Raw genomic sequence first — 288,358 nt, 5'->3', positions numbered from 1 at the left:
AGAGAGCGGGTGGGGGGCTGCGGGCCCCGCTCTGTGGACCGGCTCCTAATCCTCTTGTTTTCGGTACAGTCAGCAGATGTGGCTTCTTTTAGCTGAATAATCCGTTAAAGGAATAATAATTTTTAAAAAGGAGATCGACCTCACCCAAAGAGGATGGCGAACGAGATTAGGGCTTGGTAAGGATAAATTAAAAGGCTCCAAATTCTGTCTGCCCCTCTCTGCCTCCCTCTCTACCCGCCTCCCCCTCCCTTCACCTCCTTCCCCTCCCCCCCCTTCCTCCTCATCCCCTGCAATCCGCACTCGACGCGAGTTCACGCGGAGGGCTGGATTTTCAGGCTGAACCGCAACTTGCGCTGCGCGTTATTATTATTCATCTGAGGGTGCTGCCGCCACAACCTTTGCCTCCTGCGCTCCTCTCCTTCCCCCCGGCCGCTGCAGCCAGCAGTGCAGTACCTCCTGCACGCATGCTCTGGTTCACCAAAGGGAGATTCTGAATTTTTTATCATGCTTATGATCATCACCATGATGCTCCTTATCATGGTTATCATTTCCTCCTGCCAGGTGGAGCGACCACCAGCGCCTTCTCGCCACCCGCCCCTTCCCCAGCGAAGGAAGCAATTGGGGCCGGGCCGGGGCGGCCGCTCCCTAGATGTGGGCTTCCTTTTGCCTGTCCGCATCCCTCCCTCATTCATCTGCATGTATATATCTTGATCCCTTTATTCCAGTAGATCTACTGCCTTTCGATGGGTTGGCTGAAACACTTCGGACTGCGACCAGTCTCTTAAAAAGAACAAAAAGAGGAAGACCTTGAGTGGACCCCAGGACAAAGCACTTTGGGCTCGGCAAGAAGGGACGCGCGGGAGCGCTGGCTGGGAACTGGAGTGATCTCCCGTGCCAAAGAGCGCCCATGAAGCGTGCGGACCTCTGAGGGTATTCGGATTGAATTTTATTTATCCTTTTGGCATGCTTGAACGATGACATTGTTGGAAAGGGGTAAGGTTTTGTCTTGTTTCGTTTTTTTTCTGGGAAAGAGAACTGAATGTTGGGAGGTCAGGTAGACTTTAAGTTGGCTTTCCTGCTCCCCTGCCTCCCCTCCTCGAGATCCAGGTGTTGGAGAAGAGACTAGGAAGTAGAAGGCTTAGAAAAAAAGTAGACACCGGAGATGTTGTCCGGGGGCTAACGGGAGAGTGGAGTGAGGTGTAGGTGAGTGGGGACTGGCCAGCTGGAGGAGGGTTTGGGGGAAAAAAAGAGGTTTTTTAAAACCCCCTTCAGCTTCACAAGATGAGTTTTGCTGGGGAGGAGAATATGGGTGTCTGCCGATAGAAGCTCTGAGAAATTGATGAAAAATTAATATGTCCATGTACACACTTAAGGAGGCGTCTGGATTTGTGTGTAAACAGAGTGGAGAGGTGAAGGAGCGCATGGAGGGAGGGGGCTTAAAATAATGTCTTATTATCCCTTTGGCTTTGGGGACTCTCATCCTCTGTTCCTCCCCCCTTTTTTGACCTAGGGATCCAGCTGCATTAGACACGAGTGACCTTTTAAATCTACGCCCACCCTTTACCTGGTAAAGCCCGTTGACAGTTTGGGGTGGGGTGGGGTGGGGTGAGGAGAGTGGTAGGGGTGTTTCGAAGACATATATATTCTCTCTCTCTCTCCCTCTCTCTGCCCCCCTCTCCCTTTCCCTCTCCCCCTCTCTCCTCCCTCCTCCCTCCTCTCCTCTCCTCCCCTCCCCTCCGTCTCCTCCTCCCTCGCTCTCCCCCCATCACTCTTTCTCTTCCTCCCTCCCACCTCCCTCACTCCCTCCCTCCCTGCTGCATTTTGCATGAGCTATCTAGGTCATTAGCATTTTAGCGTATGCAAGACTTGACAAAGCTGATGAGGGGCCAGATGGGCCTCGCTCTTATGGTTTTTTTTTTTTTTCCCTTTTTTTCCCCCTCTTTTCCTTTTTCCCCTCCACCACTTGGGACCTGAGCAAGAGGACTGCAGCAGGCGAGTTTCGGAAGGCTGATCCCGGCCCGGAGCGCGGCAGTTCGCCCCTGCGGCACGCCCGGCCAGGCTGCGCCCGCTCTCAGCCAGCGAGGTAAAGGCGGCGGCGGCGCGCCCTGCTCTGGCAGCCGCTGCCAAGCCCCCGCTGCCCTCCGCTTTCTGTGCCCTCGATTTCCTCCTCCTGGCCCCCTCAGTTTACTGGGCTAAACTGAGAGTGAGAGATGGGTGGGTAGGGTTTGCTGTGCTGGGGCGAGGTGGGGTTGGTGTTGTGTTTTGTTTTTTTTGTTTTTGTTTTTGTTTTTGTTTTTTCATTGTCTGGAGCTGCAGGGGAGGCGAGGCGTGAGGAAGGGGGTAAGGGAGTCAGGGTAATTAACACGGGGGAGGCACCCCTCCGTCTCCCACTTCCACCCACACCCCCAACCCTCCACCCCCTCCGCTTTGCAGGAAAAAGCCTGGATCCGAAAGGATGGGGGAGAACAAAGAGCCTTTGGAAGACGTCGCTGTTATCTCATTGTCTGTGTGATTGGGGGAGCTGCGGTAGGGAGGATGCTGTGGTCCTGTTCTCCCTGCCTCCCCACCCCCAACCCTCTCCCCGCTGTCAGTGCGCACGCACGCGCCCTTCTTTTTACTTATTTTTCCTTGTTTTTTTTCATCCCATCTTCTCCCCACCCCCCTTCCTTTCTTCCACCTGTCCTTCCTTCCTCCTTTACTTCCTCAGGAGAAAGGCCTCTCTCTCCGTGTTCACAGCGGACCTTGATTTAAATGTCCATACAATTAAGGCACGCGGTGAATGCCAAGAATGGGGCTGGCTGAGCACCGTCGGTCCGCGAGGGCCCGCCGGGAAGGAGCCACAGAGCCGAGGCGCCCTCCGCAGAGCTCAGCGCCGCGGCTTCGGGCGGGAGGGGTCTCGGGCTCCCGCTGGCTGGGCTAACCCTGAACCGGAGCCCCTGGGGCGGGGAGGTGTGCAGCTTGTGACAGACATGGGCTTAGAGAGGCAGACAGACTCAGGGAGAGAAGCTGATTCTGTGACAGAAACAGATCTGTGCAAGCACAGATGCGATGGGGGCGGAGGCGGGGGGTGCCTGTGAGCGCATTACGGAGTGCTTCTGTGTGCATATTTTTCTCTGGGCTCGGGGCGCATTGTATGTGGGTCGACACCTTCCGTGGCTGTGTTTTTGTTCTGGGCTTAGCTTTTGGTTCGCCCTTTAAAAAAAATAATCTGGCATCCAGAAGACTGGCAGTCTGTGCCAGGGCTTGGACCACAGATATATTGTGTTCTCCTTGAGGCTGGGGGTGTGTGTGTGGGGGGGCGGAGTGGGTAGCCAGTTGGAAGGGAGGAGGGAGGTGTTTGTCATTCTTTGCTGTGGAGCTGTGGGCACCTGACAAGCTTAAGGAAGTCATTGGGATATAGAAGGAAGAAGGAACAAACTCCTGGAGGGTTCATAAGCTCAATCAGGGCTGAAAGCGTGGCCAGGGCTCTTAGGAGCATCTCACTTCCTCCTTGCGGCTGTAATTGTAGTTTCAGGCAGAGATCCAGGAGATGCAGAGGAAGGGAGAGGCGCAGTAACCTACATGTACCAAAGGGGGGAGGGGATGAATTCCTTCTTAAATCTGAACTGAAGGAAAAACAGAATGTGCACAAGTGTTGATTCTGAGGAAAGCCTCTTTTGAAAGGGGCTGTCAGGGAATGGAAAGGGCTAACCCTCCCTCATTCTGAAGAACCTGCTTCCCAAATCAGGCCTTCCTCCCCAGCACTCGATACAGACCAGCAGCTGATCCTAGAGAGCCCCTGTAGCTGCAGTGGATGGTGGCAAGACCTAAACTCATAAATTTCCAGGTGGAGGAAATGGGAGAGGGACAGGTCCCTGCAGAGAAAGGAGGCCAAGAGCTGGATCATCCTACCAGGAAGCCGGCTGCATCCCTTTTCCCACCCTTGGCAGAGGCCTGTCTTTGCAAGACCAAGGCCATAAGGGATGCACAGGATTTTAGTCTTGATTCTTCACGCGTTAACCAAGGCCTAAAGGAGTTTCGGGGTGAAGCTTACTGAGGCATTCTTTCCTCTGCAAAGCCTCAGTCTAGCCCACTTAGCAAATTAGCATTTAAAGATACCATGGATCCCAAGCCTCATTTCCTCCCAGATATTTATTAAGTACCTATTATGTGCCAATCACCGTGTAATGATTATATCTTAGGTTCTTCCTCTGCCCTCCTAAAGGAGTATCTGGAGTCAGGAGAGGTTAAACGTGCTGTACCCCATCTAGATACTCCCAGAACCTTCTCTGCCACCACCTGCTTACCCCTTCTCTCTAGAAGGCTGCAGTTTCCATCATGCAAACTGCAGGCATGGTGCTATCCCTCAACTCCCAGAAGGCAAGTTTGGCTAAAGGACAGAAGAGAGGCAGTTTCTCTGCCCCCTGAACCTTAGCCAGGGTTGTCCTAAGAGGCACAGGCAGCCACTGCCTTCAAAACAGATCATCCTCCAAATGGTGCCTCCTTGGGGTATAAATCCCCTTGCCTCTCCCCACCCTCCTCCCTAAGAAGGCTGCTCTTGTGGTTTTGGGGGGCACAATTTAAGCCTCCGATGACCAACCCTTTGCCCTACGGTTGCCCACGATAGTGATTCATCTCTGATTATTTTCCCATAACTCCATCAGACAGGGCTGTACCCTTCACTGATGTGCCTGCCCGTCAGCACAATCTCCAGATGCCTCCCCCAAGTAATGGCCCTTTTAGGTGGAAACCTAACACGCTTCTCTCTGAGAGCTTCAACCACAGGCACCATGGACAAGGCCTGCCAGGTTCCTGCTGCTGATAAACTATGGAAGGGAGGGGCATATTTTTTATTACTTATGTAAACTCTTGTTCCAGAAAGCTTTAATGGGTGTGGGAGTGTTCTAGGTTTGCCGGGTCTGTGTGCATGGGTGTGGGGTTTTCCTGTGTTCACCAGCTCTCATTATGAAATGTATTTTTATGTGGGGCTTTAATGGCTGCAAATGGCAGAGATGAATGTACACTCTGCTCCTGGTGTAATTTCAAGGCCCCCTTTGTGTTCGCCAAACAGAGGTATCTGAGTGAAGGTCAGTCCTAGCTTCTTCCCTTCTGCTATATTCTGGGCCTATTTATGCCTAGTGATATTTATGTAAGAAAACTGAAGACTGATGCTCTTCCAAGGCATTTCTCAGATCCCCTCCCTGTCCATTTGAGCCCCTCTAATTACACCCTGTGACTTAAACGAAGGGAAAAATGCATGATTTTTAAAACACAGGACACGTTGAGGCAGTGTGCTGACTGAATATGCTAAGAAGGCCCCCATGAGTCCACACACATCACCATCATTATGGTCCTCGTGACCATGGGAGCTCATATGTTGCCCAAGGTGACTGTATGAGATACATTAAGATGGATTTAGAAATGTATCAAAGGAAAAATTGGTAATATTCTTGTCTCCCCTGCCAGCGATGGCCCAGGTCAAGATCTCTGTTTAAGCAGAAAAGAAACTGATCTTTTAACAAAAGCTAAGGTAAACTCCTCTGTCATTTCTATCACCAAAGGGGTGGGGAGCAGGAACAATTTTTGTGGCTGCATGAGGAGCCTTAGCCAGAGAAATAAATAATTGGGCGGAAGCATGCTCTCTGAGCAGGCATATGCCCGTGTATGTACATATATACATACATTTTCTCTCCTAACCACATCCATCGCTAACATTTATAGGAAAGCATTTAAACACACGCACACACAGAAATCTATACTGTCTCCACAGGGAAATAATTTTCTCTTTGCCTCTACTGAACTTACATAATACCCCCACCCCCTTGTTCCAACCTTAGAATGGAGTCCTCTGGGGGCAGCTGCAAAGCACTCTCCCTAGGACAGATGGAGCCTCCCTCATCTACTCTGTGGGTGGTTTTAGAGCCCCATGAGTCAACCGGGACTGAGGGCTGTGCTGGTAGTACGTGTTTGAGGCTCGCCTGGCTGATTCACAGTGATGAGTATGTCAATAATAACAATTATGAGAATTATGATGCCTAATAAAGATTTTTTTCTTCCAAGTCCCATCTACACTTCTTTCATTGGGGTGTTTTTGCCAAGTCTTACTCAATTTGACTCCAGTTTAAAAGAAAAAAAAAACTAAAATATTTAATAGTTCATTGCATCTCCAATGTAGACCTAAAACAAGAGAAAGGACTTCAAAGGGGCTGAAGTCCAGTCAATGTGTTCTGCTCTGTGCCACCTTATCCTGGATGGCCGGGGCCTGGAGAGATCTGCACCAAATTTAGATGGCCTGGAAAAAATGCAGGCCTTATTGAGAGCAAAAAATGTTCCAGGTCAAAAATGAAGTGTCAGCAGCTCTCAATAGGGCTCACCTCATTTCTTACCCTTCTCCCTTTGTCCTAAGAAGTGTTTCCCCAGAAATGAGGACCTGGGTCATTGCTGCATAAGCCCCCCAAAATAAACCTCGAGGATCACTAGGGGCTTTCTCAGAATTAAAGTGGGGGCAGGTTTATTTTAAATTAAAATCCAGTCTATTTCTTAAACATGTCCAAATATTGAGACTTAGAACCTAGGAGGCAGTACTATCGGGGGAAGTTCAACTTGCTACTTCGCCCAGCCCGTTTAAAGCCGGTCTTTGCGGAAAGCACGAGTGTGCAGTCCAGCCTCGGTAGCGGGGGATACCCGGCTAGGCCTCGCCACCCACCCGGCCTGCGGCCCCACCCCCAGGGCTTCCCAGTGACCTGCTTTCCAGCGTGCAGGAGGCTTTCACTTTTCTCTTTCTCCAATGCCCCTGAGACCTCTACATTGAGCAAGGCGAAGAGGAGCAGTAGCTGGGCCCCAAGGCCCTGGGTGGTCCTGTATTTCCCAAAGCTTCGGACTGATCCGAGGTTCGGGGGTAGCCTCGGAAACCCCCACGGTGAAGACAGCCCTGGAGGGCCCACCTCTTTCCCCCTGCCGCTCACCTCCGTTTCCCAATTTGGCTCAAGCGCCAGATGGACACGCGACAGTCAACGTTAGAGACGATTACGGAGTCGGGGTGGGAATAGGGGGAGGGCCAAGGCGGGGGTACATCTTTAGCTTTGAAAAATGGACGTGGCAAACCTAAGGCCTTGGCAGAATGGAATGTCCTCCCTTCTCGGCACCCCAGCGCTTGCCCAGCCGCAGGCTGCGGCCTAGACCCTGCGCCTTTCCGCCGTGGCCCCCGGCCTGGCCTGCGCGCGCGCGGGGAGGGCCAGAGGCTGTTCTTCTCCCCTTATCCTCCTCCAGGCCGCCTTCCTGTCCACTCTAGAAGCTGCAATCTCCACAACCTCATCCCGCACCCCGGAAAGCCTCAGAATGTGCGAGAAAGAGGGGCGGGCACAGCCCAGGGAGGAGGTTGAGACTGGGGCTCTACCGAAAGGTCACTGTTCAGCCACTCCCCTGACTCCCCACCAACCCGGCAGCAGGGTGAAAGCACTTTAAGGGTGGATTTTTGGAAGGGGAGGGATTTCCGTCCCAGTGCATCCTACGTGACTCCCCTTTACGGCGCCCAGCCTCCCCTATCCCCATACCCACAGTGACCTGGCCACGGGGCGGGGGCAGCGGGCACCTTCCTCCAGGACCTAGCAACACGTCCTCATCATCCCCAACACCCTCCTTCCGCACCCTCACAGCACTCTCTAGAGAAGCCAAAACAGCAACACAAAACCCTCAACCCAGAAGGAAAATACACATTTCTCCTTTAGCCTTGATGCTAGTCTTACGCCACAGGAGAGGGAGCCGAGAAATTGGTCTGAAAGAGAGAAGCAGACATGCTCTTTCTTCGTGAACCTCCGAACCCTTGCCGCTCTCCCAGGAGTCCTTCCTGTCCCCTGGGCGCGGTCTCTCTTCTAAAAAGAACTTAATTCCCTCCTTTTCCTCACCTACTAGGCCCACCAGGGTGCAAAGTCCATGATGTGAGGCTCCTTCGGATTAACAGACCAGTGCCCTGAGATAACCTTTAGAGCCCTGGTCTCAAGGTCATGTGCCCCAGGAAAAGGAGGCCCACTGGCCTCAAGAGACCACAGGTCCGGACCAGAACGTGCCTGGCAAAGGTCATGCCACGGAAAGCTTCTGACATACAGGAAAGTGCACCTGGACTTCACAGGGGGCCTCCCTTCAGCCCCCTCTCACACTTACACAGATTGATGTGGCAATATTTATTCCCATTTAATTGAGACACTGGTTTAATTTCAGATTGCCTCGGTTTAAGGCCCAATGGGGTTTTCTGCAGCTCTTTTCCCTAGTGCCTCTACAGAAACTAATTGCTGTTAATATCCAATTTTGGCTTTATTATTCGTTAGCCAATTATGTATCCCATAGCCCAGGCCCCTTGCTGCTTACTGCCTCTGCTGGAATCAGCTAACACTATGCCTGGCTTCTGCTTTTTTTCCCTTTGCCTGATTCAGACCCCTCCCCCACCCCTAGATGATTTACAGGGCACATCAGTCATTTTGTTTGTTCCAGCACTTAGCGCAGTTGGGTGGGGGGTTACTTTGAGACTTTTTTTCTCCTTTTGAGAGAAATTTCTTCTTCGCAGGTGAAGTATACAATCGGCACTTTTTAGAAAAGAAAATTTAAGTTTTTCAACTCTCTCTTCACCACCTCTGGGCTTCCTTGTTCTGGAGCGGTTTTTGGGGTAGCCTGTTTCAGCCAGAAGCAAGGGTGCCTCATCCTTAGAGTTTCCCCTGCAGCCTGGCTCTCCTGTCACCTCCCCCAGGGGCTGCCTGCGAGCTACCTACTGCATGTATATGACACCTTGGACTCTAACAGTGCCCAGACCATGTCATTTCATATTTCAAGGAGGAAAACTTGAAAATGCGAGTTGGAAAAGGAACCATTTTCAGAGATGAGGAGGCAGCTTTTGTCTCTACCACAGATACCCTGGAAACCGCTCCTGCTTTCCCTCCTTAGCATGTGGAGCTGATGCAACTGGGGACAAGAGCCTTAAAAAAAAAAGTAGTTTTTTGCCTCCTTTTATTTGTGTGCCCCGAGTTCACTGATACACAGAAGCAAGCGCTTCCCGTTACTGGTGCTCTGGAAACAGGAAAATAAAAGTAAAAATCATAACGACAGCAGGAAGATCCTTCTTTGTTTTCCCTTCTTCCAGCTCCCCTTTGAATTAATGCTATAAATGCTCTGTTGTGCTCTTACATTTATCTCTGGCAGTTCTATAGCAACCTGCATAGTGTCAGCATCGGAATCGAATGGAGAGAAAACAAAATGTCAGAGAAACTGGTTTTAGCTGAGGCCTCCCTGAGCCACCTGGAGGCTCCCTCCCCTTCTGATAAAGCCAGAGGAGGCTGAAGGCTTTCACCATGGCCTGGGAATCCCATGGTCAGGTTTTTCAGAGGAAGGAAGTGAGGGTGCATGTAGGTCTGGAACACTGTTAAGAAGGTGCCTTACACATAAGGCTCAGTAAATACCACCAAATTGGATGTAATTAAATTAGCAGCAGCTGTCCTGCTTTTCTTGCAGAAAAGCTCCAATTGTGCATTCAGGCCTTTGGGGCAGAGAATAGAGTGACCTCACAGAATGAAGGGGTCTAAAGATGTTTCTGGTTCGTCCCCTAGCCTCAGCCTTGCTTAACTCATCCAGGTGTCTGGAGTTTGATTTCCAAGTGGTCCATGCGTTGTAGAGACTGTGTACATGCCCAGTCCCAGACACAAATTCAGAATAAAAACAAACAAACAAACAAACAAATCCTTCTATCTTCCTTGCAGAGCACTTCTTTCACTTTCTAATTACCCTTCTATGCAAACCCTTTCATCACCCCCAATCACCCCCAATCATCCAAGGTCTGCCCCATGGGGGTGTGCTGTAAGTAAACACAAAAATACCAATTCTATTCCCTTCTACTGTCCTCCTCCCAGCCCGATGAAAACATCTATATTCTCAACGGTCAACAGGTGTTAGGAGAAAATCAGTGATGCCAAGCCATCTCATACCAATATGTGAATGGCTCAGTCTCTGAACTGTCCCAGAGATATTTCCACTTTAGAAGAGATGCTTAATGTAACAAGTGGGATTCAGTTGTTGGAGTTTCTTGTAAAGGCATTTAAAAGTGGGAAAGCAGAGAAACATCAACTTGGGAAAGTTGGGAAATACCAGCTTTCCCACTTTTTGTGTGAGGAAAGCATCGTTGCCAGACAGACCAATGCTCCAAACACATAGATATGACATAGTTCATTAAGAAACACATTCCAAGGGAGTGTCTGGTGGCTCAGTTGGTTGAGCGTGCCCAGCTTCAGCTCAGGTCATGATCTCATGGTTCGTGAGTTCGAGCCCTGCTTTGGGCTCTGTGCTGACAGCTCAGAACCTGGTGTCTGCTTCGGATTCTGTGTCTCCCTCTCTCTCTGCCCCTCCCTGCTCATGCTCTCTCTTTCTCTCTCTCTCAAAAATAAATAACATTTAAAAAATTTTTTTAAAAATCCCACATTCCAAGAACCCCAAATGAATCCTTGTTGGTTCCCACCTTAAGCTCTGACATTATACTAGTCAGTATAGAAGGCAGGGAGGAGCACCTAGAGCCTTTAAGAAAAACACCTGTGATTTTTGCATAATAAATACCTACTGGCCCAGGCTATGGCCACCACATTTAAAACCAGCCCTTTCATGTCACTTTGCATAATTGTGAATTCTGATTTTGCTGTTCCATGAATGACAATTAATTATTCACTTAAATGCTGGCCTATATGGCATGGTAATCCACTTCACTCCAGAATCCAAAGCAGACTCAAAGGAGTTCCAGGCACAATTGGAATTGGGTAGAGCTTGACTTTGCCACAGTCCAGCATTGGTTTTGTTCACTTTCCTCTCTCTAATTGACCCTTCCCTTGTCTAGTGGAGCTCCCTCTTCCCCTTGACACCCTGACTGTGTCCTGTCCCCACAGCGCACCTATGTTTCAGACAATGGCAAAGCCAGGACCCGGAGCATGTTCTTGTAGGGCAAGAAGCAGAAAAGGTTGTGACTTTTTTCCAGCACATACAGTAACTGCCTTCTCAGCTTTCTGCCAACCTCTTAGAAAACTTGGATTTGGAAAATGTCAAATGTCTCTCATCTTTCCACTCTTCCTCTTCTACCTCAGCATCTCGCCACCTTCTTGTGGACAATTAATCAATAGCAACAAGGTAGCATGAGAAGTTAGGAGCACAATCTTGCTGCCAGGCCATACTGCATCCCTGTTGTGTTAAACCTGTCTTACTCAATTCCTGAATCACTCATCATTCTATTGACTAAAACCTATCCAAGACAGCATTTGGGGCATCTAGGAACATTATTTAATGCAATACCAGAGCCTCCCAGAAGTCTAGAGGGATTTGGTTTTCTTCCATTTTTTGAAGCCTCCAGGATATTATAAAATTAAGACGTGCCAAAAGCAGGGTTACCAAACTTGTGATGTACTTTATGTGCTTATAGTTAAGAATTTGATGGGTATTGAGGAGGGCACCTGTTGGGATGAGCACTGGGTGTTGTATGGAAACCAATCTGACAATACATTTCATATTAAAAAAATAATACATGAAATAAAAAGAGGAACTATCGATCTTTAAAAGAAAGAAGAATTTGAAATTACATGATTAATGTCTGCTTTCAATTCTGCTACTCAACCTGGGTGGTATGTATAACATCTTCCAAAAATGTTACCAAAAAGTCTGCATATGAGACCCTTTGTGACTCTGGCACCCGAGCAGAAAATCCTGTATGCTCAGGCATAGCCCTTGGCCCCCAGAGAGAGCATAGCATAGGGTATATGATTGCAAGCTCTAGCATCAGACCACCTCTGTTTGATTCTTGGCTCCATCCCTGGGCTATGTGACATAAGGTACGTTGCTAAACCTCTCTGAGCATATTCTGTAAGACAGTGATGATAATTATGCTACCTACTTTATAGAGTTGTTGTTAGGATTAAGTTAGACAACGCGTGTTAAAATGTTTAGCGTAGCACGGAGCAGTATTCAACAGAATTATATGCAAGCATATATGGAATTTTAAGCTCTCTGGTAGCCACATTTTAAGTAGAAAGAAACACATGACATGAATTTTAATCATGTTTTATTTAACCCAATATATGTAACCCAAAACATTATAATTTCAACATGTAATCAATATAAAAATTGTTACTAAGACATTTAACATTCTTTTATTCATCGTTAGTCTTCAAACTTTGATGTGTATGTTATACTTACCATTTTAGTCAATAGAATGACTCAATTCATATGCTAAATTTTCATCAGAAATACTTGTTTCATATTCCAATTTCATACAGTGTATAGTTAAAGAGGTAAATTCACATGCCCAAGTTAGTTCTAACCATTTTTAACATTTTCTAATAACCAAACAGAGCATGTGTTTTTAAGCTTAAATTAAAGATTCCATTCTTCAGTTGTAGTAGTCATATTTCAAATGCTCACTAACAACATGTAGCCAGTGGCTCCCGTGCCAGACAATGCAGGTTTCAGCATAATACTTGGCACACAGTAAGTGCTCAATAAATGGTTACTGGCCATTACTCTCAGGGTCCATCCCTCCCCAGACACAGGGAATGACTCCTTCTCTTCCCTCAGATTCTAGATTGGACCAGGCTTGTCCTTTGCTCTACCCAGGGCCTGTGAGACAAGCCCTTCCTGACCTTCCCCTCTGTGATTTCATGAAGCCTTCTGCAATTGCTAGGATTATTTTGCTATGTGCATGTGTAAGGAGCAGGGAGAGCAAGGCTTTTGTGGAGGGTTATTCTTGGCAACAATAACTTGGTACATCTGTGCAACAGAAATGACAGGACTAACGTGGTCACACTAGTGACTGACATTTGTTCCTATTCACAGACCAAATTGTATGTGAGAGAAAATAGACACGAGTATGGGACATGCTCCTAAATTTAATTCTGTGCTAATTTCTCATACTGTTAATTACGGACCTTTTCTAGCTTTCTCCATATTCATTTTTCAAGCAATTTTTATTAAAATCTTGCTGTGTGTCAAACATTGGTGTCAGCTAGGAGGAACTTGTAGATACATAGGATTCACTCCCTCTCTGCCCTCAGTAATCTTACAGACCAGTAGAAAAACTAAAATAAGTGTGATTGGTGTCATATGAGAGAGACAGTCAAAATGCTAGGAGAGTTCAAACGAAAGAAATGCCTTTTCCAATGAGAGAGTTAGGGAAACTTCAAGAGGCAGGTGGGATATTGAGGGGAGGGGAGCATCCTAAATGGAAAGATTAGCTTGAGGACCATCCCAGGTATGTGAAGACTCTGCAAGACTAAGCCTAGGTATAATGACAACATACCAGAAAGAAAGTGTGGGACCAGATTGCATGTGGGAATTGCTGGATCATATAATGTCTTAGTCAGCTCAGGCTGCCATAACAAAATACCACAGACTGGCTGGCTTAAACAACAGAAATTTATTTTCTCACAAGTCTGGAGGCTGGAAGTTCAAGATCAGAGTGCCAGCATGGTCGAGTTCTGGTGAGAGCTCTCTTCCCGGCTTGCAGATGGCTGTCTTCTTGCAGTGTCTTCATGTGACAAAGAGGGAGAAAGAGAGAACTCTCGTCTTTTTATAAGGGCAATCATGATAGTCCCACCCTCACCCAAGCCTAATCACCTCCCAAATACCATTTGCCAAATACTATTTGCCATCTCCAAATGCCATCACATGGGGAGTTAGGGCTTCAACATATGAAGTTGGGGTGGGAGGGACACAATTCAGTTCATAGCACATAGTAATCCTATTTTTTAATTTTTTGAGGGACCACCATACTGTTGTCTATTGTGGCTGCACCATTTTACATTCCCACCAACAGTGCACAAGGATTCCAATTTCACCACAACATTGCCAACCCTTGTTATTATTCTGTTGTTGTTTTTTTCTTAATAGCAATCACCCGAGTGGATGTGAGGTGGTATCTCGTTGTGGTTTTGGTTTGCATTTTTCTCAAGACTAGTGGTGTTGGAGCATCTTTCATGTGCTTATTGGCCATTTATAGATCTTCTTTGGATAAATGTCTGTTCAAGTCCTTTGCCCATTTTTCAATTGGGTTTTGTTGCTGCTGTGACAATCATTACTCTGAGGCAGTTCTGACAAATGGAGTGGAGTCAGGAGTCCTAACCCACTGAATAAAATTTTACTGCCCTAAGTCTATTATCAGGTAGTCGCCCTGGTCACCTGCATACCCTCTGATCATCACATGTCTCCTGGCACTTTGTGCTTAAATCCTCAAATGTTCCTCCTTGGTTGGATCTCTGAAACCCTTCTTGCCTGACTCCAATTCCTCAGGGCAAGGCTTGACCACTGGAGGATTCCTATTCCAAATCTGATGAAGGACTTCAAACAGTAGTATGTTTACATCCATGACCCTGACCTCTGGCATATTATTCAGAACTCTGATCATTTCAAGTGACAGACACCCAATGTGAACCAGTTTAAGCATGAAGGGGAATTTAGTGACTCATGAAACCCTGTACAAGAATCTGTTTGTAACTAAAGGACGGCTGGAAACATGCACTCTTTTAGTCTTCTGTCTCTATGCCTTTCTGCTTGTATTTAATTCTTCTCTTTCTGCAAACTGGCCTCTGCTTCCCAGGTCTTCACAGCAAGACATGTGGCCATTGGGATTTTCCTGGGTTTTACATTTTATAGCCTGCTTAGGTCAGATGCCCACCCTGGGCCAATCAACTTGACCAAAGAGGTGGAAAGCCCCAACTGGTTAAGTGTGAGTTAGGTGTAGGCATGGAGCTCCCATGTTAACTGTGGATGTAAGGGAGGGGTGTCCACCTAGAAAAAGGTACTGGCTAGTTAATACCACAATGTCCTGTGACCACCCATGTCCTGTGAATGGTGCCCTTGGACTTGTGATGGAGGTCCTGGTAGAAATCTTATTTCTGGACTCAAAGCCACCAGGCTGGTATCTCTCTCCTATATCCTCCCTCTTCAGAAGGCCTCAGCACCAGAGCCCATTACATCCTCTGGAGTCCTGTAGTTTAAAATGTTAATCACTTCTGACCCTGGTGCCAAGCTCCCAGCAAGCTTCAGGGTCAAGTTTAGTTTATGAGAGAAGCTGGTTGTGAAGACCACAAATCGTTACTTTTTTTTTTTTAACCAACTGTATAACATTTGGTGCTTTTCACAACACCACCCTGCTTCTCTATCTTACTGTGCTCTCTCCCTCACAAGCCACTAATACTTATCTCCTCCCTAAGAAAGGAAAAGGTGGGGGGAGCACCAGAAATGCCTATGGCCTCATCTCCCAGGGGTTCCTGGACAGAGAGTAATTTGGGACCTGAAGGAAATCCCCACAGAAAGGCCTTGCCTCCAGGCCTCACTAATTCTGGATTTAATTCTCTCCTGTGAGCCAGGCATTGAATTACTGTCCCCCAACCCCCATACCTCCTGTTTTCCATTGTCTCATCTAATAAAAGTTCCAGATCTGAAAGTATCTGAGACCCTAACCCTAATCCAATTAAACCTGCAAAAGCAACTAGACTTGGGAAAGACAAAGAGGTGAAGAGGTTAATAGCAGACAGAACCTCCACTGAAGAGCTAAATTAGCCTTGCCCACCTCAGGAGAAATGTTAAAAGCAGATTACTAAGACTGCTGTTGGTGATTAACATTTGCTCAAAATTCTAAGTAGCTGATTTTTTCCCCCAAGTTAAATGTTAACCTGAGGAAAGAAGGACAGGAGCTATGGGAGAAGAATGTAAAAGAGAAAACAGAAAGAAAGGCCTGCTGTGTGGATGTCTTCCTCCCAAAGTAGTGGGGATTGAGAATGCTTAGGAACCGCTTCCCATTCCCCTTCGTTTCCTTCTCAGGTAGGAAAGATGGAGATTTTCACCATCTTCATTTATCAGAGAAGCTGTGCTCCAGGATGGGAATGGAAGCAGGGTACCAAGCCTGACCTTGACAGGGAGGTTGGGAGCTACCTGGAAGCCTTCCAGTTTTGTATCCTATCTTGGTCAGTTAGGGCTGCTATAACAAATACCATAGGGCACCTGGGTGGCTCAGTAGGCAAGTGTCCAACTTCCGTTCAGGTCCCCGCATGGAGCTCTCTGCTGTCAGTGTGGAGCCTGCTTCAGATCCTCTGTCTCCCTCTCTCTGCTCCTCCCGCATTTGTGCTCTTTCTCTCTCTCTCTGTCTGTCTCAAATAAATATAAATAAATAAATAACATTTAAAAAAAAAACAAGTACATAGCCTGGGTAGCATAAACAACAGACTCTTACTTCTTACTGTTATGGAGGCTGGGAAGCCACCTCAATTGCTGGTGAAGACTCTCTTCGTGGTTTGCAGACATCTGCCTTCTCCCTGTGTCTTTAAGGTTTATTTATTTATTTATTTATTTTTATTTTTTGAGAGAGAGAGAGACAGAGCATGAGTGGACGAGGGGCAGAGAGTAAAGGAGACACAGAATCTGAAGCAGGCTCCAGGCTCTGAGCTGTCAGCACAGAGCCTGACATGGGCTCAAACTCACAAACTGCAAGATAATGACCTGAGCTGAAATTGGACACTCAACCGACTGAGCCACCCAGGTGCCCCTATTCCTATGTCCTTACGTGGCAGAGAGAGAGCTCTGGTCTCTCTATCCCCTTATAAGGGCACCAATCATCATGGGGTCTCCATCCCCATGACCTCATTCAAACAGTTACCTCCCAAAAGGTCCACCTCCAAATATCATCACACTGGGGATTAGAGTTTCAACATATAGATTTGGGGGTAGGGGAGGATGGAAACATCCAGCCCAAAGCAATACTTGTGAATCTGTGAGGTGGGTTTGTTCTGATGCAACAAATAACTAACACTGAAAAAGCCCCATCTCTACTCAGTGTTCTGGGGCACTTTGGTGCATCAGGACCATATTTTTGGTGCAAATAAATATATTGATTTTCCTTGATATCCTGTGATAGAGGTTTCATTTGCCATGATGAAGAGTAGAAAGATTATGATGTGAGTGTGTACGTGTGACTCTTTGTGAATACCATTAGTAGGATGTCAGTGTAGATAGAAATTCAGTCCAGCAAGCAGGAGTAATGGGCATAACAGCACTACATTAAGGCACTAATCCAGATGTATGGGAAGAAACAAAGAAAAATTGGGTATGGATCTTAACTTTTAGAAACTTACAATACAGGGAAGAGAAGACTTGTATAAAGGGCTAAAAACATAACAGAAAGTGATAATTAACATAGACTGCTGTTAAAAAAGTCATGTAGTTTCAAGAATGTAAAACGGTGCGGCCACCATGGGAAACAGTACCAATTTCCTCCAAAAATTACAAATTGAAGGACCACATAGTCCAGCAACCCCACTTCCAGGTACAAATCCAAAAGAATTGAAAGCAAAGGCTCAAACATATATTTGCACATCCATGTTCATAGCAGCATTATTTGCAATGGCCAAAAAGGTGAAAGCAGCCCATGAGCCCATCAATAGATGAATGGATAAACAAAATGTCATCTATCCATACAATGGAATATTACTTAGTCTTAAACAAGAGTAAAATTCTGACACACATGACAACATGGATGAACCTTGAAGACATTAGGCTAAGTGAAATAAGCCAGTCACAAAAGGACAAATCCTGGATGATTCTACATACGTGAGGTACCTAGAATGGTTAAATTCATAGAGAAAGACAGAACGGTGGTGCCAGGGCCTGGGGAGAGGGAAGGTTGGGGAATTGTTTAATGGGCACAGAGTTTCAGTTTTGCAAGATGCAGAGTTCCATGGACAGATGGTGGTGATGACTGCACAAAAATATGAATGTATTTTTCATTAGCACTGAATGGTGCACTTTAAAATGGCCAGGGTGATAAGTTTTATAAATGTGTATTTTGCCACAATTTTTAAAAATATCATGTTATTTCAGACAAGACTTCCTGGAAGAGGTAGCACGGACCTGTGCCTGAAAGGGCAGGTAAATTTCAACATGTAAAGAGGAAAAAGGACAATAGAAACAGAAGGAAGAATGCAAAATATCCAAAGGCAGACATATTCATAAGAAGACACAGTGAGTGGTTTGTTTCCTGGAACAACCGTTTAGGAAGGAAAATAGGCTTCAACAGCCTAGACGACAGGGCCTTGAAATCCAGGATTTTATTCTCTATGCCAGCATATCCAGCATTTCCATGGTGTGGTCCACAGAACACTAGTTCCATGAGATGCTGTGGGTAGAGGGGAGGAGTACTCCCTGTTCCACTGCAACAGTAATGGAGTAATAATAAGTAATAAGTAATCCCAATAGGGATTAATGGGTTTAGCTCTGCGACCACTTCTTCTACCCATCTTGGCCTGCAGAGGGAAGACACTACGGAACTTTCTCATTCATTCCTGATGCCCTTGGTAAAATGATGTATCCTCTGGGCCTTCCCATGGAACATAATCCTCTGGTGGATCTTCTTCTGGCCTCCTGTTATAAGTCCATTCTAGTATACCCACTTCCTCTTTCTGCCTTCTACTACCATCTTCCAGAGTAACTCAGGCATTTTCCACTTTGCTTAGTGTTGGCCATTGTCTTTTTCCAGGCTTCTAAGAGCAACCCCAGCAAGCAGCTGAGTTTTTTCCATCCTCTGGGGTCTTCAATAGAGTGTTAAATCTCATGAGGGGCCTCCAAGTCAATACATTTTTTTTTTAATCTTTATTTTTGAGAGACAGAGAGAGACAGAGTATGAGTGGGGGAGGGGCAGAAAGAGAGGGAGACACAGAATCTGAAGCAGGCTCCAGGCTCTGAGCTGTCAGCACAGAGCCCGATGTGGGGCTGGAACCCACGAACTGCGAGATCATGACCTGAGCTGAAGTCAGACGCTCAACCGACTGAGCCACCCAGGTGCCCCATCAAGTCAATACATTCTTGCCTGTCCAGCATCACATCCCATGTACTTGGTCAAGTACCCCTAAAATTCAATCCCAGACATGCCCCCCAGCTCCTGCCAGTATATGTCATCTAGTTTTTATAATTCTTTAGGTATAAAGTCTCTTTTCTCCTTCCTCTTGCTGAGCACATCTCCAGTCAGATTTAAATCTATGCTGAAATTTAACTAGTTATCAGCCTGGCAGCCAGGAGGGGAGATGAGGCCAACTCCTTAGGGGAAGCACCCGATTGTAGGGGAATGATTTCTGCAGTATCTTCCAGCACAACAAAAGTTCTGGGCCTTACTAGGGAAGGATGAGCTACCTCTGCAAGCCCAGAAGGTCCTATGGTGGTTGTAGAGTTAATATCTTCAACATCCATCCAAATGTCCAGTCTCATGTTTTAGGGTCCCAGGCTGCCACAACATAATACCACAGACTGCACAGTTTAAACGACAGAGAGTTATTTTCTCACAGTTCTGGAAGCTTGGAAATCTAAGATCAAGGTGCTGACCGATTTGGTTTTTGGTGAGAGCTCTCTTCCTGGCTTACAGATTGGCTGCCTTCTTTCTGTGTCCTCACATGGCAGGAAGAGAGATCTCTGTTTCTCTTCTTGGAAGGCCACAGTCCTGTCAGATTAGAGTCTCACTCTTATTATCTAATTTAACTTAATTACCTTCTAAAAGTCCTGTCTCCAAATACAATCATGCTGGTGATTAAAGCTTCAACATATGAATTTGAGGGGAACACAATTCAGTTCATAGCACAGATTTTCACAGTGCCCTGTCCTTTGCATAATGCACCTGCCTTAGCTGAGCATTCAAACATATTTGGGGCTTTGTGACTCACAATGAGGTCTTCAGCCTGCTGCTCAAGTGTGTCTGCCTTTTTACTCTGGGTGGAAAAAGCCTCTTTGTGAACTACCACCAAGGCATTCTGGATCTTGCATTTAGCCATTATCTGCTTTTTAATAGCCTTCAGTCTCTCATTATCCTTTTGCAGGATACCAGTACAACTTTGCAGTAATCAGTCAGCTCCATTGTCTCTGTAGGCACTGTTTTCCCCGTTTTCTCCCCAAATTCCTGTATCATCACACCTGCCACAGAATTACCCTCCACCATGACATTTTCTCAAGTCACCACCAGTGATAGTTTTAGCAATTGAGCCACCACATTGTGGTGACTATTCGTGACCAACCTACTAATCAAAACGGCTTCCTTTTTCTATATTGGATGAGTGATGGGCATACCCATCTTGCCCCTTATTTTCTCACACCACTCTCACACCACTTCACTTGTGTTAGTCCAAGACCCCTGAGAATCAAACCCATTGAAGGAATAAGCATGCAAGGGGAAATGCCTATGGGAGAGCAAATGGGAAGAAAGCCCCAAAGGCTAGAGAGCCATGTCAGATCACTTCTCCCAGGTGAAGGAGAGAGGGGGGAAAGAAGGTTAGATGGAAACATCCTGGACTGCCATGAAGTCTAAGAAAGTTTCAGCAAGGCCACTAAGAAGTATTGGAGTCAACATCAACTATTAGTATCCTTGCACATTTAGTCACTGACGGGGAGTACCCAATGGGAAGTCCTGACTCAGCACAAATACTGCTGCGGATTTCAGAAAAAAGAGCCAGGGAAATTGGTCCCTTATGATCCCTGTAGCTAGAAGTCAGCCAAGCTCAGTCACTACTCCACAGTGCTCCAGGCCTTCTCTGACTCCAACCGGGAAGAAAGAGAAAAAAAAATGTTACATTCAACAAAAGAATAAACACATCATGTTTTTAAATCCTTGAATGTTGATCTCAATATCCACTTCTTCCAATTAATTGCAGAGGTAAACTTCTTATCACCGCATAATCTCCACCATATTGGTAGGTATTTGTTATTTTCTCCTACAGGTCAAAAACAACACTGATGGCAGTCCGTGAAGGCAAGGGTGCTAAAGGCCATCTTCACATTTTGCCCCCCATAATTTTTTTGATAATTGCCTTCTGAGAAGCTCACCACTGAGAAGTGTTCACAATGATTTGCCACTGCCATGGCATCATTTTATAATGTTCACAATGTGAGGCTAATCTCTGTGCATGAAAGTTTAATGGTCAATCAAAGCATATCCCCATGCTACCTCTGAAAGGAAAGGAGTGGGCAGGTGGGATCCTGTCCCTTTACCCAGAAAGGAGAAACTCAAGTCCATGGGAGCAGAGTGGCCACTGTGCAGAGTTGATCTGGTGCAAGCCTGAGTCCCTCTGGTTGACAAAGGCATTCCCCGGGTGCAATTACATGTCAGTCCTTTGTCAATGGTTTTTTATATCTCTACTCAGCTTTTTTCTTTTATTTTATATCCCATTCCAGATCCTTCTGACACTAGTCAAAATCAATTCACAGTCATGAAAGGCAAGTTCATAAGCTCCTCCTAGCCTAACTCATATAAAATTAGAGAAAAAGATCCTCTAGGTTGTCAGTTCAGCATTTATCGAGCTCCTGCTGCATACCAAGCACACACTGTTAAGTCCTGAAATACAGAAATAAGATGCCGGCCCTACTTTCTGAAAGCTCCCAATCAACTCTTCCACAGTCCTCATGCTCTTCACTGCATTTGGAGTGCCAGGGTCTAAATTATTCACAGAGGATAAAATGGTCTATTTTGGGGTAACTCCTATCACACTTCGTGGTGGCTGCTTCCATTTTTAAAATAGCCTCAAGTGTGACTATTAATCAGGATATCATTAAAAATAATATCTGTCAGGATGACATTCATTTCTGTTCCATAAATAATGTCACCAGCATTGAATTCCTGAACAGTGGAACATTTACAGAGTTACAGAAGAACTCTAGGTAATGAGCTTCTGGAGGACAGGGCTGTGTCATTTGCCTTTCTGACACAGAGCACCTAGGACAGTGCCTGCCACAAAATGGGAGCTCAGCAAAGGTGTTCTGAATAAATTTAAAAATTCCTACATCTCACATTATGACTGTGTTGTAAAAGTATGTAGCTCTTCTTTGTGACATCGAGCTCCAAGATTCAAAAAGTTTCCAAAACATCTTAATGTGTCTTAGAGACCATTATTGCTTTTTAAAAGTATATTTAAATCTTTAAAAGTGTGCTTATCTCACATCTCTTAGGTGAATACATTTTGTAAGTTCATTACTCAGTGTGTGAAAGGATACATAGTCCCATTGGTTTTAAATCTACTTCTATTAAAGGTCAAGAGCTGCCCATTTTTGAATGGGATAAAAATCAATGTCAGTGTTGCTTTGTCCACTTCTAATTTTCTCTAATGCTAATATTGTAGGCTTATTTAATTTTTTAAATTAAATTTTAGATAATTGTAGATTCACATGCAGGGGTAAGAAATAATACAAAGTGATCACATGCACCCTTCACCCAGTCTCCTACTAATGGAAGCATTTTACATAACTACAGTATAATATCACACCTGGGAAATTGGCATTGCTACAATCCACTGACCTTATTTAGACACTAGTTTTACATACGTGTGTGTGTGTGTGTGTGTGTGTGTGTGTGTGTGTGTTCAGTTCTATGTAATCTTATCACAGGTGTAGATCTGTGTACTCACCACCCAATCACGCTTTAGTACAGTTCTCTTGCCACAAAGATCTGGCATGCTACCATTCCAAAGCCACCTCCTTTCCTCCCTTCCTTCCCTAACCCCTGGCAACCACTACTTTGTTCTCTAGCTCTATAATTTTGTTAATAGAATGTTACATAAATGCAACCATATAGTAGGTAACCTTTCAAGATTTGAGATCCTCCCAAGTAGCTGCAGGTGTCAATAGTCTATTTCTTTTTCTGGCAGAATAGTATTCCATAGTATATATGGAATAGTATTCCATAGTATGTAGCACAGTTGAATAATTCACCTGCTAAAGGACACTTGGGTTGTTTCCAGTTTCAAAATCTATTTGATTTTATAAATTTTTTTTCAAAAAATTAGGTCTTTGGGGGCACCTGGTTGGCTCAGTCAGTTGAACATATGACTTTGGCTCAGTTCATGATCTCACTGCTCATGAGTTTGAGCCCCACGTCAGGCTTTGTGCTAACAGCTCAGAGCCTGGAGCCTGCTTCAGATTCTGTCTCTGCTTCTCTGTCCCTCTCCCGCTCAGGCTCTCTCTCTCTCTCTCTCTCTCTCTCAAATATAAATAGAAACATTGAAAAATAAAATTAATTAATTAAATAAATAATTTTAAATTAGGTCTTTAGCCATCAGTTTTATCATATTCAAAAGCCCAAATACTTTGTTTCCTCTCTTATCCTTACTGTTGTTTGTTCCTTTAACTTTTTAAAATCCTAGCATATTTTTCAGAGTCCTAGCATATTTTTCTGAGGTTTATTGACTAAAATTCCACATAGAAATCAGAATCAAGAATGCAATACTTTTAAATGATAGTACAATGATAATATTTTCTCTTATGTTTTTAATACCTTTCTTGGTTGGGCCCACACTTAGTTAACTTTTTTTGGCTACATGAAGCTGATAAACTCAGAGAACAGTCTAATATTTTCCACAGACAATTAGCCCAAAAAGCTGTAAGTATTGTTTGGATTATTATTTTTCTCAATACTCCCTCTTTTATTTAGCCATGCTGAAACTCATTTGATACTTTTCTGCAGCTCAAAGAGTATGGCAAGAGGTTCTTCCATCCTATGACCCTCAGTTTGTGTTTTCACTACCTGGTAAGTTCTGTGCAGTCTGCATACTTGGAGACTGCACCTTGCAATCCCCTACCCTCCTTTTGTGTGCAGGTCCAGGGCTTCAAGCCAGATTTTCTCAATTTCCTGTGACTGTGTCTCTCGCTAAGGAGTATCTTATTTATGACTGCTTTCTGTTCATCAGAAGCAAGGGATTCACTTGACTTTCCAGAGCCCTGAACCAGATTTCTGAGCTCTAGTAAACCAGCCTCATTCCTGTCATAGACTGAAGAAGAAAGATACCAATAAACTACCCCAGTGGTTCTCACATCTGTCTGCACATCATGTCCAGATATTAAATCTGGGGCAAACCCAGAGCATGAGAATTTTTTAAAAGTCCTCAAGAGTCACATAAATTATAGGGGCTCCTGGGTGTCTCAGTCAATTGAACATCTTACTCTTGATTTGGGCTCAGGTCATGACCTCACGGTTCATGGGTTTGAGCCCAGCAGCAGGCTTTGCCCTGACAGTGCGGAGCCTGTTTGAATTTCTCTCTCTCCCTCCCTCTCTCTCTCTCTCTCTCTCTCAAAATAAACAAATAAACCTCTAAAAAATTTAAAGATTCACATAAATTATAGTAAATCCATATATTTTGAATACTATGCAACCATAAAAAAGAGATCCTAAGGGGGACTCTGTGAGTGAAATGTTACAAGGACCACAAAGTACCAGAGACATCACTACAAGCATGAAACCTACAGACATCACAATGACTCTCAACCCATATCTTTCTATAATAACACTGAATGTAAATGGACTAAATGCTCCAACCAAAAGACATAGGGTATCAGAATGGATAAAAAACAAACTCATCTATTTGTTGTCTACAAGAGACCCATTATAGACCTGAGGACACCTTCAGATTGAAAGTGAGGGGATAGAGAACTATCTATCATGCTACTGGAAGTCAAAAAAGCTGGAGTAGCCATACTTATATCAGACAAACTAGACTTTAAATTAAAGGCTGTAACAAGAGATGAAGAAGGGCATTATATAATAATTACAGGGTCTATCCATCAAGAAGAGCTAACAATTATAAATGTCTATGCGCCAAATACGGGAGCCCTCAAATATATAAAACAATTAATCACAAACATAAGCAACCTTATTGATAAGAATGTGGTAATTGCAGGAGACTTTAATACTCCGCTTACAGCAGTGGATAGAACATCTAGACAGAGAATAAAGAAAGAAACAAGGGCCCTGAATGATATATTGTATGAGATGGACTTCACAGATATATTTAGAACTCTGCATCCCAAAGCAACAAAACATACTTTCTTCTTGAGTGCACATGGAACATTCTCCAAGATAGGTCACATAGTGGGTCACAAAACAGCCCTTAATAAGTAAAAACCTTAAAAAAATTTTAAAGATTCACATAAATTATAATAAATTCATATATTTGGAATACTATGTAAGCATAAAAAAGATGGAGGAAATCATTCTGTGCACTGGAACATCCTTTGAATAAGAAGGCAAATTCCCTCTTGCCCATCACCTTTCCAGTTTTCTATCCTGAAATAAGAACTTGATGTCAGGAGATATGGCAACCATCTGATAATGACAACAAAAGTAAAAGAAAGATCAGGCAGGCAGCTACAAGGTATCTAGGTCTTTGATGATCTAGAACCATGGCACCAACCCTGGACTGCCTACCTTCAGACCAGTCTGCATGAAGAGAAACAAGAAAATAGAAAAAAAGATGCATGGAGTAAAGCAGGGATGAGGAACAGGGAAGGTCTGATGGGCTTGAGTGTCAAGTCCCAGTTCATTGCTAAACCTGGTTGCATGCTGCTCTCACACCTTGCAATGCACCTGATCTTCTCATAAATCCTTCTTCCTTTGCTTATGTGAGCATCGCTGGATTTCTGTTACTTCAACCAAGGGTCTCACCAAAAGCAGTACTTCAGCACTGTGCTATCACTAATGTTTATAATTTTGTCTCTAATTCATCAAGAAAAGGTTAAAATATACTTGATAATCTGGGAATGCAAGCTGGTGCAGCCACTCTGGAAAACAGTATGGAGGTTCCTGAAAAAACTAAAAATAGAACTACCCTACGACCCAGCAATTGCACTACCAGGCATTTATCCACAGGATACAGGTGTGCTGTTTTGAAGGGACACATGCACCCCCAGGTTTATAGCAGCACTATCAACAATATCCAAAGTATGGAAAGAGCCCAAATGTCCATCGATGGATGAATGGATAAAGAAAATGTGATATATATATATATATATATATATACACACACCCACAATGAAGTATTACTCAGCAATCAAAAAGAATGAAATCTTGCCATTTGCAACTACATGGATGGAACTGGGGAGTATTATGCTAAGTGAAATCAGTCAGTCAGAGAAAGGCAAAAATCATATGACTTCACTCATATGAGGACTTTAAGAGACAAAACAGATGAACATAAGGGAAGGGAGACAAAAATAATGTAAAACAGGCAGGGGGACAAAACAGAAGAGACTCATAAATATGGAGAACAAACTAAGGGTTACTGGAGGGGTGGGGGGTGGGCTAAATGGGTAAGGGGCACTAAGGAATCTACTCCTGAGATCATTGTTTCACTATATGCTAATTTGGATGTAAATTTTTAAAAATAAAAAATAAAATTAAAAAATAAATATATACTTGATAATCTCTAATTTGTAAAAAGTAGGAGAGTTATCACAGTGTGGTAGCAATAACATTGGCTTTGGAGTTGGACAAAATTGGATTCAAATCCCCATTCTGGCCTTCACCCAACATGTGATTTTAGCCAAGTGACATAAGTTCTCTGAGTCTCTATTTTCCTTACTGCATAGAGGGTGATAATAATACCCATCTACAGGGTTGTTAAGGGCTGAATACAATAATGTATGTACATGGCTATTATTATTATTATTCAATAATAATAGGAATTTTTGAAAAAAGATGAAGTATGTATTATATCTTAGAAATGTTTACCTTGAAAGTGACTTTCCTATGTAGTAGGATTATCATTTTTTTAGAGAGAGGATTACCCTATTTTCCTAATGATCCAGATGGTAGACCATCAGTGCATACTGGTCCAAACTTGGAATGTTGCAAATATTATTTTTGAGTGTCAATAAACCATCAGAAAAATTATATGCTAGCTAAACAATATCCTTAAAGTAAGGTTTCTAAAATTTATAGGCACTGTGTAAAGAGATTGGCAGCCAAAGCCTGCTCTGAACATTACTTGCCAGAGCTCAGGGACAAATCGGGTGTCTCAGAACACCAGATGACTTTACAGACCACACGCCTCCCATATTCATCTAAGCCCCAGAGACTTTGTGCAATCTCTGCACTAGAAAACCACATCCACGGGTCTGCTCTTCATCATGAACAACCATAGCTTTAAATACAAGACAGAACTTTACAATCAAACAAATCCAGATGGACAGTTCTCTCAAAGCCAAATCTATACCCAGGACACAGATTTCTAGAATAAAATGCAGCCAAGACTGATACCAAAACAACCCAGGGAACAAAAAGTCCCAGTCACTATAAAGTCATCGATCACTCTGCTACTCAGAATTGAGCACCACGTGCACATAGGGTGGGGGAGTAGGGGAGGACCACAAAGTAGACACCAAAGCCCTGGAAATGTGCAGGGTGAGTGGAGGTCAGTAGAACACAGTCGTAACAGAGGGAGGGCATATGTTCCTCTAACAACACAGTCCACTTGATCTCCATTCCTTGTTAAAGAATTAGGGCTTGCCTTCACGCATACCCATGGCCCTGCTAAGGGCCCTTACGCTACCCATGTAAGCCACCATGGTCATGTATGATGCATCAAGAAGGTGAACTGTTTAGAATACTTCCGTCTTCCAGAAGACACAGAGGTTATAGCTCCTTCTCTCAGCCTTGCAGGCTAGGACAACTTGATCAGTTTGCTCCAAAGTGGCCAGGCCCTGCAGGACTGCCTTGTGCTGACCAATCTTGTAAGAGACTCACTGGTAAACCAGATGTCTGTTGACTGACTCTTTTATTAGGAGAATGCATATCCTGTAGCCTGTCCTCATTTGGTAATAACCTTTGCTCCCAACCTTCTTCTTTCCACCAACATATCTTTACCCTATATCCATGTCTTCAAAACCCTTCTCTTTGAGACAAACTCTTGATAAACTGTTAATGATGGTGGTGGGTGGTCAAGGATAGGCTATTTCTTTTGTAACTACAATAATAATGGTTACCATCTATTGAATAATTGTTATATGCCAGGCATTTGGTAAGCATTTTACATACATAATCTCATGTAATTCTCAACCATATGTAATGGGCCTATTATTATTATGGTTTTTATAGATGAAGATGATTTTTATAGATGAAGAAGTGGAGGCTCCGAGTGGTCAAGTAACTGAATTGTCCCAGATTGGGCTGCCCAGGAAGCAGACCCTGGAGTTATTGTGCTGGATGTTTGTTAGGGAATGCCCTTGAGATTAGGACCTGTGGAGCAGAGGGGATGGTAATGGGAGTGGGTAGAAGGAGAAGTTGAGCTATGATGCCCATTGACAGCCTCAGCCAACCCATGGGTAGCTCTGGAGCCAGAATGGTGCTTCAGAATTGCCTCAAATTGGGCTGAGATGGCCAGGTCTTTATATTCCCTCTCAATCAGTCATTGAACATGGATCCTTCAGAAGGGTGGACTTTAGGTAAGGTGGCTCTGCAGCTGAAGTAAATCCCAAAGAGGCCGACAACTGGAAAAAGTCTGCTCATCACACTTCCGGCAGCTGGGGCAAAGAGTCCTTCATTGACACAGGAAATGGGTGGCACATCACCCATTTGATGAGTCTGGAATGTTAAGAAGGTCCAAACCCAGTGAGTGGTAGAAGCAGACTTGGAACAGAAGCCTCTCTGACTCCATACCTTTCCAATGAACCAGCTTTCTAGAGCACCTCCCACAACTCTTTAAATTGACTGTTTAAGTTTCAGCTCTCAAAAGATGGTTTTCTTCTTTTATGCGCTTTGCCTGCAAATTGGTATCCTCCTCCAAGATAGTAGGGCCCTTGGGCACATTTATGACTCTTGCCTAGAGGAGAATGACTCTCCTCCCCTCTATGGAAGAAGAGTGGCCTCAGCAGTGTTGACATCTTGAGCCTTTAGCCTGCAGAAAATCAACAAATACTCATGTCCTTCTCATAACACACTCAGTGGTTATTTTAGCCTCAAGACCAGACATGCATGCTCACAGGATGAAACCAAACATTTCAGCAGCTCTACTTCATCCTACTGCTCTAGAACAATTTCCATCCATTTCTCTCTTTAAAAATTTACTTTTGAGACCTTATTTAATTTGCTTTTCTCCATCAGAGCTATTAAAGTAAACAGCAGTGCGTCAAACAATGTAAGAGTCACAGATCAATTTTGTAAAAGTGACCTTTTTTCTCTGTAAGAACTTCAAACCATATATTAAGTTCCTCAAAATGACATTACCCAAGGTTAACCACCGTTAACATTTTTTAGTATATACTTCCAGTATATCCTGTGCATATATTCAAATTAAAATATAGGTATTCACTTTTACATAAATGGGGATAAGCCATAAATATGATTCGGTAATCTGCCCTTTCCCTCACCAGTGGGATAGGGGCATCTTTTCATGACTACAGATTCTCACACTGGAGCATACGAGTAGCTGACAATGACCCTAGAGATACAGAGAGAGTTGCAGAGAAGGGGGTAAATTGTGATAAAGCTTTAGGATTTTATCCTAAGAATAAGGAGAAGACATTAAAGGACTACAAAATTTAATTTATTTTTTTTTAATTTTTTATTACATTTAGTTATTTTTGAGAGATAGAGAAAGGCAGAGCACAAGTGGGGAGGGACAGAGAGAGAGGGAGACACAGAATCCAAAGCAGGCTCCAGGCTCTGAGCTGTAAGCACAGAGCTCAACGTGGGGCTCGAACTCACCGTCGCGAGATCATGACCTGAGCCAGAGTCGGATGCTTAACTGACTGAGCCACCCAGGCGCCCCTAATTTATTTTTTAAGTGGCTTATTCTGACCACTGGTTGCATCAAAACAAGTCACTATTTGTTTGTTTATTGCCATTATTCAGTAAAAAAAAAAATCTACATTGAAATGATGTTCCCATGGTGTTCAACCTTAGACATGAGAAAGGCAAATGTGAGCAACCTCTACTCAATCCACACATAAGCTTTTGGGATTAGAATTTATTAATTATCAGAGAAAGAACCATCAAATCAAAAGGGTTTCCTCTCTCTATAAACCTTATCTGTCTGCTTTCCAGAAATGATAAATGTTCGTGGTAGAAAATACAGAGAATTGAAAGAAAAAGAAAAGTTAACTGATTTATAATTCTTTTTTTTTTTTAATTTTTTTTTCAACGTTTTTTATTTATTTTTGGACAGAGAGAGACAGAGCATGAACGGGGGAGGGGCAGAGAGAGAGGGAGACACAGAATCAGAAACAGGCTCCAGGCTCCGAGCCATCAGCCCAGAGCCTGACGCGGGGCTCGAACTCACGGACCGCGAGATCGTGACCTGGCTGAAGTCGGACGCTTAACCGACTGCGCCACCCAGGCGCCCCTGATTTATAATTCTACCATCCAGAGGTAACCACTAATCATTACCATGTTGGTATATGTTCTCCCAGTCTTTTATCTAAGAATATTTTTTTCTTTTACAAACAAGAACAATAATTTCACAAACTTTTTATATTTTAATGTATTGTGAACATCCTTCTTGATCATTAAATATTTTCCCACGACTTCATTTTCAATGGTCATCTAGTATCCATTATGTGGTACCATCATTTGTTAAAATGGTCTCCAGTTGTTGGCAATTGGGTTGTTTCAAATCACTGTGATGAACAACCTTGTAAGTAAATCACACTGTGATGAACATCCTTGTAGAAAGGTATTTGCATGTATTGCCATTTTAAGATTACACCCTGTTCTTACAGCTCCATCCCACATCATACCAAACATTATAAAATACACCTCCAGCTCACATCAAACATCACTGTTTTTGCAGTAAAAATGTAAAGGATTTTTATAAGTTGCTTTTGAAATAATTTAGCTGTAAGGAGCACATTTAATTTGGCTATGACTTTTCGGCAATCATTTACCATATAGCAGAATTCTTGTAAACTGAGAAAAATCAAACCTACAGATAGCTTTTAAATATAACGAATTTTAGGGGCACCTGGGTGGATCAGTCAGCTGAGTGTCTGACTTCATTTTGGCTCAGGTCATGATCCCAGAGTTATAGGATGGAGTTATAGAGTTATAGGATGGAGTTCAATGTCATGCTGGACATTGAACCCGCTTGAGATTCTCTCTCTCCCCTCTGCCCTTCTCCCCCGCTCATGCTCTCTCTCCCTCTCTCTCTAAAAAAATATATGTATATATAATATGTATAATAAATATAATGAATTTTATGAACAATAACTTTAATAATTTATTAAATTGATATAAAATTATCTTTTGTGGATATTTAGTTCAACATCTGTTAATTTCTTTTTTATTTTATTTTTTTAATTTTGGAGCCATGCATTTTTTTTCTATGTCTCATTCCATCTATTTTGTAGGCTCTTTAAAAGCTTACAAGCTTCAGTCATATGACTGTAGATCCTAATATAAAAAGTGACATTGCAAATTGCTAAAAGGGGCCAATAATATAGAAAGGTTTTTTTTTTAAGTTTATTTATTTTTGAAAGAGAGAGTGTGCACAGGGGAGAGGCAGGGAGAGAAGGAGAGAGAGAGAGAATCCCAACCAGGTTCTGTGCTGTCAGCGTAGAGCCTGACAGGGAGCTGATCCCACGACCGTGAGATCATGACCTGAGCAGAAATCAAGAGTCAGACGCCCAACTGACCAAACCATCCAGGTGCTCTAGAAAGATACTTTTAATAAAGCATGGCCACTATCACTCTCGATAAATTGTGAACTATGTCTGTGTTCCCCTCCTCTTCTTCTTCCACCCCTCTGCACATGAATTTAACATTGACCACCTGTAGGTCAATGGGTGTCCCTGGGAGAAATAAGAGAAAGAAAAGCATATGGCTTCTTAGGAGTTGGTGGCCTCCTTTCCACTTTTTGGTAGAAGGATCATATGGGTCAGCCCACACATTAGCACTTGAACTTGCTGTTGCTGAATAGACATCTGCTGAGATGGACATGCTTATGTATTTGCATGGATACATGTCAGCAGGGCTTGAAGACGTGGCATAGTGATGGAGGCACAGGGCACCAGTAAACAACAGGTCCCCATATTCTCCACTCTACCCAGCATTGACTTTCTACACCCAAGGAAGCCTACTTCCCCTTTTGTGTTTTCATAAGGCCAAGGGGTCCTCATTCGAAAGGCATCTTTGGCACAGAACACAAGAGGAAAGAAACCCACCCCCATCCAGCCATCTGGCATTAGACAGGATTTAACATGCAACCCCCAGTATATTGAGGCAGGATTTCTCAAAACTACCTCCAAATGTCAAGTGGAGGAATGTATTACAGCTCATCAGTAGATGCTTTTCTCCTTGAAAGAGACATTTTAGGCAGCAGAAAAAGTCACTGCCTGTCCCTACCCTTCCCTTCTCACTCATTTTTTTAGTGCCTTTATTTTTTAGAGCAGTTTTAGGTTCATGAAAAATTGAGGAGAAGGTATAGACATTTCCCACAGACCCCTTGCCCCACACATGCATGGTGCCTCAGGACTCTTCCCTCTTCCAGAAATGCCTCTCCTTTCATTTCACATTTTGTTCTTTGCGCTTTATCCCCTTATCACTGGCATGGAATCTCTGAGGTTTCTTCCTTACGTCTTTACCCTAGCTAAGTTTTCTCTACCAAAAATTTCTCTCATTATTTTCTGAGTTTATTAGCCATGCATTTTCTTCTTATTGCATTTTATTTATTTTTAATTATAAGAGTAATAATATGAACCGAGCATATCTTGGTATTTTGCTATGATCAAGCCACCCACTCAACCCACCTCCACTAATTACTACCACCAATCATATATTCAACAAACATTTACCAGATTCCTGTTGGTACTAGGGACCACACTAGGAATTGCATAAGACAAGAAGCAATGGATTTAAGTTGGAGCAGATATGGTTTTTATGAAATAGAATTGATGTAATAACTCTTTACGGCTTAGCCAACATTTTCACCAGAATCACCCCCATTTACTTCTTATGACAACTCTAAGGTTGCCTCGAACCACAGAGCCAATATCTACATGTGCCAAACATCTGTTGTTGGCCCCTCCACATCCACTCTTCCCACCCTATCAGTGTCACAGAAAGTTGACTTTCATGTGACCAGCAGGGTCCTGTGCCATGTGACTTTGGTTGAGTCTGGCCAGTGAGGAGCTTGGCAAGGGATCAGAAGAAGGGAAGGAGGGGACAGAGGTCAGGATATTTATTCCCCTGGTTTCTCTCCTTAAGTTTCCTCAAAGGGGGACGCCGGGGTGGCTCAGTCAGTTCATGACCCCAGCTCAGGTCATGACTTCTCAGTTCGTGATTTCAAGCCCCACGTTGGGCTCTATGCTGACAGCTCAAAACCTGGAGCCTGCTTTGGATTCTGTGTCTCCGCCTCTCTTTCCCCCTTCTCCACTAGTGCTCTGTCCCTCAAAAATAAATAAACATTAAAAAAAAAAAGTAAAGTTTTCTCAAAGCACCATGAACCTGGACCAAAGGTCATTGCTCTGGACCAAAGGTCAAGGCAACCTGTTCTACATAACGTTCCCTCCCAGTTCTGGAAACTTCTTCCCCTCAACCTTAAGAGTGGTAACACCTTCAGTGCTGCTAGCCCCATGTTCCTACAACATTCTTGTAGTTCCTCTTCACCTAAAAACACTTTTGAAATGAGTTACTCTGTAAACAAAACCCTCTCAAATTGTTTTAATTTGAAAGAGAGAGTGGAAGCATATCCAAATGTGGTATATGTTAATAGGTGACGTGTTTATGAGTGTTTCTTGTACTATTCTTCTACTTTTCTGAATTATCTTAATTTGCATGGTATAATTTATTTATGTTGATCCCTAACTGATACAATAGCCAAACCAGAGTCCAAACCAAGGCTTTGTAAGCAGACATAGAGTGACCAACCGTCTTGGTTTGCTGGGACTGTCCCAGTGTTATCCCTGAAAGCCCTGCATTCCTGAGGGGAAACCCCTCAGCTGCAAGCACACTTTTCTACAACCCCAAGCATTTATCCAAGAAAGAACCAAACTGGTTGTGGTACAGGAAAAGCCCAGGCAAAAAAAACCCTATCTTTTTGGTTAAATAGTGAGCCTTCAGCCTAACTTCCCAGCCTGGAAATGAATATGGAGAGAATCATTATTTCTAAAATACTTAGGTTGTTTTGATTGCATATTAATGATAAAACTAACTCAACCCTGAAAAAAAATGTGTTGAACTGTAGAGCCTTATGATTTCAAATTTAACGTTTCACTTTATATACATATTTTATAGTAGCAAAGTACGATAAGACGATCAATGAAGAATCTGCCAACACACGAAAAAAAGTCACATTAGGATAAAATTCTGTGCAGGAAGTATAGTAAAATTATAAGTTCCAAGGAGAAATGGAATTATGTAAAATTTCTAACTATTAAAGAAATGTTTAGTTTAGTTTTTTAAGTGGGTAATTCTGGGCATCAAATCACCATAACATTTATGTTCCAAAGGATATACTAAGAGTTATATAATAGTTTGTTTAAAATTTTCAGTGTTTGCAGTATATCGGATTTCATGGCTCTTGCAAATATTTAAACTTATAATGAAACATTTTTAGTGTCAACTTTAAAATGTGTCAGAGAGAACATAGTTGTTTTTAATTGTTTAAGTTTTTTAATGTTTATTTATTTTTGAGAAAGAAAAGGAGCAGGGAAGGGGCAGAGACAGAGGAGGACAGAGGATCCAAAGCAAGCTCTGTGCTGATAGCAGACAGCCCAATGTGGGGCTCGAACTCATAACCCATGAGATCATAACCTGAGCCAAAGTCTGCCGCTTAACCAACTGAGCCACCCAGACGCCCTGAGAACATAGTTTTAAAAAAACCAAAAAACAAAAAAAACAAAACAACAAAACAAAACAAAAAATCCTTAAGGGCTACATAAGCACGTACATTAGCATGAATGAACATATGATCATCATAATAGTGACTTTTTGATCACCTGCTGCATTATCAGGCACATAACATTTCATTTCTCTCCCAACTTATTTGTTCAAAAAAGTGGTAGACTAGCATAAGAAGCTCCACAAACCCTTTGCTAGTTAATATTTGCCATTTTGCCCATTCTCTTTTCATATAGTGATATTTCTTCCCTAAATATTTCCATAATGCATTGTTTAAGAAAAGAACACCTCCTGTAGAACCACAACAGCATTATCACACTTAAAAACTTCACCATAATTTTACATTATCCAATATACAGTTAGTATTCAAATTTCTCTAGTCATCTAAGAATATTTCTGCTGGTTAGGGTATTGTTTTATTTTGATCCAAGATCTAATCAAATGTCATGCATTTGGTATAATGACTTTCTACTCTATTTTAAGTTAAAATGGTCTCATTGCCTTTTTAATATATTGTCTTATATTGCTTATATTATTATATTATATATTATATTATATTATATTATATTATATTATATTACATTATATTTATTATAGTTTTTGACAAGTCTGGGTCACTTGTCCGATTGTCTTATAGAAAGCCTCATGTTTTGGATTTGTCTTATTGCTTCCTCATAGCTTAGTTTCAAGTTAGACATTTTTGGCAAGAGTACATCCTAGGTGATGTTGCACCTCTTGTCCATCACTCTACTTCAGGAGGCACAGAATGTTAGGATGTCCCATGACTAGTGATGCTAAATTTAATCTCTGAGCTCAGGTAATGGCCCACTCTAAAAGTCCATGTTGTCCTTGGTAATTAGTAAGATTCTGAGGGGGGAAACTTTGAGACCATGGGAATAAGTTATTCTTCAACAATTGTATTCATCCACTCATAATCCATACCTGAATCAACTATTACATTAGAGGTTTTAAAAAATGGCTTTTGGGGCACCTGGGTGGCTCAGTCAGTTAAGCACCCAACTCTTCTTGATTTCGGCTCAGGTCATGATCTCATGGTTTGTGGGTTCGAGGCCCACGTGGGTCTCTGTGCTGACAGTGTGGAGCCTGCTTGGGATTCTCTCTCCTCTCTCCCTCTGCCCCTCCTTGATTATTGTACATACTTGTTCTCTCTCTCTTTCTCTCAACGTAAATAAATGAACTTAAAAAAATGGCTTTCTATCATTTCTTCTATCATTAATTTTATTTTTATCTTTATTCTAGCTATTAGTATGGACTCATGGAAATTTTAAAAATCAATGTGTTACCTAAACATAAGACTCCAAACTATAAAACTTCCAGAAGAAACAGGGAGAAATACTTGTGATCATAGATTTGGTAATAATTTCTTAGATATGGCAAGGACAAGCAACAAAAGCAAAGTAGACATACAGGACTATATCAAGCCTCACAGCTTTTGCGCATTAAAGGACACAGTCAACAGAGTGAAAAGGCAATCTACAGAATGGGAGAAAATATTTGCAAATCATATATCTGATAAGGGGTTAATGTCCAGAATATACAAAAAATTCCTACAACTAACAACAAAAAATTCAAATAACCAGTTAAAAATAAGAAGACTTAAAATTTTTTTATGTTTTATTTATCTTGTGAGAGCGAGAGACAGAATGTGAGTGGGGGAGAGGCAGAGAGAGAGGGGGAGATGCAGAATTCAAAGCAGGCTCCAGGCTCTGAGCTGTCAGCACAGAGCCCAACATGGGGCTCGAACCCACGAACTGTGAGATCATGACCTGAGCCAAAGTCTGACGCTTAACCAACGAGCCACTCAGACAGAAGACTTTAAATAGACATTTCTCCACAGATAATTATACAAATGGCCAAAATGAAATGATGCTCAGTGTCACTAATCATCATAGAAATGTAAATCAAACTACGATGAGATATCAGCTTACACACATCGGGATAACTACTATTTAAAAAAAAGAAATAGTGAGTGTTGGTAAGGATTTGGAGAAATTGGAACGCTTGTTCTCTGTTAGTAGGATTACAGAATAGTGCAACCACTATAGAAAATAGTATGGTAGTTCCTGAAAATTTAAAAATAGAATTACCATAGGATCTAACAATTCCACTTCTGGTTATATATCCAAAAGAATTGAAGGCAAGATCTAAAGGATATTTGCACACCATGTTAAGAACAGCACTGTCCACAATAGCCAAGAGGTGGAAGCAACAAAAATGTCTATTGACCGGTGCATGGATGAATACAATGTAGTATACATGCATAATGGAATATTATTTAACTATAAAAGGAAACACTAATTATTTTTATTTATATGAATGGCTTGCTGTATATATCTAATTACCATGTAGCACAACTACAAACATACACTTCCCTCAGATGGTTGGACCACCTTTATTGTGGATTTTATTCTCAAAGCCTGCATATATGTATTTAACCTTCATAGCTCAAGTAGCATTACTGCCTATTCACAATTTAAAATATCCAGGAGGAGTTCTGCTGATGAGGATCTAAGTTCCTACCTCCACAATTTTTATAACACAAATAACATAAGAATAATATATAAATATATATAAATACAACATAGTAGCAATAAGGGATAACATGTATTGAGCATAAATATGTGTCACGCATTGTGCTAAGCTCTCTATACATCTTTGATCATTTACTTGTCATAAAAAGTCTGATTCGTGGGTGTTATTACCATGCCCATTTCACAGATAAGGAAAGTAAGGTGTAGAGCAGCTGGGTCACTTGCTCAAGATCATACAGCCATTAAGTGACGAAGTCAGACAGGGTGGTTCCACACAACAATGCTGCACAATGACAGTGTTTGATGGTGCTTGTTAACAAATGTTGCACAGAGACAATGAGTGGTTGTCAGTAAAAGGGCAGGTTTCAGTGAACGGAAGGATCAGTGAAACCAACAGTCAGTAGAAGCCAATGTTATTTTTCTTATCAACAAGACTGTAACCCTCTTTGGGGATAAGGACCCTACTGTATATTTCTTGCTTGCCAACACTTAGCATAGTCCGTATGCATAAAAGCTTCTGCTGCTCTGAGAATAATGCCAAATTCAGTTGATGTCTCTAACCCAATCACATGGAAATAACCCTCCCTCACCCCCTAGCCCCACCCACATCCCATGAGTCACCTAAATTGGATCAATTCCACTACTGAAACAGTTTTCCAATCCCTCATCTCTTCTCCATCCTCACTGCTACTGCTCCAGACTGGATCCTGATCATCACTTGCCTGGCTTGGGACAACATTCTCTTCGTTGCCTGAGACACCCTCACAGATTCTGCAATATCCAGGTCTCCCTTGACTCTCTAGATAGTGTCAGTTACTCTTTCCCAGCAGGGCTTATTCCGTTATATGACAATTCCCTATAAACACTTTTGTGGTTTCCAGTTAGACTGAGTTCCTCCAGCAAAGGTGCTGTGTCTTTTCACATCTCATCTCTTCTGCCGAGGACAGAGTGTAGAACACAACAAACGTCAGGAAGTGTTTGCCGAATTAATGATGTCCCAAAGAACTTTACTAAAATATTTTAAATTAAAAATCATACTTAAAAAAGCAAAATGTAAAGTGTTCAAGCAATACAAAATTTACAAAATAAAGATAAATCTCCCTCTCCAACACCAGTTCTCCCCAAAGATTACACACACACACACACGCACACACACACACGTACATATATTTATAAAAAAAATGGAATTACCCTGCATATATGTATATATACAGCTTGCTTTTGTTGTATGCATCTGGGAGATTTTCTATAGAATTTGTCTCACTATTTTATTTTTTTTAATATTCTTTTAATGTTTATTTATTTTTGAGAGAGAGAGACAGAGACAGAAGGTGAATGGGGAAGGGCAGAGAGAGAGGAAGACACAGAGTCTAAAGCAGGCTCCAGGCTCTGAGCTGTCAGCATAGAGCCCCATGCGTGGCTCGAACCCAAGGACTGCTAGATCATGACCTGAGCCAAAGTCAGACACCCAACTGACTGAGCCACCCAGGCGCCCCGTCTCACTATTTTAAGCTACTGCATAGTATTCTACCACATGCATATTTACTTAACCAGCTCCCTACTGGTGGATATTGGGTAATTTTCAGTTCTTTGTTGTAATAATGTTCCAATGAAGTTGGCTTGAGGTCCCCTTTTTAAGTCTATTTTTTAAAAAAGAGTAACACGTCACATGGTTCAAAATCCAAATGTACAAGAGGGTATAGAGTAAAAAGTCTCCTCTTCTTTCCTGTAATCCCCATTCCACCAACCCCCAGCCACCCAGTTGCCCCATCCATAGAGGCAATTAATGTCACTATTTTCTTACCTATGTCTACATTGCCATACAATGAAGAGAACATCCAAGAGCTATATTCCAAGTATAGCTATATTCCAAGTATATTCCAAGAGTAGTGGGGTCTTTGTTGGGTCAAAGAATAGTGGTTTTGTAGGGTTGTTAGGTGATACTGCAACTTGTCCTTCAAGAAGTTTGTACTCAGTCATACAGAGAAAGACAGATACCATATGTTTTCACTCTTATGTGGATCCTGAGAAACTTAACAGAAGACCATGGGGGAGGGGAAGGGGAAAAAAAGGTTAGAGAGGGAGGGAGGCAAACCATAAGGGACTCTTAAAAACTGAGAATAAACTGAGGGTTGATGGGGGGTGGGAGGGAAGGGAAGTGGGTGATGGGCATTGAGGAGGGTACCTGTTGGGATGAGCAATGCATGTTGTATGGAAACCAATTTGACAATAAATTTCATATAAAACTTATGATATAAATTTACTCACATAATTTGACAATAAATTTCATATAAGGTTTATGATATAAAATTACTCACATAATTTGTAAATATTGAGTTATTAATAAACATCAATTCAATAATTAGTAATACTAATTAGGACTTAGTAAATACCAATTTGCACTTCTACCAGCCACAAACAATGTTTATTTCCCTACACCCTCACCAACCCCAGCTATTTTCAAACCAGTAAATATTGGCCAATCTGACAGGTGATAAGAAATAGCTCTGATATACAGTTCTTTAATTATGAGGGAAAATGAGCAGATTTTCATATGCTTATTATTCATGTGTTTGAATTTCTTTTTCTATGAACTGCCTACTCAGATCCTTTGCACATTTTTCTATTGGATTGTTCTATCTTATTGCTTTGTAAATTTTTTTGGCACTCTATCTGCAAATATTTTCCCTCTTAATACATTGGTGATTAAAACCCCATAATTCAAAATTCAAAGTTTCCATTCAGGTGTCAGTTTTGTCTCCCCAGTCAGATTGAAAATTCTTTGAAACCAGGGACCAAGAATCTCATCTAGTCCAAGATTATATGGCAAATTCTAGTTGATCAGCTGCAACCTTCATTCTGGGCACCTGACATGGGCTGAGATCCTCTGGGGAAGAATTGTATCTTCTGTAGTTACAGAAGAAGATGAGATTTGCCTTCCTGGGTCAGCCCCTCCATCGATCCAGTCTAGCTTTCTATCTGACAGCAGCAACAAGAAACATGTTGAAGGGAATCCAATTACCCTCTTTGACATCCACTTCAAAAGGTTAGGAATTTATCTTATGTATCACCACTTGAGATCTCTCTTCCATCAATTCATCTAAACCTCTCCTGAACCTCAGCGTATGGTCCCACTCCAGGCACTACCGACAATGAGTTCTTTTGTTTATAATGCAGTATATCAACTTCTGGGTCAGGAGGGCAGTATTATATGTAAGCACATATAATTCTCCCACTTCACTCCAAATACCTATAAATAATAAATAAAAGTGGGTTTAAAATATTAACACAATGCTCCTTGTATTGGTTCCAAAAGTTTCTTCAAACTTTTCTTTGACCCTTTTTTATTGTGCATTATTTCATGCAGAAAAAAACCAAAAATGTATAAATATACAGCTTAATGAACCATGCTAAAGGGACAGCTATGTACTCATACCACGTCAAGAAAGAACATGGCCAGGGTCTCCAACCCCCCTGTGTGTCCCTCTCCCACAAAGGGAAGGTAAACACCATCCTGACTTCTGAGATAATCATTTTCTCGCATTTCTTTTTGTTCTACCGTCTACGGATATACTCCTAAATGCTAAACTTTAGTTTGGGCTGGTTTGGGCTTTATGTAAATGGACTGTGTGTTTTTGTATTTTGATTCTTTCCCTCAACATTGGGTTTTTTAGGATTTATTCATGTTTGCTAAGAATAGGAGTTTTTAAATTTTAAATTTTTATTTTTTTTATTTTATTTATTTGTTTTGAGAGAGAGCGCACATGCACACATGTGTCTATGTGCTTGAGCAGAGGAGGGGCAGAAAGAAAGAATCCCAAGCAGGCTATATTCTCAGTGCAGAGCCTGATGCAGGGCTCGATCTCGTGACCTTGAAAGCATGACCTGAGCTGAAATCAGGAGTCTGACGCTCTACTGACTGAGCCACCCAGGCGCCCCAAACAGTTTTATTTTTTTAATTTTTGTTAATTTATATTTTCTGCTGAAAACAGTTTTAGATCATTTCTTTTCTTTCTTGATAGTCTTCCATTATATGGCTATACCTTAATGACACATTCTACTGATGATGCACATTTGGGTTGTGTATTACAAGTAATGCTGGTATTCTTGTAAATGCGTCCTGGTACGTGTGTGTACAAGTTTCCCTAGGGGTACACTCAGGAGTAAAATTGCTGAATCAAGGGTATGCATATCTTCAACTACTAGATATTCCCAGACATCTCTCCAGAGAGGTATACTAGTTTACACCCCCAGCAACAGTGCCTAAGATTTCCCATTGCTCTATATAACCCTTAATACGTGGTATTGTCAGAGAGTTTTTTAAAACAACTTTGTTGAGATATAATTCACACACCATACAATTCACCCTTTCAAAGTGTACAATTTGATGGGTTTTAATACAGTCACAAAGTTGTGCTTCTGTCATCACAATAAATTTTGGGGACTATATATATATATATATATATATATATATCAAAGCATCAAAATGTGTACTTCAAATATCTCACAATTTTATTTGTCAATTATACCTCAATAAAGCTGAAAAAATAAGAACTAATATCTTTAAATTCTTAGGACATTTTAATTACCACCCAAATAAAAACCCCACACTCCTTAGACTTCATTGCTCAATTTTCCAATCCCAGCCCTAGGCAACCATTAATCTACTTCTGTCTCTACACATTTCCTGTTCTGATCATTTCATATAAGTGGAATCATACAATATGTGGAACTTAATGATGGCATCTTTGACTTAGCATAATTTCTCAAGGGTCATCCATGTTGTAGCACGTATTAGTGTCTCTTTTCCAAATAATATCCCACTGTATGTGTATACCATATATTATTTATCCATTAATCAGTTGATGGACATTAGGGTTCTTTCTCTATGGGGCTATTGTGAACATATGCTATGAAACATTCACATACAAGATTTTGTATGGACACGTGTTTTCTTTTCCCTTGATTATATACCTAGGAGTGGAGATCCTGATCACATGGAGTCTATGTTTAACCGTTTGAGGAACTGTCAAACTGTTTTCCAAAGCAGCTGTGCCATTTTACATTCCCACCAACAATGCATGATGGTTCCAGTTTCTCCACATCCTCTCCAACACTTGTTATTATCTCTGGTTTTTTATAATAACCATTCTAGTGGATGTAATTTGGTATCTCTTTCTAGTTTTGATTTGCATTTCCCTAATGGCTTCTGATGTTGAGCATCTTTTCATGTGCATATTGGTCATTTGTATATCTCCTTTAGAGAAGTGATTTTTTTTCTGTATCCATTGACCACTTTTTAATTGGGCTATTTGTCTTTTTATTACTAAGTTGTAAGATAGATATATCTTCCTTACTGGATACATGATTTGCAAAATTTTTCTCCCATCCTGTGGCTGTCTTTTCGCTTTCTTGTTAGTGTCCTTTGAAGCACAAGCGTTTTATTTTATTTTATTTTTTTTAATATATGAAATTTACTGTCAAATTGGTTTCCATACAACACCCAGTGCTCATCCCAAAAGGTGCCCTCCTCAATACCCATCACCCACCCTACCCTCCCTCCCACCCCCCATCAACCCTCAGTTTGTTCTCAGTTTTTAACAGTCTCTTATGCTTTGGCTCTCTCCCACTCTAACCTCTTTTTTTTTTTTTCCCTCCCCTCCCCCATGGGTTTCTGTTAAGTTTCTCAGGATCCACATAAGAGTGAAACCATATGGTATCTGTCTTTCTCTGTATGACTTATTTCACTTAGCATCACACTCTCCAGTTCCATCCATGTTGCTACAAAAGGCCATATTTCATTCTTTCTCATTGCCACATAGTATTCCATTGTGTATATAAACCACAATTTCTTTATCCATTCATCAGTTGATGGACATTTAGGCTCTTTCCATAATTTGGCTATTGTTGAGAGTGCTGCTATAAACATTGGGGTACAAGTGTCCCTATGCATCAGTACTCCTGTATCCCTTGGGTAAATTCTTAGCAGGAAGCACAAGTGTTTTAAATTTAACTTTCAGTTTACCTATATTTTATTTTATTGCTTATGTTTTTGTGTTGTATTTAAGAAACTATTGTGCCTAATTCAAGACCATGCAGATTTACATCTACATTTTCTTCTAATACTTTTATAGTTTCAGCTCTTACACTTAGATTTTTAACCTATTTTGAATCAATTTTTATATATACTGTGAGATAGGAGTCCAATTTTATTCCATGAGGATATCTATTTGCATATAGATATTCAGTTTTCCTAATATTACTGGTTGAAATGACAATTCTTTTCTCATTAAATTGTCTTGACGCTTTTGTTAAAAATCAACTAACTGAAAATGTGAGGGCTTATTTGTAGACTACTCTCAATCTATGCCATTAATGTATGTGTCTATCCTTATACCAATATCACACTGTCTTAATTACCACAGCTTTGTGGTAAATTTTGAACTGGGAAGTATGAATCCTCCAACTTTGTCCTTTTTCAGAATTGTTTTTGGATCCCTTGAATTTTCATGTGAATTTTAGGATCAGCATGGCAATCTCTGCAAAGTCAACTAGGAGTTTGATCGTGACTGTATTGAATATGTATATCAATTTGGGGAGTATTGCCATCTTAACAATATCAATTATGATAACAAAATCAATCATGAACATAGGATATCTTCTCATCATTAAAGGCCCAAAGAATGAGCCTTTAATTCCTGTCAACCATGCTCTGTAATTTTTAGTTTCCTTGCCTAATCCTCCTGGCTAGCACCTCCCATACAATGTTGAATGGAAGTGGTGAGGGCAGACATCCTTGTTTTATTCCTGATCTTAGGGGAAAAGCTTTCACATTAAGTAAGATGTTAGCTGTGGGCTTTTTATAGATGGCCTTTATCATATGAAGGAAGTTCCCTTCTGTTCCTGGTTTGTTGAGTGCTTTCATCATGATGGAATGTGCTGGATTTTGTCAAATGCTTTTTTCCACATGTTTTCAGATGGTCATGTTCTTTATTCTATCGATGCTGTGCATCACACATTTTTTTTTAAATGTTGCACTGATTTTTGAATGTTAAGCCAAACTTGCATTCCTGGGATAAATCCCACTTGGTCACAATGTAAAATCTTTGCATATATTGCTGTATTCAATTTCCTAATTTTTGTTGAGGATTTTTGTGTCTACAGTTGATTCTCGAATAACGTGGGGACCCTGACCTCACACACAGTCAATGTAAGCCTTACCAATAACAGGAACAGTCCATTAACATGTATTTTGTATATGTATTATATACTGTAGTCTTACAATAAAGTAAACCAATAAGACATTATTAAGAAAATCATGAAAAAGAGAAAATACATTTATAGGACTGTACTATAAAAAATCTACATGTAAATGGCCCTTGTAGTTCAAATCCATTTTATTCAAACCCATATCAACTACATATTCATAAGAGATATTGGTCTGTGGTTTCCTTTTCTTCTGATGTCTTTGCCTGGTGTTGATATGAGGATAATACCAGCCTCATAAAATAAAGTGTTCCTTTCTCTACTGTTTTTTGAAAAAGTTTGTGAACAATTGGTATTAAATTTTCCTGACATGTTGAATAGTTGGCAGATTTTTTTATTTCTACCAGCTGATGAATGCATATTGGTGTCTCACAGTCGTTTAAATTTGCATTTCTCTGGTTACCAAAAGTTGAATAATTTTTTATATTTTCATTGGACTTTTGAATTTTCTCCTATTCAAGTGTTCTGCTCATTTGGGGAAGGCTGTTTATCATTTTATTATTGATTTACAGAGATTCTTTTTATGTTCTAGATCTATCTTTTGTAAATTATATGTGCTGAAACAAATATCTTCTTTTCTGTGTCTTTTTAAAAAGGCTTTTCATAGCCTTGATAAATATAAATTCTTATTTTTCTTTTTTTCTTTGACTATATTCTTTTTTAAATTTTATTTATTTTTTTTTAATTTACATTCAAGTTAGGTACCATATGGTGTGATAAATAGAAATTCTTAATGCTTATGTAGTCAAATATATAGTCTTTTCTTCATCATAAGATTAGGAAATTTTGTATGTCCTACATAAAAAAAATCCTTCTCTTCTTCAAGATTATTAAAATATTCTCTTATTGTATCTCCTAATTTTTCTTCTTCTCATTTTAAAAACTTTTTTCCACCTGGGATGCTTTATTGCAAATGATGATGTTACATAGAAATCCACCTTCATTTTTTCCCCCAAATGGGTATCCACTCATCCTAACACTGTTTACTGAAAATACCATTCCTTCTGCACTACTCTGCAGAGCCAACTCTAGAATACATGTAGTATCCTTAAATGTTTCTGGATATCTCTGCAGTTCCAATGATCTATCTGCTTATTTTTATCCCAATACTACCCTTTTTAATTACTATAGCTTTAGGGGAGCTTGGGTGGCTCAGTTGGTTAAGCGTCAGACTTCAGTTCAGGTCATAATCTCACAGTTCTCAGGTTCAAATCCTGCCTTGGGCTCTGTGCTGACAGCTCAGACCCTGGAGCCTATTTCAGATTCTGTGTCTCTCTCTCTCTCTCTGTCCCTCCCCCACTCATGCTCTCTCTCTCTCTCCCTCTAAAATAAATAAACATTAAAAAAATTAATTATTACAATTTTACAATTATTTTCAATAACTTGTAAAATAACTGCTTCAACCATGTTTCTTTTCATGAGTGCCTTGACTCTTCTTGGCCCCTTGTACTTCTATATGTGTTGTGGAATTGGCTTCATCAAGTTCCCCCCAAAATTTGTTTGGATTGCACTGAATCTACTGATAAACTTGAGTAGAAATAACATTTTATTTTATTTTATTTTAATTTTACTTACAATTTTTTTTAACATTTATTTTCAAGAGACAGAGTGCAAGTGGGGGAGGGGCAGAGAAAAAGAGAGACACAGAATCCAAAGCAGGCTCCAGGCTCTGAGCTGTCAGCGCAGAGCCCGATGCGGGGCTGGAACCCACCAACCGTGAGATCATGACCTGAGCTGAAGTCGGACACTTAACCAACTGAGCCACCCAGGCACCCCAAGATAACATTTTATAATATTGAGTCTTCCAAACTACAAGCATGGTATATTTCTCCATTTATTTAGGTATGCTTTAATGTCTCATGCTAAAGATTTTTACTTATTTTGGTAAAAGTATTATACAGACATTTTTATGTACTTCATGTTTTTTATGTTATAAAATTATATTCACATTAAATATTTTTCATTTTCTGTTTGTGACTAGTAGAATAGAAACATAACTGGTTTTTGTATCTAGTCAATTGGCTAAACATTCATTGATGTTAACCTTTGAACCATAAATTCTTGGGGAATTTTTATGCATACAACCAGATTACATAAAACGATGACACTTTTGTTCCTCCTTATTAATTTTGGTTTTCTTGCATTACCGTGCTAATGAGGACTTCTATTTACTGAATACAGCAGTGATAGTGGATCCTTATTTGGTTCTCCATCTCAAACAGAAAGTGAAGTTTCGTTGTGTGTGGCTTGTTGAGGATTTAAAAAAAATTTTTTTTAATGTTTATTTATTTTTGAGAAAGAGAGAGAGACAGAGCGTGAACAGGGGAGGGACAGAGAGAGAGGGAGACACAGAATGTAAAGCAGGCTCCAGGCTCCAAGCTGTCAGCACAGAGCCTGACATGGGGCTCTAACCCACGAACCGTGAGATCATGACCTGAGCTGAAGTTGGATGCTCAACTGACTGGGCCATCCAGGGGCCCTGAGGATTTGTTTTTTATTTGTTTGTTTTACTCTACTCTGTTTTGTTTTGAAGACAGTTTTCATAAAGTTAAAAAAAAAATCTATTCCCATTTGGCTATGAATTTTACCATGAATGGACACTAAATTTAATAAAATGCCTTTTCTCTATCTTTTAAAATGATCACAAGTGTTTTTTCTTTAATCTGTTACTGTGCTGATTTACATTAATTTTTTCTCTAATTAAACCAACCCTAGTTTCCTAGAATAAACCAACTTGGTGCTAATATATTATCTTTTTTACATTGCTAGATTCTATTTGTTATTATATTGTTTAGAGTTTTTGTATCTGTGTGCGATTGGCCTAGAAGTTTCTTTTCACATACTATCTTTATCAGATTTTTTTTTGCAAGTGGTCCTTAAGCCCAGTGCAGAGCCTAACTGGGGACTTGAATTTATGACCCTGAGACCAAGACCCGAGCTGAGACCAAGAGTCAGATGTTTAACCGACTGAGTCACCCAGGTGCCCCATACCCTTATCAGATTTTGATAGCAAAATTATGACAGCTTCAGAAACAAATTAGAAGTAAACTCTTTTCCTGTTTTCTGAAAATTTGTTTAAGACTGCCATCACTTGTTCCTTGAATATTGGGTTGAACTTTCCAGTGAAGCCATGTGGGCCTGGGATTTTGCTTGTAGGAAGATTTTTAATTACTAATTAAATTTTTCCAATCACTTCTACAAATTTTCAGGGTTTTTTTTCTCTTCCAGAGTCAGTTTTCATCTTAAACATTATTGAGGGATAACTTATATAGCATCAAATCAAGCATCTTTTTTTTTTTAAGTTTACTTATTTTGAGAGAGAGAGAAAGAGAGAGAGTGAACAGGGAAGAGGCAGAGAGAGGGAGAGGGAGAGAGAGAGAGAGAGAGAGAGAGAGAGAGAGAGAATCCCAAGCAGGCTCCACGCTGTCAGCACAGAGCCCAACGTCGAGCTCAAACCCACGAACCATGAGATATGACTTGAGCCAAAACCAAGAGTCAGTAGCTTAACCAACTAAACCACCCAAGCACCCATCAAATTCAAGCATCTTAAGTGTATAATTGAATAATTTTTAGTACATTTGCAGAGTTGTGCACCTACAATCCTATTTTAGAACTCAGACTCAGTTTGGGCAAGTGTTTTTTTTTTCCTAAGAATTCATCCATGTCACCCAAGTGTTTTGGCATAAAGTTGTTTATAATACCTTATTATTATATTGTTAATTTTTCTAGTATCTAAGTTATCTCTCCTTTCCATTCCTGTATTTTTGTACTATTTTTCTTTATTCCTTGATCAGTCTCACCAAAGGTTTGTCAAATTTATTAATCTTTTTGGAGGAACAATTTCTGGTTATATCAAACCTCTCTGCTGTAGATTCGTTTTTCATTCCACTAATCTCTGCTTTCATTATAACTAATCTTTCTTTTTACTTTCTGAAGTTTATTATTCTTTCCTAGTAGTGAAAATGGATGTTGAACTCATTTATTTTCAGTCTTTTTTTTTCTTTTAGAGTAGAATTATTCAGAGTTGTAAATGCCCCATTAAGTATTATTTTAGCTGTAACAATGAGTTTTGAAATGTAATATTTTTATTATTGCTCAACTCAAAATATTTCAAAATTTCTGTTATTATTTCTTTTTGGATTCATGGTTATTTACTGGTACATTTCTTAATTTCCAAATTTATGGAGATTATTTTGTTATATTTTCATTATTGATTTCTAGCCTAATCATATTTTGTTCAAAAAATAAGCAGTGCGTAATTTAATACATCAAGATTTTTTTCACTTGTGGCCCAGAAGTGGCCACTCAAAAAAGTGTATAACATGTGCACTCAAAAGAAATGTTTTTATTCTGAAGTTATTGGAAGCAGTGTTCTAAATATTTACATTAGTTCCCTTTTGTTAATCATGATGTTCTAATCTTCATTGTTAGTAATTCTTTTGCAGCTTCTTCTATAAATTAATGAGAGATCCCTGAATTATTAAATTTATATCCCTAAATTATAAATTATTGAGAGTTTTTTTAATCTTCTAGGATAATTGTAGATTGGTTCTTTCTCCTATGATTCTGTCAAGTTCTCTTTTATTAAGTTTTGTGAATGGTTATTAGGTAAATACAAATTTAGAAATTAATCAATATTTCTGATCATTTTCATGTGACCTTCTTTATGTCTAGAATTGCTTTTTGCCTTAAAGTCCTTTTATAGTGTCTTTTTATTTTACAAATACTGAAATTCATTCTTTTTGGTACAGTTCTATGAGTTTTAACAAGTGTATGGACTTGTGTAACCACCACCACAATCAAGATATGGAACAATTCCTTCAGCCTCCAAAACAATTTTATGCTTCTCCATTGTACACACTCCTACAACTGATCCCTGGCGATCTGATTTGTTTTCTATCACTATAGTTTTGCCTTTGCCAAAATATCACACACAGAGAACTGTGAAGTATACAGCCTTTTGAGTCTGGCTTCTTTCAAATAGCATAATGCATTCAGGATTTATCCATATTATTGTGTACACCAATAATTTGTTCTTTTTGTCGCTAAGTGGTATTCTATATTATGATTGTACTGAAATTTACTTATCCATTCTCCAGCTGAGAAACACCTGGGTTCATTACAGGGTTTTTTTGGTGGTTAGAAATAAAGCTGCTATCAACATTCACATACAGGTTTTCATGAAAACAAACCTTTTCTTCCTCTAAGGGGTGGTATTGCTAGGTGATATGGTACATCAACATTGAACTTCGTAAGAAACTGTCAAACTATTTTCCAAAGTAGCTGTACCATTTTGCATTCCCACCAGTGATGGGTGTGAGTTTGATTGCTCTGTATTGCTGTCACCTCTTGGTATTATCAGGCTTTTGTTTGTTTTATTTTAGCCATTTTGTTAAGTATGTAGTAGTATCTCATTGGGCTTTTAATCTGCATTTCTCTAATGATTAATGATACTGAACAATTTTACACAGGTATCCATTATATCTTTGGTGAGTGTCTGTTCAAACCTTGGCTCATTTTAAAAATTTTAGTTGGTTTTTGTTGTCAAGTTTTGAGAGTTCTGTGCACAAGTCCTTTGCCATATAAGGTTATTTGCAAATAACCTTCTTCCAGTTTGTGGCTTGTCTTTTCAGTCCTTTAACAATGTCTTTCAAAGATAAATAATTTTTTTAATGTTTACTTATTTATTTTGAGTGAGAGAGAGAGAGAGAGCAGGGAAAGGGCAGAGAGAGAGAGGGAGAGACAGAATCCCAAGCAGGCTCTGAACTGTTAATGTAGAGCTTGATGCAGGGCTCAATCTCACCAACCACCAGATCATGACTTGGGCCGAAGTCAAGAGTCAGATGTTTAACCGACTGAATCACCCAGATGCACCACTAAATAATTTTTAATTTTATTGAACTCCCTTTTTTTTTCTTGTATGGATCATGCTATTGGCGCCATGTCCAAAAACTTTCTCAAACTCAAGGTCAAAAGTTTTTTTTACATGCTTTCTTTGAGAAGTTTTATAGTTTGACATCTTACACTTAAGTCTATGATATATTTTGAGTTAGTTTTTATATAGTATCTAAGGTATGGGTCAAGGGTTTTGAGGGGCTTGTTTGGGGGCAAGGGTTGCAATTGTCCAATTGTTCTGGTATTTTTTGTTGAAAAGATTCTTTCCTCCTTGAGTTAGGTAATGGAAATTCTCCAACTTTTCTTCCTTTTCAAAATTGTTTTGACTATTCTATTTCCTGTGCTCTTTTAAAAAAATGTTTATTTTATTTATTTTGAGAGAGAGAGAGAAAGCACAAGCAGGGGAGGGGCAGAGAGAGGACAGAGAGAATCCCAAGCAGGTTCCTCCCTGTCAGCACAGAGCCCATCACAGGGCTCAATCTCACCACCGTGAGATCATGACATGAGCAGAAATCAACAGCCCAAAGCCTAACCAGCTGAGCCACCCAGGTGCCCCTCCTGTGCTTTTCTATGTAAATTTTAGATTTAATTCATCTATCTATAAAACCTCCAGCTAGGATTTTAATTGGAATTGCATTGAAGATACAAATCAAACTAGGCGAAATTCACATCTTAATGAAATTAAGTCCTCCAACTGATGAACAGAGCATATATCTCCATTTATTTAGACTCTCTTTGATAACTTTCTTAAAGTGTATTTTGCCTGATAGAAATATAGGCACACCAGCTTTCCTTTAGGTCAATATTTGCATGGTGTATCTTTTCCTACCTGTGCCCCTTCAGAAATGTCCACATCCTAATCCCTAGAACCTGTGCATAATGATAGGTTACATGGCAAAGGGGAATTAAGGTTGCTGATGGAATTAAGACTGATCAGGCTAATCAACTGACCTTAAAATAGAAAAATTACCCTGGATTATCCAGATGAGTCTGATGTAATCAAAAAGTTGTTAAGAATATCAGAGAGAGGCAGAGGAGAAAAGTAGGTAAGATTGGTACAATGTAAGAAGGACTCAGCTTAATATTGCTCACTTTGACGATAGAGAAAGGGGGCCATGCACCAAGGAATGTAGGCGGCCTTTAGAAACTGGAAAAGTCAAACAAATGGATTCTCACCTACAGCCACCAGAAGGAACACAGCTCCAACAACACCTTGATTTTAGCACAGTGAGACCTCATTTGTATTAAGCCACCAAGATCATGGTTCATGTAACTTGGTTACAGCAGAAATAGAAAAGTAATACACTATCCCTTTACTCATACTTCTTAAGTGTTATGCTTAAAAAGTCTCTTGTAGACAGCATATGATTTAATTTTGCTTTTATTTTTCCTTACAGTCTGATAATGTTTGTTTTGTAACTGGAGCATAGGATCCACTTACACTTAATGCAATTGCTTATATATATTTGGGTTTAAGTCTAATACCTTATGTGATACTTTCTAATTATCCTATCTATTCTGTCTCTCTCTTTTTTTTTTTTTTGCTTATATATTTTCTTTTCTCTTTCCTTGCATCTTTTCACTTGATTATGTTTTATGATTCTGTTTTCCTCCCTACTGATTTATATATTATAATATTGTAATTCTATTATTTTAATGGATAACTAAAAATTAAAACATACGTAATTAACTTACCAAAATCTAAAATTAGTCAGTTGGTATTCTTTCCTTAGACAATTAAAAATCTTTAGAATGCTTTAACTCCATTTATCTCTGTCCAACATATTTCCTATTATTGTTATGTAGTTTAATTTTATTTTAAACCTTACAAGACATTATTATTGTTTTATCTAGTTTATGTTAATTTAGACTTTATCTGGATATTTGCCACTTTGTCTTTATTATTTATTAATTTGGTATCATATGATTTCTGTTAGAAATGTATCATTTTGGGGTTTTTTGTTTTTTTTTTAATTTTTTTAATTTTTTTTTTTTTTATTTATTTTTGACTGAGAGAGAGAGACAGCATGAGCGGGGGAGGGGCAGAGAGAGAGGGAGACACAGAATCCGAAGCAGGCTCCAGGCTTTGAGCTCACAGCACAGAGCCTGATGCGGGGCTCGAACTCACAGACTGCAAGATCACGACCTGAGCCGAAGTCGGACACTCAACCGACTGAGCCACCCAGGCGCCCCAGAAATGTATCCTTTTGGGGTGCCTGGGTGGCTCAGTCAGTTGAGCCTCCGACTTCAGCTCAGGTCATGATCTCACGGCTTGTGAGTTTGAGCCCTGCGTCGGGCTCTGTGCTGACAGCTCAGAGCCTGGAGCCTGCTTCAGATTCTGTGTCTCCCTCTGTCTCTGACCCTCCCCCATTCATGCTCTGTCTGAATCTGTCTCAAAAATAAATAAACATTAAAAAAAATTTTTTTTTAAGTATCCTTTGGAATTTGCTTTATTGAGCTTCTGATATTATCAAACTCTCTCTCTTCATGTTTCTCTGTATGAAAAAATCTCTATGTCACCCTTATTCTTGGAATCTATCTTCACTGTATAGAAAGTGACAGTTATTTTCTTTTAATGAATTGACAAATTTCATTCCATTGTCTTCTGGCTTCCATTGTTGCTATTGAGAAGTCAGCTATTAGTCTTGCTGTTGATCCTTTGAAGATCTTTTTTCTCTGGATACTTTTCAGATCAGGTCTTAGTTTTTGGTCTTCTAATCTCAATATGGACTTAAAAAGAAATTGAAACACCTTGTGATTCTTAAGTTTTTACATCTCTGGGTTGGTGTCTCTTATTGTTTCTAGAAAGTTCTAGAAAATTCCTAGCCTTTCTCTCATCAAGTATTGCTGTTGCCCTTTTTCTTCTCTCCTTATAGAAATTTGATTAAATATACGTTAGACCTTTTCATTCTTTTAACCTTTTCCTGTGTGTGTGTGTATTTATCTTTTTGCTTCTTTGTGCTACCTGCTGGAAAAATTTTCAGACCTTTCTTCAAAATGATTTATTCTCTCATCAGCTATGTCTAATCTAGTGGTGAACTCATCCACTGAGGTTTTAATTTCAGTTATTGAAGTTTTGCCTCTAGATATTCTATTTTGTCCTTTTTCTATTAAAATAACGTTGTTCTTGCCACTTATTCCCATTTCCCTATAAATATATTCAAGCTTATCTTTTATCTATTTAAATATAGTAAGCACAGTTGATTAATTATGCTTGAAAATTCCAATAACTTGTGTCTCTGTGAGTCTTGTCTTATTGTTTCTTCTGGTTCTCAGTCATAGTTTTGTTCTCCTTTTGCATTTATCATCTATGTGTCCTGCTAATGTACTAGAGAGAATTACTTACAAGAAGTATTTGAGGCCTCAGATGAAGTTTTTTTGCCCAGAGAGGATTTGCATTTGCTTCTCCCTGGTGTGGAGATGCTACAGGTCCCAACACTGCCCAAAGTTTCCTGAACCACTCAGATGGTATAAACCTGACAGACAAATCCCTCTGAGGGCCAGGTCATCACTACTCTAAAGATATGGCTCTCTGAGTTTCATATTATGATCTTCATTCAAAATATCCTTCACTGGGAACTTTTCTCTTAAAGTACCAGAAATTTCAGTGTTCCATGTGGAGAAATATCTAGCTTTAAACAAGGAGAAGACAATAATGTCTGGGTTCTTTCTTTTTAATAACATTCTCTATGAATTAAGAATATATTAAGAAGCTTGTCCCTTAAAGTTAAAGCAACATGTTATGTTAGTTTCCTTGGGAAATAGTTCATAAAACAAAAGAGCATATAATTCAGGAGATATTTATTAAGTGTCTGCCATGAATCAGATGCAGTGGTGCTAAGAATACAACTCTGAGAAATACAGAAACCAGCCTTCTAATGATTACTTAATTTCTTTCCTGGATATAATTGGCAGCTTAAAGATTATTTTATTATTTTGATTGATAACTTTAGGGTAAAATAAATCATTGTGTTTCCATTATTTTACATTTGTTACTGTTCCTCAGAGAGCTCAAAGCCTATTTGGGGAGAAAACATGAAACAGCCTGGGTAATTCAATCTACAGTTATTTATATGAGAGGTCTTCTACCAGGAATACATAGGAACTAATGGTCATTGAGTTCTTAATTACAAGGTGCCCAGTACTCTACATCTATTTCTTACCTATGAGATAAGCATTATTATCCCCATTTTACAAGTGAAGAAACTGAGGTAGGAAGACATTCACTTTCCTGAAGTCACACTGCACGACACACAACTTCCACAATGGTTCCCAAAGATCCCTGCCTCCTGGTATCCCCACCACACTGTGTATTATCCCTCCTCCTTGAAAGTGGGCTAAAAGTAGGGGCACCTGGGTGACTCAGTCAGTTAAGTGTCTGACTTTGGCTCAGGTCATGACCTTGCGATTCGTGGGTTCAAGCCCCACGGGTTCTGTGCTGACAGCTCAGAGCCTGGAGCCTGTTTCAGATTCTGTATCTCCTCTCTCTGCCCCTCCCCAGCTCGTGCTCTGTCTCTCTCTGTCTCAAAAATAAATAAACATTTAAAAAAAAATTTTTTTAAAGTGAGCTAAAAGTAGTGACTCACTTTAATCAACAGCATAAAGAAAAGTGGTTGGATGTCCCTTTTGAGAGTAGGTTATAAAAGACTAACTTTAATCTCACTGTCTGTATTTCCTTCTGGCTCTTTTCATTCCAATGAAGCAAGCGCCTATGTCATGAGCTGTCCTATGGAGAGGCCCATGTAAACAAACAGAGGCCCTCAGTGCAACAGCCCAAGAAGAACTGAGGTCTGCCAACAACCACGTACATGAACATGAGAGCAGATCCTCCCCCCAGCCATGCCATCAGATGAGGCTGCAGCCTCGGCTATCTTCATGATTGCAGCATTTTGAGAGACCCTGAGCCAGAAAGCCCAGCTAAGTGATGGCCACATTCCTGACCCATGGGAACTGTAAGATAGTAAGTGTTGTTTGGAGCCACTAAGCTTTGGAGTCATGTGTACACAGTAGAGAACAAATACATACTGCTAAGATGAGGTAGTCTGATATTGGACAGGTCTAACTGAGACCACACTGTCTTCCTGAGCATGTTTATACACTAACACATAATTAAAATCATCAGAGAAAGTACCTCTGAAGAGAAATCCGGACAAAAATACAAGTAAAACTACAAAAGTGGAACTGAACTCATTCTTAAAGCTCACTGAATCCAATGCTTTTCATTTTACAGTTGAGGAAACTGAGGGACTGGGACTTTCCCAGTGCCCCATGGCCATTTGGGTAGGGCTAGGGCTAGAACCTAGTTCATTTCCCCAGCCAAAAGACTTTACACTGCTTCATCCTTGTTTGCCTTGCTATTTAAGGAAGGGGAAAATGCCTTTTGGGTTTTGTTCACTAATATGTTTTATATAAATGGCCTGTATATGCTATGAAGTAATGGATACTTGTTGCAAGAGTAGAAGACCACCGGCAACTGGCCCTTCATGGTCACAATGAAGAGAAATTGCTCAATATCTCCTTATTCTCTTTTCTCTACCTTTTGCCCCAGCAGCAAGAAATGGACACTGAACAGAACTAGGAGAAGCCCTGGTTAATGGGTTATCTGGATGCTTTATGAATAAGAAATTGTAATCAGGCCACACGCAGGCAAGAGGAAAGGTACTAGTTATGAGAAGTAGATGATTAGGTAGCTTATTAGTCAGGGAATTATAGATATTTTGTGGCTGCTAGGACGTGGAAGATGGTTAAGAAGATAAAGAAGAATTTTTCAGGGTCCCAAGGAATCCTCTTTTTTTTTTTTTTTCTGAGAGAGTGAGAGAGTACACACACACACACACACACACACACACAGACACATGAGCTGGGGAGAGGCGAAGGAGAGGGAGAATCTTAAGCAGCTTCCACAACCTGCAACGGAGCCCAATATAGGGCTTGATCTCATGACCCTGGGATCATGACCTGAGGCCAAAATCAAGAGTTGGATGCTAACCTTACTTTTTAAAAATTTTTTAATCATTTAAAAAATTTTTTGTTTTAATATTTACTTATTTTTGAGATACAGACAGAGTTCCAGCAGGAGAGGTGCAGAGAGAGAGAGAGAGACGGAGACACAGAATCCAAAGCAGGCTCCAGGCTCTGAGCTGTCAGCACAGAGCCCGACATGGAGCTCCAACTCATGAGCAGTGAGATCATGACCTGCATGAGCAGGGTTGAGAAGAGACAGAGAGAGAGAGAGAGAGAGAGAGAGAGAGAGAGAGAGAGAATCTCAAGTAGGCTCCACACTCAGCATGGAGCCTGATGAGGGGCTCCATCCTATGATGCTGGGATCATGACTTGAGCCAAAATCAAGTTGGACGCTAAACCAACTGAGCCACCCAGGCGTTCCCCAAAGAATCCTCAAAGAAGAAAACAGCACTCTACGGAACGCATTCTATAGCCACTTGTCCAGCAGTATCTTTCCCCACACCCCCAGCCTCATTCATAGGTTGTAATGTTATGTAGTTCCACTAGAGGTCAGCACTTCTCCCTTTCTAAAGCAGAATTGCTACCTTTTTCATTTAAAGCCTAACCGCCTTGAAATATTTTGTCTGCCAAACAGAGTTTATAAAGAAATAATCAACTTGGGTTTCAAAATTTTATTTATCAAAGATGCAAATAATAGCCTCCATACATTTCAGATCATCACTCTGAGATAACCAGTATTACAAAATTCTACCACCCCCCCCCCAATAGTTTTTAGTTAGCTTTCCCATTGGGAAATGTAAAACATCCAGTGGAGCTTTGAAATGCTTAAAATTAAAAAGAAAGAAAGAAGGAGAGGGAGGGGAAAGAAGAGAGGGTTGGAGAGAGGGAGAGAGGGAATCTGAGATGTATAGGGCTTCCCAATTCCCTTGGGATGCAGAGGCCCGGATGTTAGGAAACACCAGTTTTAGCTAGAGAAGTCCAACTATCTACTCAGGGTAAGATAATTATATTTCCCTTTTCAATATAGGAAGACATATGTCCTTGGATAGAGCTTCCTTGGGTTAGGGAAGAACTAAATATGTATTGAGGAAATCTTCTAGATCAAGCAAGCTCCTAATTACGTTTTTGGCTAATGACAAATGTGTTGGAATTAAGTGGTGGTATTTGGCATCAGCTGAATGTCGGTGTTTGCTCACATTTTGGTGTCATAAGCTTGCAGGAAGGAGACATCAGGCCAGTTTGAGGCAAGATGAATTTAATCACCTTGACCAGGTTGTAATCTGCTTGAAGTCAGAGATTCTATACCATATGTCATGTCTTCTCCAGTGTCACTACAGAGCTTGGCGATGGGTTGACGATAATGTAGTAAAAACCAAGAGTTGTTGGGGCGCCTGGGTGGCTCAGTCGGTTAAGCGGCCGACTTCGGCTCAGGTCATGATCTCGCGGTCCGTGAGTTCAAGCCCTGCGTCGGGCTCTGTGCTGACAGCTCAGAGCCTAGAGCCTGTTTCAGATTCTGTGTCTCCCTCTCTCTGACCTTCCCCCGTTCATGCTCTGTCTCTCTCTGTCTCAAAAATAAATAAAAGTTAAAAAAAATTTTTTTTAAACCAAGACTTGCTAGCAAGCTTCTAATGAATAAAGTGCATCAATTCTCCAGAATCTACGATTCTCAAGATACATGTGGAAATGGGTAACATACTATATACATCTATGGTTTAGATATATAATCCATGTTCGATGCTCAAGTTAAGACTTCAACAGTTGACAAAACTCAAAGGATTTGAAAAGGAATATTGTGTATATTCTTTACATGCTTTTGAAGCCTACTGCTGGGACACGTTGACTGCAGGAAAAATATTGGTCACAAGGTGGCGCTGTTGCCTTAGCGTCAACCTTTCCTCTGCCTCTCCTTTCAGCGGGGATGCCGGGTCTCCACCCATCAGACTAAATGATCCCCACGTTAGTTTGAATTACTAAATCTGGAAAGTGAGGAAAAATGATGGGCACAATGATGAAATCACAGTCAGTCTCTACCTTTGGGTCCATCTGAGACTCAACTTGATTTCATCAGAGCAAGAAAAGAGAGAGACAAAATTTAGAGCTCATTTCCTATTTCTGATAGGGTTACTCAGCTAAGAGGTTGAGTATACTTTGCTTGGGCTCGATTTTCTCTGTCTATTCCATGCGGTCATTCAGTAAGACATGGCCAAGGTCTTATTCTTTGTGGAAGAAAGAAATGAGGGTTGAATGTGTATACACGGGGGGGGGGGGGGGGAGGGAGGTTTCCAGAGGTGAGTTCAAAGGTCTGTGTTTCACCAGACCCTGACCCTGTTTTCAACAACACAAAGGAGGGAAGGTTATCAAACACTTTTGATCATGATTCAGAACGACCTAAATTGGCAGTAACAGTTAGCTAGACCCAATTAGGTGAAGTTGAGTCTGCAATAAATGTAAAGTCTCAAACCTGGAAGCAAATAAATGAATGACCCCAATTCAGCAGAATGCACCCACTCACCTCCTGTCCTCCAAACAATTCATTTGTATCTACTCTGGACCATTCTTTATTTAATCCTCACAACAGTCCCAAGAAGAATCTATGATTAGCCCCATTTTTTAAAGTTTATTTATTTATTTTGAGACAGAGAGTGAGGGGGAAGGGGCAGAGAGAGAGAAAAAGAGAGAGAATCCCAAGCAGGCTTCATGCTATCGGCACAGGGCCCAACGCAGGGCTCAAACCCATGAACTATGAGACCATGACCTGAGACAAAACCAAGAGCTGGCCACTTAACTGACTGAGCCACCCACATGCCCCGATTAGCCCCATTTTTATGGAGGCAAAACTGAGGCTAATGATCTTGGCTGGAGGCACACAGCTGACGGTGGCTCTGAGATGTGAATACATCTTCCTCTCAGAGAATCCTCTTTCTGCTTTGCCTGTGCAGCCTCTCCCACAAATTTTAGCAAAGGAGGTGGGGCCGGGGGCCCTGTACTGGAAGTGGGGTTCTTTGTGAGGATCAGTGTAGGGGCTCCACAGTAATATGCTCATGGTTGGTTTTTTATTATTATTATTATTATAAGTGGTTTTAGGGTCAGCTTTGTCACTAAAGCCATCTAAACTGGAGCAAGTGACTTAACCTCTCTGTGCCTCAGTTTCCTCATCTGTACATGAGGGAGAATAAGAATACCCATCATCCAGTTGCTGTGAGAATTTAGGGAATTAAATACAGGTAAAGCACCTTACGCTCCACTCTGCACATTATGAAAACTTTTTGTTCCTGTAGCCAAACCAGTGGGACTAGGCTCTGATACAGCTTTAATGAAGATTGTTCAATTCCATCAATGAGACAGTGCATACCTCGAGTGCCTACTGTGTGCTAAGCTCTCGTTAGCCATAGGGGGTTGACAGAGGAAGCCACTGGCTGCTGCCATGCAGGATCTCTCAGCCCTGCAGGAGAGATAGTTACAAACAAGGAGAACAATGTGTTGCTGTTCAAGGGTGAAGGAAGGAGAAAGCATTTAAATCTGCCCAAAGCTGTCAGGGAAGGCTTTCCAGAGGAGGGGACACTTAGCTGAGTTCCCAAGTAAACAGGAAAGGAAAGAAAATTTATTTTTTTAATGTTTATTTGTTTTTGAGAGAGAGAGAGAGAGTGCGAGTGGGGGAGGGACAGAGAGGGAGGGGGAACAGAGGATCCGAGGCAGGCTTTGTGCTGACAGCAGTGAGCTTGACGCGGGGCTCTAACTCACGAACCCAACCTGTGATCATGACCTGATCCAAAGCCAGATGCTCAAGCAACCAAGCCACCCAGGGGCCCCAGGAAAGAAAATTTAAGCCAGAGGTAACCTAAAAGCAGGTGGGCCTGCTGAACAGGGTGGGTAAGTGTGAGGAAATGGCAGACCAGATGCTGGAAGCAAGCAAACGTCCTTAGAGGGACTTCATACCCAAGATCTTGTGCAAGAAGAGCATCCTGGAAGAATGGAGCTCCTCAAACGTTAATTTGCAAACAAATCACCCGGGGATGGTGTTAAAATGCAGGGCTGAGGAGGGCCCAGCTTTTAGCATTTCAAGCTTCCCAGGCTGCTGGTCTTGAACTACAGTGTCCAAGGGTTCTGAGCTCAGACCGCATGCTGTAGTCACCAGAGGGATTTCAAAATTCCCTTACTGCCCAGAGCACACCTCGAGCCAATTAAATCTGAATCTCCGGGATGAGACTCAGACATCAGTGGCTTTTACAGTTCCCCAGTGATTCCAGCATGCAGCTGACAGTCTACACAAGAGGTGGTAGGAATGTGGGAAGGATGTACATACAAGGAACTTTAAGCGGCTCATAGCCCCGCAACACTGAATGGAGGAGAAGACAGACCGAGGAAAGAATTCACCACATCATGAATTAACCCTCTTTGGAGAAGCCTTCCCTGGCAGCCGTGGGCAGAGTTAAGTGCTTTCTCACCCCCCTCCCTCAAAGGGCCTTGATCACCTGCCTGTTCCACACTAACACGCTGATCTCATTTGTAACTTGCCTCTCTCTCTCTTGTTTTTTTAAAAACTGGGGTAAGATATAATAACACAAAATTTACTCTTAACCATTTCCAAGTGTACACTTCAGTGGCATTAAGTACATTCACATGGTTGTGCAGCCATCACCAACATCCATCCACGGAAAGTGTCACCTCCCCAAAATGAAACTCTGTACTCACTAAACAACAATTCCCCATTCCCCGCTTCCCCCACCCCGGGTCTCTGGCAACCACCATTCTACTTTCTGCCTCTCTGACTCTGACTACTGTAAGTGGAATCATTCAGTGTTTGTCCTTTGGAGACTGGCTTATTCCACTGAGCTTGATGGCGCTCAAGGTTCATCCATGTGAATGAATTTCATCCTGTGTCCGAATTTCCTTCCTTTCCAAGGCTGAATAATATTCCATCCAACGTGTATAGCATTTTGTGTATCCATTTATCTATCCACAGACACAGGTTGTTTCCTCCTTTTGGCTGTTGTGAATAATGCACAGCTATGTACAGCTTTCTGTTCCAGACCCTGCTTTCACTTCCTTTGGGTATATGTCCAGAAGTGGGATTGCTGGATCGTGTGGTCTTTCTGTTTCATTTTATGAGAAACCTTGCCCATCGTTCTCAAAAGACTGGGAGAGTCTGCAAGGCAGGGGCTGGCGGCTTCATCCGAGAACGCCTCTACGCTAGTCATTATCAGGACTCTTTCTGGCCTGTTTGGGGTGTGCTGAGAATATGTAAAAAATTGAATCACCGAAAGCAGACAATTTATGGAGTCATTTCTAGCAATTTTCACTTAGTGCCACACCTGGTAGGGACAACAACAACAACAACAAACTGTAGCCAATGCAGCCAAAGGGTGGGGGGCGCCGGGGTGGCTCAGTCGGTTAAGCGTGGGACTCTTGATCTCGGCTCAGGTCATGATCTCTCGGTTCATGGATTCAAGCCCCGCATTGGGCTCCTGGCCGAACATGGAAACTGCTTGGAATTCTGTCTCTCCCTCTCTCTCTCTCTCTCTGCCCCTCCCCCGCTGTGCTCCCTCTTCTCTGTCAAAATAAATAAACTAACTTTAAAAAAAAAAAAAAAAAAAAAAACAGGGGCGCCTGGGTGGCTCAGTCGGTTAAGCGTCTGACTTCAGCTCAGGTCACGATCTCGCGGTCCGTGAGTTCGAGCCCCGCGTCGGGCTCTGTGCTGACAGCTCAGGGCCTGGAGCCTGTTTCGGATTCTGTGTCTCCCTCTCTCTGACCTTCCCCCGTTCATGCTCTGTCTCTCTCTGTCTCAAAAATAAATAAACATTAAAAAAAAAAAAAAAACAGCCAAAGAGATCAGCAGGTCAAAGTGAGAGGTCAACAGAGAAATACCTCTCTGCTCTGGAGGCCGCTGGTAGGACAGCAACATGTGTCAGAGAAGCCCCTGTGTGGCTTATACGAGGAGGAGATAATATGTATATGTGTATGGGTGTATCTCTATATATCATGTGCCCATTAGCAGACCTTCCCTAAAAAACAAAAAACAAAAAACCCCAAAAACATCAGAGTATTTTATGGCATCAATTTCTGAGCTCTAGAACGAAGGGAAAAAATTAAGAGTGCTCTTCCCATCAGTAGGGAACCATCAGTAGCTTCCCATCAGTAGCCACCACTGACATGGCTATAGAGGTGTAAGTAGAATCTGTGATGAAAAATGAGGGGTGACAAATGAAACACCTGCTTGAGTGGTCATTGCAGTGAAAGAAACATAGTCCCAGAGTGTGCACCCTGGGCACCTCCGGGCCCGATGTGTGTAGAGTCAAAGACTTTAGTGACAACTTCTGGCAAGAGGAGGAACAAATGAGAAAGAAGCAAAGGAGAGAGACCACAGAGAAGCAGTGAGCCTGCCCCAACACATGTGGTGGGGGTGAGGGGGGTGGTGTAAACTAACTTTTGAATATAGAAAAACTTTTTTTTTTAAGTTTATTTATTTATTTTGAGACAGGAGAGAGAGAGAGAGAGAGAGCGAGAGGAGGGAGACCATGCTAGAGCAGGGGAGGGGCAGGGAGAGAGGAAGAGAGAGAATCCCAAGTAGGTTCCATGCTGTCAGCTCAGAGCCCCATGCAGGGCTGGAACTCACAAGCTGTGAGATCATGACCTGAGTCAAAATCAAGAGTCAGATGTTTAACTGATTGAGCCACCCAGGTGCCCCAGAAAAGCATTCTAGAAGACTCACAATCCCATCACTGAAAAATATTGACCAAAAATAAAATAAAATAAAATATATACATGTAGTTAAACAATTTTTTTAACTTACAAAAAATGCATGAAATAAAAGCAAAAGTCTTTTTTTCTCTGCCAAGCTCCTGCTGGCATACCTTTCTAGAAAACAGCATTTATGCATGCCAGTTTATTTACTTGTATTATTTTTTATATTTGCAAAGAAATATTATTATATACATTATTCTATACCATCTTAGAGTGTTTTTTTTTTTTAACCCAAAAGAGGAAAAAAAATACCCAGCAAAGACCATAAAAAATTAAAGGCAGGAAAGGGCAGAGAGGTCCATTCATACCAATGCTATTCATATGAATCCACTAAAATTTTTTTTTAATTATGTTTATTTTTGAGAGACAGAGAGAGAGAGACAGAGCATGAACTGGCAAGGGGCAGAGAGATTCAGGGAGACCCAGAATCCGGAGCAGGCTCCAGGCTCTGAGCTGTCAGCACAGAGCCTGACACAGGGCTCAAACTTACAGACTGTGCGATAATGACCGGAGACAAAGTCGGCCACCTAACCGACTGAGTCACCCAGGCATCCCCCACTAAACATTTTTTAGCCCAATTTTCCCCAAACATCCTTTGAGCAATTAAAAATGTCAGCACCTGGGGCGCCTGGGTGGCTTAGTCGGTTAAGCGTCCGACTTCAGCTCAGGTCACAATCTCACAGTCCGTGAGTTCGAGCCCCGCGTCGGACTCTGGGCTGATGGCCCAGAGCCTGGAGCCTGCTTCCGATTCTGTGTCTCCCTCTCTCTCTGCCCCTCCCCCGTTCATGCTCTGTCTCTCTCTGTCTCAAAAATAAATAAATGTTAAAAAAATAAAATAAAATAAAAATGTCAGCACCTGGAGTTGGAGCTGAAGATGGCAAAGATTAAGGTTGCCAGTGGCTAGGGGCGCCTAGGTGGCTCAGTTGGTTAAGCATTCGACTTCACCTCAGGTCATGAACTCACAGTCCATGAGTTCGAGCCCCATGTCAGGCTCTGTGCTGATAGCTCAGAGCCTGGAGCCTGCTTCGGATTCTGTGTCTCCCTCTCTCTGACCTTCCCCCGTTCATGCTCTGTCTCTCTCTGTCTCAAAAATAAATAAACATTTAAAAAAAATTTTTTTTAAAAAGATTGCCAGTGGCTTCAACTTTCTCAATACATTTGACTTCATAGCAGTATCAGAAATATCACATTTCTCATTAATTACACAGGATGAGAAAAGAGAAATTACTTGTTTCATGTGCTTAAGTGGGCCACTTGCCCTGGTTCCCACTCTCTCCTGATTATGAACGAAGGAAGAAAATATTTTGGACCATTTTAATCAAATCTGGATTGGCAATGTTTTCAGAAGAAAACCGTCAGGCATGCTTTCACTCTTTTTTCCTTTGAAGCTCCCTGCAAGAAGTAGAAAATATTTCAATAAGGCCTTACATTGCCAAGCCAGATTGAGAGTAAGAGCCAGAGTTTTCCCATACACTCTCTGCCCCCACACCGGCACAGCCTCCTCTATTATCAACATCCCTCACCAGAATGGCACACGATGAATCATGGCAGCACATTTTTTTTCACAGAGTAACTTTGCTGACATGCATGTTCTCTTGCAGTGGGAATTGAAACACTTCTAAAAGAAAATTCTACAGAAAATTCACAGTTCAAGTTTCCAGGCATTTGTTTGAAGTGCTTCGCTGAGTCTGTATTTTGAAATGCCCACTGCAGGTGAATGTATGAAATATACTGTACTTGTTCTTCATGATTCTCCTAACTTTGAATTTCAAAAGAAATTCTTCTTCTCTATTCTTGCCGAAAGTTCATAATTCTATTTTTATTCCTAGTTTTTAGAGCCACACATTCAGGATCATCTTTGTCTACTTAATTTTTTTAACATTTATTTATTATTGAGAGACAGAGAGAGACAGAGCATGAGTATGGGAGGGACAGGGGAGGGGGAGACACAGAATCTGAAGCAGGCTCCAGGCTCCAAGCTGTCAGCACAGAGCCTGACGCCGGGCTCAAACCCACAAACCGCAAGATCATGACCTGAGCCAAAGTCGAACACTTAACCAACCGAGCCACCCAGGCGCCCCTGTCTACTTAATTATAAAAGCTTAAAACATAGCGGATGACTGCATTTCACTCAATCATTTTATGGAGCACCTATCATGTACCTGTCCTTCAGACATATAGGGATGAGATATCAGTCTCTGCCCTCGAGGGGGCGCTCACAACCAACTGAGTAGAAAGGTTAGTCCCCATCTCAGCAAATGGTATCTCCAAGTTGCCAAGCCAGAAACCCAGGAGAGCAACAACATGGATAAACCATAAAGACATTATGCTAAGTGAAACAAGTCAGTCCCAGAAGGACCAATCCTATATGATTCCACTTACATGAAGTATCTAGAGTAGTCAGATCATAGAGACAGAACATAGGATAAAAAATGGTTGGCAGGGATGGTGTGGGGGGTGCAGGGGGAATTGGGGAGTTGTTGCTCTTTAAAGGACACAGAGTTTCAGTTCGGGAAGATGGCAAGAGTTCTGGAGATGGGTGGTGATGATGGTTGCCCAACAATGTAAATGTTCTTAATGCCACTGAACTGTGTATTAAAAATGGTCAAGAAGGTAAATTTGTGACATTTACTTTACCACAATAAAATTCTAAACAAAAACAAGAGTCACTTTTGAGGTCTGTTTCTCTTTTATCTCCATCTAATTCATCATCAAGTCACATTAGCTCTACTTTCAAAATAGATCCAGAAGGTGACTGCCTCTCACCTTGGCCCCCATCACCCTCTAAGGCCAGGCCATGCCATCTCTCACCTGGACTCCTAAACGGGCTCCCTGCTTCCTCCTGTGGCCTGTGCTGCCTCTCTTCCACATAGCAGTAATAGACACTCTTGGTTTCTGCTTTTTTTAATCAAAATCTAAGCATTGGCCAAATTCCATTCTGAATGATTTTCTTTTTTATTATTATTATTATTTTTAAATGTTTATTTATTTATTTTGAGAGAGAAAGAGTGTGGGTGCACAAGAGGGGGAGGGGCAGAGGGAGAGGAAGGGAGAGAATCGCAAGCAGGCTGCACACAGGCTTTGTCAGCACAAAGCCTGATGCGGGGCTTGATCCCAAGAACCGTGACATCATGACCTGAGCCAAAAATCAAGAGTCGGACACTTAACTGACTGAGCCACCGAGGTGCCCAGGGAATGGGATATTTTAAAAATTGAAATACTCTGCATCATGTCAGTAGGGAAATGTAAATTAAAACTTTAATGAGATGCTACCACACACCTATTAGAATGGCCCAAAGGCAAACACCGACAATAACAAATGTTGAGGAAGATGTGGAACAACAGAAACTCTCATTCATCGCTGGTGGGAATGCAAAATGGTCATGTCAGTTTGGAAGACAGTCTGGCAGTTTCTTATAAAACTAAACATACCCTAAGATCCAGCAATCATATTCCTTGGTATTTATCCTAAGAAGTTAAAAACTTATGTCCATTCAGGGCACCTGGGTGGCTCAGTTGGTTAAGCATCTGACTTCAGCTTGGGTCATGATCTCACAGCTCATGAGTTCAAGCCCCGCATTGGGCTCTGTAGTGACAGCTCAGAGCCTGGAGCCTGCTTCAGATTCTGGGTCTCCCTCTCTCTCTGTCTCTCCCCAGCTCGTGCTCTGTTTCTGTCTCTCAAAAATAAATAAATGTTAAAAAATAAATGAATAAAAAGCCTTATGTCCATTCAAAAACCTGCACACAGATGTTTATAGCAGCTTTGTTCATAATTGCCCAAACTTAGAAGCTACCAAGATGTCCTTCAGAGATGAATAGATAAATAAACTGAAATGCATTGGAATATTATTCTGCCGTAAAAAGGAATGAGCTGTCAAGGACAAAAAGACATGGAGAAAACTTGAATGCATATTACTAAGTGCAAGAAGCTAACACAAAAGACTACGTACCGTATGATTCCAACTACATCACATTCTGGAAAAGGCAAACTATGGAGACAGTCAAGAGATCAGTGGTCACCAAGGGTTAGGGAGAGGGAAAAGTGAATCTGCAGAGTCCAGAGGATTTTGAGGGTAGTGAAAACACTCTATAATATTATAGTGATGGGTACATGTCATTCTACTGTTTGTCCAAACCCATAAAATGTCCAACACCAAGAGTGAGCCCTAAGGTAAATCATGGACTTTGGGTGATGACAATGTGTTAATGTAGGTTCATCATTAGAAGAAAATGTGCCATTCTGGTGAGGGATGTTGATAATGGAGGAGCTGTGCATATGTGGGGATAGAGAGTATATGGGAAATCTCTGGCCCTTACTCTCAATTTTGTGGCAAACCTAAGACTACCAAAAAAAAAAAAAAATGAAGTCTTTAAAAAACAAGCAAAATGAATAAAAAATAAAATAAAAAATTACTCCATGAAAAATGTAGAAATCATCACTAGAAAAAAACAGTAAAACTGATGGTTGTTTCCGGTAGTTGCTTTCTGTTAGGTTACATATAGTTTCAAGTGATAATAATGTACGTGTTCCTGAAAGTAAAAAGACACAACTTTATTTAAAGTCCATTTGGAGGGGCACCTGGGTGGCTCAGTTGGTTAAGCGTCCAACTCTTGATTTCGGCTTGGGTCATGATCTCATGGTTCTTGGGATCAAGCCCCACATCAGGCTTTGTGCTAACAACATGAAGCCTGCTTGGGATTCCCTCTCTCTCCCTCTCTCTCTCTGCCCCTCCCCCCTCATTCTCTCTCTCTCTCTCTCTCTCTCTCTCTCTCTCTCAGTAAATAAACATTTTTTAAATGATAATAAAAATAAAGTCCATTTGGAATAACAGCACTAACGAGTCATTCTGAGTGGTGTCTTCATGCTTTCAAAGTGCTTTCATGTATACCACCCCACTGGATTTTAACAACAGCCACTAGGCTGGCATAGCCTAAAACAGCTGCAAAATTGCCACAGAAAGTGGATAGAAATGATGAAAGAGGAACTATTTTATAACTCAGAATTCTATTTTAGTCACAATAAGACAAAAGAGAACAGACATAGGGCATTCTTCTAAAATTCCTGCCTAGGTAAATAAAATTTTCAGAAATAAGGAGGAGACAACTTTCCAAAAGGGCATCTTGAAGAATGATTGGAAAATATCAGAATGGCTAATTTCATTAGAGGAAGGGAAATAAATGATAGGTGTGTTATAGTCCTTAAAAATCACAAGAAATAGGGGCACCTGGGTGGCTCAGGCAGTTGAGCATCTGACTTCGGCTCAGGTCATGATTTCATGGTTCATGAGTTAGAGCCTCGCATTGGGCTCACTGCTGTCAGCACAGAACCTGCTTCAGATCCTCTGTGCCCCTATCTCTCTGCCCCTCCCCTGTTGTGCTCTCTCTCTCAAAAATAAATAAATAAACCTTTCACAAGAAATATAATCATTGACTAGTAATTAGGGACCAGATGAGAACTGCATAATTTAAGTGATTGCATACTTTGTGTGAGAATGGAGGCAAACCCACCAATGAATACCATAGATACAGGGGCATGATACAGACCTGACTATTGGTCCAAGTCCTGGGTTAAGTCCTCTTCTGCACTGGCCCAAGGAGGGGCTGGCTCACAGACACAGAAGCTATGATGGTGAGCTGGGGTCTTCTCACCCCCCATCTAGTCCATCAGTGTCATGGATTGACCTTCTTCCAAATATACTTGGAGAGTGGTCGCTCTCCCCTCAGCCAAATACAGAAAAGATTTAGAGAATGAAGGTCAGGTTTACCCTGGATTTCCTCATTCTTTAGGACCTAGGTCATGAGGGTGGAACCCTTGTAAATGGGATTAGGACCCTTAGAGAGAGATCCCAGAGAGATCCCTCACCCCTTCTACCATATGAGGACACATCAAGAAGATGGCCAGCTGTGAACCAGGAAGCAGTCTCTCACCAGACACCGAATCTACCAGCACCTTGATCTTGGACTTCCAGCCTCCAGAACTGTGAGAAACACATTTTTGTTGTTTATAAATCACCCAGTCTGTGCTATTTTTATTTTAACAGCCTGAAAGGACTAGGACACTCACCTTAGTCCCACCCTGCTGACCCTTGCGTTCCAATCCCAAAGCCACAGTCCCAGCTCCTGACCTGATTATTTCCTACTAATAATTTTCTAACTAGGCCCCTGTTTCCATTCTTTCTCCTCTTTAAGATCAAAGACATGCCCACTGTTGCTTTCTTCCAGCATCATTCCCCTAGGCAGAATTAACTGTGCCTCATTTGTGTCCTCAGAACACTATTAAGGCACTTATCCCCCAGCATTGTGGTTATTTCTTGACTTGTCTGTGATCTCTGTGTTCTCGAAGAATTCATGGGCACAGTCATTCATTGAACAAGAAGCTGTGCAGCTAAGTGGTTATGAAGGGGGTTTCGGAGTCCCACTGCCTGAATTCAAATCCTGACTCTCTGCTCTTTACTCATCTGTGACTTTGGGCAAGTCACCTCACCTTTCTAATCCTTAGATTCTCCATCTACAAAACAAGGTAACCAAAGTACCCACTGCACTGGACTGTTGACAGGATTGAGTAAGACTGTCACAGGGTTTGCTTCAATAAATTCTAGCCACCAGAATGCAAACTGGTGCACCCACTCTGGAAAGCAGTATGGAGGTTCCTCAAAAAATTAAAAATAGAACTACCTTACGACCCAGCAATTGCACTGCTAGGTATTTATCCAGTGGATACAAAAAAGCTGATTCCAGTGCTAGCGACAATAGCCCAAGTATGGAAAAAGCCCAAATGTCCATCGACTGACAAATGGATAGAGACAATGTGACGATGTGGTGTGAGTACACACACACACACACACACACACACACACATATATATATATATATATATATTCAATGGACTGATGGTTGCTGGAAAATGTTGGGTGGGTGATGGACCAAATAGGTGATGGGCATCAAGGAGGGCACTTGTTGGGATGAGCACTGGGTGTTACATGTAAGTGATGAATCACTGGGTTCTACTCCTGAAACCATTATTACACCACTCCTGAAACATTATTACATTATTTTTTAAATAAAATTAAAAAAAAAATTAAATGCTAGCCACCATTATTAATAAATGCTTGCTGAATTGAATTTCCTCTACCCTGTACATCAATGTTCAGTTACTCTTTCTACAATGTCACTTTTGTCATATCATCCCCCTGATCAAAATCCTCCAGGGGCCTGCTCAATTTGGATGAAGCCCCAACTCCTTAACTTCAGTAGGTATTGATTTATGGTTTAGATGTGTTTAAATAAACATGTTTATTATTGTTTAAATGTTTTTTTAAGCACCATTTTTGTAAAGCTTCTTTTGTAATTAGGAGTTGATCACAAGAAAATGAATCTGTCAGGATTAACCTTTCAGGGAAGCATTCTGAGAACCTACCTGAAACTCAGTGGTTCCCACCCCTAGGTGCATATTAAAATCACCTGGGGAGCTTTTTAAAGCATACCAAAGAGTAGGCCCAACACCCAGAAATTCCAATCTAATTGGTCTGGGGGTGTGGCTGCACGGTGGGATTTTTTTTTTTTTTTTAAGCTCCCCGATGAGTCTAATATGCAGCCAGGATCGAGTGGCATTCTGATCACCTCTGCTTTGTCATACCTGGTAGGAATTTCATGCCAACTTACCTGCAACCACACAGTTCTGAGGTTCTTGCTTTTTAGCTGGCTGTTCCTGTTCCCAGTTTGCCTGGTATAGGCCCCAGACACACATCCTACCCTGAAGGATTCATAAAGAAGTACCTTCGGAGGAAAACAAGCCTTGTCTTCAATCAGGCCACAAACACATCTTGACTCACCCTCATAACTTCCTGGACTCTTGATCCAGTTTACACTTTACTGATAACATCCTAGCTGGAGAACCTGTTTCTGACCTGAAGTGATCCCTTCACCCCTTGGCTGGGTCTGGAATTTCACGTTCTCTGGGCTCCTCCCTGGTCTTAGACTGGCAGGAGTTGATTATTTCTTTGACTCTTAGGACTTAGCCTCCTGACTTTCATCTGGATAGCCCCTAGCCTTCTGAGCGTTTACAATCTTTACCTTCCATCTTGTGGTTCTAACCCCATGCCAGGTCCCCGCCCCCCCCCCCCCGGCCCCCATCCCAGCCATCCGTACACTTGGGGTGACCAGATTCTACTTACTTTTCTGATAGAGAACTGGGTGACGAGCTGAGCTTTGAACAACAAGGAAGCAAGAGGTCTGGAATAAATTAATCCAGAGAAAAAGGGAGGGGGCAGTTTTACATTTGCGTGTGTATGTTAGGAACCTAAAGTAACGCATAGGGTATTCCAGTAGACTGCAAAAATCACAGTCCTTTCCATCTAAATAGCATGTTTTCCGCTCCTTATTTCTTCCTTCCTCCAGCTTTGCTTTCCTCCCTTTTAGCACACAAAACACATGGAGCCCAAACAGGAAATCTGAATTTCTATTACAGTGAGGGCAAAATGAGATTTCAGAATCAAATTGAACCACTGCAGAATGGCAAAGAAAGTGACAGGTACCAGGATGCAGTATTTGTATAGGTCCCTCACGTAATGTCTGTATCATTAATCTGGAAGGGCCCTGCTCTTTAATTAAGGCCCCTGTGGTAGACTTGAGATGGTCATCTTCTCCCTCCTTGCCTTGGGTCATGCAGGTCTAAGCTAGTCTCAATTTAGGAGAAGGGGTGCTGCTTCTCACATCAGCTCACTTCCAGCACCTACATCCCTTCCGCAGTTGTCAGCTGAGGGCAACCTAGCTCACAAATCCAGCTGGGATGACACCTCAAGCGGTTCTTTCACTTAAGACTTGACAGGCAACTAAAAGATTTCCTAAGAATATGGGAATCCACACTATGGAAATGACAACTGGGTACAATTTACTCTATAGTTAGCTTAAATATAATCACTTAAATTATAACTATAAATAATATGGAGTAGCAGTTTGATATTAATTCCTTTTCTACATCTTGGTGAAAACTTGGACAAATTTCTTCACAGAGTCTCCTATTTTCTTGTGATTTACTTCATCAGTAGCATCCCATATTAGCCTACAATGAAAAAAGTAATTTCCTTCCATTATGACCCTTATGACTAATTCCAGAAAACTCACATTCATGGTTGGCAATTGCTCCTTCCTCAGACAGTATTAAAACATTTGATCTAATTATGTTTTTAAGCCATCAGGCAAATCTACAAGAGAAGGTCTGAAGGATAATTACATCAATTGTCTATGAAAGAAACAATGGCTCCAAGTCTGAGAAGAGCCTGTGAATGAAGACCAGCTTGAATTTTATGCAAAATGTAGCTGAATGAAGTGACCCTAAGGGTAGGGTCCCTTGGTGTCACTCGCTTGGACCTTGGATGATATCTATCAAAATTGTTTTAACCTTCTCATCTTGACAGTGGCTAATCAAGAAATCTGGCCATACCTTAAAACTGCTCTGATTTCATTATAGTACAGAGAAGTTTACTGTCTTATTTTTATAGCACTTTTTTTGTCATTGAAATATGTAATTCAAAAATATGAAATGGTTAAATGTCACAAAAGCAAAAAAGTCAGAAAAAATTTATTGACTATAGAAAATTAGGAAAATATGGAAAGTATAATAAATCATTAAAATTAGCCATAGTCCTCCCAGCTAAAATCTAACATTCTGGGGTATTTCTAGTTGTTCTTTTTCTTTTAGTGTACAGGTTTATATATGGGTATAAATGCATATCTTAGGTAAAAATGGAATCATACTGAAAACTGTTTTTAAAAATTATTGTTAGGAGGCACCTGGGTGGCTCAGTCGGTTAGGCGTCTGACTTCGGCTCAGGTCATGATCTTGCGATTTGTGAGTTTAAGCCCCACGTCGGGGGCTGTGCTGACAGCTCAGAGCCTGGGGCCTGCTTCAGATTCTGTGTCTCCCTCTCTCTCTGCCCCCCCCCCCCCACTCACACTCTGTCTCTCTCTCTCTCTCTCTCTCTCTCTCTCTCTGTCAAAAATAAATAAACATTAAAAAATTTTTTTAATTATTGTTAGAATGTATTTTTCCATGCCCTTAAATATTTTCCAAAAACATGAATTTTAATGATTGTGTGTAATGACTGCATCCCCTTATAAAAAGTACATATAACAGTTTATCTATGTCCCTATTGTTGGAAATTTAAACTATTTTCAGTTTTTGAATACTATAAATAAAACCCAACTGATTATCCATAATTGTAAATGTTTATTTATGACCTCCTCTAATTACTTCTTTAGGATAAACTTCCTAGAAGTGGAATGACCAGAGGGTTCACAGGTATAAACATGTTTAAGACTCTTTAATGTCTAAGTTGCTCTCTAGAAAAGTTGCACCAATATATACTTCCTACCAGAAATATCTGAAAGCGCTGTTGTCATAGGGACAGTCCCCCTGTGGCTTTAGCACTGAAAGTTCCACATTCCAGGAAACCCCTCTAGATCTCCAAGTTTTCATTCAGTGTGGGTGTGGAGGCTTGGGGGAAAAGTATAAGATGCACGTGGTTGCTAAAACATGTGGCTGAAAACAACATTGCTTTTAGCGTCAAATGGATATGGCATAGATTATCCACCCTCCGTGGTCACCAACTACCCATGCTGGCTGCCATGACTTTCAGTTCCTTGTGATCATCAGCATGATTTGACTTAAGAGTGTAACTCAAAATGCCTTGTAACTGTGAGGCTTAACTGTCTTTGTCTCTGTCTATGGATTAACTGTTGTGCTTTGTTTGTACTGAGAATTTGTATTGAGTGTGAGTTTAATATTTAACATCGTGAATACTGTGATCATGTTTTCTAAGAATTCAGATTATAATACCAACTCCAGCATGACCCAGAAGTCGCTGAAAACGAAGGCTAAACTGTGTCATTTTACTGGCAGATGAAAAGACACAGGGACGGGGGTGGGGAGGTAAATAACCAAAACAGGGCACACTATGCAGGTGCAGAAAAAAAAATTGGAGTCAGGTATGGTGGAGAAGATATAAAATCACAGATGAAGAATGAATCTCAGAAGTCTGGGATGAGACAATCAAAAGTTTGTTTGTTTCTCCAAAGGGCACCAATGCTTTGTGGAAAAGAGTGGCCATTGAATTAGTGTGAACATACCACACTAAGGAACACACGGTTTCACATTTCTCCTTTTGATTGCTCTGTGACTGAGTGAAGTCACATTTCCTGATTCAGAGGTTAAAACTGAAGTGTCCCGTGGGAGAACGGGAGAACGAAAAGAGGAAATTCTGATAACGAATGTATTGGCCTCCTGCAATGGAGAGCGACTCTGGCAGAGCTCACCAACATTACACTTTCTACAGTGTATCAAGTGATAAGTTAAATCACAGCAACAGTGGTGATACTAAAGGGGATCAGGATATGCCACCCCCAAATATGCCAGCTTGGCATATTCTTTTGAGCGGAAGTCACTAGAGAAACAGCGGATACAAAACATGCTCTCTGCCCTCTTCCATCTGCCTCAAAGCACTATATAAATTTTCCCTGGGGGCACCTGGGTGGCTCAGTGGGTTGAGCATCTGACTTCAGCTCAGGTCATGATCTTGCGGTTTCTGAGTTGGAGCCCTGCCTCAGGCTCACTGCTGTCAGCACAGAGCCTGCTTCGGATCCTCTGTCCCCCCAACCCCCTCTCTGCCCCTACACTCCTCACATGCGATCTCCCTCAAAAATAAATAAAAAAACATTAAATTTTCCCTGGAGAAATGTGCCTCCCCACCCCTCCCCCCAGCCCTGCCCCTTGCACCAGGAAGAAGAGCACTTTCATCATCAGAAATAGGGAGTCGAAACTGAGATGGGTTTGCATAAACAGACCTTACTAAAATATCCATTATTTTCCATTAGTTCCCCCATATATTCCCCAATCTCTTCCCTGTGATTTATCATCTCTTGGAACCCAAACCTCCTTTCCTTTGTTCAAATGGTATATACACCCCCAAGTCTAGCTGCTTCTTTGAGTTTCACTTCTTTTCTGTGAACTCCTGGGCACACAAATATTAAATAAAAATTATACCTTTTCTCCTGTTAATTGGTCTTTGTCAGTTTAATTCACAGGCTCCAGCTACTGAACTAAGAGGGCATAGGAAAACTTCCTCCCTGACAGCAAAAAAAGTTCTATTTCTTGGGTACTTTGATAGGAAAAACGGAATTCCAAATCATCTTCTTGATTTCTATGAAGACTTTAGTGCAACTATAGAAAACATAAAACAAAAGGTTGTTGATATATTATCCAACTACAAGCTGGATCATGCTTATCTGCATATTTGGCAGACAGTTCAAAATGTAAATTTGGGCAAATTACATTCAGTCTATACTTTTTTCACCAAAGACTATGAAAAAAGATCTTTTCTGCTACATATTTTGCATACCTTGTACACCACCACCACATTGCTAAAAGAGGAATGTGATTTGCTCACCTATGAAATTGAAATTTTCATTACAAAAGATTTGGTCCTTTTTCAGGCTCTTGAAAACTGCAGAATAACTTAATGAGATATTTGGCTATAAAAATGGAAGGAGATAGCCTTCTGAGACATGGGCCTGGAGAATGGCTTGCTTTGGAGTGCTCACGAATGATGAGCATTTTAGATATGAATAGTTGATAAGATGGATGTAGAGACGCAAAGACGTTATTGATAAAGATATTGATAAGCTGTTATTTCTGCCAAAACAAGCTTGTAGTTGCAAAGTGGATGAACATTTTTGGAGACTTGGATACAAATTCTTACATGTCTAAAACCGTGCTATTACTAGTAGGTAAAATCCTAAGTATTCCATGCTGAAATGCTTTGTTGAGAGGATATTAGCTTGTTTCCATCACATTGGAATTAGTGTAATGTGGGCTTGATAGGAGCATCTCTGTAAATCAAACTGACTTTTACATTTGAGTATATTCATTCTATCACTATATAAAACAAAAGGAGGCTCTAAGTTATTATAAAAGGAAACAGAAAGGGTAAAAATATCCTATAGTATTATGGGAGAGAAAGAAACATCTTTTGTTGTTGTTTTTTTTTTTTATTAAACATAGGTTAAGGTTTGTTTAATTAGTCCTATTGTATTTACACTCCCCTTTTGAAAAGTATTACATTTGTGTATCTGAAGCATACACAATAATAATACAGCCTACAAAATGTAAATATCCAAAAAAGAGTTCTAAAAAGTTAAAAGTAAGTTGCTGTATCAGAGAATCGAAAGAAACATGACAAAAATATCATTTTTCAAGGCACCTATCTGGCTCAGTTGGTGGAGTGTGCGACTCTTGATCTTGAGGTTGTGGGTTTGAGCCCCACATTGGATGTAGAGGTTACTTAAAAATTAAAAACATTAAAAAAAATCATATTTTTCCTGCACATCATTTTCTAATTTGTCTTGTTACCAAATATATGTTGCCCTTGTTAACTAGTCTTATTGTGGTTTTGTTTAAACAGCATTTATGGGAGTGCCTGAGTTGCTCAGTTGGTTAAATGTCTGGCTTTGCCTCAGGCCATGATCTCACAGTTCGTGAATTTGAGCCCTGCATTGGGTTCTCTGCTGTAAGTGCAGAGCCAGCTTTGGATCCTCTGTCTCCCTCTCTCTTTGCCTCTCCCCCTGCTCATGCAAAAGTGTGTGTGTGCATGTACTCACTCTCTCAAAAATAAACATTTAATAAATAAATAAATAGCATTTATGTAATGGATAAGTAAACAATACTAAATAACATATAGTTTTAGATTAATATCTTGTTTTCATATTTTTATGTTAAAATAATAACACATATATCTAGTTATTTATTATATATTCTATTGTTATTAATTATTTTCTGGAATGATTGTGTCCTGGGTTGGCTCTCTAAAAAAACAGTCCCTTTACCAACTTTATGTCACCAGGCATTAATTTTTTGTTAGAAGTTTGTCAATTTGTTAGAAGGAAAATTGCCATGTCTTTGTCAAATGTGCATTTCTTTTTAAAATATTTTTTATTGTTTATTTTTAAGAGAGAGACAGTGACAGAGACAGAGACAGAGTGCAAGTGGGGGAGAGGCAGAGAGAGAAGGAGACACAGTATCTGAAGCAGGCTCCAGGCTCTGAGCTGTCAGCACAGAGCCCGACATGGGGCTCAAACTCACAAACTTCGAGATCATGACTTGAGCCAAACCCAGGCACACCATCAAACGTGCATTTCTTTACTATGAAGCAGATTGAGCATTTTTCACACGTTCATGAACCACATATTTTTCCTTTGGAAACAGCCTGTTTCTTACTTTTATCAAAATTTCTATTGGTCTTAAAAATAAATTTAAAAACATTTCTATTGGTCTCTTTCTGTCTTTTTGATTTATAAATCTTCTTTAGGACTGTAAGTCTACGTCAATCAAACTTGCCACACTTCTCAATTTGTGGCTTGGTCTTTCCATTTTTTTGGTGAAGTTTTTGGGCATACTTTAGAAATCTTTGTTTTTTGAACTACCCGTTTTTGTTTTTGTTTTTTCTTAAAGAAGCAGTTTTGTACAGGGTTGAGAATAGAGTTCTGGAGTTGCCCGGACCCACGTTTGAGTCCCACTTCCACCTATACAGACCTCGAACAAGTTCTTGGTACTTGTACTATTACTGATGACTTCTTTCTTTGCTTGCGATCAGCTAAATATTCACTTTTACTTTTCTCTAGTTCAAGTTGATGCATGTAAGCCTTTGATCTGTCTGGAATCATATTGGTGAATGATGGCTACATTTTTCTATATTTCGAAGGAGGTTTTGCTTTTCCTTCCACAGATGATGTGCCAGTGAGAGAATAGTGCAGCTGTCCCCACTCCGTTCTGGGGCTTGCTCAGCTGCCTCTGAGTCATTCTGTGGCATTGGGCGGGTGTTATAGCTCCTGGCTTTCTAGTGGGTAGAATAGCTTCCAGATTGGGTCCCAGCTGAATGAAGTCTCCCTTGGTGACATAGAAAAATGAACTCTATGATACTTCCTATTACAGAGGCCCCCCAGGCTACAGCTGTCTTGGGTTTCTCTTTAACCACTTCTTGCCTGGTGCCTAGAAGATTAAAACCACACATGGCATCTATCCTAGCCTGGAACATTTCCTCTCCTCTTGTCTTCCCTCCAGTATCGGGATTTGGGTGCCCCACCCTCATGCTTCCTGCCTAGGTGACACCTTCTAGATCTGAATCTGTGGTGACTCAGAATGGTCCTCTCTCCCCAGCTACACTTTGGCCTCCACCCCACCCACCTGCTACTGTGATATGTGACAATCTCCCCGGGAAAACAGGATCTTAATTACCTCCCTCGTATCAAAGGTGGAATTCTGTGGATATTTCCTTCCATTGTAACAGCATACTTATCTTCAAATAAATTATAACCTTCTGGAAATGTAGAGCTTGTCATACTCATTTTTTGCTTCCTTATCACAGGCAAGTATTTGATCACACACACATGCAATCAAATATTGGTTAGATTAGTTGCACCTGGGTGGTTCAGTCAGTTGAGCGTCCAACTCTTGGTTTCAGCTCAGGTCGTGATCTCACAGTTCATGGGATAGAGTTCCGTGTCCAGCTCTGCACTGACAGTGTGGAGCCTGCTCGGGATTCTCTCCCCCTCTCTAGACTCTGCCCCTCCCTGCTCATGCTGTTTCTGACTCTCTCAAAACGAATAAATAAACTTAAAAAAAACCATAAATATTGGTTAGATTAAATAATATTTGATTTAACTATATCAATAAGGAACAAAGGGAGGAGAGTATCTTTGATGGCAAAGATTCCTCTCAAGGTATATTCCTGAGAGATTACTTTTCTTCCAGCTCTATACAATATTTCCCAGAGGAGGTTTTTGCTCCTTTTCCAGATAGCCTTCTTCGTGAAAAAGTCAGTCGCTTCCCTTAGGCAAGGAGCTTGAGCCAAATAGTTTACCTCCAGCCTGCCCTAAACTTTCAAAGATTCAAAAAATCCCTTTAAATTCTAAGTCAGATTTGTTGATGAGCTGTGGAAATCTCTGAGTTTAAGGGAGTAGACCACTGCAACCACAGATCTGACTAATCTAATCCCTTAGGTGGTGCAGCGGGTCCCCCAAGCAGTCAGTGCTTTGTGCCATAGCCCATGAATATTTTATAGATGTCCCTTTGTGCTCACTTACGGGCACTGATCTGTACAATCTGGCTTGAATAATATCAAAAGAATACCTCCTCTTGACCTCTGTTCCTGAATGATTTATGGAGATGCACTAAGCCTATCAGATATTCGTTGTTGATGTCCTTAAGAGATGCTTTTCTTTTTTTTTTTAAGTTTATTTATTTATTTTGAGAGAGACAGAGTGCACGAGCAGGGGAGGGGCAGAGAGAGAGAACCCCAAGCAGCCTCCAAACTGTCAGCACAGAGCCCGATGTGGGGTTCAAACCCACAAACTGTGAGATCATGACCTAATCCGAAATTAAGTCAGATGCTTAACCGACTGAGCCACCCAGGCATCCCAAGAGATGCTTTTCAGCAAAGGGGGAAGTAAATTTATGTTTATACGTAGAGTGAACACTTTGGGGGAGCTTGGTGTAAAATCTGTGTTTTGGAAGGCCATCTTCTGGCTCTTCAGAGATTAGTAGGAATTTAAATTTCCTCAATAAAAAGGGCCAAATGATGTTCTATTTTTTTTATTTTTTTTAATGTTTATTTATTTTTGAGACAGAGACAGAGCATGAGCAGGGAAGGGGCAGAGAGAGAGGGAGACACAGAATGTGAAGCAGGCTCCAGGCTCTGAGCTGTCAGCACAGAGCCTGATGCAGGGCTCGAACTCACGGACTATGAGATCGTGAACTGAGCCGAAGTCGGACGCTCAACCGACTGAGCCACCCAGGCGCCCCTATTCTAAAGATCTTCTACCCCACTTCCTCTCCAGGCTTATTTATTCCTGGAATTTCTTGTTACTCTAGAATATCAGTCAAAATAATTAACTTAAATCCCTTCTCTTGTCTCCTGGCTCTTTCACCTCTGTGCCTTTTAAAAATGGAAACAATTCAGTCACCTAGTATATGCGGTGTTGGCTGTGTGCTCCTTGCTTTGAGCAATACCAAGAATGAGAAGACATCATCCCTGCTACTGAGTTCTCAGTCTAATTGGAGAAGACAAGACTTATATACATTATTGAAGTTGGCTCGTAACCTGATGCTAACATAGTACAGTACTAGAAAAGTTTCCAGAAGGGAAATAGTAATGTGTGTAGGATTAGTGAGGGATGACTTTATGGAGAAAATAGGGCTTGAATGGTTAGATTTCAACCGGAAGAGGGAGGGCATCCCAAGGACGGTAGCAGTTTTGAGTGAGAGTAATCAAAGCAAATGTGGGGGATGATAGAGACTGTACCAACAGTCTTGGAGACAGCAGTAAGTGGTAAGGGCAGATGAGGAATGCCACGCTCCATAAAAGAGTAAAACCCAGGTCTGTGAAGCCAGCATGAAGAGAGGACTCTACTGGAGCAGAACCCAGTGATCTCAAATCTGTACTTCTGATTTGACTCTTGTGGTCTTTTCCCAGTCCCCACTGCCCTTACCACATTGGCCTCAGAGATAGACTTGCTTTTTAAAGATCTGTTAAAAAGCCCCTTCCTTTGCTTCCCCTTAGCATAGGTCAAATAAACATAAGTTTAAGAAAAGTTGACTAAGCACAAAAAGAGAACAAAAAGAACATTAGTACGTAAATAATTGAGTTTACAAGTTACACCTTGCTCTCTGGTCTCATAAACCATATCTCATTCCAAATGAGATCCCAGGGAAAGAGGGCCTTGCCTGGGGCCACCCTACTTAGTATATTCAGAGGACATCTTTTTTTTTTTTAAATTTTTATGAGAGAGAGAGAGAGAGAGAGAGAGAGAGAGAGAGAAGGGCAGAGGCAGAGGTAGAGAGAGAGAATCCTAAATAGTCTCCATGCTCATGTGGAGCCCAATATGGGGCTCAGGATCATGACGTGGGCTGAAATCAAGTTGAATGCTCAACTGACTAAGCCACCCAGGCGCCCCTCAGAGGAGATCTTTAATCTCCAACACCCAAGAGCACCCTTCTAATCATCTAAACCTCTCAAAATCCAAGCTAATTCCATTCAGCCTCCTAAACCCCAAGGCTGTGGCCTTACCCTTTTAGGAGAGCGCATACTACTGTTTCTTTCCTTTGCCTTCTTCTGCGCCTACTTTCTCTACCTCTTAGCTGCCCATTCTATCTCTTGGCTCTTCCTTCCCCACCCTGGAACTGGCTGGAGTATCCTTAGCTTTGCCTTCCGTGTGATCTCTCAGGCCTGGCATACTGAGCCTGCCCCTTTTTGAGGCCATTGTCTTTAAAGGGGACTCCTACATGGCACTGAGAAACAAGCAAAGAGGCAGCAAAAGAACTTGAAGAAGTTACTAATTTGCCAGAAATCTAAGCAAATCTTTTAGTTTTTAAGGACAGTTACCATGTCTTTCTTATCTTTGTATCCAAAGCACCTAACACAGTAGTGCCAAGCACATGATAGGGAAGTTTGTTGACTGGGGTAATAAGTTGATTAAAACAAGGAGAACAGAGTGCTGCCATAGAAATCAAGGGACAGATTCAAAAGCTTCAAGAAGAGAGATGGCTAATAACACCAAATATCACAGACAAATCAAGTATCAAGTAAAATGCTGAAAGATACCCTACTGGGTTTGCAATAGGAAGGCTGATTGCAATGACAGTTTTATTAGAGGGGTGAGGGTGGGTGAAAGCATGATTAAATTAATAGTTGGTTGACTAATGACAGGTGAGGAAGGAAAAACAATGAGTATGGATTATTATTTGGGGGAGGTTGGCTATGAGGCAGAAAGGCTGGTAACTACAAGTGGACCAAGGGTTGACACAAAGTTGTCCTTGTTTTTTTTTTTTCCCTTGAGTTTTATTTTTTGTTTTGATTTTTCTGTGGGAGATACCAGCTAAAGAGAAGGAGCTAGTGGAGAAGGAAAGGTTGAATTGGTTAGACAGGGAATGACTAACAGAACAACTTTGCCATGGAGGTGGGATGAAAGATCATGGAACAGAGATCTTAGCCTTGAGGTGGAGGCTCAAGAGGTACACCTACCTCTGCAACTAGAGGGGAAAAGTTTGTGCTAATATAGTCCTAGATAAAATTACGGGCATAGGAAATTTAGGGAATTTTCACCTGAGAGCCTTGATCTTTTACGGCAATGTAGGAGTGGCATGATTTGGGAGTGGCCATGCTGGGCTGGGTGGCCTTGTTGGGCTGGGGGCTTGAAGAGAGTGATGAAGATGGTAAAAGCCTCTGGAGGAACAGGAGGGAGACCTGAGCAGGAGAACAGTTTTCAAGCTCTACTGAGGGCCATGCTGAGATCAAAGGCCACAGATTTGGTCTTTGATCAAAGACCACCACTGTGTATGGATGTGTGACTTCCTCTAGCTGGGTTCCTGGGCACACAAGATAAGGGAAATTGATTACATAAGTTTAAGGATTTACAGGTCATGAGTGGTGTTGATGATATAGTCAAGAGCAAGGTTTAGACTAGGGTTGTAAGAAAATGAATCTCTGGGGGCACTTGGATGGCTATCAGTTGAGCGTCCAACTTCAGGTCAGGTCATGATCCCACAACTCATGAGTTCAAGCCTCATGTCGGGCTTTCTGTCAGCACAGAGCCTGTTTCAGATCCTCTGTCCCCCTCTGTCTCTATCCCTGCACCACTCACTATCTCTAGGAAGAAAGAAAGAAAGAACAAAAAAGAAAAAGAAAGAAAGAAAGAAAGAAAGAAAGAAAGAAAGAAAGAAAGAAAGAAAGAAAGAAAGAAAGAAAGGAAGAAAGGAAGAAAGAAAGAAAGAAAATAAGGTAAAAATGAACCCTTGAAGGAGTCTGAGTATGAGGGACACCTGGGTGGCTCAGTCAGTTAGGCATCCAACTCTTGGTTTCAGGTCAGGTCATAATCTCAAGGTTTGTGAGATTGAGCCCCATATCAGACTCTGAACAGACAGCATAGAACCTGCTTGGGATTCTCTCTCTCCCTCTCTCTCTGCCCCCCTCTCTCCCTCTCAAAATAAATAAACTTTTTTTTTTAAAGGAGTTTGAGTATGAGAAATGAGGTAGGTTGAGGAACTAGAGGCTTAAGAACGATGTACTTGGTCCTTGGGAGTAGGAGGGTGAGGGAGTTTGGATGAAGTTGAGGTTATGGATGAGAGTTATTGAATTTCATAGGTGGAGCAGTCTTAGGTCATGGCAAGATCCAGGTGTGGTCCTGTTAGTGGGTGGTTGATGAGGAGTGTCAGTAAACACTGCAAGACCAGCTGAGCATCAGGTACTACATGAAGAGACAGGGTGGGGTAGTGGTAATGGTTTGGCAGTCTAGACAAGGGACACCCAGGATTTGCATTCAGGAACTTCTTACTCAGGCTACTGTGTGAGTTAACTTGCCTTATTAAGTCTCAGTTGTCCATCTGTCAAAGGCTATAATCATAGCACCCACTTCATGGGATAGTTGTGAAAACTAAATGAGATCATATATGGGGAGTGCTGAGCACAATGCCTGGCACAGAAGCATTCCATAAATAACAGCTATGACATGATGACTGCTATTATGGAGGCCGAGTCTCCCACCAAGGATTCACAAGGTAGAAAAGCATGAAAAATACATGAAAGGACCCATGGGGATGGCTTCTTTGTGAAAACAGCCTAGATTTCTGGAATCAGACCAATTTGTGTTTGTCCTCCAGCCCAGCCGCTTACTAACTGTGTGATCTGAGGCAAGTCATCTAATCAATCTGTCTGAGGTCAATTGTGATGCTGTGTTGCTAGTATCTTCATTCCCCTAAATGTATTAAGTGCCTGCTTACTCAGTTCCAGGCATTGTAGTGAGTGTCGGAGACAAAGAGACTTGAAAAAGACACCCTCCTTGTGCTCACGGTATAGCTGAGGAGACTGGAAGAGACAATTCTAATTGGGAAAACTAAGCTCTGGCACAGCTAAGACACACAGGTAAATCCTGATTTATGCTGGAAAGAAATGTTTTGCCTGATGGAGCCATTAGCTCATTCCTTCCTTTTTGAAGGCAAAAACAGAACTTAGTACACAGTTCCCACTTTTTTACAATAATGGAGTTTTAGAAACGATTTTTGGAAAGTAGAATGGTGAAAAATAAATCTCAAGTTCCAAGGGGCTGAGCAATCTGCATGTAGACACCTCCCATCCGGGAAGACTGTGGATGGGAGGTCTGAACAGTAGGAGCACCGTGGCTCCTTCGGTGATTTGCTCAGGTCCTTGGTTTCCCCATCTGTAATGCAGGGATAATAACAGTAAGTACTTCACAGAGTTAGTGAGTGGTAAGTGAATTAATTCGTGTAAAATGTTTATGACAGTATCTGGCACATAGTGAGCATTCAGAGTATGTTAGCTAGTATTATTCTGTAAGTGATGATCTTATAAAGAGAAAGCAAAATGTATTCCTCAGTCTACGCAGGCGTCTCCAGAAACTGCTGAATGAGTGGATCAAAGTAACAAAAAGTAAACCAGAAATCAGGTTTAGAATGAGTAAATTTGCAAAATGTCAGGGCAAAAAATAAGACACTTATCAACATAGCTCAAAATCAACCTTAAACAGACCTATCACAATGCCTTGAATCTAGTAGGTACCCAATAAATATTGGTTGGCTTCTTAAATCCTTGCTTTACAAAACAAAGGTCCAAGGGAGTGCTTTATTTACCAAGTTCTTTTTTCTCCCCTCATTCCTCTGAGTAGTTAAGAGAGAGACCTGACTTTTCCTGTCTCCTGTTGGAGCCTGAGCCCACACCCCCTGCATAGTGACTAGGCAGCTTTCCAGGTTCGCCTGATGTTAAAGCCCCCAAGTTCCTGGGCTGCAGGTTGTAACCTGTATCTCAGTCCTTTCTCTCTGGTCTACCTCAGGAAGACTTTCCATGGGAAGATAAAGGCACTTCTGGTCTTGGACTCTCTTCTCTAAGAATCCTCTCTCCTCATCTATATTGCAGAAGTTAAAAGAGAGAAGTTGGTGTGAATAGAAGTCAGAACAGAGAATGGCCCACAGGGGTTTTCTCTACAGTCCTTTGGGAAGCTACTATCATTTTCTTCCAATCAAACATTTCCCCAACAATTTAAAAGATTTTGGAACTTTAGAGAAAGTCCTCACCTCTTCCCTATTAATTTCTGCCCCACCCCCACTTCACCTCCTTAGGGGCTTTCTTCTGAAATTTGAGCATAAATTCAAACACAAGGTTCCCACAGAAACTGTGCAGCCTTCTCTTTTTCTGCCTGTCTGACCTCGGTTTACAATGCTAGATTCAAGCTATCATCACAACATGCCTTTAAAAAAATTTTTTTTAACGTTTATTTATTTTTGAGACAGAGAGAGACAGAGCATGAATGGGGGGAGGGTCAGAGAGAGAGGGAGACACAGAATCGGAAGCAGGCTCCAGGCTCCAAGCTGTCAGCACAGAGCCCAACGTGGGGCTCGAACTCGCGAGCCACAAGATCGTGACCTGAGCCGAAGTCGCACACTTAACTGACTGAGCCACCCAGGCACCCCAACAACATGCCTTTTAAAACCAACATTTGCCACATTATAAAAGAGATATAAAGGGAAGAATGGCTGCCCAGGAACCTTGACACATTGCAAATCCTTATTTGCTATAATCTGAATGTGGGAAGACGGTTATTAGGAAGAATGTTTAGGACCAGAGTACCCAACTCTGGTAAAGGGGACATAACAAAACCTTTTTAAAAGTTGTGGTAGGGCCATCTGGGTGGCTCAGTTGGTTAAGCGTCCGACTTCGGCTCAGGTCATGATCTCATGGTCCGTGAGTTCGAGCCCCGTGTCGGGCTCTGTGCTGACAGCTCAGAGCCTGGAGCCTGCTTCGGATTCTGTGTCTCCCTCTCTCTGACCCTCCCCTGTTCATGCTCTGTCTCTCCCTGTCTCAAAAAAAAAAAAAAAAAAAAGTTGTGGTAAAATATGACATAAATTTACCATTTAAAACACTTTTAAGTGTACAGTGGCATTAAGTATATCCCTATTGTTGTCAACAATCATCACTATCCTTCTCCAGAACTTTTTTCATCTTTCCAAACAGAAACTCTGTACTCTATTAAACACTAACTCACTGGGGCACTGGGTGGCTCAGTCGGTTAAGCATCCAACTTTGGCTCAGGTCATGACCTCACAACTCATGAGTTTGAGCCCCGTGTCAGGCTCTGTGCTGACAGCTCACAGCACAGAGCCTGGAGCCTGCTTTGGATTCTGTGCCTCCCTCTCTCTCTGCCCCTCCACTGCTCGAGCTCCATTTCTTTCTCTCTCTCTCTCTCTCTCAAACATTAAACAAAACAAAACAAAACACACTACCATTCCTGCTTTCCTCCAGCCCCCTGCAACCACCATTCTGCTTTCTGTCTCTATGAATTTCATTTTTCTAGGTATCTCATATACATGAAACCATACAGTGTTTTTGTGTGTGGTGTCTGGCTTATTTCAATGAGCATAATGTCTTCAATGTTCATCTATATGTGGTACAAGAATTACATTCTGCTTAAAGGTGTTTTTAACCTTTTTGACAGGTCAACGATAGGATGGTTGGGCAAGTCATGCTGGCTTTCTGTATTTATTCACCTGTAAAATAGTTCTGAGTTTTGTACTATCATTAAAACATATCCAAGTAGGCATCACAAACCTACAGGATCCAGGCACATGAGTGGTAAAGCCCAGTGGAAGTAGGCAATGGTGAAAGGGAGAAACTTGCCTCTCATAAAAGTGGCCACTGCCACCTAGTTCTAATCCATTATTCTCAGGATGTAATTGCACAGGCCCAGAATTACACAGACAAGTCTCCTAATTTTCATGACAGTACTGTTGGTCCAAATGGAACATATTTACAGGTCAGATCTGGCCAGTAGGCCACCAGTTAGTAGTCTCTGCTTGGGTTTAATAACGAGCTAATTTTAGCGCGGCTTCATGCATTCATTCATTCACTCATTCACGCAATAAATGTTTACTGGGTCTCTACTACCTGCTAAGCTACACACATAAGGCATGGTTTAAAAAATATATGGCAGGAGAACAAATAATCGCAGCATAAGTGCTATAACAAAGCGAAGATAACAATGACTTACTTTTATTGATCACTTCTTATGTGCCAGGGAGTTTTAAAAGAACTTATTCGTATTAACTCATTTAAGCCTTGCAACAATCCTATGAAGTAGGCATTAATGTCTCCATTTTAATCATGAAAAGACAAGCACTAAATATCAAATCACTTGTCCATGGTCACACCGCTGGAAAGTGCTGGTGCAGGATTTGAATTCGGATTGGTTCCAGAGCCCAAGGTCAAGACTGGAATAGATTGGTAGGGGCTCAGAGGGCGAGGTCGTATACGGTTAACCTGCGGATCTATGAAGACATCCTGAAGAGGTTAACTTTTGCCTTGTCTTGAAGGAAGATTTCAGCAAACAAGGCCGGGAGTGCAATCCAGGCAGAGGAAGTTGAGGCGGGGATCAAACTTTAAGGTTAGCGGGAAAGAAGTCTGAAGAAATCGCTCTCAGGGTTTCCGATGTCATCTATTCAACTATTTTCAGGTGTGGTATCAGCCTACCGACGGCGTATGTTTCAGTACTAGCTGTGAGAGTAGAATGATGTAGAAACAGAGGAGCATTTACACGTTCCAGGGAGCGAAATGCGCCTAATGTCTCCTGCCCCACCCGAGCCCCTCCGCTGCTGTCCTGCCCACTGCCCGCGACTGCCTTCAGGGACTACAAGTCCCGTCATGCAACCAGGGAGCGCCGAGAGCTCGGCGACCTGCCTCGCCCCGCCCCGGCTCCGCCCCCTCCCCGCCCCTCCCTCCCGCAGCCCCCTCCCGCCCGGCCAGCCCCGAAGAGTTGCCCGGTGGCCAAGGCAGACGGAAGCCGAGGGAGAGTCTCGGCAGCAGCAGGATGGGGGATTCCAAAGTGAAAGTGGCTGTGCGGATCCGGCCCATGAACCGGAGAGGTGAGAGCCGAGCCCGCCCGGGGCCGCCACGGTGGAGGCGGCAGGTGCCTGGCGCGCCCTTCCCTCACCCGCGGCCGCCGTGTGGGGTCCGGCCGGCCCCGCCCCTGCAGTCCGCGACCAAGCGAGAGGGCGGCCGGCGCACCCCGAATCCTTGTCTCCCCGCGCCCGCCCGTCCTGCGCGGGGACGCCCCTCCCCTCGCCCGCACCGCGTCCGGGACGCGGCGGGCCCCACGTCCCGGTCCGCTGCCCCTTCCGCCGGCGCGGCCGCCCCGCCCCGGCGCCCTTTCGCCCTCACGCCTCTCCTGCCCTTGCGGGAGGGCGCTCTGGTCCTTCGCCCCGGGCTCGTTTCCTCCTTCCCCCGCCCCTACTCCTCGCCCGTGCACCGACGCGTCCCCTGCTTTTTCCTTGCCAGCTGTCAGAGTGGCCCCCGCCCCTCGGTCTTCACCCCTCCACCCTGGCCGGGACGGCCAGGCACCCCGAGGCCCCACGTCTCCGGCCCAGTCACCTCAACCCTGCACTTTTGTGGTCCGCGGCAGGAAAAAATGGCAGGGAATTTGGTTTACTCTTGAGAAAGCACTCAAGTGCAAAAATTCCTCGTCTTGATTTTTCATTCTATACGTTTAACTGGGCGGTCATAAAGAATTGTAAAAACTTTGAAGTGAGAGGAGATGCCCTTCCATCCCCCGCTTTTTTGACTGTTGAGATAGTTTTGTTTTTGCTTGAAGTCATATTCGTCATCTCTCAACAATAAATAGTTTAAGTGCCAAGATTCTTGTGAAATTGTATCTTTCAGACATTCTCTCAATTCTGCAGGGAGGGTAGAGAAAGCAGATAAACCGAGTACATTTTAAATCCTCTTTAGACTGTCGAATGGAGTGAAGAGTACCGCGGTGAAGTGGGCTGGGTTTTGGCTTTAATGCTTAAGCAGCAGCGTGACTGAGCAAGGAACTTTAAATGAGATAATATATTTGAAAACACTTTCTGTACAAGGCTATGTTTTTGAGATCACTGTTATAATCCCAGGAGATGACTTTTCAATTGATAAGACTCTTTTTGCAGCTTCTGTGTTCATATTCAAGTGTTAAGTCTATGTAGAAATCACGAGTTTTCCAATTTTCCTTTTCTCTGCTGTCTTTTGTATATATTGAGATATACAGATCAGCCAGTTGACGGTATGTTTTGTTGGTTTGTCCTTCTTTTCCAAGTTGGTTTATGTCTTCCCTAGGAGTCAGATCTTCCCAAAAGATCATTTCTTTTGGCGTTGCTAGGTCAGTGTAAGGCTGTCATGTGACCTAGGAGAGTTTTGTTTTTTGTTTTTTTCTCCTTCCCCTAAGAACTTAAACTAGTGCACATTTTGGGTCTTCAGTCTTTCCTTTGACAAAATCAAAGGGTCTTAGATGAACTCTGAAAGTTTTCAGAAGCTTTTGTTCTTAGGTGCTCAGGCATCTTTATTCAAGTTTATTACCATTACAATGATTTAAAAAAAATGAAAAAGCAGGCCATATAAAACACAACTTTATCTGGAACTTGATTCTGAAAGGATGATTTCAGCACATTCTTAAAATTTCCTTTTCACAAAAAAACTTGGAAATGTCAGTGCTAAAAAGATGTAGCTAACCATCACAAAAGACCCATCTCAGATCATTAGAATCCTACCCTCTTCCCCTCTCCACATGAATTTCAGTTTTTAAACATTTTTTAAATGTTTTTTTAAATTTATTTTTGAGAGAGAGAGAGAGAGAGAGAGAGAGAGAGAGACAGAGCATGAGTGGGGGAGGGGCAGGGAACAAGAGGGAAACAGAATTTGAAGCAGCAGTTATTTTTTTTTTTTTAAGTGTATTTATTTTAAGTGAGAGAGAAGGAGGGAGAGCAGGGGAGAGGCAGAGAGAGAATCCCAAGCAGGCTCCACGCTGCGAGTGCAGAGCCTGACATGGGGCTTGATCTCAGAGAACTGTGAGATCATTACCTGAGCCTAAATCAAGTCAGATGCTTAACTGACTGAGCCACCCAGGCGCCCCATGAATCTCAGTTTTTGAGGGAAGGTACTATATAAATTGTCATTAATTAGATTATAATAATTGTTGTATCAGAGTGCCCAGGGACGCATAGAATACTAATTTTCACTGTGGAATGGATATTAGCTGTTCCTTTGGTTGATCTCATTTTAAAATTAAGGTTTGGGGTGCCTGGGTGTCTCAGTGGGTTGAGTGTCTGATTCTTGATTTCAGCTTAGGTTATGATCTTGTGGTCATGGGATTGAGCCCCATATGGGGCTCCACGCTGGGTGTGGAGCCTGCTTGGGATTCTTTCTCACTCCCTCTACCCCTGCTTGTGCTATCGCTAAAAACAAACCTGCCCCCCTCCCCCCCCAAAAAAAAGATTTAAAATTAAGGTTTATACATAGATTAATTACTCTGTAAATAGAAGTGCATTATTTTGGTAACTGCTTCCCCCTTCATTTAGTGCCATCTCTTACCTAGCCTTGTTATTTCCTGAATGCATATGGACTTCTTTTTTCTGTAATTACCACAGATAATTAAGATTGGTTCTATTTCTGTTTTGTCATGAAGTAGTCATTTACATAAATCTAGAAGTTATGGAATTCAGTGTATTATTATTGTGAAGCCAGTGATTTTTTTTTTTTTTTTTTTAAGATTTCATTTTTAAGTAATCCCACTCCCAGCTTGGGGCTCGAACTCACAACCCCAACATCAAGAGTTGCATGCTGCACCAACTGAGGCAGCCAGGCACCCCTAAAGCCAGTGATTTTTAAACTGCTATCTAGAATTTGTTTAAAAAGACTACAATGGAACTATATTCCTTTCCAGGAATTTTGAGAAGAATCATATTACTTTGTCTAATCATTACTTCTGTGAAAGTTAGTGTATGGAGTAGTAGTATATGATTGTGACAAATAGTAAACTTTTAGTCATAACTGTTTCTCTCATAGCATATTAGTTCAGGAAGCAACCTCAGATATCACTCCTCACAAATAAGATTGAGATGAGAATGGGTTACAAGGATGTTTTACTGTGTAGTTTCTGATGTTTGGACTCATCGGCTACTTTTTGAGGAAAATTGAAATTTGCAGGAAGCTTCTAACGTACCATTAAGATCTTCATGTGGTTCAGTATCTGCTAAGGTGTTAAGGTAGTTAGTTGGCTTATTATTTAACATTTATCATGAAAGTAAGAGTGTTTCAGTCTTTTTTTTGCTAAATTATACGTGGGTTTGGGTATATGTAAATATACCCAATATAAAAAATTATATGTAATTTTACCTAGTTTTAACATTACAACTTCTGTTTTGCTTTTCTTCATCTGAAATATGAACTCAAACGAGCTGAAGAAAAGCTATAAACCTGTTTTGTCATGCTCTCTTGAAGTTCTATTTGCAGATACTGTTTGGGTTTTCATGTTCTTTTTCAGACATGGACAACTCACCACGTAACTCTGGTTGTGTTCTTCCACTGTAAGGAACACCCATTCATACATTATTAACCAGTATAATTATTAAATGAACCGAAAGGTTTACAAGCATAATTGATGGCACTAGGTAGATCAGTGACACTCTCCTATTCAGGAATTTGATGTTTTATGACTTCAGATGGTTTAAAAAATATTTAGTATTTACTGAATGCCTGCCAGATGTCTAGCTTATATTAGATAGTATGGGATCTTACTGCCTTTTTGCAAGAGGTTTCCCATATTTAACTATGCGTAAAATCGATTACCAAAGTAAATAAATTTACACCAAAAGTGTTTGGAAAATACCTTTGCTATCTATCTGGTCTAAGGTAGTGAAACCAAAAATTACATTAGATGTTTAGCTAGAGAGAAGAGTAGTGAAATGGGTTATTTCAGTTGTTAGGAAACATGGATAATAAATTTATTTCAACAGGTATTTCTCAAGGGTTTACTTTGCACTTTATAGTACTTAATTCAGTGAAAGGCTCAAAGACACAAAGAAGAATATACTGATAGAAGTCAGTGCTTAAGGAAATCATAGTCTAGTATCTAAGTGGAAAAATTGTTATGTATCTATTAAGAATGATGACAATGGACATCATTTAACAAGGAAGACTTTTCTATGTTAGCAGAAAAACCAGAATGTAAAACAGAATGTGTAACTGTAAGGTTGAATTTGCTGTTAATTTTATTACTGTATAAAAATGTAAACAGGGATGGGCAAGGGCTAGAAAGAAACATGAAAAAATGAGATTGCTTATTCTTGTTGGGAGAATCTTAACATCCTAAAAACTCTTAGTGTTGACTAGTATTGTAATATTCAGTTTTTTAAAATGTGCTTCATGGGTCACGCTCATGAGGAAATGGCCGTCCTGTGAAAAGATAAGATTAAAAGGTAAACAAGCACCTATCACAGATTGCCAGGTGAGTGATCTGGCAATACTGGAATTCAGAGGAGTGAAAGGTCCCTGGAAGCCTGGTGATCAGGGAAGGCTTCTCTGGGGAGGGAGAACCTTGGTTAGACTTAGAGGGAGGAAGCTTATGATCGGAATGGGTGCATGGTAGGAGGGGAGGAGAGAGCGTTGGGTCTTTGAGGAGGAAGTGTGGCCTGAGAGCAAAGGCACAGAAACAGGAATGAACCAGGCAAGTTTAGGCGGCAGAGACAGATAAGCCTGCCAGAAGGATGAGATTAGAAGGGTAGGGTGGAATTGCAGGGAGCCCTTATTGCTGGCTCGGCCCAGAAGTCCAGGTTAGGGTGGCTGGTCCATGTGCTCTCTTTAGCTCTGTAGAACTTCGCGTGGATCTCGGACACAGCATGGAGAAGGAAGACTGCCAGGTCTCAGAGCAGGATCAAAAGCCTGGGTAGATGCCTGATTCAGGGCACAGCTGGGCAACATTTAAGAGCGGGTTGTGAAAATGAAGCCACGTGAATAGGAAGAGTAAGGAGGCTGGTCAAAACTTAGGTAAGCAGTCATGACTCAGAAGACAAGGTGAAACTACAAGGTGAAACTGAGGAAGTAGGAAGCTTAGAGAACATGCTGACAGTCTCGGAAGACACACGTGATCCTTAGGAAATGAAGGGGCAGGGTAGCAAGGAGATTCTGATACAGGAAGGTGGTTTTGACCCTTAGGACATTGGTGGGCTCAGGGAGATGACTGATACTGGAGTTGAGGACGGCTGTGGATGGAAATTTCTGACATACTTTCTAAAACAGAAGATCCTTGTTTTCTAGCATCTGCTTGATATGCTAATGGAGAATGAGACACACAACTCTTACAACATTGTTTTGTTTCTGCTGTCTACTCAGTGACTGAAATTGGGATTTATACATACAGGGCCACAGGCTTTTGGAGAAGAAAGTACAAGTTTACATGATAAAATAAAATAAAAACTTGTTTGAGTTGGCATTTACTTTTACCCCCTCACCTCCATAAAACAATGACTAATGTCCAACTTTTCCAGTCCTTAAGGTCTGAAGATGGAGGATACTACTGACAAAACTATTCATTAAGCAGATGAATGGAGATGTTTATTGAGTGGAAATGGATTATTATTGATCTCTTGGCTTGCTGATCAGGTTTCCCTTGTGTTCAACAGAACATATAAAAAAAAAAAAACTTGGCAAAGATGAGCAGTGTAATTTATGGGGAAGTATGTGAAACTAATTGATCTCTAGGACACAAACCCATGACTTAATTGGTACTGGGCTTGAGCTTTTGGGTGCTAGAGATACCTTTATTATTTTTTTAAATTTATTTTTGATTGAGAGCACAAGGTGGGGAGGGACAGAGGATCTGAAGCAGGTTCCATGCTGACAGTAGTGAGCCAGATGTGGGGCTTGAACTCATGAACCATGAGATCATGACCTGAGCCAAAGTCAGACACTCAACTGACTGAGCCACCCAGGTGCCCCTGCTGTAGATATCTTTGAAAGATGGTATTAGCCCATTCAGTATGCGTTGATTGAAGAAAAGAATAATAGCTACTCCTTTTTAAGAGCTGTTTGTTAGCTACAGAGTTCAGTACTTTGTATATGTTATTCTTTAAACAAAACTTTGAAAGGTACTTTATAGAATTACCATTTAACAAAATCTCAGACAGGGATAAGTAAATTTCCCCAGAATTACAAGACCAGTATTTTGGAGCTTGAGTTTCACCTACTTTCCCATTGAAGCCTGTGCTTTTACTGCTATATTGGATGTGATGATCTTTAAAGGGACCTTGCATTTTTTTGAGTTTATGTAATTTTCAAAGATGTGCAGGATATACGAGAAGCATAAGTCATGATCTTTGACCAAAGGGACTCCCTGTCTTGTTTGTAATAAGAGATGCATGCACAGGTGAGTCAATTACAAGAACATATGTACGCAGTGATGCTAGTGCATTACAAATGAAAGAAATGGGGGTGGGACTTGAGAATGGTAAGGGTTGAGTTGAAGACAGTGGGCAGGGAGGCATGCATGGTAGGTGGGGTACATAACACAAGTTGTTGGAATTAATCTATGTATTTTTACCTTGCTCATAAGCTAATAAGTTAGCTAGTTACTGTTTCATGGATGCTAGGAGAAGACATAGGACTTCTGGGTCAGAAGACTTCATGGCAGAGCAGCCATTGTGAGTTGCTCCCCTCACTGGCCAATCCCACAGGGGTGATGTGGAGTGTCCAAATGGATGCCGTGCAAGCAATTGGTTTGCGCTGCATCTGAGGAACACAGGCCTTGGGGAATCCATTGTTTTAAGTGGTAAGCAAGCCTGCTCTCTGTCCCGAAGGACAAACTTGTCTCTCAAAGTTGCTGACTGCAGACCGATTCTTGACAGAGGTGCTGGGTAAAGAGCATTTATGGCTTAGCTCATACCACCAGCAGGAGCATGTCAAGATGGCATTAGAGCAACTGAAAGTTAGGAAATACAGGAAGACTGTAAAGCTTCTGGTTTAGATGATTTATGTGACTAAGTGAACAAATGTTGGGGTCATTAACTGACATTAGAAGTATAGGAGAAGCTGGTTTTAGGGTGGAGGTGTAGGAAATGATGAGTTCTGTTCTTGGGCATTCAACAATATTTAGTCAGTGGTGCCTACTGCACCTACGACTATGAATAAGATATTGTACATAGGTGGAAGAAACTCTTAGGTGTCTGCAGTGCAGTGGGTGGATCCAGAAGGTTATTGCATAGGAGTCTGAACCTAAGGAACTGGAGATGTGTGTAGATTTGGGGGTCATTACTGTAGGTATAAGATAGAATACCAAATTAAGGTGTGTGCAAAGGAGGAGGTCATAGAGGCCAAGAGGAGAGACATAAGTAGAAGCAGGTAAAAGTAATATGGAACCCAGAGAGAAAATGTGTCAAAGGATGAATGGTCAGTAGGAGATCACAGGAATGGCGTGTATGATAATGGCACGTATGAATTGTGTTCAGTGGACTAGGCAATATGGTGGTCAGTGGTAATTTTCAGAAGAATAATTTTGACTGAATGAATAAATTAGTGTTGGTGTGTTGGTAGTGGGCTGAGATGTAAGTGGGTTGCCAATATGGTGGAAGTGAGTATACATGAATATTCTTTCAAGAAACTCCATTTATGAAATTCTTTTTTTTTTTTTTTTTTTTTTTAAGTAGGCTTCATGTCCAATGTGGGGCTTGAACTCATGGCCCTGAGATCAAGACCTGAGCTGAGATCAAGAGTCATATGCTCAACTGACTGAGCCACTCAAGCACGCCTCAAAAAACTCCATTTAGAAGGAAAGGGTAGAGTGGCATCCGGAGGTGTCCTAGGAACAGACCTTTTTCCCCTTTGAGTCTGAGAGATGTTTGAGCCTTGTGGTAGACAGAAAAAGCCAAGAGAGGGAAATTTTTGAAATATGGGAAGAAGAGGATAATTATATAATGGGAAAGCCCTGGAGTCCTTAATTTTCTTGATGAGGTGGATTGTGAGGTTGTTATTTGAGAGTAAGAAGGCTTGGCTTGACTGGGATCTTCAGAGCAATGTTCAGAAATTTAATTAAAGGGCTCTAACCATATTTTATATCTGTTGAGGGCAGTGGGGTCATTCTTGCTAATTTTTTTGAGATATAATTGACTCATCAAAAGTGTACAATTCAGTGGTTCTAGTGTTTTTGCAGAGTTGTGTACCCATCACCATTATCCAATGGCAGAACATATTCATCATCCCAAAGAGACTCTGACCCCACTAGCAGTCACTGTCCACCCTCCTGACACCCTCTGTCCTCCAGCACACACCTACCCCTCTCCCCTGTCCCGGGCATCCACTGTTCTACTTCTTGTCTCTATGGATTTGCCTATTCTGAACGTTTCATGTAAATGGAATCATGCAGTATGTGGACTTCTGTATCTGACTTTTTTCACTTGGCATAATGTATTCAGGGTTTATCCATTGTTGTAGCATGAGTCAGTACTCATTCTTTTTTAAAGTAGAATAGTATTACACGATATGGATATGCTGCATGTGTTTACCTATTCATTAGTTGATGGGCATTTGGCTTGTTTCTACTTTTTTAGCTATTTTGAATACTGCTATGAACATTTATGTATATAACTTTTTGTGTGGATGTATATTTTTACTTCTTTTGGGTATGTGTGTGTGTATATATATGATATATATATATATATATGTACATATATACATACACGTTCGTACATACACATACACACATATATACTACACACACGCACATAGAAGTGGAATTGCTGGGTCATATAGTAATTCTGACTTTTGAGGAACTCCTAAATTGTTTTCCAAAGTGACTGCACCATTTTACATTCCCACCAACCATGTATGAAAGTTTTTCTCCATGTCCTTCCTTGCCAATACTTGTTTTATCTTTTTGATTATTGCTATCCTAGTGTGTGTGAAGTAGTACCTCATTGTGGTTTTGATTTGCATTTCTCCAGTATCTAATGATGTTGAACATCTTTTCATGTGTTTATTGGTCATTTGTATATCTTTGGAGAGATTTCTATTCAAATCATCATTGTTTTAAAAATTGGGTTGTCTTTTTATTATTGAGCTGTTGGAGTTCTTTATATATTCTGGATACCAGTCCCTTATCAGATAAATGATTTGCAAACATTTTCTTGATTTTTGTGGTTGCCTTTTCATTTTATTAATGGTGTCTTTTGAAGCACACATTTTTTTTTTTAAGATTTTATTTTTAAGTTATCTCTACACCCAATGTGGGGCTTGAACTCACAACCCCGAGATTAAGACTTGTATGCTCCACCGAGTGAGTCAGCCATGTACCCCTGAAGCATAAAAGTTTTTCATTTTGATATGGTCCAATGTAAGCTTTGCGCAGTGGCAGTATCGTAGCCAATGAGGTTTATCCGAGGCGCGATTATTGCTAATTGATATGGTCCAATGTATCTGTTTTTTTTTTTTTCTTTAGTTGCTTGTGCTTTTGATATCATATGTAAGGAATCATTACCTTACTCAAGGTCACATGGATTTATGTCTATATGTTTTAAGAGTTTTATAGTTTTATGTATTTAGGTCTTTGGTCTGTTTGGAGTTAATTTTTGAATGTGACGTGAAGTAAAGGTTCCATTTTATTCTTCTGCATATGGATATCCAGTTGTCCCAGCACCACTTATTGAAAAGACTGTTCTTTCCCCACTGGATTTTCTTGGCACCCTTGTTGAAAATCAATTGACTATTGAATTTAAGAGTAAGATACAATAAGCTCTTTAGCAATGTGACTGGTAGGTAAAGGGAAGTACATTTACACTTCTGAGTAGTATATGTGGTTTGAAAATTATTAATAATTTTCTGGAGAATTAGAGAACAGATTAGTAAATGGGCAAGTCAGAATTATTTTATTCACACTGAGAATGATACATTTTCTCAGATGCAACATGAGTTATGTAAAGGGAGTGTCCCAGACCCTGCCTGTCTTTCACTGTGATGTCATTGAGGAACGAGCCATAGTTGATTTATGCATTGAAGAAAGACTTGTTTCAAATGATTGTTCACTTGTACAGGGTGACTAATTTGCTGGCTGAGTAAGCTGAATTGTCAGCTGTTAATATTTTAATATTCATCTTGAGGAACTTGACCTAGAAGAGGATCCTGTTTGGGAAATAATATGGGATCTTTAATGTTAGTGGAGTAAATTTCCTTTTTTAAGGACTCATGGATACGTCAAAGCATTCATGGCTCTAAGTATGATAAAACTCAATTAGTCATGACGTAAACTTATAGTATTACTTAACTTTAAGATCATTCTGGTTTTTTATTGGTTTTCAGACATAGTATTAATTAAATCCCAATCTCATTATTATAGACTTCGCTAGGTATAAACTGTTGTCCATGTGTTACTTATTATAATAGTCGTGAGTGTTTAGTGCCTTTTTTTTATTGTGGTAAGTATATATAACAAAATTTACCATCTTAAACCATTTTTAAGGGTGAAGTTTAGCGGCATTAAGTTGTTGTGCAACCATCACCACTATCCACCCCTAGAACGTTTTTTATCTTGTAAAACTGAAACTCTGTATCCATGAAACTCCTCTGTTGACTCTTAAGCCCAGCCCCTGGCATCTACCATCTTACTTCCTATCTCTATGAATTTGATTACTCTAGGTACCTCTTATAAGTGGAATCATATAGTATTTGACCTGTTACAACCAGTATATCTCATTTGGTATAATGTCTTCAAGGTTCATCCATGTTTTAGCAGAATTTCATTACTTTTTAAGGTTGAATAATATTACATTGAATTATACCACATTTTGTTTTTCCATTCATTCATTGATGGACACTTAGATTGTTTCTACCTTTTGGGTATTGTGACTACTGCTGTGCACATGGGTATACTTTAATGCAGTTTTTGCAAAGGCAGCTCATAGAAGTTAGGTCCTTATCTTTAAAAAAATTTTTTTTTTTTTACATTTTATTTATTTTTGATAGAGAGAGACAGAGCACAAGCAGGGGAGGGGCAGAGAGAGGGAGGCACAGAATCCAGGCAGGCTCCAGGCTCCGAGCTGGAGCACAGAGACTGACGCAGGGCTCGAACTCACAAACCCTGAGATCATGACCTGAGCCAAAGTCGGACGCTTAACTGACTGAGCCACCCAGGTGCCCCAGGTCCTTATCTTTTTAATCTAAGTATTGCTCCAAACTAAGAGGAAGCTGCTTATCTTTTGAATTTTTGGTAGGTGTTTTAAAATTTTTTTTTAATTTTTAAAATTCACATTAAAGTTAGGGCCTAAATTTGTTACTGTTATGTAACTACTACTTACTTTCTAAGCAGTATAGATCAAGAAGTCTTAAATGTAGAACATATATTTAGAATCTTGTTGCAATATAATGGAATTCAACCAACTAGTAGCATTTGATGGTACTCTAGCTATAGCATTTTATATTAAATGTTTTTCATATATCTGCTCCTTAAACTGTCTTCAGATCTCACAGATTTTATTTGCTTGCGTGTGTGTCCTAGATGTTCCACCCATATTCTAAACAGTCTTGTGAAAAGCCTTGTCTTAATATCTATTTATCAATCAACAGAATTGGAGTGGGAATTTTGTTTGATCAAAAACTGAGCTAATGGGTGTCTGGGTGGCTCAGTCGGTTGAGCTTCCAACTTTGGCTCAGGTCATGATCTCATGGTTTGTGAGTTTGAGCCCCACATTGGGCTCTGTGTTGATAGCTTGGAGCCTGGCGCCTGCTTCAGATTCTGTTTCTCCCTCTCTCTGCCCTTCCCCTGTTTGCATTCTGTCTGTCTCTCTCAAAAATAAACATTAAAAAAAAAAAACTGAAGTAATGAAGTAAAGATAGTTGTGAATATTTTAAAGGCCACCTTTCATGAGTGTTCGATGTAGGGACATTTCTAAGTGTTGCAGTCTTCAGGACAGAATGAATTTAGGTTGGATATTAGTTATTAGGTGATTCTGTGTATTATATAGGATTTTCCAGGCGTTGGTTCCTTCATGATGTCATTAATGCTCCCAAATTATTAGTTGTATCTACTGAAGTCATGAAGAAGAGGCAGAGAAGGGAGGAGCTATGAAGAGAATAAGGAAAAAGTATACAAATGTTGAAGGAAAATGTTTGGATCCCTTTTCAATTCAAGATCATTTAAAATGATGGCAGAGCACTTAGTGAGAAAATATTGGATTTACAGTTTTTCAGGCATGCGTTCTAATGTGTACTTTTGCATGCAGAACTATACACACAGCTCCTTTGCTCAGACCAAACACTCTTGCAAGACACTAATAACTAATTTTGTGGTGGGTGGTGAGACAGTAGATTCTGAGTCACAGCACAGTGTCCGGAGGGTTGATAATGCATTTGTGTATAATATAGATTTGACTGTGAGGGGCCAGCCAATACAATGTGGTCAGACACCATTAAGAAGTGGTGTTAACAAAGTATGATTATAAACTTTCTTGAGCTCTGGGGCTATAGAGTTTAGTGTCAGTTGACCACAGTGGAACATTTGCTGCTTTGGGATTAGTCTTCCACACCTAACTCTGTAGTTTTCCTTTCAGTTTTCTTTGCCTAAAAAAATGTGTTGGCTAAAAGAAAGACTGCTAAATTTTTTATACTTCTAGAATACATCTTTGAGAACAAATGTAGAATAACCAATATAAATAAAATTGTGTCAGGTACAGGGAGGGAATTTTTTGTTTTGCTTTTTTTTTTTTTTAAATTTGTCTCAGTTATGTAAGTTAAAATGTAAAAAATAAATGACCTTTCCTGGGAGTGGAAATACTTCTAAGTTATAATGAGGTGACATTGACATTTGGCCAAGGTTCTTTGGGAAATACAAAATAGCTCCAGGGCAGTGCAGCTCCTTTCCTTAGGGTTTATCTTTTGGTAATGGCAATAAGGCAAACAAATAGTTTCATACTTTGGGTCAGAAAAATATTAGAATATAAAAATATGAGAACATAAACATGCTGTGGCCTATACTTACAAAAAAATAGCTTTATTGAGATATAATTCACATATCATACAATTCAACCAATTCAGTGGTTTTTATTATGTGCAGTTATCAGCATAATCAATTGTAATATATCTTCATACCCCCAGAAGAAAACTATACCCATGTAACAGCATGGTTACTATAGTTAGTGATACTGTATTGCATATTTGAAAGTTGCTAAGAGAGTAGATCTTAAGAATTCTCATAATGAAAAAAGTTTTTTTGTAATTGCATATGGTGACAGATGTTAATTAGACTTATGTGGTGAGCATTTTGCAATATACATAAATATGGAATAATTTTACATGTTTTATACCTGGAACTAATACAATGTTATATGTCAATTATACCTCAATTTAAAAAAACCCTGTCATACCCATTAGCAGTCACTCCACAGCCATAGGAATAACTAGTCTATTTTCTGTGTCTTGTTTGCCTATTCTGGACATTTCAAATGAGTAGAATCATATAACATGTGGTATTTTGTAACTGACTTTTTTCAGTTCACACAAGCTTTGTTCATGTTGTGTAGTATGTATCAGTACCTTATTCCTTTTAATTGCCAAATAATGTTCCATTTTATGGATATAATAAATTTATCCATTTATTAGTTAATGGATGTTTGGCTTGTTCCACTTTTTGGCTGTTATGAATAGCCAAATACTAGGGTTATGAACATTTATGCACAAGCTTTTGTGTGGACCTAGATTGTCATTTCTCTTGAATATATATGTAGGAGTAGAATTACTGGGTCATATACCAGCTCTCTCTTTAACCTTTTGAGGAGCTGCCAGACTGTTTTCCAAAGTAACTGCACCATTTTATATTCCCATCAGTGATGTATGAGGATTCCATTTTCTCCACATCCTCATTAACACTTGTTATTATCTATCTTTTTGACTATAGTTATGCTAGTGGGTGTGAAGTGGTATCTCATTGTACTTCTGATTTACATTTCCTAATGTGTAATCTGTTGAGCATCTTTTCTGCTTATTGGCCATTTTTGTATCTTTTTTTGAGAGATATCTGTTCAGATCATTGCCTATTTAAAAGTTGGATTATTTGTCTTTTTATTATTGAGTTGTAAGAGTTCTTTATATTTTCTGAGGTAAGCCCCTTATTAGATATATAATTTACAAATATTTGTTCAATTCTGTGGGTTGTCTTTTTACTCTTTTGATGGCGTCCATTGAAGTACAAAGGTTTTTCATATTGATGCTTTCCAGTTTATCTGTTTTCTTCTTTTGTGTTTGTGCTTTTGGTGTCTAAGAAACTATTACCTAACCCAACATCATGTGCATTTACTCATGTTTTTTTTTTTCTCATGAGTTTTATAGTTTTAGCTCTTACATATTTATTTCTATGATCTGTTGGAATTAGTTTTTGTGTATGGTGTTCATTTTTGTGTGTGTGGATATCCAGTTGTCCCACCACCATTTGCTGGAAAGACTGTAGTTTCCCCACTGGATTATCTTGTCAAAATCAGTTGGCCATAAATGTGACAAGTCTATTTCAGGACTGTCTATTCCATTAATCTACATGTCTGTCCTTCTGTCCTTATAGTAGCACTGCACTGTCTTGATTACTATAGCTTTCTAGTTAAGTTTGACATTGGTGAATGTAGTCTTTCTATTTTGTTTTTTTCAAGATTATTTGGCTATTCCTGGTTGTATGCATTTCTATATAGATTTAGGATTACCTTGGTAATTTTTGTTTAAAAAAAAAAGCTAACAAGCTAACTGGGATTTTGATAGGGATTATCTTGAATTTTGTAGACCAATTTGGGATATATTGTCATCTTAATAGTATTAAGTCTTTCAGTTAATGAATGTAAAATAATTTTCTATGTATTTAAGTCTTGAATTTCAGCAGTGTTTTGGAATTTTCATTGTACAAGTCTTACACTTTTTTTTTCTTTTAGAAAGAGAGAGTGCAGGTGTGGGAGAGGGGCGGAGGGAGAGAGAGAGAATCCTAAGCAGGCTCCCTGCTCAGCACAGAGCCCTATGTGGGGCTCAATCCCATGTCTCTGGGATTATAACCTAAGCTGAAACCAAGAGTTGGACTCTCAACCAACTGAGCCTCCCAGGTGTCCCTGTCTTGCGCTTCTTTTAAATTTATTCTTTTATATTCTATTTTATATTCTTTTAATACTTTTCAAAAGTATTTAAATCTTTTTGATGTCATTATAAATGAAATTGTTTTCTTGTTTCTGTTTTTTTTTTTTTTTAATTGCTGGTGTATAGAAACACAATTGCTTTTTGTATACAGTATTGATCTTGTATCCTACAACTTTGCAAAACTTGTTTATTCTAATAGTTTTAAAATGGGTTCCTTAGGATTTTCTTTTTTTAATTTAATTTATTTATTTAGAGAGAGAGAGAGTGCGTGTGGGAAGAGGGGGTAAAGGGAGAGAGAGAGGGGGAGGGAGAATCTTAAGCAGGCTCTATGCTCAGCAAAGAGCCCAACACAGGGCTCCATCCCATGACCCTGGGATCATGACCTGAGCCAAAATCAAGAGTCCTCTTCTCAACTGACTGAGGTACCCAGGCACCCCTGATTCCTTAAGATTTTCTGTCTATAAGACCATATCATCGCAAGTAGAGATAGTTTCACTTCTTTCTTTCCAATCTGGATCCTTTTTGTTTATCTTGCCTAACTGCCCTGACCAGAACTTCTAGAACAATGTTGAACAGAAGTTGCAGTCATAGAATATCCTTTTCTTATTCCTGATGTTAGTCTTTTACCATCAAATACGGTATTAACTGTAGGCTTTTGTAGATGTCCTTTATCAGGTTGAGAGGTTCCCTTCTATTTCTAGTTTGTTGAGTGTAAAGAGTGTTGGATTTTTGTCAAATGATTTTTTCTGAAATAAACTACTTTAAAAATGACTATTTTCTCTGTTTTTTTTTTCTTTTTTCATCTGCAGAAATTGACTTGCATACCAAATGTGTGGTGGATGTAGATGCAAACAAGGTTATTCTTAGTCCTGTAAATACTAATCTTTCCAAAGGAGATGCCCGGTAAGTTAAGAAACAGTGTTATGTTCAATGGATTTTTATTATTTATTTATTTATTTATTTATTTAAAACAATTTTTTAGTGTTTATTCTTGACAGAGAGAGAGAGACACAGAGCGTGAGTGGGGGAGGGTTAGAGAGAGAGGGAGACATAGAATTTGAAGCAATCTCCAGGCTTTGAGCCATCAGCACAGAGCCTGACGTGGGGCTTAAACCCATGAATGGTGAGATCATGACCTGAGCTGAAGTCAGACACTTAACCAACTGAACCCCCTGGGTGCCCCTGTTCAGTGGATTTTTAAATGACTGAAAGCAACAATGGCTGCTGAGTTGAGTTCAGCGTAGCAGATAACAAATGCCTAATGACTATGTAGAGACATGTAGCTGTCAAGTCAAAGAGGAAGGTCTATAATATGGAATGATTACGTGTTAGAGCGAGTGTTATAGATAGCAGTTGTACCAGAAGCTCAGAGAAGAGAACTTTAGGTAAGATGGTGGAGTAACTGAGGAAGCCTTGAAGGAGATGATATTGGCTAAAGGATTAGTGAGATGTAAATGGGAAGAAGTAGAGTAGAAGAGAAGGCCTTTAGGTTGTTCTTCAGCTTGGGCTGCTTTTACTTCTGCCACTTTGAATCCTGTCTGTCAGTTAGAGCCCATTTCAAGTGTTACTTCTTCCTGAAGGCATTGCTGCATCCCTCAGTGATTCCTCCCCTCTAAATCCCTGTAAACTCTAATGTATACTACCTAACTGAATTATTATACATTGTTTTAGATTGTTACTTGTAGCTCAATGGTGGATTGTAAGGTGTTGGAGGGAAGGGACTGTCTGTCAAGGGTTGAAGATGAATCACTTACAGATTTGGATGACAGTATAAACAAAAAAAGAGCAAGAAAGTGTTAAGAAAGCGAATTTGGGGAAGAAGCAAGAGATTTATTTGGTTTTTCTGAGCAAGTGCAGGGAAGTCAATTTAATAAAATAAGGTATGATCAGATTACAGAAGATCTTGAAAGAAGATAAGGAAATTTGACCTTTATTTTTATGGGTAAGATGTCATCTTTGACAGTTTTTAAACACTGTGGTTAAGCAGGTAGATTAGGAAAAGTTGTTAATTGGCCATATAGAGAATGGTTCCAAGTGGGGAAAGACTGGCTTTTCATAGAGATCAGCTTTAGTCAGAGTGAAGAACATAAATTAAACAGTGCCTTCCATGGTGCTTAGCATGAAGTAGATACTTAAATTTGTAGAGAAAATGTTGTATGTGGAAATATACACAGAAGGCATTGCATAAATGTTCTTTCACACTTGATCTTAGCCAAAAGGCCGAGAAGTGATCCATAAATGTTTTTTCAGATTCTTTGAGTTGAAAGAGCACTGAACTTAGTGTCAGAAAATCTTAAATTGAATCCCTACTTAACCATGATGTTTTTTTTTTTTTTTTTTAATTTTTTTTTCAACGTTTTTTATTTATTTTTGGGACAGAGAGAGACAGAGCATGAACGGGGGAGGGGCAGAGAGAGAGGGAGACACAGAATCGGAAGCAGGCTCCAGGCTCCGAGCCATCAGCCCAGAGCCTGATGCGGGGCTCGAACTCACGGACCGTGAGATCGTGACCTGGCTGAAGTCGGACGCTTAACCGACTGCGCCACCCAGGCGCCCCAACCATGATGTTTTTAACTATTAAGTAGCTACTAAATTAGTAGCTAGTTATTTTTGACTTTTTTTGAGCCTCATCTGTATGGCGTATGCCTTACCTATCTAATAGAAGTGTTTTCTGAAGATCAAATTAGTGATTGTTCTGTAATTGTCCAGGTTTATTGTCATTGATGTAGAAAAAAATTTTTTTAAGTTTATTTATTTGTTTTGAGAGGGAGAGGGAGAGAGTGCAAGCAAGGGAGGGGCAGAGAGAGTGGGAGACAGAGAATCCCAAGCAGGCTCTACACTGTCAGCGCAGAACTGGATACAGGGTTTGAACTCACAAACCGTGAGATTATAACCTGAGCTGAAATCAAGAGTGGGATGCTTAACGGACTGAGCCACCCAGGCACCCCAACATAGATTTTGTAAGCATCACTAGGATATGGGTACTGTTAGATAGGATGTTATTAGGGTGTGAAGGGTATAGATGTGTCAAAAATAATGCTAGAATTTTGAGCTTGCTAACTGAATGACCTATTGTCCTAAGTATTAACTGAAGTCATTAATACTGGAGGCTGTTTATTGCTCTTAGAATTCTCAATCTGGAGATTGTTGCTTTATTTGAAAATGTGGGTACCTCGGAACAAACATGGAGGCAATATCCTATGGTAGGAATGGTATAGGCTTTACCTATAGGCTGATATGGATTCAAATTCTGGCTTTGCCATTTGGTAGATGGTTACCCACCTGTGATCCTTATTTATAAAGTGTTTTAGTTTTTTATTGCTGCATAACCAGTTACTTTTAATAGCTTAGTGGCTTAAGAAACAATAATCATTTATTATCTTATGGTTTCCTGTGGGTCAGGAATTCAGACAGGACAAAGCAGGGAGGGCTTGTCTCTGCCCCATGCTGTCTGGGGTGTAGCTGGAAGACGTGAATGCTGGGTATGGGAATCATCTGGAAAAGGCCCAGTCACCCAGGTCTGGTGGTTAATGCTGCCTATTGGCTTGAGTGTAGCTGGGGTGGTAGGCAGAATACCTACTCACAATCTGGTGGCAAGTGTCCTGAGAGAGTGAGAAAGCCAGGTGGAAATAGTACTGGCTTTTATGTCCTAACCTTGGGAGTCACACGGTATCTTCTGTCCCATTTATTTACTCAGGTTGATATAAAGATCTAAACAGTTTCCAGAAGAGGAGGCATAAACTCATCTTTTTTTTATGTTTATTTACGTTTGAGAGAGAGAGAGAGAGAGACAGAATGCGAGTGGGGGAGGGGCAGAGAAAAAGGAAGACACAGAATCCTCAGCAGGCTCCAGGCTCTGAGCTGTCAGCACAGAGCCTGACGATGTGAGACTCAGACTCACAGACTGCAAGGTCATAACCTGAGCTGAAGTTGGACCCTCAACCAACTGAGTCACCTAGGCGCCCTTTAAATTTTTTTTTTTAATGTCTATTTATTTTTGAGAGAGAGAGAGAGAGAGAGAGAGAGAGAGAACATAGACTAATCTTTTAATGGAGGAACATCAGTGTCACATGAGAAAAGCCTTTGGGATGGGATATGTATTGTTGTGGCTGTCTTTGGAAAACACAGTCTCCCACAAGTGTGTAATAGTATCTACCTGATAAAGTTGTTGTGAGAAAAACATGACAATATAAAAGCTGAAAAATGTTTTCTTTCCTTTTGAGATCTTTAAATCTTAGGGGTTTCTGAAAGAATCAAATAGCTTTTCTTGGTTTCGCAGAATATCTTGGATGGCTCTTTTTTTCCATGTGCTGAAAATACAAGTCGAATATCACTCAGTGCTATAGAACATTGTAAAAAAAGTTTTTTTTTTTTAAAATGACAGCTGCCAGTAAGGTTGATATGTAATGGTTTTTGATGAAGGAAAGTTAAGCACAGACTTAAGAAACAGCCTTTTAAAAAAAGCTTATTTATTTAAGTAATCTCTACACCTAACGTAGGGCTCGAATCCACTACTCCAAGATCAAGCATACATGCTCTTCCTACTGAGCCAGTCAGACACCCATTAAAAAACAGCTTTTTATTGACATATGTAATATACATATAGCGAAGTATACATGGCTTCATAATTTTCATAAGTTGAATACACTCCTGTAAGTGGCATCCAGAGAAAAAACAAGAACATTGCTGGGATGCCGGCTGGTTCAGTTTGAAGAGCATGTGACTCTTGAGCTCAGGGTTGTGAGTTCAAGCTCACATGTTGGGTGTAGAGGTAACTAAAAGAAAATAAATAAACTTAAAGAGAAAAAAAACAACCAAGAACATTGCTAGTAAAACAAAAGATTGTCTCTGGGTGCCTGGTTGAGCATTTGACTCTTGATCTTGGCTCCGGTCATGATCTCTCGGTTCATGAGATTGAGCCCTGCATCCGGCTCTGTACCGACAACGTGGGGACTGGTTGGGACTCTCCCTCTTCTTCTCTCTCTGCCCCTTCCCTGCTGTCTCTCTTTCTGTCTCTCTCAGAATAAAGAAATAAACTTAAGGGGCGCCTGGGTGGCGCAGTCGGTTAAGCGTCCGACTTCAGCCAGGTCACGATCTCGCGGTCTGTGAGTTCGAGCCCCGCGTCAGGCTCTGGGCTGATGGCTCGGAGCCTGGAGCCTGTTTCTGATTCTGTGTCTCCCTCTCTCTCTGCCCCTCCCCCGTTCATGCTCTGTCTCTCTCTGTCCCAAAAATAAATAAAAAACGTTGAAAAAAAATTTAAAAAAAAAGAAATAAACTTAAAAAAAAAAAAAGATTGCTTCTGGAGAAATGCTTTTTCTTTTAATATAATATCAAGGTAAAAAGAGAAAATAGAAATTTTGGAATATAGCAGTCTGGTGATATGTGTTGACTTTATTAAATCTGAGGAATAATTGGAAGGAAAGCATAAATAAAAAGCTATTTTATGTGATGTGTGGTTAATTACAATCTAGCTTGTAGAATGGCTAATCCATAAAACAACAAGTTATGCTAGCATATTTATAACTAGAGAGCCAGAAATTTGAAGTTAACATGTAAGTGATTTGAGTCTGTTTAAGGCTCTAGTCAGTTTAGGACTTTAGTAGTCAGAAAGACTCAAATTAATATTTTTTCTTTAAAAGCTATAAAATCCTTGCTTTTAGAATAGTATCCAATTTTATTAATGTAAAATCATGACTAATTTTATATGTATACTTAACAACTCAAGTTGGTATACTTTGAAAGTGAACATATATACATTTTAAAGTAATGATTTGTATATTTTTCTGATTAGTTTTGTGTTAACTTCTGGCAGTTGTATGATTTGATGTTTGTGCTTATTAAAACTAATAGAAGCTATAGTTGAATGGGTAAACTATTTCCAACATAACAGCTTCATCATGGGGATTTGGGAAATATTTTTTGCTGTGCTAGATATGGAATTTCAAAACTGTTCTATAAAGTAAGATGCTTAAAATTCAGAAAATTGATAACACAAGGCTAGAGAAGAGATTAAGAATGCCAACTTTGGAGCCAGAAATAGTGGATTAAATCTCAGCCTCACCATTTACCATGTGTGTTGTGGAGCAGGTTACTTAATTGTCCTCTGCCTCTGTTTATTCACCTATAAAGTAGAGATTACATCAGTACCTGCTTGTAGGTTGTTATGGCAATTTAAACAAGTTAAAATATGTAAAATGGCAGTGCCTGGTATATAATAAACCATATATAAATATTAGCTATTACTTTATTAAAATTTTTTTAATGTTTATTTTTGAGAGAGAGACAGAGACAGAGTGCAAGTGGGGGAGGAGCAGAGAGGGAGACACTGAATCCGAAGCGGGCTCTAGGCTCTGAGCTGTCAGCACAGAGCCCTATGTGGGGCTCGAACTCACAAACAGCAAGATCATGACCTGAGCCGAAGTCAGACGCTTAACTGACTGGGCCACCCAGGTGCCCCTGTTAGTTATTAGTTTAAATATTACTGTTATTATTATGGGCTGTATTTATGGTATATTCAGTGAGATATAATATAACTTCATAAAGGAAGTAAAAAATTTTAAAACAAAATATATTCAGTTCAATAATAGAGTATATATGCTTATCAAGAAATTACCTAGTTCTATAAAAATTTCAGCTGTGCAAGGTCAGAAACTTAATTTGATCTAGTTTGCCCAAAGTTGATGGAGCACTTAGGGACTAACATGCCATCTGTTAGAAAGCTATGACCCTTCATTTTATGTTTACAGTGAATAAAATAGTCCCTGCCATCAAGCTTCTCCTTAGTATCAACTAATTTGGGAAACCAGATCAAAACATTGCTTGTGAGCATAGGGTAAGAGCAAAAGGACATTTTATAAAATATGGAAAAGATTACAGACGAAGTATTTCTATTTCTACAATACTCTACTCAAAACACTAGAGACTATGGGGCATCTGGGTGGCTTAGTCAGTTAAGCGTCTGACTTTGGCTCAGGTCATGATCTTGTGGTTCGTGGGTTTGAGCCCCATGTCAGGCTCTGTGCTGACAGCTTGGAGCCTGGAGCCTGGAGCCTGCTTCAGATTCTGTGTCTCCCTCTCTCTCTGCCCCTCCCCTGTTCATGCTCTGTGTCTCTCTCTCAAAAATAAAATAAATATTAAAAAACAAAAACAAAAAAACCCACTAGAGACTGATACATTTGCATCCACCAGACCGATCTTTTTCTTGTGTATGGAGGACTGGGTACACACTCACAGATTTACTCTATGTATTTTCTCATGCGGTGCCACACGGCTTGGACTACTAGTACAATGAACTGTTTTTTTGGAATTACTTTCTTGCCCTGAATCAGTTTAGTTTTCTAGATTCATCCTGGGGGTTTTTCAAATCTTCATAAGCACCATGTTCACAGATCATCTTTTAGAGCTAATGACCAATTCATTATCTATTTTTGGTACGTTTTTACGATTATAATTCTCAATGTTTGATTCTTAGCATTTAGGAGCACTTTAAGTTACAAATAATACCATGGTATAGAACAGCCTCCTTTTATGTATGTATGTATGTATGTATGTATGTATGTATGTATGTATGTATTTGTTTGTTTATTCAACATCATACTTTTATTTTTTTAAATTTACATGCAAATTAGTTAGCATATAGTGCAACAGAGATTTTAGGAGTAGATTCCTTAATGCCCCTTACATGTTTAGCCCATCCCCCCTCCCTCACCCCCTCCAGTAACCCTCTGTTTGTTCTCCATATTTGAGTCTCTTATGCTTTGTCCCCCTCCCTGTTTTTATATTATTTTTTGTTTCCCTTCCCTTATGTTCATCTGTTTTGTCTCTTAAAGTCCTCATATGAGTGAAGTCATATGATATTTGTCTTTCTCTGACTGACTAATTTCACTTAGCATAATACCCTCCAGTTCCATCCAAGTAGTTGCAAATGGCAAGATTTCATTCTTTTTGATTGCCGAGTAATACTCCAATATATGTGTGTGTGTGTGTGTGTGTGTGTGTGTGTGTGTGTGTGTGTGTATACACACACCACATTTTCTTTATCCATTCATCTATTGATGGACGTTTGGGGTCTTTCCATGCTTTGGCTATTGTCGATAGTGCTGCTATAAACATGGGGGTGCATGTGTCCCTTCGAAATAGCACACCTATATCCCTTGGATAAATACCTAGTAGTGCAATTGCTGGGTCACAGGGTAGGTCTATTTTTAATTTTTTGAGGAACCTCCATACTGTTTTCCAGAGTGGCTGCACCAGCTTGCATTCCTAAGAACAGTCTCCTTTTAAATAACTGAATAAACCTTTAAGCCTTATTTGGTCTAAATTAAAAGAAAATTTTAATTTCAACTCAGGTCACAATCTCATGGTTTGTAGGTTCGAGTTCCGCATTGGGCTCTGTGCTGACAGCGCAGAGCCTGCTTGGTATTCTTTCTCTCTGTGTGTCTCTCTCTCTCTCAAAATAAATAAACTTAAAAAAAAAACAACCCAAAACTTAAAACTTAAACTCTTAAAACTTACTAAAATTTTATCCTGTAATAAATGTTAATGCTAGTTAGCCTGTCACCATGATAGGGCAAAATAGTTTCTTAGGCTGAGGTTGATCTTCTGCCTTTTGCCTTATTCCTTCCCTCATCTACCCACCAAACAGGCCTTTCCTACTAACCCTGGCTAAAGTCCATTGAAATACTAATACTGTTTTAAAAGGGAGTAAGGTGTGATTTCCCATGGAGAGTGGCAGCATCTACTTTATGAAACAGTTATGTTATAAAATTATGTATAGGTGAATTTGAAAATGGGAATGCATTTTCCCATGGGAACTGACAGTTGTTCCTTGTAAAAATGCTATTCTATTAAAAAAGTGACTAGTTTGGCCCACGACTCATGGAATCAGTCACATATTTTTACATTTTGGTATGCAGCAGAAGTGCTTCATTTTGTCACACATAATTTTAAAAAGATTGTATTCAAGAGTTGAGATTGAATAAAATTAATAATTTTTCCTCCTTATTGAGGACATTCTGAAGTGAGACAAAAAAAAAAAAAAAAAAAAATATATATATATATATATATATATATATATATATATATATATATATTTTGGCTCTGGGTGTGTGGCAGTGAATAATGCAAGACTATCAATAACCAGAATCCTTTAGTGTCACCATGCAGAAAGTCCCAGCAGTTAAACCCACTATTGTTTTTGAAACAATGAAAAAGGCAAATAACGGTATTATTATGAACATAGTTCTTACCTCAAGACCACTAGGAGTCCTTACACAACAATTAACATTTTTTAAAATGTTTATTCATTTTTGAGAGAGAGAGAGAGAGAAGAGAGAGGGGAGGGGCAGAGAGAGACTGGGACAGAGGATCTGAAGGTTCTGCACTGTCAGCAGAAAGCCTGATGTGGGGCTCGAACTCACAAACTGTGAGATCATGACCTGAGTTGAAGTCGGAGGCTTAACCAACTGAGCCACACAGGCACCCCATTACATGACCATTTAAGAACCAAATTTAGGCATTCATTCATAGCCTGTAAGAACTGGATGGATGTCTTTGGTTATTTACTTTTAAACTACTTTATTGAAATGTAATAAATATATCATGTAATTCACTGTAATTCATTGTTTAAACAGTTTAGTAGTTTTTATTATATTTACTGAGTTGTGCAACCAGCATCACGATCCAATTTTATGACATTTTAATCATTCTGTCACTCTACTTTCTATCTCTGTAGATTTGAGATTTGACAATTTTGGACATATAAATGAAATAATACAATACATGGTCTTCTGTGATTGGCTTCTTTTATGTAGCATAATGTGTTTGAGGTTTATCCATGTAGCATTTATCAGTACCTCATTCTTTTCATGGTGGAATAATATTTCATTGTATTGTTTTGTTTATCCGTTCATCAGTTGATGGATATTTGGGTTGTTCCACTTTTTGGCTATTATGAATAATGCTACTGTGAACATTTATGTACAAGTCTTTGTGTAGACATATGTTTTCATTTCTCTTAGGTAGATATCTAGGAGTGGAATGGCTGGGTCGTGTGGTAACTCCATGCTTAATACTTTGAGGAGCTGCCAGACTATCCCAAAGCGGCTGCACCATTTTACATTCCTAACCAGCATTGTATGAGGATTCTCATTTCTCAAGCTTTGAAAGAAGGCTTGTTTACTGAAAGGAAAATGGTGGTGACTCTGGCTAATTGGAGAGCGCATACCCTGCCTGAAGGCATTCAAATTACAGTTAAAAAACAAAACAAAACATTGTGCTGTCCAAACAAAACAGGTCTTGGCCAGATTCAGCCCTTGGCTGCTGATTTGGAACCTCAGGTTCCAGGATACTTTCCTACTGAGTCTGACTTGACAGCTTTTTAAAAATTGAGCAAATTTTAAAAAGTAACAATGCAAAAAGGTTTAAAGAATAAAACACTTTTATGTTAATTGATCACGTTAACAAACCATTACCAATGCAAACAATTTAAGTCTTGTGTGAACCTCCTTCCAATTTTAATCCCTTTCCTCTCTACTACAGTTAACCACTTTCCTGAAGTTTTTTTTTTTTATCTTTCCCTTGTGTTTCTTTATGTTTTTAGTTTGTGTACTTGTAAATTGTTTGCATATATTACGTGTATGTGAATGACTGTTTCTAGTAAAAGATCAGATAGATAAGTGACTCAAAGTTTGACTATTTATACAGTATAATGCCTGATTGATTGACTGATTTATAGCCTGGGGACAGGACGCGTGGGCAGGAAGAGCTGCCTAATGCCTGATTTTTAAAAGCAAAAAAAAAAAAAAAATGTTAATAGCCAAAAGAAATATCATAAGTTTATCTTAGGAGGGAAGCTAAAAGTTGATATTTAATCACATACCATATTCCTCCTTTTTTCCTCTGAAAAAACCCAGACCTAAACCAAAGCTTTTCCCTCCTCCTCTATTGTTTGCAGTGACTTCCAGACAAGAATGGCAGTGACATTATATTAGTGTGCCTCCAACCCTTTGAGGAGACTGTGGATCAGTGAGCTGTGCCTGTTCAGAGGTGCTGCTTGAAACACCACAGCTGAAACCTAATAAAAGAGAAGGAAATTCTCACTAAAAATTGCATTGTTCAATCCCTTGGTCCACTAGTCTACTTTCCTCTTTAGCTCTGTGTTTTCTATCGTGTGCGTGCGTGTGTGTGTGTGTGTGTGTGTGTGTGTTATGTAACACCGTAAGAGTTAATACATTAACTTGGGAGTCTTTATTACAATTCTTTTTCACCCTGTCCCACCAAATGTAAGCTTTGAAGGTAAGAATTTTCTGAAATAGAAAACATTTGAGAGTTAGACTTTAAGACCTTAATGAATGTGAACACTGATTTTTTCGTGGTATTTTGTGAAATGGTTTGTTCTTTAGTACATGGTCTGTATTTTGTGAAATGGTCTCTTCTTTAGAAGAGTTTCTTCAACATGGATGTCATTAGCCATAAATGGCACAGGTATGCCGTGTTTTTCTGTTCTATAGTAAAACTATGGTGCTTCCTTCTTTTTTCCCATTTGGTCATGTTTAACCTAAAGACTAATTGATATGTATGAGGATAACTGCCAGTCTAGTGAGAAAAATACCTGAGATGTTGGTCTCAACCAGTACTGGTTAGTAAGGTCATTAAAAATCTTTTTATTCTTGGGGAACCTGGATGGTTCAGTAGGTTGAGTGTCCATCCAGCTCTTGATTTCGGCTCAGATCATGATCTCACTGTCGTGGGATTGAGCCTTGAGTCAGGCTCTGTGCTCAGAGCACAGAGCCTGCTTGGGATTCACTGTCCTTCTCTCTCTGCCCCTACCCCATTTGTACTCTCTTGCTCTCTCAAAAATAAATAAATAACCTTAAAAAAATTTTTTTTATTCCTTTTGATTTTATACTAGACATCAGTTTAGTCACGTCATTATTACTTAATATGAGCAAAACATACTCCGTCTTTCTTTGGAGGTTCATAGTACTCTGATCCTGGTAGAAGAATGAATATGTGCATATACATTCAAATATATACAAACTTTAGTGAGGCTGACCCATGCATATACATTTCTCTTGCAAATTGATTGAGCAATGCTGCCTAGGAGAGGGCCTAATGCCAATAATTGCTTTGAAATATCAGAAGTCATTTTCGGAGCAATTCCTTGTTAGTGGAAGGCATCATTAGGTCATATTAGATGATGACTTTTAAAATTTTCTACTGCTATATGGATACTAATTTAAGTAAAGATTTTAATTGAAGGAAGTCATGCAAAATGTAATTATGGTATGTACAATAGACCTGTTTGTTCTTTCTGCTGTGAAATGACTTGAGTGAGGCTAATAATTCTGCCCAAATAGAATTTACTCCTCTGGAGAACAGTATGTGGTATGTTTTAATTTTATAAAGAGCCTCTTCCTTGGGGAGCCTGTCCACCCTGATTATGTCAGAGTAAAGTGAGGAGAGCATTGTTCAGTATACTCAGAAAGTTAAGATGATTTTTCCCTCTATTTTAAAAAAGTACTATGACCATTGAGTATAGAAGTCATGTACTACTTTTGAATATAGTTATGAAAATGAATCAGATTCTTAAAGCTGAAGAGATAATAAAATATGTATAACTGTATTCATATCTTTATACATTAATATAGCAAATAATTAAATAGCTTTAAATATAGATTTTTTTGAAGTTTTGCCAGAAAAGGCTAGTAGATGGCTAAAATGAAATGTGAGATAGTTTGTTAGTAAACCTGCCTGAACAAAAATTAGACTTTTATAGAATTGGTGATATTTTAACATTGCCATTGGGTATATAAATATTAATTATCTCATCCTTTTATTGGTATAACAAGAAATAAACTTTTAACTTTATTTTTTAAATGTCTATTTATTTTGAGAGAGAGAAAGAGAGCATGCGTGTGTGAGCAGGAGAGGGGCAGAGAGAGGGAGAGAGAGAATCCCAAGTGGAGTCCATACTGTTAGCACCGAGCCTGATGCGGGGTTCAAACCCACAAACTGTGAGATCATAACCTGAGCTGAAATCAAGAGTCAGACACCTAACTGACTGAGTCACCCAGGCACCCAGAAATAACTGTTTTTTAAAATACGAGAATAGAGAGTCTATCACTAAGTCTACTTGTTTACTAACATTTGCTATAATGAGAACTTAGCGTTATGTGTGTTAGTTACTAGGTTAAGGTTAATAGGAATTAAATGTTTTGAATTTATCCAGAATTCGAGATTCGGCACAGAAAATTATCAGATAATATATATTAGATATCTAATTACAAATAAAGTTTAGGTAAAACTATCAAGTCTCACTATTGAGGTTTTTAAATTGTCTTTGTTCTTTAGCAATACATTTTTTTAAGGGTTCTTTGTCTCGGTCTCTAGTGTAGGAGTTGTTGCTAACGTAAACTAGATATTGTATAAGAATCCAAACTTTTCTTTAAAGATAGAGGTAGCACTACTCCTTGAGGAAGTGTCACATGAGAAACCACTCTAACCCAAAAAGTTGCTGTATCACAGTACCTTAGCAATCTTTATGATCCGTTCAACAGTTCAACATCAGCTCTTTGCCAAGTATCAAGCTAAGAGTTAGGATAATCTTTATTAATCCTTAGTTCCATTACATCGTGGTTAAATTATTTTTAGCTTAGAATGTCTGTAAACACTAGTAAAACAAAACACAAAGCGAAACAGAAGACTGAAGAGTTGAGAAGTTGAATTACTCTCTTGTGGACTTTGTAAGGTTAGATTTTTGCAGACTCAGATTTGAAATGATTCTATTGTTTAATTTTGAGCATTGTGCATTTTTTTATGAGAGTGATATTTAGCTAAAATGAAAAATGATTTATTTTGAACATTAGTAGTTTACGGTTCTGGAGCCCTCTTTACTTCTTCCTAAGTTTGTTAAAGAAGTGTCTTGTTTGATGGTGAATTTTACTTTTGCTTCATTTTCATCAAACCTCATTTATATATATTTATAATTAAATAAAAACTTGTATAAAATGGGTAATAATTAAGAGCAATACTGAGTCTTTATCTTCCTGTTTTGGCCCTTATATGAAATAAGTCGGTAATCCCTTTGTTCTACTTTTAGGAAAACTGAAATGGAATTTGCATAAAGATCACTAAGTAGGTAAAAGTTGTATTTGTCACTTAATTTTTAAAAACTTTTTGTTACAGAGAATTTAAAAGATACACCAAAGTAGATAGGATAGTATAATAAACCCCCATGTGCCTGTTACTCAGCCTTCAAAATCATTAGCTCGTGGCTAATAAGGTCCTAATCAGATCTTCAATTCTTTCTTCTTTCCTATATTATCATCAAGTTTTCAGTGTTCACTTGTCTAATTATCTGATAAAGTTTTTTCCCTATAGTTTGTTTTGAATAGCATATAAATATGGTCTCTACATTGTGATTGGATTATGTTTTTTGATTTATTGCTCCTTCACTTGTTGAAGAAACTGGGTTGCTTGTTCTGTAGATAAAGAGGTGAATTTATTACAGAGGATGTGTTATCCTTAGTTAGATGTCAAATCTTCCTGATTTTTCTGGTGAGTATTTTTATCCCAAAATTCCTTTCCTCTCTCTGACATTACCCTAGTTAAGGACCGTAATTGCCTTATGTTTAGATTACAACATAGCTTTTAACTGATTTCTGAAACCCACTAATACCAGACTGATCTACCTTCAAGACTGCCACTACTTCCTGTGTTCTAGAATCTTTTGAATTTAGAGCATTTATTATTTCTAGTAACTAAGAAATGTCACTGTCTAGGTGACATCTTTTATGTTTGTCCTGTCCTATTTTCAAATGCTTATATTGTTTAGCTTTTTCTTGTGTGTTTTGAGGCCCCTCCCCTTTTAGACTGGCTACTTGAAAGCTGAGACCACTTCTGTTCTTTGTGTCACTTGCAGTGCTTTCCAACGAGGTGTTCAGTGAGTGTTTCCTGATTATAGCTATTGTATTAGTGCTTGTTTTCAGAAGCTCCCTCGTTCTGGTATTACCCCCAATTAGTAATTGGAAGGGTGATTTATAAATCAGGGAGTTAGATTTTATGAAGAGTATTTTTCAAGACAGTGGTAGAGCCTGATGAGCCTTCTCCATCCACTTTACCATATGGAGGGCAGTTTTCTAGTATCCTTGCCCACTAGATACAGTAGCTTGTTTACTCCCATAGCACCACGGCTTTTGTTTTATTTTTGTCGTTTGGACAACAACCTTTTGTTTCAATGCTGTTTCATTATATTTAAGTTTACCATTTCCTAGTGATCTAATATTAGGATCATACTGTAGGATAAATTTCCTTTGGGAAGAATTTCCTGAAGATTAAATAACTCTGTAATATAGAAAATACATTTTGCCAACTGGGGTGCCACGGAGTACATTTACCCATAGATGTGTTTTGTTTTGGTTTGCAGTTTCAGTATTTAAAAATCAGGAAGTTTCATATAAAAATTCAGATTTGTAGGTTTTCTTAAACAGCCCCAAAATCTGGCAACACTGGGCTTATTGCCTCCTTTGACAAGGCCATGAGCTCTTCAGGTCCCCAGCTGGTGAACTCCCTTATTTATGTTGTTTACCTGGTCCCTGTGGACCTTTCCATTTATAACCTTTGGTGTAGATTCTTACTGGTTCAGTCACAAAACACATTCTTTCCTGACCTCAGCTTAGGGGTTTGGGGCTCACGTTACTCTTTGAGACCATCAGTGTTTGCATTCTAAATATGTTATCAGTTCTTCTTTATTAAGAAATGCAAATTCTAATTGTTGACATGACTTTATTTATAAATTATTAAGTGTTCAACTTAATGCATTGTATACATTTGTAAAAATATAAAACAATACTATCTTCACTAAATGTATAGTTATATTTACATATATAGTTTTCAGAACTGTGTTATTTTTCTTAAAATACTATGTTAACCTATAATCTTGGTATTTTTTAAATTAATTAATAAAATGTTTTAAAAATTTCTCAGTTTTAAATTCTCACTCAAACATGGACTGTAATTTATAAAAAAAAAGCTCTTTAGGGTCCTCAGTAATATTTAAGAGTGTAAAGGAGTCCTGATACCAAAAGGTTTAAGAATTTCTGATCCTAAAGGATAATTAAAATTGTCTGAGGCACACACCAAAATTTTAGAACATAATTATTTTTCCCCTTCTGAGCAAATCATCTCTAGGTCCCTGCAAAAGCCTATTTAGCCCATGGTATTTCTGAAGTTTATAGCACTATTTATCTAAGACATTTTAAGCAAACAATTCTTTGATTCAGAGTTCCAGGTTAGCAAGGCCAAGAAATCTAACCCTCTCTTTTATAGTGGGGAGTCAGGGATTACCTGGTTCTAAGCCTTTCTGTTTGTTCTCTTGCTCTTGATAGAGTTTGTTGGGTAAACAGTGGGAAGAGGATTTGAAGAACTGAGATGTAATTTTTTGTGATTTGGGATTTTTTGGGGGGCTCTCCTGTGAGATTCAGATGCTAGGGGGTGAGAGAAGGAGTTGTGGAGAAGAAAACAGGTTTCTTAAAGACTTTGGGGGTTTGAAATAATCCTACCTCCTTCCCTTTGAGGAGTGGACAAATTAGGAGAGAACATGCCCTGCCAGGACTTCCTGAAGTTTCTCCTCCCTCTTCTTTCCATCTATCAGTCACCCATTACTTGTCCCCAGCAGAGGATCAAGGAGGGAATCTTTCTTCCTCTCTCCACTTTGGTGTACTTTGTTCTATCATTACAGAGTCTTCACCTTATATTACTGGAGTAATAGAAGAGTTAAGTAAAGCAAGATATGGGTGGAGAAGAGGAATTTCTTTGCTTTTGCTGTGGTGAGATAGACAGGGAGATAGACAGTATGGAGAGACGTTCCCAGCAGCTGTTTGCGGATAGGGGAATTCCCAGGCCAGTTCAGTTGGGCAGCTGTCCAAGTAGAAGGATAGCACGTGTACTCCTGACACATGCTTGGTTTTTTAAAATTCTCTAGTTGCCAACACCTATCTTGTTTCTCCGACTATATTTTAGATCCCTTTGGGTTAGGGATTGAGTCTTATCCAGTTATCCTTCGTGTTCAAAGGATTAATAGGTATAGAGTATCTATGTGCTAATATCTAGCATAGAGCTGGACACGCAGATGCTCAAGCAATACTTTTAGATTGAAAAAAATCACGTATATTGTCCTGTTGCCCTAAGAGGAAAGTGGAAAGTCCTCAGCCTAATCTCATACAATTTCCTTTATGATGTGGATTGGAACAGGCTCTACAAGTATTACAAGAGTATATGTGGAGAAGACAAATTTAGGTGTATTTTAACTGTAGTGCTGATCATTGGAGGGACTTTGGCCTGCCATCCCTGGTCCTGAGGAGGGCTAGTTCTGATGGCTCTCTTGGTCTGTGTTGTACCTTTCAAGAAGGAGCTCCTCCAGGTGTGAGATTCCCGGGACAGGTCTGTTCTTCATAGTGGGTTATGTGAAGTTCTGTGTCTACCAGGGTATTAAAGAGGACAGAAAGGGCAAGAAATGAGTTTATATTAAAAGTGAAGTGAAGAAAGCAAGAAACCTTTGACAAATCAAAATCCTGCTTACTGTCAACAGGATGGATTTATTTGATTGTAAATTTGTATGTTGGAAAATTTATAATAATTTAACAAAAAAATTGAAAAACATCTCTGAATAGATGGGGCGCCTGGGTGGCTCAATCAGCTGGGCACAGGTCATGATCTCATGGTCTGTGGGTTCAGGCCCTGCATCGGGCTCTGTGCTGACAGCTCAGAGCCTGGAGCCTGCTTTGGATTCTGTGTCTCCCTCTCTCACTTCTCCTCTCCCTGTTGTGTTCTATCAAAAATAAATAAACATTAAAAAAATAATTAAAAAAATATATCCCTAAATAGAAAGATCGGTAACTAAAGATTTCAGATGTCAACAGAATGTAGGTACTGTGAGGGAGAAAAGGATGGCCAAGACTAATCTTATTTTTATTTTCAGTTGGAAATATAATAATTTAAGTTTCAGGATATCTGTTAGTTTTTATGTAGCTGGAGCCTTACAGATTTCTGGGAAGTTGAATTTGTGATGCATAAGCACTTTTGATTAGAGTTCTTTGTTTTGCAGCCTGGGACTTTTATAGAAATTTTATGCAAGAATACATATATATCTAAATCTTTATTAAGGTAAAACCTTTTCCTTTTTATTTCTTAGATGTTATAAACTTAAAAAAATTATCAAGTGTTGTAAAAAAATAAATTTTACCCAACAAAATGAAAACCATCATAAGAACCTGAAGAGTAGCTACTGTTCTTATAATTATACTTTATAATTTTACTTGACTTACATATCCTTCAGTGTAGAAAATTGGGTGACTTGATGTTTTGGTCATATGTAACAAATAAACTTCCTTGTTCAACTTTATGCGCAAAAAACAAAAACCCCGTGTATAAGTAAAACTTAGCCTGTTCAGTTATTACTCTCACTTAGTCTCTGGGCCAGTCATGGCTACCCTTGCAGTCTGCTATATACTCTTTGAGGGGATTGGAAACTGCAATATAATGGAAGCAAGTGGACACCATATACACATTTGGTACTATTTCACATTAGTCATTATAATTAAGTTATATAAGTTAGTATAGGAAAACCCTATTGTGTGAAAATTCTTTTCCTGAAAGCTTGATTTATTAGAATTGAACCCATATGCTGGCCTTTATCCACTTGCATCAGGAAGGATGCTTAAAAGCAGCATACTGGGACAGAGGCTGGCTCAAGATTAAGTCATACCTTGGCACTGAACTAAGGCCTTGTCATTTCTGTAAGCTTCATAGGTTTTCTGACTCTTTCACCTTCGTCTCCTGTATCACACACTTCTTATGTGTCACTTTAGATCTTCCTGGCCTTATTCTCCCTAGAGCCTTTGATCATGTTGTAGCCCTAGCTGTTGCCAACTCAAACTGGATGCTGACCAACTTCATGTGGACATAATCTGACACCTCATGGCTCCCTCCTCTTCCCCTTTTTCCCTGGGACTGTGTTCTATGATAAGCCTTAGGTTTTGCTTTCTGAGGAATCCATGCTGAGAATGGACATCCTTTTTGTATGCCCTCACTCTATATGGTAATGGGTTCCCTTGAATGTGCATTAAGCTGACTATCAGTTGATCTGATGTATTTTGGCCTAACCTGGTACTAATAATAAAGACTTGAACTTAACAGTTAGGAAGAGGATAGGCTTGTTGATCATAGAGTGAATTGATTTTTAAATTTATCAACCTTGGAAGAATTAGAAATGGTAAGGATTGAGGTGCTGCCAGTAGAGTTAACCATCATCATTGTTTATAAGGATAGGAAAAGGCAAGAGCTGGTTGAAGGGCATTCAAGAAGTAGGACTCAGACTACACTTTGAATTCTGGTCTGCCATTTACCAGCTGTGTGACTTTGGAAGTTTCCTTCACCTCCCTGAGCCTCAGTTTCATTTTCTGTAAAATGGAGGTGATAATACCATGGGTATAAATGAGTTATTTATATCAGATGCTTGGCACATGGTGGGTTAGTAGATGGTAGCTGCTGTTATTAGTCTTTGATTTATTTATCTTGATCAACTATATAAAACTTTTATTTATTGAAATGTCATATTTTAAGTAATTTTTTTTTCTTTTTAAAAGTTTTTAAAATTTTATTTTGGAGAGAGAGAGCATGAGCAGGAGAGAGGGGCAAAGGGAGAGAGAGACTTAAGCAAGCTCCATGCTCAGTGCGGAGCCTGATGCAGGGCTCAATCCCACAACCTTGGGATCATGACCTGAGCTGAAATCGAGTCAGATAGATGCCCAACTGACTGAGCCCACTCAGGTGCCCCAATAATTTTTTTTTTTCAAACAACACTGACATATGCTAGATACTCAGTAAATATTTATTGGCTGGGTTAGACATGTGGTAAACTATCATACCATGTTCCTAATAACAAATAATGCCCTTTTGCTTTTAATTGGCAAGAATCTGAGGTGGTTTAAGCTGTGGTTTCTAGTTTCTTAACCCTCTAGATAGCAACTGCAAGATGTTTATTTCAGGGATTGTGGGTTTCCTCTGAAGTGCATTGATTTGCGTACTGTTTCTCAGAGTTGGTTTCCTTGTTCTGGGCAAAGAACTATTATATATAGTAGAAGGAACTCAGTGGTCAAGGTTTTCGAATACTTGAAGGTGTAGGAAATGCAGAGACAGCTAGTTCAGAGTTCTTAGAAATACAAGGAGTGAATAGAATTTAGTTTTTGGATCTTCTGATTGTTGATAAATAGCACTTATTTATAGGTTGTATTATTGCTTACAGTGTGTCAGATACTTTGCAAGAGTTTTTTAATCTATAGGTATAACAAAAGTACCTACAACAAAAGATACAGGCACCATGCTTTCTCATAATTTTCTGGAGGTGAATGAGGCAGTAGGGCTTTCTGATATCACACAATTAGTAAGTGGCAGAGCTAGAATTGGAACTCAGGTTTTCCTGAGCTCATTTTCTCAAAGTCAGATGAACTCATTGTTTCTGTTTCCTTCTGAGATTTTACAGAAGAGTTTCTTCTTGATTTATAAACATTTGAAAAAATTATAATTGGTTATTTCATATTAGAGCAAATAGGCATTCAGCAGTTATCGATTGATATTTATTATTATGTAACCCCTGGCAAGGTGCCTGATAAGGGAAAGATAAATATGACATGCTCTTTTATTTATTTTATTTTTTAAAGTTTATTTTTAGTAACCTCTACATCCATGTAGACCCTGAGGTCTAGAATCACATACTCATCCCACTGAGCCACCCAGGCACTCCTGAACTGCCCTTTTAAAAATGATTTTTAAAAAAATGCTTTTAATTTTGGAATAGTTTTAGACCTACAGAAAAATTGCCAAGCTATTATAGAGAATTCTTCTGTTTACCCGTCACCCAGTTTCCTTTACTGTTTATTTTTTATCATTAATTCAGCAAATATTTATTGAATGCCTACTATGTGCCAAGCATTGTTCTAGGTGCTAGGGATATAGTAGTGAATAAAACAAAGTACCTGGTCTTACGAAATTTACATTTTTGAGGAATGAATTCATTTGGGAGCTAAGGCTGGAATAACAAGGTACAAAAGGAAGGCTTATCCAAGATATAACTAGAACTTTTAATTTCAAAACTTAAGTAACCTGAGATTTGTTTAAAAAAATGTTTTACTCTACATCTGTCTTTAGTTTTTCCTTTTCAGACCGAAAAGGTCTTTTATTTTATTTAATTATTCCTCTGTAATTTATTTTTATTTTTTAAAATGTTTATTTTTGAGAGAGAGAGTGAGAGCATGAGCTGGGGAGGGTCAGAGAGAGAGAGGGAGACACAGAATCTGAAGCAGGCTCCAGGCTCCGAGCTGTCAGCACAGAGCCTGACATGGGGCTAGAAGTCACACACCACAAGATCATGACCTGAGCCGAAGTTGGATGTTTAACCGACTGAGCCACCCAGGTGCCACCCTATTCCTTTGGAATTTAAGCAGCACTTTTATTTTTATTTTTTCACCATTTTATATTAGTTTTCACTGAAATATAGTTGACATACAAAGTTACATTAGTTTCAGATGTGCAACATAGTGATTCCACAACTTTATGTATTATGTTGTGCTCACCACAAGTGTACCCACCACCTGTCACCATACAACACTGTTACAATACCATTCATTGACTGTGTTCCCAAGGCTGTACTTTTTATCCCTGTGACTTATTCATTCCATAACTGGGAGCCTGTATCTCCCACTCGCCCTCGTCTATTTTGCTAATCTCCCCTCCCCCTTCCTGTGTGGCAGCTATCAGTTTGTTCTCTGCATTTATGGGTCTGTTTCTGCTTTTTTGTTTATTTGTTTTTTATTTTTATTTTATTTTATTTTTCAACGTTTTTTTATTTTTTTTTTATTTTTGGGACAGAGAGAGACAAAGCATGAACGGGGGAAGGGCAGAGAGAGAGGGAGACACAGAATCGGAAACAGGCTCCAGGCTCCGAGCCATCAGCCCAGAGCCTGACGCGGGGCTCGAACTCATGGACCGGACCGCGAGATCGTGACCTGGCTGAAGTCGGACGCTTAACCGACTGCGCCACCCAGGCGCCCCGTTTATTTGTTTTTTAAATAACATATAGTATATGTGCTGCTGAAGCGAGCACTTTAAATAACATATATAAGCAAAATCATGTGGTATTTGTCTTTCTCTGCTTTTTTTTTTTTTTTTTTTTATAGGAACTTACATCTTGGAGTTAGGGAAACCCATACACTGTTAAGTATATCACATTCATTAATTCATTCACCAACTATTTGTTGAGTGACCTCTGTGTATGTCAGGATGGTATTGACCCTAAGAAAGCAATGATGAACAGAAGAAAATTTAGGTTCCAGGCTTTATGGAGCTTTTTAGTCTAGCAGGGGTATTATGAACTGCTATCTTGGTTATTTATAATCAGATTAGATATAGATTAGATATAATCACCTAGGATTAGAGCTAGGTAGTCACTTATAGGTATTTTCATCCCCGTAACTACACTACCAGGAAATTCTGACTGAATTCTGCTACATGTTCATTAGCAGGTAAGCACAACATTAGTCAGACAAACCCGTTTGTATGAGCTCAGGGAGGTCACAGCTTTTAAATAAGAATCTTGCTAGAAAGTTTCCCTTGAGACAAATGTAGCAGAATTTGGTACCCTTGGTTGGAATTATGTGACAGAATCTTAATTCAGGTCAAGCTGGAGCCCTAGGCCAATAATACTGTTCTCACTGGCACAGGATGCTAGGTTTGTGAGAGTCCTGGACTTTGTTCTCCTAAGAATGGAAGTACCTATTATAATATTTCTAACCAGTGTACATGGTTTTAACACAACACTTTTTATCAGTGAAAATTTATTTCTAACATTCCTTGTGTTGATTAACAAACCTTCCACTGTTGATCAGAAAAAAGATTAAAAAAATAAATAAAGAAAAAAGATAGTGGATGGTGTATAAAACCTACTGCTAGAGCAGAAATTCATAACCCATTTTTGCCATGAACCCTTTGGCAGCCTGATAAAGTCTGTTGGCCCTCCTCAGAATAATCTTTCTTTTTTAAAAAAAAAAAATTTTTTTTTTAATGTTTATTTTTGCGTGCACAAGAGAGACAGAGTGTGAGCAGGGGAGGGGCGGAGATAAAGGACACACAGAATTGGAAGCAGGCTCCAGGTTCTGAGCTGTCAGCACAGAGCCCCACGCAGGGCTCAAACTCACGAATAGTGAGATGAAACCTGAGCCAAAGTCGGATGCTTAACCAACTGAGCCACCAGGCGCCCCTCAGAATACTCTTTTAAAAGCATAAAATACAAAGGCTTACAGGACACCGGAAATGATGAAATGTAGTTATTAGAAATATTTTATTTATGTGAGGCAGTAATATGTGCTTATTTATTATGGTATTAACTAACAAGATCTAGTGTTGGGAACCATTGCTGCTTTAATTTCAAAATTGTGACAAATGTAAATGTAAGGTATTTGCAGCAGTTGAAATGTGATCTGAAAATAGGTGTGATTTTTATTGGTAACAGTGTCACTGCTAATACTGTAATGTATTACCTACATTAATAATTGAAAGTAATTGCTAAACGTCAGTGATAAGTTCATGAAAAATCAAAGTATAACTTTTTCCCTGTCTTCTCAGGCATTCATTCTTTCTATCCAGTTTAATCTTCCCTACTCTAAGGTGTGCATTTTTTAAAAATTTTTTTTAGTTTAGAGAGAGAGAGAGAGCAAGAGTGAGTTGGGGAGAGGGGCAGAGGGAGAGAGAGAATCTTAAGCCCAATATGGGGCTAGATTCCATGACCCTGGGATCATGACCTGTGCCAAAATCAAGAGCTAGATGCTAAACCGAGAATCTTTCATATGCTACCTAATCAACCCTGGAGTGTATATTCATGATACAAATGTTAACTAATTATCATTAGTTAACTAAATGTTAACTAATTATCCCTATATGTGGATTAAAACAAACACTTGCATTTATCACTGTTTTCCTTTTGGGGGGTATAATTTAGTAGGGATGATGGCATTGTACAAATAATGAATACAGACGGTGTGAGGAGTTCCATAGGAGAGATCCATAAAGAGGATCTTGTCTAAAATAGAGGCTATATGATAAGAGGAGCTAGGTAAACATGAATACAGTGGTGTGTGCTGTGGGTGTTGGAAAAAAGTGAGGAGAAGGAATGAAGGTTATAATTACTGTAATTCTTTCTTTGAGGTTGAAAAAGACATCAGAAAAATATATGATTAGCAGGCTTTGTTCTGTCTGGTTCAGAAATAAAGATATTTCAGATATAGAGACTAGTATGATGGTGGGGGCAGAAGCTGGAAAGGCAGGATGGAGCCACACGTGAAGAAAGAGAGGGCACAGAAGGTTCTTTCACATATGAGTGACCCAATTATCCAGGCACAGTTATAAGTACTTTAAACATGTTAAGTTATCTAATCCTCGCAGCAGTCTTATTATTATTTGCATTTTATGGATGAAGAAACAGGCATGGAGGGATTAAGTATCTTGCCCAGAGACAACAACTAGGCCTGTCTGGCTCCGCTGGACTGAGGACAACTCAATACAAGATCACACTGATTATGGTGTGGAGGAGAGGGTAGGCAGGGCACGACTGGAGATAGGAAAATCAGGTCAGAGACTTGTTAAGGTGATACTGGTACAGATGGTTATTGTGGCCTGAACACTGAGCAGCGAGAACAGGTGAAAAGCATTTTCCAGCTTGGAAGTCTACATGTTTGTATTTTCAAGTTAGGCAACATCTTCAAAATTGGAAATGAAAGTCCAGGGTTCTACATAGAGATTTTTACCAGCCCGTTTAAAATATGTACTTGGCTGGATCAATTCCTATAAGTATTTCTTACTGCCTGTAGAATGATCATTGTGGGCAGGCTTTTATTGTAAGCACCAGTTAATGTTTACAGTAAGCATCCACTTAGCCACTTGTCTAGATAGAAACACCAGCAGAAAGCTTCCCAAGTGTTACATGGTGACTAAGCTCACAGTTATAAGATACACATACCTAGGCCTTGTCACAGCAAAGGGAACATTCAAATTCTGGCTCACTGTTAGCAATCACTTTGAGAAAATTCCAGAGAAGTACGAGGGAAAGTTTTAGGCCAAGGGGAGACTAACAGTGCGCTTCGGACCTGGAGCAGGATTGATTCATACTTGAATGTAAAATGCAGCAGACACCTCAGTGAGTCCTGATTTCCTAGGTCTAGGACAAGTTCCTGGCAGTGTAGTGAGTTCTTTGACAGATTCAAGAGGGCTCAAAAATGTGAACTTGTACTGCCTGACAGATAAATAACCAGGGCCCATAGTTCTCTGTATTATAGATGATTGGCGCTAACTGGGAGTTCATAGAACATTCCTAATCCACATTCTGCATTTATAGGGATGAAGTAAATTCATTCCTGGTCACAAAGCTTTCTACTGGCTGTGTCCAGGTTCACCTCCAGGCCTCATAGATTGGATGGACGTTTCTTAGGGGCCTGTGGCAGGTGGGCAGGAAGTCCTGTGATGTCCTTTCCCAGCATGCTTACCCACACAGCTCTTCCTTTGACCTCAGACTTCCTGATATCTCTGCTCAGAAGTATGGTGTTTTTTTTTTTTTAACTTCTTTATTTTGAGAGAGAGAGAGAGAGAGAGAGAGAAAGAGGGAGAGAGAGAATCCCAAGCAGGCTTCACGCCTGGCACAGAGCCTGACGTGGACTCCATCCCATGACCATGTGATCATGACCTGAACTGAAATCAAGAGTTGGATGCTTCACCAGCTGAGCCACCCAGGTGACCCTGTTTTTAATCCACCATAAAGCAATGAGGATTTTCAGGTCAGTCAAGACTAAATGTTAAAAATTTCACCCTCATAGTCCCTCAAATATGTTCTCTTCTATATTCCCATTTTTACTTCCATGTTTTTATTTTTCACTTCGATGCTGACAGACTAGCGGTCTGATTTAAACTGTGGTTTCTTGATAAATTGCCTCTGTTTAGATCTAGTTGTTAATTACAGTTACCAAAGTGTAGGTTTCCAGGCTGGAAGGTGCAAGCAATTCTTTTCTATTCTTAATATTCATCCCTGGGACAAGCTGTTAATTGGAAGGCAAGGTACTTTCAGTCAAAGCAGGAAAACTGGAATTATTTCCTTAGGATGCATTAGCAAAATGTACAGGTAAAATTTTTATACCATTTGTTTCAGGTTTTCGATGTACCTTATTTAATAGGGATTCAATAAGGTAGTTAAAATGTACTTTTATTAAATCACATCATGAAGTATTTATTTCAGTTACAGTCGATCCTCATTTCAAGTGATAAAATATTTAATATTTTCTGCCACCTGTTAACAGCATTTTATGCCAACTGCTAGAGTAGTTTACAATTTTCCATTAAATATGTAGAAAAAGTCTACTTTGATGTTTAAAAAAGTTAACTGACTGGGGTGCCTGGGTGGCTCAGTCAGTTAAGTGTCTGACTCTTGGTTTTGGCTCAGGTAATGATTTCACGGTTTATGAGATTGAGCCATGTGGGTGGCTCTGTGCTGACAGTGCAGGGCTTCCTTGGGATTCTCTCTCTCTGTTCCTCTCTGCCCCTCCCCCGCTCACGTGTGTACTCTCTCTCTCAAAATAAATATTAAAGAAAAAGTTAATGGACTTCTTTCTCATTCCTATTTAATTATTTTCAAGAACTCAGTATACTAGAGTTTGATATATGTGTTAACCGAATGAATACTATGTCTTTATCATACCCCGTGTTCTGTGAATAGCTTCTAGTTTTAGTTATACATTAAATTTTATTATTATAAATCAATTAATGAGAAACAACATACTGATATATCTTTTATCCATTTTAAATTACTAGATGTATATAATTTAAATCCTTACCTGATTATTTTTAGTGATTTATCTTACGAAATGTATTCCATAATACAGTTCTCCTTGAAATGAATGTTAAAACTTTTATTTAAATTTTAAAAAGAGGTCAGGCTATTTTGTACAGAAATCATGTTTATTTACCTGGTTAGTTTGATAATAAGATAACCAAGATTTGATAAGATATGTAAGATAAGGATTTGATACTAAAGCCACATTCCAGTCATATTATATGGGATAAACTTTCCCATAAATCGAATCAGCTAAAAAGGCTGCTTCAATCTTTTGAGGAAAATATATTTAAAGCATGTCATAAGAGGATATAATTTTGTTAAGTAGTAGTATTTTCTGAAAGGTGTAATGAGTTAAGGTTTGATTTTTTTTTTTCTTTATGAGTTTCAGAGGCTAAGCAAAGTTCCAGTAAGTAAAACTGTAGCAAGTGTGATTAATTTGTTATGATGAAGTCTTTGGCATATATCCATGAATATACTCTGTGATGTGAGTGCAACTCCTCTGACAAATCAGGCAGTTTCCAGTTCTTTGCTTTCAGGAGCCTAATTGATTCATTAGCTTATAGATCATTAAAAATAATAGTTGATGTTAGATCACTATGTGATTTTTTTTTTTTTTGGCATGTACCATGGCAGAAGTGCAAGGATTTGAGTGATGTTGCTATAACAAACTCCTTCCAGTCTCATACCTTATATATTTGAGCAAGGTTTTCAGTGTTTTGCTTTAGTACAAAAGAAAACAGGAATAGAATTAATGCTGAATGAGCAAATAAATTGAACCAGTTATCAAAAAACTCCCAACAAACAAAAGTCCAGCGCCAGATGGCTTCACAGGTGAATTCTGCCAAACATTTCAAGGAGAGTTAATACCTCTTCTTCTCAAACTATTCCAAAAAATATAAAAGGAAAGAAACCTTCCAAACCCATTCTGTGAGGCCAGCATTACCCTGATACCAAAACCAGATAAAGACTCCATTAAAAAAGAACTACAGGCCAATATCCTGTACATGATATGTACAATGATTTTGAACATGGATGCAAAAATTCTCAATAAAATACAAGCAAGCCAATTACAACAATGCATTAAAAAAATCATTCACGACAATCAAGTGGGATGTATTCCTGGGTTGCAAGTGTGTTTCAATATTTGCAAGTCAATCAACATGATAAGCCACATTAATAAAAGAAAGGATAAGAACCGTATGATCATTTCAGTAGATTCAGAAAAAGCATTTGACAAAGCACAACATCCATTCATGATAAAAATCCTCAACAAAATAGGCTTAGAGGGAACATACCTCAACATTATAAAGGCCATATATGAAAAACCCACAATAATATCATCCTCAATGGGGAAAAATAGAACTTTTCCTCTATAGTCAGGAACAAGACAGGGATGTCCACTCTCATCACTGTTATTTAACAGGGTACAACAAATCCCAGCCATAGCAATCAGACAACAAAAAGAAATAAAGGGCATCCAACTTGGCAAGAAAGAAGTCAAACTTTTACTATTTGCAGATGACATGATACTCTATGTAGAAAACCTTAAAGACTCCACCAAAAAATTGCTAGAACTGATACATGAATTCAGTAAAGTTTCAGGATGCAAAATGTTCAGAAATCTTCACATTTCTACACATCAATAATAAAGCAACGGAAAGAGAAGTTAAGGAATATTTTCAGGAATAAACTTAACCAAAGAGGTGAAAGGCCTATATTCTGAAAACTACAAAACACTGATGAAAAATTGAAGATGACACGAAGAAATGGAAAGATATTCCATAAATTATCATGGATTGGAAGAATAAATATTTTTAAGATGTCTATAGTACCCAAAGCCATCTACACACTTAATGCAATCCCTACCACAGTACCAACAGCATTTTTCACAGAGCTAGAACAAAATAAGAATCTGTATGGAACCACAAAAGACCCCAAATAACCAAAGCAGCCTTGAAAAAGAAAAGCAAAGCTAAAGCTGGAAGCATCGTAATTCCTGGCTTCAAGTTATGTTACAAAGCTGTAGTGGTCAAAACAGTATAGTACTGGCATAAAAACTGTCACACACGTCAGTAGAACTGAATAGAAAACCCACAAATGAACCCATAAGTATATGGTCAATCTTGGACAAAGCAGGAAAGAATATCAACAAATGGTGTTGGGAAAACTGGACAGCAACATGTAAAAGAATGAAACTGGCCAATTTTCTCGTACCAAACACATAAAAAAATTCAAAATGGATTAAAGACCTAAGTGTAAGATCTGAAACCATAAAAATCCTAGAGAACACAGGCAGTAACTTCTTTGACAACAGCTGTAGCAACTTCTTTCTAAATAGGTCTTTTGAAACAAGAGAACCAAAAGCAAAAATAAAGTTTGGGACTTCATCAAAATGAAAAGCTTCTGCACAGCGAAAGAAATAGTCAACAAAACTAAAAGGCCACCAGCAGAATGGGAGAAGATACTTGCAGATGACATATCTAATAATGGGTTAGGGTCCAAAGTACATAAAGCACTTATAAAACTCAACACTGAAAAAGTGAATAATCGTAAAAAATGAGCAGAAAACATGAACAGACATTTCACCGAAGGAGATATCCAGATGGCCAACAGACACATGAAAAGATGCTTGACATCACTCATAATTAGGGAAATACAGATCAAAACTACACTGAGATATCACCTCATACCTGTCAGAATGGCTCAGATCAACAACACAAGAAACAACAGGTGTTGGCAAGGATGTGGAGAAAGGGGAACCCTCTTACAGTGTTGATGGGAATGCAAATTGGTGCAGCCACTGTGGAAAACAGTATGGAGGTTCCTCAAAAAGTTAAAAATAGAGCTACCCTATGATCCAACAATTGCACTACTGGGTATTTACCCAAAAAATACAAAAATACTAATTCAAAGGGATACATGCACCCTGGTGTTTATAGCAGCATTATCTACAATAGCCAAATTATGGAAACAGCCCAACTTTCCATTGACTGACAAATGGATGAAGAAGAGGTGGTGTGTGTGTATATGTATATGTATATGTATATGTATATGTATATGTATATGTATATGTATATGTATATATGTATATACATACATACAATGGAATATTAGCCATAAAACAGAATGAAGTCTTGCCATTTGCAACGACATGGATAGAGTTAGAGTATTATGTTAAGTGAGGTAAGTCAGACAAAGGCAAATACCATATGATTTCGCTCGTGGAATTTAAAAAACAAAACAAATGGGCAAAGGGAACAAAGTAGACTCTTAACGATAGAGAACAAACTGGTAGTTACCAGTTGGGGGGATGGGTTAAATAGATGATGGGTTAAAGGCACTTGTGATGAGCACCTGTGATGAGCACCAGGTGTTGTTTAACTGACTGAGCCACCCAGGCGCCCCAAGCACCAGGTGTTGTATGGACATTTTGAATCACTCTATTACACACTTGAAGCTAATATTACACTGTATGTTAACTGAAATTTAGGTAAAAACTTAAAAAAAAGAATTAATGTTTGGTGACGTCTCATTTTAGTAGTAAGCTATAGTCAATCCATGGATTCATTTCATTAAAAGATGTTTTTCCAGGGGTGCCTGGGTGGCTCTGTTGGTTAAGCATCTGACTCCTAATTTTGGCTCAGGTCATAATCTCGGATCTCATGGTTTGTGGGATCACACCCTGCATTGGGCTTTGTGCTGACAGTGCAGAGCTTGCTTGGGATTCTCTCTCCCTGTGTCTCTACCCCTTCTCCACTAGTCCTTGCTCTTGCTCTCTCTCTCTCTCTCTCACAAAATAAACTTTAACCTCCCCCCCCCCCCAAAAAAAAACAAAGCAACAACAAAAGAGATACTTTTCCAGTACAGTTTTACTTTTTATGTCTATCACAATTTGTAAGATGTTTTATTACATATTACATACAGAAGAATATGTTCTTCTTTTAGAAGAAAAGTAGAGAAATTAAAAATTTAATTTATATAGATTTTTTGCTGAAAAGAATGGTAGAGTGGTTAACAAAAGATTTTATATTAGGATAAGATACTTTGTGGAAAGTGGAATGGAATGGAAACATGAGTTCATGGGGAAAAAAGTAAAGGTATAAAATTACTGACTATTAAAGAAGAGTTTTTTTATTAAAAAAAAATAGTTGATAATATCAATAATAAAAATCATAAAATACCCAAATTTGCAAAAATGTATGGTACTTGGTTTCTGAAGGATATAATTAAGGGAATTTTATTAAAAAAATTTTTTTACATTTATGTATTTTTGAGAGACAGAGTGAGACAGAGCGTGAGCAGGGGAGGGGCAGAGAGAGAAGGAGACACAGAATCTGAAGCAGGCTCCAGGCTCTGAGTGAGTGTTCAGCACAGAGCCTGACGTGGGGCTTGAACCCACAAACCGTGAGATCATGACCTGAGTCGAAGTTGGATGCTCAACCGACTGAGCCACCCAGGCGCCCCAAGGGAATTTTATTTTAAAATACGGTATTTCAGAAATTTTATCTTTTGTAACTATTTAAATTCAATTTTGAAAAATTTTATATGTCAACTTAAAAATATATTAGAAGTTATAAGATAATTTGGGGGTCCATGAGTGAAAAAGCTTGAGGATTATTGTAAGTAATGGGCATGTACTTTGATTTATTAATCTTAGACATATATTCAATGATTCACTGAAGATTTACTTATATAAAGTATATAGTATAAGGTTTATACCTCTTTTACCACTGTTTGATTTTTGTATTATTTTTATTTCTTCTGTTGGTCATTTCTGTGATGTTTTTTTTTTTTTTAATTTTTTTTTTTTTTCAACGTTTTTTATTTATTTTTGGGACAGAGAGAGACAGAGCATGAACGGGGGAGGGGCAGAGAGAGAGGGAGACACAGAATCGGAAACAGGCTCCAGGCTCCGAGCCATCAGCCCAGAGCCCGACGCGGGGCTCGAACTCACGGACCGCGAGATCGTGACCTGGCTGAAGTCGGCCGCTTAACCGACTGCGCCACCCAGGCGCCCCTCTGTGATGTTTTTACATAACATATTGAAACTTGTATTTCTTATTAAATTAACCTTAAATATTATCTGTTCACTATTTCTTTAACAAACTAAGGACCCTGTCCTCCTCCTGTCTAACTCTTTTCATAATCTACTTGCTTTATTTTTAAGTTGACATTATTTTATATGATATATGTATGTATCCATCTATCTACCCACCTGCCATCTTGCTTGTCTGTCCATCCATCCATCTACGCATTCACCCATCCATTTGTCTACCTGTCTCTCAATGCTAGACCAAATAGTATGTTGGGATTGCTGGTCTTTCTCTGGGTTCAGTATCACAACCCACAGGCTGTTTGATGGAGATTGTTCTAGCATAAAGTGCAAATAAATTCTCTTTTCTTAAATTCCGTCACTTGTATTAGATTTTACTGCATTTTTGTTTGCGTTGTATTTGGACAATGGCTTACTGAATAGCTTTTTATTTTTCCTGCAGTTTTAAAAAATATTTGATTATCTTTCTCATATTCTTAAAATTTTCCTTCCAAATTCTTAGCCGTACCATTCTACTAAATTCTTCCAGAGATCTCTACCTCAGAACCTTCTGTCTTGTGGTTGCTCTTTCAGCCTGCTCCTGTGCAATTCCTTATCTGGAATTCAGTGAAGAATAATTAACATTTTCAGTTTCTTTTTAATTTTTAGATCAATTCTTAAGGAAATTAGTACGTTGGAGTCTAGTGTGTAACAATTGAGGAAGGACAAGATGTTGACAAAGTATACATAGGAAAAGTGGCTACTGGAGATTTGAGGAGAGGCTTATAAGGAAAGATTTTTTTTAGACAGGGCGTAGTCATGGTTAACCTAACTCTTAGTCTCTCATTTCAATAAACAGTCATTGATGCCTACAATTTGGCAGGGACTGAGCTAAATTTAGAGGCTGAGATATCAAGATGAAGGAGCTGGTGTGGAAGCAGCAGGCTGCAGAAGCACCTGTAGGCAGTTGATATAATGTAAAACATGTTATAAGAAAACATATTTAAGGAATTCTGGAAACTTTATAGTATTTTAATCCTTCACTACTGTGATTCTTTTATCTTATCCAGGAAGCATGGTGTAGCTATGTTTATAATGTCCTAAGACGCAACGGGTGTTTCAGATAAGAAACAAGTCTAAAGAGGTTCAAGGGGGAATCAATTGATACCATAAAAGAAAGGAAAGGGGAGGGGAGGTGGTATTAGGAAAAGCTGCCTTACTTTAGCATATGTTATTAGTGAGTGATCTGATTAATACAGCAAAGTATAAAGAACCATCGTGAGGGGTGTGCCCTGACAGCCCTTGGGCCTGGAAAAAACTTATTTTTGCAAATGAGTTTCCACTTGGTAGAATATGACTGGGGAAATTTTGAACTAGGCACTTGAGTTCCTTGTCTCCTCTGGACTAGCTCTTATTCTGGTGTTTCCTCCAAACTAGTTTACCAGAGAGTAAAATAAGACATTTGCATCATCTTGTCATCGTAGCCAAAAGGCATTCATCCCCACTTTTGAAAGAGATTCATTTTGTCTTTGGGATTTTTGTCCACCCCAACTGTGAACTGAGGTCGTCATGTGGGTTAGTAAGATAGAGGAAATATACAAACCAAAAATAAAAACACTACACGTGGTGTATAATATGCTCCAGGCACTGTTCTAATCTTCATAGCAATCCTGTGAAATAGGTTCTCTTATCATCTATAGGTAAGGGAAACCAGAGCATGGAAAGTTTAGGTTAGTTGTCCAATGTAACATAGTAAGTGGTAGAGCCGGGATTGAAAATCAGGCAATTTGATTCCAGAGCCTGATCTCTTTACCACTATTTTTATGCATCTCATTTCACCTCAGTTACTGATAGAACAGATGGAGAAAATGGCTTTAGGACTGAAACAAGTGGGTTTCCCGATTCCTCACCCCTGAATTACAGACTTTCCCAGGCACAGGCAAACTGGACAACTTGTATGCCTCCTTTGTGGTTGTGGAGGAACAGATCCCGTGTACTGCCCTGTCCCTTCTCTTGAACATCACTGACTGGATAATTCACCCTTCCTTTCCTCAGGAGGATGGAGTGAAGGGACTTAGAGACATCAGGAGTGTTACTTCGAATTTTTCCACATGGAAACACGAGGAATGAGGAATTAAATATCTTCACCTTAGGACTCCTGATTCATTAAAGGCCGAGTCTTTTGGATACTTAGCATAGGTATGCAGGAGCTTAGAGAAAGGGCAGCCTTTCCCCAACAGGCAAGATTTAAACTAAGCACCTGAAGCTTACATAACTTCAGTTTTCTGCCACTGTATATACTTATCCATATAGCTTTCTGCAGTTTATAGCTCACTTTGTTATGCCATCTGTTTCATTTGAAGGCAAACAACAAAAAACTATAAAACTCCAAATTAGGTCGTTTTAAACAAACATCCTTCCTCAAGTTTCCTGAAACAAGGAAAGTTGTTTTTTGCTTGTTCCCCCACATCATTTGCCCTAAAAAGAGAGAGGCAAAATCCGAAAGTAGAAAGAGCATAGTTTTTAGAACAAGAAACTTAGGTTTGAATCCCAATTTTGCCACTGAATAAATCATTTAATATCTCTGTGCTGTTCTTTCCTTATTAATCTATAAAATAGAGAGTGTAAGACCTACGATGTAGGGTCGGTGTGAGGATTAGAGATAAAGTATGCCAGGTATTTGACAGTAACAAAAAGTAGCTTCTAATGTTAATAAAGATATGAAAAATACAGACTTAAGCTTGTTGAATGCTTAAAAAATAATTTCAGCCTAAAAAATAATTTTATATGAACAGGTTTTTTAGGCAAGTCTCCTTTCAACACTGCTGGGAAACAGGAATACTGATGAATATTTGGGTATTTTGTCTGGTTATCTGTAGGCACACTCATGTATGAAGGTGAGTGCACAAAACTAATTTGCAACTAAGCCTCCAATATGTGGTACTGGTTATCTATATGTTGTATGCAAATCAGGTTTTAAATTTAAGAATTCATATCCTTATCTTTTTTTTTCCTTTTATTTCTGAGAGTCGAAATTTGCATTCAAAAGCTTCCAGTGCTTTTTTTCTTTGTCCTTCAAGCTAATGCATTCAAAGATTGCTGCTGCTTTCTGTAAAACATTTTAGCTTAGTTGAAGAATATCATAAATTCTGATGGCATAACTGTTTCTTTAAGAGTTTGTTGGTTATATCTTGGGATATTAAATAAACAAAGGATGTAGGTGCTTTTTTTCTTTTCTAGCACATTTCCCTTGTTGTCCCTCTCATCTTTACCCCCCAACCCCTAGCTCCCACTGCTGTGTTGCACAAAAATTAATGTTTTTGTTTGTTAGGTAGGCTTGATAAATCTTTTGTACCTGTAACCCCCCTTCCCTGTTCCCTACACACCACTTAGTCTACTTGGGGACTGGAACACATTTCCTCAGGTCTGTTTTCCTATTCAGGAAAGGAGGGAGGGAAGGAGGACCAAAACAAAACCATGAAAGACTAAGTCACAGAAGGAAGAGCCACCACACAATTTGCTTTAGCAACTTGGTCCTGAAAAGAAAATTCAGTGTTGATGATCTCACAAGAACAGTATCGTTTCGATTTTGTCCCTCCAGCTGAGTATTGCTTCTGTCTTCATTTGAATCCCCGTCTAACATTTAATTGTTGACTTTGAGCAAGTTATTTAATCTTTCTGTGCTTTGGTTCCCTCACTTATAAAATGAGGATAATAATAGGATCTATCCTTTAAGGTTGTAGTGAGGATTAAAGAAAATGATATACAGGATGCACTTAAAATAATGCTTGGACTCAGGAAGATCACAAATCTTTATTGGATCCAGATTGAAACCCAAGTTGGCTTACTTCCACCATACACATGACATTGTACATTAGTGTCATGTAGGTTATGTATGTAGTAGTAGCCCCACCAGATTACTGAAGTAGCAGAGAGGTTTGATGAGGTTAACTGACCATTAGGATCATGAGCTAGTGAAAGGCAGAACCTAACTAAACGAAGGTTTCTCTTTAACTGCTGGTGTAGATGCCTTTTGCTCTAGCAGCATGCCATGAAGGCAGTGTCTTTGATATCTAATGATGTGTTGTTTTATCCACTGTATTGCAAGGTTCTTGAGGACTTCAGCTAAGTGCATGGTACCGTCTGATTATAGATGCTTACATAGTTAGAAACTGGAGACAAAGCAATAAAGACTACTTTAGCATAATGATTCAGGTGTATTTGTTGAGTCATCCAGTGTGGACATGAGTAATTAAATACAATTTACTGTAATTAATTTACACATGTTGAGCTTGGTCCAAAAAAGATTGGTCTAAATTTCAATAGGCAGTTTTGCACATATGGACCATTAAAAAGTATTAAATGTGAAGTTAAATGTATGCTGAACATATGACCTAGCAGTTTTACTCTTAGCTATACAAGGGAAATAAACATGAATGTCTACACAAAGATTGTGAAGTAGCTCGGAACTGGTTAAAGAGGTAGAAAAAGTGGACGAAATAATAGAAATGGCACAGGGAAATGAGTATGAATGAGAATAAAGAAAAAGTGTGGATTTGACCAGGAGTTTGCCAATCCTTATAGTAGTCTAAAAGTAAGGATATGGGAATTTTCCTGTTCTCTACATTGAAACATAAACACTTCTTAAAAAACTCAACCACTTTGGTCCTTATGGAAATGTAAATTAGCATCTCAGTGAGATGCCACTCCATACCCACTTGAATGGCTGTAATATGAGACAGGTGGTATTAAGTGATGGTACAGATATGGAGCAGTTGTAACTCTCACCTGTTGCTTGTGGCAATATAAAGCAGTAAATATACTTCAGAAAACAGTTTGTCTCCTGAAAAGGTAGATATACACTATGTGACCCAACATTCCTTCTCTTGGGTATCTCTTCAAGAGAAGTAAAAAGAATCGTCTGCACAAAGACTTGTTCTTGAATGGTCACAGCCACACTATTCATAAGATCCCCAAACCAGAAACAATCCAGATGCCTATCAACTGATGAACGGAGAAACAAAAATGCTATTCAGCAGCAATAAAAAGGAACCGAGAACCAATAACATGCTACAACGTGGATAAACTTCAAAAACATGCTAAGTGAAAGACACCAGATGCAAAAGACCACATATTGTATGATTCCATTTATATGAAATGTCCAGAAAATAAGGAGGAAAGAAAACAGATAAGTAGTTGCCTGGGGCTGGGAGTAGGTCCTGGGATTGACTGCAGTCAGGCACGAGGGAACATTTTAGAGCAATGATGGAAATGGTCTCAAAACAGATTGTCATTGAACTGTTCACTTAGAATGGGTGATTTTATGGCATATAAATTATATCTCAATAAGTCTGTTAAGGAACTATGTACACACATATTTAGAATTTGTTAGGTTTTTTTATATCTTTGAAACTTGCTTTTTTTTTTTTTTTAAGATGCCAGAATTGGCAACTCTTAAGGAAATGCCAAAGATTTACCTGAGCTTTCACTCCTCTGTGACTTAATATTTCACACTTCTTCCTGATCTTCTTTTAGCAGCTGATATTGGCTAATTCACACAAAATGTGAAGGAACATGGGGTGACTGTGCAGATGCATGTAGTCTTTTGGGTTTTGTTTTGTTTTGTAAGTAGGCTTCACACCCAGTGCAGATCCCAAAGCAGGGCTTGAACTCGCGGCCCTGAGATCAAGACCTGAGCTGAGATCAAGAGTTGGACTCTTAACTGACTTAGCCACCTGAGCACCCCAGATGCATATAGTTTAAAGAATCCATTTGGTCTAAAGAAGGAGTTCTTCCGGTTGGCATTCATTTTGGCTCTTGCTGGTCCAGGCATTTTTGGTTCCTCAAAATAACTATCGCCATAGCTTTGTTCCTACATTGTAAAATGTTGCCATTTTTTGCTAGTGGCCTCAATTTAATCCTTAATCCTTTTTCTTCTTTCTATAGCTTGACTCTTTTCTCATTCCACAAATGACCAAGGCTTTTATTGATTTATTTTGCTTTCTCTGTTATTTCTTTGCTTATTAAAATCAATATTTACAGAGATGAAATTAATGGAAGCAGGGTGTTTTTTGGATGATGTAAAACTTATTTCCTTTGGGAAATGTTATAAGGTGAATGAACACAATTCCTGCTTACAAAAAGGAAAAAAAAGACTGTTGTAACTATACAATGAGAAATAGGTGTCTTTTTTCCTTCACATTTCAGGCTTTTACTAAAACAATGGTAGAATATTTTGCTCTGTGATATGTAGCAGAGATTCTAGCAGATAAATCCAAGTTAGTTTTTGGCAGAAGAAATTAATATCAATAGTATAATTAAAATTGATCAAAAATACAAATGCAATTTTGATTTGGAGGTTTTTTGTGAAAATATTCTGTTTACCTTGTTACATTTATCTTTGTAAAGCTAAGTAATTTCCAAATATCATATTCCTACTTTGTTCTCTGGCACATTTTAGCATTACTTTTTAACGTTTTATGATTTTGCTTTTAGCACATTCCCTCCGATAGTATCTCAGATTATGAAATTTCTTTTAATGAAGAACAAGAGTGTCATGATTCATTAGTGACCTTCACCATGAGCTTGAAATGGGGAAATGGCTGACTGCCTTGTATTTGCTCCATTTTTGTAGCACCCAGCCTTTTATTTATTTATTTATTTATTTATTTATTTAAAAACAATTTTTTTTTTAACGTTTTTATTTATTTTTGAGACAGAGAGAGACAGAGCATGAACAGGGGAGGGTCAGAGAGAGGGAGACACAGAATCTGAAACAGGCTCCAGGCCCAGGCTCTGAGCTGTCAGCACAGAGCCCGACACGGGGCTCGAACTCAAGGACCGCGAGATCATGACCTGAGCCGAAGTCGGCCGCTTAACCGACTGAGCCACCCAGGCACCCCGCACCCAGCCTTTTAAACGTAGGCTTTGGATCAGGCAGATGCCAGTTTGAATCTTAATTCACCTCCACTAGCTATATTAATTGCTGAGTACTAATTGACTCAGGTGTAAAATGAGGATACTATCTCATAGGGTTTACCATGTTAGATATGATGATTGTGAAGTACTTAATATAGTGCTTGGTGCTTGGTTACCATTCCATAAAACCAGTTCTGTGTTAAGCCTGTATCTACAGGATTCCAAGTTAGAAGAGTCCAGATTGAGTGAGTTGTTGCTCCATCCTTTGTTGGTGTGAGTGAGACACTGGAAAGTCCTCATGGGTAACTTACTTATGGATCAGCTGGATCTTGGCCTGTTTATAAGCTTTGTTAGGTTGGGGCCAGAGGAGCCTTTATTCTAGGGCAAGTTTAGCTGTACACCTAAATTGAGGCCTTTTGGGGCTCATCCACTAGCTGCTCTGTAGTGTCCAAGGAGATCTGTCCACTGTGGCTGCTTCTAACTCCTGTCTCCGAACCCTGTGTGAGCTCTGCAAAGTACACCTACTTCTCCAGCAGTAGCTCTTTCCCAGATAGTTTTTATGGCCGGTTGGCGTCTCACCTTCTGCATGTGCAATTTAGTATTCAGTCGGAGACAGTGGGGGCCCCATGCACATTCCTGGAGTTTTTCTTCTGGACTGTTTACGTCTCTCTGGCCAACAAATTCCAGCTGCGTCAGATCTCAGATGTCCAATCTTACCATCTCAGCCCAGGCCAACCTGTCCTGGCTTGGTTCCCTCTTCCCGTACAGAGCGTCTCTAGGTAGAAAGCTCGGGTAGCTGTAGGGCCCATCTTACTTGTTTGCCTTCTCCCCAAGATCATAATCCCGCACTGCCATTTTATGAAAACATTTGCTTCATATCTTTTGGGCAGTGTTCTTGTTTATGGTAGGAGAGCTAGAACCAGTTATTCTGTCTTGGCTAGAGTTGGAGACTTAACTTCCTTGTTGAATACTGAGGAGAAACATTTCCTGCAGCTCTGAGGGCAAACAGCTACTGTGAGTCCGAGTACTCTACAGGGCTTTTGTAGCAAATGGTGCTTTTGTGCAAATAAAGAAAAGGTGGCCCCTCTAGCCAGACCAGTTAGAAATAGGCATTCCTTCTGAGCTGTCCCAGTCTTGTGAAAAGCAAATGGTGCCTTTGTCTTTGAGCCCCTTCCTTTGCCATGGCCCATTTAGTGCTTGGTCATTGTAGCAGGGGCTGTGTTTTAGCTCGCACTGCACCTCTGGGCCAGGTGTTCCTTTGTGCAGTACACAGACATGCAACTGTGTGTCATGGCCAGTGGTCTGGCTTAACGTGGTACAGCTCTTCTTCCAGCCCCACATAGTATGTCAATTGTTGGAGCAAATGAAAATTAATACTGTTATTCTGGAACATTTGTACTCCAATTGTACCTCTTATGTTGAGGAAAACTTGCTGAAAATTTCTTTTTCTACATTCTCCATTCAAAAGAGGGGTCAAATAAATTTGGCAAGAAGTTAAAGGCTAAGGACAGGGAAAAAGGTCCTTGACATTATTTTGAATTACATAGTAGGAAAATGTGTCAGGAACTCATTTTAGTAGATATCTGAAGACCAAATATTTCCTTTGGGTTCTCATTAGTTCGCTTGAAACAAATGTTATCTGCCCCACACATTTTGTTTCTGTCAAACTAATCAAAATGGAGTCCTATAAATTTGGGGGGGAACATAGCATTTTCTTGGGGCATTATTTTGGGGAGTGAGGCTGGAAATGGTATTGGGTGTGTGTGGGTATGACCTTGCCTGGAAGGGATCAGAAAAAAAGTCCTGTGCTGGTGTTCCCTGCAAGAAACATTTAACCACACAGCCCTCTGTGTGGGGGATGGCTCTACAAGACTGGCTTTGTGCTCTGGAAAGAAACCTGGAATTCAAGTTTTTTTGTTTTTTTTTTTTAATTTATTTTTTTGCAATCAAAACAAAAGTATAATGAATAATAATTCTGTGAACTTTTATTTAAAAAAATTTTTTAATGTTTATTTTTGAGAGGGAGAGAGAGACAGAGTGTGAGTGGTGGAGGGGCAGAGAGCCATGAATACACAGAATTTGAAGCAGGCTCCAGGCTCTGAGCTGTTAGCACAGAGCCTGATGCGGGTCTCAAACTCACAAACCACGAGATCATAACCTGAGCCGAAGTCAAACACTCAACCAACTGAATCACCCAGGTGCCCCTGTGAGCTTTAATTGTAAATGTTTTATTTATTTATTTATTTTTTGAGAGGGAGAGAGAGAGAGAGAGAGAGAGAGAGAGGCAAAACACAAGCAGGAGAAAGGTGGAGAGAGAGGGAGACACACAACCTGAAGCAGGCTCCAAGCTCCAGGCTGCCAGCACAGAGCCCAACGCGGGGCCCAAACCCATGAACTGCAAGATCATGACCTGAGCCAAAGTCAGACACCCAACTGACTGGGCCACCCAGGCGCCCCATGAACTTTAGTTTTAGATACCATCCCCTTGAGCCTATTACTGTCTTTTTTTTTTTTTTTGAGATATAACTGACATCTAAAATTTTTTTATGTGTACATTATTTCACCACCAAAAGTCCCCACCAAAATTAGGAGGTAGACCAAATGGAGCCTTCTACCCTCCTTAATTTGCTTGTTCTCTCAATACTGTTTGATACTGGTTATGCTTCTTCCTTTTTGAAATTCTCTTTTTCCCTGCGATGCCACTCTTACCTGGTTTTCCTCCTTTGGTCATTCCTTTTCAGTTTCTTTTGAAAGTACCTTATTATCGAAATAAAAATTTGCAAGGTAGTGTTATTTTCATATTATGCCGATGCCTTTCATTTATATTTGGTCCTCAGTGTCTTTCTTATTTCTTATCTAAAATGTGAGCTAATCAATCTATGGAAATTAAACTAAGATGGGAACAAATAGAGGCTATTTGTTCAGTGTTTACTATAGCAAGGGAGTCTGCCACAGTCACTTGTGTTTGTCAGAGACTCAAAGGCAGGCAGAGGAGCACAAAAGCTTTATAGTAAAAAAAAAAAAAAATGAAAAGAAAAAAAGAGCACTTCAGGTGTGCTTCTGATGGAGGTTGTTGGCATGAGGAAGCTGGAGGCTGGTTAACTAGAAGCAGGTGTCATTTGTGGTTGGTTTGGGAGCATATTTGGCTTTTTCTGGTTGGTTCTGAGTTGTAAACAGGGGCAGAAAATAGGGAAGTCACTGACCAATTCCTGACTGTTCTGGGTCAATTGCTGCAGAAGTTGTGGGTTCTAGTTGTCATATATGGCCTGGACATTGTCCATTTGTATATTCAGTCTTTTAAGCCAGACGTGGATTAGGACATGAAACTCCATTGCTCTTCAGAAAATGTCTCTGCAGCACTCTTTCTTAACCTTTTTTTGGGTTATAGACTCTATTTAAAGAATCTGAAAACTATAGCTCTTCTACCCAGAAAAAAAAATCAGGAATTTACTGACCCACTGAAGCCCATCCATGGACCAAAGATCTCACCTATTTTCATGCATATTTACTCATTTTGTTACTATGATACAATATTTTGTTTGTATGAAGTTTTGACTAGTCTTCCCTATACCTTAGGAGTCATTGTGAACAAGTATATGTACAAATGTGTTTAAACAGCACAATTTTTATGCAGTATCATGGGAGGTGACATGCTAGATGAGTCAACATTCCTGGATACTGAGAAATAAGCTTATTCAGCCACAAAAAAGATTGAACTTTTTATCATTTCAATAGTTTTTTTATATAAAGCTTTCTAAAATACATCTTATTTCCCTGACAGGGAAAAAACATCGATGGAAGATAATGGCTTAGAATCTTTTTCATGAGGAACATGAAGAGCTCCTTGAGGGCAAGGAGTGGTTCCTTATTTATTCTGCAATCTGTCAGTAAATTTTAAAACGAGTACTTGCTCAGGGTTTGTACAGCAAATCGGCCCTAAGATATTGTGCTTTTCTTGTTGACATTTCTTTTCATCCCTTCGAGCAACAACTGATGGCTTCTAGTAGGATGTCACCTCAGATTCTCCTTAAACTGTCAAGATCGTTAGAGGGAAACAGACGAGCCGAACTCCTCTGGTCTACAGCTTTACATTACAGTTATGATATTAAGTCTTTAGGTCCTGGTCTGATAGGTCTGATATCATGAAGATAAGCATGGTGTCTGGTTTTTTTTTGTTTGTTTGTTTGTTTGTTTCTGGAAGCATTGTTTGCTTTTGATTTAAACATATTCTGAATAGTTGGTAAATGATATTCTAATCTCTGGTTAAAAAGGTATCTTATTGTATGTACCTAACAGCAAATGTTTTTTGGATGAACATTAGGACACTCAAAGAATTATAGAGACCCTGGGGATATTGTAAATCAGCAGTCCATTTAAGAACTGAACAGTTTGGACAAGCTCATCATCTGGTAATTCCAATAAGCATTGTTGTGCGCCTGCCATATGTCAGGCACTGAGAAAACGAAGAAGAATGAAACATGCCCTGTGCTCTCGAGGAACTCATTATCAAGGAGGAGGAAATACAGCCACAACACTTTCTTAGGAAAGAAGACCTAGGGGACCTAAAAGTTCCTAAAAACAGATAGAGAAGGTACCTTTTTGTAGTTTTGGACAAGAAGGTCATTACTAGGCTGAAAAGTGGGAGAAGTACGCAGGTCGCCGAAAGTACAAAAGTAACCAAGCCTGAAGGACATGACACATCCAAACGTGTGTAAAGCACAAGGCATTAGCAGGGAGGAGCAGTAGGAGACTGAGACTGGAGAGGTGGGAAGAGGTTCAACCCAAAGTTACCACTGTATCAGGACTCAAATCACGATAATGATGATATCTAACATTTATGGAGCGTGCACGAATGTATATGCATCAGAGCCTGTCCTGCTCGAAGAGTGGATTTTACCTTCTAGGGGATAGGGAGCCAGTGAAGGGTTGTAGGGCAGAATTATGACCTGCTGAGACATGTGGCTTAAATACATAGTGGATGAGAGAGGAATTGTAGAGAACAGATAGGAGGCACGTGAGCACAGTTAGGAAGCTACATGGTGGGTAAATCTAGAGGGAGATGAAGAAATAGGGCATTGCTGCCAATGCATATGCCTTCTTACTTCCCATAGGCCTCCATGCAAATGCCATTCCATGAAGCTTCTAACCACCCTGTTTAAAATGTCAACCCCAGCTTCACTTCGTACTCCCCTTCCCTGCCTTATTTTTTTTCCCATAGCACTTACTGTATTACATATTCATTCATTCATTCATTCATTCATTCATTCATCTGTAATAGGATTTAAGCTCTAACCAGGCTAGGATTTTTGTCTGATTTATTCAGTGCAATTTTGCCAGTACTGAGATTAGCACCTGGCTTTTCCTAGATACTCAGTAAAGACTGCTGAGGGAAAGGATGAATGTGAGAAGGGACGAGGGGATGGGTTTGAGAGACGTGTCAAAGATGAAAATCATGGGGCGCCTGGGTGGCTCAGTCGGTTAAGCGTCCGACTTCAGCTCAGGTCATGATCTCACAGTCCGTGAGTTCGAGACCTGCGTCGGGCTCTGGGCCGACGGCTCAGAGCCTGGAGCCTCCTTCCGATTCTGTGTCTCCCTCTCTCTCTGCCCCTCCCCCGTTCATGCTCTGTCTCTCTCTGTCTCAAAAATAAATAAACGCTAAAAAAAAAAATTTAAAAAAGATGAAAATCATGTCTCAGGAGAAGGATAAACACAGCAATCTTTAGTAAGTTAACTAAGCAGTTCTTACCCTTCTAAGTAGTGAAGTATGTAGTTGGGGAATTCTTGGACATTGAATTTCCACTTAAGGAAGCTAAGGAAATCTTTGCTAAGTAATGGATTTGGAGAGTAATTATAGTAATGAACTAGAAATTACAGTTTTTCTCAACCTGCTAACTGACTTAACCCCCAAGTTAACGTTGTTTCATGAATCAAAATTGAGCGTTTATGAATGTATGTGCACCGGGCATTATATATATGCTCTTTTTTTCCTTGAAGCCCTCAGCCTTTCCACTTTTAGTCTGAATTCTAGGCTTGTTACTGCTTATAGTGAAGATAAGGACTTTAGCTCTCATTCTGTTTCCTGGCTACTGATTCTAATGTCATTACTGCTGCATGTGACATTTGAGTTTAGGACTCCTTATTTAGGATTTGACAGCCAGGATTATGTGTGGAGATATTAAAGAGGATTGTATTATTTAATTGGGTGGGCAGAATCTGTAGTATAGTCCTGATAGGATTATGATGGCACTCTACTTTGGGTTCTTGAGATTGGATATGGAAACCTTCTTATGTTTGTGAATTTGTAAGCCTCCATTTTCTTTGAGTACGAATAAAATCCAGTTCTACTTTTCTTTCTTAATAGGAGTTTAAAACTCAGCTGCCACCTGGTAGATCCATGTGGAAGACAGCAGTAGTTCAGATGTAGCCAATGTTGATGTGTGGGAATTTAGGCCTTGTGTTTCCAGATCCTCTGAATTTTTAAGAGAATTCTGATGAGGAATCTTCCAATTTTCGACTTTGTTCTATACTGTGAGGACTAAACAAAAGACAGCTGTGAGCTGTATTGGGCCTGTGGACCTTGAGTATGTGACTTCTGGTTTGGAGACTGAAGTCTGGATCTAGCTAAAAAGAGTAAGGGAACAGGAGAGTTAATTTCATACTCAGTAAAAACTTTTTCCTGCTAAATCCAGTCCAATCAAAGAGAAGTCTAATCACAATAAAACTGGAGAAATATGGGTTCATAAAATTAGAAACCCAAGGATAACTACAAACACTGAGAGAAGTAATTATAAGAGCTGCTTTGCTTGGAGCCTAAGAGTCTTTCGGTAATCTATACTAATCTCTTGTATACCTGGAAGTTACTTTAACATATAATTACTAAAATGAATATGTATGATTCTGTTAACATAGATGTGAAATATATTTCACAATCCACCCCCCCCCCCCGCCTCCACAAACAAAAGTGTACCAATATTGTTGTAATTCTCTGGCCAGATTTAAACTTTCGAGCTCAGGTAGACAATAGATTAAAATTTACTGTGCTCGTGTCTCAGGAGAAAGATAAACACAGAGGGGAAGAAGCAGGTGATTTTCAAGTGACTGAGTTAATAGTGAATGTATTCTTTGAATTGCACTATCCCAATATTGATCATTGAAATTGTATGAACTTATAAATAAGGGTTTTCATATTTCTAAAGTTTTGTGATTGTGAAATATGCCAGTTGTGGTTCACCAGCCATATTTTTTGGATGTTCCCCTGTTCTCAACCAGTTGTAGTTTGTGTGGGTGGAAGATTCTAATAGAAGAGGATTGTTTCTCCAAGGACTGTCAGAGGTAGTGACCCAAATGTTCTTCCATTTTTGAAGACCCCTCCCTGCCTCATTTTTTGGGATATTCAGCATTGCCCATTTCTGATCTTTTCTGGCAGTCCATGGATGCATTTTCTCTCTTTATGTAATGTGTGTCATTTATAATTATCTCCTAGTTTCTCATTGAAGGCAGAATTTGTATTTGTTCTTTGTTTGCTTTATTGTTTGGGGGATGATGTTAGCAGAAATGCTGGAGGAAATGTCTTTATTCTATCCGGGGTAAATGCGACTGGGAATAACATAAGTGACCATTGGATGTTTAAGAAAGATAAATATAGAGAAATAATTAAGCTGAGAAATGATGTATGGATAGGAATTAGCCTCAAGATTTCAGGACAGAAAGAAAGTCACAAATGAAAGCCCTGAGGCTAGAAAACTGGGCACCCCTGGCCAATTAGAGATGGCCAGCGTGGGCCAAAGGCAGACGGTGCCGGATTGTGTGCCGGATTGTGATGCTGGATTGCAGGTGAGACAGAGGCAGGTGCCAGGCCACCTAGAGAGCTTAAAACAGTGTTTGCCGAATAACAAAGAGCCTTGTGTTGGATACTGATAAATTCAGAGAGATATACTCTGTCCTGTAGAAGCCTATGGTCTAGCTGAAGAGATTACCCAGGTATTAAAAAGTTTATATCATGCAGCCAAATGATAGGTAATATGACCAAATGATAGGTAGTAAGTAAACCTAGAGATAGTTTTGACTTGTAGGAATTATGGGAGGAAAACTCACTTTTGGGGTTCTTGTGGAAGGATTCTTTTTTTTTAAGTTTATTTATTTTGAGAGAGAACAAGAGCAGGGGAGGGACAGAGAGAGAGACAGAGAGAGAGAATCCAAAGCAGCCTCTGCATTGTCAGCATGGAGACCAATGCAGTGCTCGATGCAGTGCTCAAACTCATGAAACATGAGATCCTGACCTCTGAGCCCAAATCAAGAGTTGGACGCTTAACTGACTGAGCCACCCAGGCGCCCCTATGGAAGGATTCTTAAGGGAGCTAGAGTTTGAGCTTTACTCACGGGGTAGGGCTTGAATAAACATAGTTGTTAGAGGGAGTGGCATTGTCTGAGTGTAAGTGTGTGGAATACAGGAAGTATGCTAGCTTGCTGGAGTGGAGGAATCTTATAGGGCTGTGATGTGGGAGATGATGCTCGACTAGTAACTTGGGTTACCTCTACATACCAGGCATCTGCAAATATCAGTGCTAGAAGTAACCAGAAATAGAACTTGTTGAATGCTTGATGTTCATGTTCTTATTATAAGTAAAAAGAGCTATACAAGTGATCTGGTTTATAACTTCTCATTTCTTCTGCAACATCGTTACCAGCTGCTTCTCTCTTCTCTCGTTAGATAGTTCCATTAATGGGGAACTGGCTCTTTAACACAGTGCTAATTATCCTTCTTTCTTCTCTTTTTTCTTTTCTCTTCTCTCCTCGCCTCTTCTTTCCTTTCCTTTCCTTTTCTTTTTCTTTCTTTGAGAGAGAGAACATGAGCAGGGAAGAGGGGCAGAGGGAGAGAGAGAATCTTAAGTAGACTCTATGCCTAGCACAGAGCCCAACGTGGGGCTCAACATGGGACTCAACACAGGGCTTGATCTCATGACTGTAAGATCATGACCTGAGCTGAAATCAAGATGTTGGATGCTTAACTGACTGAGCCACCCAGGACCTCCCCTACTCCTGCCTTTTTAAAGTAGACTTCATGCCCAGTGCAAAGCCCAGCATGGGGCTCGAACTCATGACCCTGAGATCAAGACCTGAGTTGAGATCAAGAGTTGGATGCTTTACTGACTGAGCCACCCAGGTGCCCCAACACAGTGCTTATTATTCTTGTATTAGAGAGAGATCCCTCTTCTTTTTGCTTTCTCCAGTGGATCACCAAATTCAGTCTCTAAACTGACCTAGAACAAGTCTGTTTCTCCTCTTGGGGACAAGTATGTGAACCCTCTCAAATCAGAAGGTGGTGTCATGTCTTCCTTTAATCTTCCCTGCCCTGTGCCAGGCTACATATTTCCAGTCCTTTGATCTATTCTTTCAGTGGTAGCATTTTCAAACCCTTCTACAATCCTGAGTGCTGTTCTCCAAAATATTCTAGTTTATCAATGATGCTTTTAAAATTTTTCTTCAAAAGTGGAGTACTCCAAATGTCAATAAAACAATAAATAGGGCTTTTAGTGATGTTTATACTTATTAAAGTTGGCTAGAGAAGCAAAGATTGACTCATGAGGCTGGTCAGTGTCAAGATTTTTAGTCAGATGAGCTTTATTCCTTAAGTGGAAAGCACATTGGGGGAGGGGTGACCAAGAAAAAATAATGATCATCACACAGATTGTTGTTTGGTTGCTGGTACTGCCAGCTAAGTCCAGAAAAGCAACAATATCATTACGTAGCATGGCTGTGTTAGAATAAGCTCTTTGTGATGTATACATCCGTTATGGAGTAAGTTGGAGAGAGATCCCGTTAAAATTGAGATTTCAAATATTTCTAATTGTGAAGGTTTCAGAAACTTAAATCTTTAAAAGAGGTGTTGATATTTGGATATAATGTTTAATTTTGGTAGGTGGACAGCAGTAATTGATTTGTAACTTGTCATTTTTTTAAAAATAAAGTCTTCTAATGTTTATTTTTGAGAGAGAGAGAGTGCAAGCAGGGGAGGGGCAGATAACAGAATCTGAAGCAGGCTCCAGGTTCTGAGCTGTCAGCACAGATCCCAACGTGGGGCTCGAACTCACAACCCATGAGATCATGACCTGAGCTGAAATCAGACGCTTAGCCAACTGAGCCACCCAGCTGCCCCTGTAACTTGTAATTCTACTGATATTGCTTTGTATTTTACACATAGAGGGTACTATGTGGGTTATTTTAGTCCCAAATTGATTTTTTTTTGTTATGGTAAAAAATATCAATAAAAACTTCCAAAGATCACTAACATATAAAATCGTCATTAAATTTCTTCTTCATATTGTGGCATTCTAAAAATTAGGAGTGTAATTAGACATAATTTTATGGTATGGATTTATTATTTATTTTTTTTTGTTTTTTTTTGTTTTTTTGTTTTTTTTGTTTTTATTTATTTATTTATTTATTTATTAATATATGAAATTTACTGTCAAATTGGTTTCCATACAACACCCAGTGCTCATCCCAAAAGGTGCCCTCCTCAATACCCATCACCCACCCTACCCTCCCTCCCACCCCCCATCAACCCTCAGTTTGTTCTCAGTTTTTAACAGTCTCTTATGCTTTGGCTCTCTCCCACTCTAACCTCTTTTTTTTTTTTTTTCCCTTCCCCTCCCCCATGGGTTTCTGTTACGTTTCTCAGGATCCACATAAGAGTGAAACCATATGGTATCTGTCTTTCTCTGTATGGCTTATTTCACTTAGCATCACAGTCTCCAGTTCCATCCACGTTGCTACAAAAGGCCATATTTCATTCTTTCTCATTGCCACGTAGTATTGGTATGGATTTATTATTTAAATGAGACATAAGCTGCACCCCTAAACCAGGTCAGTAAAAAGAAGGAGATGAGTAGCTTATCCACAGATAACTGTTCTGTCCAAACTATGCAACTAAATCATTTGTTTCCCAAGTTGACTTCTTCCTGAAAAGCACATCCATCCATGTTCATCCACCTGAACTGTTAACATCTCCAGTAACTAGACAGTCACCATTTGGGAAACAGTAATTGTTGCAGGCAAGATTCATCAATGGATCCTCAAATTCATGGGTGAAAGTATGATGAGAAATGGTATTTACATAGTCTCAAAGTCTCCCCTTAAAAGAAAAATGTTCGAAGGGAAAACTAGTAACATTACTAGTAATGTTAGTGGAGAAACCTAGTAGATACAACCATAAGCAAGTGATCATAGAGTTACTGTCATCAGTTATAAGATGTGGATGGACATCATCATGTGCCTTCTGGTATGAGGCACTGAGAAGGGCACAAGATTTTTGTGTGTGTTGTGCTTGCCAAAATGCTTAACCTGAATTTAGTTCTGAGGAAGCATTAGAGAAACCCAGATTGAAGGATGTTCTACAAAATAACTGGCTGGTCCTCTTCAAGTGTCAAGGTCATGAGAGACAGACTCTCCCAGATGGGAGGAGACAGACAATTGCATCTCAGGTGTGATCCTGGACCAGAGAAAGGACATCAGTGGGACACAATTGGCAAAATGTTTATATAAGGTTGGCTGTAGACTACTTAATATGTTTTGTGTTGATGGTTAATTTCCTGGTTCGATCATTATGACTATGGATGGTTATGTAAGATGTCAACATTTGAGGAAGTTGGGTGAAGCATACACAGGAATTCTTTGTACTATTTTTGGAATGTTTTGTGATTCTGAAGGTATTTAAAGTGAAGTTAAGCAATAACAACAAAAAGTAATTCAGCTCAGCTGAGAGAACTAAGACTTTCAGGTTTTTATTTTGTGACATCTCTCTTGATTGGTCAGGGACTGATTTTCTTTGCTTCCTAAATGCCCACTGTGAGCTGGACACTGGACACTGTGAGGTTTCTAAATGAGGGATTTGGGGAGAAGTTAGCCATTACTATATTGGATTGTGACTACACTTTTTGAAAGGTTTTGTTTAATTCATTAATTTACTTATTTATCTTTGTACAGAGCTGTAATTACATCTTTGGGTTTCCAATGGCTCTGTAGGTTATTTGAGCTTTGCTGCTGTAGTCACCAGAATCCCTAGCTGGAAACTTAGCTCTGTAATTAATTTGCTGGTTTGTTTCTGTTTTTATTATTAGGTTCTGAATTCAGGTTAGTCTCATGGATTCTTATGTGATGGGTCATATATTACTGAATTTTATATTTGTCGATTGTCTCTTAGGAAGAGCTGAGTTTTGTATAAAATATTTAAACTTGAAATATCATGCTAAATATCATATTTTTACCTCAGAAAAGACTGTCTGGAGTTTTATAAGTATAATGAATAAGTAAACTGACACTGGCATAAGCACCAGGTGGTAATCTTTTATTGGGTAATAATTAGAATGGAGGAAATTAATACATTGGGAAATGTTTCTGTTAGCAAGAACAGTTGTTAATGTATGACTCATAGATTTTTAAGTCTAGAAGAAACTTGATGAGGCTGTTTTGATCAGTGTGGAAGAGGGGAAGAGCCTGGACTGGGGAGTCAGAAGACCTAGTTTTACATCCCAGACCCATCACTGCTCTTTATTGTCTAAGTCAGGTCATTTTACTTTTCTGAGCCTTGAGTTTCTCATCTGTAAAACTGGAAAAATTATAGTATCTTGCAAAATTATTGTGAGAATTACATGAAGTAGCATGCAATGTCCCTGGCCTGATGTGGGCGTTTCATATATGCCGGCTCTGTTCTTACTTCTAGCTAGCTTTATAAGTAAGCCATCTGCAATGGATGAGAATCTGCTTTGCTTTTAAAGACCTATGCAGAGATGTATATATGCAATGGAACATTACATAGTCATAAAAAAGGATGAGATCGTGCCATATTTCACCACATGGATGGACCTAGATAAGTCAGCCTGAAAAAGACAAAATACCATATGACTTCACTCATGTGGAATCTAAAAAAATAAATTAATAAACAAAAAGCAGAATCAGAGCTGTAAATATAGAGAACAAAGTGATGGTTGCCAGAGGGCATGCAGTGGATGGATGGACAAAATGGGTGAAGGGGAGTAAGAGGTATAGGCTTTTTGCTACGGAATGAATAGGTCATGGGGATGAAAGGTACAGCATAGGGAGTGTAATCAATGGTATTGTAATAAGGTTGTATAGTGACAGATGGTGGCCCTGCTTGGGGTGAGTACAGCATAATGTATAAACTTGTGGAATCATTATGTTGTATGCCTGAAACTAATATAACATTGTTTGTCAACTATACTAAAAAACAACAATAGTAACAAAACCCCAAAAAACAGTAAAACCGCAAAGATGACAGCATGTGTCAGTGATCTCTACCAGTATTTCATAGGGTCTTTTTGTTGGGAAGTTTTTCCATATCTCTTATTCCAGAGAAATTACTTTCTTTTGTATGTCAGCCATAATTGGCTGTCACCCCAGGATCCATTAGACAAGTGTCACTCTTTGGTAGACTTTTCTTGGTATTTTCTTTCTTTTTTTTTTTAAATTATTTTAATGTTTTTATTTATTTTTGAGACAGAGAGAGACAGAGCATGAGCAGGGGAGGGGCAGAGAGAGAGGGAGACACAGAATGTGAAGCAGGCTCCAGGCTCTGAGCTGTCAGCACAGAGCCCTACGCGGGGCTCGAACTCACAGACTGTGAGATCATGACCTGAGCCGAAGTCGGACACCCAACCGAATGAGCCACCCAGGCGCCCCTTTCCTTGGTATTTTAATGTTCTTATCTGAAATCATTTGATGTAAGTAAGTATTAAAATTTTTTTAGAAGAAATTTTTTTTATGAGACAAAGGGATAAGAAGTTGTATAGACAATTAGAAGGAAGCATTTCTGTGTTCAGTTTCCTTTAAAGTCTTAGGCTTGAGTTGTCATTTTGATCCTTGGAGAGAAACCAGTTATTCCTAAAATGCCAGTTACTGTTTTTGTCTCACTCCAGTTTCAAAAGTCCTTTCCTTTATTCTTAAACTTTCTGATTTTGACATTGTACTGTGATGGTGAAAGTGAATATCATTGTTTTTAAGAATTACACACTGAAATGTTTAGCACTAATGGGCATGTCTGCAGCTTACTCTTGGATGATTAAGAGATGGGCGGTGGGGGGGAATGATAGAGCAGCTGTGGCAGTGTTAACTGGTGAAGTTGTTTTGGGGGAAGGGAGTTCCTTGTGCTTTTCTTGCAACTTTTCTCTAAGTTTAAAACTATCTTGGAGGATCTGGGTGACTCGGTCAGTTAAACATCTGACTCTTGATTTCAGCTCAGGTCATGACCTCATGGTTTGTGAGATTGAGCCCCACGTTGGCTCTGTGCTGGCAGCACAGAGCCTGCTTGGGATTCTGTCTCTCTCTCTCTCTGCCCCTCCCCTGCTTGCTCTCTCTCTCTCTCTGTCTCTGTCTCCCTCCCTCAAATAAATAAACTTAAAAAAATTTTAAAAAACAATCTCAAAATTATATTGGGTTGAGTTGTATGCCTGTACCCTGAGGAGGTGTCAGTGTGTGGCCGTTTTGGGGTGAGGGGAGTTAGAAGCACCTGGGTAAGCATAGAATAAGTGAGTAATTCAGTAAGTAGTAATTTACTGGGAAAAAAATTAGTTGTTCCTTAAATTAAACCTTTTTTCCTTAGCCAGAACAGAATTCAGGTTTTTTAAAAAAAAATTTTAATGTTTATTTTTGAGAGGGAGAGAGAGAGAGAGAGACAGAACAAGAGCAGGGGAGGGGCAGAGAGAGAGGGAGACACAGAATCCAAAGCAGGTTCTAGGCTCTGAGCCATCAGCACAGAGCCCAACGTGGGGCTCAAACTTATGAACCATGAGATCGTGACCTGGGCCGAAGTCAGATGCTTAACCGACTGAGCCACCCAGGCGCCCCAGAATTCAGTTTTTTAATAGAAGGACCTATATAAAGAGTGAGCTACTGCTGTATCAAAGCAGAGAAAACTACTTGGGAGTGAAATCAGATGGTAAAAAGTAATGAAGGTTTAAATTATATTTTTTACAAGACCCATACAAGGATAAGCAGAATGGATAAAGCAGAAATATTAGGACTTTAAAAACTATCCAGTGCTCAGATGATGCTTCTTCTTCCTGAGAGATACAAATTAGTTTTCTATAAATAAGGACTCTTAGGGGTGCCTGGGTGGCTCAGCTGGTTGAGTGTCCAACTTCGGCTCAGGTCATGGTCTTGCGGTTAGTGGGTTTGAGCCCTGCATCAGGCTTGCTGGTGTCAGTGGGGAGCCCTCTTGGGGTCTCTGTCTCCCTCTCTCTGCCCTTCCCCTGCTCGTGCTCTCTCTCAAAAATAAATAAACATTAAAAAAAATTAAGGACTCTACCCTACTAGTTAATAGATATTAATTTAGCCTTTATTTTAAATTGCTGTTTGATTTCAAAGTTAATATTTAGTAGTAGTAATAAAAATTTACATGATATTTATTATCATTTTACCCTTCAAAAATTGTCTTCTAACCAAGAAAAAAAATTTTTTTTAACTTTTTTCCTCTTCTTTCATGTCCACAATGACATCCCTTTTGGAAACTCAGAAGCCAGCCAAAGGTAAGATACTTGATTTATTATAAATGCTTGTGAAGATCTTATGTGTGTATTTATAAGTACTGGTAATTTTCTTCTCAAAAATTTTTTCTGTTACTTTTGTAAAAGTAATGCAAGCTGTCAGCCTGTTCATTAATCCAAAATCATTTATTGGCATAGGAGGAACTGGAGGTTTATGGAAAAGCTGTATTTGTACTTTGACCAATTCTGGCCAGTTTCCTGGCAGCTATAACACAGATTCCTTTTGTGCTCTACTGTTCACCATGGATTGGCTCGAAACTGGTCGTTCCAGACTGTGGTCAGAACCGTGCTCGGCAGACTCATCCATGTTGCTCCTGAGACAGCTGGGGACACATTCTCAGGCCAACAGAAAGCAGTCCTGGCCCACAGCTTTGTCAGGCAAATGTGCTTTCATCTTAGATTTGAGCCCAGATTCTAAAGAAACTTCTGTGGAGCGCATCAGTATCTCCTAAGGAATTCATAGGTGTGCCAAAGTGGGCACAAGGACTATATTTTTGAATTGACCATACTCTGCCATTACTTGGAACTTGTCAGGAAATTCAGATTTTTATCTAAGTTCTTAGAATTTTGTTTTTGTTTTAAGAGTCTGTGGTTGAATTGTAATTCCAATCTCTATTATTGTTGCTAAAATATGTATAGGAATGGCTCTTTGGGACTGAATAATTTTTTAATAGTATAATGTGGCACTGGATTTCTTTATATTTATAAAATTCACTTTACTAGTTTGATCTCTTCTGTGTACAGGTATTGGATTATTTTTTGTTTTCTTATTTTTTTTGATGGAGCCAGAGACTGGAGATTGCAGTAAAGATGTGAGGAAGCAATACATGACCATTTAAAAACTATTCATGTTTTATTTAATTCAGTTTTGTCTTCATGTTTAGAGACAACATTTTGTTGACATAAAAAGTATAGAAGGACCAACATCACATTACTAACATAGTGGTTACTTCTAGGGAGAGGTATGCTTGGTGAATGGGAGACCTTTAATTTTTACTTTATGTTTCTGTGTTATTTGACTTTGTGTAGTGAATGTGTGCTTCTTTACTGTTATTTGAAAATAAAGTTTTATTTTATTTTAAGGGAACAATATTTAGAAAGAAAAGGGCTTGTCCTTTAGGACATCCTTGGCTGAAGATTCTTATAATAATTGGAAGATTCCTATATAACAAAATTGCTTAAACTTAGAGACCATTCAGCATTGTGAGTAAATAAAAACTAAGTGTTCATTAGTTCCCAACTTTGTACCAGGCTGTGGCACTTTCACATAATTTGAGGAATACAGCTAATCCAACCTAATGATGGAGAGCCTAGTGATAAGCAGACCCCAGCTGAAAGGCTGGTTTCCAATCCCAGCTCCCTCACCTGCCAGCTACCAGATTCTTAATTTCTTTATACCTCAGTGTCCTGTGAACAGGGCCTAGCACCTGTATGGACTAGTGGTTTCTGTAATGGTAGCATTTCTACTGCAATTGAGAATTAGAAATGCAATTGTTAAAGAAATCCCTAAATTAAAAAAAGAAAGAAAAGGGGCGCCTGGGTGGCTCAGTCGGTTGAACGTCCGACTTCGGCTCAGGTCACGATCTCGCGGTCCGCGGGTTCGTGCCCCGCGTCGGGCTCTGGGCTGATGGCTTGGAGCCTGGAGCCTGCTTCTGATTCTGTGTTTCCCTCTCTCTCTGCCCCTCCCCCGTTCATGCTGTGTCTCTCTCTGTCTGAAAAATAAATAAACGTTAAAAAAAGAAAGAAAAGGAAAAAAAAACCCAAACCCATAATGACTGAGAGAGGAGTGCCATTCTGAGCCTGCTCTCTGGTAAGTGCATGCCTATGAGGATGGCACCTTTGAAGTGAGAGCTAAGCTTACAGAACAAGAAGCAGGATAGTTTCTACTTATCCTGATTAAGAACAGAATTAAATAAAATAAGAGATGAGAGTTGAAAGCTAGAACAAAAGAAACCTAATTTGAATTTCACATTTTATTCATCCTCACCATGCTGTAATGATTGTCACTATGGCTCACAAATGCAGTTTGAAAAGGACCCAAAATGCAGTTTGCCCCAACCCAAGTCCTTTGGGACCACCTTCCATATTCCTTTTTCTTTTCTTCCTCTCTCTGTTGGAGTATTGCTAACACAGCGAGTCACCACTCTTGACAGATACAGGTCTAGCTTTGGAAACATGTTGAGGGTCAGTAATGTACAACATAGTGCTTCAGCCGGTGGATGGCTTCTGGGCTCCAGGGCTCCTACCTCTTCCTGGGTTTTGCTAGTCATTGGGCTTCTCCTTGCCTTCTTGGCCTAGCATTCCCATCACTGCTCCCTCCCAGGGAACAAACACCTCCCTGTCTGCTGTTTTGCAGAAAGATAGGGGTGTTTTGATCATTCTCTGCTTTAAAGGTCTTTTTAACCAGTCGTCCTGGCGGCTGCCCCCAGGGTGCTCTCATGCCCATTTACTTGTTCTCTTGGTGCTCTCCCAGAACTGCTCTTACCTTTGCAACCATCTTCTTCTGCAGTGTTTTGGCCCCGTTCTGCCCTACCCTGTCCCCCATCAGTCTCATTATAGCTGTTTTTCAGAGAATCTCCATTTCTATCCAGACAGAAGCAAGCAGTCTAGCTTTCAAAAACTTGCTCTCCTTTCCCCTCTTCTTTCCCCTTTTGGCCCTTTCCCTTCTTTCGCTCCATCATTTTGAGTTAATTTCAAGTGGGAGGGGGATATAGGCATGCATACTTAATTTACGGTTTTAATCTAATTTCCTTTCTTTAAAAAATTTTTTTTTAACTTTTGGAACTTCGATCCAGGTAGTCTTGTGAGTTTACACAGATGCACTCTCCTGGAGGGACAGATAAAATATTTTAAAATACTGAAATCATGTCATCATACTCAAAAACAACATAATGTGGGGCGCCTGGGTGGCTCAGTCGGTTTGACATCTGACTCTTCATTTCAGCTCAGGTTGTGATCACAGGGTCGTGGGACTGAGCCCCTCATTGGGCTCTGCACTGATCTTGGAGACTGCTTAAGAGTGTCTCTCTCTCTCTCTCTCTCTCTCCCCCCCCCCATCCCTCTCTCCCTCTCCCTCCCTCCCTTTCCCCTCTCCCCTTCCCCGTCCCCCCTTCTGCTCTCTCTCAAAAAAAAAAATTGCTTCAAAAACAACATAATGTAACTTTAGGGACTAGCAGCAAGCTGGGGCTAATGCAGTGTTTACTGGATCTTGGGATCAGACACAGGTTCTCAGAAGTGATTAGAGGTTCACCTCTTATTAGATTAGATTAGAGGGGGCCCTGATGTATGGGTGGATGAGGACTGGAGAACTCATCATATGAAAACTGATTTGAGTGAGGCTCCAACATGAATGAAGTCTTAAGAAAAAGATTTTGGCCACCAACATTGAGCTGTCTGTGGAAATTAGAGGGCGTGGAGACATTGGACTTTGGAAAGACCAAAATCTGGGCTTCAGTATCTGGGAGTGGCCGTGTGACTAGTCATGTAAAGGTGGCCAGAGGGAGAGGAAAAAAACAAGCAACCATGTAAACCATAAAACACAAACTCTCTATTCAGATGCACTTGCAAACTGATATATAAAGGCCCAAGAGGAAAACTGTTATCAGAAAGTGAGGCAGCCGACTCCCAAAATTGGAGAGTTTGAACTACAGGCTGAAATGATTTTAAAAACAATTACACTTGTCCCAAAAAAATAAATAAAAAACGTTGAAAAAAAAAAATTAAAAAAAAAAAAACAATTACACTTAAAATCCTTAGAGACTTAATTATAAAACATGAAATCAAAAAAAGAAAAACCAATGAAAAAAAGTTAAAGATTGCTAAATAAATAAATAAATAAATAAATAAATAAATAAATAAGCAAGCAAGCAAGCAAGCAAGCAAGCAAGCATATTTTGGAAAGTCGTAAATGTAAAAGATCCAAACAGAGCTGGTCTGTGATATCTCACCAGGTGGCATTAACCACTAACCATTTTCCAGTGTGTATTCTTACTAAGCTTTTCATCTGTATAGATTTTGGAACAAACATGGGACTGTGGTCCAGACTTTATAACTTTCACATTAATACATGAACATTTTCTTATCAGTGTTCTGCAACTAAAAGCTATGCAGTATTGTACGTGGGTGTGTTATAATTTTTCGATTCTGCTGTCTTGTAACATTTTCAACATGCTGTAGTAATCATCTTTACATCTTAATTCTTTTAAAATACCTGTATTTTCTCTGAGAAAACTAAAACTGTAGAGAATGTATAAAAGCATAAAGAGGACAGAGATCACTAATCTTATGCAGAAATAAATTTTATATGTGTAACTAGGTGTGTGTACATGTATATGTGTATATAATAACCACCATAAATATTGATTTGTAACCTCCCCCTTTTCACTTAACATTGTGAAGTGTTTTCCATGTGAAATAAAGGTCTATATCATTTATAGAGTATTTGTTGTAAAACTGTACCATAAATAATTTAACTAACCTCCATTGTGAAGACGGTAAGTTATTTTTATTTCACTACTGTGAACAATGTTATCAATGTTACAACATTGTTATAGCATTATAAGTATATTAAGGGTTTATTCTTAGTACATACTATACTGTTTTTATTTTTCAACAGGTGTTTGCATATGATCATTGTTTCTGGTCCATGGATGAATCAGTCAGAGAAAAATATGCAGGTAAGTACAGCATCCTATTAACTACTTACAATATAGAAAAGGTGTTTTTATGTTTTTTCCATAAAGTATGACAGCATTATTTTTTGTATAACTTTAAAAACTATATAGAGAACTTCCTCCCGTCTTTGCTGTTTTTATATTAATCAGGAAATAGATTAACAAGGTGCTGTTCTTGGTATAAGACAATGAAGGTAGATTAATAGGGTACATGGTTGAAGTTATCACACGCATTCCCAGGCCTTACATGGGACCTGGAGTACACTAACCATTTAGATTCTCTTCGATGTCCGTGATGAGTCTAGTGAGGCAGCTTGATATAAGGAAAGATGAGCCAAGGAGAAAAGGAAACCCTTAGTTTAGTCCAGGCTCTGCTCCTACCTGCCTCTGTGACTAGTAAGTCACTTATGTTTCATTGTTTCATTTCTCTCTTTAATGGATTCTCTAAATTTGCTTGGAATTCTGTTATTTTCTTACTCTACTCAACGATGACTGTCTTAAGTTTAGAACTTGTCTACAAGTTTAGGACTACAGCGACAGCCTTCTAATTTCTTTTATTCCCAACTGCTTTTATGACACCTGTTTCTAAGCAGTATCTTTTAAATATTGTCATATTGTATTGGCTTTTGTCATGAGACAGAGTAGTATTACAGCTGGTTCAAAAACTTAAGGTTAGTTTAGTATAGCTGGCCTGACAGATTACTTACAGATTGCTTCTGTATTGGAAATAAGAGGATGATATGCTAATCTGGGAAATTAACTAGGAAGTGGGGCATATTGGAATGCTATTTTTAGCATTCTAACAAACATACTTTCTGTGTAAGTATATATATAAGTATATAACAAACTGGATGCATAACAGCATCCAGGTCTTTCATATTTCATATTATATTCAAGACTCAAAGAGAGGCTGAATGATTTTGTTTGATTATAGACATACTTAATTTAGCCTGTGGAAGAGAATTTGAACCTATTATTTTTGTCCATGATTGAAAGCTAGAAGAAATTTTCAAGATCTTCTCTCTTCTAGCTGGTATGTATTGTAGGCCCTATAATTAAAAATTATCATTGAAGAAAAGGAGAGGAGATTGATATATATAATTGTTTAATTCAGGTTTACTGAGGTTCCAAATATAAACTTTGGATATTTTTAATCATCGTTTACAAAATTAGCAGTTCATTAGCTTTTTGCATTGCAGAGGATTTTTGGCCAGTGTTTATTAATTCAAGTTCATATTATCCAGGAACTTTTTACTCATTTCCTATCCTGGGCTAACTAGAAATACTTGAAAGACATAAGCCTTTGGATACCTTCATCAAGTCCTAAAATCTTGTTTGGAGATCTACAACTTGAAAATGCATTTTTGAGGGGGTTGTTTTTAGTTTTTAAAAAGTTGTTCATATGTAGTTAAAATATCCTTTCTTATTCTTTTTCTCTCTTTCAGGTCAAGATGATGTTTTCAAGTGCCTTGGGGAGAATATCCTTCAGAATGCGTTTGATGGTTACAATGCATGTATCTTTGCCTATGGACAGACTGGTAATGTTAAATAATATATAGTTTTTTAAGCTTTAAAGACCGTAACAGAGAAAGTAACAAAGAGAATACATATTGTTAGCATCTTATCAGTTACAATTGATAAGGAACATTTTGAATTCTGTACTTCTGTGGTTAACAGGAAAGAAAATCTATATAAAGTGAAGGAGTCACTCTTATAAGGGTATGTTGCATAGGTTGTCCAATTGAAAACTAGTCTTTGTGGAAGAATGGTTCTGGGAGCGCCTGGGTGGCTCAGTCATTTGAGCTCCCGACTCTTGATTTCGGCTCAGGTCATGATCTTATGTGAGATCAAGCTCCATGTTGGGCTCTACACTAACAGCATGGAACTGGCTTGGGATTCTTTCTCTCCCTCTCTCTCTGCCCCTCCCCCACTTTCTCTCTCTCTCAAAATAAATAAATAAACATTAAAAAAATTAGAATGGTTGTGATATTTTTAAGAGCCAGTATATGATGTGGTTAAAAGAGCACAGATTCTGAGCCAGGGTAGCCCAGCTCCAGCCCAGCTCCTATGAAACTTCACCTCAGTTTTCTTATCTGTAAAATGTTGGTAAGTGTAAGCCTTCCTTATAGGGTTGTCACAATTAGTTAACATCAAAAACTTACAGAAAAAGCCTGGTACTTAAGAAGTGGTGTATTGGTTTGAGATATTATGACAATGATAAATGTCAAGTGATAAAAGCAGCAATTTGTAGAATTAAAAATATGTTTATAAAAGCATTGCTACTAAAGAAGGAAAAAGAGTTATACTTAAGTTAGGACTATACATGATTTAATGTTTTCCTTTCTATTTTCCTGTGTTTTCTAAATTTTCTTTAATGAATATGTATTTTTGGTACAATGGAGAAAATAATTTTATAGTAGAGAAAGAAGATTACTCTGGTTTTTACACTGTTGCCAAAGGGTAGTAAGTTAATTTGCTCTGGGGCCTATAGGGATAATGTGTATTTTTTGTGCTATGATTAGTGGTTGGGAACAGTCACAGTAGTATTCATCATATGGATCTTCCCAGTTAATTTTAGAAAACTAGTTAGACCTCACTTTTTTTCAGTTGTTTTAGGTAATTTTTTTAAAGTATGAAGATGGTTAAATTATGTTTTTATTTTCTTCCTAAAAGGTGCTTATTTTATTTATTTTGAAAGAGAGAAAGCGTGTGTGCGTAGGGCAGTGGGGGCAGAGAGAGAGGGAGAGAGAGAATCCTAAGCAGGCTCCACGCTGTCAGCTTGAAGCCTGAGGCAGGGCTCAGTCCCACGAGCTGTGAGATCACTACCTGAACCGAAATCAAGAGTTTGATGCTCAACCAGCTGAGCCACCCAGGCTCCCCAAAAGTGTTTACTTTAGATTTTACATGTGTAATAGGAAAGCTTCCATATTTGGTTAGTCTCATCATTATACTTGGTATATTTCTTATTTTATTTTGGGCATTTTACTAAGTGCTATAATTTATTATGAGCAATGGAATGGGAGTTATGTATTTAAACTTCTCAGAGACAGTAATAACTATGATTTCCACTTTATAGGATCTGGAAAATCTTATACCATGATGGGCACAGCCGACCAACCTGGATTAATTCCAAGACTTTGCAGTGGACTCTTTGAACGAACTCAGAAAGAGGAAAATGAAGAGCAGAGTTTTAAAGTAGAAGTGTCCTATATGGAAATTTATAATGAAAAAGTTAGAGACCTTCTTGATCCCAAAGGGTAAAGGACTTTGAGACTTCAATGTTATAGCATTAAGGACTAAAACAGACTTCTAAATTGACTTAAGTGAATTTTTTTATATTGAACTCTGGTAGAGTTCTTTGTACTTTTATCTGTTTATCTAGTTATTGTCCTTGTGACTGTGTTTTCAGTCACATTGAGCAGCTTCCTGCAGTCAATTCTGGCTTTTGAGTTTAGGGCTGAGTTGGGGAGGGAAGTATTGTTGAGCCACATGTATTTGCCTCATACTGCCTTTTTTCACATACATCCAAAGCCACAAACAAAAAATACGCAATGAAAATTAAGTTGCTTAGTATCATGAGGGACTGGTGTCCTTAATCAAGTGGAGTTTCTTTCTTTCTTTTCTTTCTTTTATAAAAGGCCAAGAAATTTCAGGTTATTAGCCATTTTTTCTTTGCTTGCTGAGAAGGGCATAATCAGAGATTTGAACCCTGGACTTTAGGATAGTTAATTTTAAAGATCCCCAGAGAAAAAGAATGTTCCATTTTATGGCATAGACTTTGAAAGAGAAGTGGTTTGAAAGTATTAGAAAGCCTTAGAAAATGCTGTTCTCACTCTGCAGTCATAACTGAACCTAATGAGGAAGATAAGTATCTGAGGAAATCTGTCCATTGCACAGTTTTCTGAGTCAGATTTTAAGGAAGTGCAACAATGGTGAAAAAGAAACAGATAATAACCACAGCCTGTGGTTTATAGATGTAAGAACAGTGTTTATAAGGTCAAAGAGCCACATGAACCGAGGCTTAGAATGTGGAGTTAAAAGGGGATGCATAATTATGCTTGGATGAAGAAGATGATCAAAAAAAGGTGGTCTTAGAAGCAGTGAATCATAGTGATGCTCAATCGTAAGAAAACGTGTCAATCCCTCACTGGTATCTGTTTTCTTTGTCAAAGGTAATGATCTTCAGTCCTTTTACAATGACATTCAATTGGCACTTAGTGTTTCTCTGTAAAACTTAACATTTAGGCACGCCTGAGTGGCTCAGTTGGTTAAGTGTGTGACATCAGCTCAGGTCATGATCTCACAGTTCATGAGTTCGAGCCCCGTGTCGGGCTCTGTGCTGACAGCTCAGAGCCTAGAGCCTGCTTTGGATTCTGTGTCTCCCTCTCTCTCTGCCCCTCCCCCAGTCATTCTCTCTCTCTCTCTCAAAAATAAATAAACATTAAAAAAAAAAACCTTAACATTTATTGAATGATCATTATTACATGCCGAGCACTAGGCAAGTTGTAAAGGAAGATCTCACAGTGTGGACAGAATGAGAGTTTTGGAAACAAGTAATTGTAATACAGTGCAGTGATGCTTTTAAATTATGAAGTAGGCTTATATAAAATAGGTGAGGGGAAAGAGGGAATGAGGAGAAGGGAAGAGTCCACGAAGAGAACTGGATGATTTTTGTGCTGAGTAGCAGTTTGTCCACTGAGAAGTTAGGTGAGAACCATTCAGGCATAGGGGACAGCCTATGCTAAAAGGATGGAGGTATAAGACATCACTTGCTTGGAGAGTGACCCCACTGTCCAGGGTGGCTGGAGGACCCTGAGCATGGCTGGAGGGCACTGAGCATGAAAGTCTAAACAGGGAACCAAAGGAGGCCAGAGGTAGGAAGTTTCTAGCTTAAGTACCCACATCTTGCTGAATACTGTGTCCTTGTACTTTTTCTGCATCTTCACCTCAGTGAAGAGCATCACTTTCTTTGAGATCCCAAAGTTCTTCTTGCCAGGAATTCTTAGCTGACTTTGTATTCCACATTGCTTGTGTGCAATAGTTCCAACTTTTATCCACAGTTTGCCTGGAGTCTTTAATAATTTCTTATCTTTGTCTTGTATATAGTTAGTATTTAACAGCATGGGCTTGGGGTTCACATAGCTCTGCATCTGGGTCCCTCTAATTGTTACCTATTAAGCAAATTTAATATGCTTTCTAGGCCTCATTTGTACAGAGGGGCTGATGATATTACATAATATTGCAGAGGGCTGTTGTGAAGATTGGCTGGGATGATACACCTGAGGTCTTAGAACAGTTACATAGTAAGTGCTCAGTTAGCTGCTGTTGTCTCCTCCATGAAAGTTTCTTGAGGATTTTTGTAATGTTTCTGAAGAATTGAAGTGAATAGAATTAAAAACTCTAAAAGTGATCCCTTTTCAGTCAAAGACTGTCTGAGAGAACTTAGTTTTTTAAATCAAGTACTGATTTTATGAATTCAGTATCTACTGTGTGTAATGATATAATTATGTTGTTTTATACTCAGGAGGTAATACAGTATACATTATCTTTAAAAGAAAAGAAAAATTAAAGGAAAAAGTTATAGTATATCTTGAGATCAGAATTAAGTCAAATATTTGTTCTATATTTACTTCATGTACAGTTCTATAGTGGTAAGTGAAATTTTTGGTGGTTGATCCTAGGGTGCTAGAGGATTCCAAATCATTAGAAAATCAGTACATAAAATAAGAATCACTTGTAATCTCACCAGCAACAAATATTCTTTTTTTCATTGTAATGTTTATATTTAAAAAAATTTTTAATGTTTATTTTTGAGAGGTGGGGGAGGGGCAGAGGGGGGCGGGGACACAGAATTCGAAGCAGGCTCCAGGCTGTGTGCTGTGAGCACAGAGCCTGATGAAGAGCTGGAACCCATGAACTGTGAGATCATGACCTGAGCCGAAGTCAGACGCTTAACTTACTGAGCCACTCAGGTGCCCCATTGTATTGTTTATATTTTTTAAGGAGCTTTTTTGAGAGAGAATTCATGTACTATACAATCATCAACAAATATTTTTAATGTTTTTTGGTTGATGTATTAAGAATGCTGTATGTTCTAGGTTTTGGCAGATTCCCCTTACGGGGTTTATTAGTTCTTTCTTTTAAGTGGTATTTATTTATTTTTTAATCATGAATAAGTATTTAATTATACTGAATCCTTTTCACTACATTTATTGAAATGATTGTGTTTTGTTCCCCATTTAGTCTATCAGTCTAGTGTGATAATGGGCATGAATCAGTGTTAAAACAACCTAGCAGCCCTGGGATCAGCCTAATGTTACATTTTTAAATCATGATTAAATTCAGTGTATTGGCTTGTTTGTTTTTATTCATGACTGAGATTGGTCTGAGCTTTCTTGCACAGTTAACATTTATTGAGTTCTGTTCTTTGTACCACTTTCTGTGAAATGACAAGTAGATTGTTTGTATTTATTTGACTCTGCATTCTTTGTGGTAGGAAATAGACATCCCACAGTGTACCCTTTTGAGTGATGTGATATTTTACCACATTATGAAGTTTTTCTTACCAGTCAAGATTTTAAATTTTGGTTTAGATTCTTCTTGAATCAAGTTAGTTGGTTCTTTTTACTTGGGATCTTTATTGAATTCAGTGTATATTTTTATGGAGGACGATTGAGTCCTTTTAAAAACATGTTATTGTTTTAAAATTCTTTCTTTTTAATGAGCAGAAGTCGTCAAACGTTAAAAGTCAGAGAGCACAGTGTGTTGGGACCCTATGTCGATGGACTTTCTAAACTGGCTGTCACAAGCTACAAGGTAATAACATCCTTTATGTAAACTGCTTACAGTCACTGTAGCAAATTACTTCTTGTTTAAATTGTGATGATGATTTTTCTTGAAATTAAAAAAAATTACAGTAGTATTACTTAAAAGCTAGTTTTTACAAAAATCTGTCTTGAAAAGCTAGTTATGGCTATTAGGACAGTTTAATTTTGAGAGAAGGTTATACACATTTGCCAAGCATACCTGGTCATCTGTTGTGAGATACATATGTTTTCATATTTTATGAACTCTAAAATTGTGATATTCTTTATGGTTACATCTTAAAATTATAAATGGCAGCATTTTTCTTCCCTAGCAGTACATAAAATAATGAAGTTGCTTATGATTTCATTGATTTAGTGAAATAAAATATATGAATTGGGTAGTTGGAATTCAAAGTCTGTTTCTAATTTGAGAGGATCACGCATTGGTCTTTTATTCTCTTCATTTTCCAACTTCACACTTCTGCTTTGTGTGGATCCATCAGGCTTTGCGCGTTGGGGAAATGGGGGTGGAGTGAGATGCTGTGATGTCATGTACCTCCAATTAAGAGTCACAGAATATTGATCTGGTGATACTTAATCCTATTGCGTGACTCTTGTATGACTTTGGATTCATCTACCTCACTAAAAGCCTCTTTGTCCCAAGTTATAAAATGGAAATTAGTTGTATTGTCTTGAGTATATTATGAGGTAGGCCCATTTGGTTTTTTTTGTTCTTTAATCAGTTCTGTCATTTGGTCAATGATACTTCATTTAGTAGGTGTTAGTTACTTCATTTGGTTAACATCTATTGAACATCTATCATGTGCCAGACATTGTACTAGGTGCTGAGGATATAAAAAATGAATGAGATGGTCCATCCCCTCAAGATACTTGTAGATGTTATTATAAAAGTATTCTGAAACAACATGACTAAGAGCAATGAGAAATTCTTGTCTAGGATTAGTAGTTTGGAGGAGGGGGATACCTAACTTAAATGAATATGTAGGTGTCTGGGGAGGGTGGAGTCTAGGAAGACTTCCTGGAGGAGATCAAATGAGATAATGCATGTGAAAAGTCTTTGAGAAACCTAGGGTATTAATGTTAGTAAGTATTGTTATTTTAATAATGATTATTTGAGGACTTATTATACAACACTGGAGAGAGATCAAGATGTTTTTGAATGCTCAGAGGAGATTGGAAAGTGACAAGAGACATTTTGCTTGTTTAAAAAATTTAAAGGCTCAGGGCACCTGGGTGGCTCAGCCAGTTGAACTTCTGACTTTGGCTCAGGTCATGATCTCATGGTTCATGAGTTTGAGCCTCACATCAGGCTCGCTACTGTCAGCCTGTCAGTGGAGAGCCCACTTAAGATCCTCTATCCCCTTCTCTTTCTGGCCTTCCCCCGCTTGTGTGCGCGTGCTCTCTCTCTGTAGAAAAAAAAGGACTCAATACAGAGTTTATGCATGAGACAACAAATTAGAGGCCAATGAATAAGTGTAGGTTAAATAGGGTGAAGCTTTTACATTAAGTCTCAGGATGGTCAGATTTAATAGATCTAAAACATTTTGAATTTTTCTTTTTGTGTTGAATTTTCCATTTTGGTGCTTACTTAAATTTTTCTTTATAGTTAATGTTTCTACTTTGAGGCTTTTTATTTGTCATATAGAATTTTTCCTTAAACATTATTCTTTTTCATTGCTATGGCAAAATAAAAAATTATGATTTTCAAAGTTTTTTATATATATGTGTCAGTTAGGATTGTGTTGGCTGCAAGTAACAGGAAAATATAATAGGATTTAAGTTCTTTAGAATGTGAATTGTTATCTATTTTGTTCATTATTTTCAGTATTCAAAATGCACTAGCATCTATTAGGTGACTTCAATATATATTTAAATGAATAAATGAAAGAATGAATGGTGAGAGGGCTGATATAGTGGCTCCAAGATGCTGTTAGGGACCTAGATTCCTTCCAGCTCTCCACATAGAGCCAGCTCTGTAGTAATACCCTTATTCTCATAGTTCAAAATCTTAGCTCTTAGAACCAAGATGTGACAGCATGCCTACTCCCTTTAAGGAGAATTCCCAGATGACTTTACATCTCATTCACTAAAACTTAGTCCTATGGCCAGACTGAGCTGCAAGGGCATCTGGGAAATATAGTCTCTTAGTTCCACGGCAAGGTGCTTAGCTAAAATTTGGGTTCCTTTACTAGAAAGAAAAGGAGATGGGGTAAGAGGAGACAGTTAGTCAACTCTTTCATACATACCATCTTTCTTGTTCCTCATTAAAATTCTTGTAAGGTAAATAATATTATAGCTCTGTACTGTTATTTATGAAACTAGAATTCAGTTTGGTTAAGTAACTATTTTTAGAGCTTGTAACATTTAAAAAAATGAAGATCCCATCCCATGATCTTTCAAGTGCATCTTGCTGTCTCCTTTTAGCAGTAATGGCAATGAAGTAGTAAATCTGTGCAGACATTCATTTCTTGATGTCTCAGTTTTCAGAAACAGGTCTGGTATAATACACACTAACATGGGTGATGCAGCACTGCTATGCCTGTGTGAAGGGTTTAGAATCATTTTTGTTTGTTGCTTATTCATATGATCTAATTTAACAGTTGTCTTCTGTTGCTTCTGTCATTAAAGAAACTAAATTTTTTGTTTAGATTAGATGAGGGGTGGCATCGTATGTTTGTCCATCTTGTGGGTCTCCACCCGTGGCTTCTAAACTTTCCTAATTCTCAAAGCTGCTACTTTATTTGGCATCTACAGAAAATAAATGTGGTTTGTTTTTTTTTTTAGTTTTCAGAGACAGCATTGGCTATTTTACTCTGTTGGGCTTAATGTTCACTGAAAAACAAAGTGTAGATGTGTAAACTCCAAAGTGGTTGTCTGAGTAGTGATACTTGTAATGCATTTCATAGGATAGCAGAGTTTTATTTGACAATGCAATGTGTATCTATGACTTGTTTCCACTTAGGATATTGAGTCTTTGATGTCTGAGGGTAACAAGTCTCGTACAGTTGCTGCCACGAACATGAATGAGGAGAGCAGTCGATCCCATGCAGTCTTCAAAATCACCCTTACCCATACTTTATATGATGTGAAGTCTGGGGTAGGTATTCAGATGCCTGACCTTTTTGTTTGTTTGTTTGTTTAATATTTTAAAGGTGGATCACTATTTATCTTACTCTATTCCTTCAAGTGTCATATAACTTAGAATCCTAGCTAGACATGGGTATGAATTAGGAGTCAGCAAGAAACAGAAGCCACTGTAGATTAACAGAAAGGGATTTAACAGAGGGAATTGGGTGATTACAGCGTTGTTAGAACACCTGAGGGGGGAGTGGGCTCTAGAGTAAATCTCTAGGAATAATCACACAGATCTCCCCCATCAAGGATGAGACTACCTCTGAGGCTACCACCAGGGCTGTGAGATCCAGGCATGCTCAGTAGCTGTGATCTAGGCCATAGGAGTTAATGAAGCTGCCTCTTAGTGACCTGGAAGCTGGAGAATGTAAGCTGAGACACTTGTAGAAAACCTCATATTTCCGTGATCCTGCTTGCCAGCAGAAAACAGCCAAAACAGTCCGGGGGATGACCTCTACTTTACTTCTCCTTTCCAAATCTGAAGCACATGTATCTGCTTGACAGAACCTAAGTCACATCATGAACCCTGGCTGTAAGGGAATCTGAAAAATGTAGTTTTTAGCCCCATCCTGTCCAACTAAAGGAACGTGGAACAGAAGTTAAACATGCTGATGGTTCACGGTCTCTGCCACAGAATTTTTTGAGCTTTAAACTTTGGTGGCTGACTGCAGAAGCTAATGTTAACTCTAGCTAATTTAGTAGAGATTCTTTTGAAACGTTCTCTTCTGCTAAACAGCTAAGTATTAGAAGGAATAAACTATACTGGGGAAATTGTACTATAAAAGTATCAGATTTGTAGAGTAATGTTTTGAATACTTGGTTTTGAAGCTTATGAAGAGCCAGAAATGTATATGCTTCCACCATACTGAAACTTCTTGGTTTACTACTTACTTTTTATGTGAATATTTGCATATTTTATTATGATGCCTTACCCCCCACCCCAGCAAATCAGTTTCAAATGCCAGAAGCTAAAATAATCATGCTGGCAAAATGCTAGATTTTGGTAAGATTTTCATTTGCTGAAAGCATATTTTTCTTTTTTTTGCCATCACAGCAAGATTAGTGTAACAACAAAGAGTTCTTTGTTTTCTGTTTCCTTTTCAGCATAAAACAAAAAACATACTGATGACTTTTTTTTTAAACCAAAAGTACTTTTGATTTGGGAAGCCAAATATCCTTTTGTTAGCAACATAGTTTATTTATGGAAATAAATATAAATGTGTATATTAAAGAAAAGTTTTAAAAAATAATTCAGTCTGGGGGGTGCCTGGGTGGCTCAGTCAGTTAAGCATCTGACTTCGGCTCAGGTCATGATCTCACGGTTTGTGAGTTTGAGCCCCACATCAGGCTCTGTGCTGACAGCTCAGAGCCTGGAGCCTGCTTCCAATTCTGTGTCTCCCTCTCTCTCTGCCCTTCTCTTGCTCTGACTCTCTCCCTCTCAAAAATAAATAAACATTAAAAAAAAAAAAGATCCAGTCTGTAGATTTGGGCATTGCTTTCCCACATTTCTTGTATTTCTGCTGAAGTATAAAATATGTGTTATGTGTGTGATTACATTACAGAACATTTTTGATAAAGGACATATCAATATATGTGTATATGTATAATAACTAGAAAAATATGTAAGTTTATACTTGAAACTATGAAGTAAGGGAATTATTATATATAAATAATATGAAAAACTTAAGCAAGTGTTGGGTTTTTGAGAGACCCCATTATATAAAATTTTAATTTTTTTTTTTTTTACATCAGTAAGAATTGCAAATATTTTCCTTCAGGGTTATTGGTAAATATTTGTGAAATTTTAAACAACTTTATATCATTAAAATTTATATTTTACAAGTGCTGTTATATGAAAATTTTATTGGGCTCCCTTCAAATATCCCATTTTGGGGGCACTATTTTTCTGAGGCAGCTTTCACTCTTGTCTGAATTAGTAAAGCCGTGAATATTTTGTGTGTATCTATCTACTACTAGACTGGACAGTTCTCTTACTGTTTTATGTGAGCACAAGATAATTTTGAAATAACAGTAAATGTTTTAATAAAGGATTTAGATAATAAAATCATTCGGTAGAGGTGTAGCATTTTCTGTATTCTTTAACTGTTTATAAGTGTTTGTTGATTTACTTTGTAGACATCTGGAGAGAAAGTGGGCAAACTGAGCTTGGTTGACTTAGCTGGCAGTGAGCGAGCAACGAAAACTGGAGCCGCAGGGGACAGGTTGAAGGAGGGGAGCAACATCAACAAGTAAGTTTTCCAGAAGCTTACTTTTATTACTTTACTGACTTAAGAGCCAAATGGGGAACTTATGTGGTTATTAAAAGAATAAGGTTCTGGAATTATTGAGGCTATATTGAATAAGTAATTGAGAATTTTTTCATATATATATACTTTTTTCAAATATATATCTATATTTATATAGACATAGATATTTATGGGCCCAAGCATATTTTATGTTTTGTTGAGATGTCTGATGGGGCTGAAGAGCACAGTCAAGTCAGAGGTTTTTCAAGAGCAGCCCTACTGAGATTTGGAGTGATTCTTTGTCCCAGGGACTGTTCTTTTGTGTTGTAGGATGTTTAGCAGCATCCCTGGCCTTACTCACTAGATGGCAGTAGTACCTGCCACCTCTCTTCTCCCACCCCCAGTTGTAACAACCCAAACATATCTGTGGACATTGCCAGCTGCTCCCTGTTTGGGGCACAGTAGCCCTCCACGGGAGAACCACTGGTCTAAGCTATGGAAAAGCTGTTGAGACATCTCAGCCTGGGTGTCACGGTCTGAGCAAACATCAACCTGTGTACTAGCCACGTTGAGCTTTTCCTTTTATGACTGTTGTGGTGCTTATTTATACCAAGAAGCCAGGGTTTTATAAAGTAATATTTTGTGTACCAATTCCTTTAAATGGTTATATTTTCTACCTCAAGCTAAATTATTAGCTCCTGTGGGCAGGAATCCAGAAGGAAACACAGTGAGAGTCACTTACTGGAGATCATAAAAGACCATCATCCAGATGCTATGTTGTTATTGTATTATTGAATGGTGATATATATGAATGATATTGTGTGTGATATATTTATAGATATATATGACATATATATAGATAGATATACTGACACACATATATAAATGTTTTTGCCTTATACTAAGTTTTAATTAATTGTATTGTGTTTGTGGCTTCCTTTCTTAAGGATATGTGGTGTTTGTATCTTATCTTAACCTAAAGGTTTACAGCTCATGCTGCTATTTACAAAAATGAAAAAAAATAATAGAGCTAAGCAATTTAATTGCTTGCAGTAGTATTAGAAGGATATTAGCTTTTAGAGTTCATGGGTTTTTCAACCGAGCAGCAAAATGCTGATGGCAGTGCTGTTCTAATGCAGGTACAAGGCATCTTGATGTTCAGTTTTGTGCTAAAATATGATACTTAATATACTCAGTTTTTTATGTTTATTTCGGTTTGTTGCACCATGCAGGTCCCTCACGACCCTCGGTCTCGTTATCTCAGCCCTAGCAGATCAGAGTGCTGGCAAAAACAAGAATAAATTTGTTCCATATCGTGACTCAGTTCTCACTTGGCTGCTCAAAGTAAGCTCCCCACCACCCCACCCCCATCCTTTCTGGCGTACTCTTAGTGGTTGGTAGAAAGGAAGAGAAGAGTAGATTGTTAATTCCTCCCAATTACCATTTCTTCTAATAATGTTCAAGTTTAAACTCTTACGTGATAATCATAGTTTCAGTAGATTAAGCACCTGATTCATCAGAATCTGGAAGCAATGGGATTTAGGGCACACTGAATCACACAGTTGCCTCTGAGATTTTGGGGTGTAGCAGAAGGACCTCCTGCTAATCTGATAGCTGAATGAGTCATAGGAAAGGATTTCCACTGTCTTATGGACTCAGCTGGACTACTCTGTCTTTCTCACAGACTCCTTTTGTTTGACTGACATTTTGGACCTTGTTTTTCTGTTTAACATCAAGACTACTCATGATCATTTTAATTTACTTTCAGCTTAGGTGTTGTTTAAGGATACAGAGTACAGCACACAGTCATTAATTTGTTAATTGACTTAGTATGTGTAAGATAGATGGAAATGAGAAAGAAAAAAGACTATGGAGTGCTATGAGGAGAATGTAAAGAAATGTAAGACCCTCCTCCCTCTATAATAGCTCAGGATCTAGTAAGGGAGATAAGATGTGTACACAAAATATTATAAAAGAGTCAGTGATTCCATAAGAGAGATAGTAAGGACATGTAATAGGTGTTTGGTGAAGAGAGAGGCTATTTCCAGGTCTCTTCTCGTCTTCAAGTTTCCCTGTAGTCTCTTTTTTTTTTTTTTTTAAGTTTATTTATTTTGAGAGAGAGAGAGAGAGAGAATAAGCAGGGGAGGGGCACATAGAGATGGAGAGAGAGAATCCCAAGTAGGCTTTATGCTGCCAGTGCAGAGCCTGACACGGAGCTCAATCTCAGGAACCATGAGATCATGATTTGAGCCAAAATCAAGAGTGAGACACTTAACCGACTGAGCCACCTAGGCAGGCACCCCTCCCTGTAGTCCTCTTGGAGGTGTCGTGGTGAATTGGCTATGGGACTGGGAGCTAGAGGATTGAAAATCCAGTGACAGTTTAACTCTATAGAGTTACCAACCTAGAACAAAATATTTTACCTAATACTTTTTTTTCTATTTTTTTAAAATAAATAATTTTATGAGCTCTGTTTAGTTTTGTGATAGGTTATTCTGTCACTGATCAAGACTTTATTGAACACCTGTTGCTCACTGTGCTAGGGGTTGAGAATATAACATTTAGTATAGGACACAACTCCTTTTTTTGGCTGTTTTAAAATTTTATTTTATTTTTTATTTTAATTCCAGTGTAGTTAACATACAATGTTACATTAGTTTCAGGTGTACAATATAGTGATTCAACAATTCCATACATCACCCAGTGCTCATCACGACAAGTGCACCTCCTAATCCCCATACCATAATTCACCTCCCCACCCCTGTAACCATCAGTTTGTTCTTTATAGTTATGAGTCAGCTTCTTGGTTTGTCTCCCTCTCTCTCTTTTGTTGTTCCCTTTGCTTGTTTGTTTTGTTTCTTAAATTCCACATATGAGTGAGATCATGCAGTATTTGTCTTTCCCTGACTGACTTATTTTTGCTTAGTATTATTCTCTGTAGCTCTATCCATGTCATTGCAAATGGCAAGATTTCATTCCTTTTCATGGCTGAATAATATTCCATTGTGTGTATATACCACTTCTTTATCGATTCATCAGTTGATGGACACTTGGGCTGCTTTTGTAATTTGGCTATTGTAAAAAGTACTGCTATAAACACTGGGGTGCATGTATCCTTTTACATTAGTGTTTTGGTATTGTTTGGGTACGTACCCAGCAGTGGGATTACTAGATTTTAGGGTACTTCTATTTTTAACTTTTTGAGGAACCTCCATACTTTTTCCAGAGTTTCTGCACCATTTTACTTTCCACGAACAGTGCAAGAGGGTTCCTTTTTTTCCACATCCTCTCCAGCACTTATTATTTTTGTGTGTTTTTTATTTTAGCCATTCTGAGAGGTATGAAGTAATTTTAATTTGCATTTCCCTGATGATGAGTGATGTTGAGCACTTTTCATGTGTCTGTTGGCCATCTGGATATCTTCTTTGGAGAAATGTCTGTTCATGTCTTCTGCCCATTTTCTAATTGGATTGTTCATTATTTATTTTTTTGGTGTTGATTTGCGTAAATTCTTTGTATATTTTGGATACTAACTCTTTATCACATAAGTCATTTGCAAATAATCTTCTTTCATTCAGTAGGTTGCCTTTCAGTTTCATTTACTGTTTCCTTCACTGTGCAGAAGCTTTTTATTTTGAAGTAGTCCTAATAGTTTATTTTTGCTTTTATTTCCCTTGCCTCCGGAGATATATCTAGACAAATGTTGCTATAGCCAATGTCACAGACATTTCTGTGCTCTCTTCTAGGATTTTGTTTTAAATTTTTTTTTTCAACGTTTTTTATTTATTTTTGGGACAGAGAGAGACAGAGCATGAACGGGGGAGGGGCAGAGAGAGAGGGAGACACAGAATCGGAAACAGGCTCCAGGCTCCGAGCCATCAGCCCAGAGCCTGACGCGGGGCTCGAACTCACGGACCGCGAGATCGTGACCTGGCTGAAGTCGGACGCTTAACCGACTGCACCACCCAGGCGCCCCTGTTTTAAATTTTTTTAACGTTTATTTATTTTTGAGAGAGAGAGAGAGATCGGGGGAGGGGCAGAGAGACAGAGGGATACATAGAATCTGAAGCAGGCTCCAGGCTCCAAGCTGTCAGCCCAGAGCCCAATTTGGGGTTCAAACCCACAAACCATGATATCATGACCTGAGCTGAAGTCAGACGCTTAACCGACTGAGCCACCCAGGTGCCCCTCTTCTAGGATTTTTTATGGTTTCACCTCAATTAAAGGTGTTTTTAATCCATTTTGAATTTATTTTTGTGGGTGGTGTAAGATAAGTGGTCCAGTTTCATTCTGGACCACTCAGTACATTCATTCAAATGTAGCTGACACCCTTTTTTGAAGAGACTTTCTTTTTCCCATTGGATATTCTTTCCTGCTTTGTCGAAGATAAATTGACCATGTAATTGTGGGTTTATTTTTGGGTTTTCTGTTCCGCCTCATTGATCTATATGTCTGTTTTTGTGCCAGTACCATTACATTTTGATTTCTCCAGCCTTGTAATATAACTTGAAATTTGGAATTGTTTTCCAAAATTGCTGTGACTATTCAGGGTCTTTTGTGGTTCCATACAAATTTTAGGATTTTTTCTTACAGTTCTGTGAAAAACGCTATTAGTATTTTGATAGGGACTGCATTAAATGTGTAGACTGCTTTGGGTAGTATGGACATTTTAACAATATTTGTTATTCCAAGGTGACACAACTTTTGACTTAGTCTATAACATGTTTATAAAGGAAGCTGGGTTTTCTTCTATTTTCTACTCTCTCAAAAGGTCAGTGGTATTCATCTTTACTTTCTAGAACTCTGCACACCATTTGAGCATGCTTCATTAAGTGAAACTGGCCACAGTGTAAAAAATCAGGTAGATTACTTCCATTGGCCAAAATGCAAAAAAAAAAAAAAAATAGAAATTTAAAACAAAAGAATAAACAAACAAAATTTGATAATTAAAAAACACTTGTAGATAGGTCTTGAATTTAAGGGGTATTACAAAACATTAATCATGCTGGTCATCAGTAATTAACCTTGAAATCTCATGTGTTTAATTTCCAGGAGACATTTTGATAAGATACTCATTTATTCCTCAGACTTTCCCACAGAAACGTTTCCTGATAATTCATGATTATTCCCTGGATGTGCTTGATTTAAAAGACATAATATTCATTGTCCTGTTTCAGTGTTACTACCTCAGTCCATTTAAACAAACACTAGGAAATATCTTTTATTAAATTAATTCACAGAATTAAAATAGCCAGTGTAATTATTGAGTGTCCATTCCATAGGTTGGAGGCCAGAAGAATCAATTGCTTTGCAAAGTGCTTCATACACATGATCTCATTTACTTCTCTGAAAGCAAATGGTAATGTTCCCATGTTACCGTGGGACAGTGGTTGCAGAAATAAGATTAGGGCTGACTTCGCTGCCCATCTTCTCTTGCCTAGGCTATATAGTGTACATCCTGTCAAAGGTTACTTTTTGTTAGAAGGAGAAACACTTTACTTTTACCACATGTTGATAGAAACTCATGAAAATGCTTGAAGAGCAAAACTAAATATTTTCGAAAACTCATTTTATCTTCTGTTCAATAAAATTAGGTTGTAATTATAACATCCGTGTGTCAGTTCTTAGGCTAAAAAAATGAAGTTTTCTTGTCATGTTTTTTACTTGAAAACTATGTGACCTTCTTTGTCATGTGTAACTTTTGCAGCAAGATCACAAGTGGGGCATTTTTGCAAGACTTATTCCGATGTTTAAACAGTTTTCCCAAAGGCCTCTCAGAATCCATTGATACATAAATCAGTCTCCTTTGAAGTAGCGTTTATGTCCTTTTTGCTCTGTCCTTCTTTAATTCTAAATTAGTCTAACTCTCCCTGATCCTTGTTCGACTTCGTATGATTTTAGTATTCTCCAACATAGCTATCATTGAACTCATAAAATTGCTCAGCCTTTATCAGATTTGCAGTTTCTTTTAAAAGTGTTTTTGCATTGTATTTGCATTATAATTGTGTTATGCTCTTGATATTTACCACATCTGAGCGTCAGAGAAAATGAGTACCCTAGGTGATTTGGTGGGGCATACATATGAGTGCTCTTCTGTCACTCTTCTCTCCGGGTGGGTTGAGTGGTTACTCATTTGGTAAGTGGTCAGTGGAGAACCATTTCTTATCAAGAGATTTTTTTGCTTCTCTGTGTAACCTTCTAAATGTGAGCCTCTTAACATCAAATAATTTCTGGTAATAAACACTCAAATAATACGTATCTTTTGACTTCATCCACCTTCTTCGTTCTTACTGCCACTTACCTAATGAAGGCAACTTTCATCCCTTGCCTGGATGATTGAAACATCTCCCTTGAGTTTTTTTATTAATCCATTCCTTCTTTATAGTAAGGTTGTACTGTCTTAAAATTACTACTCTTCTTAAACTTCAGTCTCTTCAATAATTCTGTTAGAGGCCCTTGTGATAAAGTCCAAATTCTTTAATGACTTGTGACTTAATAGGCCTTCAGTAATCTGACCCCTCACTACCTCTTATTGTTCTTCTTGCTCTTAATATGATCAGTCCTAGCTAAGTGTTGAGTCCTCTTACTTCTAGGACATTATTCTTACCGTGTTTGGAACATTCTTCCTCCTCTCTGCAATCTCCCCTCCCACTGCCCTCCCCATAAATCTTTATCTGGACAATGCTTATTCATCTTAGGTCTCAAATGTCACTTTCTCTGAAAGTCTTCCCTACCGTTTCAAGACTGGGCTTTCTGCTCATTCTCTGTTTTCTGTGACCATGTTGTGTTTATCCCTACTCTAGTTCTTACCGTGTTGTATGTAGAGCACCACCCTCTCTCTAGATGTAAACACTGTAAAGAGCTGAGTGAATGAGTACCTTCAGCTCTGCTCTGAACCAGCATTATGACCTTTGGTAAGTCTGTCAATCTTCCTGGGTCTCAATTTCTCATCTGTAAAATGAAGTAATTTCATTAGATGACTTCAAAGAGTTCTTTCAGCTTCAAAAAATCCTGCCTTCCAAAATTCAATTTCTTTCCTATGTCCATTTAATTTGCAATTGCCACATTTGAAACAAAGCTTGCCTGATTTGCCTAATTAAACAATTAAAGAGTAACAAGAAGCTTTATACTTTCTCCTTGAATGAGTGCCAGTTCTTTTGTTGCTGTTTCCTTTTTGCTAATGGCATGAGGCCATTTTTGAATATAAGCATATTGTTACTCATGCACAGGGCTTTTAAAATATCAAGTATTTGTCATTTGCCAGGTTTCCTTTTCTCAGCACAAATTAAAGCACAATATGCATGCTTTTTCCCTTTGGTAGTTATTGTTACAAATCCCCTTTTACCCAATAGCATTTGCTGTTCATGTGGGCTAACAGAATGCCGTAGTTCTTGAAGGGCAACACTCTACCATGGTGCTGTTGGTGAACTGAATTATAATCTGACATGCAATTCATGTGATCTTTATATATAACATTGGAATTTCATTAATGTGCATCTTGGTATTCTTCTGGACGTTGCCAAAGCTGGGCACCAACAGTGTGATATCAGTGTCTAGAAGCGAAGAGGAAAGCAAGTGATCACACAGACTTGGGAGAAGTTGCTTCTGCTTTCTAGAGTCCAGATTACTTATGTTTCCTTCCTTTTCATGTGCTGGAGTGTATTTCCTTCAAAGACCTCATTAAGCTTTATTTTCTGTGGAAAACCTAGTTTTCAGTAGTGGATGAATAAACAGATACATAGTCTGCGATTGTATTGAACTGTTAGCAGTACCTAGGGAATTATTTTGACTCTGGCACTAAGACAAAACAACTTGGAAAGCTATTCTGTCACCTTACTTGCTCCTCAGATCTGAGCTCTCGCTCTGTTGCCAAGTGGCACTTTGTTGCTATATTATTGTGGGTGACTGTGGGGGAGTGAAATCATATTGGACTTGAAGGCAGAATACAACTGGATTAGAATATTGTTCAGTTTACTAGTTCTGGATCTTTAGGCAGAGTATTTGACCTGCTTTGTCAGAACAAACCTCTGGTTTTTGTTTTGTTTTTTATCTGTAAAATAATTCACAAAAGGCTGAGGACTAAGTAAAATTTGTACAAGGATGGTATAAATCACCGATTGCACAAACAAATTTTAGATATATTGATAATTGGAAAAACTTTTTATCTTCAAAGGTAAAAAGTTGGCTTTTTTATGATCTTTGATTCCCCATATTGGCCTGCTTGAGAATCCATAATTCAGTGATATCCTATTGCTAAAAGAGGGTATCAGATCTCTTTTTTTGGGTTGTTCTTTTCATCTTGGGATAGTATATTAGTGTATTATTAGATGTCTATTGCTATGTAACAGATTACCCCTAAAACTTAATAGCTAAAAACAACAACCATTTATTATCTCATAGTTTCTGTGGGTCAGGATTCTGGGTGTGGCCTAACCAAGTGGTTCTGGCTGGGGTCTCCCATGTGGCTGCAATCAAAGTGTCATCTGGGGCCGTCATTGCAAGGTTTGACCTGGGGTTGGATCTGCTCACTTCAGTGGTTGTTGGCAGGCTCCAGAAGATCTCTTTCCATATTCACTTTTGAGGTCTCTTCATAGGGCCACCTCACTTCATGACAGTGGTTTCCCAAGAGTGAGAGAAAATACCCACAACAGAAGCCATAGTCTTTTTATAATCTAACCTCAAAAGTGACATGCCATCACTTCTGCTGTATTCTGTTCCTTAGAGGTAAATCATAAGTCCTGCCCACACTCAAGAGAGGGGGATGGTACTGAGGTATGAATACCTGGAGATGAGGATCCTGGGGGGCTGTCTTAGAGGCCGCCTGCCACAGGCGGGTGACATACAGCCTTTGGATGGTGAAGCGGAGTCCGGGTGGACTTGATTTCTAGTTTTGTAATTCTGAGTTATATGTAGTTGTTTTTTAGTGTTGTCAAGTGAAAATTTTTTGAATTTGTTGGAGCCTGTTCTAAAGCCCATTTCACCATACTGATCAGTTTTAGTATAATGAAGAGAGTATCTTTTCTTCAGCACCCTTGTCTGAACTGTAGAAGTGGTCGTGTAGAAAGTAAAGCCTTTTGAGTAGTTTTTGAAGTGCTGTCAGAGGGAATAAAATCAGGTGCCTCCAACATATCTTTTGTTTTAAAGACTATAATTCTACCTATAATTCTTGAAAAATTCTTGAAAAAAATTACAAGATGACTGATAGTCTGTAACAGCAACACTTTCTGAGCCATTATTTAGGCTTCACATAGATTCCAAGTACATGGCATCATGCTCTAGATTGTAGGTAATCACTCTTTGATCAGATAACAAATAACATTATGATTGTTCAGTTTCTCTAAGGAAGATTTTTAGTCATTTAAGAAATCATTGTTTTTTGTTTTGAGTAGTGTGCTGACTTACGACATCATATTGCCTGTTAGAAGAGGACAAATTAACTTAGAACCAATTGTTATTAAACTGAAATAAATGGAGCCTTTTTTGTATTTCCCCGTCTTTTCTTAATAACCAGATCTCCCTTCTGCAGAAACATAGCTTGGCAGAGAAGAAAGAGCATGGGACTGGGGTTCAGCATATCGGTATTTCAGTTCTAGTTTTGTCCTTAAATATGTGTTCTCTCACCCTTTCTGACTTCATCTTTCTCATATGATGTTTTCTTCCAACTGAAAAATCCTACTCAATTTCATTCTTCATCTAGGACAGTCTTGGGGGTAACAGCAAGACAGCCATGGTGGCCACTGTTAGTCCAGCCGCCGATAACTATGATGAAACCCTTTCAACTCTGCGGTATGCAGACCGCGCCAAGCACATCGTGAACCATGCTGTGGTGAATGAGGATCCTAATGCACGAATTATCCGGGATCTCCGGGAAGAAGTAGAAAAACTCCGAGAACAGCTAACTAAAGCAGAGGTATAAGGCACAGCCAAGCCACACTTTATGGGTCTAGGAAAAGCTAGAACTTGAATTTTCTTCCCCTTAGCTGTAAGTGATAAGTACTCCACTTAAAATTTTTGAGTTTCCTATAGTAAGAGAAATTTGAGATGAATAATAAATAAAGGCAGATAGATTTTCATAGTTGAAATTTAGAGAGTTTTTTTTTTTTTACAGGTATGAAAGGATTGAACAGAAAGAGAGAATATAGGGAATTGAGAAAATGTTCCTTTCCACAGTATAGGCAGCAGACAAAAAAGAAGAGGTATAATTGAATAAGGGAGAGAGGGAGAGAGACGCTTGAAACAAAATGTATATAATTTTAGCGCAGAAAATGGTGAAGAGTGGGCATAGACTAACTGGAAGAGAACTCAAGCAGATATTTGCTGTATCATTTGTTCACTGGCTGAAGTCAGAATGAAAATCTTAAGGACATCTTCCACTTCTTGATAACCTAGTTTTTTCATGTGGCTTAATTATGTTTATTGAAAAAGTATTTTATAGCAGAAATACCCACCTATTTAGAGGTACTCTATTTCTACTACCCTATGTACTATAATGTATGGTATTTATGTTCCATTACTGAATTTGAAACCTACACAATTCTAACCTGCAACCAAATGTTTTTCTTTTGAAAAGTGAAATAAAATACCAGATTCAGGATCTCTACTTTATTAGCATTTCTGTTCCCACAATTTCCCAGGACTATGGGACTCTTTCCTGGTGTTGGGACATTAGCCCTTTCTTTTCTTATAACCTGTTTTCTGGTAGTAGATTGGTAAAATACATGGTCAAAACGTCATTTTGGTTATATTTTTGCCTGTTGAAACTTATCCTGTTTTTATAGGAATAATTTTATGGTTTATTAAGATTCTTTTAAATTTTGTTTCTGTCTTCCTGGTATTAATAATACCATTCAGTTTGTAACATGTACGTCTGTATATACTTGAATCAATACCTGAAGTCATCAGTAGAGACTAGAATGAATCCTGTGTATAAGTCTAGATATATGACCTATTGGGATTTAAAAATAAGCCCTTGAGAACTTGAACTTTCTGTGAAGCTACATCTTCACAGTGACAATTGGTTGGAGGAAAAGGAAGCAGTTAGGTCTTCCTTTCAAGCCCACCTTGGATGACTGAATGAGCTTGTGGGGTGCATACAGTCTGGATGCTGTGTGTCCGTGGCATTCATTGTTATGTCTTAAGTAGATCAGAGACCTTGGTGACTTGTAGAGCTGAGAGGAGGCAGACTGTTATTTTTATCCTTCTGGATTTAGTTAATGCTTTCTTCAGAGCATGGTACAGACATTTCATGAAATAAACATTTTGCTTATAGGCAATGAAATCTCCAGAGCTAAAAGACCGGCTAGAAGAATCAGAGAAGCTAATCCAGGAAATGACTGTGACCTGGGAGGAGAAATTAAGGAAAACCGAGGAGATTGCACAGGTTTGTGCTTTCTGATTAAACACACAGAAACCTCTTGGCAGTTTGTGCAATGCAACTCAGATGTCATTTTGGGTTCCTGTTTTGATTTTTTAGCTTTGGAGATGGCAAATCTAGCACCACTAATAAGAACCTAGATTCAAGAGTCTCTGCCTTACAAAGATAAAGAAGACAAATTACAATTAATTATTCATTGTGTAAGAAATACTTGTTTAGAGTCATAGAAGTTTTTTAAATGAAATAACTACTTTGTAGCCTCTGACTCTGAATACCTAGTTAAGTAAGACCTAAGGAACTTACCCAAACTATAAAATGCTTAGTGGTAGATATTAGGCTATAAGCCTCTGGCTTCATTATGACAACTCAGTAAAAGTAATATGAAATACCTAAATCTGAGGTGACTGTCTCTCACACTTAATACAGGTGGAGTTGTGAAATTTTAAGGTAGGAACATTAGCGTTTGGAAAGAATCTTAAATGTCTAGTTGTTTACTTAGTAAAAGACTTGCTCCATGGCTTTCCTGTTAGATGGATGTTCAGCCTCTGCTCTTAAAAATAGAATGTGGAGTTCATTACCCCACTGAGCAGTCTTTTCATGGTAAGGTAACCTCTGCCTATTCCCCTCCTTTTCTAAAGTTAAAAATCTCTGTTTTCAACGGTTTCTTGTTTAGTAAATATATATAACTTGGTATTTCTTTTGTCACCCAGCAGGTTCCATCTTTAAATGTGCTGCCCAGAATCAATCTATACATCAGATGTTGTAGGATGGTACTACTGTTATGTAGCATAAAGTGGATGTTATATTTATATTAGTGCAGACAGACTTTAAATATTTTTTATTATATTCATTTTCAAAATAGATGAAAATAAGAGAAGAGTATGATGAATCTACACGTACCATCACCCAGTTTCATTAAAGATCACCATGTAATCCATCTTGTTTTAACTGTATCCCTATCCTGGGTTATTTTAATACATATCCTTCAAATTACAGAGAAGAGAATATTCCAGTGTATGAACTCCATTTCTCATTACATATTTCACTTGTTTTTCATAAATTATAAGTCATTCTAATAATTATCCAGTTTAGAACTAATTTGTGTGAGCCTTTTTGAGCTACTCCAAAAGTAAACAGTGACCCTGAAGTGCTACTGTATTTGAGTTGCTTTGCTGCTACAAGACAGGGTCAGTCTTAAGTAAAATTGCAGTGCGAATACTGGTGAATACTGGTGAATCTTATCGTTAGCATCTTTTCCTTACCTAACTGTTCTCTGCCTCTTTCACACGTCCCTTTTGAGAACGCTGCCTGATTTTATCTCACACCTCATTTAGCACCTTATCTTTGCAAGCCCCCAGGCTTCAGTGCTGCTGAGCTTGCTAACTCCTCTTTCCTGGGAAAAGACCTGGTCTGTTAGTCATTGACCTTTTTCCAAAAGAGACAAGCATATCCCAAATTGTATTTCTGGCAGTATAGCCACAAATTGTTAATAAGTCTTCTGGGAAGAAAAATGGTCCATGGTCAAATAACTTTGGGATGGTATCCCTAAAAATAGCAAATTTTTCAGGCTGTAATTTAATTGTGCTGCAAACTTACTGTGTGGCCCTAATTAAATGACTTAGCCTGTCTTGTCTTTCCTCAGAATCAAAGGCTTTTGGTGGCTGTGACTCATTACTATTTGTTATTTATATATAGTCAAAGACACCCTACTTTGCCCCAATTCATATACTTTAATTGTAGAGCATTTGTTGCAGGCGTCATGCGTCTCCCCCTATATGCAGACATTCATATATTGTGTGGTCTCAGAGACAGTCATAAAAAAGAAAGGTTCATACTCTTACTATGAAAGTAGTACTTGATGCATATGCAAGTTTTATTCATTTATTTATTTAGCACACGCTCAAGCAGAGGAGGGGTGGCAGGGAGGTAGAGAGAAAGAGAGAGAGAGAGAGAGAGAGAATGAGAATAAGAATGAATATGAATTGCAAGCAAGCTCCACGCCCAGTGCAGAGCCCATCTTACCATTGTGAGATCATGACCCGAGCCAAAATCACAAGTCAAATGCTTAACTGACTGAGCCACCCAGGTGCCCCTACAAGTTTTATTTTGGTAAATTTACAAACCTGATGTTTTGAGTGCTCACTGGTTATGCACTGTGCTTGCTAGGTGCCAGGAATTCACAGTGGATAGATAGGATCCATGCCCTCATAGAGAAATGGTCAAGTAAACAAGTCTGAGTTACCAAGTATGAGAACAAGTATACTTCAGATAGAAGAAACAGGTGTAAAATCTCTTAAGAGAGCATTCTTGACACTTTGAGGGACCTGGAAGAGTTCCATTTAACTATAGCACAGGCTTTGAGAGTAGGAATGATAAGACATGAAGGTGGAGAGGAAACCACCAGATTTCCAAGGGCCAGATTGAAGGGCCTTGTGGACTTTGTTGAGGGAGTTTGGCCCTTATCTTGCTGGGGAATCACTGAGGGTATCAAGCAAGGGAGTGTATTGAAAATTTGGCCTTTTAGAAAGATCACAGTTGGTAAAACACCTTTGTTCATATGTATAGAACTAAGTGAGAAACACAAAATCAAATGTTAGATATTTTTAAGAAGGAACATTGGGAATTCAATAGTATACTTTGTTGCTATTGGTAATGGCTTATTTTTCAAAACGAAGTTTTAATTAACAAAATGAGAAACATTATATAGTTTGGAAAGAAAAAATGCAATAATCTATAATACCATGTCCTAAGATAACATACTTAAATTATAAAATTATTTATTTAATGATTATTCCAACGTGAGACCTTTTATATCTTGCTGTGTCAATAGCTATGGAATTAATCCTTCTCTAATACATTTATAGGAGCGACAGAAGCAACTTGAGAGTCTTGGAATATCTCTTCAATCTTCTGGGATTAAAGTTGGGGATGATAAATGCTTCCTTGTTAATCTGAATGCTGATCCTGCTCTGAATGAACTTCTGGTTTACTATTTAAAGGTGAAGTAACAGGCTTTGCTGCTATTTCCTGCCATGATATAGAACAATATTTCATAGTATTTTTTTTAACTTGAAGAAACATGCTTATTCAAAAATAATGAATTAACACAATTGTTTCTATTCGAATAAACTAGAAGGTAGAAAAATCTTGAGTTTCTGAGATTAGTTACCCTTTTTAGTCTTCAAGTGATGTAATTCAACCTAGTAATATAAAAACTAATATTCTGATGTTATTTTCAAGACATTAAGTATCTCAGCTACTATGATTGACTGTGATTTATGCCAGGGAGCTAAGCAGATAACTTTAAAGCTTAAAGAATGACTTTTCGAACTAAACAATTTATTAGTAGACTAAAGTTTTTGTCATTTATGTGAAGCACACCCTTTGCTGAGTGGTTATCAGATTACAAGAGGAAATGTTTAAAGAAAGTTATGGTGTAGGACCACTTACTATGAAATTTGTTTCCAGTAATTTAGGAAAATTCAAAAATTTGGATTATTGACTTACAAAAAAAGAATAAATGACTTAGAGAATGAGAGGGTCAGAAACCCAAATAGCGATGTATGTTGAAATCTGTAAATTGTGGCATTTATCAGGAAGACAAGAGACAACTTTAGAATAAGCAGGAATCCTGAGACACTACATAAATTACGAGGAGGAGCTCACCAAAATCACCTTGTCCCAGGGCGTAAATGAATTAGGTAATGGACTATATGATTTTGACTTGTGGTTAATATATACTGGGAGGAAATCTTTTCCACCCTTGCAATATGGATACTATATATGTAGGTTTAACTGAAGTGACTAAGAAATTAAAGATAATGAGCTGGTAAAGTTGGAAACTGCTTTAAAATTAGAAAATTGTGTGGTTTCATTTCTAAAGAGACTAAAGAATTCACGATGCATTGGCTAGTTTCCCAGGTTTTATTAAAGATATCCTGGGGTAATTGGTTTGTGTTATTTTGATAAATAAAGCCCCTTTATTAATGAGTATCTGATACCATGTTGTATTATGCTGTGAATTAAATTGTGTTTTTGATACATATAGTATATGTGCACTCTCAGCTGTTGTGTTCAAGTGGGAGCAACATGGGAGTGGCAGGGAGATGACCCACGTTTTTAGTTTGGTATGCTGCTGAACGGATGTGTGATCTCAAGTCCTTTGCCCCCTCCAGTCTACAGATCCATCCTCTATAGAAGGGTGCTTTCCCTGTCTGACTCCCTCACAGGAGCCCTATGAGGATTAAATAAGACTTGATATTTACAAAGTACTTTGTAAACAGAAGCACTGTAAAATATAAAATATTCCACATACCATCTTCTTACTTGATACTCAGCGTGGTACCTTATGTATATTACCCTTGTCTATTGCAAAAAAATGATAAGTGATCATATCACTTACTATGTTTCTTAATGATGTGGGCAGCATTTTCTGTTAGGGTTTCAGCTATAGGTATTCATATGCTTTAGGAGAGGTACAAGACAGAATAAGACACAAATATTCTGCCCTTTTTATTTCTCAGAACTATGAATTCTTTTTCTTTCTGATGTGATGAAGTTCAAATTGGAACACACACATACACCAACAAGAAAAAAAACCTGATTCTATCTGTTCCTTAACTAAAAAATTAAACAAAGAAACTATTTAAAGACTTTTGGAGAGTAGTCAAAATATTTCTGGTCATCTTGTGTGGAGGTGTTGGGATTCTGTTTCAGACTGTGTGGTCAAGCCTGTTTTGGCAGAGTCTAAGGCAGTGTTGATTTCTTCACTGCCCAGGCTAACCTCGTGACAAAAGTATATTCATGACCAAGCACATTCAAAAGGATGATCTCAATCCAAGAACAGTTTTTGCTTCAGTAAAGTGATACCATGATGTGGGTTGGAAGAATCTGGAGGCTGAGCATTTTTTATTTCTTGCCTTCAAATTCTGAAATCAATTTAGATGCTGGACAGATGACTTCATATCTCTGGGTGATTTTCAGCACCCCATCTATAAAAGAGGACCCTGGATTAAATTATCTCTAACGTTCTTTTTAGTTCCAAGTGGTATGATTCTCTTCCAGAACAGAATCCTCCATATATTTGTTTTGTCTGGAACTGGTAGAGACAAGGTATGGTGGCCAAACCATAGGTGGAACATAACTCACAAGATAATTTTGCATCTAATTTGCATGTGTGGGCAGTCCTTACATGTCATGGTTCCAAACATACACAAATTCCAGTTACCACAATCTAGTAGATGATGCTGACGCCACTGCCGTTTGTGAGATTCTACACATGCAGCCAGGGAAATGTAAAGATGAACTTACCGACGTAAATAATGAAAGTGTGATGAGAAGGATGAAGATGGCTCAAAGGGACACTGGAGAACACTTCACACTAAAGGAGCTCTTGGAGATATTTCACAGCATCTAGAGCACAGAGGTTAAAACGGTAGAAGCTTAGAAAGGAGTATCACAGTTTGCCAAGGCACAGGAAATATGCTCCCTCCATATTATAAGTTACGTATTGAGAAGAAGGCAGGTACTGTTTATACTACTCCTGATAAGCTTTTAACAAAAATAAGATACTTTTTGTTTTTAAATAGGCTGCATGCCCAGCATGGAGCCCAAAGTGGGGCTTGAACTCACGACCCTGAGATCAAGACCTGAGCTGAGATGGGGCACTTGGATGACTCAGTCGTTTAAGCATCTGACCCTTGATTTTGGCTTGGGTCATGATCTCACGGTTGTAAGATTGGAGCCCTGCGTCGGACTTTGCGATGACAACACAGAGTCTGCCTGGGATTCACTGTCTCTTTACTGCTCTCTCTCTACCTCTCCCCTGCTCATGCTCCCTTTCTCTCTCTCTCAAAATAAATAATCTTAAAAAAAAAAAAAAAAAAAAAAGACCTGAGCTGCGATCAAGAGTCCAATCCTTAGCCAACTGAGCCACCCAGGCACCCCAGAAATAAAATGCTTTAAATTTCAGTGTTTCTTTTTAAAAAAAAACAATTTTTTTTTAACGTTTATTTATTTTTGAGACAGAGAGAGACAAAGCATGAACGGGGGAGGGTCAGAGAGAGGGAGACACAGAATCTGAAACAGGCTTCAGGCTCTGAGTTGTCAGCACCCAGCCCGATGTGGGGCTCGAACTCACGGACGGCGAGATCATGACCTGAGCTGAAGTCGGCCGCTTAACTGACTGAGCCACCCAGGCGCCCCTCAGTGTTTCTAATAGTCTAAATTACAGTATACTAAATAAATATCGGTTTTACTATTTTTTCATTATCCTATATGTTGTAACAGTAAGAAAAATCTTAATGGTTTTACAGACATTTTAAAAAGTCACAGAATAATTGCAGTTTCCCCATTGATTATTAAGATCTCCTTGCAATGTTATTTTTACAATCCTTTGCTCTCAGGCAAATCAAGGACTGCCTGTGATTCTAAGACAGTCTTGGACATTTATACCAGTGCCAGCCAAGCTTCTAGAGGGAAGAGCTGCTTCCCCCACCTTAAAAACATTATGCTAGTAATACACTTTGTTTTCTGAAGAGTTTTATAAACACATACTAGAAAAAGAGGGGGGATTTGTGCCCAAATTCCAACATGCAGAGATGACCACAGTTAACATTTAATAGTTTTATCTGTATCTGCTGGGTCTATTCCTATATGTATGTCTATAGGCTTGTACTGATACATATTTTTAAATTACAGAAATGGGATCACAGTATAATTGATTCTCATCATGCCTTTCAGTTATCCTCCAGATCTCTCAGGAGGGCTATTTTGCTTATGCGGTTCTGGATCTGCTCTTTGCACAAGTCAGCTATTAATGACCCTGGAAACAAGGCTGATTCTGAAGGATTTGGAGCAAATTATACATGTACACACTTGATAAGGATTCATACCAGCGATTCAGCAACAACTTTAAATGTTTTTATTTATTTTTGAGACAGGGAGAGAGCACGTGCTAGCGGGGTAGGGAGTAGGGGCCAAGAGAAGGGGAGACGGAGGATCTAATGTGGGCTTTGTGGCCCAAGTGTCCATCGATGGATGAATGGATAAAGAAGATGTGGTACATATATACAATGGAGTATTACTCGGCAATCAGAAAGAATGAAATCTTGCCATTTGCAACTATGTGGATGGAACTAGAGGGTATTATGCTAAGTAAAATTAGTCAGAGAAAGACAAAAATCATATGACTTCACTCATGAGGACTTTAAGAGACAGAACAGATGAATGTAAGGGAAGGGAAGCAAAAATGATATAAAAACAGGGAGGGAGACAAAACATAAGAGACTCTTAAATATGGAGAACAAACAGAGGGTTACTGGAGGGGTTGTGGGGGGGGGGAATGGGCTAAATGGGTAGGGGGCATTAGGGAATCTACTCCTGAAATCATTGTTGCACTATATGCTAACTAATTTGTATGTAAATTAAAAAAATAAAATTAAAAAAATAATAAGGTGGGCTCTGTGCTGACAGCAGAGAGTGGGACGTGGGGCTTAGACTCATGAACCGTGAAAATCATGACTGAGCTGAAGCCGGTCGCTTAACCAACTGAGTCACCCAGGTGCCCCAAGCAGCAGTTTTATTTATTTATTAAAAAAAAATTTTTTTTTAATGTTTTTTTTTTTTTTCAAGAGAGAGAGAGACAGAGTGTGAGCGGGGGAGGGGCAGAGAGAGAGGAAGACACAGAATCTGAAGCAGGCTCCAGGCTCTGAGCTTCCAGCACAGAGCCTGATATGGGGCTTGAACTCATAAACGGCGAGATCATGACCTGAGCCGAAGTCGGATGCTTAACTGACTGAGCCACCCAGGTGCCCCTTTAAAACTTTTTTTTAATGTTTGTTTGTTTTTGAGAGAGACAGAGACAGAATGTGAGTGGGTTGCGGCAGAGAGAGAGGGAGACACAGAATCCTAAGCAGGCTCCAGGCTCTGAGGTGTCCGCACAGAGCCGACACGGGCTTGTGAGATCATGACACTCAACTGACTGAGCAATCCAGGCACCCCTCGGCAGCAGTTTTAAAACACATGTCTTTTATAGTATAGCTCCCATTGAAAGTAAACTGCCTGTTGTCCTCTTTGCCAGTATTCACAGTCACCGACTGAAGTGATGAGAATGGCAGAGGCATCAGCCATTCAGTGTTTGTGGAGCTGTGGGTTGGGCCCCAAGGACCCCAAGATGAAGAAGACACAGTCATGGCACAGTAGGAGTTCTTGGGTTGGCAGCGGTTTGGTCTGTGTGGTGTAGTGTTTGAATTTGTAAAAGATGGGAAGATAGCATTCCTGCCCTTTTCACCTCCATTCCAGAAAAGCTGTCTTCAGAGTCTAGGTTCTGTTAAGCTAGCATGACTTCTTTATTAAAGAATTTTGATTACTTAGATATGTGAAGAGTAACAGGTACTTTTCTGCTTAGTGCCGTTGGTACTTACTTACCTTTTCCTTCAGAAATTATCTGGGAATGCTGGTAAGACTGAGGGACCTCATGGGCTTTATCCATATGCTACTTTTTCTTCTTGCAGGCTGGGAAAAGCTACCCTGTGAAATATGTCCTAGTGGACAAGTCCTGTCTCTCTTCATCTTCCTTTTTCCCCTCCCTCTTTTCCCCTCTGTCTCTGTCTTACTCTTTCTTTTAGGACTTAGCTGGTCAAAGGGAGATTCTCAAAAGAGCCACATAAATAGTTGATTTATAAAGGAAGCAAGGTACAGTAAATTCATAGAATAGTTAACTAATCTTCTCCAGTGAAATTAAACTTAAACGGATGAAAGAAGGTTAAAAACCATTTCTAGCCTCTGATTATTTCTGAGATTTTTACATATGGTATTTTATATTTGCTAAAGTTTTCCCTAAAACCAGTCTACTTTATTTATTTATTTTTTTTAAACGTTTATTTATTTTTGAGACAAGAGAGAGACAGAGCATGAACAGGGGAGGGTCAGAGGGAGAGGAAGACACAGAATCCGAAGCAGACTCCAGGCTCTGAGCTGTCAGCACAGAGCCCGACGCGGGGCTCGAACTCACAGACCGTGAGATCGTGACTTGAGCCAAAGTCGGACGCTCAACCGACTAGGGCCACCCAGGCGCCCCTACTTTATTTTTTTAAATTTGTTTTTAATGTTTATTTATTTTTGAAAGAGAGAGAGAGACACAGAGCACAAGTAAGGGAAGGGCAGACAGAGAGGGAGACACAGAATCCAGGCAGGTTCCAGGCTCTGAGCTGTCAGCACAGAGCCTGATGTGGGGCTCGAACTTACCAACTGCGAGATCATGACCTGAGCTGAAGTTGGGCGCTTAACCAACTGAACCACCCAGGCGCCCCAAAAGTAGTCTGGTTTAAGAATCATTGTATCCACATATCACAAAGAGACTGAAAAGCCACCCCTGATTAATTTATCTTGTTTTGATTACCTTGTACTTTCATAGCACTTAGATACTCATTAGATAAACTGTGCCAACCTATGATAAGTTTATTTTTTTTTCCTTGTCAGTGTTTTTATTGCAGTGCTTAGAGCACAATAGGAAGAACTTATCAAAAAGCTTATTGTTTAAGTTGCCTAAACATCAAACAGTAAGGCTTTGGCAGATTGAGCTGTTAGAGTGCAGTGTTTGAGATTACAGTGAATCATCATCCAAATCAGAATAGATTATAACCTCAACTGAGAGATTTAAGTTGTCACTGACATTGTAAGCACCATAATTGGGACTTTGTCTCTTGTGACTCAGTGCCCAACTCATAATAGGTACTTAGTATACATTTGTTAAAAAAATGAAGTTTTCCTTCCAGAATTTGGATTAGGCCTTTGCATGTTTGTGTTAATATCTTATCTCCAATAATTTTTAATTCAGTCTATCAATAGATACTTAGCATACACCATGTGTCATGTACTGTGCTCATTGTTGTAGAAGATGCAGGAGTTCTGTGAAGACTGCTGTCTAAATAAAGGAAAAAAGCAACATCTGTGCAATTGATAGTGAAATATGGTATCCCCTCTAAGGGGATTCAGAGAAGGGAGAAGTCAGTGTTGCCTACTGCTGAAACTTTCTCAAGTAGAAAATGACCCTCAATTAGAAGACTCTTGTATTTAGATGAAGGGAAGAGGGAGTCTTTCAAGCAAAGAGAACAAGAGCAAAGGCACAGACATGGACCTGAATCTGTGTGCAGTCAGACTATGGTAGTGGGAGTTGGTTCTAGACTCAAACCCCAACCTGGGTTATATAGTTCAAGGCAAGTGCTTTGACAATTTTTCCTTCTTTTTTAGGTGGTCTTGGGCCCTTTTTCTCTTTAGATTCTTTTCTCCCCCCTTTTGGAACTTCACTTCACTGTGGGGTTGGTGTTGTACGGTGGGGGGGGGGGGGGCGTGGGGGGAGCCAAAGTGGGGAATGCAGATAGGCATGGAATAGATTCTTTAGGCCTGCTACTGAGCATCACAAAGCATTACTTGTAGTTTCATGGAGTCAAACCCTGTTCTCCAGATTAGGAAAGTATAGGATTGGCCAGAAAGCCTCAGCTAATAGTGAGGAGTAAAGCTTTATGTGGAATGTCCTCTGTATTTTATATACTCCTTGGGGACCGAATAGGATACCATGGGGCAGCTCTGGATCCCAGCTCTTTGTTTCCTTAGAATCACCACTGCAGTACAGCTGAGAGAAGAAACCCCCAGGAAAGGTGAAATGAATATACTAGTGGGGAAGGGCCCTTTTTATGAGATTGAGGTCCCAGAACAGATAGGAATCACTGGGACCCACAACATAATTAGAAGGGTTACCAGCAAAGAGGAGGAGAGAATCATCTTCCTTTGAGTCTGAAGACAAATGATCATTTATTTTTCCTTTATATTTTTTTAATGACTAATTGTGCCAGGCATGTGTTAAGTGCTTGGATTACAGTGGGGAGCAGGTCAGGCTGTTCTCTGCTCTTGTGGTGTTTCCATGTTAGCTGTGGAGACATATAGTAAACCAACCCATAGTCAGTGCTAGGTAAGGAATTGAAATAGGAGAGTGGTGGGGTGCTTATATCTGATTGTCAGTTCCGAGTACACCTCCCTGAGAATGTTCCCTTAAAAGGTGAGATAGAAATGATAAGAAACTACCAATATCAAGACTAGATGGAGGAACCAGCCAGTGTGCTCAAAGAACAGATAAAAGGCCAGTATGGCCTTATCATGTTCCAGGAGAAGGGGGAGTAGTAAGAGCTAGGATAGGGGAGGCAGGCAGGGCCACATCACTGAGCGTTTTTTGTAAGCCTGAGTAAGAATTTGGACTTCATTAGAAGTTCAAAGGGAAGCCACTTGAGGGTTTTAAATAGGGGGCGCTGCACGATCAGCTGTTGTGCTGGGAGTGGATGGGGGTGAGGGATTAGGAGTGGAGAGATAGTAGGAGGCACCTGTATTCACCAGAGCAGTAGAGTGTAAAGCGTGATCGTAGAGGTGGAGGGAAAATGAGCCAATTCTTGATATGTTTTGGAGGGACAGTCTGTAGGGATGTTCTGATCAACATGGATCCAGGAGTAGGCTGGTAAGGGGAAGATAGGGCTCAGTAGCACCTAACCTTTTTAGTTGACTACCTGGGTGGTGGCAGTACCACTATTAATGGAGAAGAGAATAGACTCATTGGGTGGAGGTTGGGGGAGCAAAAGTTCTGCTTTGGCCCTTTCACTTTGAAATGTCTTTAGATACTCAAATGTCATTAAGAATGACATTTAGAGGGTGGGTCAGTTGGTTAAGCCTCCGACTTGGGCTCAAGTCATGATCTTGTGGTTTGTGGGTTTGAGCCCTGTGTCGGGCTCTGTGCTGAAAGCTCAGAGCCTGGAGCCTGCTTGGGATTCTGTGTCTCCCTCTATCTCTGCCCCTCCCCTGCTTGCATTCTGTCTTTTTCTCTCATAAATAAATGAACATTAAAGACATTTAGACACCTTGAAATGTCTTTAGACATCCAAGTAGGCAACAAATAATGGTTATTGAGACTAGAATAGTGGTAGTGGAGGCAGGAAAATAATGAACTAAAGCTTATGGTTCCTGGTTAGTGATTTAATTTATATAGAAACAGTGTCGCAGGCAGGCGAGGTCTGAGGACCCAGGTGGGGTTCTCCAGAACCAGCCAAGAAGGTCCTTGACTTCATTCAGGATGGAAACCAAATGTAAGCCAAGAGGAAATGAGAGCAGTTTATTGAAGATATGTAGAGAAAGCAGATACAGAGCAACTGGGAGACTCTGAAAGGAAAGTAAGTCTCATCTTTGTTTGAAGCCTGGGGTTTTTATTGAGGGTTGTGTCTTCTCAGGCATCCAGGAACATAGACAAGTGTTTAGGTGTCCTCCATAAGCCACTTGTGCCCTAGGGCCACAGTTCTTGGTGGATCAGTGGTCTTGGTCACTCCTTAGATGGTGTCTGTTGTGCTGGAAGACTCCAAAGAAATCATTAACTCCTTTGCCTTTACCGGGAGGACACATTATCTGTTCTATAAGATGTGTATGTGTAGGGGGATGTGGGTCCTAGCAAGAACAGAAGCAGGAAAAGGAGCAAAACAAGCAGTTTTTCATAGGGTCCCTTTAGTTTTCCTGTCTCAACAGCATTTAAAACCCATGGGGCTGGATGAAGTCATTGTGATCAAGGGTCAGCAACTGTTTCCACTGGCCAAATCTAGCTCCCTGCCTGCTTCTATACTGCCTGGGAGCTAAGAGTGGTTTTTACATTGTTTAAATAGTTGGAAAAAAAAATAGAAAAGCTATAATATTTCAGACATGTGAAAATTATATGAAGTCCAAATTTCAGTGTTCATAAATAAAGTTTTGTTGGAAAGTAGCCACACTTGTTCATATGTGTGTTATCTGACTGCTTTCGCACTATGAGGCAGAGTGGTTTTATAAAACTTGCAAAGCCTTACATATTTTGTATCTGACCCCTGATCCAGGTGTATGCAAGGAGGAGGTGGCCTAGGGACACATCCAGGTCTTATCAGCGTTTAATTATGTATGGGCAGTCAGATGTTGAAGTGCAGAAGAGGGAACTTAACTTTTACATCCACTTTCTCAGTTGCCAGCCAGAAAGCAAGGCTGGTGATTGGGGCTTCAAGAATTGCATAATTGCGACTCTACAGTAAGAAGAACACATCCATCATATCTTCTGTGAAGATTAGAGAGACCATGGGATTCATAAAATAATTGTAATCTTTTCAAAATGCTTAGATTTGAATAGCTTTTTATCTTTGTGGTTGACTCATCTTGATTGAGACCAGATAAATGATGTGCAGCTTAAGTAACTGTGGTCTTCAGACCAATATTTTTGGTATATCATTGACATATGGCTCATGCTCTGAGAGTAGTATAAAGTATTTGGAATCAAGATTGCGATGGAAAATAATGAATATAGTATAGACATTAATATAAAACTATAGCTTTAGGTTTAAAAGGTATAACTCAATTCTGCATTATTCCTTATAAGGAAATACAATTTGTAGAATGTATTTCAGAGAAAGCCAGAAATTCCCCCTACCCCATTCCATTTGCTTAAGAAAATCTTTTAGCTAAGGTAATGGATCAATATAAGAGGGCTCAGGGGAGATGATTTCAGTTTCTATACATGTAAGAATACAATGTTAATCAGTGAATTTGATTCTTTTGTAGGAACATACATTGATAGGGTCAGCAAATTCCCAAGATATCCAGCTATGTGGAATGGGAATTCTTCCTGAACATTGTATTATAGACATCACATCAGAAGGCCAGGTTATGCTGACTCCTCAGAAGAACACCAGGTAATGTACTTTAATTAGTGTTAATGTCACAGTCTTTAAGAGGAAGAAAGGACACTACTTGTGGATGCTTGGCCTTTGCTTTTTAAGTTCACTTAATGAAGATATTCACTTCATTACCAAGGCCTTTACATTTAACTTTTTAGTAGTTCTTAAGCCATGTTCTCTCTCTATACTCACTCTCGTGGCCTTATTTAAATAAGGCCCTCATAAAAAAAATAATAAAAATAAAAAAACAAGGCCCTCATCATATCTTGATTGGAACCTTTTCTCCTGGGTCACTCACCAGATAGCCGAATGGCTTTCTACTATTTTTGATACAAAATCCCTTACATCCCTCCTGTCTGTCTCCTATTCCTCTATGTCTGCCATTCCTTTGGGCAGCTAATTCCTGTTTGACATTCAAGGTTAAGCTCTGTCATTATCTACTTTGGGGGAATTTCCTGTTTGGTCTAAGTGAAGGGCCCCTAGTACATATTCCCATACACCTTATGCTTCCTGTCAACACTTTGTATTTGTATTTTTGTGGTCTCTTAGCCTTTATTACCCCAATGGACTATGAACTCACTGAGGACAAGGGCCCTTCTATTTTTGGTTCTCTGTCCTTAGTATGTAATAGAAGACTAGTATATAAGTGCTCAGTAAGTAATGGATGAATGAAGAGGTGTACCATTATTTATAAATTAAATGTTTGTCAGTTTGTTTCCTTGGGCTGTGTGTTATATAATGATCCATAACTGTTAACTGATTTATATTGAATTTCCAAATGTTGGACCATTTCATCCTGTGATACTGAATAATCATTAATATCATTACTGATTTTATCCACAAAGTCTTTAAATATTGGTAAGCAATCAAGCTCATGGTGAAGGATGCAAATAAGAAAGGGGAAAAAAAAGAGAAGACACTGGACCTGGCACTCCCAGTTAGGGCATGCCATTCTCCTATTAAAAAATCAACCTCAGGCAATGTTACTCTGAGGCTGTGATAAATAAGACAAAGCAGGCCACATCATCATTTTGTTTCAGCACAGACAAAAATCAAGGTCACTCTGCCACACACCAAATACCAAACACCTTCTCTTGGTTGAGGTGAGCGATTATTTCTTCACTCGTCACATCTTCATCAGAGTCTCCCCTCCATAGATAAGATTTTTTGAAATGCCCGATCATACAGCATCCAGCACATACAGCACCCCATGCTGTCAGAGCCCTTCCCAAGTCATCCAGCTAAAGCCCAGATCCTGCCACAGTCCTTCCCAGCACAGTCTCACTGAGATACCCTGTGCTTCCTGGGGCTGTGTCTTCTCCCTGTGCATGTTCACCACAGGAGTGCTCCTCATGGTCTTTGGGTGGAGGACACAGACACAAGTCTTCCAAACTCCAGTTCTCATTTGAAGTTTACAGTTGGCAACAAATACTGCCATTCGTTTCCTTGCTTTGTTTATTTGCAAGAAAATGCCCAAAATAACACTTTGTGTGTATGTCTTTTGCTCAGGACAGCCTTCATTCTTTGGTATGAATGGACACAGTGCTTTTTATGTACTTCCCATTTTGTCACCTGAAATGTTTAAAAAGTTGGGTACTCAGAGTCAAGAGTAAAAAAAAAAAAAACATAGTAATTTTTACTTCATCATCAAAGACATTCTCAAAGGAAACATTTTTTAAATGGGGCGCCTGGGTGGCTCAGTCGGTTAAGCGTCCGACTTTGGCTCAGGTCATGATCTCTCAGTCTGTGAGTCCGAGCCCCGCGTCAGGCTCTGTGCGGACAGCTCAGAGCCTGGAGCCTGTTTCAGATTCTGTGTCTCCCTCTCTCTGACCCTCCCCCATTCATGCTCTGTCTCTCTCTGTCTCAAAAAAAAAAATAAATAAACGTTAAAAAAAAAAAAATTGTGAGTGCATGGCAGTGAGTAGTCCAGTGACTACTAGAAATGTTTGGTGCCACTGCCTTGGTTTGTGCTAAAACACCAGCAGTTTTACTCATTTGCTGGTATAAATGACACAGTGAAAAAGGGCAGGTTAGCATTATTATAAAAATAGCTTTGATCTTGGGGACCCCCCCAGAGACCACACTTGGGAAACTGTTATTGTGTTCATGCTTTTATTTACTAATTATAGCTTAACTGCTGTAGCCTTTAAAAATAAGCCTCTATATAAGTTTGCCTTTAATTAAACTCCTCATTGTATTTAAGGAATTTGTGTCATAAAAGCTAAAATCTGCTAATTTTAGTAGGTTCCCTCTTGTTATATTTTTTGAGCCTCGAGATTTACCATAATCAGACTGTAGGAGGACCAATTACTTCTAGTGTTTAAAAACCCACATGGCAAGTGAAATCTAGATACAGAGAGTAAGATTTTGTGTGTATGCATATACATAAAAAGTAATTAGCAATATAAAGCCAGGTAGTGCTTAGGATGGCAAAGAAACTAAGATACTATAGGCTGGGGTGATGAGCAGACTTTATAGAGGAAGCTGAAACCAGCTGGGCTGTGAGAGCTGAGGACTTGGGGGGAATGGAGAGGGACAGGAACTCTGTTCTAGTTTGCAGGACTGGCTGGTATAAGCCTGGCTTTGAAAGAAGAGTAAGTCAGCCATGTTCAGTGGACAGAACATAAACCTTTTGTTTTTTTGGCTGGAGTTGAGAATTCACTGGAAAGGGGAAAGGAGATAAAGAAGGCTTCCTTTTATGGGGCCTTGAGTATCAAGTTAAAGAACTTGACCTTTATCCTGTATCTAAGCAAATGAGTCCTTCAGCAGGAAGGAGGCTTGATGAAACTGGTATTCCAGGAATATCAGTCTTATAGTGGTATGCATAATTTTTCTGTTTATTTCCTGCCTCTGCAAATTCTTCCCTTCATATCCTTCTGTTCATCCATCTGTTGAACTCCATTGTTAAGATAAGCAGTCAAGTGGACCTGACAAGTCTTTTATATATTGATAGGATATGAATGTTTTTTCTGTGCTCTAGGAAGTTACAGAAGATTCTAGCATAGGTCTCATTTATTATTACTGATATCTGTAGATATTTCTAGATTCTGGTTGGTTGATTGGCTCTTATCCATGTAGATTGGACATATTCAATTTGAGTTGTAATGTATATGCTACCAGCTTTTTATTATTGGCTATAATAGTTCCATACTCCCTAATATACTATATAACAAATTTGAAACTTTGAAAAGTAGAGGATAATAATATATTATACTTAGTACCGTAAGCTTTTTAGGTAAATCAGCAAAGAAGTAAATACAAATAATGAAATTTACTGGGAATCAATTTGGGGAATTGATTATTTTATTTTTCCTGGTAACTACGTCTCTATGGTATAGTAAAGGAGAAAACGTTGATAATCATTGTTTGCATGTTTGACCTCTTCTCCCCACAGAACATTTGTAAATGGCTCTTCTGTATCTAGTCCTATACAGCTACACCATGGGGACAGGATATTATGGGGAAACAACCACTTCTTCAGGTATGACATTATTCATGGCTCTTAGAGATTGTTAAAGATTGTACTCTGAAATAGAAGAATATATATTAGGTAAACTTAGCTCCATAAAAATTAGACATTATTTTGTGTACATATATATTTATTGACTGTATATGGTTTGTTCACTATATGGTTTGAGCCTAGAGGCATATGAACCCTATACTCAGGGACAATAAGGAGTTTACTTACTTATTTTTCCTTTTCATTTCCCATTGGAAGATGATTGTTTTGCCATCTGGTATAAGAATTCATTAATGTTTTTTCTGACATGCTTATTTTTTTATCTGTTTATTTTTTATTGGAAGAGTAGTACTTTTAGTTTCCTTCTTCATGAAATAAAATTTGTATTTCATTTAGGAATGTTTTCGGCTGCAAGTAATAGCAAACTGAACTATTAAAATGACTTAAACAGTTTGTTCACTGACAGAATAAGAAATCCAAAGGTGGATGGTTGGTAGCATTGGCTAAGCCTTTCAAAACTGTCATCGTAGAAGTCTTTTCACTGTTTCACTGTCTTGGCATTTCCCTGTGGTCTGTGGTCTAAAGATGGCTACAGCACTCCAGGCTTCAAAGCAGCATCTGGGCACATATGAAGAAACTGAGAGAGATGGGTGGTGATACTAGCCCTGTCTTCTTGATCAGAAAAAGCAGAAATATTCCAGAGTCCCCAGCAACCTTCTACTTTTGTCTCATTTGCTAGAATTTGCCTGTCACCTGTAAGAGAGGCTGATAAAGTGTGTGTCCCGGGACTGCACACATTATTTCCCATAGAAAACTGGTGTTGTATTGCTAACGAAGGGCGGACTAGAGATTCTACAGAATTAGAATCCTGCTGTGTTCCTCTTCCTGTCACTGGTCACCCTGCTTGGGATATCAGCTGACTTTTCTTATAGCTAATGGAGATCCTTTGCTTGTAGGCCAGTCGATATTTTGATTACTGAGGAAAGGGTAGAGGGGTACAAAGTATGTGGAAAATATTTTTCATTTTTTTCCTTCTCAAACTAAATCAAGTAGAAATTGCTTGGCTTGGTTTTCAAAACCTTCATAGTTTGGGATAAATTGATTTTTCCAGCATTATCTCCCACAATTCCTGCTATACACATTTTGTATATGTGCCCCTGTGTTGTTTTATTCATAATTTCTCCAAACCATGAGAGTTTCCATTTCTACATCTCTTCTCATGCTGTTCCCACTGCCCTAATGCCCTGCTTTCTCCTTATTGTTTAAGGCTTGCCTCAGATGACTTCCTACTCTGTCATCCTTTCTGTTGTTATCACAGTGTTCCTCAGCTTTTCTTCAGCACCTCGCTTGTTACAGTCATGTGGCCAAGTCATGCTGTCTGTTGTAACTATTCACACGTATGTGTATGTATTTCTACTAGTAGAGGATAAACTTCCTGGGTATAGTAATTGCCTTACACTTACATGGTGCCCCCTTGGCATCTAACAAATACCAGTATTTAATGAATGGAATGAATATGTGCCTATCTTTATTTTAAAAATAATACTCTTTTTTTTTCTCCCAAGACTGAATTTGCCTAAAAAGAAGAAGAAAGCAGATAGAGAGGATGAGGAACAAGACAGCTCCATGAAGAATGATACCAGTTCTGAGCAACTGGATGTAGACGGAGACTCCTCCAGTGAGGTGTCCAGTGAAATCAACTTCAATTATGAGTATGCACAGATGGAGGTTACCATGAAGGCTCTGGGTAATAATGGTGAGCAGATCTGTTGTGAGTTTTAGAATCTTTCAAAGTTGGTGGAGAGTTAAACATGTTTGTGACTGAGACCTTTTAAATGTTAACCAAAAAAGGAAATCTTTATGTTATTCCCTGCACTCTATTCTTTTGTGTCTTTGGTTTTTATTTATTTATATAAACTTTTCATTCTTTCAGCCTTGGTTACAAATCACTGCCAACTTTATTCTTAGTGGTAGAATTTCTCAGATTTGACACTTGACTGCCACTCTTAGGTTATGTGTAGAACACACAATAAGACCTGCTTTGTCTGGATGGAAAACAGTTCGGCATATATCTAACAAGAATAGATGATATGATGAGTAATTGTGAGTCAGGAAAACGGAGTTTATTCCAAACTGTCTTCAAGAGTCTTCTTTTACTAATTAGGGTGACAAACAGCATAGCAATATATAGAACAGCATTTGAAATATATTGTGTTGTACAGTCACCTTTCGTTCATTATTTACCTTTTTAAAAAACCCTTGTTTAGATCCAATGCAGTCCATATTGAACAGCCTAGAACAACAGCATGAAGAAGAGAAACGATCTGCATTAGAGCGCCAGAGGCTTATGTATGAACATGAATTGGAGCAGCTACGAAGAAGGCTGTCTCCTGAGAAGCAAAACTGCCGTAGTGGGGACAGGTTTTCTTTCCACTCACCCAGTGCTCAACAGCGACTGAGACAGTGGGCTGAAGAGAGGTAGGTGCATAGGGCCTTTATTACACATGCACAGCCAGTGCTTGTTACTGTAACCTGCCCAGGTCAGATGCAGGGTGAAGAGATCTAGAAATTACTTGAAAAAAAGTTAGATTAAAAAGAGAGTGTTACAGCCTAAGAATCATTTGGCACTATCTTATTTTTTTCATTTTTGAAAAAAACAGGAATTACCAATTTATATTGATTTCTTTAAAGTTGCCCTTGTTAGGTACTGCCACATTTTAGTCTGTATGGCTTTTGGATTGAATAAACAAATATTTGTACTTAGAAGTTATACTTTATCATTGTATTATACTTTAGGTTCTGAAGCTTGGGTAGATGCTTTTTAAAAAAAAAGAAAAAAAAAGAAAGGTGGTTATCTGGACTGATTAGTTCAGGTAGGTAAAGCATGGTGCTAATGAGATGCAGATTGCAAGTTTGATCTCTATATGGGCTAATTAGCATTGCACTAAAATGTCTCATCTACGGTTACAGATTGTACTTAACTAACCTCTTGCCATTCCAAGTTTGGTCTGCAGATAGGCAGCATCTCTCTGAGGTGGTGATTGATAGAAGTGTTAGCATATCAGGTCCCACCCCAGCACTCATGAGTCAAAATCTTCAGTTTATCAAGACCCCCAGGTGACTTGTATACACAGTCAAGTGAGCACTGTCGTAATCAACGGCCAGCTTGTTACACGAGCGTGTGCCTGTACGTATAACTTAGCCCGGATACAAGCGCATGCATGGGTCGGTGTCAGTAATGTATTCCCTGTGTGCAAAAGGCAGTTGTAAAGCTTGGTTCGCAGATTGGCATTTGTGTATTATGTAGTACATAATATTCTGATGTGCTGCTTGACGGTTATCCCCCTCCCCCCCCCCCCCCTTTTTTTAAAGAGAAGCAACACTGAATAACAGCCTGATGAGGCTGAGGGAACAAATTGTTAAAGCCAATCTGTTGGTGAGAGAAGCTAGTTACATTGCAGAGGAACTGGATAAAAGAACAGAGTATAAAGTAACCCTGCAGATTCCAGCCTCCAGCCTGGATGCCAACAGGAAGGTGAGGTTGCCATTCATGGAAGAGGCAAAGATGTCATTGGGGACATTGTCTATTTCACCAGTGTTATTAAATACCAGTGGATTTGCCCTTCTCCCCACCTATACTTTCTGCAGTCTGTATCCTTTTGTACTTGCTCTCCGCTCTCCAGTAGAGTTTATTTGCTTTTAATTCTCTGCCTCTGTGCATATATGTCCTTTGTCCACAAGAATATCCTCTCCGTGGGGCGCCTGGGTGGCGCAGTCGGTTAAGCGTCCGACTTCAGCCAGGTCACGATCTCGCGGTCCGTGAGTTCGAGCCCCGCGTCAGGCTCTGGGCTGATGGCTCGGAGCCTGGAGCCTGTTTCCAATTCTGTGTCTCCCTCTCTCTCTGCCCTCCCCCGTTCATGCTCTGTCTCTCTCTGTCCCAAAAATAAATAAAAAACGTTGAAAAAAAAATTAAAAAAAAAAAAAAAAAAAAAAGAATATCCTCTCCGCCTCCACCCACCACACTCTACCAATTTATTTCCCTCAACTCCCTTTCTTCCAGTTTGTTTAAATGATTTCTGAAAAGTCTTTCCTGATGAATCTTCTGAAAGTGGTGTTTCCCCTTCATTTTGTTACCACTGTACAACCCTCCTCCCTTAAGGTACCTGTTTATTTTACATAAACCATGTTATTTCCACTTGCTAACAGATTGCTCTGCAAAACTGTTTATTAGTTGTTTCATGTGTGTATTCATGGTCACAAATTTTTGTGGTATTATGTAATAAGCTTAATAAAATATAGAGGGAAGTTCCCATCAGAGTTTTCTATCCTTGCCATTCAGGTGTTTTCTTTGTTATTTAGGTTCTTTTCTAGCTCTCAATCATGTTCATATGTAATTTTTATGATAGAATGTTATATTCAGAAAAATATTTTGAGGGTCTGTGTGCTTTGTTTCCCCTACAGTATTTGACACAGCAGAGGTTTAATGAATCCTTCTTGGGTGTTCTAATTTGATAGCAAGGACCACATCTATCTTTTTCTTGTGGCATCACAACATCAAGGTCAATGATTCCACAGAACAGATATTTGGCAAATATGATACTTAATGTTTTTAGTAATATAGGTATTGTGGATGTGATGCATTCATTGCTTTATGGAGACTTGCATTTTTTAAAAAAATTTATTTATTTGAGAGAGAGCATGCACACGCACATACAGGGGAGGGGCAGAGAGAGAGAGAGAGAGGGAGAGAGAGAATCCCAAACAGGCTGCATGCTGTCAGCACAGAGCCCGACATGGGGCTCTAACTCACAAACCGTGAGATCATGACCTGAGTTGAAATCAAGAGTTGGACACTTAACCGACTGAGCCACCCAGGTGCCCTGAGACTTGTCTTTTGGTATATATTCTGTGAACTTAGAACTTTATTTTGCTTGTTGGCATCTGTAGGGCAAACCATGGGTGCAGTGGGACTCAGACAAAAAGCAGTAGAGGAAAGCTAATCTTGGGCCGAAGGTATAGGGCTTATATTCTTCTAGAAGACTGAGCAGAGCAAGGTCTTTTTCCATTCTGTAGTGTTTGAGTTGGAAAAACAGAAACAAACATTTTTCCCCCATTAAGCATGACTCTCTGTAGCTTTTTCTGTGTATCCTGGCTAGGACCTTGTTGGAAAGATCAACCCTGTCTCCAGGCAGCCAGGTCAACACCTAGAAGTGACGCAGGTCATTTTGGGCATCCCTCTCTCCCAGACACCTGGGAGTATGTTCATGGGGTATGTGATGGCCGGTAGAGATGATGCACATTGCTGGTGTTGAAGCAGCCATCGTTAACAGACGGCTACTAATCTACACTGCTATCATAGATTTACTAGATTAGTATTTTCAGATTTCACCTGGAGAGACGAGCTTGACAAGAAAGTATTTCTTAAGTAGAGAGTCTCCTTAACTCAGGCTGGGCCTTAACTCTTTTATCCAACAAAATCTTTTGGTTTTGGTACTTGAAAACTCTTCATTTCACTTAATGTCGTGTCCATGCTGTGCGCACCGTTATTTGTTCTGGTCTTACTCCTGACCTTGTACTTGCCTCTTTCTGGTGATTTTGGTGAGAGGCAGAAATTTCTTTTTTTTTTTTTTTTTTTTTTCTTTTTTCCAATTCTTATTGTAATTGCAGGAGGGCCAAGTCTTGATGCTTCAGCATATTGCTGGTTGCCATTTCCTCCTGGTTCTAGCATTCTCTGCCTGTAGTACCACTCTCTGCAAATCACTGATGAGCTTTTTGTATTGATTCCCTGGTTGGCTGAGTATTAGGTAGGGGAGTCTTTATAGTATGAGAGAATGGTAATTTTTGAGCTTCAGAATTCTAAAATGTTTGTTTCATCATGTAAATTCTGTTTCTTTGAAAATGATTATATGTGGGATGTTAAAGTAACATGGGTGTATTCACAGTCCCCTAAAGTTCCCAGTAGACATATCCAAACAGTTGATAAATTATCTGGTGACTCTAAATTGATGGGTAACTGATAGATACGTCTCTCTGGGGGAGATTCACAGGGGTATTTTTATTTTCTACTTTGTGGTTTTAAAAACTTTTTCTATATTAAAAACACATTGCTTTTTTAAGCTGGAAAAACTTCATTAAATTCTAGGTTTTTTATGGTGAGATTCATATAACATAAAATTAACCGTTTTAAAGCAAACAGTTCAGTGGCCTTTAGTGCATTCACAGTGTTGTGTGACCAGCATCTCTGTCTAGTTCTATACTGTTCTTTTAAATTTTAAATTCAAGCTATGTGTATTTTTACGTTGGTGTCATTTGTTGCCTCCAAATGGGTAAATGGGATTCTTTTCATGGTTTGCTCTTTTAAACATTTTGTGTTTTGTACCACATTAACATACTACCCATTCAAAAAGATTTTTAAATTCAAACTTGAAAGTAAAAGATCATTTCTTAGCTCTCCATCCCAGCAAACTTTCCCTTCCCATTCAATGCTTATGACTTTTTTTCTACCCACTGGGACTCTCTGATTATATGATGGTCTGAATAAAACATTTTTAATATCCCATTAAACATGATTTAGTCTGTTAGGTTTTAGATTTAAATTTATATCCCATTTACTATATGAATAATATACTATGTAAATTTACTTTGTAAATTACATGTAATTTATATACTTAAATTTAAATTTTGATCGCCATTGAATATAATGGCATCATATTAAGCTTGTAAGGTTTCTGGGAAGTTTTGCAGTGAACTGAATAGAGGATGATAGCAGCTTTAGTTTGGGTTGATGACATTTGACTGGGGGGTAGAGAATGGTCAGGGTTGACTTCCGTGATGGATATCTTTGTGTTTCACATGGTCACTCTTACTGTTTTACAGCGAGGCTCTCTTCTTAGTGAGCCTGCAATCCAGGTGAGAAGAAAAGGAAAAGGAAAACAGATTTGGTCTTTAGAAAAACTGGACAACAGATTGCTGGATATGAGAGACCTTTATCAGGAGTGGAAGGAGTGTGAAGAAGATACTCCAGTAAGTTATCTGAGAAAAAGGACTTAACCAGTAGTCATAGAAAGAATCAAGCAGGAAGGAGCCTAACCATTTTAGGGAAGAATTGTTCATTTTTCTAAAATAGTAATCCTGTTTCTAGAATAATACTTATTTTAACCTTCTAAATTGTTTTGCTAATCAAGAATCTTCTTTCCTCTCCTCATTGTATGTTCTCTGGATTACTTGTAGAATCTTCTACATTCCATTCTGACATCTGTAGTTGTCATGTGTGTCTGGTCCTGTGCAGGACTGTGAATTTACTTAGGACAGAGACCAGGCCTTATTATCTCTCTTCCCACTTCTCCACACATTTAACCTTGCAAATAGTATCCTGTAGTATCACTTTTTTGAGTACAACATCAGTGGTACCTTAATATTTATACCATTAAGAGCAGATTTTGAAGGTGTTTTGATCCTAAAGTGGGTGATGTAGAGCTGTACTCTGGAACTTTCTCCTCAAGTTGCACGTTTTCCCATTTAGGTTGGCCATGTACTTGTGCACATATAAAACAGAAATACATGTTATGTATATTTATACAACTTTCAACACTGTTGGTCTTGTTTCCTCAGAGTTGTTTACTTCCTTAGCATCTTGTTTTTAAAAATAAATGTTTATTTTTCCAGATTGTCATAAAAAATGACTTTATAGTTAGATGACATTTTTTCTTAAATTTTTTTTCTTTTCTTCTGTATTTCTCTTGTATGTCAGCCTAGAAATAAAACAACATTAACAAATTACAAAAAAGCAAACCACTCTTGCATATGGGGTCAGCTCTCGTTAAGCAGCACCATTATCTTATGGTTTGGCAGGAACAAGTGGAATAGATATGAATGACAACTGAAGAGCACTTTTGTACACTCGACTTCTTTTTCTAGCCAATATGTGTTCTCTATTTTCATGGCAAGATTTCCACATAAAGGAGAAGAAATAAAGTAATGATATACTGAGATGGCTCTGTCATGGGTGAAGGATGCTGATCCCCATTCTGATGGGGATGAGGAAGAGGGAGTGGGTGTGACCCAGTGTTGTACTTAAGCTGAGTTTGATCACTTTCTTACTGGCCATGAAAAGGTGGTAGTAGGTTGAATTAATTTGTTTTAAATGTTTTTTGAATGTTTATTTAGTTTTGAGAGAGAGAGAGCGAGCATGAGCGGAGCAGGAACAGAGAGAGAGGGAGGCACAGAATCCGAAGCAGGCTCCAGGCTCCAAGCTGTCAGCACAGAGCCTGATGCAGGGCTCGAACTCACGAGCTATGAGATCATGACCTGAGCCAAAGTCGGACGCTCAACTGACTGAGCCACCCAGCCTCCCTGAATTAATTTGTTTTAAGTGATTTCTGAAGTTGCGATGTTCCAAATCTCTTTAAAGGTCATACGGTCCTACTTCAAGCGTGCTGATCCATTCTATGACGAACAGGAAAATCACAGTCTCATTGGGGTGGCGAATGTCTTCCTCGAGTCCCTCTTTTATGATGTGAAGTTACAGTATGCTGTTCCAATTGTCAACCAGAAAGGAGAGGTTAGTTTTCTCTTTATGCCTTATACCCTGCAGAGAAAAGTTTAGGAAACATTACAGTGGTGGTAGTACATTGTTGTGACTCTTTTTCATCAATAATAAGTGTTATTTATGTGTATTATTATTACCTGTGTTTCCATCTGCTTGGTGGTGATTATTCCAAGTACTTTGAGGAAAAGTAACTGTTAGAACCTACACTTCTAAATTCTCATTTACCATTAACCCAACCACCTGACTCTAAAATGGGAGAAATAACAAAATCCCATTTTTCTTCTCTTGTTATAGGTGGCAGGTCGGCTGCATGTGGAGGTGATGCGAATCAGTGGTGACATTGGGGAAAGGATTGCTGGAGGTGATGACACCACAGATCTCTCCTGTGATAAGGAAACCCAGGAGAATAGACTTGTGTGCATGGTAAGTCCCAGTTTCATTTAGAAGTAATGGAAGTGTGGTGGATTTTGAGGATTGTGGGTAGTTAGACAATAAATACTGTGTTCTCTTTCGAATTTTGAAATACCTGTCTCTAAAGAAATCTTTAGTATTGGTATTCTGGAGACCATATTTCATCATATATACTGATTTACCAGTTAGGTACTTCTACTACCTTCCTCTTTGAAGTTTCAGATAAGTCATCTCTTTTTCCGGGACATTCTGCTCCAAAGTTATATGGATTTATGTTTATGTGAACTTCTCTGTAGAGAAACAAAGTTTTTTTCACATGAATTTCTTCCTTCTATTGGACCTCTTGACTTGTGCTGATGCTAGAGATTTACTCCAGTCTTGGTTCTGCTCCTAAGCTCCTATTATATAGAAGTCACTCTTCACGTGTTTTTCCATGTGTTTTTGGTTCCCCTTACCCATGTGCCTTTGTGTATGCTATTCCAGCATGTGCTCATCCCAAACCCTGCTCTTTCTGGTCTTTCCATGCATACAATTCAAGAGTATTTTTGAGTGATACATTGTGCTGAGAACATAAAGATGAATAAGACAGGATTTCTGCTGTCAAGGAGCAACCTGTGTAGTTTCTGTTTATGTGGAGGGGGACACACAAGAATCCAATATCGTGTGACCCAAGTGCTCTGAGAGAGGTTGAAAGAGTTGCTCTGGGACATAGAGGAGAGGTAATTAATTCAGAGAGTAAAGTCTGAGGAAAATTTCTGGAAGTGAGACTCAGAGTGAACTTGAAGGGGGGGGAGCACGTGATATAAACCTCTTTCTCCATAGGGTACTGTCGTATTTTCATGGGTGATAGCTAGGTAGATCTTAAGTAGGTCATTACATTCCTGAACTCCTACCCAATTGGTGTAGTTAGTGCCACCTCTGTCACTCATTAGGACAATGAAAAAACTCTTACACATTTCCAAACAGTGTGTTGATCCAGTGTGCCATTGGTTGAGAATCTCTGTAGGACCCAGTTAAAAGGGTTTTTGAGGAAGAGAAATCCACGAGGATCATAGGGCCAGTGTATGAGTGAGAAGAAGGCCATTAAAAGGTGAAATGAAGGAAGCCTAAACTTAACGTGTATTTCATAATCCATCCTTAGTCCAGTTCCGTGTCTCAGTAAATATTGGAGTTAATACTGAAATACTAAATTGGAATACTAAACACTGAAATACTAAATACTAAAATTGGAGTTAATACTGAAAAGAGTAAGTGAGGCATTTGCTGCGAGCTATGGGGAAGCTACTATAGCTGTTAAAGATGTGCTCCTTTCTATGGGTCTTTGTATGTATTTTTTTTTTTTTTAATTTATTTTTGGGACAGAGAGAGACAGAGCATGAACGGGGGAGGGGCAGAGAGAGAAGGAGACACAGAATCGGAAACAGGCTCCAGGCTCCGAGCCATCAGCCCAGAGCCTGACGCGGGGCTCGAACTCACGGACCGCGAGATCGTGACCTGGCTGAAGTCGGACGCTTAACCGACTGCGCCACCCAGGCGCCCCTGGGTCTTTGTATGTATTAAGAAGGCCTCGGATGTTTAAGTCAGGTGCTTCAGAATGTGAGGGAAAATTCTTAATTCACTAAAAGGTTAATCCTTACTGTATTATTCTTGATCCTAGAACATTTTCTCTGAGGTTGTATGATTATCAAAGGTGGAGACATAGACTTGATGACTCCATAATGGCTCCTTTTAAAAGTGATGGACTAGTAAATGCAACTATGTAAAAGTTTACCATTAGTAAGGTACCATACACAGATACAGTTTCATTTGAGAAAGTCAGAACTGAAAAAAAAAAAGTAGTATATAGTGGGTAACATAAGCTTTAAAAAAAAAAAAAGAATTTAAAATATTTTCAGATTTTTTTTAATGGAAGATATCAAACATATAAAAAAGTAGTGAGAAAAATGTTATTGATCCCTATTTACCCTCCCTCCACATTATCAACTCATGGTCAATCATGTCTGACTCATACACCCAAGCTGCTCTGTGCTGTCTGTTTCCCCTGGATTATTTTGAAACTATTCCAGACATCGTATTTCATCTGTAGTAGTTTAGTATATATCTCCAAAAGAAGAGTACTTAAAAAAATAACTATTATACCATAATCTAAAATTAATACTTTCTTAATATCATGATTTACCCAGTTTCCTTGATTGGCTTGTGTGATGTGTCACTTAAATCTTAATCTTTAGATTTAGATCTGAATCTAAAGTGTCACTAGCCTTGTGCTGGCTTGCTTCCTCTCTTGTTCTCTCTCTCTCTCTTACCCTATAGTTTCTTTATTGTAGAAACTGACTTACTGGTCTTGTATTATCTCATAATCTAGATTTTGCTGATTAGTATTATTGAATGTGTTAAACTGGTAGTTAGATATGAAGGTGATAATATGGGGAAGGGGAGTAGCAAGGGCATTTTATAGGTGTTGGTGTGTTCTTCAATCCGCAGTCATATTATGTCTGGTTTTCTTCTGGAGATGTTAGCAATTACTGATGATTATTACTTAGATATTTCATTAGGAGTTAGAAAAGAATGATACTATAATTATATCACCATTTGTTAGCTAGAATTCTTCTCTAGATTCTTGGGAGGGAAGCAAACCATAAGAGACGCTTAAATACAGGGAACAAACTGAGGGTCGATGGGGGAGAGGGGAAAATGTGTGATGGGCATAGAGGAGAGCACTTGATGGGATGAGCACTGGGTGTTGTATATAAGTGAAGACGGGAATCTACCCCCAAAACCAAGAGCACACTGTACACACTGTATGTTAGCTAATTTGACAATAAATTATATTAAAAAAATAGAACTCTTCTCTAGATTCTAGAGAGAATCTTCCTATTATATCAGCTATTTTGTTCTTCAGGGATACAATTCGTATAGGAAAGGCAGGGTAAATGTTGCATTCTTTTCTCCTTTTTTTTAAAAACTAATTTTCAGGGCACCTGGGTGGCTCATTTGGTTGAGCGACCGACTTTGGCACACGTCCTGATCTCACGGTTTGTGAGTTCAAGCCCTGCGTCGGGCTCTGTGCTGACGGCTCAGAGCCTGGAGCCTGCTTCCGATTCTGTGTCTCCCTCTCTCTCTCTCTGCCCCTCCCCCACTCATGCTCTGTCTCTCTCTGTCTCAGAAATAAACATTGAAAAAAAAAAATTTAAACTAATTTTCAAAATAATTAATTGGTTTTCCTACTAACATACAAAAGTGGCCAGTGAGGTGTTTGTTGTTTTTTTTTTTTTTGGTTTTTTTTTTTTTTTGGCCAAATGTCATTGTGAACTCTTTGATTTAAAAATATTTGATGTGTTTTGATCCATTGTATTTATTACCTATATTGAAGCTCAAATTATCCCATCTTTGGCCTGTGGGCTCCTCTTCAGTTGTCTCTTGAGTCCTTTTGACACAAACGTAACCCTCATAGACTATGCTACAAGCTCTCTTGCTTCCTGGTATGATGAATATTCTAGTTTCATTCTGGACATTTCCTCTCCCAGAACTAGAATCAGCTATGTCTCCAAGGAACCTAGTTCCTTTCAGTGGAAAGTGTTTTTTAGAGACCATATTCTAAGCATATAATAGTCTTTTGTGTAAAATGAGGAAGACAGACTGTATGACAATAAAATATTGGTGGGAAAAACAAATCATTCTGGGACACTTAGTAATAGGTATCACCAGCTTATAACAGCAGTCTAGATTTATTTTTCTATGATGAAAGATAAGTGTGCACATATTCACATATTGATGTTTTCAATTACATTAAATTAAATTAGTGTATTTTAAAACCCCAAACAACATGTCTTCTAACATTCCTGGGCTTTATAATGAACAGTGGCAAGTCGAAATCTGTGGCATTCTGACACCTTGTGGTGATTTTGATTTCTGTATGTAGAAACTTAAAAAGCAAAAAGACCCAAAAACTATGTTCTGGATGCAAGATATTCCTCATTCCTGGTATTCTTCGTTCCTGGCAGTCTTATTCCTGATAAGTTGCCTGTAGGATATAGTTCAGCATATGAAATCTTTTTAATTTATTTCAACCTTAAAATTGAGATTGATTTCTAAGGGGAAAAAATTGGCTTTCCGATGGAATTTAATCACAAAGAATAGTATCAAACATCTGTCCACTCCATGCTTTGATGTGTTTTCATTTCATTCCATTGGTATGGTCAGTACTCAGGCCAGTATCATTAGGTAGCTGTCCTGTTTCACATAGGAGAAGTCTCAGCCTGAGAAAACCAAGAATTTAATCTGTTCAAAAGCAGAAGCTAACATGTGACAGAGATTTTTATTTAGATTTATTCTACAGAAATCTTGTAATCTTCTCAAACACCATATTGTCTCACCTTAAAGAATATAATAAAAAAATTTTAAACACTTAGTGAAAAAGGGATGGTTTTTTAAATTTAACAAAAAATTAATTGCCAAACACCGATTGCTCTATTGGGTTTAGACGAATAAAATGCATTAGTCAATCTGTCTTTTTTGTAGCCTATCAGGGGAATTGCTATCTGAATGTCTCAAAATCTTGTGGCCATTGTAGGGAATAATGAATAATAATGGAGTTCTCCACCATTGCTTACCCCTTATGTACCGGGTATAGGAGAAAATAGTCCTCCACTTTGCATGATATTCTGTCTTATTATTGCTTCCTGAAATGTTAAGATGATTACATTTGTGGTTGCTGAACTATACCAACTTCAGCCACATATTCAAGTTTATTTTTATTAAATTTATCTACTGGAGACACAGTACATCATACAACATGCAGGAAGTGACTAAGTGAAAAACATAATAAATAATCAATGCTCAATCATGAAAGTCAGCCCCTAATCAATTATAAAATCAGAATTTAGTTTTGCTCAATTAATTTTAGAATTTAATTTCTGTCATAGCTGGAGGAGTTTTAGAATGTCACAACTTATCACAAAAATTCCAACTTAAAAATCAACTTGACACTGCCTGCCAAAAGAAATATTTAGGATATTTGACTGCTTTAAAATCCATTATGGGCATTTATTCTTGGCACATTTGGGTCTAATTAGACATACATTTTTTTCTCTTTTCTTTTCTTTTCTCTTTTTTCTTCTCTTCTCTTTTCTTTCTTTTATAGTAGGCTTTATACACAGTGCAGAGCCCAACACAGGGATTGAACTCATGACCCTGAGACCAAGACCTGAGCTGAGATCAAGAGTTGGACATTTAACTGGCCAAGCCACTCAGGCACCCCTGATTAGACATATATTTCTAATTGCATGTTGTTATCACAAAACCCTGCACTCCTACAGTCCAGGGTGCATTTCCTTTGATTCATCTCTTCCCTGAATCTGTGTGGAGGAGGCATTCAGTAAGAGTTAGTACAGAGATGGTCAGCATTCACCATCTTTAATCTCCATTTATCCCTTCAGATCTTCAAAGTATACATTCTCAAGTCGTTTTAAATTTTCCAGAAAATCCTCTAGTAGCATATAATATTCTACTCAAGAACCTTATTCTTTCTTATTCTTTAAAATATCAAATAAATGTTTTTTCGCCCTTTACTGAATATTCCTTATTGTCATGGATGCTGATTTCTTTCTTCATAAATCATTCTTAACACTCTTATGTTCTTATGACACATCCATAGTTAGCCAAATTCATATCATTGAATGGTGTTGATGTTGAGAACCTTCTTTTTCTCAGTTAATTATAATTAATAATAATAATATGATGATGATGATGAGATTGATGGTGATGATGATGTAGTTATAAGAAGCTAGAATTGCTCTGTAGATACTTGAAAACATCCAAGTCAAGGTCGTGTGACTCTCTTGTCAACCTCTCACTAAATATAATAGTTGTCGTCACCTTTTCACAGATGCAGAAATACAGCCCCCGAGTGAATGGGATTTGGTCAACAAAAACCAATAGTTGGTGACAGAGTCAAGACTGGGGTCCATCTCTAACTCAGAGTACTTGTTGTACCTTTTCTGAGTTAAAAACAAATAGAGCCTTCCTTTTCCTTCAGGTTAAAATACTTCAAGCCACTGGCTTGCCACAGCATCTGTCCCACTTTGTGTTCTGCAAATACAACTTCTGGGACCAACAGGAGCCAGTAATTGTTGCACCTGAAGTTGATACCTCCTCCTCCTCTCCTGTCAGCAAGGAGCCTCAATGCATGGTTGTCTTTGATCACTGCAATGTAAGTTTGTTTTCCAGACTCCGTCAGCATTTAAATACTTAGGTAAAAACAAAACTGTAAAGTGAGCAATATTTTGTTGAATAATTTGGTATCAATATATATCTTTTAAAAAAATTTTTTTATATTTTGAGAGAGAGAGCACTTGCAAGCAGGGAAAGGGCAGAGGGAGAGGGAGAGAGTCCTAAGCAGGCTCCATACTCAGCAGGGAGCCCTACTCAAGGCTTAATCTCACAACCATGAGATCATGTCCTGAGCTGAAATCAAAAGTTGGATGCTTAACTGACTGAGCCACCCAGGTGCTTCTTCCTTACAGTTTTCTTAATAACATTTTCTTTTACATAGCTTACTTTATTGTAAGAATACAGTATAGGATATACATAACATACAAAATCTGTGTTTATCAACTGTTTAGGGGTGCCTGGGTGTCTCATTCAGTTAAATGTCCAATGTTGGCTCAGGTCATGATCTCATGGCTCGTGAGTTCAAGCCCCGCGTTGGGCTCTGTGCTGACAGCTGAGAGGCTAGAGCCTGCTTCAGATTCTGTGTCTCTCTGTCTCTGCCCCTCTCCTGCTCGCACTCTGTCTCACTCTCTCTCAAAAATAAATAAACATTAAAAAAATTTTAAAAACCTTTATGTTAGTGGTAAGGCTTTCTGGTCAATGGCAGGTTATTAGTAGTTCAGTTTGGGGGGGAGTCCAAAGTTCTGTGTGGAGTTTTGACTGCACGGGGTTTTGGTAACCGTTGCGTTGTTCACGGGTCAGCCATATATACTCTTCTCAATGGAATACATGTGTTGAGTTAGAGTACTGGAGAGATTGTCATCTAAAAATTGTAAGAAACTAGTGTTTTTGAGAAAATGAAGATAGAAAAGAGACAATGATGAACTTCAGTGAACACCTGATGCCCTGCTAAGCAGTTTATATTATTCTTCATCTGATCTTTACCACTGTTGTATTTGATGATAGTGCTTTTATTGTTTTAGCAGCAGCAGTCAGTTCAGAGAAGTCAGTTTACCTGTGGCGAGTGATTAGAAGAGTCAGGATGGTCAGACTGTCGATTCTGTTTTTCTAGTGAACCACAGTTGATGCATCTCATTTCTTTCAAGAGAGAGGTCTCTTTTTCATCTATTTTAAACATAGAAATACCTTTGTGTGTTAAAGACCAAGAGAGAGAGTGTGGATTTTATGACTTTTTAAAATAAACTATTTTGGAACTTAATAATTATTGCAAAATGCTGTCATATATATCTTGTAAAGATGGATAGGTTGGGAGAATTTTTAAAAATTGGATGATTTTTTTTTTGCACTGATAATCATTATTTATTCCTGCTCTCCTGTTATTGGAGATAATTGTGTCCTAAAGCTAGAAAAATTGTTGTTCTAACACTGTTACCTTATTGCATGTAATAACTTTTATATGAAGACATTGTAGATCATTGTTGGAAATCTTTTTTTTTTTTTTTTTTTAAGTAGGGTCCATGCCCAGTGTGGGGTTTGAACTCACAACCCCAAGATCAAGAGTCACATACTCTACCAGCTGAGCCAGCCATGCACCTCTCATTGTTGGAATTCTTAATATAACTATTTATACTTTTAAAATAGCTTCCCAAATATTGCTAACAAAATAGAATACAGTGCTGGTCTTTCACAACAGATTTTCAAGGCGAAAGTTTTTTTTTTTAAATCAGAGTTACAATTACATTTAAAGTCAAGAACCTTAGACCTTCTGAGCACTCATCATGCATGTTCAAAGATTCTGTTTTAGAACTAAAACATTTTTTTTTCCATTTCTCTTCTCCATAATGGAGTAGATATGTGATGGTGGGTATGAATAATCATAAGGTTATCAGAAGGTATTTCCTCTTTTGTCATTATTTTCTTTTAGGAGTTTTCTGTTAACATTACTGAAGACTTCATTGAGCATCTTTCAGAAGGGGCATTGGCAATTGAAGTATATGGCCATAAGATGAATGATCCTCGGAAAAACCCAGCCCTGTGGGATTTAGGGATTATCCAAGCAAAAACACGTAGTCTTCGGGACAGGTGAATTTTAGATACCATCTGATTCCATTTATAATTTTAAAGAGTTGCTAGAGATTAATACTGCTATTTATAAAGGTAACCCTTTCCTGAGCATTACTAGTGTTCCAGGGATAGATGGTATTATTTCCAGGGTATTTAAAGCACAGTTAAACTTCCTTGGAGGAGTGAACTTGAAAGAGTGAAGGAAGAGAAGTTAAATGTATAGATAGTTAAGAATAAAGAGTGAATGAATTTTTAGAGAATAGTTGCTTAGCATTACTTTTTTTTTTTTTAAGTTTATTTTGAGAGAGACAGAGACAGTGCAAGCAGGGGAAGGGCAGAGAGAGAGGTGGGGAGAAAGAGAGAATCCCAAGCAAGCTCCATGCTGCCAGTGCAGAGTCCAATGCAGGACTTGAACCCATCAAACTGTTGAGATCGTGACCTGAGCTGAAACCAAGAGTCAGATGCTTAACAGACTGAGCTACCCAGGCACCCATTCTGAATTACTTCTAGTTAATCAACTAGAGGGAGAATGGATCATGATATACCTGAGAATTCAGGTTTTACTTATTTTGTCTTTAGCTCAAAGTTCTTTTGAAATTCTATCAGTCATCACTTCTCAGCCTTTTGGCTAAGATCAAGTGTGAAATGCCATCAGTCATGGAAGGAAGCAGGTTTATTTGTTGACCAGAATTTTAAAAAGAAAAGTTGGGGGCGCCTGGGTGGCTCAGTCAGTTAAGCATCTGACTTCGGCTCAGGTCATGATCTCGCGGTCCGTGAGTTCGAGCCCCGCGTCGGGCTCTGTGCTGACAGCTCAGAGCCTGGAGCCTGTTTCAGATTCTGTGTCTCCCTCTCTCTGACCCTCCCCCATTCATGCTCTGTCTCTCTCTGTCTCAAAAATAAATAAACATTAAAAAAAAAAAAAAGTTGAAGGGGAATGACTGAAAGAGCATATATTTGTGCTTTTCATTTTATTATAGAAGAGAACCAGATTTTCTTTTCTTGCATGTAGAAAATTTTAGCAACTCCTAAACTTAGACATTGAGACTTTTTTCTTGATTCTTTTACTAACCTGAGCAAAGATACTTGTCAAGTTACCAAAGCATATATAGCACTACCTTTATCTATGAAAAGATAATCACTGTACTTGCTTCTGTGCATCTGATTACCATGTTTGGATTTTTAAAAACCACTTTGGAATATATTTATAATCATCATACCTTTTTTTTTTTTTTTTTTAACGTTTTTTTATTTTTGAGAGAGAGAGTGTAAGCGGGGGCGGGACAGAGAGAGAGGGAGACACAGAACCCGAAGCAGGCTCCAAGCTCTGAGCTGTCAGCACAGAGCCCGATGCAGGGCTTGAACTCACGAACCATGAGATCATGACCTGAGCTGAAGTCAGAGGCTTAACTGACTGAGCCACCCAGGCACCCCATTATCATACCTTTTAGAATGAATTAAAAGAACTATTTCTAGTTCTGATGTTAAATTTGTTTAATTTTGCTTTTAATTATATGTGCTAGTATGTATTTGTGTATTACTCACTGAATCAGATCATTCTACTGAATTAGTTTGTTTGGAGGTCATTATCATTGCTAGTTGTCATGTGAAGGATCCTAAGCTGTCTGTGCTGAAATAGAAATGTATGATTTTCCAAGAACTTCACGTATTTCCTAGATGGAGTGAAGTCACCAGAAAAGTGGAATTCTGGGTCCAAATCTTGGAACAGAATGAGAATGGTGAATACTGCCCTGTAGAAGTAATTTCTGCAAAGGATGTGCCAACAGGAGGAATCTTTCAACTCCGGCAGGTAACAAAATTGTGAATGTTATCATTCTGAATGTTAACATTAAATTCTTTGGCACCATAAAGCTTAATATTGGATTCCTATTAGCGGAAATGTCATTGATAATGAAATCTAGACTGGCCAAGTCCATTTTTTGTATTAAAATTGTCTCCTACTTCATGTCTATTTTCTTTCATTTAAAAAAATATTGCTGTGTGGGGCACCTGGGTGGCTCAGTCAGTTAAGTGTCTGACTTTGGCTGAAGTCATGATCTCACAGTTCGTGGGTTCGAGCCCTGCATCGGATTCTGTGCTGACCACTCAGAGTGTGGATCCTGCTCTGGATTCTGTGTCTCTGTCCCTCCCCCACTCACACTCTGTCTCTCTCTCAAAAATAAATAAATGTTAAGAAAAAAAATATTGCTATTTATAATACTTTAAAATCAGCACCCGATAGGTTTAGTAAGAAAAAAGATAAGCTTAAAGAACAACTTAGAATTGAATTATGGGCAATAATAGAAACATTGAGCAGCATTAGAATATTTATAAGGACAAGGAGAAGCATTGTGATGTGGCAGAAAGAACAGGCACTTCACAGTCTAACATGCCAGGGTTCAGTTCTGGTCTCCTACAGCCTAGCTGTAAACCTGTGAGCAAGTTCAGTCACTTCTCAGAACCTTTCCTTAGGTGTACAGTGGAAGTGTGATGATAACACCAACTTTGTAGGACAGGTATGAGGTATAGAGATACTGTGTATGAAGCCCAGTGCTTGGTACTTGGGATATGAAAGGGTTTTTTTTCTGTCTAGACCCAATTCTCTGATTATCTGTAGATACCAACTGGGTGTCCTACAGTTCAGTTCGGTTTGAATTGAAACCTCAGTTCACTCATAGTTAGTGTCAGACTGCACAGGTTTAAGGGCTTAGACTCAGCACAAGATTGTCCTCATTTCAGATGCCAGTTGCAAGTATCTGGTCCTCAAATCTGTCAAGCTTGGCTACAAAATCGGAGGTTCACCCAACTCTCCTCCCCTTTACTTACTATTTGTAGTTCCCATAATAAAGGATACAGCTCAGGAATAGCCAGAAGGAAGAGATGATGGGACAAAGTACGGGAGGAGGGATAAGGAGCTTCCGCATCCTCCCTTTGTATGCCGCCCTCCCACCACCTTGTTTTGTTCACCAACCTGGAGGCTCACTGAACCTCATTGTTTGTAGGTTTTTATGGATCGTCATTATGTAGGCATAACTGATGAGTGATTAACTCAGTCTCCATCCTTTCTCTGCTCTCTCCTGAGGTTTTAGGGTGGACCTGACAGTTCCAGACTTCTGATCAAGGCTTGTTTTTTTTGGACTATTGGCCCCTCTCCTGAAGCTATCTAGGGGCTTGCCGAGGATTATAAGGTTTAAAGTTGCATCATTAAGGGGCCCCTGGGTGGCAGGGGCGGTTGAGCAACTGACTTCGGCTCAGGTCATGATCTCTTGATTTGTGAGTTCAAGCCCCGCATTGGGCCCTGTGCTGGCAGCTCAGAGTCTGGAGCCTGCTTTAGATTCTGTGTCTCCCTCTCTCTGCCCCTCTCCTACTCACGCTCTCTCTCTGCCTCTCAAAAATAAATAAACATTAAAAAAAATTTTTTTAAGTTGCATCATTAAAAGATGCACCTATAATCATTATCACTCAGGAAGTTCTGTGAGTTTTAGGAGCTCTCTGCCAGGATCTGAGGACAAAGACAAAGTATCTTTGTATGATACTATAGGAGATGTTACATAAATGCAGCTGAGTTGCATGAATATTTGCTAGAAATCAATACAGCAGAGAAATACGTGGGAAATTTCACTTAACTGCAGGCAGATTGTAACCTATAAAGTGTCTACACTGCCATAGGAGAGAATATCTTAATAGAATTTACATAAAAGATTTGGAAATACTCTTTTTTTTGCTATACTTTACATTAATTCAGTATTTAGTAGAATATTGTATCCTATGATAGTTTCCATACTTTATTTATTTATTTGAGAGAGAGAGAGAGAGCGAATGAGCGAGCATGGACCTGTGGGAGGGGCAGAGAGAGAATCCCAAGCAGGATCCCAACCTGGGGCTTGATCTCATCAACTGTGAGATCATGACCTGAGCCGAAATCCAGAGTCAGATCCTTAACTGGCTGACCCATGCAGGTGCCCTGATAGTTTCCAGACTTTAGAACAATAGTAAAATATTAGAATAGCTTTTGAAAAATGAATATCGAAATCATTCAAAGCAAAACACGAGAAACGGTTAAAGGAAAAAAAAGTTTGCTTAAATATTTAAGTTTCTGAATGTTTTAGAAGGAGGAAGGTGGTAAGTACTTGTTCTCTGACCCTAGCAAACGAATTTTAGCAAATTCATTCATATATGGGCAAAGATCTAAAAGCAAAAGGAAATTAGTTTAAATTATAACATCAGATGTATATATAAAATAGGATTCTCATGGGTGTGAAGAACATCTTTTTCTGAACATCTGTTAAAGAAGATATATATATATATATATATATATATATATATATATATATATACATATATATATATAAAATCTTCTTTGGATGCCTTAGAAATTCATCGCCTGGAAGGCAAGACCAGATAATTTTCTGTGGTTTAGTATAAATAGAATATATAAGTATTTGTCATATATCTGACAACATTTACTAAAAGTATTCAATGAGTTGAGTTAATCAAGGAAGGCTTTTTCTTAAATTTTTTTTTTTACATTTATTTATTTTTTGAGAGACATAGAGCACAAGTTGGGGAGGGGCAGAGAAAGAAGGAGACACAGAATCCGAAGCAGGCTCCAGACTCTGAGCTGTCAGCACAGAGCCTGACGCGGGGCTCAAACTCACAAACCGTGAGATCATGACCTGAGCCAAAGTTGGGATGCTTAACTGACTGAGCCACCCAGGCACCCCAGGAAAGGCTTTTTCTGAAGGGTGTGGGTCTTGATGTGGATGCCAAAACAATCGTGCAAAGGCTGGAAACATTTTTCATACCCAAACAGCAAGAATAAAGATACAGTAGTTGGAATTAGGTAAGTTTGGGTAGAAAGTAATATGTAGGAAGATCTGGAAAACGGCAACAGAGGAGGTTATAGAAACATGTGGCAGCTAGTTCATAGAGGGCCTTGGATAGTAGTCTCATTTGAATTTAATATATTTGAAAACCAGAACGTACTGTTCTCGAACAGGAAAGCAGCAGAGGAGAGCTGATTAGGTTTGCCATAAAAAATTGCCAGTTTTGTAGTTAAAAAATGCTCAAATATCAGCAGTTACACGAAGTTCAATCTATTAGTTTAGGTATACTGTTCAAAGCTTTTCTGTGGAACAGTAAGCAGTTTCAGATCTTCTGTGTCCTTTTTCTTCCTTCTGCCTACCTTGAATGCTCCCCCGACACAGTGCCTGTACTTCACCTTTTGCATATGGGCACCCATGGAAAGTGGGTTACTTTCTGTCTTAGGGGAAGTAAACAAATAAAATGTAGCTAATTGAAATGAGTAAACTATTTTAGACAATCAAAATGTTTTCTCGGGGTACTCTTTCCACAAAATAAGCGATGCATAGTTATTGGAAAATATTAAATCAAAAGACATCTGTAACTCATCTCTTCAAATCTGGCCTTCAGATTAATCATTTGCCTAAATTGATTTCCCTGATAATGCAAAGCTCTTGGGAATTAAAAAATCTGATGGAAAGGGGGAGGAGATTTGAAATTGTATATTCAAATTTCATTGTTCAGATTCTGTTTTACATCCCTAAAATTTATAAGCCAACTCTGAAGTCAGTAATTTGGGAATATTGGGAATTTTAAAATACTGTTTCATTGTAAACATACAGGATCACATAGTATTTATTATGAAAATATGCTTAAGAAGGAACAGCTTTCTGTTCAATTCTTCATTTTGCAACATGGTTTTAAATTATTTGGGATTAGAGCAGTGATTCCAGGATAGTGGTCACCATTCTTATTTTTTACTCTGCTGATTTTTAAAAGTAGACCCTACTATATCTATTGGGTTTGGTAATCCCTCTTTTTTTTTTTTTTTCTAAGTCTGGTTAACATTGTTTATCATACTTTTTAGCTTAATATATTATGTTTGTTTTTCTACAACAATATTTTAATGACTGTATATTTTATATTTATATACTGTAGCTTAAGCAGTTGTCAATATTATGCATTTATTTGTATCTAGTTTCTTGTTATTCTTAACATTGTTTTAAGATCTTTATACACATATATGATTATTTACCGAGAACAGCTTCCTAAAAAGTTGAATTGCTGAGCCAGGGGATACTTAAATTTTTAAGGCAAATTGCCTTGCAGAATGCTGTACCAATTTATATTCCCACTAACAATGTATGTAATTGCCTGATTCATAACCTTTGGGCAATATTGAAAATTGCCTTTTTAAAAGGTAATTGCTAGTTTAGTAAGTGAAAATAAGTGTTTTGTGTTTATTTTAATCTGCATTTATTTGATGGTAAGTGAGTTGAACAGTTTTGCTTGTCCCTTCCTTTTTGCAGTTCCTTTGTTAGAATTTTTTCTCATAATGTTTCTTTTTATTGAAAAAATATGCAGTGCATATATTCCATGTCTTTCTACTTGCTGAAAAGGTAAATTATTATTCCTGATTAGTTTTTCAATTTGTAGTTTACTACTTAAAGATGTGGTGAGATAGGTCTCCAAAGTTAAATGCTTTCTCAACATCAGCCTGTAGGGGTCTCTCTAAACCAAATATTTGGAAATTAAACTGATTTTAATAAATTTAAATTTGTCTCTGCTACAGGGACAGTCTCGGCGAGTTCAAGTGGAAGTGAAGTCTGTGCAGGAATCTGGGACTTTACCACTGATGGAAGAATGTATATTGTCTGTTGGCATTGGATGTGTAAAAGTTAGAACACTCAGATCCCCCAAGACTCTTGAGACCTTTCATGTAAGTTTCTGTCTCTGTGCCAGTTATATTCTTGGTGAAAGACCCAATGAGATAAGAGAGTGTTTTGGAACTTGCCAGAAAACTGCCTTCCATGAACACTTCTTTCGGTTTTTAATTTGATGTCTTTTTTTGTTTGTTTGTTACTGTATTACTTTTGCATGAAATCAGTGCACCTGAACCAGACTGTGGTTTTGCCCTGGTACATGGCAAACTGAGGGTTAAGACGTCTCAGCCTCTAGAAATTCCTCAGTTGCCTACTAGTGATTAACTTCCCTCATCACCCACCCTTCTACAGAAACCCCCTACTGGCTTGTAAAGACTCTTTGCCAGCAGGTGTTTGATTTCTCCTGGGGAGTGGGACTATAAACCCAGCAGGGAGAGTATTGTACTGGTTCCTGAAAAGGTCAAATGAGCATTCTTCACTTTCCTATGAGAAGCTTAAGGTTTTACTCCCAACTTCCTGAAAACTATAAAGCAAAGAGTGAGGGTGAACATAGGTGGGAGATGAAACAGTATTTTCATTAAATTAGAAAATATAAAGTCGGCAAAAGATTCTGGCTGTTGAGCATAGCCTGATTCTTGAAAAAATAATTGTTTTAGTTATGTGTAATATATTTTTTCTTTTAGGAGGAAGAGGAGGACATGGACAGCTACCAGGTAAGGAAGCACCTGTTAACTTCATCAAATGAGCTTGATTAAAGTACTGAAGTACACATTCCTGAGTCTTGCTATACTGTTATTTAATAATTACACAGTTAATTTTGATTCAAATATTGCTTTTCTCAAATTAAAACAGAGTTTTGTAGTCTTATGTATAAGAAATCATTTGTGACTTTCATCATTTTCCAAACTTAGAGCTCCCCATCCAAGTTTCCTACAGATCCATTTCTCCAGATCCTTTTCCTTGCACTCCCTCTCTCCTTGAGTGGAGTCATCCCTCCTTTTCCCTGTAAGAGCTATCTCATACTGAGCTTCAGTCAAGCCACACTGCTTAGGTATTTTCCATCTTTTAAACCAGGTCTGCCTTCCCCACTTACAAGAGTCACACGGGTTTGGTTTTGCCCCCTCCACCCTTCCTAATCTCCTGCAAGATTTTGTTTATGTCTGTCCAGTTCTATCATGTTAGTCTTGCTAGTCATTGTTTAGGACTGTCAGAGCTCTTTGGATCCTGATTATGTCATCCAGTGTAGTCACTCTCCTGGTTTTGCATCATTCTAATTTGATAAAAATGTCTGCCTTCCTATAAGTGACTGATAAAAATATTGTATCAGATAGGGTTAAATACAGAGTCCTATGGCACAACAATAGAGACTTCTTTTAAGCTGACATTATTCCATTAATCACTGTTCTTTGGATGTGATATTTCAGTCATTTATGATTTCATTCAAGTAGATTCATTGCACATTTCTCCATCTTGTCCACAAGAATGTCATGAGCTATTTGGTTAAGTGCCTTAGTGAAATCCAGATACACACTGTATCTTCAGCATTCCACTGATCTACCCAGTCTTGTTAACTTTATTACAAAAGGAAATGAGGCAAGATTGGTATACAGTCAGGTGTTGAATGGTAGAGTTCTTCGTCTGTTGATAACGCCCTCTCCCCCTCCAAACTGCCCCCTACACACAAGAAACAAGGGAGAGAAACATTACATGTTGTTTGTAGAGACTAGTGAAACAAGTTGAAGGCTGAAACAAGTTAAGAGATTTGAGGAATTCTTATGATGGTTCCCAGGGATATAAATCTTAAGATTGTTGAGTAATATTTGTGATTTTTTTTTAATGTACTTATTTTTTTTAGTAGGATCTATATTCAGTTTGGGGCTTGAACTTACAGCCCCGAGATCAAGAGTCACATGAGCCAGCCAGGCGCCCCAGTATTTGTGATTTTTATCCAGCAAAGGGACATTGTAGATCTTAGTTGTAAGGCTTGCCCCTTGAACCAATAGAAATAAAACTGGTTCTAGGTATCAGAGAATGTCTTTTCAGAAGCTGTCTTGTTCTAGAACAACAATTCTTTGATTTCTGGAACTTTCTGTTCCAAATAATGATTAGTGTCAACTAGTAGTGGGGGCAAAGATATTGATGTGTGATACTTTACAGTTTGAAGACTTAGAGTAAGGTAGATGGAGCATTAGTTTCAAGTATTTTGTCTTGCTGTTATATTTGCCATAATTTCCCTCGTTTTCTTCTAGGATCGGGATTTAGAGAGACTGCGTAGAAAATGGCTAAATGCATTAACAAAACGTCAGGAGTACTTAGATCAACAACTGCAAAAGCTTGTCAGTAAACATGGTAGGAAAAGCAAATTGAATATTTACCCCCCACCCCCAGTCTGTGCATAATTAATCTCTATTTGCAGCCACATAAATTAGAAGTAGATGAACACATCAATAATGGGGATGGCAAGAGCATAGGAATGTTTCTTATTTATGTCCTGTCCTTTCAGAATAACATTTATTTAACTGTAATAATATCTTTCTATAGGTTTCCCCTTACCCGCAACAAAGAGAGAAAATATAGTATGTAAACATTGTCCTTCAAAAATAAATTAAGGAGAGTGCTAACATTTTTGATTTCTTATCCAAAAGTACTTGAATCCTTCAACTCTGGAAGAAATTATTCATGTACTGGTGGTCCATGTTGGCTTTCCAAAGATGGCCTTTCTGTAAGAGTACAGCCATGCTCTTACAGTTCACTTTTTATCATGATTGTTTTTTTAATCACTCATTAGGGAAGTAATAAGTTTTTGGTGAACCCTCATCAACCAGTGACTGAAATGCAGGCAAATCCTGTGGATACGCTGGACAGAAGTGTAAATATCAAGAGAGAAATCTGTGTGAGAAATCTGTATTTCATCCTTATTCCCGACGTTCCAGATAAAACAGAGGATGATGCCGACCGTGAAGCTCAACTTCTAGAGATGAGACTGACCTTGACCGAGGAGCGGAATGCGGTAATGGTCCCCTCTGCCGGCAGTGGCATTCCAGGGGCCCCAGCAGAATGGTATGAATGCCGTCACATGTGTTCTAATGTTCCAGATGTTCCCTGAGCTGCCTGCTTTCTGTATGAATTTTGCCTGTGTTTCAATTAATGGAAGACTCATCCTAGCACAGGGGAAAAGAATTAGAGGAAGTGTTAAATTATTTTCATGAATTGGAATAACTATGGCCTAACACCGTGTTTTATTAAATAATATTGTTATTGGCCCAAGTAATTAAGAGTTCTGAGAATCTAAATCAATATTTAATACCAGTGCACTTAGCATTAAAAAAAAGTTAATATGTTAATTACTTGGGTCATTCCCTTAAAAGACCATTCGGTCATAATAAAATTGCATCTCCAGGAGTTTTGGGTTTTGGGGCTGGCTTAAACTGTACTGTCAGCAAATGTTCTGTGCCACTTTATCGAAATTAAAAATAGTAAATTAAGCCATATGAGGCCCTTCGGTATGTGATTTTATAAAAAAGTAACTTTAAACAAGTGAGCTGTATTATAAACAGCTAGAGGTATCTTAGAAGACTGAATTCTAGTATCAGAGCATATGATAATTATACATGAGAGCACCAGTGAAAAGCAACAGCAGTTACAGGTCAGTTAGGGGCATCTCTGATGTGAAATTATAACAAAAACACAATACCCACAGTTATTATTGGCTTCATCTGTACTATTCTCAGTGTGGATTAATGCTGTGACTCAAGGTACATGTTGCTCAGAAAGTCTGCTTTATTTGAGATGCTCTTTGTTCATTATGTTTTAGGACCCCAGTTCCTGGGATGGAAACACACATTCCTGTTATATTCCTTGACTTGAATGGTAAGTTAGGAGGTGCTTTCTGAAGGCTTACCTCTGACAAATTAGTGTCCAAGTAGCACCTGGATTCTAACGAAGTTTGCAGTTAGGCAGTTCTGTGAGCCTAAGGTTAGGGTCTGTATTAGGTATGCTGAGGGACACTGATACTTGACAAAGAATGACTTTTCTGTAAGAATAATATTTTTTGTAGCATTGATAGGTATGTTTCATCATGGTGCGTTCTCACATTTCAATCTATAATCCATACAGTTGTGCGTATGCTTTGTTCTCATTATCAGGTTAGGGTGTAGTGGTAGTATTTTCCTGCACTTAAAATAATTTCTTCTTTAATTCCTAGGAAAAGACTTCTGTCTGGAAAGAGATCCTCATGTAGCATGCTTCTTTTATCTGGTGTTTTCTTAGAACTATCTAATAAATTTCTTACTTTTTCTGTGAGTTCTTATGCCCTTCATTCCTGCATTGCTTAGTTATGAGAACCTGTCAAGTTTTCCTTTCTTTTTTTCTCCTTCATGTAAAATGTTTTGGATGTGGCTACATTTTACCTATACTCTGCCCAGGGAAGGAAAATAAAAATGAAAAGGCAGATTAAAGAGCTAAAAATAAGTTAAAAGTCAGCAGTTACATTCCTAAATATCTGCAGGAAAACCATGTGTTAAAATTAACTATCCTAAATAGACAAGCTTAGATGTCCTCAGTGTGTTTCTTCCACCTAGCTGAAAGTGAGTTATAATATCTGAGGTATTTAGCATTTTGTACTACTTAACTTATTTAGATATATGGAAAATTATTATATGCACACAGAGTTAGTAAATAATATTTAGCCATTTCTACTGTCTGTCTACCTGATGGTGTTTCAATGTTTTGCCACAGCACTCTATCCTATCTTGTTCTCTTGAGCCTTGCATGCTGAGGGTTACTCCAGCCTATTCTTATGTTAGGTTTCTAGATAGGTGAGGTGCTCTTGTGTGTGCTTGTGTGTGCATGTGGAGGAGGGTAAGAGTGGAAAAGAATAAGCTTATAGAAGACCTGTTTGTATGGATATTCCAAGACATGGTCAAGAGCTTGTTCAGCCTTTTGCCCATTCTTGATCCACTCAAGCCCACATACTAGAAAAGATACTTTTGGTGCCTACTCACAAGCTTAAGATGGATAGGGTGTTGGAAGGTCCAGGCTTAGAACTAAATAACTAAAGGGTCAGGGGGCAACCCTCCAAGTTTCCGTCTCATGTAGCCAACTGATTCTTTTGTTGAACTCAACTGTCAGATAATTGGAATCACTCTCGCTTCTCATTTTTCAATGCACTAAAAAATAGGGAATTTCGGTTATAATCCTATCATTAACATTTATGGGCTGACCTTGAATAACCTCTTGGGTATCTTGGCTTCATTTTCCTTCCATGTAAAATAAAGCATAAAGGTAAGAGATTGGATAAGATAATTTCTTGAGAGTCTATCCATCTCTAAGAACTGTTTAATGGTCCTCTTCCATGTCATGTAAGATTTTAGAGCCAAAAGCAAATGAAATTTGAGGCAGTAGAATTTTAATACCAAGCACATTGAAATTTAGCTGGTAAGGGTTATCCCTTAAAATGATCTCTGTATTTAATGGAACTTCTTTGCTTTTAGCTGATGATTTCAGCTCCCAGGATAATCTTGATGACCCAGAAGCTGGTGGATGGGATGCTACCCTCACTGGAGAAGAAGAGGATGAGTTCTTTGAACTGCAGATTGTAAAACAGCATGATGGAGAGGTAAACAAAGCATAACTAGGGAAAATCAGATGAAAAGTAGTTTCTTTAACCTTTCCTTGAGTCTTTTTAAACAATCAGCAATGTAATCACTTTAATGCTTACATTTGTCAAGATGCGTAAATGAAAACCTTTCATTACGACTTCCAGAAAGATTGGAACCGCTTCCAGAAGGAGTAGATGGTCAAATTACATCCATTTGTCATTTATTTCCCCTCCTGATAAAGGATCTCTTTCTGTTAGTATTCATAGTTCAGGTCAGCTTTGGTCCATCATAAACCGACATGGTGTTTGGGATTTGCTTTGAAATTCTTTACTAAAGACTTTTTTTTTTAAAGTTTATTTATTTTGAGAGAGAGAGAGAGAAAGCATGAAAAGGGAGGGGCAGAGAGAGAGGGAGAGAGACAATCTCAAGCTCTGTGCTGTCAGTGCAGAGCCTGATGCAGGCTCGAACCCACCAACTGTGAGATCATAACCTCACCAATTGTGAGATCATAACCTGAGCCAAGATCAAGAGTCAGTCGCTTAACCGACTGAGCCACCCAGGTGGCCCTGTGGTAAAGGCTTTTTAAAGAGGAGAAAAAAGATGAAGTCAGTGTGGCAAAATCTAGATAATGTTTGAATCCGGGTGATGGGTATATAGTGGGAGCTTATTTTCTAATTTTGAGTATATCGGAAAAACAATAAAATAGTTTAAACAAGGAAAGCTGATGTGATGCTTAGGGCACATCACTTAGTGGTATTCCTAAGATGCAAAACTTTAATAGCAGGGAAAAAGACAACAAACCCAACTGTGATACGTTCTGTGCAATTCTGTACATTCTGTACATTCTTTAGTAAGTCAGTGTCATGAGCAACAAAGAAAGGGTGGGGAACCATTCCAGATTGACATGGACTAAAGGGACATGACCTCTAAATGCAGTTAGTGATCCTGGATTGGAACAGCTGAAAGATTTGAATGTAGACTATGTATTATATAATAGTATTTTATTGATGTTAAATTTCCTGAATATAATTGTCCTATGGTTAAGTCAGAGGATGTACCTGCTGTTAGAAGATACTTGTTAATGTATGTAGGCATGTAGAGTTACAAGTCTGTAACTTACTCTAAAGTAGTGCAGCAAAAAAATAATACTGCGTGTATATGTGTTGTGAGAAAGAGAAAGGAAAAGTGGCAAAATATTAACAGCTGATGATTGTAGATGGAAGATACACAGGAGTTCATTGTCCTGAACAGCTGATGATTCTAGATGGAAGATATACAGGAGTTCATTGTCCTGAATTTGCACTTTATGTTTGAGCATTTTCAAAATAAAAACATTTTAAAAGCCAGCCAGCCAGGAATATCATGCTCTGTTCTTCCCAGACTAGGGTGATGGAGACCATATCTTCCTATCCCATAGCTTTTCAGGGAGGTTCTAGTACATCTGCATTCATGACCAGCCTGTAGGACTGTAGCCAAGTCAAGATGTTTCCTCGTGAGGTTGTTTTTTGTTTTTTGTTTGTTTGTTTGTTTGTTTTGTTTTGTTTTGTTTTTCCAGGAGGAGAGGGAAAAATATATTCTTTCTGTCTCTGCAGGTGAGAGCAGAAGCCTCTTGGGACTCTGCAGTGCACAGCTGTCCTCAGCTCAGTAAAGGCACCCCTGCGGATGAGCGAGTGTATCTGATTGTGCGGGTGACAGTCCAGCTCAGCCATCCAGCTGACATGCAGTTAGTGTTACGGAAACGAATTTGTGTCAATGTTCATGGCCGGCAGGTGAGTCATTAATCCTCGTTGAAGAAATGACTTTAATCACAGGTCTGACGTTGAGGGCAGGGCCAGGGAATGATTGTTCTGGCCTCTCATCTAAGCAGACTCTATGAAGCATTTTCTCTTCAGCGTGCCTGTTACTGTCTTGTAACTGTGCCTGCTTCGTTCTGGCATATTCCATCCCGACTTCTCCAAGACAACATTAAGTTGTTACAATCAGTCTTTCTTATTACATAGTCACAAATTAATGCCATTCTTTTCGCTGCCACAGAGCCCAGTCAAAGTGAAGTTCACTGTTTTGTTTTTTGACTTTTCGTTTGGGTCACGCAAGATGTGAAGGTTCTCTGTAGATTTGCTGTTGTTTGGACATCTTAGCCTCCGCTTTGCATCTCTTTCTTCCCTTTCAGTCATCTCTGCTAATTCACTGATTCACATATTTAGAGAGTGTACTCTGTCAAGCTTTGGGTAACAGGATAAGTTAGAAGTAGTCTGCATCTTGAAATAGCTAGTGTCCGTTGGTGTACGTAGACATATATGAACAGGTGATCTGTCTCTGTTGGGTTAGTGCTGTAATGCCGGTGCTCCCTGAGTGCTGGAAGGCTGCAGGCCAAGGGATGGAGAATTCACACCAAGGGAGTCAGAGCAGGTGTCAGAGAGGGGGGTAGCATGCGAGCCACTCCTTTACAGACAGGGGAGTTTGGCAGGCAGAGGAGGAATTGACTCTTCTGTGGAGAGGAGAAAACACGTGTGCAGGAGTAGTGAGGAGGGACAGCATGGAGGGCTCAGACCATGAGAAGCAGAGTGTTGACAGGTGTGCTGGGGTTGGGGGGGTGGTGGGCCAGGTCCGTGGCCGGCCACGCAGTTGCAGCTGGATCAGGAAGGACCTTGTGCCATGTGACTGGGGTTAGTAGAAAACTTCTAGGTAAGGGTATAAACTGTTTCTTTCATTGGCTTTGCAAATATAGGACTTGGGAGGCTCATTCTGGAGATTCTTTTAACTGTCTGTGCTCATTTTTTTTTTTTTTTTTTGAGGCCTTCTCAGTACACTGACTAAAACCAGGACATATGAAAAGAAATCTTTTCATTTAAAAGAGCACAGTCATGGTTGACAGAGTCCTAGATGTAATCTCCACCCCTAAAAATTAATCTTTAGTTCTAAATGTCACACTGATATCAATCTTTGAAATGAAGACTGGCGGTAATGCTGTTAAAATTGCAGCTCTTTAGCTTGGCAATCCAGCATCAATAAAATCCAGGTCATCGGGTTAGCTAGACGTATATGGTGTGGCTCCCGTTCGCTCTTCTCCATCTCTCTTTTCTCGGAAGTCTTTAAGGGATTGAAAAAGACGTGTTGCTCTTGAGCATTTTGAAGAGTGATTTGCCATGCCTGAGCTAGAGATTCTGGTTGCCAGGCACTGAGACTGCCCTGGGACAACCACCAGCCCCACAGAATCCTTAACAGAAAGGGTGCATCATGGCATCACTGAACTCCTTCTGGTGTGTGTGTGTGTGTGTGTGTGTGTGTGTGTGTGTGTGTTTCTCTAGTTTGTTTTTATTTTTTATTTTTTGTTATAGCGACAAGAAGTTGCCACATTTTTTCCCTGGTTGAAATGACTTGACATTATCAAATTGATGCTGAATGATGTAATAGTGTTTTAGGGGATGCCAGTTTCCCTCCTGATTTCAGATACTTCATTCCCAAAATTTGCTTCTTTATACAAGAACAGGGACTTCCTTATGACGCTAACGTGTGCAAATCAGCTTCAGTAGTTCCATACAGAAGGAAAGCAAAAAGTAGGTAACAACAGCACCCACACCTCCCCTCCCCACCCGTTAAAAAGAAAACAAACCCACAGCTGAGCTCTGACCAGTGTAATTGGCAGTGGCTCAGCATTGCAAGGCTGAAGTGGGTAGAATGAAGGGCTGAAATCAGTGGTCTGTTTGCATTCTAAAACTACAGTTTTTATTTTATTTTTTAATTTTTATTTTTTAATTTTTATTCTTATTTTTTTCTTCATGCTTATTTATTTTGTGAGAGACAGAGAGAGAGAGCGAACAGGGGAGAGGCAGAGAGAGAGAGAGGGAGAGAGAGAATCCGAAGCAGGCTCCATGGTGTCAGCACAGAGCCTGCTTTAGGGATCGAACCCACAGACTGGGAGATCATGACCTGAGCCAAAATCAAGAGAGGCTTAACTGAGCCACCCAGGTGCCCCATAAAAGTTACAGTCTTTTAAAAAGTTAACTATAGATCACTGAAGAGGAGAGAAATTATTATTAAGGAGGTTTGTGAAAATATGTATTTCTAGGACCAAATAGCTGGATTTTTCTATTTTCTTTCGGAGGTTCTCACATATTTCCTGCTTCCCTTTTGAATGAGGGAAAAAGTTGGGCATCAGTTTAATATTCTCTCTTCTTCTTATCTTGATTCACCAATTGTATTCTGCCCTCATCCCTGCTCTCTTCAACCTCTACAGGATGTTCAGTCTTAGCAGCATCTTCAAATGAGTCATCTATGCATTAATTCAACAGTTCAATTTTTAACTGTGCAAAGAGCACAGTCAGCATAAACAATGACCATGCACTCTTAAATCATTCTTCATAACGATCCTGCTTTGGTCAAGAATTTAATGCCTGAACTTGTCAATATTCATGCTGCAAGATGTCCATTGTACTGGAAAAAAAAAAAAGTGTAAGAGTACTAGTCCTTGCTTACATCTCAGAAGGTCACTTTATTGTGTCGAAGTCAACAGTCTTTTTTTTCTGTAGCCTTTAAGCAGAGCTGAACCAGATACCCAGTGTCTGTTTCGAGTTTTGGGTTTATACTCTTCATATAATGGGTCTAGCACCTGTCACGCGGCAAGGATCTAATAAATTGGTTTTGTGCACTAAAATGGAGTTGAGGAGTCTCTATTTAGTGATTTGGATTTCAGCTTGCTTATGTTGGAAATATACTCTGTTTCTTTTTGTTAGAATGAATGCATTATCCCTTATGCTTTGTTAATGAACACTCAGTTTTTGAGGTAGGAAACCATATCTTTCTGTTTTGTTTTTCTCTAGGGTTTTGCTCAGAGTCTCCTAAAAAAGATGTCACATCGAAGTTCTATTCCTGGCTGTGGAGTGACTTTTGAGATTGTCTCCAATATTCCAGAGGTGAAGGATTGTACAAAATTTGAGTTTACTAAAAATAAACATGTAAAAAGAGCTACGTCCCTGAAAAGTCACCTACCCAAGAAATACATAGTCCATGAAAATGTGTGTTTAGGCAAATGCTGTAGGTTTGTAGAGGAATTTTTTTTTTTTTTTTTTTTTTTTTTTTTTTTTTTTTGTAGAGGAATTTTCTAATCTTAATGCGATTCATAGTAAAATGTACTTGTGGCTTCAAAGGTTCTGGTTTTAGTATTTTGTTGAAGAAGAACTTTCTTTTGAAAAGCAAATCAATACTCCTAGAAGACAGCACTCCTTTTCATTTCTAGTAGACATAAGGTAACAATATTGTAACCCTCAAAGGGAAGCAACATAGCGCAAAATAGAGATTCAAGCTTTGGAGATTCATTTTGGAATCACACAGAAATCTTACTTTCATCACCTCTCAGTGAGGTGTACTTAGTAAGTTACTTTGAGCCTCAATTTTTTCATTTATCAAATTGGGTTAGTGATACCTCTGTACAGGGTTGTTTTTTAAGGATGTTGTACACACACACAGCAGTAAATTGTAATTGCCATTATTATAGATCCTATTATTATTTTCCTCTCCTTATTTCCCTTTCTGAACTGAGAGAGCCATAGGAATCAAACAAATGGAGTTTCAAATACCCCTGGACAGAAGCTTGCTGGACGATGCAGTTTTCATTTGCTTCCTAATATTTAATCCCAGATTTATTCACCTGGTCTTCGACACAGCTGGCAATGGAGGCCTTCCTTACAGGGGTAGGAAGATATGAGGGTTCTTAGAAAAGGACTCTGCAAAAGGGAAATCAGAGCGGTCCCGTCTGTCACGCTCACCATCCAGAATCGAGGAGTGAGGAGGTGCAGATTATACTTTCCTAGGGAGTGAAGAATGGGAGAGTGTGCTGGGAGTGGACACTCCCTACTAAGCACACGGTCCACATCAGCACCCTACGCTTCATTTTTGAGTGCTGGAAGTTGTTGATTCTGTTGAGTGAACAATAGGTGGACAAAATGTATTCTAAGCAGTGAGTTTTTGGAAGGGTGAAAAGATTATATAGTGCTTAGGCTCTGCTTTAGATTTCTTATACTGCAGGAAGTCTTGTACTGGATCTCCAAAGTGTTAGACTTACATAGTAAGTATTAGCTGTTTAACTGTTTAATTTGGAGCCTGCTGCATATTTTAAAAATAAGTCTGTTTTCAGAGTTAGACTAGCTGCAAAATCTTGGGTCTGTAGTCGATTACTCTTTGTATACTTACATGCTCAGCAAGAGATGCAGTGTTTATTCTCTGTGTCTGAATGTTTTATGTCTTTCTGGTTGTTTCATACTTTAACTCTATATATGGTTTGAATGCAGTTGAGAAACAATGACTGCTGTAGTGAACTCTCTTCCATTTTTCCATTTCTCTCATTTTCCTTCCCCTCCTGTCTCATCCCCTCCCAACTGTAGGTTCCTTATCCTCTTTAAAGGTGCTTTTATTCCCTGAGTGATACAGTTTTCAAAGGGAGGGAATGCAGGGGGATCCATTGAGAGAGAAGCATATGGCCTCATGTGGTTGGGCTGCTTGTTAATAATTATCTAAACATCTAAGTTGGCAAGTGTTATTTTCACATTATCAAATCCTGATGATAAAGAAAAAGGAACAGTGAGACTTAAAACTTAACAGGAAAAGGACTACACTTAGTTTATTTTTTATTTAGAAACAAAAAGATTCCTCAAGGAGCTAGGTTTCATCATGAAAAATCCTTGAAAAGTTCTCTGTGTTCCCTGTTATAGCAGCTATGAGAGCTTGGTGGCAAAAGAACTGATGTAGGCCAGAGAATAGGAAATGGTTTCAACTGTCTACCCCAGGACCCAGTAATTCCACCTCTAGGTGCTTACTCAAGAGAAGTGACCATGTGTGTCATAGAGATGTGTACAGGAATGCTCATAGCAGCTGAATCCAGAGGAACCCAAAACTGGAAACAATCCAAACATCCATTAGTGGATGAATGGATAAGCAAATTGTGGTATATCCATAGTGTGGACTATCACTTAGCTACACAAAGAAATGAACTTCTTCAATGAATCCAGAATCATTATGCTGAATGTAAGAAGCCAGACACAAGAAAGGATGATTCCATTTATGTGAAATTCTAAAACCGGTGAAACTAATCTGTGGTGAAAGAAATTACCTTGCCTTGGGGGGAAGGGTAGGCCGTAAGTGAACTTTCTGAAGTAATGGAAATGTTTTGTATCTTGATAGGGACATGGGTAACATGAGTGTATCTGTTTCTATAAAACTCAAGTTTCCCTTTTCTTATAAAATCAGGATAATGCCTGTTCCCTTCAGACACCAAAAAGTATTGTGTGTTGAGAGGTAAAAGGACTACTTTGTCAGGAGTATCAGGGGACCTAAGTTCTAATCTTGACTCTCTTGCCAATTACGTGGCCTTCATCTTTCCTCATCCATGAAATGAGGATGATTGCTTCTTTTCAGAGTTATTAAAAGGCTCAAATGAATCCTATAGTGGTAGGAGACAGAAGTTTTGTGAAGTTAAGCCACCTTCCAGATTCTTCCACATTTTATCTGTTCTTAAAGCTTATTTAAATTTTAAGAAATATTTTTGACGTTAGAATGTGTCTAATAATTGATATCTTAAAATTAATTGGCAGAATTTTTTCTTTTCTCCTTAGTGGTATATAAAGTAATGTTTTTCTTTTCCTTAAAGTTGATGGCATGTAAAGATGCAGTGGCATCAGTGGCATATGGATATATATTTTGTGGTTTTTGACATTATTCTGACAAATTCGCAAGTAAATAAAGTATCAGATTTTCTCTGAATAGAGTAATTTGTTAGGAGCCAAGCTTGCTTGACATGATTAAATACATTAACAACGTCCCTCCCTGACTTGTGAACATCTTGTTTATGTGCACGGGCCGCCCATGTCAGAGGAGCAGGGATGGGCTCTTGGCAAGAGCACAGCAAGTGAGAATTTCCCAGGATACTTTTCTTCTTGGTGGGTGCAATGCTGCCTTTGGCCTGTCTCACTCCGGAGTTGAGGACTGAGACCAGTTTTAAAAGCTGCTACTTCTTGGACGTGTAGTCCGTGGTCTGCTGCTTAGGGAACGGGTGGAAAGCCAACCTTCCTTTGCATTCTTCTTCTCCATACCTGTGTCTGCCTCCTACTGGAGTTATTTGGACCCGACCCCTGTCTTGCTGTCACCCCAGCTTCTTGTTCCTCTCTCTTGCCCCTCATGATGTATTTCTGAAGTATTGTGGTGGTGGTATATTTCCAGCTATTTCCACCAAATCCTTTGTAACCAGTAACATTTCTGTTTGCAACAGAAACATAGCAGAGGACAATTTTATTGAGAATGTGCTGTGTTTCAGTGGCACTGTGTTAACCTTTCAAGTTAACCTAACCACCAATTCATACCGTAATTTCTGTGGGGAAATGCATTTTGAGTTCTGAAAGCTGGCAGTAAAATGGAGTTTTGGAATATGTCCCATTTAGTTCAGTAGTCTGTGTGTGTGTGTGTGTGTGTGTGTGTACTTGTATAGATCAAGAAGCTTTTATGTTTTCTTCTATCAAGTACTTAATTTTAATACACAACTTTCTGTTCTCCAGGATGCCCAGGGAGTAGAGGAACGAGAAACATTAGCAAGAATGGCAGCTAATGTTGAAAACACCGCTTCTGCTGACTCAGAGGCTTATATTGAAAAATACCTCAGAAGTGTGCTGGCTGTGGAGAACCTTCTCACTTTGGATCGTCTTCGCCAGGTTAGCCAACAGAGCTGGTAGCGGTGGTGCTGACCCAGCCTGATTCTCTTTGCCTCTCTACAATTCACAGGATTGTTACATCCAAACCTTTGAAGCATCTGTTTAAGTGGGGCATATTAATTTAGACTCAACTTATCAGTTAAGTCTTGGAACATAGAAAAGCTACACTGGGAAGTTACTTTTCCCGGTACACTAAATGGTGTCTAGTTGCCCTGAGTTAATGGGAGAAAATATTTAACTCTCTCTGGCTGAAGAATTATTTTAAAAACTCTTTGGTAATGGACAAGAATGTTGTGGAAGAAATACGTAGGTATGAGGCAGAATGGACCCTTCTTTGCTTAGCTGGATATGCCAGCCACAGCCTTAGAGTGGTTCTCTAGAAGGGATAATAGAGATGCCAGCAGTAAACCTAATCCTTAGTGGAACCTTAAACCTCATTTTACATAGCAATATTGAGACTTTTATTATTTCTAACCAAAGATCCTAATGAAAAATAAAAGTGAATGATCTAATTTTCATGATCTTTCTCCTGGAACTAACTTCTGGCCAGCTTCAAGGGGGCCATCAAGAGATAAAAGAGTGATCTAAGTAACCAACAGCTATATAATTAACTTTGAATATTCCACAGTGATTGGAATTGGGTCATTCCATCATGTGAAGTAACAGCCATTATTTAAAGAACGAGGAACGTGTGTGTAGAGATAGTAGCTCAAAGACTGCTTTACATGCCATTGCTTTGGAGGTCTGTCTCAGATACGTGTTTTTCCTGTGTACATTTTCTGACAGGAAGTTACAGTGAAGGAACAGTTGACAGGAAAGGGGAAACTGAGTAGGAGGAGTATTAGCTCTCCAAATGTGAACAGAGTGAGTACATGGACTTCCCATTTGGTGCTCTGCCTGGGCTCTCCTTCTCTTTTCTTCTTTGCTTGGATAACTCTTCTCCATCCTTGTAACTCTCATCTCGGGTATCATTTCCTTCTCTGAACTAGCGACTGTGCTACTGTGCTAGCCAGTGTGGTAAGGAAAGTATCCATTAAAGTATGTTTCTAATGTCTCTCCTTTATTTTTGTATGAGCAGTGCCTAGCACAGTGACTGGGTGTTCAGTGAGTGTGTGTTGAACTAAAGCAAAACTAGCCAAGTGCCTTGCGTAAGTCATTTGAATTTTCTGGGCCTAACTTCATTACTTTTAAATTGAGGAGAAGTCTGGACTCGGTTTACAAACTCAGTTGCTGAAAGGCCATCCAGGGTAGCATAAATGAGTAAAATAAGTTAGGTTTGTTTCATAACAGTGTCTTAAGTTTATTGTTGTTTTTTGAAGCATAGATATAATTTATGTGCATATTAAGCATACAAATAATTCTTCACAAAGAAATATGATTGTGGCCCTGTGATTTATCTTTCCTTTCCTTACTTCTGACAAAGATGTGGGTATGAAAAATACTACCTTTGTCTGAATTTTGCACTAAGGAAAACCACAGTACAAACATTGTAAAGAGCAGCTGACCCTTAACCTTAGTGTTTGAGAGACCATAGTGACAGGTAGGGAGAGTATCAGATGGGAGGGCACATGGGGCCTCCGAGTGACCGAATGACATCACTAAGGATCTCAGACTGAAAGATTGGGAACATTCTCAGACAGTAAGAAATATTTTATTTCAACTTAAAATCTTCTTATTTCTTTAGAAAATGACACATCAAAATGCAGAGATACTTGCAGAGGTTTGGCATTTAGAATCCTATGGTTTAAAATTAAATAGCTTGTGTCTATACATCTGCTACGAATACCCAGAGAAGGAAGTCGTAAGATCAGGACATGGTAAGATAACCAGTAACCTGGTATTCTTTCAATAGAAGGGGAAACACAGATGAAGTACCCTTACTCAGGCCCAGCCAGTTGTTGCCTCAGTGTAAATGGGGTATCTGATCTTACACAAGCCTTCTGCCTTAAAGTTCCATTCAGTTAAAAAGAAAAAAAAATTGTGCCTAATAACATCCCAAAGTTTACACTAGCCTGGTTTACAGCTTTGGTCTCCACAACGTCTCTGCTATCAGACTTTAACGTCCTGTTGATTTGGTTTTCAAATTCTTGTATTTCCAGGACTGTAGATTTATATACTTTCTCACATAAAGGACTAACACCCTCTGTATTTCTTCTTCAGTTGTCTGGCAGCCGACAAGACCTTATTCCATTCTACAGTCTAGGCAGCAACAAGGTAAGTGTTTATAACTTGTTTTCTGTCAGTCTTAGAACAGTTAGTTGCCCATTCAGCTTCCCCTGCTCAAATACCACACGCTAGTTTTGCGTGTCAGAATTTCTCCTTCTCTTCTATACTGTGTGAAATTTATTTGAAAGTGTTTAGAGTTCATTTCTTTTTATTTGCCAGTTAAATTAAGGTTTACTATGCCTTATTACTCTACTCTTTAAAGGTTAAACCCCAATATTATTACTTAGGTTCATGTTTCTACTTAAAATAATCTTCCTGTTTGTGTCAATAAAAGAACTTCGAATCAGATTTTTAATAGTAAAATGTCGATGGAATGATTACACATCTGTGAAGAATAAGAAGATTTTATCTGAGAGTTAATTTGCTAGAAGAAAGAAAAATAAGGGAACAGAACTTTTGTTAGCTGGAATTTATTCATTGTTAATGTAGTGTTCCCCAATTTAAGAGACTTTTAAGCATAGATAATTCTTTATCATTTACTTAAAGGGATCACACTTGAAATTGTTATAACTGGATGTCCTATATCACAGTATTTTTTGTGTCTGATGTTTTTTGAGGGACCTGGTTAGATATTGTGACATTCAACCAACTGTGGGCAACAAGCCCTGTATTGGTATCTTAACCCTTGAGGAGGTTAAAAGTGACTTATAAAAAGTGTCTTATAAAATAGCCTGATGCCAGGCATTTGTTTGAAAATAATCTGAGGGAGAGGACAGGGGTATAGATTAAAAAAAGATGGACTATTTACTGATAATTGTTATAGCTGCATGGGATTCATTATACTATCCTTTCTATTTTTGTTATTCTACACAGTTTTTGTGCATTTGAAATTTTCCTCATGAAAACTTAAGAAAAAGAACAATTAACTTGATGAATAATTAGACTCATTCTTAAGATCTAGGTTACTAGGAGTTTACCTGAAATAATACATAAAAATGTGTGTATATACATATATATATATATATGTATATGTATATACACACACTATTATTTCAGGCAAACTTCTAGTAACCTAGATCTGAAAAATGAGCTATATATATATATGTTTATAGACATATAAGTTTCTCTCCAGCTTATTAATTTACTAATCACCTACCATGTCTCTCAAAGTGTACTAAGTACTACTCCTTTATACTGATCCAGTGATGGGTTTGATTAGTTCTTTTTTTTTTTTTTTTTTTTTTTTTTTTTTTTAACATTTATCTATTTTTGAGAGAGAGAGAGAGACAGAGCATGAGTCAGGGAGAGGCAGAGAGAGGGAGACACAGAATCCGAAGCAGCCTCCAGGCTCTGAGCTGTCAACGCAAATGTGAGATCATGGCCTGAGCCGAAGTCAGATACCCCGTAATCAATTGAGCTTAATCAGTTGAGCCACCCAGGCACCCCTGATTTGTTCTTGATAAACATAGCATAAGTTGTGATTACCAGAACAAAGCTGAGATTTTGGGAAATTGATTATGTCATTATTTTTTAATGTAAATAAATTAAATACTTTAAGGAAAATATAAAGAAAAAAACATGACTTTTGCATTTTTTACGTTACTTCTAACCCAAATTCTCAATTATATTATAAATTCCTTGAAAGAAATGGCCAAAATTTTCTATCTACCCAGATTTCCTTATGTTTAATATCATCACTCGAAAGAAAATTATTGTGCTTCATCTAAATCACAAATAAATGGATTAAGGGAACATGGATGCTATACTAGAAGTATGATAGAGTAGGAGACCAAAGGAGGGAGTGGACACTTTTATAGGCAGTATTCACAGATCAGGAGAGGCTGCAGAGAGGTGATAATCCCTGTAAGCTGAAGGATAATGAAGTCCACTCAAGGCAGGGAAGGAGTCAAAGCAGCAGTGTGAACAAAAACATGGAGGGATGAAAAAGTTTGCTAAGTTCATGACAGTGCATGCATTGTGACTGAAAGAAGGCGGGGGCGGGGGGAGTACTGGGGGGTAGAACCCAGAGGAAAGGGGCCTGATTATAGAAGTTCTAACATTTTGTGCCAAGGAGTAATGGGGAGGCAGGTAGCTGCTGAAGGAGTAATGGCAGTAACATGGTTAAAGTTGAAGTGGAAAGTATTTTTTAACAGTCCACCTAAACCCCACTTGGGTTCCTGGCTGTGGCCTATAAAATTACATTAGAATAATGGATGTAGTACAAATACATACAGTTATCAATGTAAAAGTGTGAAAAAAATTTAATTGGAGGATGGAGGAGATCAGGGGAGTAGATTCAGCAGTGGGAGGGAGAGGGAGAGTGGTTCAGGTATATTAAAGAGAGAATGTCTAGAACTCTGAGGACCTGAAGAATGAGGTTGGCCAAGGGAGGAGACAAAGGTGACAGAATGGAGAGATGAACTGTAGGAAGGACAAGTTTGGGGCAGAAAATGATTTAGTTCAGTTTTTGACATAAGGTGTCTGTGCCAGTTGAAGGGTCTGGAAGCCTGGGCAGAAGACAGATTAGGGAGCTGAGGGGCATAGTTGAACAACCGAGTGAGGACTTAGATCTAAATAAAGGCTGAGCTCAAGGGCTTGATAATACTCACGAGCATGTGCCCGAGGAGAAGCTGGCCTGGCTGATGGAGAAGGAGTCCCCAAAGAGGAAAGAAGACCCCACAGAGAGTGGCTTGGAAACTGGGCAGAAAGGACTTTTTAAGTTTGAAGAAGGACTCCTTCCAGTTTCCTCAGGGACCGCAAGATGAGGACTGAAAAGACTGTTTCAGATGTGACAGTGAAGAGATTTTTGGAGCCTTTCCCATGGCAATTTCTGTGGAGGGTTGGGGAGAAGTTAGCAGGACCTATCATATTAAGTGAATAACTGTAACATTACACATTTTTGTTACTCTACTGAGGACCTTCCTTTTTTAGTCATCTTGATCTCTTGGAGTCCCTGAGTAACTTAGTGAAGATGAGGAAAGTCTGATTTTCACCCTCTCAGGTTTTACTGGTGTCATGGTGCCATCACAGCAACAAGGATTTGGATACCTCCACTCTATTTCAGTGTATGTTAGTAGTTGTCATACACTTCAAACAAGTTAAATGCCTCTTTTTTCCCATGGCAGCAGTTGGCAATCTTCCTCAAAATTTGGCTTCAGTTGCTTCTCCCCAACCATAGCGTTCCCCACCCTCTGGAAGTATTGTCAGGGAAAACGGAAGGTGCCAGCTTGCCATTACTAACTTTGCTCCCAGTTCAGCTGTGAAGCTATTATTTTACCTCCTTTTTGACTCTTGGCATCCCTGGGCCCTGAGGTTAGTAGGTGTAGCTGGGCTTTAGTCACCATCTCATTGCTGTGGGCATCCTGGGACTTCTCGCTAGGTTGCATGAAATGTCCATACATCATAATTAGAGACCTTTTGCTTTTCACTAGGAGAAAGGGAGGAGAAAACTGTTTCTAAGACTGATTTTTATGGGATGGACCTGTTGAATGGGTAAGGATATTCAGCTGATAGAGGCTTATATCCGTGATGCTAGAAAACTAAGTGAAAAGAATATAGAGCAAAGAGGATTCGATTCTAGGCTCACTTCAGAAGGGAGTACAGAGTAACTGCCCCATTTTCAGAGGAGGGGTTCCTCAGTAGTTGTATCATCTAAAGCAGAGCTTCTTAAAAGATTTTTAGGAAAAATAAATATTCTTAAAGTTATATTTTCTTGCTAGCGAGAAAACAAAAACAAAAACAAAACCCTTTCCCTGCTAATAGCAGCAAAGAACAGAGGCTCTCCCTCTGGCCTTTAAAGGAAACAATGGAAAACATTTTCAAATGCAGCATTGGCCTTGTATTCAAAACCTGTTTTTAACACTACCCATAATAGAATTCCTCAAGATTGGGTGGTGCTTTAACTAATTGACATACAAAATACCAGAATCCCTTTACACAGTAGCAGTGCTTACCTACATGTGAAGTGAGATATGGACAAGAGTGTCCACGAAACTTTGTTTATAATGGCAGCAGATTGGATGCAAATGTCCATTGGTTTGGTCTGGTTAAATACACTTTATCTGGGCACATGCTGCACATGTGCATGCACGTGCGAAACACACACACACACACACACACACACACACACACACACATAAATAAATGGGATACTATGCAGCTGCAAGAATGATTAGGAGCCCTTCCAGGTACTAATATAGAAAAATAACCAGGATATACCTAATGATTAAAAATGAAGTGCAGACTGCTGGTGGGAATGCAAACTGGTGCAGCCACTCTGGGGAACAGTATCGAGGTTCCTCAAAAAACTAAAAAGAAAGCTACCTTATAATCCAGCAATTGCACTATTAGGTATTTACCTAAAGGATACAAAAATACGAATTTGAGAGGGTACATGCACCCCAGGTTTAATAGCAGCATTATCAACAGTAGCCAACTGAGAGGGACCTGGGGGGCTCAGTCAGTTAAACATCTGACTCTTGACTTCAGCTCAGGTCATGATCTCATGGTTTGTGAATTGCAGAGCTTGCTTGGGATTCTCTCTCTCTCCCTCTCTTACTGACCCTCCCCGACTCTCTCGCACTCACACGTGTACATATTTTCTCTCTCAAAATAAATAAACTTAAAAGAAAAAACTTAAAAAAAAACCACACACAATAGCCAGACCACAGAGAGAGCCCTAATGTCCATCAACTGATGAATGGATAAAGAAGATGTGGTGTATACACAATGGAATATTACTCAGCCATCAAAAAGGATGAAATCTTGCCATTTACAATAATGTGTACGGAGCTAGAGTGTATTATGCTAAGTGAAATAAGTCAGAGAAGGACAAATGCAATATGATTTCACTCATGTGGAATTTAAGAAACAAAACATATAAACATATGGGAAGGGAGGGAAGAGAGAAGGAAACAAACCATAAGAGGCGCACAATGATAGAAAACAAACAGAGCAGATAGAGGGAGGTGGATGAGAGATGTCTAGATGGATGATGGATATTAAGGAGGGCACTTGTGATGAACACTGGGTGTTGTATGTAAGTGATGAATCACTGAATTCTCCTCCTGAAACCAATATTACACTGTATGTTCACGAAAATCAAAATAAAATTAAAATAAAAAAATTAAGTGCAGAATAGTTTGCTGCCATTTGTATTACAAAAGGGACAGGAGAGAAGCGTGTGTGACTGTGTATAGATTTGCTTGCATATGCCTACGAAACCCTACAAGGATATATAAGAAGCTAATACCATTATTTACCTGCCTGGAGAGAGGGTGGAAGTGTGTGGGGAAGAGCAGGTAGGGGTAAAGGTAGGAGGTTTGTCATGATGCCTTTTTCTATTGTTTGATTTTTGGATCATGTGAACATATTAGCTATTTAAAAAATAAATTAGAATTAAAAAGCATATATAACATGTATAAAACATGTATGTATGAAAATCTCAATAGGAGCAGAGAAAAACATTTGTCAAAATTCAACACCCTTTAAAAAACAGAAGTGAAGAATTTTACTTCCTACTCTTTTAAGTAGGAAGAGTTCTCTTGTGTATAGTGTTTGAGGAGGTCTCCAATTGCTTTATTTATAACAATTTATACACAAAATCCTAAAAGAAACTGTTTTGAAAAATCTCAGACTCATTTTTTTTTTTCTTCTTTTCTTTTCTTTGGGGAACTTCCTGCATTCTTCAGTTTTCAGATATCCAGGGAGAGGTAATTAATCCATTAGGTTTTCCTAATGAGTGGGATATAAATACTATCCTACTACCTAAAACTTGTATCATGTTTGTTTTTACCTTGAGAATAAGAATGAATTTTTAGGGGTACCTGGGTGGCTCTGTCAGGCATCCGACTTTGGCTCAAGTCATGATCTCACAGTTCCTGAGTTTGAACCCCACGTCGGGCTCTGTGCTGACAACATGGAGCCTGCTTCAGATTCTGTGTCTCCTTCTCTGTGCCCTTCCCTGCTCATGCTCGCCCATTCTCAAAAATAAATAAACATTTTTAAAAATTATAAAAAATGAATTTTTAAATGTAGCTTTTATAAGATGACTAAATTTGACACTGTAATCATTTTTTTGGCTCTTTATTGTAAAAATAACTTTGGTAGTCAGTATGTAGGATTCCTTTCAAATGTTTCTTATTCTAAGACTGTGAAAGTATCTGTGAAAAGAGCCCAGGAATTAAGACATCTTACTGAATTTAGAAGGCTCTGGAATGTGAGAAGTTGGAATAATTCATATTAAGCAAATAATATAAATAAATATTTGAGAACTTGTAAGATGTCCTTTTCTCGAGCATGGGACAGGGAAAGAGGAGTAAAAAAAAAATGGCAGAAGTGCTTGGGGCATTCCTTTGACACCACAGAACTTTCCTTAGCAGGACCATCTTGGTTTCTTTGCAATGAGAGTATTTAATGCACAAGAGAGTTGAGTCAGAAACATAATTTTAATCTGAAGTTGATGATGCTTGCTTAAGATGCTAGAAAATGAGTTTTGAAATACTTGAATATTAGTTACATTTACCTTGCAAACTTGTGTGGGCCTATTTCTGGGTTCTGTGTCCCATTCATTTCTGTGTCTAGCCCTCTGATCTTGATTATGAAATCAGAATTATAGACCACAGACTTTGATGTGCTGTCTTCCCCTGTGTAATATGGGAGCATTCAGGTTAGATGAAATGATGTTCAGAAGCGGGGAGAGGCCACAGAAGAGGTTCACATCTCCCTTTTCCTCCTAATTTTCAGTTGATATGGCAAAGATTAGTCATTTCAGACAAAGTGACACTAAACGGTGTGGGAGGGAGGCAAGGGCAGAGAGTTCGTAGGATTAGGGCTCTTGGGGAGGTGAGAGGAGATGGTGAGCTACTTTTAAAACAGTCTCTAGTTTGGCCTATGATACTTGCAATTCGCCATATTTTACATGCCCTTATTATTGATGCTCACTCCACGTTAGAATTGGAATTGCTGTACTGAGCTCCACCAAGATTGAATTGATGGACTAATTAATCTTAAAAAGATAAATGGAATTTGATGAACCACTCCCAACTTTTAAGTTCACCTTAGGGCCTAAAAGCAATCATTCATTTTTTTTTTCTCAAGTTTTTATTGAAATTCCAGTTAGTTAACATACAGTGTAATACTAATTTCAGGTGTAGAATTTAGTAATTCGTCACTTAAATAAAACACCCAGTGCTCATCAGAAGTGCCCTGTTTAATACCCATCACCCATTCAGCCCATCTCCCACCCATCTCCCCTCCAGTAAACGAACAATAACAAAAAAAAAGACCCTTAAAAACCAAACCCTTAAATACAGAGAACAAACTGGCTGTTGCCAGAAGGAAGGTGGGTGTGAGGATGGGTAAAATAGATAAAGGGAATTAAGAGTACACTTATCTTGATGAGCACTGAGAAATAGAAAAAATCTATCTATCTATCATCTATCTATCTATAGATATAAAATTGCAGTGATGTTGCTATTTACTGCTATTTACTGTTACTGTCATTGTAAGCCAGTTTTTTAATAGATATAATGAAAACTTAGCAAGCTTTTTATGACCAGTCTACCAAGATGGACTTCGCTTGCAGAATTAATTTCAGCAGATTGTTTGTTTTTCTATCTAAAATTGGCTGTGCACTGAGACCTTTTGTGATGCAAGGAACACTGTCAACTTAAAAATATTGATATTTCTAAAGCCATTTTAGATGGAATTATACTTTTTATAATTTTTATATTTTTTAAGTTAGTAAGATATTGTGTTTATTGTCCTCTGATTGGAGTTTTTGATGCAGTAGCCAAATGCCTAAATGAATATTCAGTTAACAAAACTGATTTTTGTGTGTTTTGGCTGCCTCACCTTCCTGAAAACTGCAGTGATTTAGTGTGGCACAGGTAAAGGCCGATGCCAAAAAGAGTCATTTCTTCTTTGGTTGCATTGGAAGCCACCTTTGGACCTGTAATGTCACTGGCACTTCTCATTCTTTACCTCTTTATCTCTTTCCTGATTAAAAACAGACCTCTTTCTGAAAAACCTAAAGAATTTGTGTCTGGAAAGAGCAGTAACGGAAATTTTAGGTGCACCAGGAGGAACTAAGCATGTTCTCAAATCAGCTGAGAGCCTCTCTGTGTTTTCCCTGTTTGATTTTGTCTTTAAGCATGATGGTAGCCACGCATAACTGCTGTCTCAAATAGGGTTTTATTTCTTTGAATTCAGCCTGTTAGCACAAATAATCCCTAATAAGTATGAAGCTAGTTTAAAAATCTTAAACAAAACTGGAGTTTTCTCCCTTGTATATCCTCATCTTGGCTGATTTCTGAAGTTTGATAGACATGTAGAATGTTAGAAAAAAATCACAGATTTATCTTTTTAGATTCCAGGTATTTATGTATATATATGTATACATACATACATACATACATACATACTTTCTTCATTTTGAGAGCTGAGCTCCTAAGAGATCAGAATGATCTAGTGTTTGGCCAAGTCCTGTTTTTTCACTGTCCTGAGTTCATCTCCCTCTGAAGTATCTGTAACTGGGATGCTACCTCTCCCCCTCCCCCAACATTTTAGTAAAGGGAGAATAACTGTGGAACAGCCAGGGATGTAAAATTTATTGGAAAGACAGTAATTGCCTTCCCTGGGGGGCAGTGTGTGTAGTTACACACTGAACCACAGGTTTCATTTCTGGCAAGAGAATGGACATGCATTATAGGAGGAAAAGAATAAGTGAATGATTTCAGTAGAATGTTTCCCCAGAGATCTGTGGGTGTCAGAAAGAGGAGGGAGGAGTGTTGTACCCAGTTTATCATCCAAATTTGTTGTTCCCTCTAAAGCAGCGTCTGTTCTACCCCAGATCTCTGTGTCCCTGCCTTTGATTGGTGAGACCTGGGAATAGTTAGCATGTGGAATTCCTCAAGGTTAAGATGACGGTTAAGGTAGATGGATGAAGCGAAATGTATTTCCATTTTTCATTATCCGACAGGGCTAGTGGTATGGCTAAGGCAGTATGTATATACTGTGTGCGTCCTTTCAAATGTTCTCACTTGAGATATTTGAATATATGATGCAGTAAAAGTTATTGCTTCCATTCTGATTTGTTAGTAACATTATGTGGGGGGGTGCCAGCTGGGAAATATTACCTGGGAAGCTAGCGGAGCCCCGAGTGTGCCTTGGGGGAAGAGAGGACACCAACATTATTTGTCATTGGACCATTATACACCAAATGGCTGAGGTGCTGACTCCAAATCAGCTACTTAGTTTTCCTAAGGGACAGAGTGCCACTATGTCAGCTGCCAAACAAGAAAGAGAAATCTGAAACACAAAAATACATTTATTCTCAAATTAAGTAAGTTGTCTTCAAAACAACCTTGCATGAGCTTAACACTGTAAACAAAGAATGAGGCTTTTCTTCCTCTGAGAAGCTCCAAAGAATATTGACCTTAGTGTTCAGCTACCTGATTGTGATGTCCCAGAATACACAAAGCTGCAGCTTCCCAGACAGACAATTAAATTTAAATGCAAAAGACATTAACGAAACATTAAAGTATGTAAATGAGTGTGTGATTCATAGTAACACAAATGCTCCTACAGTGAAGTATTTCAGAGTTCATGGTTTCCCTAATCATCTTTTCATGTCTGTTTTGTTTCCTGGCTTCCTAATGCTAAAACATCATACCATTTTTTTAAAACTATCAAGGGCTGAGAGAGTTCCTAGGGAAAAGTGGCATTCTCAGAGGTAAACAGGATCCAGATCACTTAGGGCTTATTGATTTTATGATCAGTACTTAGGTTGCTGCTAAAAGTGGATAGGTTTCCAATACGTATCTGAAACCTTAGAGGTCTTTCCACCTCCATCCATCTTTGGGAGCAGTGAAGAACTCACTCTGCAGGCGATTACTAAGGAGAACTCAAAAGTCGTTAGCATCACTCATCTGTGGGATACCAGCTTAAACTAATGTAAAATACTCTTATTTAACTTGGATACAAAAAAAGTCAGAGTGATTATCAAAGGATCAAAAGGGAACTTAAAGCTTTTATAAGATTTGCATCTCATCCCCATTACTGGATGTTGTACTTCTAGCATTTGGTTGGGGTTTATTTCTTTATGAGATGGGACTGAAGTTAAAAGTGCTTTGATGATATCACCATTAATCCATCACCCAACTGGTGGTGTTCTTGTATTATGCAATGAAATCTTTTTAATGGGGATTTACAAAATAAGTTCAGGGTACAATAAAATTTGTTAATCCAGAGACTTCCATTATTGGGAACTGGTGATTACTTGATTTGTGCTCAACTGGAACTTTAATGCGTGTTGAAAATAAGAGCCTTGGTAATATACTGTTCTAGAATTTTTACTTTCATGAACGGTGTGTGAATGGATGGGAAGATACACCCTGGAGAAGGGAGAAGACACAGCCTACACCATTAAGAGTTTTTCCTCAGTCTCAGCTGAGAATCTGAAGTGAAAGGATCTTGAAGCAGATGAGCAGAAAGAAACAGCCTCTCTGAGGCAGAACGTAAGGGAGGTTTTCAAAAGGAATGTCTTCATGTATCTCTATTTCCTGGGAAGCAGCATGATTTACAGACAGACGGTTAGGACAGAGCTGAGGAGACTGAATTGTGAACTGGAGAGGAGATCCAAATTTGAGGAATTGTTAGTATTTGGGAAATTTGCACTATAAAGATGAAAGTACAAGAGGAAAGGTACATAATCAAATCGGTCATGTCTTTAAAGGGAATAAAGCTTTAGAAATGATAACAGGTTTTTCTTAAATATCTTCAGGTTTTTCTGTCAACTATTTGATTTGAATAAAAATTGCTGTTTTTGTTTTTAACAGGGCCGGTGGGAAAGTCAACAGGATGTATCCCAAACTGCAGTTTCCAGAGGGATAGCTCCTGTTGCCCCATCTCTCCCAGACCGTCCCCATAATAACCATTCTCCCGACCCAGGTAGGTTACATTTTCATTTGTCAACCACTGTCATGGAATTTGAGCATCTTTCAGAAGTAGTTTAAAACAGGATTTCCTGGGGCACCTGGGTGGCTCAGTTGGTTAAGCGTCCAACTCTTGGTTTTGGTTCAGGTCATGATCTCACAGTACGTGAGATCCAGCCCTGCATCAGGCTCTGTGCTGACAGCATGGAGCCTGCTTGGGATTCTCTCTCACCTTCTCTCTCTCTGCCCCTCTTCTGCTCCCATTCTCTGTCTCTCTCAAAATACATACATACACACAACATACATAAACAAACAGACAAATTTTAAAACAGAATTTCCTACCCTGTAACTACTATCCTACTAGTGAATGCTCATCTGATTTTTTCCCTTTTTTGGTTTATAACATGTTGTTACATTGATTTTTGAATGTTGAATTTATCCTGCATTACTGTGCTAAATACCACTTGATGTGTTATCATTTATATTTTCTTTATTCTACTTGCTAACTTTCTGTAAAGGATTTTTGTGTTTATGTTCTATGATGAATACTTCTCTTTTCTCATAATAATGCCTTAGTTAGGTTTTGATATGAATATGTTGGCCTCATAAAATGACTTGGGAAATATTTCCTTACCATCTTTTTTTCTGAAAGATTTTATATAAGCTTGGTATTACTTCTTCCTTAAATGTTTGACAGGATTCACCAGTGACACTATCTGGGCCTGGAATTTTCTCTTTGGGAAACTTTTAAATTATGACTTCATTTTCTTTAATAAAGTGCTATTTAACTTTTTGTATTTCTTTGTGAGTCAGTTTTCATAAGTTATGTTTTTCAGGTAATTTTCTGTTTCATCTAAATTATTACTCTTATTTCAGTAAATGTTATGGTGTTCCTTTATTGCCCTTTTAATGTTTATAGGATCTATTGTGATATTCCTTCTTTTTATTTATTTATTTATTTATTTAAGAAAATTTTTTAATGTTTATTTATTTATTTTGAGAGAGAGAGAGAGTGAGAGAATCCCAGGCAGGTTCCACATTGTCAGCACAGAGCAGGATGTGGGGCTCAATCTCACAAGCTGTGAGATTATGACCTGAGCTGAAATCAAGAGCCAGATGTTTAACCAACTGAGCCATCTAGGCACCCCTCCTTTTTATTTTTGATAATTTTTGTTTTCTTTCTGTTTTTCTTGAGTACATTTGAGGCATGTCTTATTTTTCTCAGTCTTCTCTCAGAATGAAAGTTGGTCTTACTTTCTTCATTGTTTACTTTGTTTCATTGATTTTGTTTTTATTTTTGATTGTTTCATTGATTTCTATTTCTTTCTGCATTTCACAAATTTTGGAATATGGTGCTTTCATTTTTTTTTTTTTTTTCAACATTTTTTATTTATTTTTGGGACAGAGAGAGACAGAGCATGAACGGGGGAGGGGCAGAGAGAGAGGGAGACACAGAATCGGAAACAGGCTCCAGGCTCCGAGCCATCAGCCCAGAGCCTGACGCGGGGCTCGAACTCACGGACCGTGAGATCGTGACCTGGCTGAAGTCGGACGCTTAACCGACTGCGCCACCCAGGCGCCCCTTTCATTTTCAATCTATTCAAAATATTTTCTAATTTCCCTCTGATTTATTCTTTGACTCGTAAGTTATTGGGTAGCATGTTAATTCATTTTCATATGTCTGGTGAGAATCTTTTTATTAATAGATTGCTTATTTGATTTCCTTATGATCAGAGAGACTCTTTAATATTTCAGTCTTTTGGAATGTTTTTGAGACTATGTTCTACCTTGGTAAACATTCCATGTATGCTTGGAAAGAAGGTCTGTTCTGTTTGAGGGCATAGCATTCTGTATATATCAGGTCAGTGTGGTTGATAAGCTTATTCAGTCAGATCGGTTCTTCAAATAGTCTGTACTTCTACTGATTTTTTTTTTTTCTATTTGTCCTATCCATCACTGAGAGAGGGCATTAAATCTCCAAATATGATTATGAAAAATTACCTACTTTTTCATTTATCTGTTTTTACATCATTCTTGTAGGAACTTTGTTGTTAGGTATATACATTATTTTTTCCCAATGAAGTGATATTTCTATCATTATTAAATGTCCCTTTATATCTTTGGAATTCTCTTACTTTGAAATCTGTCTCACTTGATATTAACGTAGCCTCATCAACCTTCTTTTGCTTATTGTTTGAATGGTGTCTCCTTTTCTCAGTCTTTAAAATTTTAGCTATATTCGCTCTTTAAATGAACAAATATTTGCTATCTTGTCAGCATATAGTTAGCTCTAACTTATTTTCTAATCTAGCTTGACAGGTTTTGCCTTTTTCTTGGCATATTTAATTCTTCTACATCTAATATTATTATTATGTCTGCTACATTGCTGTTGGTTTCTCTTTGGCCGTTTGTATTTTATTTTATTTTTCCACTGTAACTTCTTTTCTGCCTTCTTTTGGGATAATTGGAAAAATATTTTTTAGTATTTAATTTTATTTCTATTTCTGGCTGTTTGGTATTTCTGTGTTTATTTATTAAAGTCTTTGCTCAAGGATTCTAGTATAGATTCTTAACTTATCATAGTCTACTTAGAATTAATAATACATCACTTCCCACTGCACAAATATAAGAACCTTGTAAGTGTATAATTCCATTTGCCTGTTCCTGGAGCCCTCTTATTTTGTATTATTGTTGTTATATCTTTTATAGACATTATGAACCCATTTACGATGTTACTCTTTCTGCTTTAAAACAGCCAGATTAAAAGACTATAGAAAATCTTTTATATTTTTCTTCATATTTATTATTTCTGGCACTATCCAGTCCTTCGTGAAGTCTTATATTTATCCAATATCATTTCTCTATAGTCCAAAGAATATCCTATAGTATTTCTTATTGTGAAGTTCTCTTGGAGAGAAAAGAATGCTGTCTCTCCTTTTTGAGATTATCTTCACTTCACTTTATTTGAAGAATTTTTTCACTAGCTAGAGAATTCTGGGTAGATAGCTTCTTTCAACACTTCAGACATCTTACATTGTCTTTTAGATTCCTTTTCTGCTGAGAATCAGCCATCATTTCTGTCTCTTTTTCCTACATGTAATATGTCTGTGTTTACTCTCTTGTTTGCTTTCATAGTTCTCTCAATTTTTGTTTTTAGCACTTGGACTAAGGTATACTTAGGTATGGTTTTCTTAGTACTTATCTTACTTGTGTTTCATTGATATTCTTGGATCTGTAAGTTGTGGTTTTCAACAAATTTGGGAAATGTTCAGCTATTATTACATTTTACCCCCAACAATTTTTCTCTACTCTTTCTGAGATTCAAATTACACGTATTAGATTGTTTAATATTACCCTACAGGTCACAGGAGCTCAATTTTTTTTTAATTTTTATTTTTCATCCTTTTGTCTTATTCTTATATCTTCTGGTTGCATAATTTCTCCTTCCATTTCCAACCTTCTGTTAAGTACATCCAGAGAATATTTTATCTCAGTTATTATTCTTTTCAGTTCTAGAATTTCACTTGTTTCTTTATTTAAAGTTTTAATTTCTCTGTGGATATTTTATACCTATACATTTGTTAAGATCAGATTCTTCTTTACTTCCTTGGGCCTGTGTCTAAAACTACAACATATTTATCTGCTAAATCCAGCATCTGGGCCGTCTCATGGTCTATTTACATTGACTGCTTTTTTCTTGACTATGGGTCATATTAATGAGTTTTGACAAATGCATTTACCTGTGTAACCTACCCACCAGTCAAGTTTACAAGATGTACAGGACTCCAGCTACTTTCCACAATCAGCCAGTGTTCTGATTTCTATTCCTTCAGATTAGTTTTGCCTGTTCTACAATTTCATACAAATGGCATCATGCAGTATATGCTCTTTTTGTGTTATGCTTCTTTTATTCAACATTTCTGTTCATGTTATCCACACGGTTGCATCCTTCAGTAATTTATTTTTTGTTGTTGAGAAACATTCACTATCACAGTTGAATTTGTCACAATTTTTAATTAGTTCTTCTATTTATGGACATGTGGCTTATTTCCACTTTTTGGTTACTGTGAATAAAGTTTGTTCTTGTATAAGTGTTTTTGTGAACACTTCTCTTGAGTTAATACCTAGGAGTGAAATACCTTGTTTTAAAGTTCTGTAAATTTGTTGTTGTTGTTTTAAAGCTTGTAATCCATGCTTACTTGATTTACATTATTTTCCACTTTGCTTTGCTCATCATTGCTTCTTGCATCCCACTCTGTCTTTCTGAGTTTAGTTTCTTTTTTGTGAATTACATCTATCATCAGTGCATTTAGTAGTCATCAGTTAGTGACAAACCCTTTAGAAATTTTTATTTTGGGGCTCCTGGGTGGCTCCGTTGGTTAAGCATCCGACTTCAGCGCAGGTCATGATCTCACAGCTCATGGATTCAAGCCCTGCGTTGGACTCCGTGCTGACAGCTCAGATCCTGGAGCCTGCTTCAGATTCTTTGTCTTCCTCTCACTCTGCTCCTCCCCTGCTCATGCTCTGTCTCTCTCTCAAAAATAAATAAACATTAAAAAAATTTTTTTAAGTTTTTATTTTGTCTTCACTTTGAAGAATCCTTTTACTATGGAAAACATCAAACATACAAGAGTAGAAAGAATAACACCATATGCTCTCAGGTAGCCCTCCCAACTTCAGAATGATCAGTTCATCACTAGTCTGATGTACCCCTACTCCTGCTACATCTCCCAGCCCTCTCCTGGATAATTTGAAGCAAATCCCGGATCCCATTTCATCTGTAAATATCTGTACATGTGTCTCTAGAGCAGTAACATTTCTCTAGAGCTGATAACATTTCACTCCTAAGAAAAATTAAAAATAAGTCCTTTATATCATCAAATATCTAGTCAGTATTTAGATTTCTCCAATTGGCTCAAAAATACCTTTTAGTTATTTTGAATGAAAATCTAAGTAAGGTTCATTTATTGTGATGAGTTGATATGTGTCTTGAGTTAAAGTTTAATCTATATGTTCTTTGTCTTTTTCCCCCCATCCATTGTATTTGCCGAAGAGACCATGTCTTTTGCACAGTAGACTATGTTACCATCCCCCTGAGGTTGTTTAAACAGGGTTCTCTATCAACCGTATTTCCTGTGAATTGGTAGTTAGCTCTACAGACTTGAACAGATTCAGGCCATTTTGAGGGAGGGGTGGAAGGTAGGATAAATGGAAGGGTAGTTTTGTGTACTTACCTCAAGAGACACCTTGTATCTGATTGTCTCACTTTGTGATATATGCAGCCTTTGAAAGATTTTTGGCCAGATCTTCATTTAATTAAGGGTCTTCCTCAGTGTAGAATGTTAATTTAACTGTAGGGAGAAGTCTAGATTGTCCCTGTTGTTTGGTCTCAGCATTTAGATGATTATGTCCTTCTGGCTCTTTATTCATCTCAAACTTATTTTCTATTGGTTTCCTTTGTTTTGTTCTACTCTTTCCTAATTTTGCCTTCTTGTAAATTATTTGACTTTTTTGAAATCCGCTTTAACACATCTCTTGGAATTTATAGCTATCTCTTTGCTTTATTGTTTTAGTGATTGCTCTCATGATTATAAAATATCCTTACTTTTCAGTCTACTTAGAGTTATTATACTACTTTATGTAAAATTTACAAACCTTGGAACTGTATGGGTCCATGTCGCAACTGTATTGCCAATGAACTTAAAGTCATTTCAGGGGCCAGTGTAGAGTAGAGGTATGCTGGTGGCTGTGTGCTTCCATTGGGGCAGCATCACACACAGTTCCTCAGGTTGACTTGCTTGTTGTTTTTAAAGTATTATGTGGATACAGTGTTTTACAGTTTGTGACTTAGGTTACATTTTCCTAAAACTTCAGTTTTATTCACTAAGGGGAGAGAAATCTTTTTATATCATAGATATTGTCTGCATGTCTGATCCCAGCCTTTGGTAATTTAGAGCAAGTAAGAACGTGGTTGGTCAGGGCATTGATCCCTCTCCTGTAAAAACAACTCAAACACCACCTTCTTCCTAAAAGCTCCATTTCATCATCTTCATTCAGTAAGTAGGTATGAAAAGCTAAAGCTGGAGAAGACATAGTCCCTGACTTCAAAGAGTTTAAAGTCTAGATAGAGAGCTGTACGTGTGTGTCACCAGCTGTGTGATGTAAAAATGAAAACCCCCATCTTATTCTAGGGCAGAAGGTAGTACTTGAACCAATTTGTGACAGGACTGGGGTTGGATTACCCTTCGGATACTAACAGGAACACTGGATATTAGAACGTTTTTGGACTACCCTAATTGCTGTTAATTTTAATTGGAAAAGGAAATAACATTTTGTTTGAGGAGAGCCATAATAATACTATGTTTTTCTAATATTTTTAAAGGATACTTTTGAATAATTTATATTGTTATATTTGCTACAAATGAAATTTGGCAAACTTGCAAGAAAGAAAACGTCTATGTAGTCGTTTACATTTTATCTCTTTTCCTTTCAATACTGTTGACAGGATTTAGTAGCCTAGCAGCCTCCTACTTGAATCCAGTAAAATCCTTTGTGCCGCAGATGCCAAAGCTCTTGAAGTCGCTCTTCCCTGTCCGTGATGAGAAAAGGGGCAAGCAGCCGTCTCCCCTTGTACATCAGGTAAAAGCATCAGGAAAGCAACGGTGAACATTTCCTAATTCCTGGTGGAATGATGCTCTGTGTCGTCGCATTGATGCTGAAGGGGAGGGATAGCAGTGGTTGTGGGGCCTTAGAACCAGCCTTTTTAGGCCTAGTAAAAGCTTGTGATAATTTCTCCTTCACTCTCTTCAGAGGTAACAGAGCTGTTGAAACTTACTGACAGTCTCAATCCTTTCTGCTTTTAAAAAGTGCCGAGTACACTGCTAATGTGATTTATGGTAATATTACTTAGAGCAACAATAGTAAAATTTATGAAGTGCACTTAGTGTTGTTTGTGTATTGCCAAACAGAAAATGTAATTCTATTTTTAATTCTTGATTTCATTTCTTATTTCAAACAATTTTATGTCATCACTGTCCTTCCCTCTCCACCTCTTTTTCCTCTGCTGTGGTCTACCTGTTCCTTCATTTAAAATGTTACAAGTGATCACTTGTCTTATTTCCCCTTTTTCTTAAAACTCTCCACCCAGCCTTCAAATAAGTTTTAAAGAAAATCTTAGAGGGTTTTCAACATAATCAGGAATCTGCTCTTATGTGATGGTGAATGGGAAGCCTGTTGGAAATGTAATTTCCAGCCTTATGTAGGTGTGAATTCAGCAGAAAATGATAAATGAGGATTTATTTATACTCCTTCAAAAACACATAGAGTGCAAGTTCAGTTGTTGAAATAGGTCTTTTGACATCAGCTTATCCACATTCACTTAAAACATTCAAGTTGCAGAAATGCAGGTGAGTCCTTGTTTGAGACCTTTAACTATTTAAAAGAATTTTCTGAGTTTATGAATGCATATTCAGGGGGGTAGTATTAGTTTTGTAAGGCTGCAATATAGACATATAATTTTTTCAACTTAGCATTATATAAACATTACTTAAACAGACATTTACACATATTGGATGGAAAAAATCGTGATTTTGGATGCTTAAACTAAATTTAAGCACATAAGGAGTGCTTGACAGTTATTGAAGGAATCTATGACCATGAGAGCTAAAAGAAATAGCAAGTCTAATCCTTGGTTGGGGTTTAGGCAAAAATGATTTTTCCAAGGATTTGTATATATTATTCTGTTACTGCATCATTGGTTTGTAGTGTATGATGCATGGACTCTCTGTGTCAGAATTTCCATGGTAGATTTTTAAGAATGTAACTTTAAAAAAAGCAATAACAGCCTGACCTCATAATCCATACCCCATCTGGGAGTGCCTTTATAATCTGTATTTATAAGCACCCAGGTGATTTTATCAAAATATAAAGTTTGATAACCACCATTTTCCAATTGCTATTTGGTGAAGACAGTTATAGAAGTTAAAGGAAATTGACACGGCATTAGAAGTTATTGAATCATACTCTGTAGTCATAGTTAGTTTTTCAGTGCTACTTTGAGTTTTTGATGTTGCAAGTCAAATCACCTGCTACAATAAATTATTTTTACTGTTTTGCCAGTAAATGATTGATTCTTCTGGATATGAGAGGAACAATAATGTGTTAGAAAGAAATGTAGTGATTGGCAAATAACTGCATTTTGTAATGTCCAGTTTAAGAAGGTAATCTTGAGATATTTCAAAGATACCTTACGTAATATTTGTCCATTTGGTTTACTTTTTTTGAGCATATATGAGCAATGGCATTGGAGAGAGTAGCCCAGATATTTCACATTTCATAAATAAATGATAATATAAATACAAAACTTGCCTGAATGAAGATGCCTAGTGGTGGAGTTAAACAGTCCAGTTGGGGTTTGGTTTGTGAAAGCTCGACCCCACTGCAGGACCTTTCCTGAAGGTCACCAGGGAGCTGAATCTTGCCTGCACCATTCCAGTCCTCATCTGACTTGACATCATACCTGAAACACTTGCATCTCTAGGCTTCAGTGCTGTGACATTTCCTGGCATCCCCTCCTCTGACTGCTCAGTCTTTTCTCAGTTGACTTTTCTGGGACCATCTATTCCATCAAGCTGCAAATATTCAGGTGCCCCAGAGCTCCATTCTGGGCCTTCTTTCCATGGGTCACCCCATTTACTTCCATGGCTCTGTTTATGCATTTTCAACGCTCAAATTTCTATCGCCAGCCCAAACTTTGCCCCTGATCTTGGGCTTCATGGAGCCAACTACCCATTAAGCTTTTTCACTCATAAATCAATTAGGCATTCACATTTTATAAGTCCAAAACATTACCGTTGGTTTCAGCTCACAAGTCTATTTACTCCCAACACACAAACTACTTAAAACTACAAATCCATCTCAGTATGTAGCACAAATGTCCACCTAGTTGCTCATATCTCAGAGTGCATCAGTAAAATTTTATAGGTACTGCTTCCAATCCAGTAACTTCTGACCATCTCCATCTTCATCAGTCATTCATGCCACCATCATCTCTTGCCTAGATTATTCCAGCAGCCTACATACAGGTCTGTCTGACACTTTTTGCCTCATAAAGTCTATTATTCATGAAGTAGCCAAAGTGACCTTCCAAAATCTTACTTAAATTCATGGCTTGAAGTCTTCCACTGCTTCTCACTAAAACTGAATAAAATCAAAATTCCTTACTGTGCCTTACAGCATCCTATATGATCTGTTCCCCTGACTTCTAATCTTTATGCTCTTTATTTCTTCTTTGTTCACCATACTAAGTCATGTTGGCCTTTTCCCCTTCTTCCTTCCTTCCTAACTTCCTAACTTCCTTCCTCCCTCCCTCCCTCCCTCCCTCCCTCCCTCCCTCCCTTCCTCCCTTCCCTCCCTCCCTCCTACCTTCCCTCCCTCCCTCCTACCTTCCCTCCCTCCCTTGCTTCCTAATCTCATGAACACATGAAGTTCATTTTGGTCTCAAGAATTTTTTGCATTTGCCTTTCCTTATACTTGGAATACTCTTTCCCAAAGTTTTTGCATGGCTACTAGGTCTCTAATAGAGTGGTCTACTATTTAGAGTGGTCAAGATAGGCCAGTCTAAGGAAGTACACTTGCATTTAGAGAGGCCTTGACCAGCTAAACTAAAACAATAGCTTTCACCACATTAGTATACTATTACCATATTTAATCTTCATTGGATGTTATTGTTATGTTTATATGTTTATTAGCTCTTCTCTAGAATTGGTTGACCATTGACATATGCAGATTATAATATTAGATAGTTTGTATGTGTCAAGTGTCATCCAGTGGTATAAAGTACTATGTTTGCAGCTTAGAGGTGAGGGAATCACATCTGAGTGGGGATTTGCGATATCAAGACATAATTATGAACTTTCTTGCCTAGATTGATACAAGTTCCACTGAAGAACTATTCCTAAAGGAGGGGAAAACTTAAGCGTATCATCAGGACTTAGTTGATCAAAGATGGTTGTGCTCACATCATTTTTATTGACTGTCTGGGATAAAGCTCTCAGAGAAGTAAAGCACAATTTTAAATGACATTGCCAATATGGAGTTTTCTTTTGTTTAAATATGTTTTAAATTGTTGCCACCTGAATGGTGTTTCATCCTTGGAAATGGAGCACTGTAATGCAAATGGAATTTCAAAGTAACAGCAGTAAGAAGAATGTTGTATTGGTTAGACTTCTTTAGTGCTCCTCAATTTTTTTTAAATAGTAGTCTTTACTATAATGGCATCCCATTCACTTGGAAATGAGCTTTGATACATAAAGTTGAGGGTCTTACTGTTGTTGATGATCCGTCCTGCCTCTCCTTGTGGGAACTCTTAGTCCTCCAGGAAAAAAATCCGCTTCCTTCCAACCAGTTTTTGCCTCAGAGTTTCCTCTGGTGTTACCTAGGAGTTAAAGGGAGGGGAGGAGAAGGTTCTCTCTAGACTTAATTAATAGCTATAGGTTAGTCCACTATATCTCATAATAAATGCTCCATCATTCTTCAGTTGCCTTGTCAGAGTCTTGCTTCAAGTGGGGAGCCTGGAAGTATTTTGAAACCCACACTTGAAAATAGTGGAATCATCATCTTCCTCTTCTAAATAATGTACTTCTACCAAAGCAACATATGACTGTACTTTTTTTTTTTTTTTTTTTTTTTTTTTTTTTTAAAGCCAGTATTAGCTTGTTGTGCCTCTGGTCAGTCAACATTCCCTTTTTTGTTTGTTTGTTTACACTCTTGTCAGTGCAGTTCTTTTTTATTACTGTGTTGTCTAGCTGATGTATAAAAATACTTAAGGAACTTTAGATTCATTTCTGAAATTTTTCATCTTAGTTTTGTTTTAATGCTCCTAGAATATTAAGGTACTTTTTTTTTTTTTAATTTTTTAATGTTTATTTTTGAGAGAGAGAGAGAGAGCATGAGTGGGGGTAAGGGGCAGAGAGAGAAGGAGACACAGAATCCGAAGCAGGCTCCAGGCTCTGAGCTGTCAGCACAGAGCTGGACATGGGGCTCGAACTCACGAACTGCGAGATCATGACCTGGGCCGAAGTTGGACGCTCAACCCACTGAGCCACCCAGGTACCTATCAAGGTATTTCTTAAGTAGTTATTTAGAAAATACATTTGATCCAGCTATCTCTGCAAACTTTTTAAGGGCATAGTCTGTCTTCATTTGAGTCATAAGTAAAATAATTGAACGTTAGAGGGCCTAAGAGAGAGCCCTGTCATAGGCAACTAAAGATCACTCCTCAAGTCACAGGGTGACAGATCAGCATATTTCAGCTTTACGTGTTCAGCAACTACCATCTGCAGTCCACATTTCTTCCTCTCTCTACCAAAGAGATCATGGGAGACTTTGTTAGATACATTATGGAAATGAAGGGACACCATGTCCGTGGTCTTTCTCTGTATCACCAGTCTTGTAACAAGCCTAAAACACATTCATGCTGGCAAACATTCCTAAACTACTCTGTTCACTGCCTGGCTTTGCCATAGCTCTGTGTGAATTATCTAGTGGTAACATTTACCAGTAGTGCAAAGAAATACACAAATGCCATGAACCTTGCTCTCCTTTTGATTCTGTGTTTTATTTGCTGCTAGTGCTTTGTTAGTACACTCATTTCAGTAGCCTGTATAAATAGTCATTAAATAATCAATACCTAAGACTAAAAAACTTAGTGTGTTATAGAATAACATCAAAGATAGAACCCAGAAAAATAGAAATCAGTGCATATCCTAAAAGGAATCTGGATCAATTCTACAGTATGGGAAAGGATAAATTATTAATACTACATAAGATGTAGAGATAATATATAGTAACCTTGCTGAAGCTATATAATGTGCAACAGCACAAAAAACCCCCAAAACCCCAATGGTTTGAGTATCAACAATATGTGGTAACCAGATAGACCACATATGATAGGATATTATTTTATTTCTATTCCCCCCAACTTTCTCTTTTTATCATTTTTAAAGCTGTTTCCCACTGAACTATGATGAAAGATACTAAAACTTCTTCCTTTTTTATATTTCTGTCCCAGTTTAGTTTGAAGACTTAAAGTTCTTCTCTGAAATAGTCACAATAATGAAGAAACTCACATGGACTCACCTGAACACCACCCTTGGCATTATTAGACCACGCTTAGATTACTGCAGTTGGTCCTGGATGTGTCACTATGGGAAATCCATTGACCAATTGGAATTATTTCAGGGGATAACGTCAGAAATGATTTATGAGGAAGGATTAAAGGAGTTATTTATAGCTTGACCAAACAATGACTAAGAGAGCTGACTGTATAAGCAGTCAAGGGACGGCAGCACTGAGGCGGTGAGAGCTGTGTAGGATGGCTCTGCTACAGCAGGAGGTGGAAGGCGCAGAATGACAGAGGTGAAATTAACAGAGAGACTGGTAACAGCTGTGAATAAGTAGAATGATTTAGAGATAGCAGGGTGCTCTCTTCAAAAAAGCACCATGGAATTGCTGTCACTTCTGTTTTTTAAAAAATAAGATTTTGAAAATATAAAAATAGTCCAGGTAATAACTGAGGAATGGGATAGGTCTTGTTTCTACCCGTCATTCCTATAATTTCACTGTAGGGTGGAAGAGAGACAGAAGTTGTGTAATGAAGGCAGGATTATTCTCAGAAAAGTACTTTTAATCAGAGTGTCCTTGACATTTTCAAACAAGAGTGTTCAGTACTCTCCCTCATGGAAAGATACAAACATACAACTATGGTGAAACTCTAACGAAAAGATTAATGTTTATTAACTTGTTCTTTGGAGTCAGCAGGTTTTCACATCAAGATGCTATTATTTTTTGGCATTATATTTCAGTATTTGAAAAGATTCATGGATCTTTTCTTGTATGGTAGAAGTTAATAGTTTACTCTGAAGATTTAAAAACAAAGATTCTTACATTGTACAAAATGTTTTGGTTTGAACATGTTCATAAAGACTTATGTTTCTCATTTTTATGGAGATTTGTTTTTGTTTGTAATCAATTTCTGAGTTCCAGAAATGCAAAGATATTGCACTGAAAGAGGTGGCAGCTGACAAAATTGCTGTCTTTGACCTTCTGATGCAAGTTTAGTAACTAATCTGGAAAATAATGAACTGCAATTAATGAAATCTGTACTCATATTCAAGTGTGTGTCTCAGACAGCACATAAAATAATTGAAAGAACTTCCTGCTCTCTAATTAGTTAGATTGAATTAATTTGGCATAATAGCTTTTTTCATGTATCAAGAAGTTTGTGTTCAGATGAAGCTATTTATGTGCTTCAAACTTTGGGACTCTAAATGATGCCTCTGGTTCATCTGGAGAATTAAAGAGTTAATATTCAGGTTTAATTTTCACCATCAAAAGCACAGTCCCATTTTCAGCCTATCTATGTTTTACAGTCTGTCCCTTTTCTGTGTCCTGCACTTTGCTTGGGGCTATCTTGTCAACCACAGGGATATTTTTTTCTCTTTCAACACTGTTTCCAGCATGGAGGATGGACAAAGCGTTGAGGTGAGAGAGCAGCACTGCACATCTCCAATACTAATTGAAAAGATGCTTGTGTAGTTAGTTATTCCATCCTTTGTGTCAGCAATCCTTCTGCACATAAAATGGGGGGGAAAGGGGCACCTGGGTGGTGCAGTCAGTTAAGTGTCTGACTCTTGATCTCGGCTCAGGTCAGGTTTGTGAGTTTGAGCTCCCAGTTGAGCTCTGTGCTGACAGTGCGGAGCCTGCTTGGTATTCTCTCTCTTCTCTCCGCCCCTCCCCGGCTTGTGCTCTTTCTCTTTCTCTCAAAATAAATAAGCAAACCTGAAAAGATAAATAAATAAAATGGGAAAAAACAAACCAACTACTAGTTCTTCCCTTGTGCACACAGATGCTGTTTTTAGGGTTACTCATACGTGGACTCCTTGATGAAACAAACCTTATCAATGCTGCCCCATCTGTCATCACCATAACTAACTAAAATAAGAAAAAGGCTTTATATCTTGTTTTCCAGCCTTCAGTGTTCGTTAATTGTTCAGATTCTTTAAAAAATAACGTAGGGGTGCCTGGGTAGCTCAGTAGGTTAAGCATCTGACTCTTCATTTTGGCTCAGGTCATGATCTCATGGTTCATGAGATCGTGCCCAGAGCCCAGCTCTGCATGGAGCCTGTTTGGGATTCTCTCTGTCTTTCCCTTTCTTTCTGCTACTGCCCTGTTTGCATGCACGCTCTCTTTCTCTTTCAAAATAAATAAATAAACTTAAAAGAAAATAATGTATATTTGCATTTCCTGCCTGTAATTTAGTAAGTGCCACATGTAATAAATATATTTGAATATGTTATCATACATTCAGTTGTTCTTGAGTTCATAAAGGCAAGTTTGCCTCTGGAGTACAGACTTTTTTTTTAAGTTTATTTATTTATTTTGAGACAGAGTGCGAGTTGGGGAGGGGCATAGAGAGAGAGGGAGAGAGAATCCCAAGCAGGCTCCACATTGACAGTGTGGAGTCTGATGTGGGGTTTGAACTCACGAACTGTGAGATCATGACCTGAGCTGAACTTGGGTGCTTAACTGACTGAGCCACCCAGCGCCCTCCCCGCTTTTTTTTTAATTTAAGGCAAATGATTTCCATTCAGTTGCTTTAGGGATGAATTCTTAGTCACTTTTAGTACTGTCAGTTTTCCAAAATTTTCATAATGTTTTGCTGCCTATCTTTGCCCCAGAAATGTATGGACACTGTATTGAAAGATACTGAGTTGACAGTGTTGTCTTCACAGTCAGGTATAATAGCTGATTTGAAAAATAGTGAAAATATGAGTTTCTGAGTCATTACTGAAGTTGATTGAAGAGACCTCAGTCTGCCAGTCATTTTTCAGAAATTGTCATTGTATACTTTTGTATGATTCTCTAGATCAGGGATTGGGAAACTTTTTTTAAGGGCCAGAAAGTATTATTTTAGGTTTTGTAGGCCTGTCAAAACTAGCCATAGATAATACTTCTAATAAATGAGTCTACTCTAATAAATGAGTGTTCTGAGAAAATTTTATTTATAACCCCCAAATTTGAATTTCATATAATTTTTTCATGTTACAAAGTATTCTTTTATTTCAATAATTTGAAAGTGTAAAAATCATTCTTAGCTTACAGGTTATACCAAACAGGTGATAGTCTACATTTAGACCCAGTTTTTAAAATTTTAAGATTAACAAATATTCTCTTTTAAGTAAACACCTTTTGTCCTTCATAGACACTTGAAAAACCAACAACCATTATTTTTAATGAAGTGAATATTACATCCTTTAAAAAAATGTAAGTTTTTTTCACATGAATATTTAAGTAAGCATTAATAGCTATCATGTGGAAGTTTAAAAAGTAAAAATAAGAAACTATCTTTTATCACAACTCCAGAAATACTAGCATTTAAAATTTCCTATACATAGTACCTCAAATAAGTTGAACTAACACATATATAAATAATATAGTAAAATAAAAAGTCTGTTTTGATGGTCTCACTCACTTTTACCCTCTGATAAAATAGTTCACTTGTTGATGGAAGAAATGGGCCTTTTAGTTGTTTTATATAATTAAAGTTAAATGGGAGTATAAGTTAGTCCCCGCGTGCCTGTTTCTGAGGAGCAAGGGACTCTGTGTGTGGTTTTGCCCCCCCTATATCCCCAGCTTCTGGCACAGTCATTGGAATATAGCAGACACCTGACATGTGTTTGTGAATGAGTAAATTGATGATATCTAAGGTTCTTTATTTGAAAGAAAATGGAATTAAAGTCCACGGGGGAGGGGAAGAAGAAAAAAAAAAAAAAGAGGTTAGAGAGGGAGAGAGCCAAAGCATAAGAGACTCTTAAAAACTGAGAACAGGGGCGCCTGGGTGGCTCAGTCGGTTGAGCGTCCGACTTCGGCTCAGGTCACGATCTCACAGTCTGTGAGTTCGAGCCCCGCGTTGGGCTCTGTGCTGACAACTCAGAGCCTGGAGCCTGCTGCAGATTCTGTGTCTCCCTCTCTCTCTGACCCTCCCCCGTTCATGCTCTCTCTCTGTCTCAAAAATAAATAAACATAAAAAAAAAAAAAAAACAACTGAGAACAAACTGAGGGTTGATGGGGGGTGGGAGGGAGGGGAGGGTGGGTGATAGGTACTGAGGTGGGCACCTTTTGGGATGAGCACTGGGTGTTGTCTGGAAACCAGTTTGACAATAAATTTCATATTAAAAAAAATATTGTATCCTGAATGGCTTTGGGACTGATAAACGAAGTAGAATCTTTGGATTTATATTTTACATCAGATATAATTGTTGATTATTTAAAACTGGGCTTGTAGCAACCTAAGCTAGAAGCATCTTTGAAGACACCACAAAATTCCAGTGATTAGGAAAACCATGGTATTTCCCAAATGTGCTGAGTGTTTACTGCGTGCTAGAGATTTTATATGCATTAGCTCAATAGTGGTGCTAAGTTAGATCAGCGCTGTCCAATAGAAGAATGTGAGCCCCACGTGACATTTTAAATTTTCTGGCAGGCACATTTAAAAAAGTAAAAAGAAACAGGTCAAATTAATTCTAGTAATATAATTTACTTAACCTAGTATAGTCATAATACTGTCACTTTAACCTGTAATCAGTATAAAAAATTTACTGAGATATTTCCTTCTTTTTTTCTGTAAAGTTCTTGAAATCAAGTGTGTATTTTACATTTCTAGCACATCTCAATGTGGATACTAAATTTTTGTCGGAAATACTTGATCTGCATTTAGAGTTCATGAAGTAGACAAAATAGATCCCCGTGCCCAATCTGTTCTAAACGTACTCAAAGGCACTTTAATTTTTAAATTTATATATTAATAATTAAAATTAAGTAAAATTAAAAATTCACTTCCTCAGTCACATTAGCTTCTTTTCAAGTGCTCAGTAGCTACATGGGCTAGTGGCCACCATGTTGGAGAGCACAGGGTTAGAGGGTGATATTAGATACTGAGATATTGAGGAAAATGAGACTTTGGTAGGTTAAACACCTCATCTAAGGTTACAGAGCCTAGTGGCATACTGAGATTTATATTCAAGGAACAAAATTGCATGCACAATTGTGACCTTAAGAGATTTCACTGGATCTGACTAAAATATTACAAGCGATTATATTTATAGAATGAATGAATCTAAAGTATTTGAAGGAGTGGGGAGCACCTGGGTGACTCAGCCGGTTAAGCATCCGACTTCAGCTCAGGTTATGATCTCATGGCTCACGAGTTTGAGCCCTGCATTGGGCTTTGTGCTGACAGTTCAGAGCCTGGAGCCTGCTTCAGATTCTGTGTTGCCCTCTCTCAGCCCCTGCCCTGGTCATGCTCTGTCTGTCTGTCTGTCTCTCTCAAAACTAAGCATTAAAAAAGCAAAATAAGTAAAATATTTGAATTAGGGACTGGTCAAACCATGGAAATACACTGAGTAGGACCTATTTGTATTTTCTTGCCCATTCCTTTCTAAAAAAATTATCTGTGGGCAGTGGAGAATCATTAACTGCTTTCTGGCAGGAGAGTGACATGGTCAAATTTGTATTTCAGAAAGTTCTTCTGACTGCAATTTGGAGGGTAGATTAGAAGAGGATAAAACTGAAAGAATCTATTTGAGTGTATCTAAAAACCTCATGAGGCATTGTAATTTTGGGCAGAAAAATGAAGTCACCTTCCCATGCCTGCCACATTGATATTTGATGTCACTGATTGAAAGGGGCATGAGGCAGGTAGAATAAAAGTGTGTCTGGAAGGGGACCAGCTGGTGGCCACCTGTCTTCCACTCTGTGTGGCATTGCTCAGAGAATGCATGTGGACTGGATTACCACCTTCTGGATGTGCAACACCAGAGATGATCAGGCTTACACACAAACAAATGACTGATGGGTCAGGTAGAATGCTGAGTCACTCATTTAAAATAAGAAATCTAATTGCCAGATGGACAGAAGTGCTGGAGTCATCATAGCTAACATACTCTTAACCCTGATCACCCTGGAGAGGCAGCGTGTAAATCATGAGCCAGCTCTGTGAGTGGGGAGCTTGCTATGTGAACCAGTTCCTGCAGGCAGCTGAAGTGTCAGTCTCTGGACTAGTGCAGGGTGCTTCCTACCAGCCTTCCTCCTGTGACTTTCCAGTTCCCCTTCTTCCACCCTAACCACTCTGCCTCTGATTAACATAACCTTTAAAAAGTATGTTTATATTGATTAGGTTATTTATTGTTGAGTCTTGATCTTTAGGTAATTGTACATGACTGTTTTTATCCATTGTTTATTACGCTTATCAGAACATATTCAAAGATTAGGAAATATTTTATTTATATGCACTCGCCCTGCTTGGTTGGTCTCGTTTATTATATTTTTCTCACTTTAGCAGCATGAAAATCAAAGGTTGTCTATTGATTATTTGTAGCAAAGGTAAATCCTACATCTCTTGTTATGTATTCTTATGCTTGAATTTAAATGATTGGTTAGAGTTTTAAAAAGGAGCGGGGGGGGGGGGGCCGGTGGGGGGGGGGGGCTCCTGGCTGGCTCAGTCACCAGAGCATGTGACTCTTGATCTTGGGGTTGTGAGTGTGAGCCACATGGTGGGTGTAGAGATTACTTTAAGAAATAAAATCTTGAGGCACCTGGGTGGCTCAGTCGGTTAAGCATCCAACTCTTGATTTCAGCTCAGGCCATGACCTCATGGTTCATGAGATAAATCCTCGTGCTGGGTGAGGACCTGTTTGAGATTCTCTCTCTGTCCCTCTCCTCTTCTCAAAACAATAAATAAAAATAAAATCTTAAAAGACATGGAAGATCATATTTGCGTAGGATCCATTGGAAAATGACATTTAAGAATTTACCGCGTTCAGGGTGAAGGGGTGATTATTAGGAAAGGTTCATTTTCAAACAAGAAAAAAATTGCATCAGAAAATTCAGTGTTTTGGAACAAATTGTGTATTTTTTGCTTTAAAATATTTCTTCTGGGGCACCTGGGTGGCTCAGTTGGTTAAGCATCTGACTTCAGCCTAGGTCATGATCTCACAATTTGTGAGTTTGAGCCCTGCATTGGGCTCTGTGCTGACAGCTCAGAGCCTGGAGCCTGCTTCGGATTCTGTGTCTCCCTCTCTCTCTGCCCCTCCTCACTCATGGCTGGCTCTCTCTCTCTCTCTCTCTCTCTCTCAAAAATAAACAAACATTAAAAAAATTTTTTTAAATATTTTTTCTCCCCCCTACCTACCCTTATGCCCAAATTTCAGCATGTCTAATCTTTTCCAGATTGTCTGTAACTGTACAGTTTGGCCTTCTTCATGTCACTTAGGTAATTAATTTGTTCATTTATGTATGTATTCATTCAGCAAACATGGAGTTATTCTCCTCTGTATGGGAATACAGATATGATTGAGCCATAATGCCTACCCTTCAGAAAGCCAAATAGGATGATGTTGTAGATGCTGTAGTCTGTGTATGTCTGAGGCTGACTGACATGGTGAAGGTGTGCTCTAGCTGAGACAAACGTGACTGGCTGCGCACCAGGAAGAAATCTTTGCCTAGGGAGAAAGAAGAGTGCAGGGAAGGCTCTGACAGAGCAGTGGAGTCAGTGCAGAGTGGAGTTAGCCTAACAAGTGAGGAGAGGGTGCAGCCTCACGGAGAAGTGAGGGTCTGTACGTGTTGCCAAGATGTTAAACCTTTATATTCTTTTAGGCAAGGGGTTCTCCCAGTAAGTCTTATGCCTAGTTGAAATTCTGAGTTGATCTTCCCTATTTTCTTCATTCACGTGGCATGTGAAAACCAGAGTTAAAAAATGATGGGCTATGATATGGCAAGTGACCCTCATCTTTTCCGTGAAATACTTCTAAGAGGTTCTCTTGCTTGTAACCTACTCATCTGTTAAGTTTCAGTGATGCTCAGCAGACAGCACGATTGCAGGTTCAGCTGGTGCTTGAGAAGTCAGTCCTTTTCCATCTCTGTCACTGACTCATGGGGTAGCCTGGATGCATTTAACCATTAGGTGAATGTCTCTGAGCCTTGGTTTCTGTAGTGTGAGATGTAGATAATTACACTTCTATTCACTTGCCTCATGGGACTTCTCCTTAATATTTATAGCTGCAAAATACTTTGCAGTCATTTTTATTAATAGTTGCCAGATGTGTCGTAAGGATTAATGAACTTAAGATCTGAAATGTTTTGAGCTCCTGAAATAGGAGGCAACTGCCTGCACAAGGGATATGTAAAAGAGCATTAAAATGCAAACAATACACATTTGAAAATTTGAGCTCTTATGTGTGAAGGACAAATGGCACACTTAAGATTTCAGTACACTTTGTAGGTATTTTTGGTATCCTTAATGAAGTTCTTGTATTCATCACAGGCCATCACCAAATACAGAAAGCTGGGTGCCCCCTGCCCCCCACACATAGGCACATGCACAGGTGTGCACACGTGTACACAAACAGACACCGATTCTGCTAATACCACTGTTTACCCTCCTCCCTGATATCCATCCTTTCTGGGCATCATCCTTTGACTCTGTTTCCCCAGCCTCCCCCAATGGTTGTTTCCAAGTGTTCAGTAGTCTCCCTCATATCTCCAAATTTCCATTTCCTTTTTCTCTTACCATCCAAGTTATTGACTTATTGACTCTCCACCAAACCACTGAAGCAACTTCTTGATTGATCTCTTCAAGCTTCGTATCTCCCCTGGTTCAGGATTAATCTTGTCTACATGTAGCTCTTATCACTGCCCATTCGGTACCTTTAATAGCTCATTCCTGTGGGTGAAAATCAGCCGTGAGCTCACAAGGCCTCCTGAACACCACCCTAACCTGCTTCCCTCTGCCCGATGTGGGTCACTCTAGATCATTCTCTCTTCCCCAAGACCTCCTGGAAGATTGAGTAGCTTTTCTTGGGGCAGAGGTGGCAGTAGAGGGAACAGATCAGACTCAGAGAGCAGCTCCTTTGCCATGTCATTCTTCATGTTGAAAGTGTCCTCCTGCCCCAGGAAAGCCACTCAGTCTTCAAGGCCTGTCTCAAAGTAAAATCGCCCTCATGAGGGTATTCTAGACCTGTTTCATTTATCATTCCTTCCACTCTGAATTTTCTCTGCGTTTGAAACTTTGATTCTAATATCTATCATTTTCCTTGATGTTTCAGTTATTTGCATACATGTCCTTGCCAGTCTGTTGAGAGCAAAGCCTGTGACTTTGTGACCTTTGTGTTCCTCACAGCGCTTGTTGCAGCAACCTGCACACCCAGACCTGAGTGTTTGTTGAACTGAATTTGGACATTGAATCAGAGTCCCAGTTATCTCCTTCATGTAGGACAGCTTTATGGAAACATTTGAAATACATAAAAGTAGAGAGGATACTACAGTGAGTCCCTGTGTGCTCGTCACCTTGTCTCAGTAACAATTATGGGTGCCTGGGTGGCTCAGTCGGTTAAGTGTCTGACTCTTGGTTTCGGCTCAGGTCATGATCTCACGATTTATGGATTTGAGCCCCACATCAGGTTTCACTCGGACAGTGTGGAGCCTGCTTGGGATTCTCTCTCTCTCTCTCTCTCTCTCTCTCTCTGCCCCTCCTTCCTCCCTCCCTCCCTCCCTTCTGTCTCTGCCCCTCCCCCACTCTCAAATAAACTTTTTTTTTTATGCAAGCCACTTAATTTCTTATTTTTAACCTCAAGCTAATTAAAAATAATAGACGGGCACCTGGATGGCTCAGTTGGTTAAGCAACTGACTCTTGATCTCAGCTCAGGTCTTTTTTTTTTTTTTTTTAATATAGTTTATTGTCAAATTGGTTTCCATACAACACCCAGTGCTCATCCCAACAGGTGCCCTCCTCAGTGCCCATCACCCACTTTCCCTTCTCCCCTACCCCCCATCAACCCTCAGTTTGTTCTCTGTATTTAAGAGTCTCTTATGGTTTGCCTCCTTCCCTCTCTGTAACTTTTTTTTCCCCTTCTCCTCCCCCATGGTCTTAAGTTTCTCAAGATCCACATATAAGTGAAAACATAGGGTATTGACTGACTTATTTCACTTAGCATAATACCCTCCAGTTCTATCCATGTTACTGCAAATGGCCAGATTTCATTCTTTCTCATTGCCAAGTAGTATTCCATTGTATATATAAACCACATCTTCTTTATCCATTCGTCAGTTGATGGACATTTAGGCTCTTTCCATAATTTGGCTATTGTTGAAAGTGCTGCTATAAACACTGGGGTATACAAGTGCCCCTATGCATCAGCACTCCTGTAGCCCTTGGGTAAATCCCTAGCAGTGCTATTGCTGGGTCATAGGGTAGGTCTATTTTTAATTTTTTGAGGAATCTCCATGCTGTTTTCCAGAGTGGCTGCACCAGTTTGCATTCCCATCAACAGTGCAGGAGGGTTCCTGTTTCTCCACATCCTCTCCAGCATCTATAGTTTCCTGATTTGTTCATTTTAGCCACTCTGACCGGTGTGAGGTGGTATCTCAGTATGGTTTTGATTTGTATTTCCCTGATGAGGAGTGACATTGAGCAACTTTTCACGTGTCTGTTGACCATCTGGATGTCTTCTTTGGAAAAGTGTCTATTCATGTCGTCTGCCCATTTCTTCACTGGATTATTTGTTTTTTGGGTGTGGAGTTTGGTGAGCTCTTTATAGATTTTGGATACTAGCTCTTTATCCGATATATCATTTGCAAATCTTTTTTCCCATTCTGTCGGTTGCCTTTTAGTTTTGTTGGTTGTTTCCTTTGCACTGCAGAAGCTTTTTATCTTGATGAGGTCCCAATAGTTCATTTTTGCTTTTAATTCCCTTGCCTTTGGAGATGTGTTGAGTAAGAAATTGCTGTGGCTGAGGTCAAAGAGGTTTTTTCCTGCTTTCTCCTCTAGGGTTTTGATGGTTTCCTGTCTCACATTCAGGTCCTTCATCCATTTTGAGTTTATTTTTGTGTATGGTGTAAGAAAGTGGTCTAGTTTCATTCTTCTGCATGTTGCTGTCCAGTTCTCCCAGTACCATTTGTTAAAGAGACTGTTTTCCATTGGATACTCTTTTCTGCTTTGTCAAAGATTAGTTGGCCCTACATTTGTGGGTCCCATTCTGGGTTCTCTATTCTATTCCATTGGTCTATGTGTCTGTTTTTGTGCCAATACCTGAGTCTTTGTTGAACTGAATTTGGACATTGAATCAGAGTCCCAGTTATCTCCTTCATGTAAGACAGCTTTATGGAAACATTTGAAATACCTAAAAGTAGAGAGGATACCACAGTGAACCCCTGTGTGCTCATCATCTAGTTTCAGTAACAGTTATAGGTGCCTCAGTCGGTTAAGTGTCTGACTCTTGGTTTTGGCTCAGGTCATGATATCACGGTTCATGGGTTTGTGCCCCACATTGGGATTCACTCTGGCAGTGTGGAGCCTGCTTGGGATTCTCTCTCTCTCTCTCTCTCTCTCTCTCTCTCTGTCTCTCTCTCTCTCTCTCTGTCTCTCTCTGCCGCTCCTCCCACCCTCTCCCCTCTTCTGTCTCTGCCCCTCCCCTGCTCTCTCTCTCAAAATAAATAAACTTTAAAACAAAAAGAAAAAAAATATCAAAAAAATGAATACATGGCCAAGCTTGTATGCCCATACCCTACCGTCATTTGCACGTACCTCTCAGAGTCCTCTGGTGGAGAAATATCTACCTGACGCTTACTCGGCCAGAGTCGGTTTTCTGGCAGCCACCACTGCCTGGCTTCCCACAGAGCGGGCATCATGAGCGGGTAGCACGTGAACCAGAGAAGTAGGTGTGTGCAAAGTACTTGACATTACACTCAGGACCCCGCTCAGACCTGATCCCATCTTATTTTTGACACTATTTTTTGTGTGTCCAGTGTCCTGCCCTGCACCCCTGTCGTCTGACTGGTGGAGTCAGGGTGGGCCTGTTTATGAAGCAGATGTGTTTCTTGATGAAATGGCCAATGGGGGTGACTGACTATGACAGGAAGCTTGTGAGAGGAAGATGTGAGGTCTCAGCTTAGTGGCCTATAGCCATGACATTGGGCCCTGGGTACCAGGGGTAACTTTAGATACTATGGGAGAAAGTAAATATAAAAATACAGACAGTAGCCCCTATATTCAAAGACTGTAAAGCAGGGTGGAGGATACTTGCTTGGAAATAACTCGAGTATCACTGTCTACTGAGTTGACAGTAGAGTGGAGAAATGGAGATTCCTGTGAGAGAGAACTGGCTAGGTGCTGTGAGGGATGGGGGAGTGATGTGTTGTGCGAGTTGAGGGGAGAGGCTTTCCTGGTCCAGGAATCCAAGGAAAGGCTGGAAGGTCTTGTGGTTGAGGCCCTCATCACGTGCAGCTGCCTTTCCCCCACCAGGATATTCTCCTTCATTTTCTTCCACTCACATTGTCTTTCTTTCTTTCTTTCTTTCTTTCTTTCTTTTTTTTTTTTAAGTTTATTTATTTTTAGAGAGAGAGAGAACATGAGTGGAGAAGGGGCATAAAGAGAGGGAGAGAGAGAGTCCCAAGCAGGCTTCATGCTGTCAGCACAGACCCCAACGCAGGGCTTGATCCCATGAACCATGAAATCATGACCTCAGCCAAAATCAAGAGTTGGACATTGGATGCTCAACTGACTGAGCCACTGAGGTGCCCCTCACATTGTCTTAAACATACCTCTGATGCTAGCTCTCCCTGGCCATTAGCCCCTGGTGGCTCCCCAGTGTTGCAGGGTAAAGTGTACTTTCCTTTAGTTTATCCCTAGGTTCTTCCATGTGTTTAGACTTACCTCCCACCGTTTCTTAAGTGCCTGTCCTCTCTGCCTTTTCTGAGATCCCACCACCATCCCCCTTACCTTCAGCAGAATTAATCCCTTCTAGCTCTTTTCTCCCAAAGGCAGTCGCAAAGCATGGTTACAGCAGTACCCTTTGCTAAAACGTGGTACTCTTTGCTAAAATGCTGTTATTTGATGCTGTGAACTCAGGTTCACCTCCTAAGTGAGCCATCTTGTTCCAAGTGGGCCCCTCTCCCTTCAGGTAAGAGTTTGGGCTGCTTAGTAGGAAGCAGGACTTTGGCCATCCAGTCTTAGTGCCTGTACACTGTCCAGAGCATCTTTAAAAAAAGTTTTTTTTTAACATTTATTTATTTTGGAGAGAGAAGAAGTGGGAGAGGAGCAGAGAGAGAGGGAGACACAGACTCCAAAGCAGGCTCCAGGCTCTGAGCTGTCAGCACAGAGGCCAACGTGGGGCTTGAACCCACAAACCATGAGATAGTGACCTGAGCCGAAGTCAGACACTTAATCGATGAGCACCTAGTACCCCTGTCCAGAGAGCATCTTTATGGCAGAGAAGCCTCAGGCACCCAGATACATCTTGGGAACTGGGAGGACCTGGGGTCCGAAGGGGGTCAGAAGGAAATTGGGGAGATATGAAGTCTACATGTCTAGGCAGTTTAGGTCAGGTAGTAGATCCGTGGTTTGCTGCTTCTCCTTTTGGATCCAAGAAGAGAAAGGACACTCATACTGTACGGAAACAAACTGTGATGCCCAATTTTGGCTCCTCCTGGGGGCTTGTTTGTGGTGCCAGGATGGAGCCCTCTTGGGGCTGAGCATTCTGAGGCAAGGTCCAGACTCTTGCATTGGAACAGGGAGACCTGGGAAGGGGCCAGAGGTTGATTGTTGGAATAAAGGCAGAAGTGGTGGATTCTTGGTTTCTTTGAGAGAATCACGTCTGTAAACCCAGCAGCTACTAAAGGAATATCTGATTTCTTCCCCTCTGCAGTTACCAGCTCCTTCTTTTGACATACGTTTTCCTTATCCTGGTGCTAATTATTTTTTCACTGTTTTGGTTTTTTTTTAATGTTCCTTGAACCACATGTCCATAAGTAATGAGTCCTTCCTTGTGCTATTGCTGACACCCATTAATTCAGGCTCTTACCCCTCATATCTGCTCTGTTGCTGGAGTCTCATCGTAATTTGTCTACCTTAGCCTTTAAATATTTCTCCAATCAGTTTGCCTTCTACCACCAGATCCATCTCCTCAAGCTTCTGCTTTCTCCACTCAGGCACCTGTGGTGGTTTTCGTCATTACCTGATGAGGGTAGCTGTAGACACCAAAGCCTCTATCCACATGTCTGTCCTGCTCTGTTTTATGCCCCAGACTTGTGTGCTAGCCCGACCAGCTTCCTTACTCCTCACTTCCTGTGACGATGCTTGGGCACCACTTCTCCCTGGCCATCAAGGCTTGCTTCGTGTCCCACCTCCTGCCTGAAGCCTTTCCTGTCCCAACCATTTCTCTCTAGAGTCCTGCAACACTAGTATGTGCAGAACAGCCCTTGACAAACAGGCTCCATATGTGAGTGGAGAGGGAGCCTGTGAGTGTGTAGGTGTGCCATCTATGGTGTGGTTTTTAGCATGTGTCCTGTGTTGCCAACTGGGGTATACGTGCTCGCTGTGCTCCGTATTTCCTACACTTCCCTGTGGAGTGTGGCGCCACTAGCCTTGGCATGCCTAACTGGCAGGGACTTGTTAGAATTCCTGAAGGTGTAAAAGTTCACGTTGAGTGCGTCCTCCTGATGGGCTGTCCCGTCTGTTCAATTAAAACCTTCTGTGGTGATCTCTCTGCTTCTCTTGGTCCCTTACGCCTGCCTGTTCACTTGTTTTCTCAGCCCGTGCCCCGAATCATGGTGCAGTCTGCCTTCCCGGACGTGGGGACGCCCAGAATGGTGGAGGTGAGTTAGTCGGGCGGAGGTGGCACCTTTGCTGGTGGCTGTCCCACATGTGGTGGGTGGCCCCAAGGCTCTAATTTTTGAGTCCACACCCATGGGTTTTTCATTTTAGTGTTCCCGTTTTGATAATTAGCTATAATATAGGTCACTGTCTTCTCCCTCTATATTTTCCTTGTTCTACTTTTCTATTTTGAACTTGTTAATCATATGATTGCTAAACTTTTAGGTGCTTGACTGCTAATGTAGTCTGCTGCTTTAATAGCCCACTGCTAGGCAAAGGCGATTTCTATAAACAGAACAATCTCCTTATCCTGAGTGTTTGCTTAATTCTCAGTTTTACATTTCATTCTGATTCATGATATCAGCGTGAAAAGACTAATGCTAAACTGGGGAGAAAATAGTCTCTTATGATCTCCCACAGATGAACAGCACTTCTCATCTTATGAATAGCAAATCTATTTTCTCCCACTGTGCGTTCATTCTCTTAGGAAGGGCTGTATCTTTATCGGAAAATTTTATTTATTAAAACAACGGCCAAAAAGGGCAAATGATTTGAAAGAGAACTCAGACCTCCACGGATTCACTCCTTTCTAAAAAGGCCCTTTTCAATCCAGAACATATTTGATGTTCATGTGCACCAGCATCCCCCCCCCCCCCCCCCCGCCAACCTGTCCCCTGTGAGTTGTGTTTGTTATTTTGCTGAGGCAGGATTGGGATCCCAAGGCCAGTGGGACAGAGGGAGACCACGTCTTTCACGGGTGAGGGCACCAGACCTGTGACAGCCTCTGTGGCTCAGGGCAGCTCTGGAAGTGTCAGCGGTAAGGGAATAACCCACAGATGGGGAGAGACGGTTTCCACTCACATATCAACTCCAGTCAAGTGGGAGCGGCTTCCTGCAGTGCTGTAACGGAAGGAATCTGAGGCTGCGCTCAGGCTCAGCAGGAAAGAACCGAGCAATCAGCGCTTGCCTTCTGCCACCTTTGGTCCCTTTTGTCACTGTGGATCTGACCTCTGATCCCTGGTTGTCACTTACTGGAGACTTTAGATAAATCCTTTAACCTCTCTGGGCCAATGCATATGGTAGTACTTGCCGGCCTACATCGAAGGATTCATGTGGAGGCAAATGGGATAATGACCAGGGAAATCCAAGCCACTGTCACTGGACTGTCACCTCCTCAGGACAGGACTGAGCTGGCCATTTGCAGACAGCTGTCCGTGTGGCAATGATGCAGTGTTACCATCGGAGAATAGGGAACATGTACTATTTCAGAACCACAGTTCCTGTTCAGATTCTAGACTCTGGTAGTTTTGTTTGTATATTCTTCCCTGCCTGGTCAGTGATATTAAAAATAAAATAGAAAAGGATAAATAAAACATGTACAAGTTGCAAAAGAAAAATGATTGAAGGATTGCCTAATCTTTTAGAGTATTTATGTTGGTGACAGTTATTGATCTATTGGATTTAGTAAATTTTGCAGCCTGGAGATCCATCACAAAAATGGGCTGTTAATCTCAAGAGGTGCCGTTAATTTCGTACCCTGAAAGTGTGCCTTGTGGGGAAAGGAGGGCCTCTGGAGACAGGAATATAAATGACAATTCACGTGAAAATGCATGATTTATCAGACTGCTGAGTTAAGCCAAGTAACTGTAAGAGACTTATAGATCTCAGCTGTTTCCCAGTTCAAATAAATCCTGTATTTCAAATGGAAAATGGCCATTCCTGTAATATAAATAATCTTTCCGTAAATATTGGAAAACATATTTCTTTTTCTGAACGGCATCCTTCTCCAGAGCACCAACCCCATTCCCTGTTCCTGCCTTCTCTCTTACCCCTGTCATTGTGAATCAGGAATAGAGAGATAATCTGCTAACTTCTTCAAATGGCTTCAGTTATCACTGAAAGAGCACCCTAGGAGCACCTCAGAACCAGTAGAATGTGGACGAGCAGTGGCTGTCGTCATTCCCCAGAGGATGGGGCTTTGTGTGTCTCTGTCAGAGTGAGGCAGACAAGTCATACGAGATGGGGAAGCCAGCCTCTGCGGCTCCTTCCACGCTCAGCCCCCCTTCACTGCAGGGGAGGTTACTGCCTGGCCTGCATCTCCCTGGACCAGAGGGCCCCCGAACCATGACATGGGACCAGCCTGCAGGCAGCCTGTCTCCTCTTCTTCCACCTGACTCCCGGCCAGGAGCCACAAGCTAGCCACTAGGCCCAAGGGTCATTCCTGGCGGCACTGGCGAAGCTGTGTTGAGGCACATCCACACCCTTCACTGAGATCCTCATTTCAACTTTGCAGGAGAAAGTATTCTTCTGGCTTCTAGTGATTCTTTCAGTCCCTCGTGAAGTTGGTGGTGGGCAGGAGGATCTGTTTCCATCAGAGCAGGGTGCTTAGCCTGAATGCCGGGAGGCTGGGGATGCTGGTGGGTAGGGAGGGAATCGAGATTTAATGTGCACCTATTGTGTGCTGCACCCTGTGGTAAGGACCTTGCCATGCCTCACTGACCCTACTACATGGCCGTCGAGTAGTCTTCTTTCCCACCACCAAGCCCTTGTCCCACAGCAGCTGAGTGTTCAACTTAATTCTGACACCGTCTTCCCTGGAGATGGCATCAAAGCCCATGGGTTAAGGGCTCAGGCCCACAAGAATGTCCCTGCTTTGAGTATCAGTCCCAAGTCCAGGTGGTCGGTCACCTGTGCTTCTGATCAACCAGCTGTAGATAAGGGGTTCCAATGAACCTCCACTTGGGTTTGATTAATTTGTCAGAATGGTTCACACAACTCAAGAGAAACATTTTACTTACTAGATCACCAGTTTATTACAAGGGATACCACTGGGAACAGCCACGTGGAAGAGGTGCATAAGGCCAGGTGTGGGGAGAAGGCGTGGACTTTTAACGCCCTCCCTGTGTGCAACACTCTCCCCATACCTCCATGTGTTCACCAAACCAGCAGCTCCCAGGAGCCTGTCCCTCTTGGTTTTTGTGGAGGCTTTATTACATAGGCACGATTGATTAAATCATTGGCAATTAGTGATTAGCTCACCTTCAGCCCCTCTTCCCTCCCTGGAGGTTGGCTGTGGGGCTGAAGCTCAAATCACAAGGTGGGTTGCCCTGGCAACCAGCCCCCATCCTTAGGTGCAGGCCCAGAGTCACCTCATTAACATGAACTCAGATGTTGTTGGAAGGGGCTTGTTAGGAATATCAAAACGCCTTTATCACTCTTACCACTTAGGAAACTCCAAGGGTTCCAGAGCTCTGTGGCAGAAACAGGATGAAGGCCAAATATGTATTTCTTATTATAAGTCACTCTATCTCAGGCAGCGAGCAGGTGGGTGACTGTTTGCTTGGTGCTCAGCATAGTGCAGAGTGCGGGCTCCTCAGTGTTTGCTGCGGAAAAAACTGGGGTCACCCGGACGGAAGTGGTGGAACAGAACTGGCACCCGGTCTGCCCGGGTGCACGGCAGCGCTCTTTTCACTGTCAAAGCTGTAATGTTTCAACTGACCACAAGATCTGTCTGAATTCTTTTGGAAATGAGCAGCTGACTTTGAATTTTAACCTTTATTCTTGGCCCTTCCCTGCTTCAGGCTTACCGAGAGAGCGTGGGGATTAGTGCCGCTCCTGATGTGACTGTGCAGATGGCCCCCGTGAAGATGTTTGACAGACCCACGAAAGCACCTCCCCAGCAGTCCGTCACTGCCAACACCCAGGCCCCCGAAGTTCAGGAAGGGCCACCCAGCCCCCTGAGTGAGGCCTCCAGTGGGTACTTTTCCCACAGCGTCTCCACCGCGACACTGTCCGATGCATTGGTCCCTAGCCTTGATGCCGCGGCTGCAGTGGGGGGCCAGACGCCTGGCTCGCCCCCTCCTGCCCTCTGCCTGGCCACCCCGGACACGGAGCTCCCATTTCCATCTGCTGCTCCCACTGCAGACAGTGATCTTCCTGCCCAGTTGGAGGGTCAGCGCAGCCTTCTGTCCCTGCCACTCCTGGCAACGCAAAATGCTTGGGGCAACAGCAATGGTGCGTCCGAGGCCAGGGGAGCAGTTTCCTCGGAGAAGCAGAATGAAGAAGCAAGGGCTTCACTGACTCATCTCCCCGTGCCTGCCCCCCAGAAGGAATCACCCAGCCAGCAAAGCGGCGGCAAAGTTTCCTCAGCCACCAAGCAGCTCGGAAGAGCCACGGACCATGTGAAGCCTGCCGCCAGCTTAGAGCTGGATGTCTCCAAACCACAGCCTCCAGACCTCCTGTCTCAATCACCTGCTCTGGCGTCTCCATTCAGAATCCAGAAGGTGCGAACCTCCGAGCTGAAGTCGTTCTCGCGCATGCTGGGTGGGGACTCCAGCTGCCCCTCTGGTGCTGAGGAGGACCTGCCGGCCTCCGGGGGGCCGAGCGACAGCAGTGCTGGGACACAGGCCCTGGGAAAGCTGGAGGTTTCCTCAGATTCTGAAGAAGCCAGCGAAGTCCCAGAGTGGCTCAAAGAGGGAGAATGTGTCACCGTGGGCACCAACAAGATAGGCATTGTGAGGTACATCGGGCCAACTGACTTTCAAGAGGGGACGTGGATCGGAGTAGAGTTACATTCACCTTCAGGTGAGTGCTGCTTGTTTGGGACGGTTCCCGGGGCTCCTAAGGGGATTTCGCCAACTGTGGTCTGGGGGGAGAGTACTGGCCCTGTCCCAGCACTGCGGGGAACTTGCTATGTGCCCTTGGGCACATCATTTGACCTCCCTGAGCCTCCAGGTCACTTTTCAAAATCAGGAATGAAAGTTACCTAAGTGTTCTCTTTGTTAAACCTCCAGACATTTTTCAGAAACCTAAGACATTGATTGAAAGCTACTATCAATTTGGTTATGAATTTAAATGCCTTTTTTTTTTTTTTTTTTTTTTTTTAAGTCACAGAGGCATCTGCTTTTGAACTGTAACAGTGTAACAGTAGCTGTGTCTGCTGTTTCTGCTCAGGTTGCAAACACTGATGCCTGAGTGCATGCTGGATGCCTTGGCTTGAGAACAGAAGAGGTGATCTCTTATGTCTCATTACAGAATGGCACACCTTAAAAGCAAATAGATCACCATTTTCTGAAAAACCAGGGCCACAACTTAAGGAAATACTTTGTCCTTTAGATGTTTCCTTTTATTAAAACAGCTTTACTCTGATACCAATTCACATATTGTAAAGTCTACCTGTTAAAAGTGTACAATTAATTTAATGGTTCTGAGTAGATTTACAGAGTTGTGCAATCACTTCCATAGTCTAATCTTAGAACAGGTTCATCAACCTAAAAAGAAGCCACATGTCTGTTTTGAAGGCCCTCTCCCTCCCTAAGTCCTAGCTAACCAACCAATAATCAGTTTTTCATCTCTCTAAATTTATATGCAATGTCCTAATCTGGACTTTCACATAAAGGGGATCCTACAATATGCTGGGCTTTTGTGACTGGCTTCTTTCATTCTGCATAATTTTCCAAGGTTTATCTGGTTACAACTTGTGTCAGCACTTCATCCCTTTTTCTGGGCAAATAATATTCCAGCCTGTGGAAGTTCCACCTTTTGTTCATCCATTCATCAGTTGGTTTCCACTTTTTGGCTGCTGTGAAAAATGCTGTAAGTTGGAAGTGGTTCTAGAAGAGTAATGCAGCACAGGCCAGACATTTTTTAAAGAAGTGTCTGCTATTATGTGCAGGGAAATTGGGAGAGAAGTTTAGATCTGCAGTTGGACTCAAGAATTAAAGGGGAATTAGCAAATAGATGAATTCATTCAACAATTATGCGCCCACCATGTGGCAATCACTGTCTTGGTTTCCAAGGATACCTTGGGGAGCAAAACAAAGTCCCTGGTCTCACTGGACTTTCATTTTGGGAGGGAGAAAATAACCAAGTAAACAAACGAAGAAATAATTAACACTTGATAGTAGTAAGTGCTGTGAAGAAAACGAAATGGGGTGAGTGGGCAGAGGACAGTGGGGAGACTGGAAGTGGGGAGCTGGTGGGCAGGGGTGGGGGGTGTGCCCCGGGAGCCGAGGGATTAGCGGTGGCCACGCAGTGAGGGACATGGTCTGTTAGATGCGCTGAGAGGTGCTCCTGAGGGGTCCTTGCTGACAGAGAGGAGGTGGTGAGGGTGGGCCTGTTTGGAGTCGGGGGAAGAGAGAAGGGTAGGTTAGGATGTGCAGTGAGTGAAGACAATTCATGATTGTTTTTGCTTCAAAGATCATGTTCCCCACCAACCTGTCACCATGAGATACTGACATTTAGGGGTCAGGGTGGTCCCTTTGCTCAGGTATCCTCTCTCTCTACCCACTTGAGCACTGGGTTCATTCTTCACCTTAATGCATTTTCTGTTTTTACAAAGGAAACTTCTTTCCTCCATTTTGACACATTAAGCATGACATCTGACTAGCTACAATTTGGTAATTTGCCAGTTTCCATCTAATGGATTCAGGAAAAATAATCATTCCACCAACCACCTCCATCCAGGTTGAAAATGGTCTCTTCCCTGGAGGAGGGTGGGGTTGGTGCCACTTCTGCTTTGCTGACTTGCCTGCACCTGGCCATGGGAAATGGCAGGACGGGCACATCGACCTCACCTGGGCTGCCTGGGGGTGCCTGTCACCGGCAGCCAGCACATGCTGCCTGGGAGCCTGTGCCCTCGGCCTCATCTGTTTGACAGGGAGCGAGAGGCCCTGGGAAGCCACCTCTGTGTCTTCTTCTCTTTTCCCCTCAGGTAAGAATGACGGCTCCATCGGAGGGAAGCAGTACTTCAAGTGCAACCCCGGCCACGGGCTGCTGGTGAGGCCAAGCCGGGTGCGCAGAGCAACGGGCACAGGGCAGCGGCGCAGCGCGGGGCCCAGGCTGCAGGGTGCCCCTGAGCCCCGAAGGAGCAGCACCCTCTCCGGCTCCGCCACCAACCTGGCCTCCCTGACGGCGGCTCTGGCCAAGGCAGAGGGCGCCACAGCGCTGAGGGCCGACAAGAGCCATAAGAACCCGGAGAACCGAAAGTCCTGGGCCAGCTAAGCCGGCGCCCCGGCCCTCCTCCCTCACGGTCCTCCTGGGCTGCTGGCCTGCTTCCCTGGCCAGTGCTGCCGGAGGGCGTGGCTCCCGAGCCTTGCCGGTGACGGCCCTGGGGTAGGCAGTGACACCTCAGACTCCCTTCCCTGGGGAGCAGGGCAGTGAACTCTTTTTGCACAACACAGGGCTCGTGACCTTTCCCTGCTCCTCCCGGGACTCTGGAAGCTTCATTTCTTCCTCTGCTCAGAGAAGAGGCATCTCCACAAGGCGGTGGGGTTGAAGGTTCTAGGAGCCCAGAGCAGTCCTGGATGGTGGGAGCCAGGCCCCTGCCAACTCCCTGGTGGGAGCCAGGCCCCTGCCTGGAGATTTCCCCACCTGGGGCTGTTGTTCCTCTTTTCTGTTCTGATGACCCCACTAACCTCGTAACCAACCTCGTAACCAGTGCCTTTGTTTCCCACAGAGGCAGGGC

General features: G+C 39.5%; 1 protein-coding gene, 1 long non-coding RNA gene and 1 pseudogene across 5 annotated transcripts in view; all 3 read left to right on the top strand.

Annotated features, from left to right (window-relative positions):
• Positions 1–6,038, top strand: part of LOC131506806 (uncharacterized) — a 6,700-nt gene extending 662 nt beyond the window's left edge. The window contains exons 2-6 of one of the 4 annotated variants that reach the window (XR_009259149.1): positions 70–176; positions 729–993; positions 1,511–1,567; positions 1,976–2,083; positions 2,434–6,038. This is a non-coding gene — a long non-coding RNA (uncharacterized LOC131506806). Of the gene's footprint in view, positions 1–69; positions 177–725; positions 994–1,510; positions 1,568–1,975; positions 2,084–2,433 lie in introns of all 4 variants that reach the window. The other 3 variants (XR_009259147.1, XR_009259148.1, XR_009259146.1) reach the window with 3 other exon arrangements.
• Positions 6,039–87,860: 81,822 nt separating this feature from the next.
• Positions 87,861–288,071, top strand: KIF13B (kinesin family member 13B). The gene is made up of 40 exons (XM_058720792.1): positions 87,861–88,006; positions 103,844–103,937; positions 157,446–157,458; positions 162,092–162,152; positions 163,595–163,687; positions 165,226–165,406; positions 168,878–168,965; positions 171,939–172,073; positions 174,245–174,357; positions 175,587–175,698; positions 184,052–184,264; positions 185,624–185,734; positions 188,593–188,727; positions 199,340–199,470; positions 202,850–202,936; positions 204,481–204,671; positions 205,183–205,393; positions 206,288–206,450; positions 209,792–209,938; positions 211,326–211,475; positions 211,758–211,886; positions 217,912–218,085; positions 219,970–220,127; positions 221,784–221,916; positions 226,702–226,848; positions 227,476–227,505; positions 229,042–229,141; positions 229,726–229,852; positions 230,607–230,662; positions 232,285–232,409; positions 233,985–234,161; positions 237,213–237,305; positions 240,936–241,088; positions 241,875–241,952; positions 243,249–243,302; positions 254,093–254,204; positions 260,694–260,827; positions 280,833–280,895; positions 284,475–285,477; positions 287,606–288,071. The coding sequence occupies exons 1-40, from the start codon at positions 87,952–87,954 to the stop codon at positions 287,893–287,895; spliced, it is 5,820 nt and encodes a 1,939-aa protein (XP_058576775.1). The 5' UTR covers positions 87,861–87,951; the 3' UTR covers positions 287,896–288,071.
• On the top strand, positions 97,276–97,427 carry LOC131508136 (U4 spliceosomal RNA; annotated as a pseudogene).
• Positions 288,072–288,358: the final 287 nt, after the last annotated feature.

This window comes from Neofelis nebulosa, chromosome 3 (assembly GCF_028018385.1).
Source record: "Neofelis nebulosa isolate mNeoNeb1 chromosome 3, mNeoNeb1.pri, whole genome shotgun sequence".
Classification (NCBI taxonomy): Eukaryota; Metazoa; Chordata; class Mammalia; order Carnivora; family Felidae; genus Neofelis; species Neofelis nebulosa.
This window is presented reverse-complemented; position numbering and strand designations above follow the sequence as displayed.

What these genes read in the sequence shown, in the direction of transcription:
- KIF13B (XM_058720792.1), top strand. Translation starts at nt 87,952, where the DNA reads ATGGGGGATTCCAAAGTGAAAGTGGCTGTGCGGATCCGGCCCATGAAC. An exon ending in AGTCAGAGAAAAATATGCAG is followed by an intron (nt 162,153 to 163,594) that starts GTAAGTACAGCA and finishes TCTCTCTTTCAG; the next exon opens with GTCAAGATGATGTTTTCAAG. An exon ending in AGTGTGAAGAAGATACTCCA is followed by an intron (nt 209,939 to 211,325) that starts GTAAGTTATCTG and finishes ATCTCTTTAAAG; the next exon opens with GTCATACGGTCCTACTTCAA.